This window comes from Typopeltis vanoorti, chromosome 25, assembly GCF_054136105.1.
Source record: "Typopeltis vanoorti isolate ZY-2024b chromosome 25, IOZ_Tvanoo_1.0, whole genome shotgun sequence".
Lineage (NCBI taxonomy): Eukaryota > Metazoa > Arthropoda > Arachnida > Uropygi > Thelyphonidae > Typopeltis > Typopeltis vanoorti.
In genome coordinates this window covers 67744523-67965737 of record NC_143573.1, presented here as the reverse complement: position 1 = coordinate 67965737, position 221215 = coordinate 67744523, and the positions used below count along the sequence as shown (strand labels likewise).

At 35.8% G+C, this 221215-nt stretch overlaps 1 protein-coding gene across 1 annotated transcript; it reads right to left on the bottom strand.

The window, feature by feature from the left end:
• Positions 1 to 4798: 4798 nt before the first annotated feature.
• Positions 4799 to 208729, bottom strand: LOC150092818 (endoplasmic reticulum-Golgi intermediate compartment protein 2). The gene is made up of 11 exons (XM_090414670.1): positions 208544 to 208729; positions 182127 to 182237; positions 143537 to 143645; positions 128966 to 129012; positions 120597 to 120813; positions 103252 to 103347; positions 74515 to 74570; positions 54844 to 54942; positions 37292 to 37389; positions 23489 to 23651; positions 4799 to 5340 (listed from the first exon to the last, which is right to left on the bottom strand). The coding sequence occupies exons 2-11, from the start codon at positions 182233 to 182235 to the stop codon at positions 5132 to 5134; spliced, it is 1203 nt and encodes a 400-aa protein (XP_090270796.1). The 5' UTR covers positions 182236 to 182237; positions 208544 to 208729; the 3' UTR covers positions 4799 to 5131.
• Positions 208730 to 221215: the final 12486 nt, after the last annotated feature.

Sequence of the window (221215 nt, the reverse complement as noted above, 5' to 3'; positions counted from 1 at the left end):
AAGCACAATGGAAATCATACAAAATGTTAATATTGTATAAAAATACCGAGGAAGATTTACAATAAAATGTAATTATAACCTTGTTGAATAAAATAAAATAAGTCAGCAAATAGAGTTTGGCTAGCTTCTACATTCTCTGAAAGTATTTGCTTGCATTACTTTTAGCTCTCTACATAAAGGGAGATGTCAGTGAAGTTAAAAAAAAAAAATACAAAAAAAAAAAAAGTTTGAAGTTTCAACTTATGCTGAAACCAGTGTATGAAAATATCCTGTGAAACTTTTTTTTTGCATTGTTTTCAGAACTGGTCATTTTCAAAACTGATACCTTGACATCGATCTATCTTCAATTTAGGAAATAACCAGAAGTGTAATGAAGCCAAATCCAGTTTAGGGAGAATGCTCCATAACTTCATACATTTCAATGGCCATCACACAGGTCTTGATGGCCACAAGGGTTGGGAGTACGTTTTTGATCTGCTGTGAGCAAGCATAGCACCCATCTTGCGCCAAGTTTTTTCATTTGCAATTCTTCATGCAAAATATATCCTACATGTTCTTTTGAAATGCCTATAGTCAGCAATTTCACGTACTTTGACTCGCCCGTCATCCAATACCACATCATGCACTTGATCAGTGATTTCTGGTGGTGTTACACTTTTTGGACGTGGATCATCTTCAAGGCTGGTACGGCCACGTTTAAACTCGGCAGCCCATTTCTTAATTGTTGAAAATGAAGGAGAAGAATGCGCATAAACTTTTATGAACTTTGAATGAATTTCTTTTGGCGTTAAACCTTCTTCTACAAAGAATTTTATAACCACACGATACTCAATGTTATCCATTGCAAGGGATACAGACAACACTTTTGCTTCAGACAGCTGTACAAACAAACTACTTGATAGAATGACTTGCAGTTTCACATGGTTGCTTATGACAGATGTACCAACTTAGAAAAAAAAATCTTGTTCATAGTGTTGCCATCTATGGTTGAGGCTGAGAACTTTTTAGATCACCCTCGTATCTATAACTACAGTAGCAACTTTATCATCAATTGGGGAAAGTGAGCATGCAGGTCTTGTTCTGGGAGGTTGCTCAACATATGGAATTTTCAGTCAAGAAAGGATTTATGTGAAACTAGAAAGCTGGCAATTATGACAAATTGAAGTGGTAACTTGGAGCAGTTACATGGAATGATGTTTGAGAAAGGCAGTATCAGATTCAGAGTCAAGAGAATAAACTAAGTAGGAATTAAGTGGATGAGTAGCAATATAAAGCAGGCACTGTGGAATGAATATTAACAAAAAGATGATCAGCATGCTCATGAGCGATACAAAGTGCAGGCAAGAAGGGTAGCTAGTATGGTAAAGAAGGCTAAATCAGATTTTGAGAGAAAATTAGTTGAGCAGGCCAAAGTAAATCCAAAGGAGTTTTTTTACTACATAGCAAGAGAAAGAATAATTATGGAAATATAGCTTTACTCAATGCTGATGGTAAGATGACAGAAGCAGAAGAAATAGTTCAGTTACCAAGTGATCACTTTGCAAGGGTATATTATTATTATGTGACACCTCCAGGGAGTCCAAAGACTCATTGAGGGAGAGTGTGGCAACAGCATGGAACGATTGATCTCCTTCCAACTACTAACCATGCTCAAACTTGCTTAACTTTTTATGAGCCATTAGTAGCAGAGACGCTACCAATCTTTGCTGGCTCATCCAACTAGGTGGCGACTTTGCAGTTACTAATGTAACAGAGTGAGGCAGATGAGCTGGAGTTACTCAACATATTGAAAAATATCAATTGGACTGGATGGTATGTCAGCTCATGTGCAAATGAACCTGCAGTTCTTCTAAGTTGTTTAATCTAAGTATGCAAGGTTCCAACAGAGTGGAAAGAGAGTAAAATAGTTCCATTGCATAAAGATGGCTCCAGGGCAGAAGTAGCAAATTACAGACCAACCAGTATCTCTGGAGCAGTGGTTAAAGTACTGGAAAAGTTTTAAGGGTAAATTCAGAAATGGTAGGATAGGAATATAATACATAATACCCCGACTTACGTGAATCCGGAGTTATGTGGTTTCTTATATGTACATATTCCTGTCCCGCTTCACACCTCACCACTAGTCATATCTTTCTGGCGTTGGCCACATTCGCCAGTGTCGCACATGCTGTGAACAAGCATTGACGTGTTTTGCGTGGTCTCCATTCATATATAGTATTTTTTTAAAAATAAATATATAGTTAATAAATTTATTTAATAAATAATAGTTTGTAGACTATTTTTATAGTCTACAAACCTTGCAATTGTTTAATGTTAAGTTCTTGATAAAAATTTTATCACATAAAAAATAATAATGTCGTCCAAAAGAAGCGAGTCCAATTCTTCTACAGATAGCAAGAAAGTTTGCGCCTCAAAAAGACCTCAATAAAGGTCGAAACTAGTCTGGGTAGTGGCCCTTCCCTTAATGCATAACATTATACATGTTCGCAAGGAGATGTGTTTTGCATTATGGGAGATACTGAGATAGGAGTGATGTTGGCTTGGTCCACCTTTGCTACGAGTTGCCTGGTATTGTACTACTTTACCCCAGTCCTGAAGATATTTTCAGGCGTAAACTTTGTTTGCTCACACTTGGATAAAGGATTACACTAAATTTATTATAGTCTAACCTAGTGAAAAATAAACTTTCAACTTCAGCTAGCAAGAAAAGAAAAACATTGACTTTGGAAACAAAACTCAACATTATTAAGGATTTTGAAGGCAGAATGAAAATTTGTGAGCTAGCAAAGACATTCGATCTACAGGAATCCACAGTAAGAACAATCATAAAAGATAAAGAATTTGTGCTGCTGTGAAAAATGCGCAATCATTGAATTCAAGCATAATTCGTAAATGTCATGGGATTATTGGTGAGATGGAAACAATGCTTAAATTATGATGTGATAATCAAGCGAGAGTAAAAATTTGTCCAGTTGATCAAACGACAATATGTAGCCAAGCCAAGCTGATTTTTGAGAGGCTAAAAAGTAGAAGCCAGAGAAGTGACCGAAGAAGAAGAAAATTTCGTGGCCAGTAATGGTTGGTTCAACCGATTTAAAAATGACTAACTGGCACAGCATCACGGAGAGGCGGCAAGTGCCTGATAAAGAGGCTACGTCTTCTTTTCCTGAGACACCTAAGGCTATCATCGAGGAAGGTAGCTATAACAGTCAAACCATATTTAATGTAAATGAGACTTGTTCTGGAAAAAGATGCCTAAGAGAACTTTCATCGCACGTGAAGAAAAAACGTTTCCTGGCTTTAAGGCTTCCAAAGATCGTGACAGTAATGCTTGGTGGAAATGCAGCTGGTGATTGCAAGTTAAAACCTCTCTTAATTTATCACTCTGAAAATCCAAGAGCTCTAAAAAAAAATCTAAAGCTGGCTTGCCAGTGATTTGGAAGTCAAATTCTAAAGCTTGGTTTAAAAAAATTCTGTTTAAAGTTATGCTCATCATTGATAATGCACCTAGTCACCCTCCTGCAACTTTAATTGATTTTGATCCATATGTAAAATTTGTTTTCTTGCCTCCAAATACAACCAGCTTACTTCAACCAATGGACCAAGGAGTTTTAAACATTCAAAGCTTACTTTGAATGTTTTGTACACACAGCATTCGTTTGCAAGTCTGAATGAAGCTATGAGGCAAAATGAGCAACTGTCTGTTAAAGAGTTTTGGAAAGAGTTTAATGTTTTAGATGCTGTAAGGATTATCGGAAATTCTTGGGTGAAATTTCCCAAAAAACCTTGAATGGTGTCTGGAAAAAAACTTTGTCCATCCTTTTTTAAATGTGAAACGGAAATGTTGCCAGAAACTGATCAAGTTGCTGAGGCAATAGAAGAAGTTGTCAACCTTGCCAGGCAATTAGATTGACAGTGAAGATGTCAGCGAGCTGTTAGACTCACATAACAAGGAGCTTACAATCGACAAGCTCATAGAGATGCGTGAGCAAAGCGCTACTGAAGAGACCAAAACCTCAGATCCAGTTCTACCAGAAAAGCACATGACAATTGCAAAATTAACAGAAGGTCTCAGCTTAATTAAGAAAGGTTTACAGATTTTGGAGGACATAGATTCACGAGGAACGAATTGTGGCCACAAGGCAAGGAATAAAAAAATCGTTGGCTTACTATGAAGAAATTTTGTGTGAGAAGAAAAAGGCATTATGCCATCGGATGAATCTATTAGATTTTATGAAACCATCGACATTGAAATAACTTTCTTTTTTTGGTCCCAATTAGCTAATATTTTGTATGCTTGTATATATAAATTACATGCAAAATTATACCCCAAGTTACGCGCTTTTTGTTGGTCCCACCTACCGCGTAACTTCAGGATTTTACTGTACTCTTTGGGAGGCAGCATGGCTTTGTAAAAGGGCGACAGAAGAACTGGATGAAGGAAATGGCTATACCACGATACTGCTGAACTTTGCAAAGTCATTTGACAGAGTACCACATGGAAAAACAACTGCATAAGTTGGAGCAAATGGGAATGGGGTGGAATCAAGGTGAATGAAGATGACTATGTAGTGGCTCAGTACTAAGGCCACTATTTAATTTGTACATTAATGATATATATATATATATAGCAGATAGAGGGGATATTAAGTTATTTGCTGGCGATGCAAAACTGGGGAGGGCAACAACTGATAAAGGTAATGTAGATATCCTGTATGATTTTTTTGTCTTTTTTCTTTACAGATGAACTTAACAGAATATGTCAAAAAGTGATCAATTTCAGAAATTACACATAGTATCCATTAAAAAAGAATTTTAATGAATTTTTGCAATACCTCAAATCATTTCAAGCTGAGTTTATACATGAAAAAAAAACTGATGACTATTAGGTTTTATTGCCCAAAATTATTTACTAAACTGAGTACATAAGAAAACATTTGGATTTTAGTTTTTTTTTTTCCATGATTTATTTTTAATATAAAAGTTGGATAACTAAAATTCACCATCTGTGCATATTCAAGAATAAATATTCGAAGATGATTTATAGTTAAGTAAATCAGAAAAAGGCACCTTATTTTTTTCTTTTCTTTTTTTTTTCTTTCCTTTTCAATCAGTAAAAATATAGATATGGCTAAGATCCTGAAGGAAAGTAATCATTCACGTTACCACCAATACTCCACGACCTATCTACATTTTCACACAAATTAATTGTGGGAAGATCTTGGAATTTGTTAGGGACTGGATCTACAACAGCAACTGGGACAGCATTATTTCTTGAATTCTTTAGATAAAAACATGATGTTATCTTGATTATGTATTTGGTGATTCCATTTACAATTCCTGAAAGTTATAAATGATATAATTTATATTCATACATAAATTTTTATGCAAAATTATTCACATTAATAAAAGACACATATATTAGTTCTTTAGCAGAATTCATTCTTTGTTAAGTGATGAAATGAGAAAATAAACTGCAAATTATATTTTCATAAGTTCTTAATCACTTTGAAAACTTATAATTTCCAAGGAAAACATTATTGCCTATTTGTTTTAAAATTAGACTTTTTTCTTTATTGATAGAGAGTACTTCACTTACAACAAACATCCAATTTTCAAGCATTAATCCATGAAAGTATTTTTAAGTTTCTGCCTGTTTTTGATAAGAAGCAAACAATCAGAAACAGTCTGTTGTCTGTAATATAATGGTATATTAATAAAAGGCAAATAATGTTTGCCTACATGATATAAAACAATAACATATATACAATCTACCAATAATTGTCTGGGCACTTTAGCAATTTACAATTGATACCAATAGATGAACCCGAATACTGGGTAAGTCCACCTTCGGCTTTGATCATCTTCTGCACCCTTTGGGGGCTTTCCATCAATGAATGGCAGACATTAGGTGGAATTTGTCTCCATACCTACATCAAAGCAGCACTGATTTCAGTGACAGATTGAGGACATGCTGCTCTGGACCTCAATTGCCACTCTAATTCATCCCACAGGTGTTCGATGGTCAGGACTCTGCACAAGCCAGGGCTATATGGTATGTAGTGTCTGAGAATAGCTCCTGACCAGATAAGTGATATTTTGAGTAAAAATCGATGAATTCGCATAGTATTTACATAGTATTGTTTACTTTAGCATTTAGTATCCATGTTTCACAGCCATACTAACCAATAATATATTGGTTAAAAACTTTTCTCTTAGGCATAATGGTAGCTCACTTTTGAATATTGAATGTAATTTTCCAAATGCTTTCCACCTAAGCATCGTGTCCTATACTTCTCTGTATTTCCACAGTAGAGATGTTTCCATGAAACATCTCTGATGTGGCATTGGTGTACGCTGATTTGATGGTCCTGACGTATGGCTCTCCACTTGTAATGGTTTCGTAATGCTTTAAGTATTGCACAGGTTTTTACTGAATCAAAGGCTTTCTCATAATCAATAAAACCAAAACATAATGGTAACTGATATTAATTACACTATTCAATAATCTGTTGTACAACTTGAATATGGTTCATGGTACTAAAGCCACTCCAAAAGCCTGCCTGTTCTTTTGGTTGTGCTATCTTTAGAGTCATACAAAACGTATGAGCTAAGATTTTTGTAAACACTTTGTAAACCACTGATAGTAGACTGATGAGTCGGTAGTTGATCAAGTCGTCTACCTTTCTTTTTTATGTATCAGAATTGGGGTAGCTTTCTTCCATGTTTTGGTACATCATTTTCCTTCAGGCATAAAGTAAATTTTGCTAAGAGTTTTACTTGTTCTATAGGCTCTTATTCACAATGCAATTGATATTTTCAATGCTTCTGCCTATTTTCATTGTCTTGCTATTGCTGACCTTCATACCATATCTATTACAACTGTTATTCAATTTACTCAGTGAATCTTGCAGACTTGTACCAAATTTAATATCATCTCATCTCATTTTCCTTTCCCCCTCTTTTACCTTGCAGTGTCGAGGGTTTATTAATCATCGGACCTCAAACTGTTCACAGGATAAGGTGGTCAGCTCTACACCCTGGTGTATCCTATATATCCGTAGTGTTGAGTTCTCAAGGCCGGTTTGCCTTGAGAACTCAACACTATGGATATATAGGATAAACCCCAGGATAAACTGGAGAAAAAACCCTACTGTCCACACCCAAGACCGGCTAACTTAGCTATGGCTGAAGAAGATCCATCAGCTCCTCATGCCACCGACGGGAATCGAACCGAGGATACTACTTCCCAAGGCATATGGTTGCGAAGCACGCAGCCACTAGGTTAACGGACGCAGACCGCACCCAGGTTTAATTATCTGCATAAAGTAAAGAGCTGAGATTAGAATCTCCAATTTTAATATCAGGTTTAATACCACTTTCCTTCATAATGTGATCCATGTATATGATGAATAACAGAGGGGATAATGTACATCCTTATCTGGCAACAGATTTAACATTAAACCATCTTCCTGTACTTCCTTCAATTCTAACTGCTGGCTTACAACTCAAATAAAGACTAAGTATTAGAAATATATACACGTTTGCACAAGAATAATGTTTAATTTGCCAAATATTTTGGTCCGAATATTACAGACCATCTTCAGTGGCTACATAGGAATAGTTTTAAAAAACAAAGTGGAATACGAACAATTGATCATTCACACATAGAACAAACCACGTACTGTCATATCGCTAAGTATTAGAAGAGTAAACATTTTTAAAGTCATAATTAAAGATATTAATTCAGAAATTCATATAATAATCTTAAATAACATTAGACTAATTTAGGAAATTTACAACAACAACAAACAAAAAATTAATGTGTTATTCTGATTAAACTTTCCCCAATTTTTGATACAGCTATACAGTCATTACGATTCAAGTTAGGACGTTGAAGTAAGGCCTCCACACTTTCTTCAAATAAATGTTCAAATTTATAGTGACATCTGTGTAGGAGGTGAGTCTTGGACCAAAGGATGTTGTGGCTTGTTTCTATTCCGTGCTGAGCTAATCCAGATTTCTCAGGTTTGTTGTGTTGAATTGATGACTGATGCTCTTGAATTCTTTTCTCTATAGAACATCCAATTTGTCCAAAGTAGGAAAGATTACAATTACAAGGAACTTGATACACACCAGGTAGAGACAAGGTTGAGCATTTATCTTTAGATGAAGGAAAATGGGTGGATAATTTGTTAATAGGTGTATAAGTGGCTGTTAAATCATATTTCTTCAGAATTCTTGAAATTGGTTCTGAAATCCCGGAAATGTAAGGAATTGGAACTCGACGTATTGAATCTTTGCTGTTCTGTGTTGGATTGTAAGAATGGAAAAGATATTGTGTACTCTTTTCGGAGAAGCCATTTAGTTTCATGTGATTTTTGACAGTCGAAAGTTCTTTCTGTAATAAATGAAAAGTTGAACAGTTAGTTTTGGCTCGTCGGATTAAACATTTTATGATTCCTGTTTTTTGACAAGGATGATGAGCAGATTCTTTGAGAATATAACGACCTGTGAAAGTTGGTTTTCTGTAAACTGGTGTTGTAAGAATACCAAAAGGTGAACGGATGAGGACGACGTCTAAAAAAGATAACTTGTTGTCTTTTTCAATCTCCATGGTAAATTTTATATGAGGATGTAAGGAATTGATACTGCTTAAAAAGGAAGGTAAGGAGTCTCTGTTATGAGGCCATACAGCAAAGATGTCGTCTATATCTCTAACCCAAAAGGATGGGTGAGGGAATATAGATGAGAACAGGACTTCTAGATGTTCTAAATAAAAGTTGGCAAGAGCAGGGGAGAGTGAACTTCCCATGGCTGTTCCTTCCACTTGGTTGTAAAATTTGTTTTCACATAAGAAATATCCAGAATGCATTACGAAATCAAATAACTTTATATCTTGTGGGAAGATGTCAGCAAGTAATTCTAAAGTCTCTTTGAGAGGTACATTCATATATAAAGATTCTATATCCAAGATAACCATAAGATTTGTAGGTTGTAAAGTGATGTTTTTCATTTTATTTAAGAAATCAGAAGAGTTTTTAAAAAAAGAGTGTGAGTTGCCAATGTGTTATTTCAATAATTTAGATAGATATTTGGCTATGCGATAAGTAGGAGAATTGATACAATCCACTATAGGGAGAAGAGGAATATCTGTCTTGTGTATTTTTCGTAGACCATAAAACCTGGGAGACCTTGCAAAATGAGTTTTTCGTCTTTCAATAGTGTCTACATACAAACTTATGACCTCATCTAGCAGGGAATTTAATTTCTTCAGTTGTCTGTTGGTTGGATCGTAATTGAGTTCTTGGTATGTTGAACGATCTTGAAGTAAAAGGGAAAGTTTTCTTCTATAGTTTGAAGAGTCCATAATTACTGTCGCTTTCTCCTTGTCAGCTTTGGTAATGATGAGATGACTGTTGTTTCTTAAGGAATGTATAGCTTTCTTTTCAGAAGGAGATATGTTCGAAGGAGGAAGATTGGCTTTAAGTAGCGAAGAAGCAACTTCTAGATGGAGAGCATTAGCTTTTTCACTTGATAGATGAATGAAGTTCCATTCGATATTAACTAGAAAATCTAGATATGGAATCTTTTTAGGGACTATAGAGAAATCATGTCCTTTTTAGAGGATGAGTGTTTCATTATTAGTTAAAGGCTGACCGGATATGTTGACGATCCAATTATCTGGAACGGCTTGATTTGTTTAGAAAGAAGAACATCATATTTGTGGTTTAGATGTTGATTCTGTTTTTTATACGAACATTGTAAAGAGCGTTTAGCTACATTCAGAACTATGTTTGAAAGATGTGGTTCTAAGTTTGTGGAGATATAGGTGCGGAGATCAGAAACTTGATGAATGTTAATAGCCAGATCATGTTTAGCTGCTCTGAGTTGATTATGGATTAAAGATAAACTGGTTTCTTTAATCTTAGCGAAATTAGGAATTATCTTGTTGTCGCAGCATTTTTTTAAAAAGATGATCCTCGCTCGTAACTTACCTTGAGTTACTGATAGTTTACCTAATTTACAGGTTTTTTTGGTGAAGTTTTCCCTGTGAAGGAATAAAATTTGATTTTTTAACGATACTTGTGACATAATGATTAGAAATATATACACGTTTGCACAAGAATAATGTTTAATTTGCCAAATATTTCAGTCTGAATATTACAGACCATCTTCAGTGGCTACATAGGAATAGTTTTAAAAAACAGAGTGGAATACAAACAATCGATCATTCACACATAGAACGAGCCGCGTCATGTCATATCGCTAAGTATTAGAAGAGTAAACATTTTTAAATGTCATAATTAAAGATATTAATTCAGAAATTCATATAATAATCTTAAATAACATCAGACTAATATAGGAAATTTACAAAAATGTGTTATCCTGATTACACTTTCCCAAATTTTTGATATAGATATACAGTCATTACGATTCAAGTTAGGATGTTGAAGTAAGGCTTCCACACTTTCTTTAAATAAACATTCAAATTTGTAGTGACATCTGTGTAGGAGGACAGTCTTGGACAAACTGGACGTTCTATAGAAAAAAGAATTCAAGAGCATCAGTCATCAATTTAACACAACAAACCTGAGAAATCTGGATTAGTTCAGCATGGATTAGAAACAAGCCACAACATCCTTTGGTCCAAGACTCTCCTCCTACACAGATGTCGCTACAAAACTGAACGTTTATTTAAAGAAAGTGTGGAGGCCTTACTTCAACATTCTAACTTGAATCGTAATGACCGTATATCTATATCAAAAAAGTTTAATCAGGATAACACATTAACTTTTTTTTTTTTTTTGTAAATTTCCTATATTAGTCTAATGTTATTTAAGATTATTATATGAATTTCTGAATTAATATCTTTAATTATGACTTTAAAAATGTTTACTCTTCTAATACTTAGCGATACGACATCACGCGGTTCGTTCTATGTGTGAATGATAAATTGTTCGTATTCCACTTTGTTTTTTAAAATTATTCCTATGTAGCCACTGAAGATGGTCTGTAATATTCAGATTGAAATATTTGGCAAATTAACGTTATTCTTGTGCAAAATTGTATATATTTCTAATGATTATGTCACAAGTATCGTTAAAAAATCAAAGACTAAGTATTGCTTGATATAATGCCCCATCGACACCATACAACATAGCATTTTGAATAGCTTTTCTCTTGGCACCTTGTCTATATATGCCTTTTCCAGATCTACAAAACTTAAATATAGATTTTTGTTATATTCCCACGATTTCTCAACTATTTGTCGTAAAGTAAAAATCTGATCCTGACAGATAGACTATTTGGCCTGAATACAGCTTGTTCTTTACCAAGCTTCCCTTCCACACTCCTTCTCAACCGTTTCTCAAGTATATACTAGCATAAATCTTACCAGAAACACTCAGTAGGGAAATACCTCTGTAATTTTCACATTTAGTTTTATTTCCCTTTTTATATATGGGTACTATATATAAATATATGAGAGCTCTACTTCAATCATCTTGAATTCGTCTCTCTGTCCAGGCCTTCTGAAGTATGCAGTGAAGCCACTGTAAGACCTTTATACATCCATACTTCAGTATTCTGGTCAAATATCATCTACTCCAGAAGTCTTTCCACATTTCAGGCTTTTGAGGGCTTTTTTCTACTTCAGGTATGGATATGCATTCCTGATTGCATGTCTGTCAAGTGTTTTTAACCACTGTTGTCACTAATTGTTTCATTTAGCAATTTTTTAAGTAATTATGCCATACATCAAGGATATCTTTTTCTCCAGTTTTTATGTCACCTTTTTCATCTCTAATTCCTTTTAGAGCACTCTTTCCCCCATTTCTGAGTTTTTTCAACAACTTTCAGAATATCTTGCCTCCGTCTTGATATTTATTTTCTATGTTTTTACCAAAGTCCTCCATGATTTTTGTTTAGCTAGTTTTACATAGGGTTTAGCTTTTTACATTTGTCTCTGTATTTTCTAAGAGCACAAGCTGACTTGTTTGCCAGGAACTTTTGATATGCTTTCTTCTTTTCTTTCGCTGCTTCTTTAACTTCCAGTGTCCAGCATGGAGTTCTGATTTTTCTATCCTTGCAGACAACCTCACCATATGCCTCTCCGGTTGAATCAATCAGTGTTTTCTTTCTTCAGGATTTGCCATTGAATCTCCATGGGTTGTTCCTGTTTTCAAACTCTTTCATTTTTTCTTGAATAATGTTTGTTTATTTTAGTCTACAGTTCACATCTGAGAGCTGCTCAACTTTTATTCACTTTAAAACTTTCTTACATGTTCTTCTTTTCAATATGAAATTCAATTTTATCCTATTCAAGACTAAATGGTGATTGCTTCCAATTTCAAATCCTCTGTACACTTTGATGTCCTGCAACAGAGAGAAAACATCACTATCAACAATAACATAGTCAATGAGACTGTTCTTATTCCTTGATTATTCTGTCCATGTGAATTTGTGCACAATTTTATGATAGAACATTGTGTTAGTAATAACCAGTCCATGTCCTCAACAGAAATCTAACAGGTATTTGTCATTATTAGCTTTGCTCTTTTCTCCAAATTTTCGCAATTTTTTTATGACTGACAATCATTTCTTACTCTGCTATTTAGAACCCCAACAAGGATCAACTTTTCCTTTTTCATTGTGTCAGTTACTTTCTCTAAAGCCGCAAAAATTCCTCCACTTCTACCTTAGTAGAACCTTCTGTGGGACCATAGGCACAAATAAGTCTCATTATCCAGTTCCCCATTCTCATATTTGCCCACATCACTCTACTTAATATTGCCTGCCATTCAAGAAGATTAGCCTCGTATTTAGTGCTGAATACTATGACTACTCCTTCTTTTCCTTGACTGTCATTGCCTGAATATAACATTTTGTATTTATTGCTCAGAAAGATCTTACCAGTTTTTATCTTTTTTGTTTCAGTCACCCCTATTATGTCGATCTGGTACTTATCTAATTCCTCAGCTAGCTCCATTTTTTTGCCATTCAGGCTTCTTACGTTGATAGTACCGATCTTGAACTCTGGTGATGTTGAGTTGGGGTGCGACTAAAATGGGAATATTCCATTTTAGTCACTTTAGCTCTTCAGTTAGTTCAGTTAGCCATGCTTCACTGCTTATTGTCCTACAGTTTTAAGTTCCAAGGTCTAGTTTCCAATGGCAGCATAATCTGGTTACCTAGGGATTCTTCGCTCCAACTGCTTCTTCCTGTTTAACTGTTTGCTGACATAGGTAGTAACAAGCTAGCGTCTGGGGAATGAGAGCCATTGTAGAGAGTTGTGAATGAGTGGAATTGGTTGCCAGAGTCACTTGTGAGTGCTTTGTCTGTCAATAGGTTCAAGGAGCGGTATGGCAGATTGTGTGGATAGACTGGATCTCCACGATAAGTCTTCGGAGTCCATGGAGGTACCTGTGTAATAATAATAATCTGATTATAGTATCTGTGTGGGGGGGGGTCAGTTAAAAAAGCATGTAACATTTACTGAATAGAACATCTATAAACTTAGTCACTTTCCAAGTCAGTACACCATGATCATTAACTGTAAGTAACTAAGTTTATAGATGTTCTATTCAGTAAATGTTACATGCTGGACTATAAAGCAAATTATAACCAACTATAGAGTATGCTAGGTTCTATCTCATGGTATCAGTTACTAGATAGGAAAGATATTGACAGTGCATTATGGGAGGCATTTAAAAAATACTTAAATGATGCAATACCAGAATGCATCTCTAGCATTTGAAAAATAAATAGGATAAGAGTAAAATGGACATGTAATTTTATTAAACAAGAGATTCTTAAAAAAAAAAGATGATGTGAAGGAACAAAGATGATGTCAGTTATTAAAGGAGTTATTATAAGGAGTAGGGCAGAAGAATTAAAACTATTGTATGGGAAGCTAGGTCTGGCTATGAAAAGCATCTGGCTCTGCAAGCTAAAAAGAATTCTTTCGTTATGGTGTAAATAAAAAAAAAGAATGAGTATGAAATAATAGCGATACTGAATGTAGATACTATACAGATAACAGAAGCACGAGAGATTATTCATTTCTCTCAGTACTCATTTCACTAAAAGCTGTGAATCTGGTGTATATAGAGAAACTAGAGCTATTACATAAACTGAATAAAAATTCAGAAATAAAGCCAGTATGCTAAAAGAATGTTCAGCTCAACTGGATTTGCTTTTGACCAGGCTATATAATTTATGTTTCAGAACAGGGACAATTCCCCAGTAGTGAAAAGTATGATAATCCCAATGTACAAGGGCAGTGCAAAGATTGATGTGTGTAACTATTGATATATAGAACTGGGGTAAGGTAGTACAACACCGGGCAACTCGTTGCAAAGGTGGAGCAAGCTTACATCACTCCTATCTCAGTATCTCCCATAAGGCAAAACACATCTCTTTGCGGATATGTATAATGTTATGCATTAAGGAAAGGGCCATTACCCAGACTAGTTTCGACTTTTATTGAGGTCTCTTCAGTGGGAGCCAGGCCCAGATGTGGAGATACCAGGCAGAAGCAATAGCAAGGTCATCTCTACCTACAGGAGTTGCTAAAAGGTGTGCCACCTTTTTTTATTAAATTACTCTGGATTTAAAGAAAGATGTTGAAAGTTTATTTTTCACTTGGTTAGACTATAATAAATTTAGTTTAATCCTTTATCCAAGTATCTCCACATCTGGGCCTGGCTCCCACTGAAGAGACCTCAATAAAGGTCGAAACTAGTTTGGGTAGTGGCCCTTCCCTTAATGCATAACATTATACATATCCACAAGGAGATGTGTTTTGCATTATGGGAGATACTGAGATAGGAGTGATGTAGATTTGCTCCACCTTTGCAACAAGTTTCCCAGTGTTGTACTACCTTACCCCAATCCTGAAGATACTTTCAGGCGCAAACTTTGTTTGCTCACGCTTGGATAAAGGATTAAACTAAATTTATTATATTGATATATCAGTATCTCTGGAATGGTGGTGAAGATTCTAGAAAAGTTGGTAAGAGCTTGCATTCAGAAATAGGTTGACAAAGAATCTATATTTTGCAATGAACAGCATCAGTTTACTAAGGGAAGGTCAACTTACTCACAATTTATAATAATACTATTGCTGAGTTAGACAAGGGGAATGGATACAGCATGCAAGACTTGAATAAATTCCAGAAAATGGAATTGGATTATAGAATATTAGCATGGAATGGAAGATGAGTGACTGCCAGATATTAATAAACAGTATATAGGAGATGCAGGTCTGCAAGATTTAAGGTGACCAGTGGTGTACCATAAGGATCAGTCCTTGGTTCATTGTTATTTAATCTTTACATTAATGATGGTAGGAAGGATTTAATAGGTGAAATACAGCTTTTTGCTGATGATGCGAAGATAGGCAGGGTAATCAAGAATGCAAATGATATGCAGTACTTGGAAAAATGATCTGAATAGGCTGGAATTTTTGGCATGTGAAAATGGCTGTCAGTTCAGCATCAGTAAACAAAGTTATGCATTTCGATATGATAAGATATCCCATGTCATGATTATATTGGTGTGATTATGCTAGAAGAAACTATTCAGACTAGGGATCTCTGAGTTTTAGCAGATAGGAAGTTGAAGTTCAAGGGCCATATAGCAAAGATTGCAAGTACAACTCAGAGGATGATTGCTATGCTGAAACAAACCTTGACATGCAAGGATAAAGAAGTCACTTTGTTTCTTTATGAGGCCATGATACAATATCATTTGGAATACTGTATGCAGGCATGGTCTAGAGTCCGTGGTGATGCTGATAAAGTGGAGAGAGTATTAAAGATGGTATTGTGATTGTAGAATACAGATTATGAAGAGAGACTAAGAATTTGTAGACTAGACAGTAGCAAAGAGAAAAAAGAGGGGATAATATGACCGAGACTTACAAACTTCTGAAAGGGTCATACAGTATATTAGTAGATGGAATTTTTCATTTTATAGAGGGTGGGGAGAGGATGAGAAGGAATCCATGGAAATTTAGAATGAATGCTCTGAAGAATGGAAGATGAGAACTAGATTTTTCTCTCTCATAGTGGCGTATGATTGGAATTGGCTGCCAGCGAATGTTATGAGCACAGGTAGAGCGACTAAATTCAAGATAAGGTATGACAGCTGGTGCAGGTGACATTTATGATCTTCATCAATGGATCCTTGAGTTCCTGGAGGGTCTCCCTTAAAAATAATTGGATAGGGTGACTATCCACCACTTTAGCCAATTTCTATAGAGAGCATAATTAAAGAACCAAGCACCCAACATAGCTGCATTCAAACCAATGGTCTAGCTGCACCATTATAGATGAGGTGGTTAATATGTGGCTCCATGTATTTAAACAGCTGACATCCTAAAATACACTTCACAATACAGAAAAGAACCAAAGAAGTGTCTATCTTTCCTTCCTAGATATGTTAATCACATGCCTTTCAAACAGTCCATTATCTTTCCTGCTCACAGAATGCTAGCATAATTCAAAATATTTTTGCACAACAATATGGAATTCAAAATTACACAGAGTCAATGCTCTCTATTCCAGTGATGCAGCTCTTGCCACTGTTACTCACCTATGTATCTTCATCATGTTTTTAGCCATTGGCTAAAAATGATACAGGGCACATTCAAAGAGATAGCCAGAGCACGTACTAATTATTCATTACCATAGTCAAACCACATATCAAACTATCAACTCTCATTTCCTTATCTAAGGACAAACAACATCCTCTGTTGCATCTTGGTGCGTATAAAGTGTCTCATACCAACTTTTTTATTATGGATAGACAGGAAGATCTGACATCAGCCAAGGAGAACATAAAAAAAATACTTTTCTACCATCATTTTCACTAGTGGAATGGAAAACTAATGGAAAATCATGGTTTGTATATCCCTTTGTTTTATTAGATATAATGTATATCTTTACACTGTATTATGCAGCCTACATAGCACTTTGATTTTCTTCCAAGTTGGAAAGACTGTGAGTCAGCAGTAATGAAACATGCACTAAACTTCAATAAGTACAGATATATTAATTTACCTGATATATGGGAGACAGTCAATTTAAGACCAACTCAAACTTAAATTCTAAATGTCTTTTGGGATGGGATGGATCTATATACGCTTAGGTCAAACTGAATACTTGCCAAATTTACTCAAAATAAGAACTAGTCCAGTATTAGTTAAAATGCTTTATAGAATATGTTTTAATTTCTAGTTTCCCTTTAGTAATACTATTCACAGGTACAGTTCACAATCAAGCTGTACTTTGTTTGGCTGGTTTTCGGCAACCAATCACTGCAAACATTTAAGTGAAGCCACACCCTCACAATCTAAGGCATCAATCTGTTTTCACATCTACATCATATAGCAGCTAATCAATGCTCCTTTACACTCCAACCTCACGGAGCAATTTTTCCTTCCTTTCATTCAGTTCTTCTACTGATTTTTGTAACTGCACTTCTTTATATATTTATTAAACCAAATTTGCATTTAAAGGAAATGCAATGTTAACATGTTTCTTCTAATTCAGCCCATCCATGGTACTAGTCCATGATAGGTCTGAACAACCTGTAATGCATTGAAGTACAATAAAACCAATAATTAGGTTTAATGGAATGAAAACAGCACAGGAAATAATAATTCCAATATTTTGTGTCTGTCACATTGATGTCTCATCTATAATACAATATAAAAATAGTAATAACAGACAAAAAAAAACAACACGTGGAAGATATTAGACAAAAGCCTAATAAAAAGGATGACTTCTATGAGTGCAGGTAGCAATGGTACTTCAGTGGAGAGAGAGGAAAGAATGATATTGTACAGGTAACTCTCATATAACGCAGATGTTAGGTTCCATAGAAATGCCACATTATATAAATCGCGTTATGCGAGACTCAAATCACATACACAAAAATAAGGGTTATGTTCCGAAATCGTTTTTTTTTTTTTTAAATTATATAAACAACAGTGATATATCCAACAAAAATATTTTTATTTAATTCAGGTAATTCGCGTAAGTTAAGAAAAATATAAACTATGAAACAAATGCATAGTATAAACTTATAAAAATTACAAATTGTACGAAAACTTCATTGCACATATGAGTAATGCATAAATGTTTTAGGCAAAACATTTATGCATTATGTGCATCACTGCATACTTCAACTAGTTTAGTTATCAAGAAGTCAGTAATAAGACCTTGCTTACCACTATGCTGCAGTTTTTTTATTTATTAAGTTCATAATATGGAGCTAAACAAATATCCAATTGTCTCGTGAAATTTCTGGAGCGTTCCATTGAGGGATCATTATCCGTAAAATAATTTCCTAACTTTCTTGCTAAGTCCAATTCTTCTGCTAATTTCTTTAAACTGAATTTTTAACGGATTCATCACAATCAGAATCTTCGGAAGAACTTTCCCCACCATTTGGTTCAACGTCATCTATTAACTGTATCAGTTCCTCCTCATTTAAATCTATTTCCCAATCAATTAATTCACTAATTTCATTTCAACCATATCGCAAAAGCTTTCTAAGTGGCCATTAATATAAAAATAAATTTTTTACATAAAAAAGCATTACATATCGTATGTAACGCACCAGAAAATAAAGTGCTCAGCTTGAGATTAACACACTTGTGATTTTTAATGCTCTTTCCTGGCAGAAACAAAGTAAATTTTCAGCAATAAACTTTCCCCACCATTTGGTTCAACGTCATCTATTAACTGTATCAGTTCCTCCTCATTTAAATCTATTTCCCAATCAATTAATTCACTAATTTCATTTCAACCATATCGCAAAAGCTTTCTAAGTAGCCATTAATATAAAAATAAATTTTTTACATAAAAAAGCATTACATATCGTATGTAACGCACCAGAAAATAAAGTGCTCAGCTTGAGATTAACACACTTGTGATTTTTAATGCCCTTTCCTGGCAGAAACAAAGTAAATTTTCAGCAATAAACACTTTATGTGATAAAAAATTGATGTGCATGCGTGCTAAAGGGTATTTCCCCTAACATAAATTCGCTACTTATAACTACATGTGCAATACAGGCAGATGCAAATTTTATAACTTGCGCCTGCCCTATCTATCAAAATAAAATTTGATTTTTAAGTCGCACAGTGAAGAATATATGAAAAGATAAAGGGTTACTACATTTTGTAGACCGCATTATATCGAAACCGTTGTATAAGTACCGTTATACGAGGGTTACCTGTACAGGGAAAGGTCAGTATACTTTGAAAGATAACGAAACAGACTATGCATTATTTAAACTAACTCCTCATTGCTGTCACGCAATGATATAATGGAATGAATTTTAGTTGCATGTACAAACATTATAACAATGCTTTAAATCAAAAACACATTTGCTTGTTGGAAAAAACATGTCAGGATGCAGTATGAATTTTTCAGGTTATGTTTAATGTTCCTTTCATTACTGTAAATATTATTATTCTTATTATAGACCTCCAGGGAGTCAAGGACTCAAGAGGAAACTGTAGATCACCCATATCAGCTGTCACATTCTCTTGAACTCAGATGTACACAAGTGAGTACATCTAGTGAGTAGATGTACTCACTACTTCAACAGGCCAATTACTCCACTCATTCACAGTTCTCTGAAAGAAAAATCTGGCTCTTCCCCTTAACTGCATAAAAACTTAACTTCCATGGATGCCACTTGTCCTCTCCCTGCCTTCCACATAATGAAAATATTTATTAACTGATATCCTATAATGCCCTCTCAAAAGTTTATAGACCTTTATTAACTATTGTATCCTTGTAATCTACATTCCCGATATCATATTTGTTACTCTTCTTTGCAGCCTTCCACAGCTTTTTTATTCCTTTGGAATCCAGGAAACCAAATTTTTGCACAGTAGTCCAGGTGTAATAATATTAGGGCCTTGTAAAGAGCCAAATTGACTTCCAAAACCTTGCATATCTATATTTGTTTCAACATTGCAATTATTCTCTGAGTTTTATTAACAATTCTTGTTATGTGACTTTTCAACTTCAATTTTCTATCCACCATAACTCAAAGAATCCTTAGCCTCATTAGTTACTCCAAACATAATTCCACCAATATAATATGCTGTTGAATATTGCATTATGCTAAAATGCATGACTTTACACTCCCTAACACTGAATTGACAGCCGTTATCATTTGCATTATCACTTCCAAACTATTCAAATTACCTTGTAAATGTATATCAGTAGCATCTCTGGTTATCCTGCCTATTTTTGCATCATCAACAATTTAGGATCTCCCATTAGGTACTACTTTCCAATATCATTACTGTATAAATTAAACAACAATAGTCCAAAAATTGATCTCTCAGGCACACCACCGTTATTTTAAATCATCTGGAAGATTCACATCCAAGATTTCGCATTCACATTCAGATTACTATTATTATTATTAAGAGAGACCTCCAGAGAGTTAGAGACTCATCGAGGGAGGCCACATACTACACGTCGCAGCTAACATACTTATTGAATTCATTCACATTGCTTGCACTCACAACATCCAATGGCAATCCATTCTAATCAAGCACCGCTCTATGAGAGGAAAAATCTAGCAGTCACCCCCTTCTTAGCAGCATTCATTCTCAGCTTCCAAGAATGCTCTCTTGTCCTTTCCCCATCCTCTATAAATTGTAAAATTCCATCAACTGAAATCCTGTATGACCCTTTCAGAAGTTTGTAAGTCTCAATCATATCACCCCTCTTTCTAGTCTGCTAGTGTCTGCAATCCTGATATCATTTTTAACACTCTCCTTTTCTCTCCAATATATCAGAATCACAACAGAAACCAGGAGACCAGACATGTGCACAATAGTCCAAGTGAGGTCTTATTAAAGCCTTGAAAAGAGGCAAAATGACATTATCTTTACATGTGAACATTCATTTCAGCATTGCAATTATCTTTTGAGTTGCATTTGCAATCTTTGCTACATGGCCCCTAAACTTCGACTTCCTATCTACTAACACTCCAAGATCCCTAGCTTCATTATAGCATAATCCCGCCAATATAATATGACATTGGATATCTAATCATGCCGAAGCGAATGACTAGAATTTACTGACATTGAACTGAGATCCATTTTTCCATGCCTACAATTCCAGCCTATCCAAATCATTCTGCAAGTACTGCATATCAGCAGCATTCCTGATTACCCTACCTATCTTTGCATCAACAGAAAATAGCTGTATGTCACTTGTCAAATCATTCCCAATTTAATGTACAGATTGAATAACAGTAGACCAAGCAGTGATCATTGTGATACACCACTGGTTACCTTAAATCTTGCAGACTTCCATCCACCCTGACTGACATATCTTTTTGATATGTCAATCAGCAATCCTCTTTTCCATGCCTAATATTTTATAATCCATACCCATATTTTCCAATATATGCAACAGTCTTAAATGCTGTATTCTCTCAAAAGCCTTAGCAAAATCCAGAAGTATCATGGTGTATCCATTCCCCTTGTATAGTTCAATGGTAACATTGTTATAGAATGTGAGCAAGCTGCTAAAACATGACCTTCCCTTAGTAAACCCATGTTGATCATTGCGAAGTGGAGATTCACTGTCAACCCATTTCTGAATGCGAGCCCTAACCAATTTTTCAGAACTCTTCACTATCACTCCTGAAATACTAATTGGTCGATAGTTGGATACATCAGTCTTTGCATCACCATTGTGCAATCGAATTACCATACATTCTTTCCATGAATCTTCTCTGTTCTAAGACTCATATTAAACAGCCTGGTCAAAGGAATAGCCAGTTCAGCTGAACACTCTTTTAGCATGTGCTGATATCCCATCAGTCCCTAATTGCTGAATTCTTATTCAATTTGCACAACAGCTCTAATACCTCATCCTCATATACCTGAGTTTCTTCATCCAGTGAAGAGGTAGCAGTGAGCTCAGTGTCGCATACACCAGGTTGATAGCTTTTAACAAAATGGGCAGTCATTAGTTGAAACCTCTTCTGCATCTGTAACCCTCATGCCATCTGCATTTAGAAGAGTTATTCTTTCATATTCATTCTTTCTTTTACTTGCAGCATATCGACAGAATTCTTGTGGGTTGTCTTTAACATGCAGAGCCAGTTTCTTTTCATACTCAGATTTTACTTTCCGTACAACAGTCGTGACTATTCTAACATGCTGCATATAATTTTCATAACGGACATTCTTATGCGAACAGTATTCCTCCCACATCATCATTTTCTTACAAATCTCTTGCTTAATAAGATTACAAAATTCTCCGACCAACCAGAGAAACCTCAGAAAAAATAGCGAGAACTTTAAATATGATTCCTGCACTGCTTTCAAACTTCATGTAATGCTAGATGTCCCTATCAGCTCTTTTAAAGAAAGAGCTGATAGGGACATCTAGTGTGTGTACAAGGCTCTTCTTCTTGCCACTTGTCATATTATGGACAAAATGGGAGATCTGCAACATCCACTGCTACAACTATGCTCAGTCAGGTTACCTGACCATGCTTTAAATGCCATGTAGAGAATCAATTAAAAAAAAAACTATTATGCTTCCTTGCACAAATACAAACTTGAAGAATTTTTTTTGGAATCACCAGCAGATTTTAAATACCAACCATATCTAATATGGTTGGTTTTTAAAATAAATTTAAAATAAAATAAATATGGTTCTGTTAAACTTCCCACAATTTGGGTAACAAGTCCCCCCCACCCCACAATTTGGGTAACAAGTCCCCCCCCACCCCCCAAACATACAATAGCCACTGCTAGCTACCAGTACCAATAGAAGACATTCCTCTTAGGACTTTAGACTTCTAATCTAACATCTTCCACTTATAGTATGTCTCTGTGACATTGGAACTATGAAACCTGTGTTTATTTATTTGTGGTCTTTTTAAAATTAGGTTTAATTCCATTAAACCTAATTTTGAGTTTAAACCAGCTCCTAAGCCTTAACATATCTGTTGTGCTGAACAGACTCATCTGACTACTAATGAGGTTTGGCTGGGACTTTTCAGTAATTATTATAGTAATATGTTGTTATACTGTTGTTTGCTATATTGAATATCCATTGTAATTTTCAATGCATTTATTTTTGCAAGAAGATTTTAAATTTAAACCATGTGGTTCATGCAGTATCATTACTGAACAGGCCTAACCTTGAGATCCATAATAAATCTTGACAGAAATTTTCCTATATATTTTGCTACTTTTGAAAGCTAACTTCTCAAATACATCTATGAGATTTTCTTCTCTGAAGTAGAAAACTTTATGCAGGTAATTTTCAGACAACTATAAAAATAAATCACACAGGATCTCTGGCTATAAAACTACTTTTTGAGCAACGAAAGTCTGAATTTAAGTGAAATTAAAGAAATTAAGTGCCTTTAATATCAACTAGCATAATGTTCAAGATTTTTATTATACAAACAATTGACTAACCTGAAGTAGCAAATATTCCTCCCACAATGCCACAGAGACGAACAAAGAATCTCCAAATGGAATGTGGCTCTTCACTAACTTTTACTTTAACAAATGACATATCATATTTAAAGTAGATTCCTGGAACACCGTGACTACCAGCATCATGATTTACAGGTCGATCCTAGTAAATTAAAGCAAGTATTATGAGTGCTACAATGGTAATATATAAATCAACAAAGGAATACAAATTCTGTTGGACCTTCAAGTCTGTATCATTCAGATTTATTTACTTACTGAGATTTATTAATGAGATTTATTTAGTTACTTAATTCTTCCTTCTTGCCATTTAACCTTGATCTGTGTATTCTCCTTAACCTCCATCCGGATTTATCCTATTGCATAAAGTTCTGCCTGCTCTGGACATGAAGTATCAAGCTGTCTTAGGTCTGGCCCTCTTTTTATTTTTCCAAAGACATACAAACAATTGATTAACATGAAGTGGCAATCATTCCTCCCACAATGCCACGTGGAATGTGTATGTGTTTATATATCATATGATGCACTTGTGTTCATTCATTGTGATGTTGCATCTCATCTGCATTTGACTGTTTACTGTTACATAGCTTCATACTAGCTAATATGTATATGGTCATTTAATTTTCATTATTTTTCTACTCCTTAAATATTTTGACAAATTTTCCATGCTTTTTTTTGCTTCATACACTGGTATTAACTAATTTTATTTCATTAATCGTCCAGATTTTTTATGTATATTAGTGAGAACCTATCAAGGCTGATGGATTCTGGGAATCTTAGTATCTAATTTTTGAAATTTCCTTCTAGACTGGCATACTTCTTTGCTGAAATATGTAATATGCAAAATAGTCCACATTTATTATTTGATGTCAAAACTTAAAATACCTCAGTCTTTGTGAAATGTAGCAATGATTAGTAAAAATCAGTTGGTAATATTTCTTAATTAGGAAGGTCAATCTGAATGCAAAAGAGCTGACTGAAAGCATGACTGCCATTTGGACATGATGCAAGTCATTTCTGCATTTGGCCCTTCCACAGGTCTGTTTTAGGTGAGCAGACAATTTTCAATTCTTTTGAACATGAACAGAAAAGAAAGAGAAACATTTTCCTGAAAGCTAATTGTCACATGGCTGACTTTGGAAAATAGCCAAAGCTAAGATAAGAGTCAAAAATTTAACATGGAATTTGAGGTGGGGGGGGGTTCAGTCCATATCATATGAGTATGAATTGTTTCATCGATGTGATAAGTTTAGTGCAAATGTTTGGATCATAAGGCTGAAATAGTAATCCACCCAAAGAAATGAAGCATTTAGAGCAACATATGGATGTGTTGTTTCAGTGCAAAAAAAAATCCGAATGCATAATCTCTGCACTGCTTTCCAGCCTCATTTCAGGCTGGCTTCCCTCCTCTGATCTCCTAAGAATCCACTCCCCCCCCTCTCTGTTCCAGGTGTTGACAAGATTCTGCATTAAATTTAGGCCAGCATATATCAAGAAATTATCATTCTTTTACTTAATAGCTTGTAATTGTATTTTAAAGCTTTTTTTTTTTTTTTAACTTGAAAATTTATCTTACAAACTGTTTCATCCTACCTATAAGTAGGAGGGTGCCATTAAGTTTAGCCAGCTGTTAAAAGTTTGTGCATATGAGCAGACATTAAGGAAGCAACATCTGTTGAGTTGTTCTGGTTTGATTGTTATAGCGACTGGAATGAGAATGTGGTTCTCCTTCAAGAGAGAAAAGTAAAAAAGTCACAGGAATGTATTTGGAGACTTACAGATTTATTCAAAACTGTTTTACTTGCAAATGATGAACCATCACCATAAGATAAAAATCTAGATAAAGGCTTTTAAAGGATAAAAAATTGCAGTTTGAATTCCTACAGTAGTTTTGGACTGTTTTCTTCATTCTGCATTTGCTCTGGTCATCAGATAAAACTAAAGACAGGACATTTATTTGTTGCAAGACAGAAAAAAGGAACTGATTTCATCTATGAAATGACTGTTTAGAAAACTATCAAGCTAACAGTTTATTTGAAGGGTTTTTATTTTATGGATAACTGAAGCAGGGTAAAGTTTTCTGATAAGATTTTTATGCTGAAGTATACTGCAGTGGGGCAAGAATATTTCTTTCATTTTAAGGAAAGATCATTATTTAAGAAGAATGTTAGCTTTGAATCAGAGAGCTGACTTTCATTTTTAAACTGATTTTGAATGTATTGAAAAACCAAAATTGTTACTCCTAGAAGGATTAGTAGAGGAATTTGTTTCCATAAAAAAATTATATTTTTTAAAGTCAATTAAACAATTCTCTTGTCATATTTATGAGACTAAGATAATCAGTGAATGTAATATATGAGATTTATTTCAAGGTTTGAGGAAACCAGTGTCCTTTTAAAATAAATAAATTGGAAAGATTCCAAATAATACTCTTGGGTATAAACCTAACTTTTTTTTTTTTTTAAGGTGCAAGAAAATACACACAAAGAAAAAAAAAAAAAATATATATATATATATAAAGACATTTTCATTATTTCACAAAAGGTAATGTAAAAACCTTTCTGCATTTTCATCTGACATGACATAAAAGTAAATAAATAAAATTTAAAAAATAATAACTTTTCTTTCACAGTCTCCAAAAGTTAGATAGGGCTAAATGGCCTCGCCTACTCCTGGTATACGAGAATAAAAAGGCGTTAGCTGAATTTTTTTTAATTTAACTTTTCTTTTTAATCTGTACAGAAAACTGGTAAATCACTGGTTGTTAACTGTGTCAACCAGTTCTCATAATTCTCTCTGGAAGTGTAATATTTTGTGTATACTATTAATAATGCAAGTATATATAATGTAGATAAGCATAGATAAAAGCTGACCAAAAGCAATCTTCCTACTGTTTTAATTAAATTTAAAATAAATCATTACTTTTTTTGTTTTTTGTGAATCCCACCCACAAAAAAGGTTGTAAATCTGTATTATATTAGCACTGTGAATGGGTTAATGGTCATGTAATCTGGGAACCCTGCTCAAGATAGTCAACATGGAACGTTTTTCAAGCCATTTACAGCTCCAGTAAGCAAAGGATGATCTCATCTTTTAAAATATTTACAAATAAGCTAATCTTTCCTAACTTTTTATTGTATATATAATGCTTTTTTTTTTTTTTTTTTAGGAAATTTATTGACCTTTTTAGTTAGCTTACACTAGCTACTTAGGTGACGCTTTTTGGAATTGTCAGTTATTGTTTAATTTGAGTTTAACATGTACTGAAGATGCCTGTGACACACAGGCGAAAATTATACTATTAAAAAAATCTTTTTACATGAAATTTTCCGTCATTAATTTTGTATTTATATGTCCACTCACAGTATTCCCTTACTAAGAGTTATCACACAAGCAATATCAGCACCTTATAAAGATTACAATGCTACAGTAATCTTTAAAACAGAAACATCTGAATCCTTCTTTACGGTGACAACAGGAGTCCTGCAAAGTGATGTACTAGCACCTTATTTGTTCTTGGTATGCTTGGACTACATCTTCCAGACCATCAACACAAAAGATCTTGGTTTTAACATTAGAATATCCACCCACACCATGTAAATAACTAATATTAGCTTTGCTGATGATGTTGTACTTATTGATACAGAACCAATAAATGCACAAAAACATCTCGGTCTACTAGAGACACAGGCTAAATTTATTGGTCTGCAGATCAACATGCAAAAGTCCAAAGCATTCTAAATAGGTTATGAAAACTTTATACTTCATATCAACAATAAACCCTTAGAAAGAATAAAAGACTTTCAAATATCCTGGATCGTACATCAGCAATACAGAAAATGATATTAGAAAACGTAAACAATTGACTCTAGTCTTCAATAACAAACTCCACCCCATCTGGAAATCATCATTAATATCATTAATGACAAAATTAAGACTATACCATACAACCAGTAGATCTATTTTCTTGCATGGTTCTCAAACCTGGACAATAAGCATCAAAAAAAAACTACAAATCTAATTAACACCTTTGGAACTACGTCTCGGACTGATCCTTGGATGGACCATGTCACTAACTCTGCTGTGCTAAATCTGGCTAAGCAAGAATGACTTGTCAATATAATCAAAAAACTGCAACTCAGATGGCTTGGACATCAACTCAGACATCCTGAAGTCTCAGCCTTTTTGGAATCCCTCATCCTGTACAAACCAGAAGATGGCAATCGCAGTAGAGAAAGGCCATGCAAACAATTTTGGCAATACATATGTGAAACCATCAATAGGCTGAAAAACTCCATTTACCAGTTAGCTCAAGATAGAGAGACTTGAAAGACCATAATTTGCGATCTTCAATTTTTAATATAAATCTCTTTTCCCTTTTGTGAATAAACTATGATGATGATTCCAGAAAGTTGGATTTAGGACTCAATATATGGAAAATTCATACTTATACTCAAAATCTTTATTTTAAAGAAACTGTCTCTCAGTACTATGACAGACTGACTAGTTTGAGTGCAGTTTTAAATCAGACAAAAACAACACAGATTCCATAGAATTATATTTTTCATTGTAGGAATGGACTGAAAACAAAGCTTAGATATGGGAAAGAAGTAATTACGAGAATTAAATTTGAAATCCAGGCTTCTTTCACTCCTTTTCCCAAGCTCTGTTCCTTACTCAGCAAACCTAAAAAAAAAACATAACAGCTTAAAATATTCTGGCATTTACCGTCTTTGGTGCAACTGCAATATGCCCTGTTTTGGTCACACTGAAAAATCCACTGAATTACACCTGGAAAAAATGACACAGATTCCATAGAATTATATTTTTCAGTGTAGGAATGGACTGAAAACAAAGCTTAGGAGGTCTGTATATGGGAAAGAGTCTGCGCAGTTAGCCTAGTCGCTGTGTGCTGTGCAACCATATGCCTGGGGAAGGTGTCTTGGGTTTGATTCCTGTCGGAGACGTAAGGAGCTCAAGGATCTTCCTCAGCCATAGCCAAGTTAGCCGGTCTTGAGCACGGGCAGTAGGGTTCTCCCCCCAGTTTAGCTAGGGTATTTTTCATTCTGTAAGCAGGCAAACCATCCCCCCATGTGTGTTCACGGGGGGGATGTCGCGAATACCTCCAATAGGGATGCAGCAAAGGAGTGGCGTGCCAGGTGCATTATTTCGCTGTGACTCCTCATTAGGAGGAGACCCAACCTGTCTGAATCAGATAGAAGGGAGAGATAGATAGATAGATATGGGAAAGAAGTAATTACAAGAATTAAATTTGAAATCCAGGCTTCTTTCACTCATCTTCCCAAGCTCTGTTCCTTACTCAGCACACCTAAACAAAAACATAACAGCCTAAAATATTCTGGCATTTACCATCTTTGGTGCAACTGCAACATGCCTTGTTTTGGTCAGACTGAAAAATCCACTGAATTACGTCTGGAAGAACATATGAGAGATATCACATATGGTAGAACTAGTGAAAACACACTGTCTAATCAAGTCTATCAGTCATCCAGTCGTCTGGAACAAATCAGAAAACATCTTTAGATGCTATGACAAACTATAAAGAAGAATTGTGGACTCCAAGGAAACTGTCCTTACTGTATTACATCTTAACACTAACCTCAGCTATAATCAATTTTAATTGTTACTATGCTGCTATCCAACTTTGGTATTCACAAGACCATTCCCGGGTGTATGCGCCTAACAACAGTGGTATCCAGAATGCCTTCAAATGTCAGTAATACATTGGCAATTTAATTTATAGCTTTCTCTTGCAATGTTTTTTGTATTTCTCTATGTAATGCACTTGATGAAGTCTACTAAGAAGACGAAACTAGTTGTGTATTTTAATTAAAAATAGAAATACTATTTTTTATTTATCTATCAGCTTCTAGTCATTTAATCTACTTCAAATATGTCCATTATGCCATATATGATATAATGGATTTACTTGGCTGAGAGACAAAAGTAAAAAATACTATTTAATTAAGTAGGTAGACTGCACGATTAGTTTCATCTTCATAGAGGACGTCTTCAGGTGCATAACAAGAGGGAACAACCAACAAAAATTTGCAAAAGAACAAAAAATCTATACATTAAAGCATTAGCGTATTAACATTTGAAACTGTTCTGTGTATCTCCTCATTGTTGGGCGTGCACATGTGTTCAACATTTCGTGAACGCCAAAGTTGAATGGCAGCGCAATGCCAGTCTGAGAGATTATAGCTGAGGTTGGTGTTGAGATGTATTTGATTGAGGATGATTTCTTTGGATTCCACAATTCTTCTTTCTAGTTCATCATAGCATGGAAAGATATTTTGGAACTTGTCCCATAAGACTGGATGAATGAAGTTTTCCTCATTAGGATCAGCAGAATTCAGGACATGCCTCGACAGAGAACTAGCTCTGGTTCTGCCATATGTGACGTCTCTTTTATGTTTCCCAAGACGTAATTCAATGGATTTTTCCATCTGGCGAAAATAAGATTTATTGCAGTTATACCAAATTCAGTAAATGCCGGGATATTTGAGGTTTTTTTTTGGGGGGGGGGGGCTTACTGAGCAAGGAATGGAGTTTAAGAATAGGAGTGAAAGAAGTCTGGATGTTGTATTTTTTAAGTACTTTGGCCAATTTGGCAAAATGGAACTGATATATGATAGGGATGTGTAGCCATTTTCACTATTTCTATCTTCAGTATGGCGAGGAGGTGGATTGAAAAGTAACTTATTAACTGTTTATTTTGAATAATCATTTTGTTGAAAGGAAGAAACTGAAGTTTCTTTGTTAATAGCTTCTTCTTCACATAGGAGTGAGTGAGCACATTTGCCTAGCATCGATATAATACCAAATTTTTGAGGTAATAGTGATGGAACTGTGCATGGAGATATCTGTTGGTGTGAGTTGATTTTCTGTAAATAGAGATTTTTAATTTCTCAGAAATACAAGTGAGTTTGACATCCAGGAATGGAAGAGAGCTATCAATCTCTAATTCTACAGTAAATTAGATTTTTGGGTGTTGACTATTGAGGTGGTCACAGAAATTCTTTAGAGACTCAGGACCATGGCTTCAGATTAAGAAGTCATCGATATATCTTTTCCCCAATTTTGATTTCCAAGGAAAGGAGGAGATAGTTTTTTCTTCAAAAGATTTCCAAAATTCAATAGATTTGCTAGTATGGGTGATAACGGATTGCCCATGGCTAAACTAGAGTTTTGTTTGTAAATAATGCCTTTAAACTGGAAATAGCCAGAATTAACACAATGGATTAATAAAGACAACTTTTTTTTGATAATTTATCTTTTAACAGAATAAGAACTTCTTCTGTAAGTACATTTGTGAACAGAGAAACGACATCAAAACTAGCCATCATTTCTTCTTTTTTTGAATATTTATGTTTTCGACACTCGAAACAAAATCAACAGAATTTTTGGTTGAAGAGGTCAAGCAGAATAAGTACTTTAGGGATTTTGCTAAATACTTCGAAAGTTTATAAGTAGGTGAATCAATGCCTTCTACAATTGGTCTTAGTGGAGTATTTTCTTTGTGAATTTTTGGTAATCCATATAATCGAGGGATTAAAGGATGAAATGAACGAAGAGATAATCGAATATTTCTAGGAAACTCTGTAGTTGTTCTAAGAAGGTTGTTTGTACAGTTATGCAGTTCAAGAGTTGGATCTCTGTCAAGAATCGAATAAGTATCTGTTTGTAATAATTGGAACATTTTGTTATTATAATCTTCGGTTAGATGGGGCTAAATGGCCTCGCCTACTCCCCGTATACGGGAATAAAAAGGCGTTAGCTTTTTTTTTTTTTTTTTTTTTTTTTTTTAATCTTCAGTATTCGGGATGACAGTGGCATTCCCTTTATCTACAGGAAGAATTATTACATCTTTGTTTTTTTGTAGTTTAGTAACTGCTTGACATTTTGTTGGAGAGATGTTGTCTGCAGGGGATTTTGCATTGTTGATAATAAAAATAGATTCCGTACAGAGTAAATTAGCTTCTTGAGTAGGAAGGAAAGAGGTCATATTTCTGAGAAATTAAAAATCTCTATTTACAGGAAACCAACTCACACCAACAGATATCTCCATGCACAGTCTCATCACTATCCATCTCAAAAACTTGGTATATCTCTACGCTAGGCAAACGTGCTCGCTTACTCCTGTGAAGAGGAAGCTATTAACAAAAAAAACTTCAGTTTCTTCTCAACCTTTCAACAAAATCGTTATTCGAAACAAAGTTAATAAGTTACTTTTCAATCCACCTCCTCGCCATACTGAAGATAGAAATACATGTAGTGAAAAAGGCCACATATCCCTAATATATATCAGTTCCATTTTGCCAAAATTCTTAAAAAATACAACATCCGGACTTCTTTCACTCCTCTTCTGAAACTCCGTTCCTTGATCAGTAGGCCCAAATAAAAAAAAACAACATAACCTCAAATATCCAGTGTTTACTGAATTTGGTGTAACTGCAATAACCCTTATTTTGGCCAGACGGAAAAATCCATCGAATTACATCTTGAGGAACATAAAAGAGACGTCACATATGGCAGAACCAGAACTAGTGCTCCGTAGAACCCTGTCCTGAATTCTGTTGACATTAATGAGGAAAACTTTATTCATCCAGTCTTATGGGACAAATTCCAAAATATCTTTCCATGCTATGATGAACTAGAAAGAAGAATTGTGGAATCCAAAGAAATCATCCTCAATCAAATACATCTCAACACCAACCTCAGCTATTATTTCTCTCAGACTGCCATTGCACCGCCATTCAACTTTGGTGTTCATGAGATATTGAACACATGCCCAACAATGAGGAGATACACAGAACAACATGTTGGTGTGCTAATGCTTTAATGTATACATTTTTTGTTCTTTCGCAATTTTTTGTTGGTTGTTCCCTCTTGTTATGCACCCGAAGAAGTCTTCTATGAAGACGAAACTAGTTGTGCAATCTACTTAATTAAATAGTATTTTATACTTTTATCTCTCGGCTTTCAGTCATTGATCTTTTTTTTTTTTTTTTTAAACACACACACGCACGCACGCACACACTTCATTAATAAAATATATAAAAATGAAACTTAGTTCTCAAATATGTAGCATAGTGAAACACTAAATATATAATCTTGGGGATAGAACCTGTAAAATTAGAAGAAGATAATACATGGTATAATCTATTTAACAGGACAAAAGTTGTAAATGTAGTAACAAATTAACAAATGGTGCAAGTTGTCAGGATTATGAACATATGATAAGTGTCGTAGTTGTAAACTACAGGGCTCTGGTAAGACTCATGATGTTATGTTTGATGACATAAAGGCATTTGAAATGAAAGTAGGAGTTTTTAAGTGACTAGTGTAGAGACTAGTTTAAGTAGACAATGAGAAATTTAGATATTTTTCAAACCTAAAGAAATACATTAACGATCTCCACAAGGATGACAAAACAGACCTACAATGTCTTCAAAAACTATTTTTAAATGTCAATGTGTCAACTGTTGAGCAGTTCTCTCTAAGATTTGTTAAGAGAGTTAGAAGAGACTACAAAATTCATTAAGTTTCCAGACACTATAAAACTGGATGAATTAAACTTGCAAATGTTTTCATGGATAAATATGGATGATTTTAAAATGCAGTTGATTGATTTTCAAAGTAGCTCAACTTGGAGGCAAAAATTTGTTGATCTCAGAGTTGACGTGGAAGATATTGGAAAGGAGCTATTAGAGATGGGAGTAACAGAGGTGTGGAAAACGAGGTACTAAGAACTTGGAATACCATTCCAAAAACTTTTGTATGTTTCAAAACCCTTTCAACAGCATTACTATCCATTTTTGCATCTATATATTCTTGTGAATCATTGTTCTCAGTGATGAACTTGGTTAAGTCCCGTGATAGGAGTAATAGCCTTACAGATAAAACTAGTAGCACATACATATCTCAAAAGGTTACAAAATATAAACCTGTTATAAATTATCTGTCATCAGTGTGCAGCAGCAGAAGCTCATTTAAACTATTTTTCTTTCTCTAGTTTTGATTTGATGTTTTCTACTAAAAAATGGTAAAGATTAACTTCTGTTTAGTATATTATGTAGGTAAAATAACATTTTATTTTATCTGTAATTTTTATGTATTACTCGTAAGGGATTGAGAATTAATAAAATAATATCTTTAATTTTATTTTCTTTTATTGTGCTAAATTTAGTCAAGTAAAACGATTATGATATTGTGCACTGTAACGTATTGAAAAAACTTATGTCCGATTGATCTTTATTAAAAAAAAAAAAAGTAGAATTATTGTTTACTCTTTTGCTGATCTTAAAAATTGCATCTTTAAATTCTGTGGCTGTATATGGCAGCTAGAATTACACTTAAAGGCAAATAAAAATATCCACACTATCAACAGGGTAGAAGAACTTTTAAGTAAAAATTCTGCCATTAATTTTTACATTCATTCAATCTTTCATGACTTACAATATTCTTTGATTTTACCGCTCTAGTGTGATTTCTGATTATTTGCAAAGATTCTCCCAATATTTAAAAGACACCAAATAATATGTTCCGTAAAATTTTGGTTGGCACGTGAGAAAATTTTGCATCAAAGATTTGGAGATTTTGGCACATACTGGTTGCCCAACCCTGATGTAGAGGAATATTCACACCATATACAGACCAAGAAGAAGCCTCTCTGATGAAGATAAACTAAAGACAAAAAGAGAGACAATGGCTGACCAACTGCTTGTTCACACTGAGGAGAGTCCAAGTTTTCTTAGTTTTCTCTGGATGTCAGACAAGACTTACTTTGATCTCATGGAAAAGTTAATTTTAAAAATAAAACATCATGATCTAGGGATCACAACCACCAAAAGAAGTTGCAGAAATATCTTTAACATTCAGAAAAATGCATTTGAGTAGCAGTTTCCTCAAGAGATCTTAGCCCATCTTAAGGGATAGTAATGCGCGTTATTTCCTCTGTGTTTGAAGAGGAAGACATATTAAGTAGTTTTAATATGTCTTCCTCTTCAAACACAGAGGAAATACCGCGCATTATGTACAAGGCATCGGTGAACGTATAGCAAAAGTTTTAAAACCACTGAATATTTTTGTTGCCTTTCGACCGTTTAGAAAAATCTCCACCTTTCTCACTTCTCCTAAGGACAAGCTTCCACATCTTAATCATCCAAGTGTCTACCAGATTCCGTGCTTTTGTGGATTATCTTATTTCGGACAAAACGGGAAGATCTGCCTCTATTCAGCTAGAAGAACACCAATCTTACATTGAATACTTTAAACCTGAAAAGTTTGGACTTTCTGAACATGCCATCTTCACTAGACACAGGGTTCATTGGAGAAAGACAAGAGTTCTTCACAAAAGTCAGTTTCTCATGGAACGCCTTTATAAAGAAACATGTGAAACTCTACTTCATTCTCCTAACTTAAACAGATCCGACGGCTTACATCTATCCCCTTTATGGGAGATAGTACTTTACAAATCAGCTAATCTTTCCTAACTTTTTATTGTATTAATTTTTTTTTTTTTTTTTTTTTTTTTTTTTTAGGAAAGTTATTGACCTTTTTAGTTATCATACACTAGCTACTTAGGTGGCGCTTTTTGGAATTGTCAGTTAGTGTTTAATTTTGAGCTTAATGTACTGAAGATGCCTGTGACTCACAGGCGAAAATTATACTATTAAATAATCTTTCTACGTGAGTTTTTTCCCTTATTTATTTTGTATCGAAATGAGAAGAAGTTATGATCTCCAGGGTTAGTTGGATGGTCATCACATATGCTGCAAGTTAAAAATAAATAAAAGGGGTAGGCAAAGAACTGAAAGAAAAACATCAAGAGTCACTTCAAGTCTCCAATTACAACGAAACACAAGCAGTTGTGTTTCATTGAGGGATGAAGATCATCTATTACCTAGAAATATTTTTTTCTTTTTGTGGACTGCTTCTTTAACTTCCTGCATTCACCATGGAGTTATTTCTCTATTATTACAGATAAACAATTTGCACTACATGTTTCCCAGGAGTCAATCAAACAATGGTTTCTTCAGATTCTGTTACTCTGTTTCTAAGGTTTCGTTTTTAATTAAAAAAATAAAACAATTAGAATCAAATATGCAAATTTCACTGCATATTTGATTCAAGATAATGCTGAGGTTGTTCCAGTAGCTGTAATTTTAGTGACCCTAGTGGAAGTTAATACTGATATCAACACATAAACACAAGAGAATTACACGATGAATGGTCAAATGAATCAAAAATTATGAATAGAAATATACTGCAAAGGTTGTGAAGACAACTCAGAGAACTGCTGCAATATTGAGTAGGAAACTGACCATGAGAGATAAAATGGTGGTGGTTCCATTGTATAAAGCTCAGAATCTAGTCACTGGAATATGAAGGGTGTGAAACAATCTTGGGAAGGGTGCGGAGATGGATAACGAAAATGATATCTGGACTATAAAATTTTGGTTATGAGGATAGACTGAAGGCATGCAAACTACAGAGTTTGGTGGAGTGAAGACAAAAGGGAAAATATGATTCAGACATTTAGGCTGTTGGAGGGCTATTATTAGATTGATAATGGGGAGATTTTTCATATGGTAAAATGAGGAGAAGGAACAAGGACAAGAGCCATCCCTGAAAGTTGCAAAAGAAAGCAGTCAGTAAGAGGGTAAGAAGTAGGTTTTTTTTGCATGGAATGCATTGTCTGAGAGGGTAAAAGTGCAAAGGATGGATAGGTTTAAAGAGTGATATGACAGATCTTGTGATGTCTAGCATTGACCTCCCACAGTGAGTCTTATAACTTCACGGAGGTCAGGAAAATAATATGTATTATAAGAAGTGGTTGATTTCCAACAAAATACATTATCAGTGATAACAAATTACACAAATTCAAAATGAGTTAAAATTCAAAATAATCAACTAACTATTCATGGCAAGTGCTATATGCTGGACAGATGACATCAGACTAATTAAACCTAAATAATAATATTAAAGCTAACAATGCATTTCAAAAAAATAAATAATAATTACTGTTGCTGAGGAACAGATTCAGGTAAGGAATTCCAGTTTAAATCGCAATGCAATACGACTGTGGTGTCTCCTTTAAAAAAAAAATGCTTTAAAATAACTTCTATGATGCCATTTTAAATTTTGTATATTTTTCCAAAGGCTACTGAATGGTTGTTAGCCCAACATATGAAAGATGACATTCACATGGTAAACAGCGGTGTCTCTGAGAGAGTCTCTCCTTGGTGGCAAGAAATTAGACAGTTTGCTGATAAGAAAATTATAGACCTGATATGACATTTTTTTTATTATTCTAGCAATAGATTCGAAGGTTCCAGAAATATAATGGAAACTCTAGAATTGACAGAAGATTTATAAGAGATAAGACAATATAAATCAGGTCTAAGAAAGCATGGAGCTAACACAGAATGCAAAATACTTTGGAAAGACAACTAATTCATAGAAGCCATGCTTAATACAAACTTCTGCTTAAAGAGAGCTCAAAAGACTTGTTATAAACCTTCTGTTATAATGAACTCTTTTTTTTGGTTCTTGTTGGAACATTTCTTATTTATTTCTATATCTAATTATAGAATTGGCAATTATAGGGGAAAGAGAGAAATGAAGTCCCTTGAAACAACAATTATGATAAATAGAATAAAAAAATAAGCAAACCGTATAATAACACTGCGATATACTGAAAAAAAAAAGCATTCAAAAATAAAATAAGATATGCTGAAATTAAATGCTATCTCATACTTGTTCTGTAACTGAGTACTGGTATGTAGACACACTTGAAGACTGACGCAGGACCTCTGTTGGTACTATTTTCAAATAATACTGGAACATGTGGAAGTCTGTAATTTGTATAAATATAAATTATATTGTTTATTATTTTATATATATCTATATATATATGTAATTCATTTTTTAACTTGGGGATATTGTATATTAGGGTTACCAAGTAATTTTATAAGCTTGGTTATTTAACTCCTAATCCCAAGTATTCAAACGATTAAGTTTGCACCTGAAACACAGTTCAAGTCTGAAGATGGTACAACACCAGGGCAACTCATTGTAAAGGTGGGTAAAGTTCTGATCACTATTCTTAGTATTTTCCAATAATGTAAAGCACATCTCACTAAAAGATGTATATTGCAATGCATTATGGGTGGGGTCACTACCCAGACTGGTTTCAACCTTTTTTGAGGTCTCCTCAGTGAGTAGCTAGACTCTAAATACCAGTTTTAGTAATACAGAGCCTTATCAACTGTACCTATAGAAGTTGCTGCAAGGTGTTTTTATTTTTAATAAGAATCTCTGGAGTAGATATAGATGTAATTCATTTTTTAATTTGGGGATATTGTATATTAGGGTTACCAAGTAATTTTATAAGCTTGGTTCTTTAACTCCTTTCAGGCGCAAACTTAATTGTTTGCATACTTGGGATTAGGAGTTAAATAACCAAGCTTGTAAAATTACTTGATAACACTAATATACAATATCTCCAAGTTAAAAAATGAATTACATCTATGTCGCCTCCAGAGATTCTTATTAAAAATAAAAACACCTTGCAGCAACTTCTATAGGTAAAGTTGATAAGGCTCTGTATTACTAAAACCTTGGTATTTAGAGTCTAGCTACTCACTGAGGAGAACTCAAAAAAAGATTGAAACTGGTCTGGGTAGTGAACCCACCCATAATGCATTGCAATATACATCTTTTAGTGAGATGTGCTTTACATTATGGGAAAATACTAAGAATAGTGATCAGAGCTTTACCTACCTTTACAATGAGTTGCCCTGGTGTTGTACCATCTTCAGGCTTCAACTGTTTCAGGTGCAAACTTAATTGTTTGCATACTTGGGATTAGGAGTTAAATAACCAAGCTTATAAAATTACTCGGTAACCCTACTATATATATATATATATATATTTTTTTTTTTTTTTTTTTTTCCCCTCATCATTAATTCCACAACAAATAAGAAGGCCATTATTATTTTTCCTCTCTATGTATATATCCTTACACTGTATACTTTATGTTTTACATTGCAATGACCTAGAATTAAACAAAGCATGAAGCACAAAAATCTGGATTATAATGCTTGGGATATCTCTGGAGAATACTTCGGATTTTTAAACCTCCACTATTATAATTAAATCATATTCCAGCATTAAATTATAAATTAAAGATGCCAAGAAATTATATTCTTGGTTTAATCCTTTATCCAAGTGTAAGCAAATAAAATTTGCATGTGAAGTAACATCACGACTGGGCTGCTTGTATATAAAAGGCTAATGACTTCACATTAATTGCATTAGTATCCCATAATGCAACAAACATCCTTATGGACATGTATAATGCTATGCATTATGGGAAGGGCCATTACCCAGACCAGTTTCGACATTTATTGAGGTCGCATCAGTGGGAGCCAGTTCCAGAAGAGATACCAAGGTTGAAGTTATTTCTCATATACAAGTATTCTTTGCCTTAGTCGAGAAGTAGTCGGGTTATTAGGGTTACCAAGTAATTTTATAAGCTTGGTTATCAACTGCCTTAGTAGAATACTAAGGCAGTTGATAACTGCCTTAGTATTCTACTTAGTATTATAAAAAAGTAGCAACTTTTTTCATCTTCTTTACTGAATATGTTTGAGATCTGCCTCCACTGTCATGAGAGCAAATGTATGTTTTCATTTCTCAATTTTTTTTTTTTAACATATATCTGAATAAGTAACTATTTTTTTAAAAACAGTGCACTGCAAGAATTCTGATTATTAAAAAACTAAGTCACAAAAGAGGGCAAATGCATCAACTAGCTCATGTTGAAGAAATAAAAAAAATAATAAAATAAAATAAAAGCAACTAGAATTGTTTATTCAGAATGTACCTATATTCATTTCTGTGTTATACAGTGTTTTTATATTTCAGGTGACACATGCTTTAGAATAAGTTTTTAAAATTATAATTTTCATAAAAAATCTTAAAAAGAAAGTCAAACAGCTTCTAGAGATAAATTGTAGGCTCAAATATACAAATATTAGAGAAAAATAGAAATAAGAAAGAAAACTTAAAGACCCAATGGAAATATCTGAAGAAACATTTTGATTGATTCAGAGAGAGAAAGAGAGAAATAATGGAAGTTACATATGTAACAAAGTCAGAATATGCAGTAAGAAAACAATGTGTCATGGTAAAACTAAAAATATACAGTAAATTAAAGATACCAAGTAATTATATACTTGGTTTAATCCTTTATCCAAATGTAAGCAAACAAAGTTTGCACTTGAAGTATTTTCAGGACTGGGGCAACTCATGGTAAAGTTGGTATGACTTCATATCAATTGCCTTAGTATCCCATAATGCAAAGTATAATGCTATGCATTATGGGAAGGGTCACTATCCAGACTGGTTTCGACCTTTATTGAGGTCTCATCAGTGGGAGCCAGACACAGAGGGGATACCAAGGTTGAAGTAATGCAGAAGTTATATTTGCATATACGAGTTGCCAAAAGGTGTCAACCTTATTATTAAAATACTCTGGATTAGTTATAGTTTTTGGAAGTTTTTCCACTTGGTGATACTATAAATTAAAGATACCTTCCAGTATATCCTATGGCAGATTTCCAAAGCATAGTCTCACTGCAAGTCCTAAATCACTATAGTGGTGGGAATGGATATTAGTCTAAGTTCAGCAATTCTGATTAGTCATAGTAGGAGATTTTATAACTACAAAGGACCTGGTAAATAAACCTCCAACATGATGTCCTCTCAGCTGTCCGCCTTACTCCACAAAACCCCTTTAGTGGAACAGGTGTGTGTGTGTGATGGTGGTTTTTCCCTTTCAGTCATTTCTGACTCTAGGTGACTTCATAGGCATTGCACACAGTGTTCCTAGTGAGCTTTTTGCAGGATAGTTTGCCAATGCTCCCCTCCCCAATTTTATCCAGGCTCAGGACCATTATTTGGCTGGGATGTATTCATGAATGTAAACCACACGGGTGCAAACCACCCATGTGGTTCATGGGTAGTTTGCATGATCTGGGGACGAAAAACTGAAGTCTCTAGGTGAAAAGATCCCCTACCTCCACATGAGACTGGCTAACTCACTTTTCGTCAAGAGACCAGATAAAGGTTCCTCATGTCACTGACGGGACCCAGGTCATTCCAACCAAAGGGCTTTGTCTATACTGACTGAGCTACAGAGGTAAGGGATGCTAATTTTTTATATGGTTAGTTAGTGGTTGGAAGGTTATTTTTTTTTCGGACTTTTGTTAGTTTTTCAGATGTATCTTGAATATATGGAATGGTAATAGCTTTGTTGTAGACTCTGTTCTGGAGAGCGTGTATGTGGTTTTGGGGTTTTAACAATTTTTGGATGTAGTGGGAGTTGTAGCCATTGGCTAAAGTTTTGCAAATTGGGTCAAGTTCCATGGAGAGACTAATGTCATCAGAACTAATTAATTTAGCCCTGTTATATCATTTTAATACACTCATATTGCTGGAGGAGGAGGGTGTTCATGAATGTATCTATGAGTGCATGTGTGGATTTTCTGTAATCAGAAAATGCCAGAGATCCAACAGGCTGGCATGTAATTAGTGTCTAGGAAGAGAAGACTGTTGTTATTTTCTTTTTCTAATGAGAACTGGATCCTGGGATGATGATTATTTAAATGTTAAAAACATGTTGAGAGCATACTTGACTTGAAGGTGAAGATACTTCACCTACAAACAGTGTTTGCTTACGCTTGGATAAAGGATTAAATCAAGAATATAATTTCTTGGCATCTTTAATTTATGCTTCAGCCTCATTACTTAGTGTAGTGCCTGTGCACATATATATTATATTTTGTTCCCAGATAATGGCAATTTGACTTTGCTGAAATACTGGAAGTCTTAATTAAATTTATTTTATTTATTATATTAGTCTCCCTTGTAATTTCCTTAGAAAATACAGTTATGAATACCCAACATATAAGCCTAACCACCAAACAGACCAGTGCTACCTAAATACAATCACAAACATCCATGCCCATGGCAAGATTTGAACCTACAGTTGGAGAGCAGGTATGTTAACCACTTGGCCAACAAGCAATAAGTTACCAACAGAAAAACACTTCAAAATACTGCAATTACAAAATACATAAAGAATATGTACATCAAGAATAGATTCGAGAGTTGGGAGCGATGGGTGACAGTAGACTGAAGTTTAGAGGGCATACTGCAAATGTTACAAAGACTGTGGATAATAGTGCCACTATAATGATAAAAAGTACTCTAATATGTAGAGATAAGGAAGTGGTTGTTCTACTGTATAAAGCACTGGTCAGACCAAACTTAGACTATTGTGCTCAGATTTGGTCACCTGCAGGAGATAAAGGATAACAGTGTTGTTGGGAAAGTGGTTAGCATGTTGCCCAGATATGATAACACCGAGTTGAGAAGGAGAAAAGAGATAATGAATAGCAAGACGGCTAAGTTGTGTGTGGCATATGTAGTTCAGTTTGTGAATCTGTGGAGTAAATTTGAAAGGAAGTTGGAATGATTTAATACATTCGCAACAGGCAGTGTAAAATAATATCTCAAACTGATTTCATGTCATATATATATATATATATATATATATATATATATTATCATATGAATCTTTTTGCTTTACATAAATTGTATACTTTCTGTACCCAAAGGCTGCATTATAAACAGCAGTTATATGTATTTTCTGGAACTGAAAATTTTGCTTGCATATATGCAGCATAGAGACTGTCAGATGGGGAGTCTTTTTCATTATGAAGTGTCATTTCAGTTGTCTGTAATTACAATAATTGTTGCCAAATATAGTACAAAGACTGTAAAATGTCTCTGTACTGTATTAGTGATACAACAAAACTACTTGTTTTTCGTGCTTCTGCAGTATAGCATCTCTTGAGGATGGAATGTTTTTTATGGTATAGGAACATTTTTATTCCAGTCTCCGAAAACAACAGATGTAATAATTTATCTATTTCTGAATAAAAATAAATACTTACTTCTATGTATTATAAGAAGTGGTTGATTTAACAAAATACCAGCATATGTGAGATGTCTATTACTGACAAGTCAGAAGGCTGACAAAAATAAAATAAAAATAAATAAATAATATATATATATATATATATATACAGGATGTTTTAAAAAGAACGACCCGATTTCAAATAATTATATTTAATAATGAAAATGTGGTACAGTTACAAAACACCTTCTGTTGACTAGATGCCATCTTCTCATTAACTAAGCGTAGCGGCTATTTGGGCGCTAGTATCTAGCGGTCGTCATATCAAACTCTGGATCAAGGCCATTCACATGATACAAGTCGCATTCATCTGCGGTTCGTGGTTGCAGAGATATACAATTTTCAAATCTGGACATTCTTTTTGAAACACCCTGTGTGTGTGTGTGTGTGTGTGTGTGTGTATATATATATATATATATAACAAATGTAGGATTCGAGAAAGGGTGGATAATTCAAATGATGATCGGAAATTATTTATGTGCCCAATTACTAGATAAAATGTGTATATACTGAACCTCAGTAAATGCAGTTCTTAGAAAATCAAGAAAAATATAAATAAAACAGAGAAATAAATACACATAACAAGCACAACAAACTGTACAAGATCATGTGCTGCATCATCATTCAACATGTATTCCTGTCAAACCTAAATGAATCACCGGATCAACATTATTAATTCACTGGATTAACCCATCCATAGTTTTTTACTGAGCTGCAAAATATATACAGTGGCTGTTTATTATTATGTGACACCTCCAAAGAGTCCAAGGACTCAATGAAGGATGGCAAATCTACTACATAAATCCACCAAATTTATACTTTCCAAACAAATCACTTTCCCTCTCCTCAAGCTTTTTTTTTTAAATTATGCCATGCACTTCTCTCCATCCCTATAAGAAATTTTTACAAACCTGGATAGAGAAATTATGATAAATGGGAAAGAATTAAAACACGTATGATTTATTGATGATATTGTTCTTTTAGGAAACTATGCAGAACTTCAACAAATGATCACTGAATTGAATGTGCAAAGTAAAAAATAAAGGATTAAATATAAACAAAGAGAAAACAAAAACAATGTATAATAAATAAACCACCAAAAAAGCCAGTACAAATGGAACACTGGGAAACTGATACAGTAACCTCCTACATTTACCCAAGACCAAACAAAAGATCACAGAATAGGTTGACTGTAAAGAAGAAATTATAAGTAGAATTCAACTTGATTGGATAGCCTTTGGAAAACAAGATCACCATGAAGCACTCAAAGGAAACATCCCAATCTGTCTTAAAAAAAATTCAACAGTTGGATACTTCTGGTCATGAGCCTATGGAAGTGAAACATGGACTTTGACTAAAAAACTGACCAACAAGTTGTAGATTACCCAGAGGAAAATGGAAAGATGACTACTTGGTATTACCATTCTAGATCATCATCATCATCATCATGCATATCAAGGATTTAGGCCTAGCATGGCCTGTTCCGGCCTTAGAAGTCATCGCTGAATCGTTTAAGAGGACGTCCTGGTTTTCTTTTTCCTAAAGGCTTGTATTTTAAGGCTTGTTTTGGTAATCTTTCTGTTTTCATTCTTTGAACGTGTTCCATCCATTTATGTTTATATTTTTTAATTTTTTCTATTACTGGTTCTTGGTTTAATTCTTTCATAATTTCTTCTTTTCTTTTGTGATCAAATAGGGTATACTTTGCAGTTTTTCTCATAAACTTCATTTCTGCTGTTGTTAATCTTTGTGTTTTTGTTTTATTGTCCAGATTTCGCTTCCATACATTAAGACTGGTAGGGCTAATGTATTGTATACTTTTAGTCTGGTTTGTTTTTGAACTAGGTTTGGTTTAAATATAGAGTTAATTACACCTGTTATTTTTAAATATTTTGCAATTTTTACGTTTATATCTTTTTCATTTTCATATGCGATCATACATCCTAGGTAGTTAAATGAATTCACCTGTTCTAAGATCTTGTTATCTATTACTATTTTAGTTCTTACTGGATCTTGTCCTTTAAAGGCCATAGTTTTTGATTTTTCTGTTGATATTATCATACCATAATCTTTGGATATCTCATTTAGATCTAAAACAGCTTTCTGTAGTTTATCTTCAGAATTTGTAATTATTATTTGGTCGTCAGCAAAGAGGAGAGTGTTTAAGTTTACTGCAGGAGAAAGTTTAATTCCTTGATGTAAATTTTTATTCCATTTTATTATTATTTCATTTAAGTAGATATTAAAAAGAGTTGCTGACTCGAGGGGACATCCCTGTCGGAACCCTTGGTTTATCTCCCTTGTATATGATAGCGCGTGATTTAATCTTATTTGTATTCGATTATTTTCATATATACTTGTGATAGCTTTTAGGATATTATTTGGTATTTGTCTTTCTTTTAATATGTTAAATAATATGTTTCTTTTAACTTTGTCAAATGCTTTTTCAAAGTCAATAAATGCAATATGTGTTTCTAAATTGTATTCTCTTCTTTTCTCTATTATTAATTTTAGGCAAAAGGCTGGGTCTATACATGATCGTCCTTTTCTAAATCCATTCTGTACTTCTAAAATAAAGTTTTTGGAATATTTCATTAGTTTGCTATTTAAGATTCTGCTATATATTTTGTAACAGGAATTTAGTATACTGATACCTCTATAGTTTTTAGGGTTTTATCTATTACCTTTTTTAAAGATAGGAATCACAATTGCTTTTTCCCATTCTATTGGGGGGGGGGATGCCAGTTGAATAAATTTTATTTAAAAATAATAAGAGTCTTTCTTTGAATCTAGTTCCTGCATATTTATATAATTCTAAACCTAGTTTATCTTCTCCAGGTGATTTTCCATTTCTTGTTTCTTTCAGGCTGATTTCTAATTCTTCTTTAGTTATTTCCTTTTCATTAATTGTTTGCCAGTTGTCTTTTTTAAAATATTTGCCTGTCCATAATTCTGTGTAGTAATTTAGAAATTCTTCTAATTTCAATTCAGTGTTTAATTTTATGTTTTCTTTGGTATCTGCATTTAAGTGTTTCAAAATTTTATATACATTGGGTCTTATTTTATATAAATCATGTTCTAAATTAGAAACAAATTTGTTCCATGATTCTCTATGTCTTTTTCTGACTTCTCTTTTAGCTATGGCTCTTATTCTTTTATATTCTATTTCATCTTCTAATCTTTTACTGCTTAACCATTTGTGATAGGCTTCTTTTTCTTTTTGATTATTTCTTTCATTGTATCATCCCAGATCTTCAGTTTTTTCCTTTTATTGAATTTTTTGGTTTTTCTTAAGCTTTCATTTGCTGCTGCATTTAGTATCGTTTTTATATTAAGCCATTCTATTTCTATTTCTTCATTTTGTTTTATTTTGTTTAGATATTGGTTAATGCTTTGTTCATATAGCCATTGTACATTTGTGTCATTCAATAGTCTAGTTTTATAAACAAATGTTTCAATTTTTCTTTCTGTTCTTGTTACTTGTAGCCATTTAGGTGGTAATCTTAATTTTATTTTAACAAGGAAGTGGTCACTGCTTATTTCATATCCTCTGTGAACTCTCACATCTAGTGAAAATTCTGATGTCTTTTCATTTAGTATAAAGTAATCTAACATTGATTTCCATTCTCTTGCTGCCCAAGTATATTTATGTATGTCTTTATGTTTATAGAAGGAATTCATTATTTTTAGGTTATTATAAACTACAAAGTCAATCAATTTTTTACCATTCCTGTTTAGAGTATGTTCTCCATGTATTCCTATATTATTATTAATTTTCGTGTTTCCAATTCTTGCCTTTAAGTCTCCTGCTAAAATTACGTAATCATTTTTATTTATTTTATTATATGTTTTGAAGCTGATTATAAAAATCAATATTATCTTGTTCTCTTCCCTGTTCTGGGGCATATAAACCAATTATTGTTAAATAGCCTCTATCTATTTTTATTCTAGCTTCTATTATTCTTTCATTCCATAATTTATAATGTTTTAACTATTTTGAAAGGGAGTTATGAATCCAAATCATGACTCCTGCTTGTGCTCTTTGGTCTCTGTCAACTCCACTGTATATCACATTAAATTTTTCAGTTCTCATGGTTCCTTTTAATTTCTTTTTTGTTTCAGTTATTACTGCTATTTTAAAATTTCTTTCATTTAATAGTTGGTCTAATTCTATTTCTTTATATGCTATTCCTCTTACATTCCAGTTTGCTATGTGTATTATATTTTGTCGTTTCCATTTTTGTTTTACCTTTTCCATTCCAGGGTCGGTTCCTATATATTCAATCCGATTATCTTTTTCTGTCAGCTTACTAGTAGAATTATGTTCTCCATGTCAGAAGACTAGCCTGATGATGGAATAGTTCAGTGGTAGGGCTACTACCTTAAGGCTTCTGAACTAGCCTTCTTCCGAATTTAAACCCATAGTAGGAATAGGGTATATTGATGGGGGAAAGAGTAGGTTATAGAAGAATTACAGTAAGGTTTATAGATAGAAACCTAACCTAACCATTCTAGATAAAAAGTGCAATACTTGGATCAGAGCTCAGACTAGAATGAGCGACATTATAGCAGCCATTAAAAGATCGAAATGGTAATGGGCAGGTCATATTGCAAGAACTAACACTCAAAAAAATGGACAAAGTTGATATCAGAATGGTATCCTAGAGAGAGAGATGGAAAGAGAGCTACAGGCAGCCCAAAGAGATGGTAGGAGGATGAGAAAAAAAGATGGCAGGTACTCAGTGGCATAAAAAAGGCTCAAAATAGGAATGAATGAAAGACATTTGGGAAGGCCTTCGTCCAGCAGTTGACAGAAACTGGCTGATGATTATTTGCTCCATTCAGCATCTTATAGGATGCACATGTATTACCACAAATATTAATTATTAATAATGTATTTAGCCTCAGGGGCTCACTTTAGTGAGTACAGGCATGGCAAACCCGAGGTACCTGATGCTGGACCTTACTTCATGTAATATACATCTGTTATATTATCTGTAGACTGGTCCCTCCTCTTCCTCCCTTGCTTCTTTCTTTCTTTCTTTCTTTCTTCTCTTCTTGCTCCTTCCCCTGAATGCTATTAGAGTATTCGAGGGGAAAATTTTCCTATTTTGCTGTGTCATTTTGTCTTGTGCTAACAGGACATTATCAAACACTGTAACATGATCAGGCCATCAAAAAATATTCATACCACATCGTCCGTCGCGCATTCGGGTTTTAGGCAGAGGATCCCGTTCAAAAAATATGTTACAGTCTCCCTTAGACACCACTCTGCTAGAGGAAACTCCATCGATGGGCCCACTACCCATTTGGGGAAGTGTTTAGGGGCAGTGCAAAGAAATGGTTCTGCAAAAGGACTGAAATGACAACGACACCAGACTATGGCTTTAGGCAAACTGGAACACCTTCTCTCTGACATAGAAGGAGTTGGAACTGGTCTGAGGAAGCCAAGCGCTACCGGCTAGACTTAGTTGGGCTTTCTTCGACCAAGAGGAGAGGCTCTCGAACTGTCGACCTGGATAAGGGATGGAAGCTCTACTACTCTGGTGTGAGCCTGACAATGTCTGCTCAGGCAGGTATGGGGATACTCACAAGCCCCAAGCTGTCAGACTGTGTTGCTGAGTGGATCCCATTGGGGGGATAGGTATGTGTGTTAAGGCTTCAGATGAAAAACCATGATTTGGCTGTGGTGCAAGCCTATGCACCTAATCTGGAGTCAGAATACTCTGCCTTCCTAGAGGAAGTAGATGCTGCTTTGGACAGAGTGGCAGACATGGAATCAGTCCTGCTAATGGGTGACTTCAATGCACATGTTGGAACAGATGACCAGACATGGAGGGGTGTGGTTGGGAGGAACGGCGCCCCTGACCTTAACGCGAATGGGTTGAAATTATTGGACTTCTGCTGTACTAACAGCTTGTCCATAATGAATACTTTCTTCCAGCACAAAGGTCTCTGATTGACTTCTTTATAGTCTCAGCAGACCTACTTTCCTTAGTGTTGGATGTTCGTGTGAGAAGAGGGGCAGAACTGTCAACTGACCACCACCTTGTTGTGTGCACTCTACAGCTTCAGAAACCAGATGCTACCATCAACGCTGGCAGGCCTAAGAACCTATACTGTGTGAAATGGGAGGCATTGGAAAATGAGGCTGTGAGGAAGAATTTTGCAGATGACATTTCCTCCAGGTTCAAAGAGATTCCCAAGCATACTGCAGATGTTGAGAAGGAGTGGAAGCTGTTCAGAACAGCTGTCACTGCCTCTGCACTCTCATGCTGTGGCAGAAAGCAGCTCGGCGTGGCAACGGGCAGTGAGAAAAGGACATCTTGGTGGAACCAAGAAATCCAAAAAACTGTCCGGACAAAAAAGGAGTCCTACCTAACATGGCTTAGGGTCAGGTCACCTGAGATGCGTTTGCGGTATGCTTTTCGTGCCTCAGCATACCGCAAATGCATCTCTGCTGCTGAGGCAGTAAAGCAGAAGGCTTGGGAATCCTTTGGAGAAAGATTAGACTCATCCTATGCAAATGCAAATAAAGTATTATGGCAGACCATCCGCCGCCTTCAAGGGAGGAAATCGTGCACAGCAAGGGCAATTAAAGTCTCTGATGGTGCACTTTTAACAACCGAGAAAGATATCCTCCACAGATGGAGGGAATACTTTGAGAGCCTTCTTAACCTGGGTGGCACAGCAGTTGTGGACATCCAAGAGGTGCAGATCGGGGCAATGACTAGTCTCACAGCAGAAGAGCTCCATTTAGCAATAAAATCGGGCAGGGCTGCTGGCGATGATGAAATTCGGCCTGAAATACTAAAAGCCTTAAATCGAGACGGTGTTCTCTGGCTGACTCGAGTGTGTCAGGCTGCTTGGATATCTGGGCAAGCACCAAAGCAATGGCAGACAGGCAAAATAATACCAGTCTTCAAGAAGGGAGACCAGAAGAATTTCAGTAACTATCGTGGCATCTCGCTGCTCAGCCTGCCTGGGAAAGTGTATGCTAGGTGCTTGGAAAGACAGTGCAGGAGCATAGTTGAGTCAAAGTTCCAGGAAGAACAATGTGGCTTTTGTCCTCTGCTTAGCTCTTCCACAGATGACCTCCAGTGGACCCTGGATAGGTTTGTAGCTGTTTGTGCAGATGCCGGAATGAAGATCAGTGTGGCCAAAACTGAAACATTTGTGGTCTCAAGACAACCATCCCAGTGCACTCTACATGTAAGTGGAGTCCCAATGAGGCAGGTGGAGAAGTTTAAATACCTTGGGTCCATATTCACGAATGATGGAAAATGGGATGTAGAGCTAGATACTCGAATTGGCTTAGCAAGCTCAATATTGCAGGAGTTTGGCCATTCGGGAGTATTGAAGCGGGAGATAAGCCAGAAGGCAAAGCTGGCCGTCTTCAATACAGTCTATGTCCCCATCCTCACCTATGGTCATGAGAGTTGGGTAATGACCAAAAGAATGTGCACACGAATCCAAGTGGATGAAATGAGGTTCCTTCGAGGGATTGCGGGGCTGACAACTCCTAGGAGATGTAATGCGGGGCTGACAAGACTTGACAGAGTCAGAAGCTCTGAAATTCGGGAAACCCTTAACACTCAACCGCTGCTTCTCCGTGTTGAGAGATCACAGTTACGTTGGTATGGGCACCTGATCAGAATGCCACAAGAGAGGCTCCCTCAGCAGGCCCTCTTTGCCAAGCCAGAGGGTGGAAGGCCAAGGACTCGCTGGATAGATTATATCTAAAACCTTGGGTGGATACGTTTGGGAATCCCACCAGAACACCTGAGCTTGGTGGCAGAGGTTCGTGACCATTGGAAGTTCCTCTTGCAACTGTTGCCCCTACAAACCAATTAGGAAAGGTGGGCCTTGAAGATGTATGTATAATGTATTTGCCAGTAATGAAATTCACAATTAAATTAAGGGGATAAAAATCCCTTATTATTTTACAGCCAGTATGCGAAACTCTGAGATCGAAAACTACGATATAAGAGTTTCATGCTGAAGAACTATCGGCGAATCCAAAGGTAAGTGAACACCTGGATAGTACAATAGTACAACACCAAGGCAACTCGAAGCAAAGGTGGAGCAAGCTCCCTCACTATCTTTGATATTTTCTCATAATGTGAAACACAACTCCTAGGAGATGTAATACTGCCTTTCATTATGAGGAGAGGTCACTACCCAGACCGGTTTCAACCTTTTTATGAGGTTTCATCAGTGAGTAGGTAGACCTGGAAGATATCAAAGTTTAAGTGAAAAGAACTTACATACCTTCACTATACGAATGCCAGAAAGGTGTGCCCATATATTATATTATAACTAAGATAAAAAGCCAAACGGCTATTTTTTTCCTGGCAAAGTTAATTAAATTAAGGGGATAAAAATCCCTTATTGTTTTACAGCCAGTATGCTGTACTATCCAGGTGTTCACTTACGCTTGGATTCGCCAATAGTTCTTCGGTATGAAACTCTTATATCGTAGTTTTCGCTCTCAGAGTTTCGCATACTGGCTGTAAAATAATAAGGGATTTTTATCCCCTTAATTTAATTAACTTTGCCAGGAAAAAAATAGCCATTTGGCTTTTTATCTTAGTTAGAATATAATATATGGGCACACCTTTCTGGCATTCGTATAGTGAAGGTATGCAAGTTCTTTTCACTTAAACTTTGATATCATCCAGTCTACCTATTCACTGATGAAACCTCAAAAAAAGGTCGAAACCGGCTGGGTAGTGACCTTTTCTCATAATGGAAGGCAGTATTACATCTCCTAGGAGTTGTGTTTTACATTATGAGAAAATATCAAAGATAGTGAGGGATCTTGCTCCACCTTTGCTTCGAGTTGCCTTGGTGTTGTACTATCCAGGTGTTCACTTACGCTTGGATTCGACGATAGTTCTTCGGCATGAAACTCTTATATCGTAGTTTTCGATCTCAGAGTTTCGCATACTGGCTGTAAAATAATAAGGGATTTTTATCCCCTTAATTTAATTAACTTCACCAGGAAAAAAATAGCCATTTGGCTTTTTATCTTAGAAATCCACAATTGTTCTTTCTCTCCTTTATATTCAGGGATTTTTATATTCATGCTAACATTGTTTGTTAATGAAAGTTCACATATTTACACCTTTTTGTAATTCAAATATACCAACCAAATATAGTATTCTCCTTAATGACTGTTTTTAATATATCCTAAAACCAATACGTTAGTCCTTTCATCCCTCTACATAGATTTGGTTACAATCAAAGAACTGTCATAATGTGTGGCTCATATGCTGAAACACAAGCATGAAATTTCAGTGGAGTTATATAGTGTTTTCTCTTGCCCTGAAAGATAGGGTGATGGCTAGAGATAGAATGACAATCGCTCTGACAGGAGCATGTTAAGATAGATGGATTGCATTTGGGATTGGATTTAGAGACATTGTTTGCTGAGAAGGCACAGAATCCGAAAGTTGCTAATGATCAAAGAGCTTGTATTCAAGTAACCCTTATTTTACTTAATAATGACCCTGAAGTACAAGAGTAGTGATGCAGATTTTCGAATATGCCAAAGAGAAGCCATAAAGTGCTTCCTTTAAGTGATAAAGTGAAAACTCTCGATGTCATAATTAAAGAAAAAAAATCATCGTAAGCTGAGGTTGCTAAGATTCCAGTCACATAACTTTAATTACAGTATATAAAGGGGATGAGGGGAAATGCAAATAAACAAGAATATCTGGAATGTTGCTACTTGGAATGTCAAGAGTATCCATCACAAAATTAATCAAAATATCAAGATCTAGACAAAACCCTATTAAATGGAAAAAGAAATATCAAATTAGCAGTAATAACAGAAACAAAGAATAAACAAAAAGGCTCAGATGAAATGGATAATTACATCTATATCTACAGTGGAGTCAAAAAGAAAGAAAGAGCAAAAGCAGGAGTAATGATTTTTATTCACAAATCAATTAAAAAAATATCACACATTACAAATACTGCAGCGAGAGAATTCTAGAATTATGATTACAAATAAGACGTGGCTTCCTGACTATTATTGGTGTCTATGCCCCACAAGAAGGAAGACAAGAAAATAGCAATGTGTTTTATTCAGATTTACAAAAAATAAAAAATAAAATAAACATAAATGATTATCTATTAATAATGAGAAATTTTAATACCAGAGTAGTGAACATTCCACTAGGTACAAATATAGGAACAAAAGGTGAAACACTATGCAGTAAAAATGGATACAGACTTAGTAATTTGGAGTTATTATATGCAGAAAAATTCCTAACACTTTTTTAAAGCATAAAGATTGGCATAAATTCACTTGGGGATCAAGAAACCTAAAAAAGCACAATAGACTATATAATAGCTAATAGGAAAACAGCTATCATGATACTAGATAGCCAGGTATTTAGAAGTGCAGATAGAATCTGATCATTATCTCTTACAAGGAAAATTAAGAATACCACCAAGATGGTTTAAAATTAATCAAATCAGTGCTAAGATGCCAGGAATCTTTTAGAGTACAACTCTTGGATGATAAAAGTATCACCTACTTTTATTTGCAAAGAGTAAATGGAAAACTAGAGGAAATAAAAGAAAATGATGATATAAAGATACAATGGAATAATTTAAAAAATGTATTAATAAATGCAGCAACAGAATGCCTTAGAGAAAAAAGTAAATGGAAGAGGAGAAAGGGAATAAGAAACTGGGATGAAAACATTGAAGCAATAATCAAAGATAAAAAAGCAGCATATAAACAATGGATAAACACAAAAATCACTAGAAGCAAAAATTAATTATAAATACAAATGACCAATAGCAAAAAAAGAGTCAAAAAACAAATAGAGAAACATGGGACAACTTCATAATAAAACTGGAAAGAGATCTTACAGTGAAGAGACCAAATACATACATACAAAATTCAAAGGCATATGAATAAGGAGGTAAAAGAAGAAGTGAAACTTAAAATAATCAAAGAGAAAACCTAGATGGACTTCTTCCAAAACTTATGGCAAGATAGTAACGAATCAAAAACTGACATAATACTTAACTACTAACTATACAGTGGAAGAAATAACATTACAAGAAGTCCAACAGGTAATACAGAAAAGCAAATAAGAAAAATCCCCTGGAGAAGATGGAATACTGGTTATAAGTTATATGCATGAATATTAACTTCAGAACTTAAATTATATGTGGAAGATAAACTTTGCAAAGAACTAAATTGTTTTTGAAAAGTACAATCATTCCTTGACCCAGCTTTTACATTAAAAATCTTAATGGAAAAACATTATGAATAATGTGAATAGAAACACACAAAGCATTTGTGGACCATACTCAAGAATTTAAACATTTCAAATCAGCTGCTTGCTGCAATAACTAACATGTAGCAGAACAACATAACAGCTATAAGCTGGAAATCAACAGAGAGGTCCATCAAGAATGCCCAATGTCACCATTCTTATTTAATATCTACATATTTAATATCCATTTGTTTGTAGATGATCAAATAATCAACAAGAAGTAAGGATGAACTCCAAAAATCAATATACGCCTTAAACATAAGTGCAAAAAAAATATATAATTGGAATTCAAATATCAACAGACAAAACAAAAACCATGGCTTTTAAAGGACCATTTCCAGTCAGAAGTAAAATCATGATTAAAAATAAAATTTCAAACCAAATTAACTGCTTCAAATACCATGGATGTGCTGTATTATATACAAAAGAAGCTGACATTGACATCAAAATTTCAAATTTTCTAAAGATAACAGAAATGATCAGCAATATTTTCAAACCTAACCAAGTTCAAAAGCATACAAGAATAAGAGTTTAAAGTTTTGGCAAGACCTTCTCTACTGTACAGACGTGAATTATGGACCGGGGAAATGAAATTCCTCTGAAGGACAGCAGGCCATACTCTCTTGGACAAAAGAAGCAGCACAGAAATACCTAAAGAACTAAAAATAGGCTCGGTATTGGACAAAGTATATGAATACTGAAAGATGTGGATTGAACATCCCTGAAAGGATCATGATGATGTAATAATTGTTCTATTTTATTATTAGTTATTGTTGTTAATCTCTTACTGTGCCTAATTTATAAATTAAACTTTATCATAGGTAAGTGTGTATAGAAAAAAACATAGTATATATAGGGTTCAGTACTATCTGCAGTTTCAGGTATCAATTGGGATTCTTGGAATACATCCCTCGTGGATAAGGGGGGAACTTATTAATTTAAATAAGCTAATTAAAGCTTACTTGTTTTTGCTGTTTTTTCATATCCTTCAAGTGGATCAAAAATGCCTCGTATTGGATCTCCAAATGAAAATCTTTCTACTCTGTGAGAGAAGTTGTAATCTAGAAAGGTCCAAAACATATCAAAGAGCATTATCACATTAATTAAGGCAGTAAACTATGAATTAAACCATAAATTTTAGCACATTTTCCCTAATAAACTATGGAGTGAAAATATGTTACTATAGAAATGAGTTATAATTCATTTGAGAAATGCAGAAATGAACAATAATGAAAGAAAGTATAAGAAGCTGACCCCTTTTAAACCTGCCCTTAAAGCTAGAAATTAAATGCTTACATTAGCAAATTAAATCATATTATTAAATAGAATACTGAAAAAGATATCCGAAATTCTTCAACAGAAAGACTGTGACCTACCTGATGCACTGATCAGCTAAAATTTTTTTTTTTTTTTTTTTAAATCATTATTGCAACAAATGCAATGACATGTCACTTGTGGCCTTCTGCCAGAAAGACATAAAAAGAAAATTTAAGATAAAAATGATTCTGAAATTTAGCAGAGTTCCATCTTCATGGTTAGAACTATTTGAATTTAAACTTTTGATGAGAACAGTTTGTCCATCGCTGCAACAGTCATCAACCAGATCCAGCTCTTACTCATTTCCATATACGCATATATTTTTAGTTATTGAAAAATTAATTATAAAATTTAAGATACAAAATGACTCCGCTGATCTGCAACAAAAATAACTATAAAAAATGATAATCAAAATTTTAAAAAGTGCTTCATACCTCTTTAAAATCCTTCTGCATACCCCTGAGATATACATATAACACTTGGGGAAACAGTAATGGAGAAGATCATCTATGATCTGGCAGTTCACCACTTGGAGAAACCTTGACATTTCCGAGACATTTGATAGGGTCTGGCATAGTAGTCTTCTCGGCAAATTGCAATTTTATGGTCTGCCTTCAACAGTTTGTAACTAGATTGACAGTTTTCTCTTAGGTTGTTCAATACATGTAATAGTGAATGCTCTCTCTTCAGATTTCTCTTATATCACTCATTATTCTTCTCATATCTCCATCCTACTCATAATTTTGCCAGTGACAGCATTCTCCATTCTGCCTCATATAACAAACTTTGCAGCACTTGAGCTTCAAGATCTTCTAACCAGTGTCCTAAATACTGATGGTCTCCAAACCATCCTGCAATGATGAGATAACAACCTAGTCACCTTTAATGCTTCTGAAACATAATTTTGTCAATTTTTCTTTCTCTCTCTCACCACACACACAAATCCAAGTTTTTCCATTTTCTTTGATAATGCCAGATCTTTATCTCTCTCTCTCTTTTTGGACTTTCGCTTAACTCTAACCTATTTCTATGTCACCAGCTCCAAAAAAACTTGGCATCCAAGATGCAAAGTCTTTTTCATTCAAAATGCCACTTTTCACCTCTCTAGTTACTAATTCTGTACAAATTCCAACTCTACTAAACTTTAGAACAATGCTCCCACATCTGGGGTAGTGCACTAAATACCTCTCTAAAAATGCTCGATGCTGTCCAAAAAAAAAAAAAAAGACAGGTCATCTAATTAACACCTCTTCTCTTTCAAACTTTTTCCAGCCATGGTATCATAGTTGTTGGGTTCTGCATTGTTTCTTTTCCAAAAATACTTGAAGGGCACTATTCAGCAGAGTTGACATCTGTTGTTTCTCCCCCCACCTCCCATAGAGCTGCCTAACATCCATAGTTCAACTAATAACCCACTGAATCTGTTACTTCCAATCATTTTTCAATTCCACCTACATCTTCTCTGGAGCAACCTTCCCCATGAAATAGTGGTCAAAGAATAACCTCTAACTCTGCCTGGTTGACTGGCTGGCCAAGTGGTTAGCATATCCGCTCTCCAGCCAAAAGGCTGCGGGTTTGAATCCCGCTGTAGGCATGGATGTTTGTGATTGTCTGTGAAAATACTAGTGGTGATGGTGGACAGTAGATGGTGTTGGTGTAGATGAAGCGGTTTGTGGATGAGGTTGAGTGGTGGAGACAGAGTTGTGGAGTAGGTGCCCTCTCTCGGTGAGTCTTAGGACTCCCTGGAGGTGTCAAATAATAATAATAACTCTTCAAAAACAAGATCAACATAAATTCCTTTTCCCTTAATCCCTGCCACATATGGCATCAATTTGCTATGGGTTTTTCAACCTCTCATATATAGGAGTCATAATCCCTCAAATAACATGGATTCGATTATCACGGTTCTCAAATTAATGGTTTATAAATTCATACCAAATCTTGATTGATACAGTCTATAATTCAGATAACATAGTTCTAGCAAGAGGTGATTTATTTTATTCAAACAATATGCGTGACAACACATATATGCACACAGCAATGAAGTCCTCTCAGTTTGTTCCAATTATTATTGGGTTAACACATGCTGGTTGCTTGTCTTCTGCCATCAAATTAAAAATGTACTGATATCCCACTAACTATGGATAAAAGAAAGACCGAAATAAACAGTGCCTATAATAGAAATCAGGTGAAAGCTCTTTTTAATGACTACATTACAAGGTGTCTGTCAGTTGAAAATCACTGCAAAATAACAATCTTTAATTTAAAGCTTTACTATTTTTGGATAATATCTCTGGTCAATGGCAGTGAAATTTGGGCAATAAACAAATAAGATAAACCAAGAATAAAAACAAGTGAAATGAGATTTATGAGAAGAACTGCAAAATACACATTATTAGACCAAAAAAGGAATGAAAACATTTTAAAAGAACTAAAAACAAACTCAATAGAAGAAAAATTAAACAATTATAAACAAATATGGATAGAACATGTAAACTGAATGGCCAACACCCGATATCCTAAACAAATACTAAAATATAAGCCAAATGGAAAGAGAAGGCAGGTAGGCCTCAAAAAAGGATATCGGATGGTTAGTGAGACTGGAAGAGACCAATATGGGCTATACCATAATTAGCATTATGATGATGATGAATTTACTATACTTATGAAAATATAAAGGTAGCATTTTTATTGGCAAATACAACATCATTATTACAGTCCATGAACGAAGAGATGATTACAATTTTTAAAAAGTAATACCTGTGAAGAAATTTTGCACAGGAAATTTTAAAAATACAATGGGAGACTGCAATTTCATTACCAGAAAAAATAAATAAATAAAAATTACATTATAAGAAATGTCATTGAAAATCTTCATGAATCATAGCATGAAGTGACATAAAGCAATATGAGAGCAATTTGGAAACATCTTTTGCTACACTGTTACACTATGAAATGATTTTGTTGGCCTCCCAAAGAAAATGGATAAAGTTATTGGCAAAATAACTAACATTAGAATAGAGCTTAGTTTAGATGAATAGAGAACTACAAATATTCATGAATTACTTGCAGCACATTCAGGAAAATTTAGTAATGATGACTCTTAACTTACATGGACAGCATGAATAAATAAATATTCAGACAGTGAAGTTTGAAAAGCAAACAAAAATGTCCAGATGAAGGAGATAAGTTTAAAGAATTTCATACAATGTTCTTCACTTTAGAAAAGCTTAAACAACAACAACTTATGGTTTCTGATCCCATCATCTAGTGAAGTAAGCAAGTCTTCAAAACCTGAGGACAGAAAAGATGGTATTACACTCAATAAATAAAAATAGTAAAAGAAAAAATATATTGAAAAAAATGCTGCATATATTTTTGAAATACATGAAGCAATTTTTCTTATTAAATATTAAATTCAATTTGTGAGAATTTTAACACAGTGTTTTCTGTGGACCTATTAACATGTTCATTGAGAGATTACTGTAATTTCCTATCCAAAAAAAACTTCTTACGACTATATTTATTCATGACTGCAGAAAACAGAATGCCAGCAACAGCAAAACTATCAAAACCTGTGGAAAGCATTCATCTTTGCTATAACTTCCTACATAAAACACAACAAAAAACCTTATACATTCACTCTAACATTCATGGTTTTAATATGTGTACCTATACCACTTACAGACATCTGAGCTCAATCTTATTTTTAACAGGCACTTAATATTTTCCATTTCAACTACCTGAACTACACTTTGCATGATTTCTTTTATTATAAAGACAGAATGATCACATTTCTCAGATGATCCCACAAAATGCCAAGCCAAGAATCTCCTCATTTGGACCTGCTGACTTAAAATTTTCCTAGTCAATTTCATAGCATTCATTTGCTGTGTTTATCACTTTCCAAATTCTGATAAACACTCTGATTTATTGGATTATTTATCTCTGAAGTTCATTTTCTGTAGATAAAATACTCAAACAGTGAATTATCTTCCTTGGAAATTTCAATGTTCATAACTCAAACTGTAGATTGAGTATTCCTTCATCACTCTGTCATCAAGTAGAAGAATGATGATGTATTGCAGTTATATCATCAAATCTAATTCAAACTGGCCATCTATCCACCAGAATTTCAGATAATCCTCAACATCCCTGAATTTCTTTTAACTAGGTCTTTTTCTAGATATACTAATATATATATTAATACTAATATTAGTATTAATATTATCTAATACTAATATAGATAATACTACGGATATTAATATAACTATAAAAATGAAGAAAACTCATGTTAAAACTTATTTATTATAGAAGTTTTGCCTAAGTGTCATAGGCATCTTCAGTACAGGATTACAGAACAGCACTTGTTGCTGTTCTGTAATCGTGTGCGAATTCTCCATGCATAGCATGCATGGAGAATTCGCCACTGTTACCAGTGTTGTATCACAAGGATCAGTCCCTGATCCGCTGTTATTTAATCTGTACGTTAATGACACTGGGAAGGATTTGACAGGTGACATACAGCTATTTGCTGATAATGAAAAGATAGGAAGAGTAATCAAGAATGTGACTGATATGTAGTACATGCAGAATGATTTCAATAGGTTGGAATCATGGGCATGTGAAAATGACTGTGTTAGTTCAATGTTAGTAAATAAAGTCAAGCACTTTGGTCTGATGAGATACCAATGTCATATTATATTTGTGGGATTATGCTAGAAAAAACTGATCCGGCTAGGGATCTTGGAGTTTTAGTAGACAGGAAGTTGAAGTTCAAGGGTCATATAGAAAAGTTTGCAAAAAATACATCTCAGAGGATAATTGCAATGCTGAAACAAACCTTGACACGTAAGGAGAAGGAAGTCATTTTGCCTCTTCACAAGGTCGTGGTAAGACCTCACTTAGAGTACTGTGCACAGGTCTGGTCTCCTGGTTTCCATGGTGATTCTCATACAGTGGAAAGAGTGAAAGTAGTGTTAAAAATGATATCAGATTTGTGGAATACTGACTATGAAGACAGATTGTGAATTTTTAGACTGTAGGCACTTGCAAACAGGAGAAAGAGGGTGGGGGGTATGATTGAGACTTACAACTTTCTGAAAGTGTCATACAGAAAATACGTAGATGGAGTTTTTAATTTATGGAGAGTTGAGAAAGGATGAGCAGACATCCCTGGAAGTTGAGAATGAATGCTATCAACAAAGGGGTGAGAGCTAGATTTTTCTCTCACAGAGTGGTACCTGATTGGAATGGATTGCCACTGGATATTGTGTGTACAAGTAGTGTGAATGAATTCAAGAACAGGCATGACAGCTGGTGCTGGTAGTATGGGCCTCCCTCGATGAATCCCTCATTCCCTGGAGATCTTCCCTTAATAATAATATATTTATTAGCTGTATATAATCCTGTTTTCCTCAATTTCTTCATTACTAGGATTGCTTGTTTTTTTTTTTCAACTGAATCAAAGGCTCTGTTTTAATAGTCTATAGAACCTAAGAACAATGGCCAGGTTGTATTCGTATTCTTTGAATTTTTTTTTTCTCTTGGCTGGTTCAACATTTGCAGATGGCTGATTGTACTACACCCCTTTCTGAATCCAGCTTATTCACTGGATTAAGCTTCATCTAATAATAACATAATCCTATTTGTAATGATTTTTATAGATAATTTATATACTTGTAACAGCAAACTTAGAGGCCTGTAAATATTTTATATTATCCTTTCTTTCCACAAGAGTATTGTGATATCATTGTTCCATTTGTTTGGTATATCTCTTTCTTTTAAGCATTTATTAAACAGATTTTTAAATTCCTCTATTAATATTTCTCCTGCTGCTTTCATTTCTAGTAATTCTATCTTCTTCTGGCTTTTTATTATTTTTTTATATTTTTCAATGCTTGTTCCATTAAACTTTTGCATCATAGATATAATTCAGACTAGCACTCTGCAATTATTAGTTTTTCTATTCCAAAAGAATATTTGAGCATCAGCACAATGGCATGGTACAAGAGTATCTCTAACACACAAAAACTTTTACTCATAGGAATGATTATTGATTTGCACTAGGAAACTTTGGAAAAATATTTTGAAAATTATTGACGCTTTAAGCAGATTATATTGCCTTCGAACAAGTGACTTTGGTATTGCAAAAACACACAAAAATTAAAAAAATCCTAAAATCCAATGAGGGAGAAGACTTTCATTGAGGGATCCAGAGAGTTGACAGCACTGTTTAGAAATTCTTGGTTTTCTTCAAGCGTCAAGTGAAGATTCAAAATACCTGCAGTAATTTGTTTGAAAATTACATAATTCATAAATATAATATCAACTGGCAGTCAAAATAATTTCTTGTAAATTTAACAAAAAAAAGGTTTCATTTTGTTACTGAAATTTATTCTAAACAAGGATAAAATATCCATATATTTTATTTATCTTAGCACAAACATTAGTTTGTTTACTTGCAAATAAAATGAGTTTTGTTTATGTAAGTTTTGAAAGTGATCAATGTAGCCAAAGGTCATGAAGGATCTGTCAACTATCCAACACTTTCAATTGTAATAAAGGCATGAAAAGAGTTTGGCTTTGTTTATAGATAAATTCAAGTCATGTAAATTCACTTTGCAACCAGTTTATTATGAACACTGTTCACTTCATGTGAAACTTCAATGTTAATGAAAACAAAAATCATTTGTGATTGTGAATGGGAGACTTTATTCACAAAAGAATCACCCATACAGGATCTAACAAAATCCAGTTAATGCTTAACTGGATAAACATACTTGCCCCTTTTAGCAGTTAAACTTCAATTCACTAAGGAAATAATATCATATTAACATAGAAAGAATAAAATAAGAGAAGTATTAAATCTGAGATCTTATGCAATCTGAAACGATGTAATTTGAATATATGTGAAAACTTAACCGTTAGAAATAAAACTGTGCATGCAAGAACATTAACACACTGCTAACGAAAGGTCAAAGATTGCAGAAACACAACGGTTATGATGCAACGACCGAGGCTGAAGAGTTCGGGGGCATGCATTCCAGAAAATACAAGACTCCGTAAGGTGGCAGAATGACATCACCCAGTCAGAACGAATAGGGGGCTTCTGTGTGTGAGTTTCAAAGTTGTAAAAGAGGGCGCTGAGAAATGAAATGAATAGGCAGCGCAGGTTAGAAACCCCCCCCCCCCCCGTTTATTTCTCTGTTCTGATTTTCTCATCGTGTTAAGAAGGCGATGTCGAGTCTCTATGTTCCCATAGCTGATTAGCATAAGTCCCGGCAAGACGATGCACCAACCAACAGCAGATCCAAACCATTGGCCATTGGCGAGAGCCAGACGATGTTAGATAACAAAGGCGAGTACCAGATTCGTATCATGCATGTGATTCCCACGTGGCAGCATGTTGTAACAACAGTGAAATTCCACTAGAAGCGATAGATGAAAAGATCTCGATGCAGACCTAGCAGTGTAGATAAGTACTGTGAATTTCTTATTACATTGTTTAAATATTTGTGAATGGAAGAAATTTAGATCCTTTCTGAAGGGAAGTGAACTTTGATGACTTAAAATAGTCAGGGATACTCGAAAATCTCATTGGACTGTTTGTCTGAGAATCCTAGTATTGTGCGATTACGGCAGTTATTGTAATGAAACTGATATTAGAACTTATATGATCTAAGAACCTGAATAGTGTTTTGTGCCAAATACACACCAGATAATATATGATTAATGTAGTATTTGCTTAAATGATTCTTTAATGTAACAATGATTTGTATATTTAAAGTGAGAGAGTTGTGCATGAAATTTTAAACAATTCTTTATCTTAATATTGCCATTTTGGGAAAATTTGGAGAAAAGAGCAAAGCTAATAATAATGGCAAATATCTGTTGGATTTCTGCTCAGGACATGGACTGGTTATTACTAACACCATGTTCCAACATAAAAATGTGCACAAATTCACATGGAGAGAAGAGGCTAGGAATAAGAAAAGTCTCATTGACTATGTTATTGTTGATAGTGATGTTTTCTCCCTGGTGCAGGACACCAGAGTGTACAGAGGATTTGAAATTGGAAGTGATCACTATTTAGTCTTGAGCAGGATAAAATTGAATTTCATATTGAAAAGAATAACATGTAAGAAAGTTTTAAAGTGAATAAAAGTTGAGCAGCTCTCAGATGTGAACTGTAGACTAAAATACAGAAAGATTATTGAAAAGAAAATGAAAGAGTTTGAGAACAGGAATCAAACCTTGGAGATTCAGTGGCAAACTCTGAAGAAAACATTGATTGATTCTGCCAGAGAGGCATGTGGTGAGGTTGTGTGCAAGGATAAAAAAATCAGACTCTCTGGTGGACACAGGAAGTTAAAGAGGCAGTGAAGGAAAAGAAGAAAGCATATCAAAAGTTCCTGGCAAATAAGTCAGCTTTTACTCTTACAGAATGCAGAGACAAATGTAAGAAAGCTAAACAGTGTGTAAAACTAGCTAAACAAAAGTCATGGGAGGACTTTGGCAAGAATATAGAAAATAAATATCAAGAAGGTGGCAAAATATTCTGGAGGTTGTTGAAGAAGCTTAGAAATGGAGGAAAGAGTGCTGTAAAAGGAGTTAGAGATGATAAAGGTGACATGAAAACAGGAGAAAAAGATAGCCTTGAAGTATGGAGTAATTACTTTGAAAAACTGCTAAATGAAACAAGCAGTGATGACAGCACAGTGATAAAAAACACTGACCAGGCATGCAGTCAGGAATACATATCCATACTTGAAGTAGAAAAAGCCATCAAAGGCTTGAAATGTGGAAAGGCAGCAGAAGTAGATGATATTTGACCAGAAATGCTGAAGTATGGTGGTATAAAAGTCTTACAGTGGCTGCACTGCATAGTTCAGAAAGCCTGGACAGAGGGACAAATTCCCGATGATTGGAGTAGAGCTCTCATAGTACCCATATATAAAAAGGGAAATAAAACTGAGAATTTCAGAGGTATTTCCCTACTGAGTGTTCCTGGCAAGATCTATGCAAGTATACTTGAGAAACGGTTGAGAAGAATTGTGGAAGAAAAGCTTGGTGAAGAACATGCTGGATTCAGGCCAAATAGAGGCTGTAAGGATCAGATCTTCACTTTACGACAAATAGTCGAGAAAGCATGGGAATATACAACAAAGATCTGTATTTAAGTTTTGTCGATTTGGAAAAGGCATATGACAAGGTGCCAAGAGAGAAGCTATTCAATACGCTGCAGTTATATGGTGTCAATGGGGCATTATATCAAGCAATACTTAGTCTTTATTTGAGTTGTAAGTCAGCAGTTAGAATTGAAGGAAGATGGTTTAATGTTAAATCTGGTGTGAGACAAGGATGTACATTATCCCCTCTGTTATTCATTATCTATATGGATCACATTATGAAGGAATGTGGTATTAAACCTGATATCAAAATTGGAGATGTTAATGTCAGCTCTTTGCTTTATGCAGATGATGTTATACTTCTAAATAAATCCGCTACAAGTCTGCAAGATTCTCTTACTAAATTGAATAGCTGTTGTAACAGATATGGTATGAAGGTCAGCAATAAAAAGACAAAGACAATGAAAATAGGCAGAATCATTGAAAATGTCAACTGTGTTGTGAATGGAGAACCTGTGGAACAAGTAAAACATTTCAGCTACTTAGGCACGATTTTTACTGAAGATGGTAAATTAAATATAGAAATAGACAACAGAATCAGCAAAGCTGGTATGGTGGGAAGTCAACTGAATAAATTCATATGGAATAAGAAAGAAATTAGTCAGAACACTAAATTAGCTGTATACAAGATAGTGTTCAAACCAGTTTTAACTTATGGATCTGAGAGCTAGGTGAGAAGTAAAACACTTGACCAAAGACTAGAGACCGCAGATATGAGAGTCCTGAGAAAGATTAGAGGCGTGAACAGATGGCATCAATGGCAATATCATATTAAAAATGAGAATATTAGGAAAGAACTTGACATTGTCAGCATCCAGGAATGCGTTAGCAGAGCTAATCTCAGGTGGTATGGTCACTTAAATAGAATGGGAGAGGAAAGATTAGCAAAACAAGTGTTCTCTGCCAGGTTGGCAGGAAAACGACCCAGAGGAAGACCAAGATATAGGTGGATTGATACGGTACAAAGTGCCTTAGACGATAGAAATAAAAGATCTGATAATGTTGGAGTCTTGACAAGTAACAGACTGATTTGGAGGAAAATTGTAGATAGGAAGTTAGTAATGATGTAATTTTTTCATGTAGTACTGTCATATCCTGTACACCCCTTGAGGGTACATGGCAGGAATTTGATGATGATGATGAGTATTGCCATTAACATTGTGTTTTTCTTTGTAATCTTTAGTTGTAAAATAAACATGTTTTCTAATTTATACTTATGTGTGTTCTGAACATGTTGACTGACTTCACTATGCATAAAAATATCAAACCTATGCATGTGGGGAATATCCAAAGAAAATTAAGAGTAAAGGGCTACGACTGCAAAGCTAAGGTATCCACAGCTCCCTGATCTAATTTAATATTATTGGTGACACTTGATTTCTGTGAACTTTCCTTAGGATAAGATATTTCTATCCTTAGACTTCGGCTAAGGATAGAAATATTGATATAGAAATAAGGATGGAAATATTGACTCAGACAAATAGAAATATTTGCCTGAGTTAAAAGGGGGAAGTCTCACAGGAATCAAGTTAGTAGATAACTTTAGAGGCCCTACAGAGTGAATAAAATAGTTAAATTTCAAAGAGCAATGACGTAACATTTGAATTTTCATTCCTGCTTTTTAACAGCACAAAGAGCTTAATGAAAGCATCTTCTCCCCCCCCCCACACATAAATATTACTATTATTACATGACGCCTCCAGGGAGTCCAAGGACTCATCACGGGAGGGCAATCTGCTCTACTTCGTTAAGTACACCTCACCCTCTCCACAACTACCATCAATGCCATTTACCACCCATCATTAGCAACAATGGTTTTTTTGGTCTGTAAATTGTGTGTGTGTTCTCTCAAGGCAGATTTGTCTGTAAATTGCATGTGTTTTCGAGACTGATTTGTCTGTATGCAGGACGAAAAACCTGAGTTTCCAGGAGAAAAATCCCTGCTACCTCTATATGAGATCAGGTAACTCACCTTCAATTGAAAAAGCCCATATAAGGACTCTCCTTATCATGACAAGAATCAAACCTAAGTCTTCTCCAATCGAAGAGCATGATGTTCTGCTGTTCTTCCAATTGCGCTATGGAGGCACCATTATTCTTATACCCTCCATAGAGTTGGCAGACTCATTCAGCTGTCAACATGTCTACCATACTGAATCTTAAAATCCTTACCACTGTTAGATCCTAAATGAAGTAATCTTGGAAAGAAATCATTCATTTAGAGTCTAACATATAAAAATTGCAAGCATAAAGAAATACCTGCACATCTGTTGTAATTAAAAGTGAAACTTCCTCACTTTATGTAAAAAATTTGTATTCTTTATTTAAGCTATCATAATGATTTGAGATTTCATTTTGTATGTCTTAAAAAAGAGGGATAATGTGAATTAAATTTAAGCCTTAATTAAACTTTGTAAAATCTATTGCGAGTCATCGTAAAGCTGTTAAGTATTAATTCCTGGAAGGCCTAAAACTACACGCTAACAGCATAACGCTGGTGAGTATAGCTTATTCGGAAAATCATGTAACCATGTATTCCATGAATCCGAGTATATCAGCGTCGTAGAAATGAAGGATAAGCCAAAGGGTGAAATTAGTAAAGATCGTGTGCAAAAAGGGGCTGAAAAAGAGGGCACTCTATAGGAGTATAAAAGGGGGTTGAGCTTGAAAAACAAGGCTTTCTCTTGTCGTATCGTTTTCCTGTTGGGTGGTTCAGAAGTTGGCGGGCAGTTTCGCGTAAGGGGGCGAGTGAAGTCTATGATGTTTGGCAGCGGGCGTTCGTAAAGAAATGAAGCTGAAGGTAAAAATTCCAGTTCTAGCAGAATCAGGCCGTCGCTGAAAAGCCCCATCGAGTTGTTCCCGAAACGCAAAGATTTTGAGTCCGTTTCCAGCAGAAAGAATGACGATAGCGTAACCCCTATGTTGGCATATAGACAGCCAAAATAGATGAGAAATATCCAGAAAAACACGTGGTGCAGAATGACGCAGAAAAAAGTCGGTAAGGTGCTATTGTTCTAATTTTGTGTGAATGTTCATTAGAAGAGAGAAGATTGTTTACGAATGTGAAATTAAGAACTTTATAGTAAGGAACTCTGTGGACAGTCACTATTTAGAAAGTTAACCTCATTTGTGAGTAAGAAGAATTGTTTAGGAGAGATCTTTTGTAACGTGCATGTGATAGGATTAACTTGATGCGATATGAAAGATAGAATTTAGTGTCTCAGTAACATTAGAATGGTTGATAGTTTGTTCTTACGAGTAATACTGCTAGAAGGAATTTAGCTTAACTTATTATGATTTGATTTATATCCCAATGTGTAATTACTGTGTTTAGCATGCCTTATAAGTTTTAATTAGTTCGAATGTGTTAATCTCTTAGTTCGAGTTTATTTAGTATTGAACATAATTACGTGTATGAGTTTGTAATGTGTATTAGATATTCCAATAAACGTGTCATATTTACTTGAACCTGAGTCATGCCTGATTACGATTCCAAATTACCACTAATAACAATAGAACAACTATTTAACAATGGCGCAGCCAACAGGATGTGATTAGGGCCCCTAAAATTAAGGTTAATAGGGAATAATCACTATAAGTTGGTCTTGGATTTGTAACAGACAGCCAGGCATTTGTTGGAATATCAAAGAGTGTGGAAAAGGGAAATTTTAAGTTTGTAAGATGAATGCAGGTATGCCTCAACTGTCAAGCTCAGATTTAGATGACTCTGAATTCTTTAGGACTATAAATCCTCAACAGGTCTTTCCTCAGTTCTCAGGGGAGGAATCTGATGTGGTTCTAGCATTTTTTGAGTACATAGAGGAACTAAGGAGAATTGGTAGATGGAGTGAGCTCCAACTGCTAATTCTTCTCAGAAGTAAGCTTATTGGGAAGGCAAAGACATACTTTTATTCCTCGCCTGTCTTAAAAGAAACTAGAGATCACAATAAATTTAAGGAGGTCCTAATATACCAGTTCTCTAAAGTAAGGAATGTGGGACCAAATCTATGGAAGCTAAAGAAGATGGTACAGAAAGACAAGGAAAGTGTGTCAGACTACCATAACCGATTCTTAGCTCTTGCCAATACGTTAAGCGTCTCTGATGAAGACCGCCACCATCTTAACTGGGCAGTCTTCCAACATTATAGAGGGGGATTGAGATAAGAACTGAAGGAAACAGCATTTGGGAGGGACATAACAAATTTAGAGGAGTGCTTGACAGCAGTAAGACAAAGAGAGCAACTGCTTGGAGACATTTGTCCCACAAGCTCAATTGGGTCCGACAATGTCATTAGAGAAGAGAAAAACGGCAATGTTCACATGATTAAAGAGGCAAATGATTCCGCTTGTGTGAACAATACTGAAAGGGAGTCAGGCACATGTGAGAGCATGATTTAATAATGATCAAATGAGTAGTGAGAAAGATGGAGAAGGATCAATCGACTTCAATCAAGTGACTGACTATGAGATCAACACCACAAAAGAAGTAGGACTGTCTGACATTGTCAGACAGTCCTACTTCAATGTTCAATGTATGTTCAATGATTAAACAAGAAGTTGAACGCTTACAACAGCCCATAATGGACCGTCTTGATGCTGCACTTCAGCGGCTTGTGGCAACAACTGAAGAGACCTCTCAGACAACTATATCTCAAACAGAGAAGACTGATGAAATGATAAAAAAGGAAGTCGAAAGACTGCAACAACTGATTGTGAGCCGTATTGAAACTGTATTGAAACAGCTGGCGGCAGTTACAGAAAAGACTTTAGAATCAACTATACCTCAAAATGAGAAGACCAATGAGATAAAGAACAGAAGGGAGCCTCCTAGATGTTTCTGTTGCAATGAGATTGGGCACATAGCTTGCAACAGTTTTAAGAACAAGAGGCTCTCCATGATAAATAATAGAAATGAGTTGAGATTTGGGCACACTCCTCATAATTATGAAGGTAAACTATGGAAGAGAGCACAAAGAAATCATGAACATCTAAGAGGATCGAGAATGATAATTGAGGGGAACATACAGGGATGTTATTGTAACATACTGCTAGATACTGGTTCCTAGTAAATACTGCCTCTGTAATTACTGAAGATTATCTTCAAGAAATAAAAGTCCATCTATGGCGAGGTAGTTATAAACTAAAGAGACCGATTAGATTATTAGGAATCTCAACATCAGAGATATATGTAACAAAGAAGGTTAGAGTAAAATTGAACTTACCTGAAATTAACATGAGTGTTTGGCAAGATTTGTTGATCATCTAGGACATCTCGCCCAAGCTCACAAATCATCTTGGGAATAAGATTTCTAGAGAAGTACAAATTCTCATGCGACTTCTCTCATAATGAAATATTCCTTATGGGAAGAAAACGGTCAGGTGAAGAGGGAAATAATAATGGAAGGAAAGTTAGAGAATCACATCAGGACAGAATGCAAAATTAGACTAACATCGTACAAAGTGTACAGTCTAAGAGGGATAATGAAGAATGTATCGATAACCAGATTGATTCTGAGATAGCTTCAAATTCAGAAGTGAACAGTCAATCTGAGACATCATATATCTAGCATTAAAATAGTAAACGAACAAGGAGAAGCAGAAAAGAAATTAGGAGAAAGTAGTCAGGGAACAATCGCTGTGAATGTAATTGAGAGATTTGAAAGATCTAGAGGTTAATTTAACTATTCAAGGTGGAACAGGAACAGAAGACGCGAAGTAAATATACAATCTAAGCGACAGTTAATTTATGCCCACTTCTTATGTTTTCTCTTCAAGCTTAGAAGGTAATAAGCGAGTTATTAGTTTGGGATTTAACTCTTCTATAAAGGCTGCACACATACTCACAGATTGTGCAAGATTTGTGAATAATTCAGATGAAACTGGAATTAGGTCCAATACATTTCAAGATAGCAGTATAGTCAAATGTAATTGGAGGGATAAGGTACAGAGCAATGTAGGATACATGTTAAGTTCAACAGAGATAAGAGAAGGAAGCACAGCCAGTGACAGAAAAAAAAAAGGATTTGTCCAAAATAAATATGAATTCAGGCCCAGAAAGAATGCTAGGTTTATCCCCAGAGAATTGAAGAAGAAGCAAAAATAGTTTTTATAAAGGAATTAGAAAAACTTTTTTTATAAATGAAAAAATCTTTGAAAGAAATCATTAATTTAGGGTCTAACATATAAAAATTACAGACAGAGAAATACCTGCACATCTGTTGTAATTAAAAGTGAAACTTCCTCACTTTATGTAAAAAATTTGTATTCTTTATTTAAGCACCTTATATTTAAGCTATTGTGATTAATTTGAGACTTCATTTTGCATGTCTTAAAAAGGAGGGATAACGTGAATTAAATTTAAGCCTTAATTAAGCTTTGTAAAATCTATTGTGAGTCATCATAAAGCTGTTAAGTATTAATTCCTGGAAGGCCTAAAGCTACACGCTTACAGCATAACGCTGGTGGGTATAGCTTATTCGAAAAATCACGTAACCACGTATTCCATGAATTGAGTATATCAGCGTCGTAGAAATGAAGGATAAGCCAAAGGGTGAAATTAGTAAGGATCATGTGCAAAAAGGGGCTGAAAAAGAGGGCACTCTATAGGAGTATAAAAGGGGGTTGAGCCTGGAAAACAAGGCTTTCTCTTGTCGTATCGTTTTCCTGTTGGGTGGTTCAGAAGTTGGCGGGCAGTTTTGCGTAGGGGGGGGAGTGAAGTCTGTGATGTCGGGCAGCGAGCGTTCGTAAAGAAATGAAGCTGAAGGTAAAAATTCCAGTTCTAGCAGAATCAGGCCGTCGCTGAAAAGCCCCATTGAGTTGTTCCTGAAACGCAAAGATTTTGAGTCCATTTTCGGCAGAAAGAATGACGATAGCGTAACCCCTATGTTGGCGTATAGACAGTCAAATAGATGAGAAATATCCAGAAAAACACGTGGTGCAGAACAACGTGGAAAAAAGTCGGTAAGGTGCTATTGCTCTAATTTTGTGTGAATGTTCATTAGAAGAGAGAAGATTGTTTACGAATGTGAAATTAAGAACTTTATAGTAAGGAACTCTGTGGACAGTCACTATTTAGAAAGTTAACCTTGTTTGTGAGTAAGAAGAATTGTTTAGGAGAGATCTTTTGTAACTTGTATGTGATAGGATTAATTTGATGCGATATGAAAGGTAGAATTTAGTGTCTCAGTAACATTAGAATGGTTGATAGTTTGTTCTTACGAGTAATACTGCTAGAAGGAATTTAGCTTAACTTATTATCATTTGATTTATATCCCAATGTGTAATTACTGTGTTTAGCATGCTTTATAAGTTTTAATTAGTTTGAATGTGTTAATCTCTTAGTTCGAGTTTATTTAGTATTGAACATAATTATGCGTATGAGTTTGTAATGTGTATTAGATATTCCAATAAACATGTCATATTTACTTGAACCTGAGTCATGCCTGATTCCGATTCCAAATTACCACTTATAAAAATAGAACCTATTTTGGCGGGAAGGATTTAGAGAGTGAATATAATAATAATAGATTTAGGTCATGACTGCAATAATCTGATCTATACGGCAGTTAAATTAAGATATTATGTAGGTAATCTTCAGACTCTAGTATTGTATCCCTGAGCAAGGATCTTTTCTGCTATAGCATACTGGCTGGCGCAGTAAAATATAAATTCACCAGTATCCGAAGAGGAAACAATCCTAGATATAAAATTAAGATTAAAGTAAGAGAAGAAAGAATAAATAATGAATGATAAATGAGTCTTTGACTCCATGAGGTCTTGTTTAATAATAATAATAATAATAATAATAAATATATAACAATAGAGCAGCAGGTAGGATTATGATAGTATAAGGTTTTAAGTAAGAAAGGATAGATAAAGGTAAAACAACTAATTGACTATATGGAAATTAAGAATAAAGCAAATTAAATATAGAACATCGATATAACAAATAAAATGTTATATCGATGTTCTATATAACATTAACAACATATTCTGGTAACATTCCATTCACTGACAATACTCCATATAAAAAATTTACTCCTCAAATCTCTCTTCACCACACTCTTACATAACTTCCAGGGATGGTCTCTGGTTCTTCTCCTCTTGTTTATAATCCTCTCTGGATTAATCCAATAACCTCCCCCCCCCATCATTAACTTAAATATCTCTCTCTATCATATTACATCTTTTCCTTCTATCCACCAAACTCTGCAATCCACATTTCTTCCATAACTAAAATTGGATAGTAAGGATATAGTAAGGATAAGGACTTAGTCACTCTTCTCTGGATCCTCTCCAATGTTTCCACATCACATTGAAAACCAGGTGACCAAATCAGAGCACAATAGTCCAAGTGTGGTCTGACCAGTGCTTTATATAGTGGCACAACTGCATCCTTATCCCTATGTGTTAGAGTACTTCTTATCACAGCAGCACTACGATGTGCAGTCTTTGCAACACTTCAAATATTCCCTCTAAACTTCAGTCTACTGTCAAACATCACTCCCAAATCTCATTCACTTCCCACAATACAGCACTAGCAGTATAGTACACAGCATTATATTTTTGCACACCAAAATGTAACACCTTGCACTTAATAATATTAAAAGTACAACCTCACTCCTTTGTCCAAGTGTCAAAGTCTATTCAAATTTTCCTGAAAGGAATTATCAGCAGTGCTACTTATAATTCTCTTCAACTTTGCATCATCATCAGCAAACAAATGAAGATCCCCAGTCAGTCCATAGGATACATCATTTACAAACAAGTTAAACAGCAAGTGCCCTAGAACAGAACCCTGGGTCATGTCACTGCTTATCCCCTCCTTTTTTTGAGACTCTGCATCATACATGACTTGCTGGTATTGTTCAGAGAGCCAATCTCCGATCCATCTAACTAATGCACTGTCAATTCTCATCTTTGAAAGCTTGTACAGTAACTTATCATGTGGTAATCTATCAAATGCTTTTGCAAATTCCAAGAATATCACTGTATATGATTCTCCCTTATCTAACACATTCATCACCTTATTATAAAATGCAAGTAAATTACTAAAACATGACCTACCCTTACAAATCCATACTGATCATCATAAAAGACTATTATGTCATAAACCCAATTTTGTATTCTATTTTTAACCAATCTCTCTAACACTTTGACTATGACAGCAGTTATACAGACTGGTCTATAATTAGAAACTTTTGTCCTAGAACTATAGGCTTGTAGAGTGGTACTATTTTGCCTTCTTTCCACTCCTTAGGAACCCTATCCACTGCAAAACTTTCATTAAATAACCAGGCCAAGAGCATAGCCAACTGTGGTGCACATTCCTTAAGAATACGTGGTGATATGTCAACCATTCCCCCAGCCTTATTAACATCTAACTCAATCACCACATGATATGCCCCTCTGATTCGTTTATTTCCAATTCTCCTAATACTTGCCTCCTTTCTATATGTTGCACAGCATCATTTACACCAGTATGATATATGCTGATTATTATTATTCTATGTTATTCTTTCTTCTGCTTGCTATATAGCAGAAGAATTCCCTTGAATTAACCTTGGCCTGACCAGCCAATCTCCTTTCAGAGTTTCTTTCTTTAGCATGCTCGTCAACTTCCTAGCCTGCACTTTATACTCTTTATGGATCCAATTGCCATCAACTCTCTTGTACCTTCTCCACAGCATTTTCTTTTCCACTATAGCTTGCTTGATTTCACTGTTCTTCCATTTCACTCCTACTCTATTTACTCACTTAACTCTTGGTATACAGTTACACAGTGCTTGTGTCAGATACTGCCTTATGAATTTCCACGAACATCTTTTCTGTGCAACTCATCTACCCAATAACATATTGATGCTAGCTGACTACAGAGCTTCTCATAATTACCCACCTTATAATTTCACACACACGTTTTTGGCAGTAACCTTTTCTTGTTTCAACACTTCCCAAACAAGTACCTTGTGTTTATCATATGTTTATTTTTATAGCAGTTGTCAGTTTTGCCATAGTAACCATTGTTCCGATGCACACAATATTGAAAAGACAACTTAGGAATATTATATTTTTTTTCATTACTGTGAATATAAAATAAATATTTAAAAAAAATTAGATAAAACAAACCTTTGTCTCGAAGGAAAGCTGAGAGATGTGCATGTCCTGCTGGATGAGGAATATGCCTATAAGTAAAGAAAAAAAATCTCCCTGCATAATTGAAGCCCAACTAATCTTCCAAAATATGTAAACAAAACTTTTTTTTTCCCCTAGTAAGTCTATGTATCACATTAGTATGTACTTGTTTAAAAATTTACTTATAAGTAAATTTTTAAAGTAACAGAACCTAAAGCAGCATCTATACAAACAGGAATATAACTGGACATATTAGAAAATTAATCAACACAGATAAATATGAAAAATTTATTTAATATATAAAATATCTGGCCATGTTTCAGAGGCATCTACAGCATGAAATGAATTATAGCACAGATGTACTCAACACATACAAATGAACTTCAACAATGAGAATTAATACAAAGTTCAATTACATGTAATTTAATAAATAAAAAAAATGACTATAGGAACAGTAGTTCCTTATAAAGGGAACACAGTCCACCAAACATACCGGGTTCAATGTAATAATGCCTCAAAACTGTCCTTGCAAAGGTATTCCATAAATAGTCTGCTCTTATGCATGACTTTTTCTTCCAAAGGACTCTGCATTTTGATACGTTCTGTATCAAAATGTATTCCCAGCCTGCTAGGAATTATGGTGCTTCAATGTAATTTTCATGTTCTTTGCAATGAACCGCAGTAGATCTTCAGAACTAGCCAAAGTATGATAAACCACAGGAGCATGGAGTCTTTGTTTCTTGAAATAATAAAACCTCAGTGGAACATAAGGAAAGAACATAATGAACCAAAGTTCTAACAAATCCAGATCTTTGACATGGACAATGGAGACTGTTGCTTTAAGAAACATGATACATTAAATAAGCTTTCTTATTTAATGGCATCAACGAGTCTTTTATCAACAAAGCCATTAGTAGTTATAAGGCTCTATCTTTTTTCTTTCAAGAAGTTAATTATACTTCTATTTCTTACGTCAAAGGTATATCTGACTATCTCTCAGATACTTAAGCCACTTAATATTAAAGTAGTTTTACAACATGACTACAAGATTTTCATATTTCTTTCATCAACAAAGGACAAGCTTCTGACTATGGCTTTCCTAAGTGCTCAGTGAATTTTGTGCTCTTTCATAATTTGGCCATAACAAGATCTATAACAAGACTGCTCAATTCCATAATTGAGCAGTCTTGTCTTGGAGCATGCTATCTTCTCTAAACAGATAGCATGCTCCAAGATAAATTTAGAGAAGATTTATCTTCTCTAAAAGACTCCATGCTCCTGTGGTTTATCATACTTTGGCAAAGTATGATAAACCACAGGAGCATGGAGTCTTTGTTTCTTGAAATAATAAAACCTCAGTGGAACATAAGGAAAGAACATAATGAACCAAAGTTCTAACAAATCCAGATCTTTGACATGGACAATGGAGACTGTTGCTTTAAGAAACATGATACATTAAATAAGCTTTCTTATTTAATGGCATCAACGAGTCTTTTATCAACATAGCCATTAGTAGTTATAAGGCTCTATCTTTTTTCTTTCAAGAAGTTAATTATACTTCTATTTCTTATGTCAAAGGTATATCTGACTATCTCTCAGATACTTAAGCCACTTAATATTAAAGTAGTTTTACAACATGACTACAAGATTTTCATATTTCTTTCATCAACAAAGGACAAGCTTCTGACTATGGCTTTCCTAAGTGCTCAGTGAATTTTGTGCTCTTTCATAATTTGGCCATAACAAGATCTATAACAAGACTGCTCAATTCCATAATTGAGCAGTCTTGTCTTGGAGCATGCTATCTTCTCTAAACACAAAATTCCTTGGAAGGAAACTCAAAGCCCTTACACAAGCCTAGATTCCTAATACAAAAGTGCTAGGTGAGAGCCTTTTTTATTTGCCCAAATCTTAACAAGTCTGACTGTAACAATTTTTTTAAGCATTATCCTAAACTATACTTTAGTATTAATTGACCACTGTTGCCCTAATGAATCATTTATAGTGCGCTGCTGAATTTCTGTGCATGTACTTGTGTTTCAATTATTTCATATTGAAGATGCTAATACAATGTGGGTGAATATTTCATGTATTAATTTTTTTTTTCAAATAAGTTACCTTTGTTAATTAATTGCCTACAACAATCATTTTGAAAAGTCCTGTATGCCTGTTCTTAAATCAAGCATTTATTTAATAAAATATATTTTGATTTTTTTTAACATAATCTAAATTCTGCCTTACTGCTGTTGCCTAACAACTGAGAAAGTCTTGGATTCTTGTTAGCAAACCATTTTTGTTAATGTATGTAATAAATCAGATCACTTCAGCAAAAGCTTCATCAATGGCAGTGGAAACATTTCTCATATAGCAGTTCTTTCAATGTGAAGAAGAAATCTAAGTTGTAAAGGAAGAAGAAGTATTTGCCACCATACTTTTCTATGAGAATACATACAGTACATCATATGAAACATGTGTCCTTGCATGTCAAGCAAAAGTGTAGTTTGATATCTGACCTAAATAAGATTCTTCCTCCATTTTGAAATTTTATTTCATAAAACAAGAACATCAAAAACAGAAAATGAACAAAAGGCACTTTTATTCAGTCTGACTTCCAAAGGACATTAAAGTAAGCTCCTACATAATCTCACTGGTCATGCATGCACAGTGTGCAGAATATTTCGAAATGACCCTTGTATTATACAGGCAGGGTTTTCTACTACATTTTATTATTAGTGTAATATTAAATTGTAAACTCCTGCTGAGAGTTTAAGAACTCAGTAAGAGAGGACTCACTTCTAAGTCACATGATGACTAAATTCCTATCATATCTCACCTTCAACACATTCAACGAAGATGCATCCACAACAGCAGCCCATTATTCCATAAACCACATACTAAAAGATCTGCTCTCACAGAGTTCCTAACTACACTTTTTATCAGCTTTTAGGGATGATTTTTGTCAGCCTTGAACTGCAAAATCTCCCTTGTAGGTATATCATAGGAAACCCTTTCCAGTTTGTATGTTTCTATAATATCTCCTCTATTTCTAAACCAATGCTTGTATGCACAATTCCACATGCAGATGTCATCTTTGATGTCCAACTCTGTATCTTTTCAACACACTCTTTTTCTCTCCAACTCTGCAGAACCCAGATGACCTAACTGATTATGCTGGCCTTGCAGGAACTTTTTTCTTAATACTGCAGTCATTCAATGTGATGACAAACACATTAACAATGTGACTCCTAAACTTCAACTCTCTGTATACCACTATCAATTCTAGTGTATTTAGGTTTAAGTGTTTGTTCAATCTCATATTATGCCTCTAATGGCTCCAATATTTTCTCTCTGTCAGAGAGACATCATCTGGGATAAAATATTTTTATAATACAATAAAAAAATAGATTGAAGAAGTTAGATCAGAAGCCTAAAGTCCTAAGACAGGCAGCCTTGGTTATTCAGTAGTAGGTCTAAGAATTATTTCATGAATCATAGAAAGTTCTATATAACCATATTTATTAAGGTTTGGTTGGGTATTATATCTGCAACTGATTTCAAAAAACAGTCTTTCATGCTTACTATTCTCAATTCTCATCATTTACTGCAGTGAAGCAGAGTTTTTTCATCTGATTTTTTCAAGGTATCCAAGGCATTGTCAACTACATATGATTGACCATAATTACAACCACAGATACATTTGCTATATTCTTCTTGAATATGGATGTTGGCAATTTTTTCTGGGATGCCTTGGATAGTAGTAATAATACTGTAATCTGTACCTTCAGAAGCTTCCCATCATTTTCCTTCCCAATAATATGGCATTATACAAGCACTTGTTAACAGAGCCATCGACCTCTATTTCAACCAGGTTACTGTAACAGCTGAACTTATCACTATTCATTGCACTTTCTACCATTGGTTACAAAGTCGAAAAAAAAGTAAAACACTTGTTCCTCTCTCTTGTTCTCCTTCTTGCATCCCTCTTAGCATACAGATTATAGTAATTCTAATTACTATTCCCTATATCCAAGGTCCCTCAGAAAAAATAGCTAGCAATTTTTTTTATGCTTTTAAATACAAAAATGAACAATGTTTTGAAATTAGCTGCAGATTCTTTTTTAAAAAAGCAACAAACAAACCTTAATAAATATGGTGCCCATTAGCAACCATAGGGGGTGCCCTTTTAGGATCGCAGGTTTCTAAGTCTAACGTCTTATGTTTTGTATGCATTATTACAGTTCTTACACTGTATCCCAAATGATGTCTGGGAACACATGTTTAATGGTTCCAAAATATTGGAACTATTAACCTGAAACAGCACAAAGAATGAACTATAATTCATTCTTTGTGCTGTTTCTTTCCATTCCATTAAATATGAAGACAATCACCCTACAGTAGGTGTATCAATTTCCCATGTGGAACCCTTGAATGCCTTGGCCAAATTCCATAAATCCATGTCCATAGGGCAGTCATGCTTTCTGATGTATAAAAATACTGGCACGAACTTTGTCCAACCTGGCTTCCATCGCTCTTGCAGTTGGATGATTCCCTTTTCATTGTTACCAATAGGAAAAGCCAAACCTCCTAAATCTCGTCCTCTTACTTTCCTCCATCCAATTCTTGAATTGGCAATTGTGATAAATGCACTCCTACAATTCTAAACACACAATATTCATAGCCCATTTAAATTTTTTTGCCAGATATTAGTAGAATCTTGTCCAAACAGCTAAACAGAAAAAAGCCTCTAGATCCTGATGACGTGTTCCCATTTATCTTCAGGGTGTGTACTCCAAAGTTGACTACTATTCTATGTTACCATTTATTTTCTCCTATTCAGGTATCTATCACACAACTTGTAAATTAGCCATATAAAAAGCCATTCCCATCAAATTACAAAGCAGTTTCTTTGACTTTAATTCTTTCTAAAGTAATAAGTAAATCATTAGTAGTCTTATATGTTACCCAAAAATTACATAACTAATAAGCAATTGTTAGTATGGATTCTGCCATTGTTAATCAAGGATATCTTCTTGCTTCACCCAACTTTGTGCAAATGTCATGGAAAAAGTCTGAGGATATCTGAAGAGGCTGCTGCTTTTGCAATTTAAGGCATCTGATTATCTCTGGGACAAAGGCCTATTAAGGAAGCGCCTATCATATGATTTGCCTTCTGAATTCTGACAACTGAGCTTTTTTTCCCCTCTTGTTGCATGTTATGTGCGAAGATGGAGGGATCTTTATCCTCAGTCTTTTATAACTAATGCTGAAGATGCACTAAGGTCTATTCTTTCATCTATGCTCACTTTTCTATATATAACAACCTTCTCCAGTTGACATGGAAATTCAATCCAATCCACAGTTTGCTGATAATACAATGCACCTATCTTTCTCATTTGACCAACCTTGCACTGCATATGAACAAAATGTTGAGAACATCAACTTTTAGAAAATAAAATTCTTATTTCCAAAAAACGCATTCTTCAGTAGGATTTTGATAACAATGTTATCTTAATCCTGAATTATTTTCGCACAGAAGAATCATCTCTTCCAATATTACTTTGGATATCATCCGAACATCTGATCATATAAGTTATCTCTTTTGGGGATAACTCTAATAAGCTTTCTTGATATAAACATATCAGAAATGTTTCCTCGTCAGCATCCAAAAAATTAAGTTCTCTGTTTTGCTCAATGTATGAACAGCTATAAACTCTATACAAATTACAAATCTTCTGACCACTGAATATTGTTCTCATACTTCGGGTAGTGGTGGTGCCCCTAAAAGCTTCCTAAAAATACTCAACTTTAGCAGGAAAGAGAGCAATTAGGTTGATTAACGACCTGTCTCTTGCAAATTCATTCAACTCTCTTTCATATAAACATATAAGTTCTGCTGCTTGCATTTAGTACAAATATTTACACAGTCACTATTCATCAGAATTTACTTCACTTACTCATCTCCTCTAAATCTGTCAAAATGTGTGCAGCAGCAGCTATATGACATTCCTTCACAGTTCAACTCTAAGCTTACAGAACAAATTTTTCTTTCTCTTCATTCATTCTATCTGATGCTGTATTCTGAAACTGTCTCACCTCTTGTGTATTTCCTAGAGTGTATCAATCTGCAGGACAATTTCTTTATTGAAAAGAATAACTCTCATAGTAGAAATTTTTAGGTTAGTCAATATATTTATTTATTTTGTACTGGAATTTTTCTTTATTTTAGTTTTCCATGTTTCTCCTTTTTTATATTTTATTATGCTATTATCTTTATTGTATTATATGATTCTGAATATTCCTGCTGACTTCTCCATTAGAAAGCAATGATCATTTACATTATTTTAAGTAAAGCAAGTGAATCATATCATAAATTATATACGAAGGGTGTTCCTGAGTGTAGATATTTCTTACAACTAAACAAAAACATAATCTTATGGTTACACTACTCCAACTTTTGAAAATAAATTAACAAAGTGAATATTTGGAAAAGAATAACCATGGTTCACCATACACTGCATGATTCTGGCTAATTTCAAGCCCTTTCTTTACTAACCTGCATGAAATATTATATATATATATATATATATATATATTATTAAGGGTATTTACTCGGATTGTAAACATTTTTATATTAGAATTTTACTGACTAGAAACACCAAGACAAGACAAAAACTTTAATTAGAACACAATTAGTTCCCACTCACTAACACCTCAGGCGGATGCCAGTTCAAACTTGACTGTTGTTGTTCCTAACTTGTTTATATGAGAAGTTCATTTTTTATCTTGCTAACTTAACAGTTTTTTTGTGATAGTATGTACACCCGAAGAAGTCGGCATTCCGACGAAACTAGTTGAGTTCTAGTGAAATTCAATAGGTGGAGATGACCTTGCTAATGCTTCTGCCTGGTATCTGCGCTTGGGCCTGGCTCTCACTGAAGAGACCTCAATAAAGGTCGAAACTAGTCTGGGTAGTGGCCCTTCCCTTAATGCATAAACATTATATATATCCGCAAGGAGATGTGTTTTGCATTATGGGAGATACTGAGATAGGAGTGTTGGTAGCTTGCTCCACCTTTGCAAGGAGTTGCCCAGTGTCATACCACTTTACCCCCAGTCCTGAAGATACTTTCAGGCGCAAACTTTGTTTGCACACACTTGGATAAAGGATTAAACTAAATTTATTATAGTCTGACCAAGTGAAAAATAAACTTTCAACATGTTCTAATTAAAGTTTTTATCTTATCTCAGTGCTTCTAGTCAGTAAAATTCTAATATATATACAGGGTGTTCGGGATAAATTTGACAGTTTCGTAAGGAAAAAGAAAATCTTCTTTGTATCTATTAAATTTAATGAATTGACAAAAAAACATTACAGGCAGAGTTAATTACAATACTATCAACAAGATTTACTCAAAATAACCACCATTAGCATCGATCACAGCTTCAATTCTGCTTCGGAACCTCGAACAAGCTGATGCTACAGTCTCCCTGGGAAGGGCCGCAAAAACTGTTTTAATTTTATCCATTAACTGGGCTTTTGTATTACTGGAAGTGCGATTGGTGTCTTTTTCAACTGCGCCCCATACAAAATAATCCATGGGGTTAAGGTCTGGGGAGTTTGGAGGCCAAACATTTGGACTGGTGAAGTCGTAGAAATTTTCAGACAACCATTTTTGACTTTTCCCAGAGGTGTGGCAAGGGGCCGAATCCTGCTGCCATACATACGGCCTACCATTGGCTACCCTTGTTATCCAGGGCTTGACTACAGTTAGCAACTCCACGAACAAAGCCCGAATTCCAATGCCAGGGTTCTTCAACACCTGTTCCTGCAGATTTGCGAGGAATTCTGCTGTACGAACGCAATCAGATCGTCTGCTAGGGATCTTTCTTCTTGCTACATCCTCGTAGTCACCATTGCAAGTCTCTAGTTCATGCCTGATTGTTTTTACTGTATTCAGGGAGCATTGGGCAGCAGTCGTAATATCCTTATTTTGATGGCGGGCACGAATCATCATGATACAAGTTATTCTCTTCCATGATTCAGGTGGGTTCCAGCTATCCATCCTTTCTGACATCTTGTATATGAATGAAGAAGGGTCCAAACTTTTAAATGAAGAGAAGTGTGTGTTAATACATGTAACTTACGGAAAAATATAATTAATTATAAATATGTCAAATTTATCCCGAACACCCTGTATATATATATATATATATATATATATATATATATAAACATGTTTTATTACTATAATTTGATGGTCTCACAGTGGGCAATGTCAATGAATTTAGAGTGTGAAAAGAAGTGTGTGGCCTAGTGTAAGACCACACACTTCTTTTCACACTCTAATATTAAAAGACCAGAAGTGGCTGAAAAAGTCCATGTTTTATCTCTAGAATACGATTCCACATTATCTAACTCTTAATCTATTCATGTTATACGTTCTGTAGGTTTTTAACTTTTCATGTCTGTTTCACCATTATGAAAGGATGAAAAACTACAGTACAATGAGTGAGCTAAAATAAAATTTAAGGGAAAAAAAAGATAAAGTAAGAAAATGTTAGCAGACAATCCAAAAAATAGTGCATTTAAAAATATGCATTCTTATATAATCGCACCATTTATTATCACAAGAAGATAACTTAGGATTCAATGAAACAAAAATTAAAGAAATTCCACAAGGTTTAACATAGATCCTAAATGCTGAATTTTATTTAATTCCATACGATCATTGTGGAAGTATCATCAGGTAGTATTACTATCCAACTACAACAGCCACTCTACATACATCTGAATGGATCAAGTAATCATGTGGTCTTATCCTGGGAGGTTGCTAAACAGGGAGACTTTTCATTTAAGAAAGGATATACAAAGAACTACAGAGTGAATGATTATGACAAGCTTAGAAGATTGCTTGAAGAAGTGTCATGGCATAAGAACTACAAGGGTTCGATGTTGGCAGTACATGGGAAATGGTCGGGGGGGGGGGTTACATTTGAGGGAAGCAGTACCAGATTGAATACCAGGAATAAGATGATAACCATACGGAAGTTAAATAGACAAGCAGTATCAATAAACATGAGGTGCAAAAAACTGTGTAGAGTTGCTCTGGTTGTTATCCGATCATATAACCAACACACTAAGGCTATGAGGTAAGTGCATGATGTCTGCAAATTGTGTGTTCTAGCTTTTTTGCTATTTTGCAGGAGTAAAAACCTAGCCATCCCCAAATGAGAAAACTCATCCTCAGATGAAAAATTCTTATAAAGATTCTCTGCAACCTAGACAGAATTTAAACTCAGGTCTTTCCAACTAAAAGGTATTATTGATACTGATTGAGCTGTGGAGAGAAGATTAAAAAAAAAAAAAAAGTTAATTAGCATGCTTGTGAGCAATACAAATTATAAGGCTAAGAATGTGGAAGGAGAGCTCGGTCCACCTTTGCTCAGAGTTGCCTGCTGTTGCACTACCTTACCCCAGTCCTGAAGATATTTTCAGGCGCAAATTTTGTTTGCTTATAGTTGGATAAAGGATTAAACTAAATTTATTATAATCTAACCAAGTGAAAAATAAACTTCCAACATCTTTCTCTAAATCCAGAGTAATTCAATAATAAGGTGGTACACCTGTTGGCAACTCCTATAGGTAAATATGACCTCTCCTATTGCTTCTGCCTTAGTGTCTCCACGGTTGGGTCTGTCTCCCACTGACGAGACCTCAATAAAGGTTGAAACCGGTCTGGGTAGTGGCCCCTCCCTTAATGCATAGCAGTATACATGTCCGCAAGGATATGTGCTTTGCATTATGGGAGATACTGAGACAAGGAGTGATGAGAGCTCGGTCCACCTTTGCTCGGAGTTGCCTGGTATTGCACTACCTTACCCCAGTCCTGAAGATGTTTTCAGGTGCAAACTTTGTTTGCTTACACTTGGATAAAGGATTAAACTGAATTTATTATAATAGGCTAAGAATGTTTACTAGACTGGTAAGGAAAGCAAAGTTAGATTATGAAAGAAACTTAGCTAAAGTGCTTAAGGATCTAAGATGGATAACTAGGAGTAGATCTCCATATCACCTCTTAAGGAATGCAGAGAACCGAACTGGGCTTCTAACCTGATGTCTGGTCTTCGCCTTCTAATGGTACATCCAGTTAGTACGTATCTACCTGGATACTGAGCAAACAAGGATGGGATGACAATTTTGAATTTACATGACTAACTGTATTCTTATTGGCTTAAACCAAAATCCTAAATGATGCCAGAACATGACATAATTGCATACCAGCTGATGACCTGATATCCAGTCTTCACCTTCTCGTGTTGCACCCAGTCAGTATGCATCTACCTGGGTACAGAACAAACAAGGATGGGATGACAATGGATTTACCTGACCAAACTGTATTCTTATTGGCTTAAACAAAAATCCTAAATGATTGCAGAACATGACAGAATTGCATGTCAGGTAGGGAGTTGCCCAGTTAAACAGGGTCCCCACTGTTCTTGTCAGGGAACCAGGATGAAGGTGATCAGCAAAAAGTCAGCTATTAAAACAAATTCCAACTCAACATTGGCAGAGCCTCACGAATGACAATGTTATGTCATTGTTTTCTCTATATTATTCCTTGTTCTACCTCTAAATAGCCCGCTTTCTAATCAACTGTTGTGCCTTTAAAATATTAATGCAGTACTATTTCCTTTTCGGATATTGGCAAAATTTATTTTTTGCTGCACCAGCCAATATCCTATAACAGAAGAGAATCTTGTTCAGGGAAACAATTCTAAATTCTAAAGGGATACACACAATAATTAATCTTACACTAGTGCCGTGCAGATTCAGTTAGCAGTCGTAACCTGAATCTCACTCAAGCAATAATATCTAATTCCTTCCCGCCAAAAGGTTTTATTACATAACTGGTGGGTTGAATTCGTAATCAGGCATAAACTCAGGTATAAGGTACAAAAACGTTTATTGGAAAAGCATAACATTTACAGTTAAGAAAATTCAAATACTCAATAGAACAAAACTCACTCTAAGTTAAGGGTCATACTAAATCACAACAATGAATTTGAGTAAGCTAAATCCTTCAATTACGAAAGGATAAGATTAAGTGTAAGCATAACACTACTAGGATATAATTCCTTTCACAAGTTATTCACAGAACACGCTTTGAACACTTTCATTAATACTCTATCAATAACCATCTTAATTCTAAATTCCATTAGTCAAGCCTAGCCATTCTCAATCAAAATACTACCTATCAACAATTCTTCTTTGTTCCATGTGGTCTTAACTAATTCAATCAAATTCTCACTTAAAAGTTCTCTATTAGTGTCCTTAGTTTACAGTATACACAAATTTCTTATTCTTCTAAGCGATTTTTAACATAGAATGAAATTCTTTACATTACAGGATCCTTTCAGATTTCATGCCACCATCTCATGTAGATCTGGATTACCTTACTGTATAGTTATCGGCAGTTTTTGCACCTGGCGATGCATTATGCTTTTCTTTGAATCATTTCCGGACTGTGGCGTGCTGTCTACCGCTCTGCAGAAAATTTTCTCCATTCTCCTTGATGGGACTTTATTCATAGACTCGATTCTGCATAGGCCGTCAAAACATGATCAGCTTCGCTTGGAAATCCTCAAGCGTTCTCAAGAATAGATCTCATCATCCAGCATCACTGTAGTCGACTCACTGCTCTCTCACGAATCCCCCGACAAAAAACCTCCTAAAACTCGATTCCAGGAACCGAAGAAGAAAAGGGAGCCCTATAATATGGCACGCATCGTCTTTTATTCACCTTTTCGGGCACCCTCTATTCAATGTGTTTTTTACCCACAAACCCCGTCGTTCATGCCCCTTGGGTGATCCTACACTCTCCCTAATCTGTTAAGTTACCCTATTCCAGGTAGTCGTTCTGACATCACTTTCCGCATAGGTACAGCATCCATCGTTACGCTCGACTCGTACAGATTATACACGATTATTCAAGATTACTACTTATTATCTTTCTGGAAATTTCGTAATGCACTAGACAGCTTAATGGGATTTACAAATAACTTAACAATTCCCTTACATAATTCTTACTATTCTGACACAAAATTCTCTGCTTCTCATTTCCGTTATACAGGAATAAATTTCAATATATGGCACATATGGACTACACATTATCACATAACATAAAGAAATTTTTCATAATTATTAGCTGATGTGCAGGTATCTCCTTAATTAGTAATATTTATCATATTAAATCCTGAATAAAGAATTTACTTGTAAAGTTCTCCATTCAGGATCTAACACACCATCAACATAAGAAACATCAATAAAAAAGAGGAATTAGCAGAATAATTGGATAAGTATCAGATCATTATTTTTTGAGTAGGATAAAATTGAATATTTTGTCATGTTGTACCATCATTTTTTATGATAAATTTAGTTTAATGCTTTATCCCAGTGAGAGCAAACAAAGTTTGCGCCTGAAAATATCTTCAGGACTGAATATAGTGTTGTACTATCTTACATGGGTAAGTAGTACAACACCAGGCAACTCGTAGCAAAGGTGGAGCAATCTACCAACACTCCTATTCCAGTATCTCCCATAATGCAAAGCACATCTCCTTGTGGATATGTATACTGTTATGCATTAAGGGATTGGCCACTACCCAGACCAGTTGCGACCTTTATTGAGGTCTCTTCAGTGGGAGCCAGGCCCAGAGTTGGAGATACCAGGCAGAAGCAGTAGCAAGGTCATCTTTACCTATAGGAGTTGCCAAAAAGTTTGCCACCTTTTTTTTTTATAAAATTACTCTGGATTTAGTAGTGGCCAATCCCTTAATGCATAACAGTATACATATCCACAAGGAGATGTGTTTTGCATTATGGGAGACACTGGGATAGGAGTGTTGGTATCTTGCTCCACCTTTGCTACGAGTTGCCTGGTGTTGTACTACTTACTTAGGTAAGATAGTACAACACTATATTCAGTCCTGAAGATATTTTCGGGTGCAAATTTTGTTTGCTCTCACTGGGGATAAAGGATTAAACTAAATTTATCATAGTCTAACTTAGTGAAAAATAAACTTTCAACATCTTTCTCTAAATCCAGAGTAATTTTATAAAAAAAAGGTGGCAAACCTTTTGGCAACTCCTATAGGTAAAGATGACCTTGCTACTGCTTCTGCCTGGTATCTCGAACTCTGGGCCTGGCTCCCACTGAAGAGACCTCAATAAAGGTCGAAAATAGTCTGGGTAGTGGCCAATCCCTTAATGCATAACAGTATACATATCCACAAGAAGATGTGTTTTGCATTATGGGAGATACTGGGATAGGAGTGTTGGTAGCTTGCTCCACCTTTGCTATGAGTTGGTTGGTGTTGTACTACTTACCCAGGTAAGATAGTACAACACTGGATTTAGAGAAAGATGTTGAAAGTTTATTTTTCACTAGGTTAGACTATGATAAATTTTGTTTAATCCTTTATCCCAGTGAGAGCAAACAAAGCTTGCACCTGAAAATATCTTCAGGACTGAATATAGTGTTGTACTATCTTACCTGGGTAAGTAGTACAACACCAGGCAACTCTCAAAAAATAAACTTTCAACATCTTTCTCTAAATCCAGAGTAATTTTATAAAAAAAAAAGGTGGCAAACTTTTTGGCAACTCCTATAGGTAAAGATGACCTTGCTACTGCTTCTGCCTGGTATCTAACTCTGGGCCTGGTTCCCACTGAAGAGACCTCAATAAAGGTTGAAACTAGTCTGGGTAGTGGCCAATCCCTTAATGCATAACAGCACATATCCACAAGGAGATGTGTTTTGCATTATGGGAGATACTGGGATAGGAGTGTTGGTATCTTGCTCCACCTTTGCTACGAGTTGCCTGGTGTTGTACTACTTACCCAGGTAAGATAGTACAACACTATATTCAGTCCTGAAGATATTTTCAGGAGCAAACTTTGTTTGCTCTCACTGGGATAAAGGATTAAACTAAATTTATCATAATCTAACCTAGTGAAAAATAAACTTTCACCATCATTTTTTCTTTTGGTTTAACCAATAAGAATACAATTTGGTCGGCTAAATCCCAAATTGCCAGCCCATCCTCGTTTGTTCAGTATCCAGGTAGATACCCAACAGGGTGCACTACGAGAAGGTGAGGATTGGACATTAGGTCAGAAGCCCTAGTCAGTTCTCCGCATTCCTTTATAGGCTATGTGGAGGTCTCCTCTCAGTTATACAGCTTTGACCCTTAAACACCCCTTAAGATAAGAAGCCTGAATGGCAAAGAAATGGAGCCAGCTGAGGAATTAGATAAGTATCAGATGGACATAATAGGGGTGACTGAAACAAAAAAGACAAAAACTGGTGAGATCTTGAAATCAGACAATGCCAATCAAGGAAAAGGAGTAGCCATAGTATTCAACACAAAATATGAGGCTAATTTTCTTGAATGGCAGGCAGTCTCAAGTAGAATGATGTGGGCAAATATCAGAATGGGGAACTGGACAATGAGACTTATTTGTGCCTATGATCCCACAGAAGGTTCTACTAAGGTAGAAGAGGAGAAATTTTTTGATGCTTTAGAAAAAGCAACTGATACAATGAAAAAGGAAAAGTTGGTCCTTGTTGGGGATCTGAATAGCAGAGTAGGAAATGATTGTCAGACATACAAAAATATTTTGGGAAAATGTGAAGAAAAGAGCAAAGTTAATAATAATGGCAAATACCTGTTGGATTTCTGCTCAGGACATGGACTGGTTATTACTAACACCATGTTCCAACATAAAAATATGCACAAATTCATATGGAGAGAAGAGGCAAGGAATAAGAAAGGTCTCATTTACTATGTTATTGTTGATAGTGATGTTTTCTCCCTGGTGCAGGACACCAGAGTGTACAGAGGATTTGAAATTGGAAGCGATCACCATTTAGTCTTGAGCAGGATAAAATTTAATTTCATATTGAAAAGAATAACATGTAAGAAAGTTTTAAAGCAATAAAAGTTGAGCAGCTCTCAGATGTGAACTGTAGACTAACATATACAAAGATTATTGAAGAAAAAAAGGAAAAAGAGTTTGAGAACAGGAACCAAACCTTGGAGATTCAGTGGCAAGCCTTGAAGAAAACCATGATGGATTCAGCCAGAGAGGCATGTGGTGAGGTTGTCTGCAAGGATAGAAAAATCAGAACTCCATGGTGGACACAGGAAGTTAAAGAGGCAGTGAAGGAAAAGAAGAAATCATATCAAAAGTTCCTGGCAAATAAGTCAGCTTTTGCTCTTAGAGAATACAGAGACAAATGTAAGCAAGCAAAACACTGTGTAAAAGTAGCTAAACAGACGTCATGGGAGAACTTTGGCAAGAACATAGAAAATAAATATCAAGAAGGTGGTAAGATATTCTGGAGTTTGTTGAAGAAGCTTAGAAATGGAGGAAAGAGTGCTAAAAGGAGTTAGAGATGATAAAGGTGACATGAAAACAGGAGAGAAAGATAGCCTTGAAGTATGGAGTAATTACTTTGAAAAACTGCTAAATGAAACAAGCAGTGATGACAGCACAGTGGTAAAAAACACTGACCAGGCATGCAGTCAGGAATACATATCCATACTTGAAGTAGAAAAAGCCATCAAAGGCTTGAAATGTGGAAAGGCTGCAGGAGTAGATGATATTTGACCAGAAATGCTGAAGTATGGTGGTATAAGAGTCTAACAGTGGCTGCACAGCATAGTTCAGAAAACCTGGACAGAGGGACGAATTCCCGATGATTGGAGTAGAGCTCTAATAGTGCCCATATATAAAAAGTGAGAATTACAGAGGTATTTCCCTACTGAGTGTACCTGGCAAGATCTATGCAAGTATACTTGAGAAACGGTTGAGAAGAATTGTGGAAGAAAAGCTTGGTGAAGAACAAGCTGGATTCAGGCCAAATAGAGGCAGTCAGGATCAGATCTTCACTTTACGACAAATAGTCGAGAAAGCATGGGAATATAACAAAGATCTGTGTTTAAGTTTTGTCGATCTGGAAAAAGCATATGACAAGGTGCCAAGATAGAAGCTATTCAATACACTACAGTTATATGGTATCAATGGGGCATTATATCAAGCAATACTTAGTCTGCATTTGAGTTGTAAGTCGGCAGTTAGAATTGAAGGATGTACAGGAAGATGGTTTAATGTTAAACCTGGTCTGAGACAAGGATGTACATTATCCCCTCTGTTATTCATTATCTATATCGATCACATTATGAGGGAAAGTGGTATTAAACATGATATCAGAATTGGAGATGTTAATGTCAGCTCTTTACTTTATGCGGACAATGTTATACTTCTGAATAAATCCACTACAAGTTTGCGAGATTCCCTGACTAAATTGAATAACTGCTGTAATAGATATGGTATGAAGGTCAGCATTAAAAAGACAAAAACAATGAAAATAGGTAGAATTGTTGAAAATATCAACTGTGTTGTGAACGGGGAACCTGTGGAACAAGTAAAACATTTCAGTTACTTACGCATGATTTTTAGTGAAGATGGTAAATTAAATATGGAAATAGACAACAGAATCAACAAAGCTGGTATGGTAGGAAGTCAACTGAATTTATTCATATAAACACTTGACCAAAGACTAGAGACCACAGATATCAGAGACCTGAGAAAGATTAGAGGCGTGAACAGATGGCATCAATGGCAATATCATATTAAAAATGAGGATATTAGGAAAGAACTTGACATTGTCAGCATCAAGGAATGCGTTAGCAGAGCTAATCTCAGGTGGTATGGTCACTTAAACAGAACGGGAGAGGAAAGATTAGCAAAACAAGTGTTCTCTGCCAGGTTGGCAGGAAAACGACCCAGAGGAAGACCATGATATAGGTGGATTGATACGGTACAAGGTGCTTTAGATGCTAGAAATATAAGATCTGGTAATGATAATATTGGAGTCTTGACAAGTAATAGACTGATTTGGAGGAAAATTGTAGATAGTAAGTTAGTAATTATGTAAATTTTACATGTAGTACTATCACATCCTGTACACCTCTTGAGGGTACATGTCAGGAATTTGATGATGATAAAATTGAATATCGCACTGAAAAGAAGAGTATGTAAGAAAGTTTTAAAATGATTGAGCAGCTTTCAGAGGTGAACAGTAGACACTCAAATACACAAAGATTATTCAGGAAAACAAAAACCAAGCCTTGGAGATTTAGTGACAAACCCTAAAGAAAACATTGACTGATTTAGCCAGAATGGCATGTGGTGAGGTCATCTGCAAAGAGAGGAAAAATCATAACTCCATGGTGGACTCAGGAAGTTAAAGAAGCAGTCGAGAAAAGGAGGAAGCGTATCAAAAGTTGCTAGCTAGTAAGTAATCTTGTGCTCTGTGAGAATAGAGAGGAAAAATGTAAAAAATAAAAGCACTGTATGAAACTAGCAAAACAAAAGTCATGGGAAACCAATGGTAGGAACATAGAAAATAAATATCAGGAAGATGGTAAAATATTCAAAGGCTATTGAAAACACAGAAATGGAGGGAGAGTACTGTAAAAGGAATCAAAAATAACAAAGTGACATGACCTGATGTCTAGAGTGATTACTTTAAAAGATTGCTAAATGAAAGTGCTGACATTGAATACTGCTCTCACATATGGGGTGGGGCCCCCAAAAGCTTCCTCAAAATACTTGAATCAATACAGAGGAGACAATCAGAATTATTAATGACCCATCTCTTACCCCCCACCACCACACAAATCCACTAACTACAACGAACCGCAACTACCATCATTAACTACACCAACGCCATCTACTACACACCACCACCACTACTAGTATTTTTCACATACAATCACAAACATGCCCACAGCGGGATTCGAACCTGGAGTCTTTCGGCTGGAAAGTGGATACGCTAACCACTCAGCCAACCAGGCCGGCAAAGTACAGGAGTAGGACACTAAGTATTTTTAGCTGTTATTGTATTAAAATTTCATATCTTGCTTACTTAAAAGCCTATAAAACAGTAATAAAGATTTAATAAATAAATAAATAATAAGATCTAATAAATTTTGTTCTTAACACACAAATTCAAGTAACTGTAACAGAAACTGCATCTTTTATATATATCTCCTCCACCTAAATCCCACTTACTCTTCTCTTAAATATTGCTTTAATTCAGCTCTGTATAATTCTTATAAATAATTTATATGTGTGGCTTAATCAGGTTACTAGTCTATAGTTTGCAAATTGGTGAATGCATCAATTTTTATATGCAGGAATTATTCTTCCCAATTTCCAGTTATTAGGAATTTCACCAGAATGTATGACTTGGTTGAATAACTATAATAAATAATGCTTTGCTGTTTATTCTACATACCTCCAGAACTATACTGACATTTCATCACCACCTTGGATGAAATGTCGGTATATTGTTGAATGAAGCATTATTTCCATCTTTCATGTTTATGGAGTCTCCTCATTTTTATCAAAACTTTTTTTCATAATTTTCAGTGTTAGCTTTTAGAAAAATGTTTAAAATGCCAGCCCAATTTTAAGATTTTTTTTTTTTTGACTTCAGCAGTCAAATTGCTTCTTTTATCTTTCATCATTTTTAATAGTATACATATATATGTGTTTTTCAAAGTTCTTTTGTGCTATATACTAATTTCATATTATGATTGACAGATGCAATCTGGCATATCTGCCTTTTTTTTATTTATCTTTTTTTTTTCTTCTGCATTTAGATGAGAGTCTATTTTTGAAACGTTCATAGTTTCTAGTAATTCAGGTGTGCAGTGCAGAGATAATTACTGAAATAAAACTTGATAGCTCAGGTCTATTATTTTGGAGGTGGAGATTGCAAAGGAACAATTTGGTTTCATGCCTGGTAGATCAACAACAGATGCTATCTTCGGGATACGGCAGATGATGGAAAAGTTTCGAGAGAAACAACAGGAGCTACATCTGGCATTTATTGATCTGGAGAAAGCATACAATAGAGTGACAAGGCAAGAAGTCTGGAGGTGTCTGAGGGAGAAGAAGGTTCCGGAGAAATATGTCAGGTTGGTGCGGGAGATGTACAGAAATGTGAAAACAAGTGTTCGGACCTGTCTGGGACAGACAGAAAGTTTTCAAGTAACAGTTGGCTTGCATCAAGGGTCAGCATTAAGTCCATTTCTGTTTAACATTGTGATGGAGGTGGTGACGGAGGAGGTGAGAAAGATGCGCCTTGGACAATGTTGTATACAGATAACATCTTGCTGTGTGCAGATTCAAGAGAATAAGCAGGAACTAAACTGGAAAGATGGAGAAAAGTACTGGAAGAGAGAGGTATGAGACTGAGCAGAAGTAAGACAGAGTATATATGTTGCACAGCGGGCCAGGAGACAGATCTGGAGCTAGAAGGAAATGTCATCAGGAAGGTGAGGGACTTTAGATACTTAGGTTGAACGGTGGAAGAAGATAGAGGAGCTGAGAAGGAAGTGGGATGCAGGATACAAGCAGGTTGGAGGAACTGGAGGGAGATGGCTGGAGTGTTATGCGATAAGAGGGTGCCGATCAATCAATCTGAAAGGCAAAATCTATAGGACAGTAGTGAGGCCAGCTATGACGTATGCTATAGAAACTGTAGCCCTGAGGAAAAATAACATCAGCAGGATGGAAGTAGCAGAGATGAGAATGCTTAGGTGAATGTGCAGTGTGACCAGAAAGGATCGTCTGAGAAATGACTATGTGAGGGGAACAGTGAAAGTTACGAGCTTAGGAGCGAAGATACAAGAGGCAAGGTTGAGATGGTTTAGCCATGTGATGAGGAGAGAGGACGAATATGTGGGAAGAAGGGTCATGCAGATCGATGTGCAAGGAAGGAGGAAGCGTGGGCAGCCAAACAAGAGATGGAAGGAGCTGGTAGAAGAGGATTTGAGGATGAAGAACTTGGATGTGGTGACAGCCCAAGACAGGAGGATGTGGAGGAGACTCATCATCAACAGTGACCCCACTTAAGTGAGAGAAGCTGCAGAAGAAGATTATCAGATCTCTCTGTTTTGTGCATTACTGGCATAAGGGCTCTGAAGAAAACAATGATTCAGCCAAAGAGAAATGTGGTGAGATTGTCTGCAAGGATAGAAAAATCAAAACTTCCTGAACTCAGGAAGTCCAAATGCAGTCATGGAAAAAATGTATCGAAAGTCAAAATATATGCTCTGAAAGAATATACGAGAAAAACGTGAGTGAAGCAACGTATAAATGTAGCTAAACAAAAGTCACAGGAAGAATTTGGTAAGAATACAGAAAATAAATTAAAAAAGATGGCAAACTGTTCTGGCAGCTAATGAAAACGATAGGAAATGAAGAACATAATACAGAAAAAGGAATCAGAGATGATAAAGGTCACAAGAAAATGGATAATACAGATATAATAGACGTTTCAAGTAATTTTTTCGAAAGATTGTTAAATGAAACAAAAAATGAAGGAATGGTAGAAAATATTCAAGAGGAATGCAATGAAGCTTATATATAAATACTTGAGGTAGACAAAAGCCCCTTGTGTCTTGTGGTGGATATGCAAGGAATGGTCGGCAAAGCCGTGAGTAGCTGTAGTGGTGGAGGATGTAGTCTTTGCATTCAGCAGTTTTTCAAATGTGCCTCAAATTTGAATATATGGAATGGTAACAGCTTTGCTATAGTTTCTGTTCTGGGGGGAGGGGGATAGAAAAGTATGCTTTGTAGCCATTGGCTAAGAAAGTGTTGTAAATGTGCTCAAGTTTTTATAATCCCATATTGTTGTAAATTTTCTGTAAACAGAGAAAGTCAGGGATCCATCAGGCTGGCATGTAATCAGAGTGTATAGGAAAGGAAGCTTGTTATTTGTTAAAGATACCAAGCTATTTTATATGTATATAAATCTAAACTTGGTTTTAATCCATTTCCCAAGTAAGCAAACAGACAAGTAAGTCAAGTTTGCGCCTGCAAGTAGTGCAAGTCTGGGTGACTCCGTACGTAGTGAAAGTCTTAGGCAACTCGTGGTAAAGGTGGAATAAGCTCTGATCACTATTCTTAGTATTTACTCTTAATGCAAAGCACATCTCCTTGAGGAGATGTACGATGTTATGCATTAAAGGCAAGAGGCCACTACCCAGACCAGTTTCGACCTTTATTGAGGTCTCATCAGTGGGAGCCAGGCTTAGAAATACCAAGGTTTAAGTAATACAGAGCTTATAAATATTTTACCAAAACAAGTTACCATAAGGTGCTTTGACCTCATTAAATAAAAATCTCAGGATGAGAGATAGATGTAGAAAGTTTTTTTACCTTGGGTATAATATACGTTAAAGTTACCAAGCTGTTTTATATGTATATAAATCTAAACTTGGTTTTAATCCATTTCCCAAGTAAGCAAACAGACAAGTAAGTCAAGTTTGCGCCTGCAAGTAGTGCAAGTCTGGGTGACTCCGTACGTAGTGAAAGTCTTAGGCAACTCGTGGTAAAGGTGGAATAAGCTCTGGTCACTATTCTTAGTATTTACTCTTAATGCAAAGCACATCTCCTTGAGGAGATGTACGATGTTATGCATTAAAGGCAAGAGGCCACTACCCAGACCAGTTTCGACCTTTATTGAAGTCTCATCAGTGAGAGCCAGGCTTAGAAATACCAAGGTTTAAGTAATAAAGAGCTTATAAATATTTTACCAAAACAAGTTACCATAAGGTGCTTTGACCTTATTAAATAAAAATTGCAGGATGAGAGATAGATGTAGATCTATCTGGCATGTAATCAGAGTATATAGGAAAGGAAGCTTGTTATTGTTTTCCTTTTCCAAGGTAAAATGGATCCTGGGGTGTTGTTTATTTAAGTGTGCTAAGAAGTTGTGGAGTGTATCCTAGCCATGTGACCAAATAGCGAACACATCATCAAGCGCCTCCGTAGCGCAACTGGAAGAATGACAGTACACTGCACCCTTCAATTGGAATAAGCCTAAGTTTGATTCTCGTCGCGATGGGAGGAATCTTTATCTGGATGATTTTAATCAAAGGTGAGTTAGTCGATCTCATACGGAGGTAGCAGGGTTTTTTCTCCCAGAAACTCAGGTTTTTCATCCCGCATAGAGACAAATCGACCCTTCAGAACACACGCAATTTACAGACATAGAATACCAGTTGTGGGGGTGGTGGAAATGGGCGGTAGATGGCGTTGATGGAGATGATTCGTAGTAGAGGTTCAGTGTGTGGTTGAGACAGTTGTAAGTGTCCTCCTGCGATGAGTCTTCGGACTCCTTGGAGGTGTCAGGAATAATAACATATAGCATAGCCAAACAGTAGGTTTATGTGAAGCCTTAAACAAGGCTTCACATAAACCAAGACATTGGCCAGGGATGAAGAGAGTGGAGAACCCATGGCTATCCTCTCTATTTGTCTGTAGAATTTTCGAAATAGCCTGAGTTTATGGTGAAATACTGAAATAAGGATGAGATATCGGGAGGAAATTTGGCTTGGATGAGGTACAAGGTATCTTTGAGTGGGACACTGGTGAATAAGGAAGAAACATCAAACTGACCATTATGTCCATTTTTTTTCATTTTACACTCATTTTACAAATAATTTATTTTATTTTCACTAGAGGTCAGGCCAATAGAATAACCATTGATCAAATTATTATCTCTTCAGCATACCTGTGAAATGTAATTTAGCTTGTCTCTGTGTATTTTATATATATATATTTATAAGATTAAAATTTAACTGACTAGAACCCGAGAAAGTATAACAAAAACCTTTAATAAATCACTAGTTTCATCAGTATTCCGACTTCTTCAGGTGAGTAAGAAATAACATAAGACTTATAAAAATAAAAATAACATGGTAAAAAACATGGACTTTCTAGCTTAATAAAAAGAAACAGAATAGTAACAGTCATATTTGAATAGGTGACCACGTGCTACTATTGGCATGAGTAGAATGTGTGTGACAGCTAATTTTAGAGTGCCCGTATTGGATTACTGCGCTATGTGAATCAGGCAAATTGTAGCTTAGATTGTTGTTAAAGTGTGAAGGGTCCAGAACTATTTCTTTTGATTCTATAATACGTCTTTCAAATTCATCCTTACATATATATAAATTGGTTGTGCGGTCCCAATCAACTTGGCGTAGCCGTTCTTTGCGGTTAGAGTTTGCGGAGAAGAGCACATGACTGGAAAGGGCGCGCGCTCGTGATCTACTGTATGTCACATTTATGTTCCTCAAGATGAAGTGAAACAGATTTATCTGTCTAGCCAAAATAAGGTCGACCACAGTCGCACATAACTTTATAAACACCAGGAAAATGCAGTTGGTTGTGTTTTGGTTTTGGTTGACTCAGAAAAGAACAAAGTTTTGGCAGAGTAGTATAGTCGGTCTTTATGTTGAATTTCTTCATAATCCTAGATAGTTTTGGGGTAAGAGAGCTGATAAATGGTAGCTGTATATGAGTGATAGGGTTGGATTCATCTTCTTGTAGAGGTTGTTGGCGTGGTCTCAAACGTTTAGTGATGTTACGAGATGAATATCCAGTATTTAAGGTGTTTTTCAGGAAGTTAAGCTCTGTTTGTAGGTCTTCTTCTGTGGAAGTGAGACATCTTGCTCGATGGGCAAGGGCAGAGATGATGCCCAGTTTCTGAGGAGGGAAGTGATGAGAAGAGCCATGCAAATATCTATCATTGTGGGTGGTTTTCCAAAAAATTGAAAATTTAAGACAGTCAGGTAATCTACTGATCTTTAGATCTAAGAAGGGAGGACACCGTTAATCTCTAGTTCTGAAGTCAATTTAATTTTCTGATGTTGATTATTTAAATGGTTTAGGAAGTTTTGAAGTTTTTTGAACTGTGGTGTCATCTGTAGAAGGAAAATTGCTTAGTTATCCTGCTACCTACAGATGACACCACAGTTGTATTAATTATTTGACTATTAGTAGTAAGTTTAATGATTTTTTAGTATATATTGTTTCTGTGCAATTCCAACACCTTTTTGTGCTTACTTTTACGTTTACACTAGAAATAGTGAATTAATATTAATATTATAATAAATTAATTGACATTAGATACAACACAACTTTGAAAAACGAATTTCAACAGAAATCTCTTCACAATTGGTGGATGGGACTGAAGTCCGAGTATAGCAATTTAGTAAACACAGCAAATGATGCACTCCTACTGTTTGGTTCTACTTATTTAGTTGAGATATCATTTTCTGCAATGACAGGTACTAAAACCAAATATCGAAATAAATTAAACTTGGAACCAGACCTTCGTATCGCAGTATCAGAAGCCATCAAACCAGAATTTCAAGAAATTATGAAAGAAATGCAAGGCCATTATTCACATTAAATACTGTAATAAATATGTTTGTAAGCTATTAATAATAAAAATAATGTGTAAAAATATCTAGCTTTTTTAATTATCATATGATGACATAAGGCATATTTTTTCTTTATAATACTTATTACAATAGATTTTTGCTCAATCAATTGGGGGTATGCGATCAAAAAAGTTTGGAGACCACTGGTGTAGAGGGTTCAGAGGAGAGTGACCAAGTTGGGCGAGTAATGTAAAAAATGTTCCCTACATTGATTGATTGATTGAGAGCTTGTGGATTGTAGAGGTTAGTTGATAAATGGAGAAGAGGGGGATATGATAGAAATATTTAAATTACTAGCAGGTTTTTATAAAATTGATGCAGGGGAAATATTTCAGCTGTGTGATAGTGATGGAAGAACAAGAGGTCATCCCTGGAAATTAAGGAAAAATGTAGTTAACAAGGGTGTGAGAACTAGATTTTTTGTTTGGAGGGTGGTGAATGAGTGAAATGCATTGCCTGACTCAGTTGTGAGTTCTTCATCTGTAAATGAATTCAAGAAGAGGTATGATAGATATCGTTTTGATAGTTTGGGTCTCCCGCAACGAGTCTGCTGACTCCATGGAGATATCCGTAATAATAATACCAAAAGATGTTTTACAAAACTGATGCAAAAAAAATTTTCAGAACACATGCAATTTACAGACAAAAAATATTAGTGGTGGTGGACAGTAGATGCTGGTAGTGTAGTTAGTGGATTAAGTGGTCAAGGAAAGAGAGTTGTAGAGAATGTACCCTCCCTTGATGAGTCTTTGGACTCCTTGGAGGTCACGCAATAATAATAATAATAATAATGTGTGTGTGTGTACACAAACATTTTTCTTTATGTGCACATGCATGCGTGCAGACACATATATACACACTACTGAAACAAAAGTTTCACAAAACGATATGTGCCATTACTACATATAATAATAAAGTAAAAATAAAAATGTAGCAAAGCTAATATCAAACATGATTTTATTAACATTTAACTACAAAAGGGGTCTTCATCCTTTCAGACAGTGCGGGCCGCATTAAAAATTTCAATGAAGCGTGCAGGCCACTAAGCTATACTGCGGTATTTAGAATTGTAAGATGCTTTCCAGATTCAAAAGTAACACTGTGCATTTGATACTACACATAAAATCCTATAAAAATAAACACACTCAGCTTTAAGAGCGTAGGTAGGAGTCAGGTTCATGATAAGTAAATACAATCAATACTTGAAAAAAGATAATTTAATGAAGAAAACATTCACTTTTTACAATGTTAATGGGAAACTTGGCAATGTTTTTCCTTGACCAGCTTGTCGATGTTGGCATCAATGTTGGAAGTCGCTATTCGCAGAGTATTCTCGAGATGTTGGTCCGTAATCTGAGTTCTTGTCTTGAACTTCACATGCTTCATTCTGGAGAAGAACTGCTCACATAAGTATGTTCTTCCTAACAAAGTGCACATCTTCAAATCATGCCGACAAAGATTAGGGAATGCGTCCTCAGAAATGTAGTCTTTGTAAAATGTAAGCAAGGGCACATTGAATAATTTTTATCTCAAAGAAGAGTTGTTTTGGAGTTCAAGCACTCCATTTGTACTCAGCCTGGCATTTCGGCAGCATTGACACTGAATGTCATTGAAAATAAATCTAAAGAAGACTGTTGGTTAAGAAAATCATTAAATCTCTCTTCGAACTCACTTCACAATATGGCTAATTTTGTAGCATATTCATCAAGAGATGAACAGTTGGACTCAGCGAGAAGCTGAAAATAAGTTAAGTCTTTTTTTGCAAGTTGTGCCTCCCAAAGTTTGAGCTTGGCCACAAAAGCTTTCATGTGATCAAACAGAGTGTGCACCAGTTGATCTTTGGATTGTAGCTGCGTATTAAGGCCATTCATATGCAACGAGATGTCAGTCACAAAGGCAAAGTCTGTCATCCACTTCGGATCGCTAAATTCAGCAATCAGATTCCCCTTGGTTTGCATGAACTGCTGTATTTCACTCCTTAAGTCAAAGATTCTTTTAAGAACCTTCCTTCTGCTCGACCAACACATATCACTATAATAAACCACATTGCCTTGATTCGCTTTGCACTCTTGGGTCAAAAACTCTTGGAATTGATGATGATACAATCCTCTTGCCCTAATAATGTTGACAACAGTCACAATAACTTTCATGTTATTCTCAAATCCAATAGGTTTCACGCACAAATTCTCCTGGTGGATTAAACAGTGGTAATGGACAGAATCTTTTCCTTCTAGTTCCGGTTCTTTCCATAGCTGCACAACAAACCTTTCATTCTTTCCCACCATCAGTTACCACACCCTCGAGGTTGGTTAAACTGAGGTCGAAACGCTGGAGCGTTTTCTTGGCGGCTTCAAGAATATCAGTGCCTTTCATCGTTCCCTTCATAGATACAACCAGTTGTGCTGTATCCTTCACATCTCTGCTCTCATCTAAAGCAAGTGAATCTGAAGTAAATTCGGACGACTGTTTTTTTTTAAAGTTCATTCAATATCATTGGCAAGTTCAACACGTTGTGCTACAGTTACCTCAGACAAACTCGGTTTTTAAAACACTTCCTTATTATTTGGGCATAGAATATCCCCAGCAGTGATGAGACACTCTTTCACAAACTCGCCATCCAAGAAGGCTTTTGATTTTTAGCGATTTTTTCAGCTATTACATAACTTAATTTAACGCACGCTTCGCTCTCTTCTCTCTGCCTTTTAAACATACCCTTCTGGCATTATAAATCAATTTGGAGACGGTTCACTTTGTCCACACGAAGCCGCCCTTGAAGGTGATCAAAATTAAATGCATGCTTTGTCTCGTGTTGTTCTATATTGTATTCTTTTGATACTGACACTGACTCACGACAAATTAAACACACTGGCTTATCGTTGATAGGCACAAAAAAGTACAAATTGGTCCACTTTTCATTGGTCCACTTAAAAACATGACAAGAATCACTTGATTTATGCTTTTTACTTGTAGATGGAAGGTGAACCCAAAAAATGATCCAAAATGGCTGTGTAATGGTTATTATCCACTGAATATGTCTCACTAATGAAAAAAATCTGACAATATAAAACCACAATAGGCTATGGCTGACACGACGAACCTGCGTGAGCTTATACACGAATATCACACTGTTCCCGACTGACTGAGGATGATCCTCTTGTATTTATATGAAAATAACGAAGTATCGAGAACCTTCGAGATGTATCTGGAAGGCGCTAGACAGCGCACTTGAATGAACTACTGCTTCAGCCACCTACCTGCGACAACAGTACTAGTACTTAAGTATCGCTTGGTGCTGGTAGATGGATGAAGAAGCATGTCTATTTAATATTTATTTTTATAGGATTTTATGTAAAGTATCAAATGCACAGCGTTCCTTGTGAATCTGGAAAGCATCTTACAATTCTAAATACCACAGTATAGCATAAAATGACCCTTGGCCTGTGGGCTTCATTGCAATTATTTTTTATTTAATCGCGTTTTAATGTTAAGTAGTTATTTTTTCAAAATGGCCGGCAGGCCACGACAAAGAGCTCCACAGGCCATGCGCTGAAGACCCCTGAACTACAACATACATAAAAAAATTTTAATGAACGACAAAAAACAGAAATTAGGAAATAGGTTATTTAATACAACAAGCGTGCCTGCCATAAAACAAAGGCTTCGTATTTGTTCCGAGGAATAAACAGATTTTTACTCGTTTCAAAAGAATTACGAAATTGTCCCTGAATAAATGTCCCCTCCCCAACAGACACCATACTCCAAATACAAGAAAAACAAATAGCTTTATTGCATCACTAAATACAGTGCAGAGATGGAGTCCATGTACTATAATTTAGCGACAGTGTTAATTGGAGGAAATTGGAAATAAAATGACCCTGAACAATGAAAAGCAATTCTCCTCCCACAGACACTACATAGCAAACGGAACAAGTTTTATTGTGGTACCAAACACAGTATCCAACTAAATACATCATCCTAATAAGCATACATCTTCGTAATGCAGTCGCTGCAAGATACTCTGATATTTTCTATTCTATTTCATAAAATGGTGGTGACCCGATGAAATAATTTCATCATCTACTGAATCATCAACCTATCAACCTTTCAAGTCCAAGAAGGTTGGTTTCACTGAATGGAGTTTTTTTTAAAAAAATAAATCCAGCCCACAAAAGGAAGACCTGAAGTTCACTGATGCAAATGGTCTGTAAACCATACTCCAGAGACCACACTTTAGGCTTTAATAAGCAACGTACTAGTTTACATTATGCAAACTGTATTTCGTAAACTGCAGCTTACAAAAATAATGAATAACATGAAGTTAATATTGAATGATGCACTCTAGTCTTTGTTACTTACTTTCCAGCAGTAATATGAAAGTTTCCAGCAACTTTATTAACCACTAGTGTTCCAAACAGCCTACATGCATCAGGTTCTTCTGTCGATTGAATTAATCTAAAAGAAAAAAAACATAATAATTATAGGTCCTTGTCCTCATAATAATTATAACATACCTTTTTATAACATTTTATTTCTTTAATATTTAAATTAACAATACCAAACAGCAAAAAGATCTGCTCTGGCTAAGAATTCCTTATCTCACTTTACAGCTTTCTTTTGCTGCCTTTACCACTCCCCTAATACAGAAAACTATGAAGCCATTTTTAAGTACTACTTGATCTCTAAACATTGATCATACAGCATAATTACCTAAATTGTGTAATGTCTGTGTTATGTTCATAACAAAATAGTTCTCCTTTACTAGCTTCATAGATCAAGATAAAAGGAGAGCCTAGTCATTTGTTATCGGTTGCAATCTAACATAAAGTGTTAACCTGCCAACAAGAATACTTGATAATCCTCATAACTCTTCCAAAACTGCAGATCCATTCTTAACCAGCTCTTCATCCAAATATGCTGTAGATGTTTGCTCCCATTCTTGGGAACTCCAACAACACCCTTATCCTTATCTCCTTTTCTACAGATCAAAGCCGGCCTGGTTGGCCGAGTCATTAGCATATACGCTCTCCAGCCAAAAGGCTGCGGGTTCAAATCCTGCCATGGGCATGGATGTTTGTGATTGTCTGTGAAAATACAAATGGTGGTGGTTGACAGTAGATGGCATTGGTGTAGATGATGCAGTTGGTGAATGAGGTTGAGTGGTGCAGATGGAGAATTGTAGAGTAGGTGCCCTCCTTCGATGAGTCTTGGACTCTCTGGAGGTGTCAAATACTAATAATAAAAATAATAATAATAATAATCTTCTCCCAGCCAATCTCTGCCTCCTATCCTATGGCACTAAATGGTGCCAAGTAGGTTGTCTTCCAGGATTTCTAAGCTTCTTTTCCATGGTCTAAATATAGTTTCACTCTCGCTGTTCAAACCACCTATTCTGATCAAATAATTAAAATAATCCTTACTGGAATGAAAGCTCTCATTCTTCTCCCCCACTACAATACAAACTCTTGACCTTTGTCCATGCCCTAGTTCTCTAGAAGAAGCGCTTTTGCAGTCATAACAACAGCCTGAAACGTGTAAGAAAATTATCAACAAATTCAAAGCAAACTTCACAAACACCAAATGCAATAAACTTACTTTCTGATAACTTGCAGCTGAGTCTTCTGATCGATATGATTTGGTGGATGTAACTTCTGCCCTTCCGTGTTTCTAAATCTCTGACATTCTGATGGTACCATGGTTATTACATCTCCCAAAGATAAGGCAGACATCATGACATTCATCTTTTTCTGCAACTATTGTGCAGATAATTTTAACAGAGGTTAAAATTACAGAAGGAGGTTATTAACAAAGGTTAATAACCTCCTTCTCATAGCATGCTTCCTCTGATCCTTCACCAGAAAGATATTCAGAAATCCTCATTAGTCTTAATAGTAACAAGTCTTTCAAGATGAATCTGTTCACAGTGATTCAGAATTAATATCCATCCTGTATTGCCTATATCAGTGCTTCCCAAACTTATGGATGTCAGGGCCCCCTTTGCAAAAATTAAAATATTTCACGCCCCCCCCCTCGAAAAAAAATCGTAATAGAGAGATATATTATTATAATATTTATTGTATTTATATTCAATACAAAACATACACAGCGAATATTGCAAAAATCAAATGCATATATTACATTTTTTGCCTCTTACCGTTTGGTTCTGAAGATGATGCAGGCTGTTCTGGTAAAATATGAAATACTGTCTTTTTTTTTTTTTTGAGTCTGTTTCTGATTGTTCGCAGGAATTTTTTTTATTTTTTATCAGCCACTTATCCATCTCAGGGTTAAATTTTTGAACGTGGAATAGATCAAATCATATCACCACTTATCGATACTGGCACACCACAGACTGATAACATGAAATTAGTGAATATTACCTGAATAAGAGAATCCCCGAAACAGGAACATTTTTCTCTTTTGTGATTTTTCTCCCTTTAAGGTAATTAAGCCTAACGCGAAATAGGCAGCAAAGGCAGGTTATTAAAACGTGCATATGATTGGTGTGGTATTAACAAAAGATCGTGCAACTGAAAGATAAAAGCATAGCTGACAATTGAGTTTAAATGCTAACTCTCTTCAACCGAATTCCATATGTGAAACTGCCATAACATTCATTATATATATATATATATATATATTACTTAGTTTTAACACTTTTACGAATTTTAACACGTTCGGTTGAATTTTATTGCTGCCTTGGGAAATCGAACTCACACACATCTAATTAATAACAATAGTTTTTAGTTAGTACTGTGTTTGTCCATGCAACATATGGTTTTGTTTCAGTCTATACAGCATAGTTTCTGTATGAGGGGACATGTGATTCATTAATTAGTGTGTTTTTATCCCAGTTGTCTCTAATTGCACTATTTGTTGAGAAATATATTACACAGACTCCTCATACCTTATTCACTGGCATAATAAAAGTATTTGTTTTTATTGCCTCTGCAGTATAGTGACTGTTAGGCAGGGCGTGTTGTTTACCACTGCAAGCGAGTTACTATCTCCCCACATGAACTTGTTTAAGCTTTTTTTCAAGTGTGAAGTATATGCGAAACTTTTATTGGTAACAGAAAACTAGCTCGGATGAAAGTGATAATATAAAACGAGTTTTGATATGTATATAAAGTCAATATCAACAGTCCCTGATTACGAACACGTGATGAAAGGGACAGGAAGATTTAGAGCTTCCCTGGAGAGCATTCGAAGTAAATACAATTAACCACTGCTTTGAAATGAAACATATGAATAAGCAATATTTACTAATATTCATTAAACGCCGAAATACGCAAGAAGAAAAGTTTGTGAACCAATACCAATGTATGAATTTTTCCATTAAAATATAAAAAATAACAAAAAAGAAATAATAAATAATAAAAATTAAATATGTTTCTTTTAAGATTAAAAAAATCTAATTAAGTCTTAAAACATTTTAAATTTGTTTTCATTATTTCACGGCCCCCCCCTCAACAAAACCTACGGCCCCCAAGGGGGCCGCAGCCCACAGTTTGGGAAGCGCTGGCCTATATAAGCTGTGATATTCATCTGGCATCAACCAAACAGCATGGAAGTAAGCCTTTATCCAAACTGTCCCTAAAAAAGAAGATTAAATTTAGCCATCAGACTATCATTCTATTGCTTGCCCTCACCTCAAAACTCTTAAAAGTGATAGAGAAGGTCATCAACAACTAATTATTCACTACCTAGAAATCCATAATTTAATTTGTGATTAACAATATGGATTCTACTATTCTTGTTCTACAGCAGATCTCCTCAAGTTAGCCTTAGCTACCTTTGGACACAAGCCATGAAAATATCTGGAGAAATTCAAATTAGTTGCTCTTGATATTTCTAAAGCATCTGATCATGCCTGGCATTGCAGCCTTCTCACTGCATATTATGGGCTCCTTCCTACATTTTGTGATTAGATTTCCAGCTTCCTCTGTGGTCATTCACTGCATGTTGTGGTGGATGACTTCCTCTCATCAGACTTCTTTATCAATAACGGGATACCCCCCCCCCCCCAGAGTTCTGTACTTCTCATCCATACCCCTTTACCCTATACATCAAATGAACTTTTCTCTCTCTCTCTAACCTCAAATCTTATCTGCAATTTTGCTGATGGCAGTACTCTCCATTCCCCTTCATCTTTGAGAAATCTTGTAGTACTCAATTAATTCAAGCTTCAAGGTCTTCCACAACCAATGTCTCCTTACGATTCTCAAATGGGATGAAGATAATCTAGTGAATTTCAATACTATCAAAACACAGTCATGCCTTAGTACATAGAAGAAAGATCCTACCTCACCAATTCTAATTTAATGTTCTGATTTCCAGTGAAGATCAGTTTTCTCTTGGTGCTGATTTCACATATGCTTATCCTGGAATAAGCATTACATCCACAGCCTCCAAAAAACTTGATATTTTGTGTGTGTTCAAGATGAAATCTAGTTTCCCTGTGCCAATACTCTCACTGGTTCAGAGAACAACATTCTCTCCATGTTGTTTCTCATTCAAATGCAAACTGTCTCTCACATACAGTTCCCTCTTGTCCTCAAATGCACTCCAAGCATCCACATAATCCTAGCCTCTATTTCAACACATTCTGGCTATCATACTGATGCTCTTCTCCTCAACTCTGCATTATCATACCTGGGTAACACACTATCTTCCCTCTCTCTCAATCTTCTGACGTACAACCTCTAGCATGAATCTCAGTTTTCTCACCACCATTCACACTGCCTCTAAAGTCATTTGTACCCACTATCACAATCATCTCATCCACTTTTTCATCTTGCTTAACTGCCAAAGTTTACATTGTCTATCATTCCTCCATACAAACACACCTTTGGCATTCTATCTTGCACTCCATGGTTCACTTAATCTCCATACATCACAGATTTTACTACTCTGATCTTTCCTTGTCACCTGCATCTCTCATTTTCTCTCTCTCTCTTCTCTGACACTTTCTCTCCATGTTCTCCCACTTGCCTGCTTTCCTGTCATCTCTCCATTCCTGGTTCCTGTACTGTCTTGCCTTCCTCTCAATTTAATCCTCTCTTCCCCTGGTTCTCCTATTCTCTCTCTTCTATCATTCTGATAACTTTATCTCACTCCCACCTCATTTGCTTTGCATCCACTATTTCCAGTCTCCTAATCTCTTCTTTCATGCTTCTTAACTCATTCCTCATACATTCCACTTTTTCTTTCAGAGCATCCCCCACCCCACAAACAACCTACTCTTGCTCAACATTCACCCTCCCAATCAATACCATCTTTCAAACCTGCTGCACTCCCTAATTGTTATTCATATTCATATGCTGCTCATCTTCCTCACCATCGATCTTGCTACTTATCTCTCTTGGTCGGCATTCACTCGTTTCTGATGTAATACTGCTGAAGTATGTTATGCTAATTTTGAAATCATCAAGTATTTCCCATTTTCTATATTTTAAACAGACATGCAATGCACTTCCCAGTCTCTCGCCTGCCACATGTCTAACTGCAGGAATGCGAATATGCAGCAAGCATTCATAATCATAAAATCCCATAGTATGCTGTGAAAATGCTGTCCTTAAATGGTGACGCACTTAGCGATAATCAGCAACTGAATTGCAGCTGCAGCCATTATTCAAACACTGCACAAGGAACACTAACAAACTATACTAAAATATTACATTAAAGTACAAATTCAACAAGCACAAACTATCCATTACATACCTTAGCCTACTTGTAAATTTAAAGCAAAAACTCTTTACATTATAATAAATTATAATGACAACTTATCTTCTTTTCACTGCCACCTTGTAACACATCTGACTATAACTATACCCTCTGGTAGCATACTATGCTTTTCTGCCTGTGGAACAAATGGAAAGCTATTGAACACATTATGAAGGAAATGCAGCATTACCTGATACCATAATTGGTAATATTCAACTCAGCTCTTTATTTTATACAGACGATGTTATACTGTTAAATATACACAGTTCAAGTCTGCACTATTTCCAAACTAAATTGAATAACTGCTGTAATAAATTCAGCATGAAAATCAGCCATAAAAAGAAATAGACCACAGGCATGGTTTTGCAAATGCCTTTAGGCAGTAGATGAATCTCATCACTCAGCATAAGATGGCTGTCCAGTTTATTGGATGCCTTAAGTGACTTGAAAAGATCCATGAGTGGACAGTAGTTTCCAAATTATGTAAAAAAATCATAGACATTAATTTAAAAAATGTAAAATTCATCCATCAGTTCACTGGAACATCATCAGATGCTGTATGGTCACTCTGCTGCTCAGTGATGTGCACATCAGTCCTCACTACATGGTCCTGTTGTATGCTTTTCTAGAAGCTTCAACTTGCACTGGACCAGTCACACCATCTATCTGACTGAGGTTTATCTCTTCCTCTTTTCCAGGTACTTTACATTCTATTACTGTTTGGAGAAATTACTTTCATTCGATCAATATCTCCTAAGTATTTCAGTTTTCCTCTGTCAATACCCTTAAGGAGTCTTAAAATTCTACCAAACCTTTCTAGCACCTATCCATTTTCAGCCTTTCAGTATAAGATCAACAGTATTCAGTAGCACCACATCTCAAAAGCAGCAATCCTTTCCCCTGCCCATCAGGCATCTCTAGGTTCCAAGTTTAGCATTCATAAGTCCTATTGAAAAAACAGTGCATCCAGAATCTTCAGGTTTATTCTTGTGGAGATAGATCCATCCTTAAACATTTTAGACAAATCTTTGACTGTTGCTTTAGCCATTCCTGATCTTCTTTTGATGTCTGAAGAGCAATTCTTCACATTGTGAAATACAAATGTAAAATAATAATAAACTTTTTACAGCCTAAAATATTGTGATGTATATAAATGAAAGTCATCAGATACTTCAGTTATTGTTAAAATTAAATATAACAGAATGATGAAAATATGTCTGTGTGAGTATGTGCGAGCGCATTTTGCTGCACCTATAAAAATTTTTAGGTTTGTAACATGAATATTTAATATATGCAGGAATATTAAAAGAGAAACTAAGCAGCATTATAGAGGACAAACTACTAGAAGAACAAAATGGTTTCCAAAAAGGCCGATCGTGCATAGATCCAATTTTTACTTTAAAATTATTAATAGAAAAGAGAAGAGAATTTCAAAAAGAAACACGTGGCCTTTATTGATTATGAAAAAGCCTTTGACAAAATTAGTAGACAACAATTGTTTAAAATATTAACTGATTTAAACATACCAAACCAACTTTTACAATCCATTCAAGAAATATATACAGGAAATAAAATAGCAGTTAAATTAGAACACGTCTCAGAATCGAAAGATATATCAAGGGGAGTACGACAAGGATGTACCCTCTCACCTCTGCTTTTCAATATATATATAAATAAAATTATAACAATCTGGAAACAGTATAACCCATTTGGTATACAAATGACCCTGCAAATGAAGATAGATACACTACTATTTGCAGATGATCAAATAGTATTAGCTACATCAGAAGATGATTTACAAAGATCATTAAAATCATTAAATGATATCTCAAAACAATATAATATGACAATATCTAAAGAAAAAACAAAAATAATGGCATTCAAAGGAGAAAACCCAATAAGAAGTAAAATAGTGATAGAGAATAAAATACTAGAACAAGTAAACAGTTTCAGATACTTGGGATGTGATCTATCATACGAAGAAGAAGACATAGACACAAAAATATCAAACTTTGTCAAAGTCAATGGCATAATAAATAATACATTTAAGCCATCCTTAGTACAAAAACACACTAGAATCAGACTATACAGAAGCGAAACATGGACCATAAAAAGGAAAGATGAAAAACGAATGTAAACAGCAGAAATGAAGTTCCTCAGAAAAACAGCTGGATATAACAAGTGGGACCCAAAACAAATCTTACAATCCCTGAAAATAAAACCAATTAATTACTACATAAGATAGTATAAACAAAAATGGCTAGAACATTTAAATCGAATGGACAACAGCAGACTACCAAAAATATTATACAGATACAAAATAAGTGGAAAAAGAAGAATCGGAAGACCAAGAAAGAGATGGCATGAGACCGGAACAGGCTACTTGGCCTAAATTCCATGTTAGGAAGAAGACTATGAATATTTTTTATATATTGCTGATTCCTTTCCAGTATATTTATCTACTTTAAAACAATTCAAGTTTTCCCACACTTCTACTAATATATTACATTCAACTTTCTTAATCTCATAAAATAAGACAAAAGATCATCATCATCATCAAATTCCTGCCATGTACCCTCAAGGGGTGTACAGGATATGATAGTACTACATGAAAAAATTACATCATTATTAATTTCCTATCTACAATTTTCCTCCAAATCAGTCTGTTACTTGTCAACACTCCAACATTATCAGATCTTATATTTCTATCGTCTTCTAAGACAAAAGATATGAACGAAAAAGATAAACACTGTCTAATTAAAAATAACTATACAAATAGTTATTTAATTCCTTTTTAAAAAAAAGAGAGATGCTTTCTCTCTCTCACAAATTTAATTTCAAGAATAAAAAAAAATCCAACAATGAAAAAAAAAAAAAAAAAAACATTTTTGTAAAACCTTTCTAGGATTTAACAACTTTGGCTTTCTGATACTTCAGAAAGCCAAATCGATTTCAAAATGAGAATCATCTCAATCTAATTCAAAGCTAACATTCCTCCCAAAGAAAGAATCTTGTTCTATTTCAACAGATTTCAGTGTAAACAATTATCAGGAAAGTTACCCTGCATCAGAAAGTTATCCATGAAAAGAAAACACTTAAGTAACTATTGGCTTTACTGTTCTCTAAACGATTTTTCATTATATGAATTCAGTTCCTTTCTTTGTCTGAATAATACAGTTTACTTCTTATCTTCATTATTCTGAAATACACACAATTATGAAGAACACTGTTTAGAAGAAAAACATGACTTTCTGCTTGATGTTTCAAAATCTTTTGTCTTCAGTTTCATCTGCTGACAGGAACAAATCCAGGGTTAAATAAACAAACATTAGACCAAAACTAGTAGCATCAATTTGCCCTCTTCAAACTTGACTGTTAATTCTTTTAAAGCAAGAATAGTATTAGAAACCTGTTTCTGGATGTTTATCTTCTGGTGGTTATACACCATTTTAAAGAACAAAAGCCTTCAGATAAATTTATAGGTCTCCAAATACATTCCTATATCATCTCCTCCTCTCTAAAGAGAAATCTATAATCTCATTCCAATCCACAGCAACCTAAAAAAACAGCTTAGCTGAACTGATGTCTTTGTACCTTAGCTTCATATCCCAGTTAACTACAATAGAACTCTTACTGTTCTATGCAATAATGTGTAAAAGAAATTTTTAGGCAAGAAAAAAAGTTCTACCATACAACCAGTCCATTTAAATAAAAGAGCAATCATTTCTTGATATTAGCTGACTAAAATTATGTGAAGTTCTTGAACTTGAAAATGTTAACTTCATGCATTGTATTTGTTGTCCTCATCAAACAATGCCAAAGTTTAGTGATCATCATTATTATTAAGGAAATTCCTTGGAATCAGTAGACTCATCACTGGAGAACCAAGCTATCAAAACAATAGCTATCATATCTCTTCTTGAATTCATTTACAGACGAAGAACTCACAACTGAGTCAGGTAATGCATTCCACTCATTCACCACCGTCTAGGCAAAACACCTCATTCTCAAACCCTTGTTAACCACACTTTTCCTTAATTTCCAGGGATGACCTCTTGTTCTTCCATCACTATCAACACAGTTGAAATATTTCCCCTGCATCAATCTTATAAAATCCTTTTAGTAATTTAAACGTTTCTATCATATCTCCTCTTCTCTGCCTATCAACCAACCTCTGCAATCCAAAAGCTCTCAATCAATCTAGGGAGCATTTTTTACATCACTCACCCAACTTGGTCACTCTCCTCTAAACCCTCTACACAACCTTCTCATCTCCAAGGAATCCAGGTGACCAGACTTGAGCACAGTAATCCAAATGTGGAAGTATCAATGCCTTATAAACGGGAATAATAACCTCTTTATCTCTGGATGTTAGTGTGTTCTTCAATAACCAAGTAATCCTATGTGCAATCTTGGACACTGTAGCAATGTGTCCTCTGAGCTTCATCTCCCTATCCACCAACACCCCCAAGTCCCTAGCCTCATCAATCTCTTGGAGTACCGTTCCATCAATGTAGTACACAGGTGGTAATCTTTTAATCCCAAAATGCATAACCTCACACTTTTCCACATTGGAGTGACATCCATTATCTTTTGCCAGCTTATTTAAATCATCCTGCAAACTCTCAACATCAGCTTGATTTTTTATTGCACTACCCAACTTTGCAACATCAGCAAACAATTGAATATTTCCCTTTAAGCCATTTCCTATATCATTTATGTACAAATTAAACAATAACGGCCCAAGCACAGGGTCCTGAGGCACACCACTGGCCACCTGCCTCATCCTGGACTCTACTCCTCCATACACTAATTTCTGGTATCTCTCTCCATGAGCCATTCTCTTATCCATATCACCAGTTTAGTATCTATCCCCATCTGCCCTAATTTGTACAACAGTATTCCATGGGGCATCCTGTCAAAAGCCTTAGCAAAATCCAGAAGTATCACTGTAGCCATTTCCCTTATCCAACTCAGATGTCATTCTATTATAAAAAGTTAATAAATTGCTAAGGTAGGATCGACCTTTAACAACCATGTTGGCTCCTATAGAGTATCATATTCTCATCCATCCATTTTTGAATTCTGTCCTTAACCAACTTTTCAAATACTTTTACCAGCATTCCCAAGATAGTGATTGGTCTGTAATTAACCACTGCAGTCGCATTAGAGCCACCTTTATGCAAAGGAACCACTTTGCCTTCCTTCTGCTCCCTAGGGACTATACCAGAGTTCAAACTTAAGTTAAATAACCAAGTAAGAGGCGTTGACAATTCCTTTGCACATTCACACAATACCCGAGCTGATATTCCACCTAAACCTACAGCAGTGTTTGCATTTAAATTCTGCAATATAATAAGTACCTCTGATTTATTAACTTCAATTCACACAATTCTCACTTGGGTGATAGACTTTTGAAAAGCGATCACTCAGTAACTCTACTATTACATCTGAATTGGTCACCTCAATACCATCAGCACCCACTATGGTTATTCTTCCAAAGTCATTCTTCCTTTTACTTGTCACATAGCGTAAGAACTCTTTGGGATTACCCTTGATCTCCTTGGCTAAGGTCTTCTCATAATCTGATTTAGCTTTTCTTGCTATGCTGGTAACCTTCCTACCTTGAGCCTTGTACTGCTCATTGGTGTACTGATCGCCTTTCTTCTTGTAAATACTCCATAACATTTTCTTTTTTTGCAGATTAAGCTTGATACTACTACACATCCATCTAACGCCTACCTTTTTTGTGTTCTTGACCATGGGAATACATTCTGATATCGCCATCCTCAGATACCTGCTGATTTTATCCCATGCACTGCTAACATCTTTCCCCCTGTAATATGTTCAGCCATGGGATGGCTGTAAGCTCACTCCGAAGCTTGTTATAATCACCTAACCTGTACTTCCATATATACCCCTTCTTAAGAGAGAAATCCACAAATTTTGCAACCTCCAAAGTCAATACCGCATGATTGCTCTCACCAATTGGGGGTAATGAGGACACCTTACTGATGCATATGTTCTCTGAACCAATGACCAGGTTCAACACTCGCACATCACGAGTCCCTTCAGTTATGTGCTGTTTCAAGTAATTATCTCTTAGAAGGTGTATGAATTCCATTTCCTTTCTGCCATGTGATATTTCCTCCATCCAAATGATATCACCATAATTAAAATCCTCCATAATAATCACTAACCCTGCACTCATTACACTAATTTTCTCATGCATAAATTCAATATCACCTTGAATTGGGTGATAGACTTTTGAAAAGTGATCACTCAGTAACTCTACTATTACATCCGAATTGGTCACCTCAATACCCTGGCCTATAGCAGCAACCAACTGTATATTTGGTTGCATTGGTCACTATTTCACACCAGACCACCTCGAATGAACTATCATTCACATGTCTATCCTCTAGATATACTACTTTCTTTGGCTGCAACTCATCAGCTATCATCAACAGTACTCTTCCGCCCGTTTTATCTTATCTATCCTCCCTGAAAATACTATCCATCATATGTAATTCCAGTAACCACAACTTCTCCCAAAAATTCTTCCCTCTTATTTCGAATGCTTCTTGCATTAGTATACAAAAATTGCAGATTCCCTTTAGTTCTTGTACCAGGCTTTAGAACTGATATACATGTCACTAATTTCAGTAGCCCCATGCCGATTTTTATCCACTCTATTCTGCAATTTATTGCGCGAATAAGGATCAACAAATATACAATCACTGCATAAGTTTCTCCCTCTTATACTCAACCCTTTCAATTTTTGTTTCCATGCCCAATTACTTCAACTTGTTCAGAAAACAGTCACTTCTTCAATTGCTTATGACCTTACATGTTCAGATGCAACGCATGATACTGTGTATCAAACTAGAGTTAAGTAATAACAATTTTATAGAATGAAGTATTAACATTTTTTTTTTCTTTGTGGACAAAAAGACAAGTGAATTTAATTATAACACTAAATTAAGTTGCATGACATTTTACTGCAAATATTTCAACCAGAAACTAACTGGTCATCATCAGTGCATCAGCATAATCACAAGGAAAAGCTACAACAAAGAACGTTAATCCTATTTACAGATTTGAGCATGTGCCAGATGCCACCTAATGGATGATTATAATGAAATAATATTACAATTAAGGCTCCAATTTAAAATTAAGTGATTTGAAATAAAATAAAATTTAATTAGATAATGAAATGACAGCATTATGTTAAAAATAAATAAATAAATAAAATAATAATAATTATTATTATTAATTAAATGGGAGGACACATTACTTCTTGCAATTCATGAGGGTGAGAATCTCCCAAATCTTGGCAATGTAGAAGTGCTTCAGCATTCTCCATAAATAACCACTCAAACCTAAACCTGCATCAATGTAAAAGGCAAGTATTGGACCATAGGATATCATGGTCAGTGTCCACTCCATGTTGAGCAAGGCCAGATTTTGGAGGTTAATTGTTGTTAATATAAGATTGGTGTTCTTGTAGTAGTTTTTTGGCAGAACACCATTTGTCCAAAGTATGAGTGGAAGCACTCACATTGAACTTGGTAAGAACAGTATCCCATATACTGTGGTATATGGGATAGATCCTATTCTCATTAATCTCTGAGATGATTGCTAAGATCTTGAAAAAAAAAAACATTTTGGTTACTACTTTTTTCTCTATCAACAACTAAGAATAACTACCTCTTAGTTACCACCCACGAAAGAAAAACGTTCTCTTTCTCCCTGGTGTTTAACAAGTTCAATGCGAGTGCCTTTGTTCATATTTCAGACAAACGGGATGTTCTGCTGAAAAACTACAAGAACACCAATCTCAATCTTATATTAACTTATATAAACTTCAAAAATCTGGCCTTGCTCAGCATGAAGTGGACACTGACCACAATATCCTATGGTTCAATACTCTTTTACATCAGTACAGGTATGGGTCTCAGCAGTTATTTAAAGAGTGCTGAAGCACTTCTACACTAGGCAAAAATTGTGGAAACCTTTTGGAAAAAGTATATTTCTGAAGTTTGATGGCTCATAACACCACTTTTTTTTGAGTAATACCATAAAATTATATATCAATGGAAAGATAATTTAATCAAGAATGTAATGCAATAACTTTTATGAAGGATTTTTTATTAGAAGAGCAGTTATAAAGAAGAAAAGTGAAACACAGAAAAAATGAGATATACAAAAATTCTCACAATGTGAGTTAATACTTAGTTGGGTAACCTTTAGCGTTAATTACAGCCTTACAATGCCTTCCCATGGAGTGAACCTAGCTTTTTAGTTCTGCAGCTGTTATAATGTGAAACCAAGATTGAATTATTCCTTCTATTAATTGGGTTTTATTGCTGGGTTGCTTCTGACTAACAAGTTTCTTTAGTCGGCTCCATAGATTTTCGATTGGGTTAAGGTCTGGGCTATTCCCAGGCCATTCCAGCAGTGGAATATGATTATCTTGAAACCACTTTTGACATGGAGTTGAATCCTGTTGAAATATAAATGCTTCATTATCTTGGAAAAGATCATGTGTAGAAGGCTTCAGTTTGGGCTCAAGTATTTCATTTATGTATTTTTGGGCATTTATATTCCCATTAATCATGCAAATTCTGCCCACACCTTTTGATGTCATACAACCCCAGATCATAACACTAAGTGGGTGTTTCAAGGTAGGTGTAATGCAATTAGGATGCAAGTCTTCTCCTTACATATTTTATGCTATCACTATCAAACAGGGAGATTTTGGTCTCATCACTCCAAATAACACTGTCCCATTGTTCCGCTGTCCAGTTAACATGGGTTTTAACCCAGTTTAATCTTTTCAACGTTTGTTTCAGAGATAAAAATGGCTTTTTTCGTGGAATTCTAGCATTTAGACCAAATTCCTGCAGTCTGCACCGAACAGTCCTTGCACTCAACTTTACATTTTATTGGCCATTTCATCTTGTGTACCCCCAGATGATTTTCTCTCATGTAGGCACAGTCTCTCAATTCTTTTATCATCACTTGCTGTTGTACACCTTTTCCTGCCTTTACCAGTCTGGTTTTGTAGTGACTGAGTCTCCTTATACCTCTTCAAAAATTTAGAAATGCCACCTTTGGTTAAGTCTCCACCAATTTTTCTTCTAATTTCTTCATAACTGTAGCCTTGTTCAATAATACTATTTTACATTGCTTTCTGGGTGGCCAGTCAACTCTTTGCACCATTTCTTTAATTTTATTATGTTTTACAAGCTCACTAAATGAAAGAACACAAAAAAAACCAACCAACTTGATAGCAATCACATAACACACTGACAAATGTCCTCCTCTCAACTCCAATACATGACATCAATAGCTGAATCCTACTGCAATGAGCCAATATGGCTCATTGCAAAACAAGATGACACTTGATTTGCTCTCTAAACACTCATGCTCATTGGCTACATTCAAATGAAGGAAAGCTACTTCGTATCAACCTAAACAAGATGTGCTTCTTTTTTCTGGTTATTTGGCTATAACTTTTCATAGAATACAGATAATTTAACAAACTTTGTTGCATTACATTCTTGATTAAATTATCTTTCCGTTGATATATAATTTTATGGTATTACACCAAAAAAAAGTGGTGTTATGAGCCATCAAACCTCAAAAATGCACTTTTTCCAAAAGGTTTCCACGATTTTGGCCACTGGTGTATACCACAAAAATGGCTCTTAAATGGCAAGTAATAATGTGTCTCCCACCAACATTTAATTATTATTATTATTATTATTATTATTCATTTTTTTATTTAATTTTATTTCAAATCACTTAATTTTAAATTTGGACCTTCATTGTAATCTCATTTTATTGTAATCACTCACTAGGTGGCATCTGGCACATGGCTTAGCTCTGTAAATAGGATTAACATTGTTTGTTGTAGCTTCACCTTATGATTATGCTGATGCACTGATGATGACCAGTTAGTTTCTGGTTCAAATATTTGCAGAAATAAAATTCCTATATTATATAATAAATGTTATAATGGTACAAGTCCATTAAAAATTTCACACGAATCACCTAATTTATAAAAAAAATATAACAAAATACGGTGTATCTGAATTTTTTTTTTTATCTTCTTCAAAACGTTTTCTGCTAGACATGGCTATTCAAACAAATGTGCAGAGAAAATATACTTTCTTCACATTTCAGGATAAGTAATGAGAACAAACAGAAGGATTTACCCTGTCACCAGCCCTAGCAAATCTCTCTACAGAAAATTTCAAAAATAATCAATTGAAAATTATCACGAAAAACAAAAAACTTAGTTGCATCGTATTGAAGACATTTTTGTTGTTTGGTCGGGTACAAGAGACAACTTAACCCGATTTAAAGATTATCCGAACAGCTTGCACCCAAACATAAAATTCAATCTTGAATTGGAAGATCACAGAAAATTACCATTCCTTGACCTTGAAGTATTTGAGGCAGAAAAATGATTGGCCTTTTCAGTGTACAGAAAACCAACCAAAACTGAAGATTCTTACATGCTACTTCATACCACTACCCATTACAAAAGACAGGCATGATAAAAACATCATGGAACAGAGCCTACATCATTTCCATTACATCATAAAAAAAGGAATAAAGAACTGCATTACCTGAGGGATTCCTTCACCCTCAATGGGTGTGAAGTGAAGACAACAAAATTCTTGACACGCAATAGGCAACTTCTTCAAATCAACAGGATTTCAATATTGCAATTACATTGCCTTATGTGGAGAATGTTACAAACAAAGTTGAAATGTAGCTTCATGATTATGTTAAAGTGGCTTTTTTAGCAATGTATAAGATTATGAGGTTCTTACATCCATCCTTAAAAAACCAGAATACAAAATTCATTGCTCTTGTGTCATTTGTTATGTAAGCCATACAGGATGGTTTGGAGAGATATGCCTGTCTGAACATGTAAAAGACATGGAGAAAAAAAAAAAAAAAAAAGAAAACACAGATAGAATTAGCCTTTCATACAACCAATACAGGCCACCAAGTAGTTTGCAAAGAAACAGAAATGACATATATTAATTATGTTCCAGTCTTGAAGTACTAATAACATCTGCTTTGTGTAATTAATTTTTTCTAGTCTTTTTTTTTTTTTCATACAAATCATACTGTTTATTTTAATAAACCTTATGTTTAGAAACATATGGTCTCAATCTTTAAAGGTACCTGTGGCATGACTATAAACAACCAATTACACAACCATAGTAATTAACTTTAATGAAACGAAAGTACAGATATTTCATACTGAAAATAACAGTACATCATCAGTGCAAAGAAATAAGCAAATCGAAGAAACGGGAATACAAGGTACATACAGCAGCATACATAAACCATACAATAGGTGGTTTACCAATTAAAACATGTTGCTGCATGCTAGAAATAAATATTATTAAAAATATAGTATATTATATATATTAAAATATATATTATTATAACCATCAAAAATAGTTTTTAATAATATTATTTATAAATTTCTAAATAATAATATTATTATTTGTTAATTTCTAGCAAGCAACGACAGTTTTTAATCGTTAAACCACCAACTGCTGTACGTACCTTGTATTTCCGTTTCTTTGATTTGCTTGTTTCTACATACTGATGATGTACTGTTATTTTCAGTATGAAATATCTGTACTTTCATTTCATTACAGTTAATTACTGTGGTTATCATGTAATTTATTGTATATGGTCTCAATGCTGGAAATTAAACAAAGATTTGATAAGCCACAGAAATATTCATGTGCATCATAACATGCTGTTCTTTTCTTTCTTTTTTAACACAACATTCCAGGAAATAACTAGTCTATCTCTTAATAAAAAGCAAATAACCATGCATAATTCATTTCAGTGATACACATGCATTTTCTGCTTAGATAAATGATTAATATCATTATAAGATTTCATTCTTTTAATATGATGACTTTATGCATTAATACCTTGGTGGAAGACCTCTTAACATGTTTGTATAGCTTTCTTTCCAAAGTAAGTCCTGAATAGCATGATACTGCTCTCTAATGTACGTGTTTACATTTTGCATAGTGGTCCAGTGTGCTTTCTGTAAAGGAGTCAATTCAAAATAAGTTGGTTCTTCTTGAAGCTTTCCAAATGCTCTTGTATTCTGATTTGTAACATCTAAAATATCTGCACCTATTGCTTAAAAAAATAAAATAAAATAAAATGAAATAAATTCACACACAAGGATTTAATAAATCACCATACTGAATAATGAATATAATGAATAATACACAAATATATCATCTAACACTTTTTTTTTTATTAAAAACAGATAAGGCAGCTAGTCTCCATCCTTCAACTCTTCAGTCAATAAAAAGCTTGATGGATAGAACTCAAGGCTATCAATAAATTAAGACTTTTTTTGGGGGGGGGGGAGAAGAGAGAGAGAAAGAGTGGCAGACAACTATTTGCATCTTATAGCCTTAAACTGTAGCACTCACAATTTGTCTGTAATATCGGTTTATGGTAAGGAAAAACCTTACTTCCCTGTGCCCAAGATCGACTAACTTGGGGGCTACCTGAATAAAGGCCTAGAAAAAAAAGGTTTACCTCTAGTTGGCAATTAGAATCAAAACTAAGCAAATCATCTCTTGTTGAGCAACCTTATGCTATGGAAGTGTAATTTCCAAATGGCTACACAGACACCTTTATATATTAAATAAGTAAATACTCATTTAATAAAAATACATAATGACATAAATAATTAAAACATGTGATCTTATATAATAAAAATATATCCTGGTTAATAGTTTAAAAACAATAACAATCTACTCTCCAACCAACAAGCTGCATGCTTGAATCCCACCATGGATACTTTGGACTTTGTTTTCATGTGGATGATGAATTTTATTAATTGGTATGGATGGGGGGACTACTGTCTAACTTAATGCATGACTGAAGCAGCTTAAAACAGTTCCATTTCTCTACAGCAGGGTTTCTTGATTTTATAAAAATACATATAAATACAAAAAATTCCTTGTCTTATCCATAGTCTAACATACTACTGGTTTATTACCATTCATGGCTAGGAGTCACAAAAAAAGTGCACCACAGAAGATCCAACTTCCTATTAATGAATCGAGATTGCTGACCATTTCGTGGGGCTAAGTTCCACCTTTGATTTTGAGTGTTGCATTAATTACAGAGTTGATGATCATAATTAGCTTATTTTATCAGTTTGAGAAGAATTTTTATATTTGCAATAAAAAAATAAAAAAAAGTAATAAATAATAATAAAACACCAGTTACAAATCAAGTGGACTTTGGATCAACCATAACATTTACTTACTCTTTGTTGGTTCATTTAGATTACCAACATGCTCTGACCTTAGAGACAGACTTCGGACTCAAACATCTCTCTGTCTACAATTAAGGTTGAGGTTGGACTCTAGAAACATCTCTCTGTCTACAATTAAGGTAAAGGTTGGACTCTAGACCATCCCACGTTCACTACTCCTACATTTATAAATGTTCTCTTGCTTTTGGCAAAGTAACAAGTCTGAGTATTCAATTGATACCAGCATACGAACCCTAATATTGGGTATTCCCACATGCCCACCTTGATCACTTCTTGCAACCTTTGACGGAGGATTTCCACCGATATGTGACAGACATCAGAGTACAATTTGTCTCCATTCCCCCATTAAAGCAGTATACTGAGTTCAGTGACAGATCAAGAATGTGCAGCTCTGGACCTCAATCGCCACTCCAATTCATCCCACAGGTGTTCGATGGGATTTAGATCAGGACTCAGCACAATCATTTAACACCATCTCTTTATACCATTCTATAACAGCTGCAGCTTTGTAGCATGGGGCATTGTCATCTTGATAGTAACGTGTATCCGTTCCATAAAAACTCCACAGTGTAGGTAGCACCTAGTTATTCAGAATATCAAGGTACTGAGCTGCCTTCATGGAACCATGGACAACGACCAGTGGTCCCACTCCAAACCAGTTCAATGCATCCCACACCATTACTCCTCCACCACCAAACTTTACTGTGGGTTATAACACACTGTGGTAACAAGAGTCCACCAGGCTGCCTCTACACCCTGCCATCAGACTGGAAACAGGTGAACTTTGATTCATTGCTCCAGAGTACCATTTTCCACTGGTTAATTGTCCAATTCACATGCCCTTCGCACCAGCCCAGACAATCCGCCTTGTTCATTGCTGCGATGTTCGGCTTATGTGCCACTGCTCTTCTTTGGAAACCCAGTAAATGGAGTTCTTTTCATACAGTATTAGTAATCTCCACGGTATTACTGGTGCTCTGGAACTTATCATGGATGGTCTGTGCCGATTGTAGCCAGTTTTTATGTGCCACCCATTTTAACACCCGCCTGTCCCTGTCAGTCATTTTTGGCAGCTGTCTACAGTTGAGCAGCAATGGCACATATGGACATACCACCAATGTGAAAGCCCACGATGACACCTCTCTCAAAGTCATTAAGTTAATGTCGTGCTGCCATACCACCTGTATTCAACTGCTACAATGAAATACTGCTTCCTACTATCTGTACACCAGTTTTTATGTTATTAACAAACCTGGAATGTTCCAAATGTGTGGAAAGGCATATGTATTCGTCATACATGTTCATTAATTTTAACGGTGCGGATCAGAACACAAACTGATAACAAAATATCTATTTATTAACTTACTGCTGATATTTCGTTGGTATTCTACCCCAGCATCTTCAGAGCACAAAAATAGTTTGTCACAGTAGCGAAACAATAACAATCAAGTATAACAATGGGAGTAGTTTGAACAATTATAACATACAACACAAAGACTAAAGTCATAATTAGGTGTCATCTATGTTGGGAAAAAAAATGCAGAGAGAGAAAGCAGGTATTAATTAGCTCTTAAGATGACTGTCTCCCAAATCTTTGACAAATTTATACAGCCATACTTGTTGAGGTAATGTATGTATGTATGTATGTAACCTCAACAAGAATGGCTGTATAATGTTAAAGATTTGGGAGACGGTCATCTTAAGAGCTAATTAATACCTGCTTTCTCTGTCTCTCTCTTTTTTTTTTTTTTTCAAAGTAGATAGCATCTAATTAGGACTCTGTGTTGTTTGTCACAGTTGTTCAAACTAGTCTCATTGTTATACTGGATTGTTGTTCTTTCACGCACTGTGACAAACTGTTTTTGTGTTCTGAAGATGCTGGATAGAATACCATCAAAATATCAGCAATAAGTTAATAAATAGTTATTTTCTTATCAGTCTGTGTTCTCATCTATCCCATTAAAATTAATCAACACTGGAATGTTCCATAACTTTGAATAACAGGGATGTCCAGACAACTAGATTGGTAGACAGTGTATGTGTATGTACATAACGTAAAGGTCAGAATGTTAAATAATCAAACATATTAATTAAAGTTATGACTAAAACACAGTAGAAGTCTATTCATTTTTCACAATAGATACTAAATGGCATGTAACAATAAAGGAAAGAATTTAAAGATGACCCCCCAAGGAGGTGATATTTTGACAAACTGCACCATTTGCCAAAGGGTTAAAGGTTCAACTGTCAGGGGGACATGGAAATTTGAGAATGTCTTTAGATGGGGAGATTACTACCCTACATACTGGAGAAATGAAGTCGTTTTGAAAAAGTTGCTTGCTTGGTCTTATGTAGTTAGATATATAATTTTATTAATTTTTTATAACAGACAAACTACAAGTACTTTATGCATTTGAAGACAAATGTTATACAATTCATAAATAAAAATATCAATATTGTAGACATTTCCTTGTTTTTTTTTAATATACAAGAAAGTTTTAATGATTACTTCATACGTTATTAACAATGAAATGCAAAATGAACGCCCATTTTTCTTCCCCACTAATCTCAAACTCAAGCCCAAGAATTTGTCATTTTTTTTTTTTTTTTTTTGAAAAAGCATCTTTGTAAGAAGATTACTGGGATTCTCTTCATTCAGTCATTCCATTTTAGATCTTTCCCTATTGGATGCTTGTATTTCACCAGACATGATCATCTATCTTTAAGTTATGACTTTCTTTTTGGGTATGTGATTATATTTTCATATCTGTGCTTTTAAGATGTCAATTAGTCAACTGTGAGGTATGATTTCATTTTCTCCATCTCTGTTTCAGGAAAATTTCAACATTTTCCTGGAACAGAGAGGGATGAAGAAATTAATGAAGAGATTCTCCTTTCATACGAGTTAATAACCTGTTGCACAAAAAGTTTATAAAAGCAGGCAAGGAGAATGATTCAGTTGGTAGGGACTGCACTTTTGTTTTCAAGCAGAAATGAGCAAATCAGACCAAGAAAAACCCTCATGAGTTTTTTCAATATGTGGCAAGTAGAAAGAAAAATGATTATGGTAAGATGATGTTAACAGATGAAAGTGAGAGATTGGTAACTTCTGCAGAAGACAGTCGAGGTATTCAGCGAGTTCATTAGGGTGTTTCATCCTCAGTATGAAATTGGAAACTCAAGCATAGAGAATGAAATAAGAGGAGGCTTAATGGTGAGCAAGCAAGAGGTATATGAGGGGGTAAGTAAGCTAGATGTCAAAGCAATAGGACTTGATGACATATCATCATGTGTCTTAAGGGAATGCTCAAGGTAGTTAGATCAGTCTTGGCCTACCTGTTTAACAAGTATCTTGCAATGGCACAAGTCCCAAAGGAGTTGAAGGAAGGCAAAATTGTTCCACTCCACTTCCGCTTCACTAAGGAAACAAATTATAGGCCAATCTGTATATCTGGAGTTGTAGTTAAGGTATTGGAGAGGTTGGCGAGAGCTAGGTTACAAAAGTGGGTTGATAGCAATGGTATTCTTTGGAATTGTCAGCATGGGTTTGTTAAAGAGAAGTCATGTTTTACAAACTTGCTTATGTACTATATAACATGGTGACGAAGATATTGGACAAGGTTGATGGACACAGATTTTGCAAAAGTGAAGCAGGTGGCACTGGATAATGGACTAGTGAGCTGAATAGGTGACTGGCTGTCAGATAGGTATTAGCAAGTTGTGTATGGGGTGGGGTGGGGTGGGGCACTATCCCAAAGAAAGTCACTAGTGATGCGCCATAAGGATCTGATTTGGGACCATTGCTATTTAATTTGTATATTAATGATATTGGAATGGATTTAACTGGTGACATATAACTGTTTGCAGATAATGCAAAACTGAGGAGAGTGATGAAGTATCAAGCAAATGTTGTGGCCTTACAAGAGGATTTGAATAAATTGTATGAGTGGACAACAGTGTGAAACTGTCAAGTTGCAAAGTGTAAGGTTCTGAAATTTGGTAGGCAACAGTAGTATGCAAAGTATACTACTTGGTATGAAAATTCTGGAGGAAGCCAAGATAAGAGAGATGGAGTGGTGATGGACAAGGATCTGGAGTTCAGAGGGCACACTGCACAAGTTGTGAAGACATCACATCAGATTATGGCAATGATGCTAAGGACCTTAACTTGTAGAAATAAAGAAGTTCTGGTTTCATTGTAGAAGACATTGATCAGGCCTTGTATGTATTATTGTGCACAGATTTGGTACCCTGATTTTCATGGTGATGAGAATATGCTGGAAAAGGTACAGAGAAGAGTAGTATGCAAAGTATACACTTGGTATGAAAATTCTGGAGGAAGTCAATATAAGAGAGATGGAGTGGTGATGGACAAGGATCTGGAGTTCAGAGGGCACACTGCACAAGTTGTGAAGACATCACATCAGATTATGGCAATGATGCTAAGGACCTTAACTTGTAGAAATAAAGAAGTTCTGGTTTCACTGTAGAAGACATTGATCAGGCCTTGTATGTATTATTGTGCACAGATTTGGTACCCTGATTTTCATGGTGATGTGAATATGCTGGAAAAGGTACAGAGATGTGGGATATGAGGGCAGATTGAGAGAATGTAGTTTGCAAAGCTTTGTGAATAGGAGGAAGAGAGGAGATATGATTGAGACATTTAAGTTGGTAAAGGAGTGTTACCAGGTTAATGTAGAAGAAATTTTTCATACAATGGGAGAAGGGGGTAGAACAATAGGTCATACCTGGAAGCTGTATAAGGAGGATATGAGCAGGAGCTTAAGAAGCAGGTTTCTTTGCACGAAGAGTGAATGCAAGTGGAATGCATTGATATTGTGGTGAATGCAGATACACTGGATGAGATTAAAGCACAATTTGTTTTATTTACTGTCTGGAGAAATTTGTTTTATTTACATGAAACTGAGGTCTAGATGTTTTTTTTGTAAATATCATTACTTTCCACTGATGAGGATTCCAATAAGTATATTATTATTATTAGCCTTGCTTTTTGCTTTATCAGATAAGAACAACATTAACATAAATTATATATTACCAATGTTATTTACTGCTTCCTTGAATATGTTATAAATGAAGCTCTGGAGAACAATGATATTGCAGTGATAGAAGGAAGAATAAAACATCTTAAGTTCTGACATTATTAATCCTTTGGCAGAAAACAAATCAAATCTTCAAGAAATCACTGCAAAAGTAGCTCATAATCTTAAAAAATATGGCTTAACTATAAGTAAAAGAAACTCAAAAACTATGACAATATCTGTGCTTCTGAACAAGCGAGTGGCAGGAATTGAAAAAATGCTACTCAAGGATACAGCCAAAGCAGTTGATCAGTTTAAATACTTAAGCAATAGCCTTAATAAAGACTAAAAATTAAGACAGAATATTAGAACAAAAATTGCAAAAGTATAAACAGCACTAAAAATTAAAGCCACTATGGAAAGATAACAAGTTGACAATTACAGATTACTTCCTATTAACACACTAGTTAATTAGTGCTTCTATGTGGAAATGAATCTTGGACCCTCTTAAAAGAAGACAAAAAGAGATGCTATGGACTCCTAAAGATACCAGAGACTGATCATGTCACAAATTTAAAGTAAGACAGAATCAGTTCTGTCATTGGTCCAAGAGATAGCATCATAAAGATTTGAAGGAAACGATTCTTCTGGCTTGGTCATATCAACAGATTTAATGGCCTCCCAGTGCTGCAAGTTCTTGAAAGACTTATGGAATAAACTTCATAGACAATATAAAAAACTGTACAGGTGCTTCACTTACAGAGCTGAAAGCTCAGTGTCAATCAAGGACTATGTGGAAGAATTCTATGAGGAATGTTTCCAGGAAGATCTTGCTAAGTCAGTGCCCTTTCTCCATTTCTTCAATGCCTTTCTGTTTTATATCCATCATATAATTAAAAAGTATAAGTGACACAATGACATATACTTATTGTATGCCACTTTCTACTTAAAAACAGTAATGCTGATGTTGGAGAATTTTCAGTGATGAAATGATAGGTTTCTGATGAGGATAATTAAATGGCTTAAGACACTTGCTAAATGTGCTCAGTTTCTACTCAATTGATGTTTTCTCCCTTTTCATACTATAGCATCTAATTACTTAGTGTTATCACATTGTAACTGTAATAGAAAAGCAAAGTAGTTTTATATTTTTACAGAAGTTATAAAAGAAAAAACAGCAACACATGAATTAGTTATACAAGTACTCACAAACCATATCCTCATTGAGTAATTGGATAGTAACTGATTTCTCATGATCTATGAGATCACAAAGGAACAAGATGCAAAAAAGACCACCATAGAAAAAATCTATAGTGGTTAATCTAGTCCATCAAGTATCAAATTGTACAAAAAGCTTATAATATTTCATGAGTGTAATTATAAAGAAAAAGGTAGCATTAGCAAATCAAAAAAAAAAAAATGCATACTCCAACAACAAAACATAACATGTCTATATGTTTTAAAGTTTTATTTTTATTTATTTATTTTTTTTAAATTTCTAATGAAAAAATTTTTTTTGTAATTTTTGGTGCTCTCTCACCATTTTGTAAATGCACACATCTTATAGTTATGAAAAATAAATAAATAAATAAAATAGTTCAGAGCAAATGCAATGCCATCCATTTTACACATTTAGTTAACAATTACCATCATTTCCTTCATTAGACTAAACAGCCATCTCAGAAACTCTAATGGATAACGCTCATATGAAATTGGTGTTATTTTGCATAAAATCAACTGAGATAAAAACATTTTGATGCCAATGTGCAAACAGACACATTTGCCAAATAAAGTGCAGGAAGAAAATCTTGCAAAAAATAAAATAAAATAAATACACAATTATCTAATAGTAGGAGACCCAAAATCCCACATTTTGGGTCCACTACTGTTAAATATCTTAAAAAATAAGTCTGTAATATACAGTGTAACAAAAACAAGTAGAGCAACTTACTTTCACATGGCATTGCAACTGTAATGTCAATGTTGATCTTCAGCTTACTACAGAAAGTAAACAGATATATTAGCAGAATCATAATACAATTTATAATTATTATTAATAACAGGATATTAACCAAAAAAGGATTTAAATATTTTATCTTAACATTTTCAAAATGAAATTCTCATCAATAAATTAATGCAAATAATAAGCAATATTATATGAAGTCTGAATGATATTACATGTACCCCTCCCTTTTTTTTTTCCTTGAAAAGGCCAGAGTGAATTTAATTAAAACAAATGTGTTTTTTTCCAACTAAAGGTGAAAAAAATCCTTGTGGATACATGATCAAATGCATGTCATAAATGAATTCACAAATATACTGAAATGTCGTTAACTGAACTCACATAAAGGTGACAGGGCTTTCTTCCTACATATTTGGATTCAACCTTCCTATCCTACAAAAGCAAAAAAAAACCCTTTGTAAACAGATCCAATAACAGACCAAAACATTTAATGAAAGGACTGCAGAGTGGCCTCCTGCAATGAGTACTAGGCCTCCATGGAGATTCAAAGTAATAATTTATTTTGTTACTGACAGTGCAGATCCAAATCACAGTGTGGCACAGATGTTTGTAAAGTCTTTTATATGGTAGATTACTTTCATCACTGGGTGTGACACCACTGCTGCCAGAGAATGTAATCTCAGTAGACCTTTTCAATTTCAGAATTTTAGGACCCAAAATGTACAATCTAGGGATAATAATAATTAATAATTATAAAAGCTAAGTGATATCTTCAAAAATATTAATGAATTTAATAAACATAATAAATCTGACTATACTGATGTCATTCATTACTTTTAGGTGATCAATGATTTTTCATTACCTAATTCAAAACCATCAACATGCTTATTGGAGTTCTGAATTGGTTTGAAAAAGCATCAATGTTTGGTCTCTAGAGCAGAACTCCCAGTTTATTTAACCTTTGTCCATTCATGATACCCATGCAGGGATTTACAACATTTTATAATTCACAAAAAAATTATCCGTCTTTCATTTATGTGTTAAGAAGCCTGACGACTGGTCACAGTCAAAAATCTGGATTTTTATTAATCTATTAGTCTTATATCATACATATCTTATGTTACAGTAAGATATGTATGATATAAGACAGGACAGAATTCAGAAACACATCAACACAATTTACTCTGCTTATAAATGTTTCTCACATCTCAGATAGGATGCAAACCCAGGTCCTTCCAAACAATGGTGTCAAGTGCTACCAAGTGCAGTAGGGAAAGCTAACTATTGTAGTGAAAACTTTTATGACAATATTTTAATATTGCAATATTAAAATAATCATCAAGTTAAAATGTGTAAAAGTTAACGGTGAACTCAAACAATGATAACACAAATTTGTATGTCAAATTAATGAAAAACAAAGTAAATCTAAAGTACAGAATTACTTCTTAACACAACTTTTGTTACCACCAGTGGTAGTGGTGAACAGTAGATGGCATTGGTGTAGCTGATGCAGTTGGTGGATGAGGTTGAGTGGTGGAGACAGAGAGTAGGTGCCCTTCCTCGATGAGTCTTGGACTCCCTGGAGGTAAGGTGTCTAATAATAATAATCTCAATCATAACAACTGCCTCACTATTCCAAAAGTTTGGGAAATTGTTATCCTCAATTGCATTAAATAAATCTCTCTCTTATATATTTAATTTATATTTAATTAATTTAATTTTGACACAATAGTTTTAATCCATGAATGTGTGACTGTATACCTAGAGGGATTCCAATTTAAGCATGCACTCTGTTTTCTAATTCAATTCCTATTGTTGTTCGATAATTATACTGATGATGCTTGACCTAGTAATTACATCTGAGGATTTGGCTGTAACAAATATGACCACATTGCCACCAATTGGTGAGAGTGATCAATAGGGTCTTGACTTCGGAGGTGGCTAAAGGTGTTGAATTTTCAATTAAGACAGAGCACATGTGGAATTATCGGGCTGGAAAGTATGACAAGCTTAGGAGTTTGATTGGTTCAGTGCCATGGCATGTGCAACTGCAAGGACTAGAAGTTGATAGTGCATGGGAGGCAGTTAAGAAGTGTTTGCATGAAGCAATGGCTAACTGTATACCTAGAGTCCGAATAATAAATCAAGTAGGGGTTAAATGGGTGAATAACACCATTAAGCTTGAGCTGCAAAAAAAGAAACAGCTATGGAGAGAATTTAAGGAGAAAGGTGACCGGCAGGCACATGAACGGTATAAAGAGTAGGCCAGAAGGGTAACGAGTGTGGTAAGAAAAGCAAAAAAGGATTACGAAAGAACATTGGCCATGCAGGCTAAAGAGAATCCTAAATAGTTTTTTAGATATGTAGCAAGTAAAAGGAAAAATGTATATGGCAGAATGATTTTAAAGAATGCCGATGGTAGGGAGGTAACTGAATCAGTTGATATAGTTGAGTTACTGAGTGAGCACTTTGCAAGTATATATCATCCAGGTGGTGACATTGCAGAAACGAATAAACCAGTAGATTATACGGGAATTGTGGTGAACGAAGTGGAGGTGAGTAGTCTATTGCATAACCTCAATGTCAATACAGCCGTGGGATTGGATGGTATACCAGCACGTGTCGTATGAGAAGCAGCTAAAGAATTGTCAGTACCCTTGACCATCTTGTTTAATTTGAGTCTCAGGTCTGGGTTAGTCCCGAGGGGGTGGAAAGAGGGGAAAATAGTTCCACTGCATAAAGGTGGTTCCAAGACTGCTGTTGTAAATTACTGACCGATTAGCATATTAGGAATCATTGTCAAGGTCTTAGAGAAATTAGTCAAGAAAAGAATACAGGATTGGATAGATGAAAATGGGATATTGTATGGGGGACAACATGGTTTTGTGAAGGGTAGATCATGCCTCAGTAACTTGCTCAAGTTTTATAACACAGTGACGGCTGAACTGGATAGGGGTAATGGGTTTAGAGTGATACTACTGGACCTTGCTAAGGCCTTTGACAGGATACCACATGGAACCCTAATCAGTAAACTGGAGCAGATGGGGATAGATATAGGGTTGGTGAGATGGATAGGAGGGTGGTTGAAGGAGAGATACCAGAGAGTGGTTTATGCAGGAGTGGAGTCTAAAAGACGGCTTATGACTAGTGGTGTGCCACAGGGCTCTGTTCTTGGACCACTGCTTTTCAATTTGTTCATCAATGATATAGGAAAGGATTTGAGAGGAAGTGTTCACTTGTTTGCTGATGATGCAAAGTTGGGTAGAGCAATTGTGAGTGCACAGGATGTCAAAATGTTACAGGATGATTTGGATAGTTTTGGAGGACTGGGCTAGGAAAAATGGATGTCAGTTTAATGTGGCAAAGTGTAAGGTTATGCACTTTGTGGTGAAAAGAATAGCAGCAGTATATCGCATTGGTGGAACCATACTCCAGAAGATTGATGAGCCCAGGATTTGGGAGTGTTGGTGGATAGGGAGTTGAAGTTTAGGGGGCACATTGCTAAAGTGACTAAATCAGCTCATCAAATCACTTTGCTTCTGAAAAATACTTTAACATGCAGAGACAAACAAGTTGTTGTTCCTCTGTATCAAGCCTTGATAAGACCTCATCTGGACTACTGTGCCCAGTTATGGGCACCAGGGTTTCTTCGTGATGGGGAGGAAGTGGAGAGGATCCATTGACGAGTGACCAAGATGATAGAAGGTCTGTGGAATGAACCTTATGAGAATAGGTTGAAGATTTGTGGGTTGCAGAGATTGGATGATAGGCGAAGGAGGAGTGATATGATTGAGACATTCAAATTACTGAAGAGTTTCTACAAGATAGATCCGAAGATATTTTTGAAAATATGACTGGTGGTGGGAGGACTAGGAGCCATGCATGGAAGCTGGGCAAGAGCGTGGTTGACAAGGGTGTTAGAGCTAGGTTTTTTACTTGGAGAGTGATGAATGAGTGGAATAAGCGTCCAGAGTCTGTTGTGGGTGCTACGACCGTGAATGAGTTCAAGGCAAGGTATGATAGATACTGTGTCAATGTCGAATAGTTGTTCTTGACATGATGTTAGGGCCTCCCTCGATGAGTCTGTCGATAGTCCCGGAACAATAAGAATAATAATAATATTTTTATGACACATAGAGAAAATATTTACATAATAAAATTTCAAATTTATTTTATTGTGGCATACATGTTATTCTCTAGTTAAATCTTAAATTGTCCATAGTATGTCAAGAAAACATAAAGCAATATGTTTAGAAATTTATATGCCCATTATAAGAAGGATAGAAGATGGAGAAAAGAAATGCCAGATATAAAATTCAACTTTGAAAACAATTTTAAAATCAAGCTAATAAAATTAGGAATCTGAGCAAAATTGCAGAGATCTTACCACATCAAAATCAGCTACGTGTAAGTGCTCACGATGCCTACCGCACGCAGCAAAGATGGAGGCATCAAAAGCCAATGGCGAACAAGCACTACGTGTTTCGCCAACACAGTGCCATCAATCGCCGCTGACAAACCTATTACGTGCCACAGCTGCAAAACTGGTGTCACAGACAGAAAAAAGGACATATTCTGTGAGTTCTGTTACCAGTGACTGCACATTTCCTGCGCAAAAATAGACGAAGCTGTGCAAAAGCTACTTATCGAACCAGCTGTTCTACTGTTTGCTATGCCTCCCTTCGGTTAAAACAACTTCTGAACATAGGTAAACGTGTTGAAAACCTTGAGCAGCACATCAATGCTTTAAATGAAACTTTTACATCCAAAATACGTGCAGTCGAAGCTAAGCTAGAACAAATTGAAAACCAGTGCAACGCAAGCTCTACTCCGCCAGCGAAAGAACTTCGCGATCTAATCGCATCAACTGTAAATGACTTGATGGAGGCTAAACACAAAAAAATCAATGCCATCATCTTGAACTTCCTGATGGAAAATGGAAAATCATTACAAGAGGACATTAACAAACTAGCTAAAGAATGCAACATCGATCCTAAGAATATTGTCAGGTGCCATCGTTTCGGGCCTATAAATAAAAGGAAGGACGAAACGAACCTTCCACGCCTAGTAAAAGTGACTTGCGACATACCAACAAGCACATCAAAATGAACAACAAGTTCAAAGACACCTGTCCCCAATCGCGCATACGTGCATAACCAGACTTATCATTTGCACAAAGGGAACAAAGATGCCAACTTCGAAGACAACTCGAAGAAAAACATCAAAATGGTGATAACAGTTGGACCATCGCCTACAGACAAGATAAACTGGTGAAAAAACCAAGTGATGCCACTAGCAGCCACCATGGAGACCAGCATGTAAGCACCACATAGGAAATGTGCAAGACCCATGCGGTCCAACATATGACTCACAAAACTCTACACATCCACTTCACCAACATCCGTGGCCTAAACTCCAACCTGAATAGTGTCCACTACCACCTACCAAACCCCACCTTCTCTTCCTGGTAGAAACTCAAATCTCACCCCCCCCCCTAGCACCACTTATCTCAACCTTCCAAATTACTCGCTCTTAACAACTTTCATCCTAAAGGTGGTGTCTGCACATACATCTGCTGTGACATACCTTGCCAGAGAGCATCCAACCTAGAATCACCCAACTTTGACCTTCTTTGGTTGAAAATATCCCTTCCCCACTCAGTCCAATTCATCTGCTGTCTCTATTGCTCTCCCCCTAAGCTCTTTAATTTCCTATGCCTAAAAGTCGACTATCTCCAATCCCACTTTCCCAACAGCGAAATCATCCTCCTAGGAGATTTTAACATCCATAACACTAGCTGGCTTTCCTCCTCCAGTTGTACAGATCTTGCAGGCAGAGATGCTGAAACATTTACCATCACTAACGACCTTACACAAATTGCCCAGATTCCAACCAGAATACCAGATGACCCAAACCACTCCCCAAACACCCTAGATCTCTTCCTCACCAATGACCCCTCCAAATACACAGTGAAAGTAGTGAGCCCCCCTGGGCAATTCTGACCACAACCTAGTGCTCATCTCCTTCCTCATGCAACAACGTTTACACAAACACTCCCATACAAGAATAGTTTGGCACTATAACAGTGACAAATGGGACAGCCTCTGCAACTTCTATGCTGCATTCCCATGGTTGGACTATTGCTTCCGCCCTTCCAACCCAAACATATGCACCGAGCTTATTACCAAAGTAATTCTCACCGGCATGAATACATACATTCCACACAGCACTCTAACTGCCATTCTCTAACAAAACCCTGGTTCTCCAAAAGATGTGCCAAGGCTGTAGAGATGAAACACCAGACATACCACAACTGGCTGAAATCAAGACCCTCATCCTCCTTCAAAGCCTACACTGAAGCCCGTAATAGATGAAAAAAAAAAAAAAAAAAAAACAATCAACGCTTCCAAAACAGTTCGAAAGAGCAAAAAGCAGGAAACTAGCAGCCGAGCCTTCTGGTCTCTCGCCGAAGCAATTGGCCGTAACGTCTGTCCAATACTATTCCCACCCCTATCATACCCAGATGGCTCTACTGCATCATCACCCACAGAAAAAGCCAATCTTCATACTTTGTTTCCAATGCATGTAGAACTGACAATGGTAAATGTCCCCCAACCATTTCAGACATCCAACATACAATGCCCCCTATATCCTTTTGCCAGGATGAGATCAGAAAAATACTGTCCAAATTAGACACAAAAAAGTCTCCTGGCCCCGATGGCATTCCCCCAATGTTCTGAAAGTTAGTGCTCCAGAACTGATCCCTATCCTATGTCACCTATATATACTCTCTTACTCCACTGGAATCTATCCTACAAACTGGAAATTGATCTATATTCAACCCATTCCCAAGAAAGACACTCACCAAATAAATGACTGCCAGTATGGATTCCACCACTGCTGATCAACAGGAGATCTACTCACATATGTCACCCATCTCTGGACAAATGCTATGGAGAGGTTTGGCAAATCTCAAGTGGTTGCACTAGATATCTCCAAAGTCTTTGACTGGGTCTGGCACAAAGGCCTACTAGGCAAACTATGATCATTTGGTCTGACCAAGACCTTTGTAGTTGGATTGCCAGTTTTCTGTCTGGACACTCACCGTGTGTGTGATGGTGGACGGCTCCATATCATCTCACCACTCAATTAATGCTGGGGTCCCACAAGGTTTTGTCCTCTCAACAACCTTCTTCCTGCTATATATCAATGACCTACTGCAATTGACCTCCAACCCAATACACAGTTTTGCAGACGACAGCACACTACACTCCTCGCTCGCATTTGATAAGCCTTACCATACACAACTCACCTCAACCTACAGAAAATCAACCACCACCACCCTCAACTCTGATCCCTAAACCATCATACAATGGGGTTCAGATAACCTCATAAATTTCAATGCCAATAAAAGTCAGTTCTGTATTATTTCCCATAAAAAAGAACCATTTTTTCCCAGTATCCTTTTTGACAATACCCAAATTTCCAGACAGTTTGAGATCTCGCTTCTTGGAATCACCCTCACATCAAACTTCTCTTGGCATAAACATATCACAACCATTGCATCCTCAGCCTCAAAAAAACTAGGATTTCTCTTTCGCTCAAGATGTTACTTCACCCCCGAACAGCTATTAACATTATACAAATCACAAATCCGCCAGCTATTGAATACCACTCCCACATATAGGGTGGGGCCTCAAAAAGCACTCTCAAAATGCTCGACTCAATATAGAGGAGAGCAATTAGACTTATCAATGATCCATCCCTTACCACCTCTCTCCCATCACTTTCATACAGATGTATGGTCTCTGCAGTATGTATATTCTACAAATATTTCCATGGGAAATGCTCATCTGAAATAACATCAATAATTCCTCCACCCAGTACTAAACTCATTGAAATACATGCAGCTACTGCACAACATCCCTTCACAGTACACCTAAAAATAAACAGAACAAGTTTTTTTTCCTCTTCCTTCATCCCTGCAACTGCTGCACTGTGGAACAGTCTCCCACCTGCTGTGTTTCCCAAGGAATACAATTTAAAGTCATTCAAATCAAATGTAAACAAATTCCTCCTTTCCCAACCCGCTACCCATACATGGTACTAATGTACTATAAGTTGACCAACCAACCTCCTGTGTATGGCTCAACATAGAAATCAAAAATTAAAATCACCATATGCATGTAGAAACATTATAGAGAATGTGGGAAAAATGTCAAATGTTTGAGTAGATGACATGATAGTATCATAAGCTACTCACCCAGAAAGTAATTCAACACAAAGCATTAAATTTCTCTAACTATTTAAAGATGCATAAAGCTGAAGAAACAACCAAAGCTTTTGTGCCTTCTCAAGGCACAAAACTAACACACTCGTGGTAAAGGTGGACTAAGCTCTCATCATTTGTCTTCGTATCTCCCATAATGAAAAGCATGTCTCCTTGTAGACATACATTAAGGGAAGGACCACTACTCAGACCTGTTTCAACCTTTATTGGTCTCGTCAGTGGAAACCAGACCCAGAGGTGGTAATACTAAGGTGGAAGAGTAATGGAGAAGTCATATTTACCTATACAAGTTTCCAAAAAGTGAGACACCTTATTATTAAATTACTCTGGATTACAGAAATATGTTGAAAGTTTTTTACCACTTGGTTAGACTATAATAAATTTAGTTTAATCCTTTATTCAAGTGTAAACAAACAAAGTTTGCACCTGAAGTATCTTCAGGACTGAGGCCACTCGTGGTAAAGGTGGACTACGCTCTCATCACTTGTCTTAGTATCTCCCATAATGCAAAGCACAAAAAAGCACAAGTTGTGCTTTGCATTATGGGAGATACTAAGACAAGTTATGAGAGCTTAGTCCACCTTTACCACGAGTGGCCTCAGTCCTGAAGATACTTCGGGTGCAAACTTTGTTTTTTTACACTTGGATAAAGGATTAAACTAAATTTATTATAGTCTAACCAAGTGGGAAAAAACTTCCAACATCTTAATGGAGAAAACTGTAGAATTCCTGCAATTAGCACAGAAGTTAATGTAGTGAATGTTTTCAGAACGTATGAAATAGTTATGGTGAGACACTAATGAATGAGTAACTACAAGAGTCAGCAAAGTAGCAAGCAGAAAACAGTTTCCCAAGAAAGACATCAACAACAGAGACCTTGTCTAACTGTTTAAATGAATTGATTAATGTCTTAGATGTCTCGTCAGAAAATGATCCCAAATTTAGATGAAGATACATTAAGAGGTCAGTTTTAAATACTTTACATTATTATTACCACATACTATGCAACTGTGAAGGGAAAAAAAAAGCAAGACAGTCAACCTCAGATGCATTTTTGAAGAAACCTTCAAGTGAGTGAGCAATGGTGTCATTCAATTTTTTTTTTTTTTTTTTTTTTTTTTTTTTAAGCAGGACTTGCAAGTCTGCATGTACTATGGTCACCTAATACATCATAGCCACATGTTTAATTCTGGATTTGGTCAATTTATGATCTCTAAAGCAGAGTTCCCAGATTATCTAACCCTCAGTCCTTGTGGTAGTAACTGTGATACAGATTTCCAACTTTAGCAGGCCAGACTGAAATAAAAACAGCACTGAGAGCAATACCCCCCCCCCTCCATGCTCTATGAGATAGAAATGGAAGGTAAGACAGTGAGAGATGCACAGTGAGAAACTCACGGCAGCATGTTTCACTGTTCGTAGATTTTGTTGTTCAAGAGAAATAGCTCACATAATCGGCAAAACTGCAAAAACGTGGAATGAGGGGTTTCCCCTTAACATTAGGGCATCTTTTAAGTGGAATATTGATGAAAAGGAAAACTGCATCAAAAATGATCATAATATCTGAGTTATTTAAAATTAAATTTGGACAAAAGTTGTTTTTTTATATGGGGAGGGAGAGAATGAGTAAGGTCAGTTTTCTAGATAATATATATATATATATATATATATATATATATATATATATGAGTGGTGTCTTTGATTTCATTTCATTACTTTATGCTGGGAATTATTTCCATTAATTGTAAGTATAACCTTATCAGTTACAATGCCAGCAAAACACATTTTTGTCTTAACTCCCACAAAAAATAAGTTTTCCAGTCTTACTCTAAACAATATCCAAATATCAAGATAAAATGAAATTTCTCTTCTTGGAATTACTCTATTATTGACCTCTCTTGGCATAGGCACATTACAAGTACTGCTTCCTAAGCATCTATAATTAGGATTTGTCTTTCAACTCAAGGTGTTACTTTGTCTCCTGAACAGCTATTAACTCTATACAAATCTGTCCAGCTGTTGAATACTGTTCACACACTTCCCTACGAGCTCCATAAAATTACCTGAAAATACATAGGAGAGCAATCAAGCTGATAAATAATCCATCTAACACCAATTCACTCTACCCACTCTCACACAAACACAGTTTCTGCTGATTGCATCTTCCACAAATACTTCCACAGTCAATGGTCATCTGAACTGGCATCAATAATTCCTTCACCCTCTATTAAATCCATTGAAGCAAGTGTAGCAATTACTCAACATTTATTTATAATTCAACTCCAACCCCAGAACTAAATTGATCATCTTCCTCCTCATTTATCCCTTTTACTGATGCTCTCTGGAACAGTCTCCCACCTTATGTTCCCCAACGAATACAATCCACAGCTCTTCAGACAAAATGTGAATAAGTTCTTTCTTATCCATCCATAGTACTAATGTACTATAGGTTACCCAACTTCTTATATAGTATGGGATTAAAAAAAAGGGATAATGTTTTCGAGTCATTTTTATGACAATCCTAAAATTTATATGTATTTGTACCAGAAATCAAAGTTAATAACTTGGGCGCACTGCTTTATAAGAGGCAAATATGACAAACTTTGCCAAGATACAAGCTGCTACAATATGCATGTTGGTAGTCTCATACAAGAGAAGCGAGATATGCAGAAAATTCTTATTTTTAAATGATTTCTTCTTTTGCACTCTCTCTCCTCAGTTTTATAACTCTTTTAACAGTCTCCAAAACAGTTTCCCATCTTTGTGGCCATTTATCATCTATATTCATTCTGAGATCTCAAATAACTTTTGTTTGGATATTTTCAACTTACTAAGAGTACATGATAAAAGGCTCACAAGGGAACCTCATCTCAGATTTTTCACAATTACACATTACAGTCACATGATTCAGGTAATGGTGGAGGAAAGGAAAAACCAATCTTCTCATGAAACTCATACTTCTTGAGTTCAACGTACCGTTCTTAATTCCTCTACCCTTTTAGACAAATTCACTCACATTTCTTGTCTATCAATATTTTCTTCAGATTATACAATGGAATTTAAAGTCTGTGGTCTAGTATAATAAGTTATATCTCTGTTTTGCTACTAATGGACTGAAAAAAAAAAAAGCCACTCCTCACCCTGTTACCACTTCCATGGGCTCCTTCTTCCTGATCTCACATACAAAAGAACTCCCCAATGTCAACCCTGTAACTATCTCTCAACAGTTTCAATGTCCCAATCATATCACCTCTCCTTCTAATAACTAATCTCTGCAGTCTGCATGTTTTCAGTCTATCCTCATAGCTAATATTGTATAGCCTTGATATCATTTTTATCTGTCTCTGCAAACTTTCACTTTCCAAGGTTAATTTATCCTCTTCAAATCCTAGCAACCAAATCTGTGTCCTCCTCAGTATTTCAGCAATCCTCTGGGTTGCCTTCACCACCTTTTCAATATTTCACCTAAACTTGAAGTTTCCATCAATCATTACTACAAGGTCCCATGTCTCCTCCACTTCCTCTAGTACAGTTCTTCCTCAGAGTATGCCGGTTCCTATCAATCGATCCCAAACTTCAAACCCTATGTTTGGTTACATAAAACTGACATCACCATTCATTTGTCCATCTGTTCCCAGCTTCACATCATCTGCAAACCACAGAATATCTGAATCAGACCTGCAATCTATTGATATCATTGATATAAAGGTTAAACAACATGGGTCCAATAATGCAGTTCTCAATACAGCACTGAAAGAGACCTCCTTATAACTTCTAATTCCTTGATACTGCACTCTCATACATAACTCTATGATATCAGACAGCCAATCCAAGCCCATATACTGTATCTTAAACATCAGCTTATCGTGTGGCACCCTGTCAAATATTTTCGTAAAATTAAAACTTCATCAACTGCTCTTGTTACATTATTATAAAAGGAAGTTAGAATATTTAAACAAGAGCACCCTTTAACAAATTTATGCTGACCTCTACAGATAGCACACGCACACTTGATGCAATGGATTTATTCGGCTATCTGATATAATAAAAGAAACTTAAATGACAAACTAAGACAACTATCGATATAAAAAAAAAAGCTATTATCTTGAACACGGCTAGTTTCACCTTCCTAGAGGACTTCATTAGATGCATAACATGAAAAGAGAAATACAAAATAAACGGTGCTAGAAAACAACAGCTATAAAGTTACAAACGAATTGTTGACATGTGAAGCCATTTTGGATTCCACAGTATTGTTGAGCATGTTCATATAGGTATGATCTTGCATACACCAAAGTTGGATGGCTGGAGAGTAATAATCAGAGTGATTATAGTTTAGGTTAGTATTAAGGTGGACGATTAAGAACAGATTCTGTTTATTCGACAATTCTCTTGAGCTCATTATAGCATCTAAAAATATTTTCTGTCTTATCCCAGGTCACCAGATGAGTGGTAGCATTTTTGTTATCAGGTTAGCAATTAAGAACATGATTAAATACAATGGTGGCTATAGTTCTGCCATAGATGATGTCTCTCACATGCTCCTCTATATATAGTTCAATGGATTTTTCAGTCACGGTAAACTGCAGTTACACGAAAGATGGGTAAACCCCTGGATATTTTAAGCTGTCATGTTTTGGTTTTTTGCTGTACCAAGTGAGGAATAGAGTTTGTTTAGAGGAGCAAAAGAAGTGTGGATTTTATATTTTTTGCTAACTTTTGTGAACAGAATCTGATATATGGAAGAGAAATAAAACCTTCTATGTCATTAAAGTCATCAAATTTTATGTCGCCAGCCTGGTTGGCTGAGTGGTTAGCGTATCTGCTTTCCAGTCAAAGACTGCGGGTTTGAATCCTGCTGTGGGCATGGATGTTTGTGATTATCTGTGGAAATACTAGTGGTGGTGGGCAGTAGATGGCACTGCTGTAGTTGCAATTGGTAGATTGAGTGGTGGAGACAGAGTTGTAGAGTAGGTGGCCTCCCTTGATGAGTCTTTGGACTCCCTGGAGGTGTAACATAATAATAATAATTATTATTATCTTCAATACAACAAGCAGGTGGATTCAACAAGAACTTATTAATAGTCTTTTTACAATAACCATTCTTTTGAAAGGTTAGTAGAAGAAACTTTAGTTTTATGGTAATCTCTTCTTCTTCACTGATGAGGGAATGAGTACTTTTACCTAATGTAGAAATGATGAAAAGCATTTTGGGTGGGTAATGATGAGATTGCACGAGGTATCTGTTAGTATGTATCAGTTTGCTATAGGGTTAAATAAATTTCTATAGGGTCATACATTTTTCTGATACATGTGCAATTTTGGCATCCAGAAACGAGAGAGAACCATTCACTTACATCACCGTTAACTATTATATATATATATACACACATACTGCTCAAAACAATTAAAGGATATTTTAGTTTCTGTCAGATAATTATAAATTTCTGCAAATAATTATAACTTTGGGTATAATTATACATGAATAAATATTTCTTACTTATGGATAGAGTGTAATTGATGAGATAGTGTTTAAATAATCGATATTTATTACAAATTGTGTTACACCTGTAAATTATTTTTAAAACTTTATAATCTACTAGAAAACCAAAATATCCCCTAATTGTTTTGAGCAGTATATATATATATATACACACACACAGTAAACCCTCGATTTAATGGACTTCGGATTTAATGAACAAAATTTCCGGTTCGTATGTCACGTGAAAATTAACACCATTAATTTTAAAATGCTTTTAACCAAGATTTGCTTATAATTAAATTCACAGGTTATATTTTGTTATTAATTTCCTCTTATTTTTAACAAATTTTGGCAAATAAGCCATCATATGTTGGAACAACATTGTAGTAATTTAGCCGACATAAATGAGTCACTGCTCATAAAACATGTTCGGCGAATGATTAAAACGTGATCACACCAACTGCACTGTAATTGGTTCTTTTGTTGCATGGCATGACTTTCTGCGGCAGTTTTATTACACACATTTTCGTAATTTTAGGGAGTTAATTATAAAAAAACAGCAGAATTCAAAAGTTAAAAAAAAACTTCATAGTTTTTTTCAAAGCAGGATTACCTAAACCAAGCACCTCAACATCGAACATTAACTTATCTAAAAGTGTGAAAATTGTGTTAAAAATTGTGTGTAAAACAATTTTTTTGTTATTACAGTGCTAATATGGATAAAATTGCAGTATAATGTTACAGATATTTTTATTTTAAAAAAGTCCATACTTTTTTCTACTCTTACCTGTCAATGTCATTATCAACACTATACTGAAATTTCAGAGGAGTAGATCTGTAATACTTTATTTCTGATATAACCAAAATGATGATCAGAATGAAACTAAGAATGGAAACTAGAAAATAAAATAAATGTATACATTCTAAGTAATTTTTGGATACATCTGATAAGTTAAATTATGTTTCTCTTAAATTATTATTAAAATTATACATATAATAACATAAATAAGTTCATCACTTAATCTTCAAGTGCATCCATTCCATTTTTCTTACTACCAATTAAACTGGAGAAAAAACATCTTATGCACTTCTTCCTCTGCATTTCAGAACTGTCATATATCCTAGCAAAATATGCAACTGCCTTTTTCCAAAATTAGTAATGCTGTTTCCTGATTTGGGTGAACACTATAACCACTTATATATAATCAGAATTTTAAAATATATGAGGTTATAATTTACAATTTTCTAACAGAATTTTTATATAATACTATCCAGATATAAGATTGAGTCAGCATCCCATCTCTTCAAGTATTCCCCCTCAGAGAGAAAGAAATAAAAAATTCTAAGATGAAAGAATCATGACAAAAAAAAAAAGTTCTGCTTCAAATTTATGCAGATCTATCTGCACTGTTTTAAGCACTTTTGATCAAAGCGTGTTTAAAGAATCTGAGAATACTAAGTAATATTAAGGCTATATGTAGCTGTAACATGTATGCCAAAAACTCAAAGCCATGAGTGAATTAATATCTGGTTCCTTATTTCGTGATATTATTATTATTACTACCTAAGACCTCATGGAGTCAAAGACTCATGTGGTAGGTCCTTTTATCATACACACAGCTCATCATACCGTGTCTTAAACACACTCAAACTCCTTGCAGACACCACACTCTCAAGAAGCATTCCAATCATTTACAACTCTACACGAAAAAAACCTGCCTCTCACTCCCCTACTCACACCCTCTTTATACAGTTTCCAGGGATGACCTCTGGTTCTCCCCTGATCTCCCACTATTCTCTGTAGAACTTCTCCACCATTGATCCTATAACAACCCCTTACCAACTTGTAGGTCTCTATATCTCCCCTCTTCCTCCTGTCCACCAGACTCTGCAAATTACATCTTCTCAATCTTTCCTCATACTCGACATTCCAGAGGTCAGAAACTACCTTAGTCAGTCACCTTTGGACCCTTTCCAACATCTCTTCATCCTTCTGAAAACCCGGGGACCAAATCTGGGCACAATAGTCCATGTGTGACCTAATCAAAGCCTTATACAACAGAAAATTTCTCCCTACTTCTACATGCCAGTGTCCTCCGCATCATTCCCAGAAGCCTTTGTGTTGTCTTCACAATTTTGGCTATGTGTCCCCTAAATTTTAGATCCATATCCACTATCATCCCCAGATCTCTTATTTCCTCCACCTCCAAAAATATAACCTCACCAAGCATAAATTCTGCATCCCATCTTTGTTTTCCAAATTTTAAAACCTTACATTTTGCAACATTGAACTTACAACCCCATTTCCGTGCCCAATCACTTAATTTATTCAAGTCTTCTTGTAAGACCACAACATCTTCATTACTCTTTACGTTCGTCCCAACTTTGCATCATCTGCAAACAACTGAATATCTCCATCCAAATCTTCACCAATATCATTAATATAGAAGTTAAAAAGTAATAGCCCTAAAACAGACCCCAGAGGCACTCCACTAGTGACTTTCCTTTTTCTGGATATCACACCCCCCATACACAACTTGTTGATACCTATCAGATAGCCAGTCTCCAATCCAATGCACTAATCTAATATCAAACCCCATCTGCTCTAGTTTGACTGTCAACTTATCATGAGGTACTCTATCAAAAGTCTTTGCGAAATCCAAGTGTATTACTGTGTATCCTTCTCCTCTGTCCAAGGAAACAGTCACTTTATTGTAATAAGTAAGTAGATTACTAAAACATGACCTCCCTTTAGCAAATCCATGCTGTCCATCAAAGATAATACCATTGTTGTCAACCCAACTCTGGATCCTAGTTCTCACAAGCTTCTCCAACAACTTAACCACAACACTTGACACACAGATACTCCTATAATTTGAAGCTTGAGTTCGATCACCTCCTTTATGAAGTGGCACAATCTTGCCCTCCTTCCACTACTTAGGAACTTGACTGAGTGAAAGACTTGTATTAAAAAAATATGTCAAGGCAGGTGTCAGCTCCCTGGCACATTCCTTCAGAATACGTGGTGATATATTATCTAGTCTCACAGCCTTATTAACATCTAGTTTACTCAACTCCCAATACACCTCTTGCTCACTTACAGTCAGTCTCTCCTCTCCATCATTAACTGCTCTCAATTTTCCAATGAAGTCACATTCACAAGAGTGAAAGACCGTTATGAACTGCTCATTAAGTATCTCCACCACACATTCTGCAACAGCTGTCTTTATACCATTTTCTTCAATCAATGTCATACTTCCATAATCATTCTTTCTTTTGCTGGCTACATGAACTCCTTAGGATTTTTTTTGGCTTCATTAGCTAACTGCTGTTCATAGTTCTCTTTAGCTACCCTCACCAATCAAGTCACCCTCCTTGCCTGGTCTTTGTAGACCTCATGGAATTGGTTATTTCCAATTCTCTTATGCTGCTTCCATATTACCCTTTTTCTCTGTATCGCATGCTTAATCTCTTTATTCATCATCACACCTACCTTATTTAACCTTCTCACCCTTGGAATACATTTAGACATTGCATCTACTAGACAGTTTTTGAAAATCCCCCAAGCTGCATTGATCTCTTTCCCAGCTAACTCCTCATTCCATGCTACACCTGCAAGCTGTCTCCTGAGCTCTTCATAATCACTCCCCTTGTAGTTCCACTTATACCCTTTTCTCTCAGAGGTCCTCACACTGCTGACAACCACCTCATGGTCACTCTCACCAATTGGTGGATGATTTGACACCTCATTTATAATTACATCCTCTGATGAAATGACCATATCCAAGACCCTCAATCCTTGTGTGCCCTCTGTTACATGCTGTCTGAGGTAGTTATCCCTCAAAAACTAAAGAAACTAATTTTCTTTACTTCTAGTTGCTATCTCATCATTCCAGTCTATACTGCCATAATTAAAATCACCCATAATGATCACCCTTTTCTTATTTGCCTGGCCAATTTGATTATACATTTCATTATCACCACCATCCACATGGCCTGGTCTATAACAACATCCCACCAAGTATTTGATTCCATTCACCTCTATCTCACACTATACTGCCTCAAAACCACTGGCACTATTTCCCTCCTGCATCTCTACCCTGTATGGACATAACTCTTTCTCTATCATTAATAGCATTCCCCTCCCTTTTTACCCCTTCTATCCTCACGAAACACATCATACCCTTCCATCTCTATTCCTGTCAGGATGTCATCCTCTTCCAACCATGTCTCACTTATTCCGACAATCTTTGGGTGAACAGACGCAATTAGTGCAACCATTTCATCTGCTTTGTTTCTTATACTTCTAGAATTTGTATACAAACACAACAGCTCATTTCTGGATCTACAGCTAGTTCAACTAATACCACTTGTTATGTCATTACTTTTTCTCGTTGAATTTTTAATGATTTTACTACTCACTTATACAGTTATTTCTCTTCTGGTTTCTGTAATATGTTGTCAATCAAAACCAGTAATTCAGCTATCACTTTCTTTTCCTTGATCAAGCTATGATTCGGGCCATTCCTAAGTTTAGTCACGTATGTTTCTTTCATTCATTAGAGGCTTTGTCTAAATTTGGGATAAAGCCCTTAATTTTACCTTCTGAGACAGTCTCCCTGTTAAATATTGACGAATTTATATTATGCTGCATCAGTCAATACAGAGGATAGATGAGACTCTTATCCAAGGTGGCTCTCTCAGAATAATACACAGTAATGGATGTTCTAAACACTCTTACTTAACTCATTCTACTCACTAATTCAATTCACCTATTTCACTTTGCTTTTGCATGCAGTCGTGACCCGTAAATTCCAATTATACTCCTGTGTCCCTGCCGCTAAATTCTGTAATTTTTTTATGAGTATCAATTCAAATTCATATGACAGGCTGATCTCAGGTAAATGAAATAAAACATATTTATTGAGGTCTAAGAATTACACATGAGAATTATATCAAACACATGGTTAACTTAATCACTTTCCTAGTAAAATTTAGATATTACTAACACAATAGGACATGAGTAATAACTTGCTCCACAGAGTTATCCATAAAATGTACAAATTACTAGCTTAAATTATTAGATTTTCAATCATTCTCAAGTCACCAATCATATCTCACAATATATCACAGTTAATTCACATACAGATCCCTTCCTGGGAGACTTTCTTCAAATAGGGACAGGTCACTGCCAAATGTGGTAATCTCTCAAGTTCTCTATCAAATGTCCACACATAAATTAACATATAGAGTCCATTCATATCTCTAACTGGAAATAAGATTTAAACATTCTACATTATAATCCCATGGAATGACTTTCTTCTATCAGCAGTCTTGTCTAGACATCAAGGAATTTTGTAGGCCATCGTCCACAGGGTCACTTACGATGACTGCACGGCCTGGTCTCCCCGAGTCGATAAGGCGATGTGCTGCTCTGGTCTCTCTCTGGTACCGCTGACGTTCATCTGTATGCTTAGCTGCTCTGCTATGAAAGCTAGCTAGCACTGACTCACAAGCTACGGTAGAAGACTCATGACTTCTACGGCTATGGAATCACCCCGTTGGCGGAGGGAGAGCCAATGCTCAAGAGCGCAGGAAACAGGAACCAAAAGATCTCAAGAGGGGGGGGGCAAAACCCTTTTATACCACCTCCTTTGGCGCCCTCTCTTCGCTACGTTTTTACCACACAGTACTCATCTATCTCACGTAGCATTTTTCCAAGAATGCGTTCGAGCTTCGTTTTCGATATATAAATTCTCCTTTCCTTAGGCCATAAGTTATACTGGACGGCTAAAGCGTGACCTTTGGACCGTAGCCTACATTCAACTTACTCTCATACACTACATAGGATAGGATATTCTAATTTAACTACAATTTTATATAAATTCCCCTTTTTGACTCTGTACAAAATAGGTTAAGTTTCACATTTCTTCAGTTCTGTTTTAAAGTTATAATATACATATTTATTTCCTTGCCAAAGTACAAGTTTCTCTGCCTACAATTAGATTTGTTAGATCCTGAATGAATTAATCTTTTATCCAAATTTTGATCATTCAGGACATAACACACACTCGATGTGATCTCTCCATGCTCGACTGGGGCCATTTCCCTTTCTGCTTCTTCATTTTAGAACCCCCTTCAATTCCAACCATTTCCCTCCGATCCCAGGTTATCCCATTCCTTTCCTGTCTACACATGCTCTCACCTCCTCTTGGAGCATCCACCTTTCTCACGCTGTGTACCCCTGTCCACCCTGAGCCTCCCCGTTTCCCTGCTCCTCTTGAACACTCATCATTCTCTCATTTTCTATACTCATTCCACCCACTTCCCCATTCATAACCACCTCTTCAATCTCTCCCGTCTTACTCTCCTGCTCTTCCACATCACTTCCTGCTTGATCCGATTCATTCTCTCTACTCACTCCTCTACCTTCCAGCAGCAGTCTCTCCAAGCGACTCAACACCATAACCACTCAAATGCAGTCCATTGCTCCCATACAGCTCACTTCGTCCCTCAAACTCATTCCACACATCAACAAACTGTACTCCCGTCTCCTCACACATTTCAGCCAGCATATTCATAATCCTTGCTCTCTGCCTCATTTTGGTTTGCCATATGAAGCCACACAATCTGCCATAGGATGTAAATCTATTAGCCATACAATCTGCCATGAAGGATGTAAATCTATTATATGATGGTGAATTAAGGGTTAGATAATATGGGAACCCTATTCTAGAGATAGTACATTTTCAAGCTTCCACATAAGTAGGATGGTTAGTTATTTTGTTTTTATATGCATATATTTCCACATATATACATTTCCTCATATATATATATATATACACACACACACACACATATATATGGAAACAGAAACCAAATGGTAGGAAGTCAGTTGAATAAATTTAGATGGAATAAGAGAGAAATTAGTCGAAATACCAAATTGGCTATAAACAATACAGTGTTGAAACTAATATTAACTTAAAGATCTGAGAGTTGGGTAAAAAATAAAGCACTTGGTTAAAAACTGGAGACCACCACAGATATGAGAATTCTGAAAAAGATTAGGAGAGTGAACAGATGGCATCAATGGCAGAATCATATTAAAATGAAGATATCAGCATAAAAGTTAACGTTAGAATTTAGGAATGTGTTAGCAGAGCACACTCAGTGGTATGCTCACCTAAACAGAATGTGAAAGGTTAGCAAAATAAGTGTTTTTTGCCTGGATGGCAAGAAAAGATACAAAGGAAGACCAAGATTTAGGTGGGTTGATACAGTAAGTAGTACCTTAGAAGACCAAAATATAAGATCTGACAATATTATAATTGTGACAGAAAACAGATTAATTTGGAGGAAACTGTCAGCAGGAAGTTAGTAATGTAGCCTTTTTGTGTAGTACTATCATAATATTTTATAACCTCTCTTGAAGGTACATATGTGGTATTTGATGAGTATATATATATATATATAATTTATTTTTTGTTTTTTTAATTTTTCCCCCTCAATGGTTTGGCATACAATGGTAGAATTATTTTCTTGTGTTTTGCATAATCCTTTTTTTTATTATTATTTTTTCATCCTCCCATGCCCACACCCCATGCTTATAACAGCCTTCCTCTTCCAGTGTACTTGCAAACAAGGGCAATCTGCAACTCATTAAAAAAATAAACACATAAATAAAATTACATTTTTGTTCCTACTGCTAATCTGACATACTATACGTCATGTAACCACTCTAGAAATGATATTTAAAAAAAATAAATAAAATGAAATACACATATGAGATGTGTTATAGGTTCTGAAGTCTTTGATTTGTGGTTTGAAAACCAAACCTTGGAGATTCAGTGGCAAACCCAAAAGAAAACTGATTGATTCAGCCAGAGAGGCATGTGGATGGTTAATCTGCAAGGATAGAAAAATCAGAACTCGATGGTGGAATCAGGAAGTTAAAGAAGCAGTCAAAGAAAAGAAGAAAGCATAACAAAAGTTCCTAGTAAGTAAGTCACCTTGTGCTCTTAGGGAATATAGAAAAACAATGTAAGAAAGCAAAGCAGCATTGTGTAAAATTAGCAAAACAAAAGTCATGGGAAGACTTCAGTAAGAATATTGAAAACAAATATCAGAAAGGTCGTAAAATATTCTGGAGGCTATTGAAAAAGCACAGAAATAGAGGAAAGAGTATTGTGTTAGATCCTGAATGGACAATTTTTTGAGAAATTATTCATTCAGAATCTAACATGAGAATTTAGCTAACTCTGATAATACTTGGTTGACAGCATGCAGTTCTGAATTTTGTTGTAAAGGAATTTATGTGATAACATGTAAAACGCACTAGAAAAATCTTATAGTTGAAAGTTAAACTGAAGGATTATAGGATTAATGAATTTTAATAAGGAAATTGTAGTATAATCTTGTCCCATTAAGCTGTCTTAAACTTAATAAGTCGCCAAAGAAGTTAAGAGTATACGAGTGCAAAGGTCGAGTTACATACGCACGTATCAGCCGTAATGCTGCCAGCTACAACGTACGAGGAATATGACCAAGCGGGATTCCTGGAATACAGCACCTAACGGCAGCTAGGACTTGGAGGATCACCTTAGGGGCATGAAGACGAAGAAATATAAGCGAATGCGAGCGATAATGCGGGGCTTTTTTCTGGTTGTTCCCCGACTTCACTTCGAGGATTCCTGACTAGCGGATGGAGTAGTCAAGGACTGACTAGCAGACGGGCACATTCTCTGCTCCCACTCAAGTAGGAGCAGAGAATGCGCTGTATCAAGGCAGTGAGAAGTTTGAGTCTGGGAAGAATGTAAAACGGACGGCGTAGTCGTAAGCCCATTGCGGAAGCAACCGATTGAAGGACCCGAAATACACGTGGCCATTAACAGACCTTCGGAAGAAAAAGATTGGGTAACATAAAGACCTTTACTATGTTTGAATGAACAGAATTTAGTGTTAGATCATATTAAGTGGACAATTCATAGTGGACTATAATAAGGATTTGTAATTTGAGATAGAGTGATTCTGATAAACAAAGGAATGTCAAGAGTGAAACTTTAGCTGCATGTGACTGAGATTATATGTGAATTTGAAATTTTGTAGATGAATTTTATCAGAATAGTAATGGGTTGTGAGATGTATTTTAAAGTAGCATGAAATGAGAGTTTGGTTTTTGAGTAACATAATTAGCTAGATTTAATGTTTTATAGTTTGTGTAAGATTACCAAGTTAATCTATGAGTGTTCTGTTAAATTAGTATTGAGTAACTAACTTAGCAAGAGATTAGCTTGATTCGAGAATTCAAATTACCACTTGCAAAAATTTAGAACTATAGCAGGAGGGAATTTAATGAGAGTGTTAGAGTAAAATAGATCATTGGCCACGACTGAAATTAGAACCAGTATCTATTTAGTGTATATTAGAATGAATGGCAATTAACCTAGGAATATTCCCTGAATTTTGAATAAGCTCATATTATAGGACTCTGGCTGGCGCAGCAATAAAAAATAAATTTGCCAGTGTCCGAAAAGGAAGCATTCTTAGGTGGAGTTAAGTAAGGCATTCTTAGGGGAGTATATTAGTATATTATATATAACGAAAGTATAAAGAAAGCAAAAGAAGATATAACAATAGCGCAGCAAGTAGGATTTTAGATGAGTAAGGTTTGAGTAAGTAAGAAGATAAATAAGTACAAGTGAATAAGTTAGAAATAAAACAAATGAGCATAAAGGTAAATAAAGATATAAAATAGTAATAAAATAAATATATAGAGAGAAACCAAGTTTTTAACAATTGCTAAAGGAATTAGAGATAATAAGGGGAATATGAAAACAAAGATATAATTAAGATAAAGATATTCTTGATGTGTGAGAAATTATTTTGAAAGATTGCTAAATGAAACAGGCAGCGATATTATGGTGGTAGAAGACACTCAACAGGAATGCCATCTGGATCATATATCTGTACTTGAAGCAGAAAAAGCTATCACAAACTTGAAATGTGTAAAGGCAGCTAGAGGATAATATTCAACTAGAAATGCTAAAATATGGAGATATAAAAGTTTTACAGTGGCTACATTGCATAATTCAGAAGGCCTAAGTCAGAGGGTCGAATTCTGGATGAATATGAGAATTACAGAGGAATATCTCTGTAATTACAGGATAAGTGTTCCTGGTAAGATTTATGCAAGTATTCTTGAAAAATGGCTAAGAAAAATTGTGGAGGAGAAGCTTGGAGAAGAACAAGCTGGGTTCCGGCCAAACAGAGTTGTCAGGATCAGATTTTCAAGTTGTACAATTCAATGTACAGTAGACTCTCGACTATCCAGTCTAATGTGACAGAAGGGCAGGCCAGATAACACAAAGCCGGATAGGCCAGAGTTCTAGGCCTACCTTTTCACACAAATGTGAAAAGGTAGGCCTAAGATGAAAGAGTCAAAACTTACAGTTTTTAGTTTTTGAAAAAGTCCTTGATAGATGACTGCTTCACCCTTTTAGCCCTCTTCCACGACGCAATGTCCCTCCACTTACACAAGCAGATGATATCAGCTGGCGTCGCTTCCTCCTGCTCACTAATGTGCTGCAGCGCTGCCTCAATTGTCTTGAACCCTTCCGAATGTGGGATGAGATTTTTCCTGTCATCTAAGGATGCCTCCTCCTCCTCCTCTTCTTCTTCCTGTGTCGCCCCATACATTAACAAACTGTATACTCCTGTCTCCTCACACATTTCAGCCAGCATATCAACCATAATCCTTGCTCTCCATTTCCACAGTATCGTTGTCAGTTATTTCATCAACTTCATCGTTTGACATCCATTCTGTAATGTCCTCTGCCTTGACATCGTCACAGCTCGGTACATTTTTGAGCAATGAAACAAGTTTCTTGTTTTCATCTTCCACTTCGGTTTCACACATGGGTTCAAGGTTGAAATGTCCACATTCATGGTTCAAAAGAATTTTCCAAGACTTTACAAGTGATATGTTTCGAATCTCTTCCCATGCTTCGGCCAACCACTTTATGATATCTAGCAAGTCAATCTTTTTCAGAGTGGTTATGCAGTCTTCATTATTATCAATCACTGATATCAATGAACTGAGAAGATGGCGACGATACTTTTTCGTTAGCATTTCAAGGACACCCTGGTCCATCAGCTGACAAACAGCAGTCACATTGGGTGGTAAAAATAAAGCTTTGATGCCTCCATCTGTGAGTTCGTCATTGGCAGGATGCGAAGGTGCGTTGTCAAGAAGTAGCAGAGTTTTTCCCAGCAAATTGTTGTCTTTCAAATGTTTTTCTATAGTCGGTACGAATTCATTTTGGAACCAGGTTTTAAAGATTTCTGAATTCATCCATGCTTTCTTTTTGTGTGTGTAATGTAGAGGTAGTGATTCCTAATTTTTCAGTTTTTTAAAAGCACTAGGTTTCTTTGATTTTCCTATTAACGTAAGCCTAAGCTTGTGGTTGCCGGTTGCATTACTGCAAGCCAAGATGGTGACTCGTTCCTTGCTTTTCTTGTATCCTGGTGCAGCAGCTTCTTTTTTTGATGCAAGCGTTTTTGTAGGGAGTATCTTATAATTTAAACCGGTCTCATCGCAGTTGTACAACTGCTCCCCAGAAATTCTCTCCTTTTCAATAAGCTTAAAAAGATAGTCTATGAACAAAGGTATAGCCTCTTTATCAGAGGATAAAGCCTCCCCACTTATGGTAATCTGGCGAATACTGAATCGTTTTTTCCACCAATCTAACCATCCATCACTGGCATTAAATTCTGAATCTTCTTCTTCTACATGTATTTGTATTGTTTAAATACAAATTGCGATGTTTTTTCCTGCAATATCAGCCCAGTAACAGGCAAGCCTTTTCCTCTTAAGTGTTCATGCCACAAAAAAAAAGCTTCCTTAATTTCTTTATGCTTACCTTTCAGCATCGTTTTTCTTACTTTATTCCACTTCCACTTGCTTGGGCAGCACACCACTTTTCAATTTCTGCTCGATTTTTCTTCCAGTCTCCAACTGTACTTTTCCCGACTCCTACCTCCGAAGCAATAGTTTTTGCCGTTACCCAGGAGTCTAGTTGCTTTATAGCACATAGTTTCTCCTTCATAGTTACTACAACCCTTTTTTGTTTATCACCCATTTCGTAATCTTTAATAAAAAAACAACAAAGCACACCAAACAACAATTTACTAATGTAACCAGGAACAGTGGTAAACGTATTCTGCACTTGTGGACATCCGATACACAACTGACGAAGCGGGGAAATCCGCACTTTGCATGTCTCAACTTGTGTTATGCACATGGCACGTAGGAGGATTGTAGCAGACGCCCACTTGCAATGTCTTGGCAAAGTAAATTACAGTAAGTATTCCTCATTTCATCACGGAGAATTACTGTATTATTATAATTCTCTGTGATAAAATCCGGGCTCCGAATAGTACGGAGGCCAGATAGTCGAGAGTCTACTGTATAGTATTATACAATACAAATCAAGTTGTACAATTTAATGTACAATATTATACAATACAATTCAAGATGTACAATATTATACAATACAATTGAAGTATTACTATCATTTTCTGTTGGAATTACACTTATTTTTGGCTATTTATTTTGTTACAGTTAAGAAATGTTTCCTTATATATACAAATAGAGTAAAATAGATTTCGGATAGTTTTCGTAGTTTATAATAAGTTCTGGTTTTAGTGATAAAGTAAGTTAGTTTGTGTATTTATGTGTAACCAAGGGCCGTAGCCATACTGGTTACTAGAGAATTAAATTAGTTCGAAACAGTCACTGCGAATCCAGTGACCGTATCTATGAGGGCTCACCTTACACAGTTTGATTTGATGTACATGTTAATATATTAGTCTCCTAAGTGAACGAACTAGTTAGTATACTGGTACCTTAATTGGATATGCTATGTGAGTTATAATGATCTCTTATACTATACGTTTAAAGTAATTGTCAACATTGTTTAGTCCCATGAGGTAGTCTCTCAATCTTTTTCTAAATGTATAAGCTGAGGTTATAGATTTGATTTCATTTAGGAGCTTATTGTAGCTGCTTGTCGCTAAGTATTCGAAGGATTTATGAAACATTTCTTTGTTTGCCTGGGTACCACCAGCATGTTCCAGCCGCAGCATAATCCATAGTCCAATAAACTTTCAGCCTTCTTTTTAAGTATAATAGGCAACCATAGAGATGTAGTTTCTGTAGTGGTAGAATATTATGCATGACAAATAAATCATTGGTTGAATGTGCAAAGTTAGTAGTGGTAATGGCTCTAATTATTCTGTTTTGTATTCTTATTAATTAATGGAAGCAGATTGTTGTAATAATCTCCACCCCAACAGGTGATGCCATATTGCAGTGAGGAATTTACCCAGGAATAGTATAAGCATCTTAAGAATGCTGCATTTACAAATTTTTTTAACATAATATATTTTATTAATTATAAACCTAAACTTATTTGTTAAGAAAGTGGTGTGGGAGTTCTACTTCATATTGCTATCGATATGGAGGCCCAACCACTTGACTGATTTTGTTTTTTTGATTAAGCTGTAGTTACAATTTAGGATGTCACCACATTTCCTTTCATGCCATTTTATGGTTATATCGTGGTCTTGCTTTTCTGTTAGTCCCCTAAGTGAAAGTAACGTGAAGTACATATATCTCGTTTTATCGGTATTAATTTTAAGTCCATTATTGCTAAACCATTTACTTAGTTTTAACATATCACTATTAATCCGATTCCGATTTTTTAGATCTTCAAGGGTTGTTTCAGTGTATATTAATGTCGTGTCGTCGGCGAAGGATATCGTTTTGCCAAAAAGTTTGTATTTACATAAATCATTAACATATGTTAAAAATAGGATGGGTCCTAGTACAGACCCTTGTGGGACTCCATATTTTATTATTTTTGTTGCACTATGGAATGTGCCATAGCTGGTATATTGTTTTCTATTATTCAGATAGGATCTGAACCAGTCATTAGTAATTCCTCTGATGCTGTATTTGGACATTTTCAGTAGGTCATGATATATCGAATGCCTTAGATATATCAAGAAAAACGGGTGCTGTGTGCATTCCTTAATTTATTCCACTACAGACCGTTTTATGAAACTCCAATAACACTTTTTCGATGTGGTATTCAGATCTAAACCTATATTGATTAGTTGTGTAAAAGGATATTATATTTAGATAGCTATTTAAGCATTTTTTTTATTATAATTTCAATAACCTTTGAGATTGTTCATGTTCTTAATGGATTTTTTACAACACTCAAAAAGAATTAAAATAGAATTTAATACTTCCTATATTTCGTCCTAGTCACTAGGACATCTACGGGGATTATAAAAACAATTAATGTAACATATACACAAATAACAAACAATACTAAGCCCAACCATGTGGGTGACACTAAAGTCCTATCTAGGTAGAGCGCCCTCTAAGGGCAGTAGTAGGTGGCCTGGAATGTAAGGTGGGAACTCTGGTGATGAGTGTTTCCCAAATCTTCGGAAGCTTAATGCAACCGTATTTATTGAGATTTGGTTGGTTTTTGAAAGCTGCTGCTGCTTGTAAGAAAAGTCTCTCTTTCTTGAATTTGCTGTGGTGGAGCATGGTGATTTTCTTCCATGATACCCTGTGGGTGGTGTCCAAAACATGGTCAGCCAAGCCTGAATGGCCATAGTTGTGTTTGAAGATGTACGACTTGTGTTCCTCTAGACGGATGGATGCTGATCTGCCTGTCTGTCCAAAGTACGCCAGCTTACAGGAACAGGGTACTTTGTAAACTCCAGGCAGAGAGAGAGGAGGGAGCTGATCTTTCGTAGAACGGATAAGGGTAGCAAGTTTGCGGTGGGGCTTATATGCTGTGTGTGTAGGTTGTACTGTTTTAGTATCTTGGCTATTTTTTCGGATGTGCCACGGATGTAGGGTATGGTGATGGCATTTTTAAAATCTTGTTGACGAGAAGGACGGGGAATGGGGGAGGAGTTGATTATTTTTTTGATACTGTGATCGCTGTAGCCATTGGAGAGGAAAGTGCTGTGTATGTGGTTAAGCTCAGTAGTGAGGGCGGTTCCACTGGAACAAAGATTGTGGGCTCTCTTGGTAAGGGTTTTAATAATGCCATATTGTTGAGAGGGGTGGTGGTGGGAGAGTTTGTGAATGTATCTGCCTGTGTGTGTGGGTTTTCTGTATACGGTGAAGGTAAGTGTATCATTAGGCAGGTGTGTGACTAAGGTGTCTAGGAAGGGTAAACAATTGTTCTTTTCCTTTTCCATAGTGAACTGGATTCTTGGATGTAGACTATTGAAATGACCAAGGAAGGATTCTAACGTGTCTGGGCCATGAGGCCAAATAGAGAACACATCATCTACATATCTTAGCCAGATAGAAGGTTTGAGTGGGGCTGAGTCTATGGTTCGTTTTTCGAAATCTTCCATATAGAAATTGGCAAGGGGGGAGGGGTGAGAGGGGGGAACCCATGGCAGTTCCCTCTATCTGCTTGTAGATTTTGTTGTTCCAAGAGAAATACCCAGAGTTAATGGCAAAGGAAAAGAGATCTAAGATGTCAGAGGGAAAAACGTTTTCTAAGAGAGATAAGTTGTCAATTAAGGGAATATTGGTAAACAAAGAGGAGATATCAAAGCTTACCAATATGTCTGTCTTATTCAAGGTTAACTTTTCTGTGAGGGCTTTAAAGTGGGTCAAGTTTTTTATATAGGAAGGGGACCTTCCGGTGGGGGGATCAGAGAGTTGGCCAGCTGTTTAGATAGTCTATAGCAAGGTGCATTGGTGGCATCTACTATAGGCCTGAGTGGGGAATTGGGTTTGTGGATTTTTGGTAAACCGTATATTCGGCGGGGACGGGAGCGGAAAGGTTTAAGTTTTTTCTTCACGTCAGGGGGCCAGGAAGATACTTTTTTGAGTAAGATTTTTAGTTTCTTAGCTTGTGTTTTTGTGGGGTCGTGTTCTAGCGGGATGTAGGTAGCGCGATTGCGGAGGATAATGTTCATTTTATGATTGTATTCACTGGTATTAAGAACGACTGTGGCATTACCCTTATCCGCTCTGGTGATGACGATACTTTTTTCTTTACATAGTTTCAGGAGAGCTGTACATTGGGCATATGATAAATTACTTTTTGGCGGCGAAGAATGCACGAGGATGTTATCTACGTCAAGTCTGATGTTGTTAGCTATCTCCGACGGTAAGCGACCGATTCCCTGTTCGATGTTCTCCATTACGTCAAGCACTGGCACTTCCTTCGGAGCGACGGCAAAATTACGGCCGAGGCAAAGGGCGCTGATTGCATCATCGTTGAGCCTTTTGGAAGAGAGGTTTATTACTGTCTGGAGCAGTTGAATTTGTGATTGTGGTTTGTTTTTCACAAGGTTGCTATATTTCTTGATGTGTTTATTTTTTGGAATTCTCTCTGTGCGGAAGTTTCCGAAATGCCAGAGAGAATCGACCAAAGTTCAGGGTTAAGAACGGTGGAGAGCTCCGAATGTAAGGAGCCAATGGCGGCGTTCGTCACTGCGAGGGTAGCACGTGTAGAGGCGATTTGCTCACAGAGTAATGCCCGGCTGGCACGGTTAAAAATGCCATCACCATACCCTACATCCGTGGCACATCCGAAAAAATAGCCAAGATACTAAAAAAGTACAACCGACACACAGCATATAAGCCCCACCGCAAACTTGCTACCCTTATCCGTTCTACGAAAGATCAGCTCCCTCCTCTCTCTCTGCCTGGAGTTTACAAAGTACCCTGTTACTGTAAGCTGGCGTACTTTGGACAGACAGGCAGATCAGCATCCATCCGTCTAGAGGAACACAAGTCGTACATCTTCAAACACAACTATGGCCATTCAGGCTTGGCTGACCATGTTTTGGACACCACCCACAGGGTATCATGGAAGAAAACCACCATGCTCCACCACAGCAAATTCAAGAAAGAGAGACTTTTCTTACAAGCAGCAGCAGCTCTCAAAAACCAACCAAATCTCAATAAATATGGTTGCATTAAGCTTCCGAAGATTTGGGAAACACTCATCACCAGAGTTCCCACCTTACATTCCAGGCCACCTACTACTGCCCTTAGAGGGCACTCTACCTGGATAGGACTTTAGTGTCACCCACGTGGTTGGGCTTAGTATTGTTTGTTATTTGTGTATATGTTACATTAATTGTTTTTGTAATCCCCGTAGATGTCCTAGTGACTAGGACGAAATATAGGAAGTATTAAATTCTATTTTAATTCTTTTTGAGTGTTATAAAAAATCCATTAAGCCACATGATGTCCTCACAGCACTTAAGCCTCTACACACATAACCTTTGAGATTGTGGATAGTATAGATATTGGTCTGTAATTTTTTATTTAATTTCTGTTACCTCCTTTAAATAACGGTACAACTGAAGCAGTCTATAAGTGTTCTATAAATTTACTGTGTTCAAAGGATTTATTAATGATATTTGTAAACAACTGCAATTTGTATTTAATGACAATGTTTAGTTTTTTGACATTTATATTGTCACTTCCCATTTTTTTGCAATTTTTTAATCCGATTACTACACTCTTTACCTCTTCTTCGTTTGCTGCGTAGATACATGGAATTCTTAATTCATGGAAGACGACTCACTTACATTGTCCTTTCTATAGGGTCGAAACACAACTACCATAGTTAAAGTGGTTGTTCATTTTGTTAAATACATCGGTGATGTCATTGCCCTCTGGGAATTCACGTGTTTTGTGTTACCTATTATCATATTAACCAACCTCCATTCTTTACTTTTATTATTATTACAAGAAAGAAATTTCGATAGAAGAAAATGTTCTTTTGCCAGTTTTATTTTTTTCTTTAGGTGTTTAGTGAAATTTTTGTAGTCGTGTTCAAACATTAAATTGTAGGGATTTTTCCTATGCTTATGATAGAGCTTCTCTTTCGTCCTTATCATATTTTTAGTTCATCTGTTATCCAGTGTGTGTGAACATCCTTTTTTGTAGTAACTCTTTTGTGATATTGCGATTTGCTGTCTGCATATTTAATCATTTTGATAAATCCCTCATATAGCTGATTTATGTCTAATATTTTGGTTTGAGACAGTTGATGTTTTATGTAGTTCTCAAATTTATTATAATTGGCGCCTATTTCAAATTTTTTATGACTATCTGCACAGCTCGTGTCAACACTATTAGGTAAGGATAGTTTCAACAGTATCGAACGGTGATCTGTTATTTTGCTAAAGTAGATTGCAGAGGATACCTCACAGGCCATTCTGTTTCTTATGAATATGTGATCAATGCAACTTGCTGAGTTGTTCGCTTCTCTCGTATTGCCATTGATGTAAGCAAGAAACCCATGAGTAGATAATATATTTTTATATTCGTCAGTTTTACTATTACTCTTATAAAGGTCCAAATTTATATCCCCCACTAGTATGACATTGTTGTGTTTTAAGGTTTTTAGGACATTGTTTAGCTCTGATAGAGAGATATCAACTGGGCCATTGTGTGCACGGTATATAGCAAATATAAGTATATTCATTGCTGTGTCGTAAATCATTACAGTTTCAGCGCTTTGCGTTTTTGATTCCAGTCTATGAAATTTATAAATATTTTTTCTAGCACATAGAATTAATCCACCTGAACAATTATAGTCACGACAATCATAATATGTGTCGTAATCTGTGAGAGAATAACGATCAATCTCAAGTTGTTTGATCCATATTTCACTTAAGACTAGTACATCTATATAAGATTGGATTTCTGTGAAAAGTAACATTAAATTATCAAAATTTGACCTTATTGACCTAATATTGACATGATATATATTGAAATTCTTGGATGAGTTTGTATCAGTATTCAAAAAAATTTTTACAGAGGTTAAATTATATAGTTTTTTACAGTTTACAGTTGCATCAGAATCTAAGCTATTCATGTGGAATCTTAAATCCATTTAGGTCTTTATTGTTCCAGTTATTCATAGGTAACATTTAGATTTGCTGCCTTCTTTGACTGAGTTCGTCGAGGTCGTCCAGTGTTTTTATCCATACCACTTTTGAGTTGTCGTTCTTTCTCATGAATAGTTTAGCATCTCTTACCCATACATATCTGACTGCACCACTTGCTCTCTTTTGTTTTTGCTTCATAGAGGAGTTGCTAATTGAGTTTGGTCAAGTGTTCTTTTATGTAGAAGGGCACCGGTTTTAACTGTTCATCAAATTGTTGAGCTGTAATCTTGAGTTTTCTTGCCTCCATCATCCATTTAATGGGCAATTCTCTTTCTCCTGCTATTGCCCACTTCTTTATGGAGCACTTTGAACAACGTATTTTTGACAACATTTCTCCTAGACCTACTCATTGGTTCAGATATGTAGATGACATTTTTGCTATCTGGAATGGCCCTTCTGATGAACTACAACAGTTGCTATCTAAATTAAATGCACTTCATCCAAGGATCCAGTTCACCCTAGAAGTAGAATTAAATAGGCAGTTAGCCTTTTTAGATCTTTTAATTCTTCGCCAACCAGATGGTAACCTACATTTTTCAGTCTATAGGAAGAAGACTCATACAAGCCATTATATTCCGGCTGAATCTCATCATCTCAGTCAAAAGGCAGGAACTATTAAAACACTGGTTCATCAGACGATCTATTACAGAAAGAATTGCAATATATTATTTCCTCTTTTTTATCTAATATAAGAATTTCTTCATCAAAAGAGCTTTAAGTAGTTTTGATATGTCTTCCTCTTCAAATACAGAAGAAATAACGCATATTCCTATCCCTTATGTGTAAGGCATTAGTGAATGCATAGCAAAAGTTTAAAAACTACTAAATATTTTTGGTGCCTTTCAACCATTCAGAAAAATCTCCACCTTTTTCACTTCTCCAAAGGACAAGCTTCCACATCTCAGTTATCCAGGTGTCTACCAGATTCCTTGCTCTTGTGAATTATCTTATTTTGGACAAACAGGAAGATCTGCCTTTATTCGACTAGAAGAACACCAGTCTTATATTCAATACCTTGAACCTGAACATTCTGGACTTGCAGAACATGCCATCAATACTAGACATAGAGTTCATTGGAACAAGACAAGAGTCCTTCACAAAAGTTGGTTCCTTATAGAACAGTTTTATAAAGAAAAATGCGAAACTTTACTTTTCTTTTGTTCTTCTCTTTTTGTTTAAGTTAGGAAAGTTTTACTCTCCTAACTTAAACAGATCCGATGGTTATGTCTATCCCCTTTGTGGGAAATAGTACTTTATAAATCAGCTAATCTTTCCTAACTTTTTTAATTGTATATATATACAGGGTGTTCGGGATAAATTTGACAGTTTCGTAAGGAAAAAGAAAATCTTCTTTGTATCTATTAAATTTAATGAATTGACAAAAAAAATTACAGGCAGAGTTAATTACAATACTATCAACAAGATTTACTCAAAATAACCACCATTAGCATCGATCACAGCTTCAATTCTGCTTCGGAACCTCGAACAAGCTGATGCTACAGTCTCCCTGGGAAGGGCCGCAAAAACTGTTTTAATTTTATCCATTAACTGGGCTTTTGTATTACTGGAAGTGCGATTGGTGTCTTTTTCAACTGCGCCCCATACAAAATAATCCATGGGGTTAAGGTCTGGGGAGTTTGGAGGCCAAACATTTGGACTGGTGAAGTCGTAGAAATTTTCAGACAACCATTTTTGACTTTTCCCAGAGGTGTGGCAAGGGGCCGAATCCTGCTGCCATACATACGGCCTACCATTGGCTACCCTTGTTATCCAGGGCTTGACTACAGTTAGCAACTCCACGAACAAAGCCCGAATTCCAATGCCAGGGTTCTTCAACACCTGTTCCTGCAGATTTGCGAGGAATTCTGCTGTACGAACGCAATCAGATCGTCTGCTAGGGATCTTTCTTCTTGCTACATCCTCGTAGTCACCATTGCAAGTCTCTAGTTCATGCCTGATTGTTTTTACTGTATTCAGGGAGCATTGGGCAGCAGTCGTAATATCCTTATTTTGATGGCGGGCACGAATCATCATGATACAAGTTATTCTCTTCCATGATTCAGGTGGGTTCCAGCTATCCATCCTTTCTGACATCTTGTATATGAATGAAGAAGGGTCCAAACTTTTAAATGAAGAGAAGTGTGTGTTAATACATGTAACTTACGGAAAAATATAATTAACTATAAATATGTCAAATTTATCCCGAACACCCTGTATATATATATATATATATAATTTTTTTTAAAAAATAAGTTAGGAAATATAACGTGTGGACAGACTTATGTGTTCGTCGAACATGTTGTTTATTATTTTAACGGTATAATAGAACACAGAAACTAAGTAAGTAATTAATTTATTAACTTGATGCTGATATTTTGCTGGTGTTTTTTTTTTTTTTTTTTTCAGATAGAGCGCGCCAAAATCAGGACTCTAGTTTTTGTGTTGCTGCTACAATTTTGTTTAAGTACACCATGTTGTTTTAGTCTCGTGTATTGTGACAAACAGTGTTTTTGTGCTCTGAAGATGCTGGTTATAACACCAGCGAAATATCAGCATCAAGTTAATAAATTAATTATTTACTTAGTTTCTGTGTTCTATTATACCGTTAAAATAATAAACAACATGTTCAACGAACACATAAGTCTGTCCACACGTTTAAGGATTCTTCATGGAGACGATATCGTACGCAAGACATGACAATATGGTAAGTGGAAGTTGAAATTGGTGCGGCAACTAAACAGGTTAGCCTTCTTAAAGAGGTGCCGAGACACCAAATTAATACCGAACTGTTTTAAAATCAAAAACAAGTTCCACTCGGCCAAAGCCCAACGCATCTATAAACGAGCGAGTGTAGCGCTTTTACGTGAACAGATTAACACCACTCGCCTGGAATTAGCAAAAGCAAATGCAACCATCAGCGCATTACGAGAATCACTGCATAATATTCCTTAAATACGGAACTTTGGCAGATCTTAGAGAACATCACCGACGCAACGGTGATGTTCAAAAACCGGCACCAAAATAAGTTTGAAAATCTCCAACAACGGAACACCATACAACAACCGCAATTACAACAAGACCTCGTCGTCGTGAATCTATCGTCACTCACCTTAAGCAAAGAAGCCACGATTGCTTTAAGTCGAGGGCACAACTTTGCCATAACTCCCAAGCAAGTTCCAAAAGCCGAAATAATGCCGTCCATCGAACGAGGAATATACGACCTGCCTCCAACAATAGCTAACAACATACATTTAGATGTGGCCAACATCCTAATCAAGTCCAAGCCTCCCAAAAATAATATCCCACATAAGGAATTCATTGCTATAAAAGAGCTACACAACAACAGCCAGATTACCATAACAAAAGCAGACAAAGAAAATGCAACCGTGGTGATGGACACAACTGAATATGAAAACAAAATGCACACACTATTACAAGATCAGTCAACATACAAAATTATAGATCGCAATCCCACCAACACACAAAAGAATAAGGCACGAAAATTATTGAAAAAAGTCACTTCCTGGCCCAAAGACACAGTTAACAAACTCAAACCCTTCCATGTTAAAACACCGAGGATCTATGGAGCACCAAAAATTCACAAACAAGGCACCCCTATGCCCAATTGTGGACAGTATAAATAGTCCCACATACAAACTGGCTAGACATTTAGCGAAGCTACTAGCCACTCTCACAAACAATTCTCCCTCCTTTGTCAAAAATTCAGCACACCTAAAAAGCATCTTACAACACCTTACCCTAAAAAGCTCAGACTTAACAGTAAGCTTTGACATCACTTCACTATTCACAAATGTACCACTAATAGAAACCCTCAATCTACTGAAGTCACACTTCCCCCCTGATATATTTGAACTATTCAAATTCACAATACATGCAGGATATTTCACATGGAAAGGGAAAATATACAAACAAATTGATGGGACAGCCATGGGCTCCCCCCCTTTCCCCCCTCTAGCCAACTTTTACATAGAACACCTGGAAAAACAAGTAATCAATACAGCCACTCTCAAACCAACACTTTGGCTACGCTATGTTGATGATGTGCTGGCTATTTGGCCACATGGCCCTGAGACATTGAAAACATTCTTAGCACATTTAAATAGCCAACATCCAAAAATCCACTTTACTATGGAACTGGAAGCCAACAACTGTCTGCCCTTCCTGGATACACTCATCACAGGTCTCCCAGATGGTTCTTTATCATTTTCAGTTTTTAGAAAACCCACACATACAGGCAGATACTTACACAAACTATCACACCATCATCCTTCTCAACAATATGGCATATTAAAAATGCTAACCCATAGAGCGAGAGCAATCTGTTCCAATGACAAGGCTCTTACTGCTGAACTGACTCACTTACGCCACACCTTCTTGGCCAACGGCTACAATCCACATAAAATAAACAAAATACTAAACACTCCTAAGAAACCCCTCCCACCATCCACCACAGAGAACTACAACAAAACAGTCACCATCCCTTACATTAAAGGCACATCCGAAAAGATCGCAAGAATTCTCAATAAACAAACTATGCACTACATTCAGACCATGTAGCAAATTAGCCACCCTCATCCGCTCACCCAAGGACAGCATTCCTCCTTTATCACATCCAGGAGTCTACCAAGTACCCTGCTCATGCAATCAAGCCTACTATGGTCAAACAGGAAGAACTGTGAACATCCGCATCAGCGAACATAAAAGATACGTCCGGAATTATCATTATGGGAAGTCGGGCCTAGCAGACCATGCTCTGGATACCCCTGCACACAGGATCAACTGGAAAAACACAAAAGTACTACACAGAAACCCGTATAAATCAGAGAGATTGTTCTTAGAGGCAACAGAAGCCCTAAAACACACTCCAAATCTCAACAAATATGGCTGTATTAACTTGCCGAAGATCTGGGAGACAGTCATATTAAGAAAAAACTAGCACTTTTCTAGGACTGTAGTAATATATGATAGCTGTTTTTTTTTTTTTTTTTTTTTTCAGATAGAGGGCGCCAAAATCAGGACTCTAGTCTTTGAGTTGCTGCTACAATTTTGTTTAAGTACACCATGTTGTTTAAGTCTCGCGTATTGTGACAAACAGTGTTTTTGTGCTCTGAAGATGCTGGTTATAACACTAGCGAAATATCAGCATCAAATTAATAAATTAATTATTTACTAAGTTTCTGTGTATACTGTTAAAATAATAAACAACAAGTTAGGAAATTTATTGAACCTTTTTTAGTTATCTTACATTAGCTACTTAGGTGGCGCCTTTTGGAATTGTCAGTTATGGTTTCATTAGCTTTATACATGTACTGAAGATGCCTGTGATACTCAGGCGAAAATTCTACTAATAAATAATATTTTACATGAGTTAATTTCGTTATAATTTTAATTATTATATCATATCATTCTTTATATCACATTAGTAATGCCCTAAGATTTGAGTAAAAAAGCTAATGACATTGTAAAAAAAAGGGGCACTCCTAAACTAAAGTAGGCTATATAGCCATAAAAATAATAGTTACTTAGAAGAGTAACATGGGAATTTTCTCAGAAATAATACTTTTTTTTTTTTTTTTTTGCCTAGTCTCTAAAAACAGTTTGAAACAGTTGTCAGGATGAAATACTTCATTGGAAACTCATAAAAGGTGAATATATGGGCTCTTTCGTCATTTGTTAAGTAATACAACCAGGTGATTTTTATATCAAAGATAACTTTCAAAACTTATCAAGTTTTGATATTATTATTATTATCAGAACTTGACAAATATGCTCGCCCACTTGTCTGTGGCAAGTTGATTTTGCTAGCTGATCAGAATGATCAAAATAGAATATTTTTTCTTTAATAATAAATAAAGAAATAACCTATCCAACCACAGTACAGTACAGTACGTACTATTAATCATTTTTTGGAACTCCTATTGCCTTATTAAGACATGTCATTAAAATACTGGGTGGATCATGGGTGAGTAAATTTTTTGGTGGCGAGTAAAGTTTTGCATAATCTGTCAACCTCTGATTATTATTATATAATAATAATAACTACTTGGCCGGCTGAGCGGTTAGCATCCGCTCTCCAGCCAAAATGCCGGAGGTTCAAATCCTGCCGTGGGCATGGATGTTTGTGATTGTCTGTGAAAATACTAGTGGTAGTGGTGGGCGGTAGATGGCGTTGGTGTGGATGATGAAAGTAGTTGCAGTTCTTTGTAGTTGGTGGAATGAGTGGTGGAGACAGAGAGATGTAGAGCAGGTACTCTCCCTCGATGAGGCTTGGACTCCCTGAAGGTGTCACGTAATAATAATAATTATTATTATTATAACTCCTAGAGTCCAAAGATTTATTTAGGAGGTCCCATGCTCACATATACAGCTTATCATATTGTGTCTTAAATACATTCACTATCTCCACAATAATCCCACTCTCAGGCAATGCATTCCAATCACTCTATACTTGGGTAATGAATTAAAACAAGACCATAATTTGTCTATATTAATTACTTCAGTTTTGTACAGATCACATTTAGAATAAAAACCTTTCTTAGTCACAAGAATCAACAAAAAATAACATGGAGAAATAAGCAAGCATGCATTTGCCATAGATTATATAATAACAAATAGAACAGTGAAGAAACCATGAAATACTGGATATTAGAATTCCAAAATCCGCAGATACCAAGCTTGTTTGCTTGCTTTTAATTATGGTCAAATCAACTAAGACTATGAGACCAGTGTATTATGTTTCTTAATATGTGTGTATTCTTCTTCTGGGCAAGTTTTACTGTTTTGTGGTATGAAAAATCAGTTTCTTCTTAAAACAAGTGGCAAAATTCCATCTAATACCTCTGTCTTGCTGACATTTAGCATACTCAGTAAATATATCCTCTTCATTCACTTCTAACACTTCCACTACTTATCCATCTAGGAATAAAACCTGCCTGTACTAGGATGGAACACTAATAAAGGGATCATTAAATAGATCAATTATGTCATCTGCACTGGTCAACCTAGTTCCATCTCTATCCAGAAAGGTAATTCATCCACAATCACTACATAGCAAAAAAACTCCTTGGACGGTGCTAATCTCCTCTCATATTCTAATTTCTCTCTTTATAATACTAGTCACTTTCCCAACCTGAGCCTTGCATTCCTCTGGCAAACTGTTTTCCACCTGTCTCTCTCTCTCTCTCTTTATATGTCCATCCATAATCTCCTTTTCATTTGCAATTCCTGCTTAATTTCTTTAGTCATCCATTTGAAACGAAATTGCTTCAGCTTCTTCACTCAAGGTATACAATCTGCCATTGCTGTTAATTTTTTCTTAAGTATCTCCCATACACTACTGATCTCTCTTGCTTCAACTTCTTTTATCAATTGTACTGCTGCAAGCTGGTTTCTAATTCTATGACAGTTGTCTGCCTTTAAATTCCACATACTTTCCTTCTACCTTGATACTTATTCATCATCAATGATAGGACTACATGGTCACTTTCACCGAATGTGGGGAAATATGACATCTCAGTCATATTCAGATCCTTTGATGCTATGATCAAATCCAAAACTCTTAATAATTGTGTTCCCTCTATTACTACAGCCTAAGACAGTTGTCCCTCAAAATATCTGAAACTTTAGTTACCTTAGTACCACATGCTGTCTCCTCTGCCAAGTTTATATCTAGTTGAAGTCCCAAATGATAATCACTCCCTATGCATTTGCCAAACTAATTAGCTTAAACATTTGCTGCTAATCATCATCTATATTCCCTGATCTATAGTAACATCCCGCTAAATATCTTATCTTATAACCATCTGTCTCATACCATATATTTTCAAAACCATTTGTATTATCTCCACTGTGACTAACCCTGGGAGGGTACAATTCATCTCTTATCATGAGTAGCACTCCAACACGTTTATCTTTCCTATCCTGCCAAAATATGTTACATCCTTTGACTTCTAGGATTCTTCTTTGAATCCTTTACATTTCTAGATGGAGAATCCTCTCTTTTTAGAACATCTTCCTCAGTTAACTAAGTTTCACTGATACCAATAATCATTGGGAAGACTGTCAATCAATACCACAAACTTATTCCCTTTATTCCTAATGCTCCTAGCATTTGTATACAGAAAAACTAGTGCATTTCCAGTAATCTTATAGTCATTACTCATCCCTGCATACCTCACTTGGCTCTGCAATACAGCATATGCCAATCATCTCTCAAGCCACTATTCTCACATGAGATTATCCCTGCCATGTTCTACCCTTGCAATTCTAGTTTCCTTGCCCTAACACACTCAATGGTGCAGAAAACAACTCTCCAAATGCCGGCAATACTTTCTACATTCAACAGCTCTCTTCTATCCTCAAATGTACTCTAGACATCCACATATTCCATACCTCTCTTCCTACACATTATTGCTATCATCTCATTCATTATCACTACTTTTCTCCTCCACTCAGCATTACCATACTGGGACAACACATTCACTATCTTCCTCTCTGACATATCTATGCTAGATCATCCCTAAAAAGAAATCTCAACTCTCTCACAACACAAGATTCATGCTACCTGTCAGGTCATTCATACAAATCATTGCTATCATTTCCTCTCTATTTTCACCACACTTCATTGCCACACACTCTATTGTTCCACCTGGCAAGCACTCCCTGTGATATTCTACTCTGAACCTCCAAATCATCGAATCTTCCTAGATGATACTCCAAACAGATTAATTCATTTTTCTCTCACTGGGATCCCTGACTCCTGCTTGCAATCTCTTTCCTTTCTCTCCTACTTTCCCTCATCTCTCTCTATATATACCTTGCTTATACACTCAACTTTCTCCAATTTCTTCTATTCCCCTGTCTCTCTCTCATTTTCTCATCTTCTTTCCCTTGATCTCTCATGTCCTCCTCCTAAAAGCCAACCCTCTGCAGTCTCTTAATTTCTTTTCTTCATACACCCTCCTCAATTCAGTCTTCATGCTTTCCACTTCTTTCTCAGCAGTGCTATTTTTGTCAACACATATCCTGCTTAGACACACACACACAATTATGGCCATTAGATAAAACATCTACCTCTGCCACACTGCTCAAGGTCCACATTTTTCACATTCTATTTACTCACTAACACACAACTGGTATTCACAAATGGCCATTCACCCATTTCCGAGGAACAATTGCTGATGAAGATGAATTCTGAGATCGAAACATTTATGTCTTCCAGCATTCCCACTGCTACACTTCATGCACACATACATATTTTCATTTCTCACCTGCCACATTTTTAAACCATGGGATGCATAAAAGGCAAGGAAATCCTCATGGTGGTAGGCTGAGTAACAGTGTGTTAAAACAGGCAGTTGTAGTAATGAATATGACAATTGGGAAAATTCAGAAACAATAATATTCTAAAAAAATACCAAACCAATCATACAAAAAACTGTCAATTTCAATAGCATAAACTTAAAAACCAGTATTGGTAACAAAATAAACACAATAAAATCCTTCCTTATTACTAATGCTTATTTTTTTAACAGCTCACATCAAACAACTACATATGTCTTCATGCTCTAATGCCACCTCTGTATCAAACATTTTACTACATGGCTATAAAACAGTGGATCAGACATAGAGGCGAGGATTTATCCACTGTATCTGAGAATTAATTAGATTTATATTTAAAGCCAAGTAACTTTGTTAAGACGTTTTTTTCTTAATATGTTAGGGTCAATGACCTATTTCAGTCGTCTTAACTTTTTAACTCGTCTTAATTTTTTCTTAATATATTAGGCTCAATGTCCTATTGCAACATTAGCATGGCTTAAAACAAATCTAATTAATGATCTGCTAATAGGATGGAGAATCCTCTCTAGATACACTGCTGTCTTTCACTTGCAAGTAATTGTCAGGTTAGCTTGTCTAGGAAGGAAAAGACCTACCTACATGTGAAATTAACTAACTGACCATCAGTTGCGATGGCCTTATAAAAGTTCTTTATTATTATTATTGCACCCTCCATGGAATTGGCAGACTAATCATGGGAGGTTCATTCAACTGACAACATATTTATCATACCGAATCTTAAAATCCTTAACACACTCCTTGCATTAACAACACATTCTGATAATGAATTCCATTCACTAACAATCCTCCATGTAAAAAATTTACTCCTCAAACCCTTCTTCACCACACTCTCACATAACTTCCAGGGATGACAACTGGTTTTTCCCCCTCTTGCCTTCTACTCTTTTATAATCTCACATCTGGAATAATCCATAAAATCCTCTCACTATCTTAAATGTCAGTATAATATCACCTCTTTCCTCTTATCCACTAAACTCTGCAGTCCATATTTCTTCAACCTTTATCCATGGTCAGCATTCCAAAATCCTGATATTGTCTTAGTACTTCATCTTTGGACCCTTTCCAATGTCTCCACATCACACTGAAAACCAGGAGACCATATCTGAGTACAATAGTCCAAGTGTGGTCTGATCACTGCTTTATACAATGGCACAACCACTTCCTTATCCCTACATGATAGACTACTTCTTATCATAGCAGCACTACAATGTGCAGCCTTTGCAACACGCCCTCTAAACTTCATTCTACTCCCAACCATCATCCCCAAATATCGAATCTCATCCACTTCCTGTAGTACGGCACCACTGATAAACTGCACAGTCTTATATTTCTGCACTCCAAAATACAACACTTTGTCCTTATTAATATTAAACTACAACCACAATCCCTTGTCCAAGTCAAAAGTCTATTCAAATCTTCCTGAAAGGAATTATCATTAACAGTGCTACTTACAAATCTCCCCAACTTTGCATCATCTACAAACAACTGAAGATCCCCAGTCAGTCCATATGATATATCATTTACAAACAAGTTAAACAGCAGGGGCCCAAGAACAGAACCCTGGGGCATGCTACTGGCTACCCTCCTTTTTTGAGATACTGCTCCATCATACACAACTGGCTGGTATTGTTCAGACAGCCACCTCCGATCCATCTAATCGATATACTATCTATTCCCACTCTGCAGCTTGTACATTAACTTATCATGTGGTAATCTATCAAATGCTTTTGCAAAGTTCAAGAATATCACTGTATATGATTCTCTCTCTCATCTAACACACTTGTTACCCTATCATAAAATGCAAGTAAATCACTAAGACAAGACCTACCTTTTACAAATCCATACCAGCATTCCAAAGTCCTGATGTTGTCTTAGTACTTCATCTTTGGGCCCTTTCCAATGTCTCCACATCACACTGAAATCATAATGAATCACACCATCATAATGAATGCTATGTCCGTCAACCCAATCTTGTATTCTATTCCTAACCAATCTCTCCAATACCTTGACTATGACAGCAGTTATACAGACTGGTCTATAATCGGAAGCTTCTGTCCTAGAACCATACTTAAGAAGTGGTACTATTTTGCTTTCTTTCCATGCCTTAAGAACCCTACTCACTACAAGACTTTCATTAAATAACCAGAACAAGGAGCATAGTTAACTGATGTACATATTCCTTAAGAATACATGGTTATATGTCATCCCTTCCCACAGCCTTATTAATATCTAACCCAATCAGCACCTGATATACCTCTGATTCTATCACTTTCAATTCTCCTAATATTTGCCTCCTCTCTATATGTTGCACAGCATCATTTGCACCAGCATACACTGATAAAATGCTCATTCAATAATTCCACTATATCCTTTGTAATAGTCACTTTATTGCCATGATTATCCACCTGCCATAATATTTTTATCTTGCTTGATATTAGCAGAAGAATTCGCTTGAATTAACCTTGGTCTGACCAGCCAATCTCTTTTCAGAGTGCACACTTTCTTTCTTTACCATGCTTGTCACCTTCTTAGCATGCAATTTATACTCTTCATGGATCCGATTGCCACCGAATCTCATGTATCTTCTCCATAGCATTTTCTTTTCCATGAAAGGAAAGTAACCTGTAGAATGTCCATCAGTTAATCTCCTTTATTGAGACACTGCTCAATTATATACAAACTGCTAGTATCATTCATAGAGCCAATCTCTGATCCATTTAACCAATATACTATCTATTCCCATCCTCTGCAGCTTGTACATCACTTATCAAGTGGTAATCTATCAAATGCTTTTGCAAAGTCCAAGAATATCACTATACAGGGGGTTCTTGACCTATGTCGTCCTCGACATGCGCCGTTTCGACTTTACGGCGGTAATCCCATAAATAATTTTTAAAATAAATTTCGACATGAAGCAGTGCAAAGTAATATTCAAACGTCGCGGGCAAACTTGTTTGTGAGCGCGGCGGAAGAATACGCCGTTATGCAGTGTTTGTTTGGGAGAGGTGGCGTCGCTTGGGTCCCAGCATACACTCTTTGGGTATCGCGTGCTTTGTTTACATCCGCTCTCTCACTTTTGTGTTTGTGTTTTTTTGTAACGTAAGGCAGACTCTTCCGATGGCAGTGTATCAAAGAAAAGGAAAGCAATTACATTAGAAGTGAAATCAGACATTATTAAAAGGGCAAAAAAGGGAGAAATGCCAACCAACATCGGCCGCACGTTGAACTTGAGTCGTACCCCAGTCGGGACTATTATCAAGGATAAAGTTCGCATCCTTGAACACGTGAAAGGATTGGCGCCCATGAAATCGACTGTGATTACAAAAAAACGTAGTAGGCTCATGATTGAGATGGAAAGGCTTGTTCTTTGGCTGGAAGACCAGCATCAACGCCGTATCCCAATTAGCCTCATGTTAATTCAAGAAAAGGCGAAAAGATTGTTTTATGTTTGTTTTTTTATTACAGTTTCATTTTTGTCACTTTTCTGTACTATACAGTAATTATGTTCTCTCTTTCATTTTCCTATGGCCTAGTTCTGTTTCTTGATATATATGTATGACTTCAGGGTGTTTTAGGTTAGGTAAGTAACTTAGGCTATGGTAATTCTGACTTGCATCGAAAATCGCCTTACGTCGGTCTGTAGGAACGGATCTCCGACGTAACTCGAGGACCCCCTGTATATGATTCTCCCTTATCTAGTACACTCATTATCCTATCATAAAATTCAAGTAAATTACTAAAACAGGACCTAACCATTACAAATCATTCTGAGCATAAAGAATGCCATGTCCATCAACCTGATCCTGTATTCTATTCCTACCCAATCGTTCCAATACCTTGACCACAACCACAGTTATATAGACTGGTCTATAACTGGAAACTTCTATCCTAGAACCAAGCTTGAGGAGTGGAACTATTTTGCCTTCTTTCCACTCCTTAGGAACCCTACTGCAAGACTTTTATTAAATAACCAGGTGAAAGGAATAGCCAACTGTGGCTATGCCCTTGACCTGGTTATCCAATATTCCTTAAGAATACATGGTGATATGTCACCCATTCCCACAGCCTTATTAACACCTGATATACCTCTGATTCTTTCACTTTCAATTCTCCTAATACTTGCCCCGTTCTGCATATTGCACAGCATCATGTATACCAGTATGATATATGCTGATTAAAGTGCTCGCTCATTCAATAATTCCGCTGTGTCCTTTGCAACTGTTATTCTGTTGCCATGACTATCCACCAGTGTCAACCTGCCATAATTATTCTTTCTCTTGCTTACCATGTAGCAGAAATATTCCCATGCATAAACATTGGCCTGGCCAGCTGATCTCCTCTCATACTGCACCTTTTCTTTCTTTACCATGATCGTTAGCTTTCTAGCTTGCACCTCTTCATGGATCTGACCACCACCAACTGTCTTGTACCTCCTCCATAGCCTTTTCTTTTCCAGCACTCCTTGATTTCACTGTTCATCCATTCACTCCTACTCTATTTACTCGCTTAACCCTTGGTATGCAGTTATACATTGCTTATGTCAGATACTGCTTGTAAATTTTCATGCTTTGTCAACATCTTTTTCGCTTAACTCTTCTACCCAACATACTGATGTTAACTGACTATCGTGCTTCCTATAATCACCTGCTTTATACGTCCACATAAATCCGTTTTTGCCAGTAACCTTTTCTTGTTTCATCACTTCCCAAACAGGTACCTCATGATCACTCTCACTAATCAGCAGCAGTGTCAACACCTCATTAATAACTACATCTTTAAAGTTATCACCAAATCCAAAATATTAAAGCCCCAGTTGCTTCAGTCACATGCTGCTTAAGATATTTCCCTCAGAAATTCAACAAACTCACTCTCCTTGTTCCCGTGCACTATCTCCTCCTTCCATTCTTTCTTTCTGTAATTAAAGTCTCCCATAGGATCCCCTTCTTTTTACATGTTCAACCAACTGTGTGTATTCAACAGCACTGTCCAGATGGAAGTGAGCTTCATCAGTCCAGAAAATGTTCCATGACCAGTTGTTGTCCAGTTCAGTCTGAGCAAGAAATTGCAGGGCCAATGTTTCTCGTGTACTCCAGTCAGGATTAAGCAATTGCTGAACATGGAAAATCTTGTAAGTATAACAGCACAGAATTTGCCTTACAACTTTGTGAACCATGCTGACAGGTTTGTCTAAAGACCGTGCAAATGTCCTACAACATCTTCCAGTCTTTCTTCTTCTAATGCTGTGGCTACTTTCTCCGCTGTCTGCCATTCTATAGGCTTCCATCCTCTGCCAGGTTTGATATCTAAGGAACCTGTCTCTTCAAATTTCTGGATCATTTTGCATAAACCATTTGCAGTCATAGGACTTGTTTTTAATTGTTTAATGGTCTGAACTTTTGCAATGCTGTCAAGGCACAAATGCTATTTTGATAAAACAACTTCATGAAAAGTGTGCGATCGTTTAGTAATGGTGACATTGTGCTTTAACACGTTGCCTGCTCACAGGCAATGAACTGATGCAATCTGCAGCTACCTGCTATTATAGAAGATGCTTTCCAAGCATATATCATTGAGGATATTTACATAAATGGTGCAGTCACAGAGTTTCACTGCATACCAGAAATATGATACATAATTTACATGTATTGCAGAACTGTTATATCTATTTTATCTGTGCCATTTGTTATAATCCCTATTTCAATCTCTTTATTAACTTTGATTTCTTTACTCTCATTCACACTCTGCATTTAATGTTTCTATTTGTTTATCAACTGTACCAGTCAGTTAAATCCTTGGGTATGAGTTTATGAGAGTCTTAAGTAGAGAGAAAATAAAAGTTATCCCCCTTTTCATGGCTTAAACTCATTAACTAACATAAATTAAATTCTTTATCCTTAGGGGGTCAAATACCTCCAGGTTCATAGTTTTTAGGATTAGTGCATCAACAAATCAGCCTCTCTGTGTTATTTCACAAAATTTAATGAAGATTGAAAAACTTTTACAATGCTTGATCTACTTTAAACATAGGTACAAAAAAACAGTTATAGGGAATTCTATGAGAAACTGTCTTGAACTTAAGTTTTCTAATGCCCACATAACCTGCCTATATTTTAGTACAACTTACAGGTCATTCCTATTCATTTCAATCATTCAAACATGCTAAGCATGAGATAATTTTTATGTTAACTTAAATTCACTGTATTCTTGTATTAGATACTTACTGGAGAGTATCATAAAACAAATGATATTAGCACACAATTGACTATGGAACAAGAACATGTTACGTGAACTGTACAGAAATATTTACATATTCTTCTAAGTATTTATGACGAAGTAATTTCCGTAGGACAGTCATTCATTTCCTTGTCTGAACGACAGCATTCCTTTCCTCTTTGTCTGTCTATCTGTTCCATTCTTCCTGTCAATTCCCTTTCCTATGTGTTCGTTCCTTTGGCAACGTAGGTGACATCAGCCGGCGACAATTGCTTTCTCCCTGGGTGAATTTTCTTTCTTCAGGCAAAATGCTTCTCGTTACTGCCAATCTCTGTGATGACCTGCACTGATCTCCTCATGTGAGATGCTCCGATGACTGACAGCAGACCTCTTCACATGGCAACAATTGCAGGGAAAAAAATGGACGGTCTCCTCCCTGAAACGCAAACTCATATATCTCCATTCTTGAACCAAGTATGCATGCGTGTCTCTCAAGATTCCCATCTTGGAGTCGCATTAACCTTGAGATATGTTGATGTCACAACTCACGAGACACCAATTTGTACAACACAAAGTTTCATAACAAAGTTATTACACACAAAAGAATTTAGTAATTTTATAAACATTGATAATTCCTTATATATATTTTCTTAAGACAAAACTTGTAAAAACGAACATAATATAACAAATTTTATGTGAGGTTTTACAGCGCCATGTATCACCCTAGTGGCAACTTTTCGAATTAATGTTGATTTTGGAGAAAAATAAAATTCAATTGCCACACACATTATCATGTTAATTAAATCATTATGCTGAGTAGTGACCCAGTTACAGCCTTTCGAAATGTGAACTTTAATTATAATCACACTGTATATTCCTCATAGTTGAAGTCCTCCATAATGATTACTCTCCCTGTGCTCAATGAACTAATTTACTGATGTATGCAATCTGCATCTCCTTTTTTCTCCACCAGCTAACAGCAGCAATCAACTATATATTTTTTCATATAGCTTTATATCTCTCACCAAACAGCTTCAAATACAATGACTTCCTGCTGAACTTCCATTTTGCTGGTTGAATTTCTTCTATCGTTGGCAATACCCCTTTCTCCTAGTCCTGTTATCTCTATCCTTACTGAAAATACAATGCCCCTTATATTCTTTTTCTGTGAGAATATCTTTCTGTCAGCCAAATATCACTAATGCCTATAATTTATGGCCAATTCAAATTAACCAGTGCCAAGAACTTTTCACTCTTGCCTGATACTTCTAACTTTATTATACATGCATTGCTTTATCCTTTTGGACCTCATAGGTATTCCTAAATCTATCAGTGAGTGTCACATTTAGATCTGAAAAAACTGTATTCTATGATATTTCTCATTCTCACACTCACATCAAAGGCTTGCACATATGCCTATCAACATCCCCAGTAGCTTTAATTTTCCTGATTTTGTCCATTCTCTTGTTGGAAAAAAAAAAACTTTTTTCAAAACACCTAATTCCAAAGCCATTTCAGTGGAATCCATTAAGCATAACAAGTCTGTTCATCTATCAAATTTACTCCAAATGTACATGAAGTGCATACCTTTCCACTTATATACTGAACTCATTTGCAACCACATTTCTTCTAAATTCGCTATCATACCTTGGCAAGAAACTTATAAACATTACTCTCTCACTCTTCATTTTTCTTTTGCTTCTTCTAGTAGTTTTCTTTAAATAATTTTTCCTGCCAAAATTATTAACTATTTTACATTCCTTTTTTTTTTTTTTTTTTGAAAACTGATGGTACAAGTGATATCGTTAATCTTTGAACACTCCTTATCATGGACTATCATGCAATATTGTCTCTCTCTTTCACTCTTCCTACTTTTCCCCTCTTACTCTGCTTTCTTAGCCTTCTTTGCCATATCACTTGCCAAATGCTTTTTTCAAATGTTCAAGTTCGTGTTTTATTCCATGAAAGATTATATATAAACACAGTATTTTATTAGCCGGCCTAATTGGCAGAGTGGTTGCGTATCCGCTCTCCAGCCAAAAGGCTGCAGGTTTGAATCCCACCGTGGGCATGGATGTTTGCGATTATCTGTAAAAATACTAGTAGTGATGGACAGTCGATGCCGATGGTGTAGTTGCAGTTCGTTGTAGTTGGTGGAATGAGTAGTGGAGACGGAGATGTAGAGCAGGTGCCCTCCCTCGATGAGTTTTTTGACTCCCTGGAGGTGTCATGTAATAATAATAATAATTTCACTCAATTAAAGTCACCTCACTATTATACTCACATTTCATGAATCATAATTATTCACCATCACTTATTTCTTAATTCAACTCTTTGTCAACAGCTAGAACTGTACAAACTTTAATAACACCTTTGTGATTTTTATTTCTTTATTTAGTTTATATGACATGTCATCAAACTGTCAAAACATACATGACACTTGATTTATCTTAAGTCAATTATCTAAGAAGATAAAAGACAATCTAAAAATTATACTGAGTATTAGAGAATAAAAATTTAAGTTCCATTTAAAACCATGTTTCAACATAAAGATGTGCACCAGTTCACATGGAGAGAAGACACAAGAAATAGGAAAAGTCTCATTGACTATGTCATTGTTGATAGTGATATTATTATGGTGGTTCAGAATACAAGAGTGTAATGGGAAATGACCATTACTTGCTTCTAAGCGGCATAAAAATGAATATCACAATGAAAAGAACAGTATATAAAAAAAAGTTTTAAAAAGAATTAGAGTTAAGCAGCTTTTACATGTAAATTGGAGACTCAATAATACAAACATTACTGAAGAAAAAATGAAACAAATTGAAAACAAGAACCAAACCTCGGAGTCTCGGTAGCAAACTCTGAAAATAACATCAATTAATTCAGCTAGGGAGGTATGTGATGAAGTTGTGTGCAAGGATAGAAAAATAAGAACACCACCATGGTGGACACAAGAAGTTAAAGAAGCAGTCCTGGATAAAAAGAAAGCATACCAAAAGTTCCTATCAAATAAGTTAGCAAATGTCCTAAAAGAATACAGAGAAAAATGTAAGAGAGCTAAGCTATGTATAAAAATAGCTGAGAAAAAGTCATGGGAAGACTTTATTATTATTACGTAACACCTCCAGGGAGTCCAAAGACTCATCAAGTATGGAAAATAAATATCAGGAAGGTGGCAAAATGTTCTGGAGGCTATTGAAGAAGCTTAGAAATGGAGGAAAGAGTGTATGTCTGGAGTAATTACTTCGATAGGCTGTTAAATGAACCAAGCAGTGACAGAACTGTACTAGAAAATTTTTGAGGAATACAAAGAGGAGTATATATATCAATACTTGAGGTAGAAATATCCATCAAAAACTTAAAATATATGGAGTAGATGATATTTGACCACAAAGGCTTAAGTATGAAGGTATAAAAGTTTTGCAGTGGCTGCACTGCATAATTCAGAGGGTCTGGTCAGAAAAGGGAATAAAGTTGAAGTGAGAATTAGAGGAATTTTTCTACTAAGCGTTCCAAGTGAGATTTTTGCAAGCATAATTGAAAAGAGGTTGAAAGAGAAATGTGGTGGCAAACAGCTGGGTTCGGGCCAAATCAAATAGAGGTGGTCAAGATCAGATTTTCACTCCATGACAAATAATTGAGAAATCATGAGAATATTACAAGGATCTGTACTTAAGTTTGTAAATCTGGAAAAGGCATATGATAAGGTGCCTAGAGAAAAGCTTTGCAAAACACTACAATTATGTGGGGGTGAATCAGCAGTTAGTATTGAAGGAAATACAGGAAGATGGTTTGATGTAAAATAAGGAGTAAGACTAGATGCACATTATCTACACTCTTATTCATCATCTATATGGATGACATTATAAAAGAAAGTGGCATTATGCCTGATATCAGAATTGGAGATGCCAAACTCAGCTCTTTGCTTTATGCAGATGATATACTCCTAACACATCTAGTGCAAGTCTCCAGGATTCTCTAACTAAATTGAATAATAGCTGTAACAAATTTGGCAATAAAAAGACCAAAACTATGAGCACAGAAAACTTCAGCTGCATTCTGAATGGAGCTCCTATAGAACAAGAAAAATATTTCAGCTATTTAGGCAGTTTTTAGTTAAGCTAGCAGGTTAAATTTGGAAATAGACAACAGAATAAGCAAAGCTGGTATGGAGGGTAGTCAGCTGAATCAATTTATATCAAATAAGAGAGAAATTAGCAAAAACACCAAACTAGCAGTATACAAGGTGGTGTTCAAACCAATTTTAAGTTATGGATCTGAAATTTGGGTTAGAAATAAAGCACTTGATCAAAGCCTAGAGACTACAGATATGAGAGTTCTGAGAAAAATTAGGGGAATGAACTGATGACATAAATGGTAGAATCACATTAAAAATGCAGATATTTAAAAGGAACTTGACATTATTTGCATTCAAGAATGTGTCAGCAAAGCTAATCCAAGGTGGTATGGCCACTTAAATAGAATGTGTGAAGAAAGGTAAACAAAACATGTGTTTGATGCCAAGAAAGAGACCCAGAGGCCTCTTTCAGTCAGATTCAGAAGTGCCTCAGAAGCATGGAATGTCAGATATAAGTATTTGAGTGCTCACAAGTAATAGATTGATTTGGAGGAAAATTGTTGATAGGAGATTAATAATAATGCAATCTTAATCATGTAGTTCTGTCATTGTAACCTGAACACCCCTTGCAGGTACATATCAGGAAATTGATGATTATGAAAATAATAAACTGCATTCTTACTTGTTCCTCCAGAAGCAGTAGATTCTTTATATTCTTCAGGTACCTTTGGAAATGCATCCAATTCTTTTACTGTTTTCAACCTCGATGACCTATGTACAGCCCGTCTCATTGCTATGCATAAAAGTGATAAAAAGTTATCATTAATGTGCCATAAAGTAAATATTTTATTTATGAAAGAACAATATGTAACATATTAAACATAAGTAACAAGAGTAGAAAAAATATTATACATGCTTCTTTCTCATGAAAATTAAATAAATCAAAGCTTATTCTAAAAAACTGGCAAAGATGAAATTGTTTCGGAAGTATCACATAATAATAATTAATGTTTCTGATTTTTCTGTTATCATTCTGAAATCTTCAGCAAATTCTTTTAGGTTAAGAAAAGCTTTATGAAGATTATCTTCAGGATCTGTAATGATCAGATGATCATCAGCAGAATAGTGTTTAAATTCACATTAGAGGATAGTTTAACATTCATGGTTGAATTCTATTTCAACCATTCTATACTACGCCCACAGATTCGAGACCCTTCGACACTTCTGCGCATGTCAACAGGAGGAGAATCCATTCTGATAATAGGGTAATCAGTCCGTATTGTGGGATAAGCTGTTTATTATTACGTCGGAAAATTAACTACAATGATCATAAAAGAGAAGTTAACTATGTTGTTTGTATAACAGTTGGAAAATTTTACCTATAAAGCATGTGATTTTGCTTGTTGGCGACCAATTTGTACGTCCTTCATTTCTTTCTCCCCTTCAGCATGAATCGACTATTCTTGGCAAGATGCCAAGCAGAGATCTACAAACTGTGGGCAAACTATATTCTATTCTAATCTTTTCATTTAAGTATATATTAAATAATGATGTAGATAGGGAACATCCCTATGTAATGTCCCGATTTATTTCTAACCAAGAAGATAGATCAGAGTTTAATCACGTTAGTATTTCATTATCTTTTGAACACAATAGCTCCTCATTATCCTCATAAATGAAGGTATAACAGCTCTTTACTATCTTTATATATTTGATTATAATATCTCTTAGAATGTTATTTGATATTTCTCTTTCCTATAATATAATAAAATGTTTTTTTTTACTTATTGAATGCTTTTCAAAATCATTAAATGTAAAATGACTTTCAACATTGTATTCTCTTCTTTTTTATATTATTAATTTTAGAGAAAAAGATGGATCTATACATAACATCCTTTTTAAAAACCATTCTGTGCTTTTTTCAAAATATTTGAATTTAATTTTTACTTTTTTTTTTTTTAATATTCCATCATATATTCCATGAAAATAATTTAGAATGCCTATATTTCTATAATTTTTATGTATTTATTCATAATTTTTTTTTTAATCTGTTCTTTTGGTGAGTTTACTATTATTATTATTATTTCATGACACCTCCAGGGAGTCCAAAGACTCATCAAGGGAGGGCACCCACTCTGCAGCTCTCTGTCTCCACCATTTAATCCACCAATTACAACGAACAGCAACTACCATCATCATCTACACCAACACCATCTACTGCCTACCACAACCACCAATATTTTCACAGACAATCACAAACATCCATGCCCATGGCGGATTCGAACCCACAACCTTTGGTTGGAGAGCAGATACGCTAACCACTTGGCCAACCAGGCCGGTATCAAGTAAACTTTATTTATTCAACTTTTGATCTGACTATTTTTTTCTAATGTGGTTCCTACCCATGAAAGGTTATTAGTAAACATATATTACATTTGTAACATGGGTGTACTAAGGATTTTTTAACTCCATTTTTATCTATTTAATTTTTTCCATATTTCCAGAAACCCTCTTCTAGCAACCAAACATGGAACATTTTCAAGCTATTTCTGACCTCCAATAAGTGGGGCTGTGGTCTTGCACCGGGCAATGAAATTCATCTCCCATTTAAAGACAATCACAAATATTCATGCCTACAGAAGTATTCAAACCTGTGACCTGTTGGCTGGAGAGTGGGTATGCTAATCACTCAGCCAAACAGGCCAGCAAATGGATTGGAATGGCAGGCAGAAGGGTGGATGCCAGTTCAATGTTGTCATGCATATATAACTGGCATATAGGTCAAATAGATATAAATATATAATCATATGAAGGCTCATTTTAGTTTGATATAAATATGAAACATCATGTACTGTACTGATTGAGATATCCTACAGTAGGTGAAGAAATATGAGATCTAAGAGCAAGGATTTCAAGAGAGGAGGACACTTCCCTCAGGCCCAGACATTGTTAGCATGTTCTCCTTTCCATAAACATGGATGAGCATTGAATTCCTCTTCCTTGCACATAAATAACAAGAAAGACAAGAAAAAAACGTTAGTTCTGGGAACCTAGTTGGTTCCTAATACCTCTTCCAAGGCGTAACTGAAAAGAAAAAGTTCAAGGTCAGAGGAATGTCAGTTTGTTTGGAATTGCAGCCAAAGTAACTAAGGTTACAAGGCCAATATCCGTTAGATACATGTGTTATTTTGGATATCAGGTCATCCCAAAAGTAATTGCCTCCAATTGGTGAAAGTGACTATGCAGGCTTGACTTAGAAGATTGTAAAACATGAGGAATACTCTATAAAGAAGGGATATTTGTTGAACTATATGGCAAGTGATTATCACATGCTTAGGAAGAAACTGAAATCTGTACCATGGCATAAAACACTGCAGGGTAAGGATGTTAGTAGTGCATTGGATATAGTTAAGGGTCATCTAGAGAAAGAAGTATTAAACTGTATACCTAAGTTAAGGATGGTTAACTTTATATCTCTTTATATACCCTTCATTACATTTTCTTCTTCTGCAGTTCATGCTTAATGATATTACTCATCCATCGAGCACGAGCTGCAGAAGAAGAAAATGCTGTGGAGGATATATAAGGATACAGGTGACCAGCAAATTCATGAACAGTACGAGGCTCAGACAAGAAAGGTGACCAGCATGGCAAGAAAGGCAAAATCATATTATGAGAAGAATCTAGCTGAGCAGACCAAAGGAAATCCCAAAGAATTCTTTCATTAGGTGGCAAGTAAGAGGAAGAATGACTATGGAAGATTAACCTTAACGAGTGATGATAGTGAAGAGGAGACAGAAGTGGATAAAATAGTTGAGTTACTGAGTGACCACTTTGCATGGGTATATCATCCTAGTGATGTAACTGCTTTAACATATGTGACAGACACTAGTGTATGAACAGAGGTGAAAGAATTGAAGGTTCTTAGGATATTGCAAAATTTCAATGTAAATACAGCTGTGAGATTAGATGGGATATATTATTATTATTACTTGACACCTCCAGGGAGTCCAAAGACTCATCGAGGGAGGGTACATGCTGTACAACTCTGTCTCCACCACTCATTCCACCAACTAACTGCAACTACACCAACGCCATCTACCATCCACCACCACCACCACTAGTATTTTCACAAAATTACAAACATCCATGCCCATGGCAGGATTTGAACCCACAGCCTTCAGCTAAAGTTTTGTGAGAATGTGCAAGGAAACTAGCAATGCCTTTGCCTAGGCTCCTTAATTAAAGTCTCAGTTCTGATAGAGTTACAAGGAAGTGGAAAAAGACCAAAACAATTCCCTTGCATAAGGGAGGTTCTAAGGCTGCAGTAGCAAATTATAGACCAATCAGTATCTCAGGTGTGGTAGTAAAAGTACTAGAAAAATTGGTCAAAAAGAGAATTCAAGAATGGGTAGATAAAAATATGATACTGTATGAGGATCAACATGGCTTTGTGAAGGGTCAATCATGCCTTAGTAATTTACTAACTTTTTATATAGAGTAACAGATGAGTTGGACAAAGGAAATGGCTACAAAATAATTTTGCAAAGGCATTTGACAGAATACCACAAGGAACCCTGTTATGAAAATTAGAACAAATGGGGATGGATATGACACTGGTTAAGTGGATATGAGGGTGGCTGCTGGACAGATATCAAATGGTGGTAAATGGAGAGGCAGAATCGAGGCAAAAACAGGTGACTAGTGGTGTGGTGTGGTGCAAGGTTCAGTGCTGGGACCATTGCTGTTTAATTTGTATATAAATGATATAGGAAATAACCTGAAAGGAAATATTCAGTTGTTTGCTGAAATTAGGTAAAGTAATATTAATGAAGGCAGTGTGGAGAGCTTGCAGGATGATTTAAATAGGCTGTCAGTATGGGCAAAAGATAATGGGATCAGTTTAATGTTGAGAAATATAAAGTTATGCATTTTGGGATAAATAGATTATAAGCTATGTATCACATTGATGGCACTGTACTCCAGGAAATAGATGAAGCTAGAGATTTAGGGTGGTGGTAAGCAGAGAGTTAAAGTTCACAGGACATATTGCTAAGGTAGCCCATAAGATTACTTGGCTATTGAAGAACACATTACCAAGTAGAGATAATCATCATCATCATCAAATTCCTGCCATGTACCCTCAAGGGGTGTACAGGATATGACAGTACTACATGAAAAAATTACATCATTACTAACTTCATATCTACAATTTTCCTCCAAATCAGTCTGTTACTTGTCAAGACTCCAACATTATCAGATCTTATATTTCTATCGTCTAAGGCACTTTGTACCGTATCAATCCACCTATATCTTGGTCTTCCTCTGGGTCGTTTTCCTGCCAACCTGGCAGAGAACACTTGTTTTGCTAATCTTTCCTCTCCCATTCTATTTAAGTGACCATACCATCTGAGATTAGCTCTGCTAACGCATTCCTGGATGCTGACAATGTCAAGTTCTTTCCTAATATCCTCATTTTTAATATGATATTGCCATTGATGCCATCTGTTCACGCCTCTAATCTTTCTCAGGACTCTCATATCTGCCGTCTCTAGTCTTTGGTCAAGTGTTTTACTTCTGACCCAGCTCTCAGATCCATAAGTTAAAATTGGTTTGAACACAGTCTTGTATACAGCTAATTTAGTGTTCCGACTAATTTCTTTCTTATTCCATATGAATTTATTCAATTGACTTCCCACGATACCAGCTTTGCTGATTCTGTTGTCTATTTCTTTATTTTGGTTACCATCTTCAGTAAAAATTGTGCCTAAGTAGCTGAAATGTTTTACTTGTTCCACAGGTTCTCCATTCACAACACAGTTGACATTTTCAATGATTCTGCCTATTTTCATTGTCTTTGTCTTTTTATTGCTGACCTTCATACCAAATCTATTACAACAGCTATTCAATTTAGTCAGAGAATCTTGCAGACTTGTAGCAGATTTATTTAGAAGTATAACATCATCCGCATAAAGCAAAGAGCTGACATTAACATCTCCAATTTTGATATCAGGTTTAATACCACATTCCTTCATAATGTGATCCATATAGATAATGAATAACAGAGGGGATAATGTACATCCTTGTCTCACACCAGATTTAACATTAAACCATCTTCCTGTACTTCCTTCAATTCTAACTGCTGACTCACAACTCAAATAAAGACTAAGTATTGCTTGATATAATGCCCCATTGACACCATATAACTGCAGCGTATTGAATAGCTTCTCTCTTGGCACCTTGTCATATGCCTTTTCTAAATCGACAAAACTTAAATACAGATCTTTGTTATATTCCCATGCTTTCTCGACTATTTGTCGTAAAGTGAAGATCTGATCCTGACAGCCTCTATTTGGCCTGAATCCAGCTTGTTCTTCACCAAGCTTTTCTTCCACAATTCTTCTCAACCGTTTCTCAAGTATACTTGCATAGATCTTGCCAGGAACACTCAGTAGGGAAATACCTCTGTAATTCTCACATTCAGTTTTATTTCCCTTTTTATATATGGGTACTAGGAGAGCTCTACTCCAATCATCGGGAATTCGTCCCTCTGTCCAGGCTTTCTGAACTATGCAGTGCAGCCACTGTAAGACTCTTATACCACCATACTTCAGCATTTCTGGTCGAATATCATCTACTCCTGCTGCCTTTCCACATTTCAAGCCTTTGATGGCTTTTTCTACTTCAAGTATGGATATGTATTCCTGACTGCATGCCTGGTCAGTGTTTTTTATCACTGTGCTGTCATCACTGCTTGTTTCATTTAGCAGTTTTTCAAAGTAATTACTCCATACTTCAAGGATATCTTTTTCTCCTGTTTTCATTTCACCTTTATCATCTCTAATTCCTTTTACAGCACTCTTTCCTCCATTCCTAAGCTTCTTCAACAATCTCCAGAATATTTTGCCACCTTTTTGATATTTATTTTCTATATTCTTGCCAAAGTCCTCCCATGACTTTTGTTTAGCTAGTTTTACACACTGTTTAGCTTTCTTACATTTGTCTCTGTATTCTGTAAGAGTAAAAGCTGACTTATTTGCCAGGAACTTTGGATATGCTTTCTTCTTTTCCTTCACTGCCTCTTTAACTTCCTGTGTCCACCAGGGAGTTCTGATTTTTTTATCTTTGCACACAACTTCACCACATGCCTCTCTGGCAGAATCAATCAATGTTTCCTTCAGAGTTTGCCACTGAATCTCCAAGGTTTGATTCCTGTTCTCAAACTCTTTCATTTTCTTTTCAATAATATTTCTGTATTTTAGTCTACAGTTTACATCTGAGAGCTGCTCAACTTTTATTCGCTTTAAAACTTTCTTACATGTTATTCTTTTCAATATGAAATTCAATTTTATCCTGCTCAAGACTAAATAGTGATCACTTCCAATTTCAAATCCTCTGTACACTCTGGTGTCCTGCACCAGGGAGGAAACATCACTATCAACAATAACATAGTCAATGAGACTTTTCTTATTCCTAGCCTCTTCTCTCCATGTGAATTTGTGCACATTTTTATGTTCGAACATGGTGTTAGTAATAACCAGTCCATGTCCTGAGCAGAAATCCAACAGATATTTGCCATTATTATTAGCTTTGCTCTTTTCTCCAAATTTTCCCAAAATATTTTTGTATGTCTCACAATCATTTCCTACTCTACTATTTATATCCCCAACAAGGACCAACTTTTCCTTTTTCATTGTGTCAGTTGCTTTTTCTAAAGCCTCAAAAAATTCCTCCACTTCTACCTTAGTAGAACCTTCTGTGGGACCATAGGCACAAATAAGTCTCATTGTCCAGTTCCCCATTCTCATATTTGCCCACATTACTCTACTTGAGACTGACTGCCATTCAAGAAGATTAGCCTCGTATTTTGTGTTGAATACTATGGCTACTCCTTCTTTTCCTTGATTGTTATTGCCTGAATATAACATTTTGTATTTATTGCTCAGAAAGATCTCACCAGTTTTGGTCTTTTTTGTTTCAGTCACCCCTATTATGTCGATCTGGTACTTATCTAATTCCTCAGCTAGCTCCATTTCTTTGCCATTCAGGCTGCTTACGTTGATAGTACCGATCTTTAACTCTGGTGATGTTGAGTTGGGGTTTGTTTTCAGATTTGTTCCAGTAGCTGACTTTTCGCTGTTCGCCCTGGTTCCCTGGCGAAAACAACGGGGGCCTTGTTTAACCGGGCGACGCCCCAGCCGGCATGAAATTTTGTCATGTTGTACCATCATTTTTTATTTTGGTTTAACCAATAAGAATACAATTTGGTCGGCTAAATCCCAAATTGCCAGCCCATCCTCGTTCGTTCAGTATCAAAGTAGATACCCAACAGGGTGCACCACGAGAAGGTGAGGATTGGACATTAGGTCAGAAGCCCTGGTCGGTTCTCCGCATTCCTTTAAAGGCTATGTGGAGGTCTCCTCTCAGTTATACAGCTTTGACCCTTAAGCACCCCAAGTAGAGATAAGGAAGTTGTTATTCCTCTTTATAAGGCCTTGACATGCCCACATCTGGATTACTGTGTTCAAGTCTAGTCTCCTGGGTTTTTTGGGGATGAGAGAGTGGTGGAGAGGATTCAGAGGCAAGTGACCAAGATAGCGAGTGGCTTGTGAAATGTTCCCTATGAGAATAGATTGAAGGTATGTGGATTGCAGAAGCCGGTTGATAGGAGAAAAAGATGAGATATGATAGAAACATTTAAGTTGCTTAAAGGGTTTATAGGATAGATATAGGAGAAATGTTTCAGCACTTGGCTAGAGGAACCAGAACACCCAGGAGTAGAATAAAGGTGTGGTTAGTAGGGATGCGAGGACTAAATTTTGTATTTGGGTAGTTGTGAATGAGTGGAATGGGCTGTCAGAGTCAGTTGTGAGTACTTTGTCTGTTAATGGGTTTGAGGAGAGGCATGATAGATTGTGTGGATAGACTGGTCTCCCACGATGAGTCTTTGGGACTCCTTGGGTGCACGTATAATAATAATAATGTTTTCTAAAATTAAGTTTTGAAAGGATATAAATGATAAATCACTTGCTAATATAATCAAGTATATATTCTCCATTTGAATCAATAACGCTCTTCCAACATTCTGAAAGCATCATAATACCATTTCTATAGAATTCAGGAAGTTTGGAAGCAAAGAAGTCGCATAGACTCAATTTCAGTACCTCTACTGTGCTGTATTATTTTTCATTAATGAAATGTTGCAAACTTCGAAATAAGTGGTAATCTGAAGGTGCAAGATCAGGAGAATACGGGGGGACATGGAAGCTTTTCCCAGCTAATTTTTCCTCAATCTTGGTACAGGTGATTCTTGCACTATGTGGGGGTGTGTTATCATGGTGAAAAATAACACCCTTTCGATCGCCCATAGAACACCTCTTTTTCCTTCAATCAATCGAGTTGTTCACAGTATACTTCAGCTGTGATTGTTTCGTTTTGTGCCAAGAGTATAATAATACCAGCCATATCCCACCAAACACTTAACAAAACTTTCTGAGAGTGGTCTTATTTTGGCTGAGGTTTAGCCCGTTCCCCTGAATGAACCCACTGCCTTCAGTGCTTAACATTCTTGTAAAGTATCCACTTTTCATCACCGGTAACTACATATGACAATGGTGACTACAAAAACGGAGATTGAACCTCTTGAGAATGAAGAGCCGTGCAGATCTTGACGTGCTCTCTTCGATTGTTGTTCGTCAGTTCATGAGGAACCAACTTGCTGAGCTTAGACACTATTCCAAGTTCTTGCAAATGGCGATGTATACTCGATGACAATGAATTAAGATCGTTTGCTAAATCTTCAACAGCTGCATTGGCATTTCTTGCAATAGCAGCTTCCAGCATACCATTATTGAGAGAGCATTATTGCCTTTTCTGAACTTATCAAGCATGATGTGCTCTTCATTGACCTCCATAGTAATAAAGGGCTATTTAAACAATAACTTATGTATAATGTTCTTGTAAGGTGGAATTCCTTAGAATGAGGCCACCTCAGCTTAGCAGCACTTATAAAGCTTTAAAAATTCATGTTTAGACAAGCTGAGACATGTTTGAACAAGTGCATTATAAAAACGACATTACTTTTGAGATGATCTGATAGTTTATCTGTTTTACAAGGCAAATGAGAGAAATCTACTATCCAACTACAGACCAATTGTGATCACTTCAATCCTCCAAAATAATGGAAAAATTCATCAGTAGCCAACTTCTCCACTATCTAAAGGCTTACCAGTGTATCAGTGACCACATGTACAGATTCTGCTATTCAAGATCCTTGACTGATCTCTTAGCCTACATGACCCGTGACTCAGTCAGTGCCATTGAAGGGGTTAGAGAAACACATGCTTTCACTCTTGACATTTCCAGAGATTTTGATCGCATCTGGCACAAGGTCCCCTAAACAATTATTATTATTATTATTATTCAGGCCTCCAAGGAGTCAAAAGACTCATCGAGGGAGGTCCTTCCTAAGACATAAAGTCTGTCAAGACTCATCGAGGGGAGGTCCCCCCCTGAGAAACACAAAGCCTATCATACCACTCTTTAAACTCACTGACCGTTCTCGCTCCCACCACTCCATCAGGCAATGCATTCCACGGCTCAACCACCCTCCACACAAAGAAACCACTCCTTACCCTCTTGCTCACAGTTTCCTTTCGTAACTTCCAGGGATGGCCTCTTGTCATCACTCCTTCCCGCTGTTCAACCAAGCGAAAGCACTCCCCAGTGTCAACCCTGTAACCACCTCTCAACAGTTTAAAAGTCTCAATCATATCACCTCTCCTTCTATCCACCAAACTCTGCAGTCCACATTCTCTCAGCCGATCCTCATAACTATCCTTGTACAGTCCTGAAACCATCTTTGTCATCCATCTATCCTTTCCACAGTTAATTTATCCCCTTCAAATCCTGGGGACCAAATCTGAGAACAACAGTCCAAGTGTGGTCTGATCAGAGACTTATACAACGGAATGATAACCCTCTTATCTCTGCAGGTCAGTGTCCTTCTCATAATAGCAGCAATCCTCTGTGTTACCTTCACCACCTTTGCAATATGTCCCCTAAACTTCAGGTTTCTATCAATCATCAACCCAAGATCTCTTGTCTCCCCTACTTCCTCCAGTATAACTCCTCCCATAGAGTATGCAGCATCCCATCGATGTTTCCCAAACCTCAAGACCTTACATTTTGCTGCATTAAACTGAAACCCCCATTCATTTGCCCATCTATCTAGCTTATTCAAATCCTCTTGCAGGGCTACCACATCTGCACTATTACTAATAATCCTTCCCAGCTTCGCATCATCCGCAAACAACTGAATATCCCCTTGCAATCCACTGGCAACGTCATTGATATAAAGGTTAAACAATATAGGTCCTAGTACTGAGCCCTGTGGGACCCCACTTGTAACCTTCTGTCTCCTTGAAACTGCTCCACCATACACAACTCTCTGATACCTATCAGACAGCCAATCCTGAATCCAGTTGACCAATCTGACATCCAGACCCATGTGTTGCAACTTAAATATCAGCTTATCATGTGGCACTCTGTCAAATGCCTTTGCTAAGTCTAAGAAAATTGCAGTATATGCCTTTCCCTCATCTAATGTTCTTGTAACTTTATTATAAAAGGCTAGCATATTGCTAAAACAAGAGCGGCCTTTCACAAATCCATGTTGACCACAAATCACTGATAACATTACCCTCATCTGCCCAGTGCTGTATACGGTCCCTCACTACTTTCTCCAAGATCTTAACAACTACTGATGACACACAGACTGGTCTATAATTAGACACTTCTAGTCTGTTACCACCCTTATGCAATGGCACTATCTTACCTTCCTTCCATTCTCTGGGCACCTTTGCCGAAGCCAGACTTTCATTGAAAAGCCAGGTTAAAGGCACTGTCAGTTCCCTAGCACATTCTCTCAAAACTCGTGGTGAAATACCATCCAGTCCCAAAGCTTTATTGCCATCCAGAGTTCTCAGTATCTGAAACACACTCTCCTCCTGTACCTCCAGACCTAAAACCAGTCCTAGCCCTCTAACATTAAAACTGACTCCTCTAGGATGAAATACTCCAGGAATTTTTCAATGAACTTCAGTGTTCATTGAAAAATTCCACTATGTCCTCTGCATCACTCACTCTATTCCCATTTTTATCCCACAATATCATTCTTCCACAGTCATTTCTCCTCCTACTGGCCACATAGCTAAAAAATTCCCTAGGATTTTCTTTGGATCTTAGGGCCAATCTCCTCTCATATTCCAGTTTCGCTTTCCTTACCACACTAGTCACTCTTCTGGCCTGTGTCTTATATTCCTCATGCATCTCTTCACCTGTCTCCTTATATCTCTTCCATAGCCTCTTTTTCGCATGCAATTCCTGTTTAATATTGTTTGTCATCTTTTGGCTGTACACCATCCTCTGTAACTGAGTATCCAGCTTTCTCTCTGGTTATTCACTGCATGCTATTTTTATTATTAACACCAGACCTCCAATGAGTCAAAAAGACTCACTGCAGGAAGTTCACACATGCTTTAAACACATTCAGTGTATCTGCATTTACCACAATGTCAGCCAACACATTCCACTGACCAACCTCCACAAAGAACCTACTCTTTATGCCCCTGCTCACATTCTCCTTATACAGCTTCCAGAAATGTCCTCTTGTTCTTTCCCTTTTTCTGTTCTACAAAAACTTTCTTCCACATTAACCTGGTAACAACTCTTTAGTAATTTAAATGTCTCAATCATATCCTCTCTCTTCCTCCTATTCACAATGCAAACCATTCCCTCAATCTGTCCTCATATCCCACATCCCAAAGACCACAACCTAAGTCAGTCATCTCTGGACCCTTTTCAATATATCCTCATCACCATGAAAACCAGAGGACCAGATGTGTGCACAATAAACTATACTAGGCCTGAGCAGAGCCTTTTTCATCTCCATTATTTCTGATACTCCTGTAAATAAACACAGCAGTTCACTTTTAGGTCCATAACCAGTCCAACCCTACCCACTTGTTAGTTGTGATTTTGCCACCATACCTGTCCTTGCCCAATCACCTTCATTACTGACTGCCATATATATCCACCCAGTCTCAACTACTCCACTCATGTCCCGATCTATTCAGTTTCTATGCTGATCATCCCCATACCAACATTCACTTGCTTTCAACATCCACTCACCTTATGCACTGTCTCCCTGTCCACCTGGGTTCTCCCCGTTCCCCTGTTCTTCTTGCATTCCCATTTTCTCTTCATTTCTCATGCTACTACTGTTTCTATTACTAAGCACTTCTACTCTTCAATACCACTTTATTCATTTTCACTTCATCTTTTACTTTTGATCTCTTGCTTGCACTTCCATCTAGCAACAGTTTCTCCAGTTCACTGACTCCACAGCCATTCAAATGCAACCCATGATGTCTGTATAATTCCATTCTTCCCTAAAATACATGCCATACATCAACAAACTGTACTCTCTTCTCCTTGCATAGCTCTGCTAGCACATACCAATGATTGTGGACCCCCCATCTCAACTCATCATTGTCATACCTTGGCAACACACTGACAAACCTTTCCCACTATACTGTTGTCGTTCATTCTCCTCAATCACCTCCTGATAATTTCTCTTACATTCTCTTTATGTCCACTTTAATCCTTTGTTCTCGCAACCACTCTTGCTTGTCCAAAGCATGAATTGTTGACCTTATGGACTCTCTCTCATTAACCAATCCTCTAACAATGGAATCTCCATACAATGCTATTCTTGAATCATTTGTCACTTCTTTTACCCTTTTTCCTTTCATTCTATCCTTTTGCACACTTTCACTTGTTTCTACTAAATGTCTAATATTACTTCATATATTCTTCATTTCATTTTTCATTTCAAATAACTTTCTTCAAATCTTGCATTCTGGCAATTTCACTCTCAGTTGCTCTAGTATTCTCACTATCTCTCATTCTTTCCTCACTCATACCTCTTTTTGCTTCTTCATTCTTGCATTTTTTTCACTCCCTCAGTCTCATTAGCTTTCAATCTGTTTCTTTGATTTATGTTAACTTTCATTCCTTCAGTCTGTTTTGCATCTGTTAACTCTGTCTAACAAAATATCACACTTTCTACAAATCCATACCTTCTCTCATCTACTGTTTAGTCTCACCACAAACACATCTTTCACATTTCACCAAGCATGCATATTACATGCATGACATCTAACCATTTTCAAAAAATCTATCTATCTTAATCCTTGATGCCACTCACCTGATTAACCTTGTGCATACTATCATTGTGTTCCATTCAGTCAAGATTCAAAAATTATATTAAAAAAAAAGTCAGTAACAAATCCGCAAGGACAATAATCACACAGACATGGTAAGTTATCAAAAATAAACAATAATATAATAAACAAAAGTAATATCATCAATTATTACACAAAATAGTATTTATCTTTTCCATAGCCCTTTACCAACATTAAGTGTGTGATGCTAGATGGCACACTCTCTTCAATCTTCACCACTAATAAAGGAGTGGCAGAATCTCTGTTCTGTCACATATCCTGTTTCTGCTGTACATAAATAACCTACTCTCAACCACCAATCCCATTCACTGCTTTGCTGATGACAGTCCTATCCATTCATCCAGCTAATTGTCAAACTATGCAGTGCTTAGACGTGCTAAACTTGGAGTAGTGACTTAAATGGTGATCTCCACACTATCCACCAATAGGACAAGAGCAATCTGGTCATCTTTAATGCCACCAATACACAATCTTGCTTTTTCTTTCATAAAAGAGGATCTCAGGTCGCCTACCTTTATTACCTAATTTACTACCACTAATTATCACATAGCCAGGAAATTAGCATCAACACTCAAGGAATTGGTAGGTAATTCTCCTCCTATATAAAGAACATACAACAGTTTATAAACAAATTTAAAAACATAACACTCAACAAAGATGATTTATTAGTTAGTTTTAACGTTTCTGCCCTTTTCACAAATGTCCCAATCAGGGACACAATTCTTCTCCTACAGAACAAATTTCTGCCCAACATTACAGCTCTCTTTGTCCACATACTACATTCCGGTTACTTCATTTAGCAAAATAAATTTTATCTAGAAAAAGATGGTATGGCTATGGGCTCACCTCTATCCCCCACCCCCAATTGCTAACTTTCATATGGAAGCTTTTGAGCAACATGCTCTTGATTCCTTTACTCTAAAACCTACAATTTGGCTTAGATACGTTGACGATGTTTTTGTTATCCGGCCACACGTTTGCAAAACTTTAAACACATTCCTTAACCGACTGAACAAACAACATGAGTGCATACAATTTACTACTTAAATTGAAAATCAAAACTTGCTCCCATTCCTGGATACACTAGTCACACGTCTTCTCTCAGGCTATCTATCCTTCACTGTTTACCACAAACCTACACATACTGGCCAATATATACATGCTGACTCATATCACCACCCTTCACAAAAATTTGGAGTCATTAACATCCTCAAAAACAGAGCTACAACAGTTTGCTCTAATGAACAAGCTCTTAAACAAGAATTAAAAATTATTAGCAATACATTTATAAATAATAGCTATAGCAAAAATACTATTAATAAAGTTCTTCATAAGACTTCATCAAAACATAATATAATTACAGTAAAACAATAGCTATCCCATACATTAAAGGGTTATCAGAAAAAATTTATAGAATCCTACACCATTATAATCTTAATGCCACTTTTAAACCACCATTAAAATTAAAAAACATTAAACTCCTCTAAGGATCTTCTCCCCACCAAAGGCACATCCTGAATTTATTGCATCTATTGCACCTATAACTTACCTTATATTGGGGAAACTGGACATACAATCCCTATCCATAAAAAAGAGCACAAACGACATATTAAATTTAACAATTGTGGTGAAGCAGGCCTCTCACATCTCAGGCCTCTCTTAATACCCTACACCAAATTGATTAGAAAAGCACTTGCTCATTACATCATAAAAAACCTAGTATGAACGGAAATTTAAAGAAGCCTGCGAAATTTTGATTAACCACCCAAACTTAACAATAATGGTGGCATAAAAATCCCAAGAATTTGGATGGCACACATTCAGCCCACTTAGTTTCCAGTAAATACTGACTTTAGGACTCTAAGCAATTTTTCAGCTTTTATTGGCCACTATCCATACCAGTTGGTTGTAATTTATATGTATACTAATATACGGTAAGTAATCTTTTATTTTTATTTATTAATTTTTCCTTTTTGTAAACATGTTGTCCTCAAGCTTAATTTAATTTTGTAACCTAACAGATAACAATAATAAGAATCTAGCTTTGATGTAGTAAGTTTTTTTTTTTCACCAGAGGTCAAGCCAATAGTTGTAACAGTTGGTCAGTAACTTGAGCATGCCATGCAGATTGCAGTGCAATTTGTTTCTTTGTATATATGTGTATATTGCAGATGATGATCTTAATATTAAAGCTGAAACATTGAGTGTTTATTTTGGTTTATATTAAACTAAAGTTTTTACTTTAACACAGTAGTTGTTTCCATAATTTCCATGATGTATCTACCTTTATTACCTTTAGCAATACCCAAATCACCAACAAAAGCAGATCAATTCTCTACTTGGATTAACATTTACCTCCAGCCTCTCCTGGCATAGACTCATCACACTGACTGCTTCCTTAGCATCTAAAAAAAAAAAAAAATACTAGGCTAGGCATTCTCTTCCACTCAAGACATTATTTTCCACCCATCCAGCTGCTAACTATATACAAATCCTAAATCTACTCATCCTTGGAATATTACTCAATTGTGATGCACCTATTCTCTTACAGACTTACTTCAACCACTATTTCTCAGATAACTGCAATGTTGCAAAACTGTGTCTGTTTTACAGGTACATTCATGGTCAGAATGACTGCCAGCGAACTGGCAACCATCATTCCTCCACTTTCTGTTGGGGCTGCTAAAACATAAGCAGCTGCTGATGTTTTAACAGGCTATTTTCAGTGCAACTGTAAACACATCAAACCCACTTCTACTCTTCCTCTTTTAATCGTTCTACCCTTGTCCTCTGGAACAGCCTTCCGCAAGAAGTATTTTCAAACACCTGAAACCTACAACTCAAGAAATATTTCAATAAACTTCTTTAGCAATACCCAAATCACCAACAGGAGCAGATCAATTCTCTACTTGGATTGACATTTACCTCCAGCCTCTCCTGGCATAGACACATCACATTGACTGCTTCCTTAGCATCAAAAAATAAATAAATAAAAAATACTAGGCTAGGCATTCTCTTCCACTCACATGCATCCCACACACATCACTTATGTACTTATAGATTATTGAACCTCTTGTATATGGGATCAATATTAAAAAGAGAGAGACCAATTAACTTTATCTTTAGTTGAAAAGTCTGTATAAAGGTTCTTTACACCCTAGATTTGAATTCAGGTTTTTCCAATCAAAGGTTATCTTATTGTTATTGACTGAGCTATGAAGGCCCAAAGTTCAGAGGATATATAGAAAAAGTTGTGAAGAAATTTGCTACAGTAACAAAAAAGACACCAAGCCATTCTGATCACTCTGTTGAATAAGCTGATAACCTGTATTTATTTATTTTGGGAAGGGGGTTGAAGAAATGCTGGGTAAGGAATACCTAAGGAATGAAAAAACACTGAAAATATTTAATATAGTATCATGACTATGAAACATTGCTTACAAAGTCAAATGGAGTGGGGGGGGGATGTAAACTACTGAATTGCTGAGTTTCAAAAAAGAAAAAAAGATTGAGACTTGCAAGCTCCTCTCTCACCTTATAATGGCTAATCTGGTATGGATGCTGAGATTTTAATTATCACTCATGTTGATGTTTAGTTGAATATACACATATCTATAGATAATAAATAGTAACTAAATTTATTTAGTTAACAAATTATTATGCCAATTTTTCAATTTGGTCACCAAGGCATCACAAGTGAAAAAAAAAAAAAATTTAAAAAATACACTGAGCAAAATGTGCATACAGAGAAATGCATAAGAAAGCAAAACACAGATTAAGTATGAATGTTGGGATACAAATCCTTACTGGCACCCTCTATTGAAAAATGATGGAAACTCCTTTATAAGAGAAGTCTTTTTCCAATGACTCTGGTGATCTGTATCAATGGTATCGCATGGTCTGTTACCTCGGAACAGCTGTAGTATAGGTAATAGACATACATCCATTCAGGAGAGTCCATGTTAGCCTAGCTACCAACTTCGTAACAGAAATGCAATGTGTACATAATATTATATATTTATATAATATATATCACATTTGAACTAAAATATAAAATACCAAAATGCTTTTCTGTATAAACCTTTGAACATACATAATGGAGCTGGGAACGAGAGTGTATTTTTTAAATATAAATTGACAGTGAATAAGTTTAAGGTGAAATATGATTTGTACTATTATGGGATATTCAGTTGTATGCAAAAGGTACAAGATTTTTCTTTTTCACACATTCTGGTCAAGTAGCTTTCCAGCATGCATTTAAAGTTGATGGTTTCAATTCTGATAATGCCAATTTAATGCAATCCAAAATAGAAAATTTCTTCCACACATCAATAACTGTCAGTAAATTATCCTTATCTAGTTTATTCAAAATGTATTGGAATGTTCTTCTTATGTAGTAAGTTTTGAAGGTAGCAATCACACCCTGATCTAGTGGTTGTGTTAAGGATGTTGTATTAGGAGGCAGAAAACAAAATCCCACATTCAGATGTTCTAAAACAGGATGGCTAGGCACGTTATTGTCTATAATCAACAAAACTTTATAAAGTCCAATTTTTTTTTCCATCAAATAGTTTAACTTCTGGAACAAAACATTGATGGAACCATTCATTAAAAATTTATTTTGTAACCCAACCTTTTTTTGTTTGCCTTCCAGTGCACTGGTAATGTGTTAAAATCCACACCTTTCATTGCCCACAGTCTTAGGAATCGGTTAATGAGTAATGGTTTTAATATATGACCTCCTGAAGCATTGCTGCAAAATCATAGAGTCACACGATCCTAGCTGCCTTAAGGCCACCAACACTTTTTTGTGATTTTGTTATATAAGTTCTACTTGATATTTTTTTTTCCAAAAAAAAGGCTGGTCTCATCTGCATTCCAAACTTGACCAGGAGTGTAGTCACCATTTTCAATAATTTTGGATAGTTTTGAAAGAAATTCCCTAGCTGCCAGCTCATCTGCAGATGTGGCTTCTCCTTTTATTTTTACATTATGAAGTGTATATCTTTTGAGAAATTTTGTAAGACCACCTGTACTTGCAGAAAAATCACAATTGTTGTTTGATGTTGTTGGCTCCTTTTCCTGAATCTTACAACTGTAATGCTTTCTGTTTGATGACATTTCCTTCTAAAGGTATTCCTTTTTGTGAGCAATCTTCTATCCACATCATCACTAGAGCCTTTACCATCTTCACTTTTATAATGTCTCTCGTATACGATGATGACTTGGCACCCAATTTTGTTCCATAAAGAACAGATTTTCTAATGGCCTCTTCATTTTTCTTAATTGTTCTCATGGTAGCTTCGATCAATCCAAAATATTTCCCTAAGGATGTTGAACCTTCTCCAGCTGCTAAATTATCTAAAATTTGGATCTTAGTTTCTAAAGAAATAGCTTTTCTTCTTCTGTCTAACTGAATTATCTGACATTGTGATTTAATGGGGTAATGTTACGAAAATATCTGAAAATAATGAATAATTAATTTTACTAATTTGATATTACTCATACAAAACAAACTTCAAAATTTAATACATATCTCTATAACTCTATTGTACAAACAAAACACAAGACGTAAACATTTTGAATTGTAAACAAGAAATGATTGTTTAGCAAACAGCTTAACTCCTTCCAAGCAGCTTTATATAGGCAGGCCTCCCATAATGGACCAACTTAACTTCGAGGAATCAGCAGACCCTTCTGCTTCCAGGAACCAACGGCAAGTGAATATAACGGATCATCACGACTTAACTTCAGGAAATCGTAATTACAAAAATTGATTTTTTTTATTGTTACCACAACTGTCTACATTCCGTAGCGTAGAGTAATCCCTGATCTTTAAACATCGAGAAGGTTCCCCGAAAGTCAAGTTTAAGTACATATTTACCGTTCTAGGAAATGATAATTATAATGATAAATTTAGTTTAATCCTTTATCCAAGTGTAAGCAAACAGTTTGCGCCTGAAAATATCTTCAGGACTGAGGTAAGGTGGTACATCCCTTGGCAACTCATAGTAAAGGTGGACCAAGCTCTCATCACTCCTTGTCTTAGTATCTCCCATAATGCAAAGCACATCTCCTTGCAGACATGTATACTGCTATGCATTAAGGGAAGGGCCGCTATCCAGACCAGTTTCAACCTTTATTGATGTATCGTCAGTGGAAGGCAGACTCAGAGTGTGATACTAAGGCAGAAGCAATGGAGAGGTCATATTTACCTATACGAGTTGCCAATCAGTGTTATAATGGAAATACCCTTTTTAACAGAACTGAATTGAAACAGAAATTTTAAAAATACGTGCCATTTGAACCATGTTGAATCAAAATATACCGTGTAAAAATAGAATTGCTTTTGTTTTTTAACAAGTCAAAAGAAATTGTGGTATTACTTTATGATTGCTACTGCTCTCTGAAATCAGAGATGCCATCAAAACAAAACCACACATGATCCATGTATCACGCAGTTGATGTCAGTGGAAGTGACGCTGTCACTTTAAAATATATTTATGGAGGTGTTTGTTTTTTTTATGTTTGAAACAGTGGGTTGTTAAATTTCTTTGTGAAAGGAGTGTTATAGTGTTTTTTTGTATGTGTTTATTGTTCATTAGGCATTTTGCTCTTTGCGATCGCAACTGAAGTTTATTAATTTATAAGTTGAACATTACGTAAGTTATACAGTATAACTTACGTAATGTTTTACTGTATAACTTACATGCAATTTAATATAAGTTATATTAAATTGCATGTATTCTCATGGCAAATAAGCCATGAGAATACATGCAATTTACAGAAAAAAAACACTGTTATTTTTGGTGGTGGTGGGTGGTAGATGCTGTTAATGATAGTGTCATTCTGTGTATCTGGAGAATTAAGTAGTAGGGAAGAGTAAGATGTGTGTAGCAGAGTAGAGTAGTGTACCCTCCTGCAATGAGTCCTTGGAGGTGTCAGGTAATAATAACAACCTGCTGTTGCTAAGTGGTATGTTTTTTTTAAGAACTGCAGGCCAGAAGTGCGTATTTGAAGAATTAAGTGGTAATGGAAATAGTGAGTTGTGTGTAACAAAGTAGAGAAGTGTGCCTTCCCCATGGTGAGTCCTTGGAGGTGTCAGGGATTGATAATAATAACCTGCTGTTACCAGTTGGTGTGGTTTTTCAAAGGCAAGCAGTGTTTGGTAAAATGTTTGTGTTTCTTGGTATCCGAGTTTGTGGTATTGACTTTTTAGCATTGATGTTGTCTTAGTTTCCTGTGGAGTGATATATATTGGATTTCAATGAGTTAGCTCTTAAGGGCCATAAGAGCTAACTCATTTACTACAGAGATGCTACAGAGAATAGTGGGAGATCAGGGGAGAACCAAAGGTCATGCCTGGAAACTGTATAAAGAGGGTGTGAGTAGGGGAGTGAGAGGCAGGTTTTTTTCTTGCAGAGTTGTGAATGATTGGAATGCCTTGCCTGAGAGTGTGGTGTCTGCAAGGAGTTTGAATGTGTTTAAGACCCGGTATGATGAGATGTGTGTGAGATAAAAGGACCTCCTAGATGAGTCTTTGACTCCATGAGGTCTTGTTTAATAATAATAATAATAATAATAATAATAATAATAATTTCATTTCATAAATCAGAGGTGTTTGGTAGTGTGTTCATGTTTATAGATATCTGAATTCCTGGTTCTGTTGCAGTTATTATTGTTTCCCAAGATGTGGAGAGAGAAGTATGTTGGCTTCACTGACATTAAAAGGTTAGGTAAGCTCTTGAGGACTACAAGCCAGAGATATTTGTGTTAGGTAGTGTTTTCATGTGTCCTAGTATTGGCTTTTTGATATTTGATTGGCTGTTTTAGTTTCTTGGTGGTATGTTGGTTTCAACAAGTTCAGAAGATCAAATTAGTTCTCAAGGGCTGCAGATACAGAGGTCTTTGGTTGTGTGCTCATGTTTCTTGCTACAGTGTTTGTGGTGGCCTTGGCTTTTTGGTATTACAGCAGCTGTTTTAATTTCCCATGGGGTGATATGTTTATTTCATCAACTTGAAGATATTAAGTTGTCTGTGAGATTATGTTCTTCATTGAAGATTACAAGGAATAAAAATCTAAGTGATGCTATTAATCTTGTTATATTACTTTTATTATTGTTTTATGTTCTGTGATGCATTTTTTTTGTTATTTCAATTTTCAAAAAAAAAAACTGATACTTTTTAGAATGTTTTATTATCTTCCTAGTGCACTGTCACATAATAAGATGCAACAGTTATGCAGTTATGTCAATTTCTGAGTTACTGGAATGCAGGAGTTGTCATAAAGTTACACTGAAATTGCTTGTTGAAATACATAAGAAACTGACCATTTCTGAGCCTTAATTATTCCAATATTGCAAGTTGATAAAGCAGTTCCTATCTTCATTAGTTCAGTAAATATCTATGTATAAATGTATTAGTCCTATGACATTAAAAGTTTTGAGCTATGGAGTGCATGTTTTCATTGAAAAGATGCCAACAAACATCTATTTTAATATGCATATCTACTAATATGCATATTATATGAATGTACATGTGTATATAATGATAATGCATTACATAACTTTTTGTAACTCTATGCATATAATAACCTGGACGAGCTGTTGCTCTTAGGTTACACACATGATTGTCAAAATTTTGTACTAGAATATGAAGCTTACAGTAAAAAAATAAATAAGAAATTTAAAAAAAACTGACAATTCTTAAAGATTATGCAATATGGAATTACTATTATTATCATTATTAAAGCCTCCATGAAATTAATCAACTCATCTTGGGAATATGTTTGGGAATAAGATATGTTTATGAGAAAAGATATGTTTCTGAAGCAGTTAAATGTTTCCAGTTATATTTAAAATTTACTTCTAATATAGATGGAAATGAAATATCATTATTATTATAAATTAGCACCTCAATAGTTTGTAGACTGATCACAGGAGGTCCAATAACCATCATTTGCACAATACATATATTTTGTTTGAGCTCTATTTATCAACAAGGTACTAACAAATGAATCAAACTCTTCAACTCATTCACTACTAAGCAAAAAATTTAGTCCTCATGCCTTTGCTAACTACTTACATTTCCAAGACAATTTACTGCTTGTTAGTGTAATTCAATAACCAAATAATCCTATGAGCTTTTTTAACCGCTTTTTACAATATGACCATTGAACTTCAACTCATTGTCCACTAGCACCCACTAAAAAATCCCTAGCCTCATTAATTTCTTGCAATCCAGTTCAATCAGTGTAGTACACAACTGGTAATCTTTTCATCCCACAATGCATAACCATTACATTTTTCCAGTGACAGTCATTCTTCTTTGCCCCATATAGTCTATACATATCATTGTGCATAATCTTTGCATCATCCTTATTAACTATTACTCTACCCAATTTTACATCAGAAAATAACTGAATATTTCCCCTCAGAAATCATAAATATAAAAGTTAAATAGTAGTGGCCCAAGTACAGAACCTTGTGGCAAACCACCAGTACATATCCTTTTTTATACATTCTTGTGTAGAGGCTTAAGTGCTGTGAGGACATTATGTTGGAGGTTTAATGGATTTTTTACAACACTCAAAAAGAATTAAATTAGAATTTAATACTCCTATATTTCGTCCTAGTCACTAGGACATCTACGGGGATTACAAAGACAATTAATGTAACATGCACACAAAAACTTACAATACTAAGCCCAACCACGTGGGTGACACTAAAGTCCTATCTAGGTGGAGCGCCCTCTAAGGGTGGTAGTAGGTGGCCTGGAATGTAAGGTGGGACCTCTGGTGATGAGTGTTTCCCAAATCTTCGGAAGCTTAATACAACCGTATTTGTTAAGATTTGGTTGGTTTCCGAGAGCTGCTGCTGCTTCTAAGAAAAGTCTCTCTTTCTTGAATTTGCTGTGGTGGAGCATGGTGGTTTTCTTCCATGATACTCTGTGGGTGGTGTCCAAAACATGGTCAGCCAAGCCTGAGTGGCCATAGTTGTGTTTAACGATGTACGACTTGTGTTCCTCCAGACGGATGGATGCTGATCTGTAAGCTTGATGTTCCTGTAAGCTTGCGTACTTTGGACAGACAGGCAGATCAACATCCATCCGTCTGGAGGAACACAAGTAGTACATCGTTAAACACAACTATGGCCACTCAGGCTTGGCTGACCATGTTTTGGACACCACCCACAGAGTATCACGGAAGAAAACCACCATGCTCCACCACAGCAAATTCAAGAAAGAGAGACTTTTCTTAGAAGCAGCAGCAGCTCTCGGAAACCAACCAAATCTTAACAAATACGGTTGCATTAAGCTTCCGAAGATTTGGGAAACACTCATCACCAGAGGTCCCACCTTACATTCCAGGCCACCTACTACCGCCCTTAGAGTGCGCTTCACCTAGATAGGACTTTAGTGTCACCCACGTGGTTGGGCTTAGTATTGTAAGTTTTTGTGTGCATGTTACATTAATTGTCTTTGTAATCCCCGTAGATGTCCTAGTGACTAGGACGAAATATAGGAGTATTAAATTCTAATTTAATTCTTTTTGAGTGTTGTAAAAAATCCATTAAACCTCCAACATAAAAACCTTTTTTATACAGTCCATAGATGAGAGATTGGTTGATCTGTCTATAGTACATTAGTACCATATATGGACTCCTCCTCTTATAAACTACTCTGATATTTATCCATTAACCATCTTCTGATCCACATAACTAGTTTCATATCTAAACCAATTTGCTCCAACTTATGTAACAGAGTTCCATGCAGTATCCCTGTCAAATGCTTTTGCAGGAACCAGCAGCATCATCGTGTGGCCATTCCCATTATCCAACTCAGTTGTCACTTTATTATAAAGCATGAGTAAATTACTGAACCATGCTGTCCCCCCCCACACACACACAGTATCCCATTCCTGAATTTTGTCTTTAACCAATAATCTTGAGAATCTTCTCCAATATCTTGACCATCACTACTGACATGCTGATCGGTCAATTATTCACTAATTTTGTCTTGACGTCCTTTATGCAAAAGAACTATTTCCTTCTCTCTTTCGGTAGTCTACCAGAGCTGAGATTCAATCCAATCAAAAGGCAATAATAATTCCCTGGCACATTCTCATATATGCAAGATGATATCCCATCCAAACCCATAAATGTATTCACATCAAGGTTCTGTAATATCCTCTGTAATCTCCTATAATTTTGTCTTGACCCATCTTTATGCAAGAGAACTATTTCCCTCCCTCCCCTTTTTTCCACTCTTTTGATAGTCTACCAGAGCTGAGACTCAATCCAATCAAAGGCACTAATAATTCCCTAGCACATTCTCATATATGCAAAATGATATTCATTCAAACCCATAATTATATTCACATCAAGGTTCTGTAATATCCTATGCATGCCACTACCATCTTAACAGTATTGTAGGCCCCTCGACAAAGCAATGTACCGGGGCCCTACCCACCCACCTACAGGAATAAAATGTAAACGGTCAATAAAATTAAGCCTATAGATTTATTGGTAATTTTAACAAAATCAATGTTTAAACATAAATAATATGCTGTAAACCAAGGATTAATGAATGCAAACTTTTGCAAAATTTCTTTGTGGAGAATTGATTTATAATTGGCTTAAAGTCAATGGTCTTCAGGATGTCATTTTCCATCCACATGAGCGAAAGCCAGTTCAAACACTGCTGCCCCGTTGTGCTGTGAAGCTGATTCTTTGTAAGTTTCAATCTTGAAAATGAATGTTCCCCTGTACTGTTGGTCACCATCATGCACATAAACACTGAGCAATTTCAACATTGGGAAACAGATTTCAAGTTCTCCAAAATTATTTTTCTATACAACACAGGGAATATACAATGTAGAGATTCTCACAAAAAAATTTTTTTTTCAATTTTATTTATAGTATAATATGAAAAGAATTTAGTAATTGACATATTGTGCACCATTTCCAGTTCTTTTTCTTAGCTCAGTGTTCCAGCAAGAGGCCGAGTAATTGATACACTCTGCCATGAGATCTCTCATGAACAATATAGCAGCATGGGGACCCTGAGAAGAAGAAAAAACTCTTGCAAATTCCCCTTGGTAATATTAAAATCTATAAGAACAGTAAAATAAATAAATAAAATAAAATAAAAAAGAAGTAAAAAAAGGAAGAAAAATCACTTATTTCTTTTGGAGGAGGCGTTATTCATTTCTTATAGTTAGATACAATCCTGAATTTAAATTTCAAATATTTAAAATTTAAATCCATTTAAATACCTCATTTTAAATGAATGAGGTATTTAACTGGTATGAAACTCTTGAAAGAAAGAAGTGCTATAATATATGCAAGCAAAATTTTGGAAAAATCAAGAAATTAAATAAATAAAACCTCAGCATGTAAATAATTATGTAATCTTTAGTGCAAGTGTGGTGTATAAAAAGGAAGGAAGAACAACTATTTCGATCATGCCGGTTCAAATAAATCTTAAGACCTGAAGATCTCAGTTGTCTTCAAATTACAAAACTTGTATAATACACATTTAAATGATAGTATGTATGCTACAAAAGTACCAGGAGTTGCTTTACACTAAATTAATGTTTACTTTTGCAAAGTTATACCATCAGTTTACATGTTGGTAATTCCGGGAAGGAAAAAAAATCTTAATAAGTAACAGGAAAGCTAACAGTTTATTCAAAATAAACACTTAGAACGGAGGAACCTTATGTGTCAACTTACTCATTATTTTAGGGTAAGCAGTTATGATTTTGATTTCATAACTTTGTAACCGTACTTACCTATGTTTATGTTATTATATCAAATCGGAACCATTACTTTTAATCTGTCTTTTGATTCGTTTACTGAAATTCCAAATTAAGATTATTTCATCGTATACTGAACAAAATAAAATATATCACAATACTGGACAAAACACCGTACACCAGCTGTACACCTCCATCCTGACAAGTGTAATGTATTCTCGTCTCCAGACGCTTCACACAGAGGGCATTCGCGAGGAGAGGATGATGATGATGCGGTATTTGCCGGCAAGAAAAGGCGAAGTCATTTGATATAAGGAACATCAAGTGGTTACATACAGTGATTGAACGCGGTCTCGAATACCTCAATAGTGCTGCACAAGAAGACGTGGGAAGCAGTTATAAACCATATTTTGTTCCTTCAGATTACATCTCACGCACTGGAATTGCCGTCAGTTCTGGCGGTAAAGCAATCTCACATGTTACAACCATGTCTGTGCGGAAAAGCTACACACGATGGAGCAGGCTACTTAAAGGTATAGTATATATACAATATATATGTGTGTGTGGATTTCTTGTATATGAATGTTTGTGTGGATCTCTTGTATTTTTGCTGCTGTTAGAATTTTATAAGTTGTCTTTAATAAGTGAATACAAGTAAACCTATCTCTATCCTTAAGCATCCTTACACTTCATAAAATCCCATCCGATTTCTGTAGCGTTCTCTAACACCAGATATGAACTTATTATTTAGTAGAATAAAGGCCAAAACCTTTTACCCTTTGCGCAAAGTGGGAAAGACAGGTGTAATTTAATTCTTATGCGGCGAACTTATTTCTAGAATAAACAATAAAAATTATATTATTAAATAGGAAGAATATGCTGTGATGAATAATTAAATTTTTAAAAAATATTATAACGACATTCTAAGAGAAAAGCAGCTGGATATTTTTAGGCTTGTTGTTTCCCTCCATTTACTGTAATTTGGAAAACTAACTGTAATCAATAAGTTCATTTTTTTCTACTTAACATGGTATTTTAAAAATATCAGCAGAATCCTCCCCCCCCCCCATCTAATGAGGAGAGGAGGGATTTTGTTGATATTTTTAATTTTCGAATATAATTTTCTCGTCATTCCTATATTTATAAGAAAATAATTCATTGTTTGGGAAAATCAGTTCCTTAGTTGGTTTTTGTTAATCAACTAAGGAACTGATTTTTCCAAACACTGAAATAAACACATAACCTTTCCGTTTAATAAATGATCACATAAAAATGCCAAAAACAAAAGCTGCGTGGAGAGTTAATAAGGATTTTTCCTGAAAAAACAAATATAAAGACAGTATAGAGAAAAACCAGCAACGCATATAAGATAATTCATTATGGTGCACTTTTTTTTTCCTCCAAGGATTTGAATCTCCCTATCACAGGTCCCCAAATTTCACCGAGCATCAGCTTTAATTTTATTTATATCAGTCACTCACAAAATATAAGTGCTCGTGATAACTTTCTTGATGCTAAATCTGCAAAACTACAGATCAAACATAAACTACTTTTATGTTTGATCCTAGCCACTGACATGAGCAACTTTTTCTATACCTTTTTTGTTTGTTTTCATCCGATTTCAGAATTCATCAGTCTTTGGTACAGCCCATTTTAAAAAAAAATCCCAGCAACAAAATCGACCACGGAACGTTTGCTTTTGAAACAAACCATCTATGATAGAGTTAATTGAACCTATGAGCGATGTGTTGCCAAATAGCTAGGAACTCTTAGAGGCGGTTTTAGTGGTTTATCGCAAACGTGGAATCAATGTGAACAGTTGGGAAAAAAAAAAAAAAAGCTCATGTTTTCAGGAAAGGCGGGACATAAAGATTTGCTAAGAGATACATGAGCTGGATGCTGATATTATCGAAGGACAGGAGGGATATTTTTGCAAGAAACAAAGCAACACTCTATACTGTCATCAACAAAAATATGAATGGGATCTGGAATCAATGAGGGAATGTCACTGACAATAGTCCCCTCCGTTTCAGGTATAAAAGCTAACAAGCAAAAAAATATCGAGGGGAAGCCATCTTGTCCACATATAAAACTCGTAAAGAAAGCTGGCAATAAAAATACAAAAACATATTAAGACTATTACACTTTTTTTATATATAATCTTTGTCGAGTAGCTTTATTTTATCCTCCTACATGTTTCGCCAATTTTTTCTATTGGCATCCTCAGGGAATACAAACTAGTAAGCTAAAATGAAGGTTACAGACTAGGTTATAACACAAAAACATATTGTTGGATTGATCGAAAAATTTTATTAAAACTCTCAAAACTTCAACTATCGAGAAAATACCACTTTGTATGGTGCAAAAATCAACGAAATAATATTTGGGATCGAATATTTGAGCATTTTTCAAAACTACAATTAAAAATACGATACACCATTTCTCAAGAAACAGCGATGGTGACCGTCTGATTTGCTATTTCTAGTTTTCGCTTTGTCAATTATTACAAGAACAGATTTTTCACAAAGGTATGGCGACAATGGGACATAAATTATAATCAAAATAGAAATACAGTAAACCCACGATTTAACGGACAAAATTTCCGGTCTGTATGTCACATGTGAAAATTAACACCCTGTTAATTTTAAAATGCTTTTAACCAAGATTTGTTTATAATTAAATTAACAGGTTATTTTTTGTTATTAATTTCTTGTTATTTTGGCGAATAGGCCATATGTTGGAAAAACACTGTAGTAATTTAGCCGACATAAATGCGTCACCACTCATAAAACATGTTCGGCGAATGATTAGGACGTGATCACACCAATTGCACTGTAATTGGTTCTTTTGCCGCGTGGCGTGACTTTCTGCGGCAGTTTTATTACACACATTTTTGTAATTTTAGTTAATTTTGAATTCTGCTTTTTTTTTTAATAAAAAAAAAACGCAGAATTCAAACGTTCAAAAAAAACGATAGTTTTTTCAAAGCAGGATTACCTGAACCAAGCGCCTCAGCATCGAACATTAACTTATCTAAAAGTGTGTGTAAAACAATTTTTTTGTTATTACAGTGCTAATATTGATAAAATTGCAGTATAATGTTACAGATATTTTTATTTTAAAAAATCGCGATTTAACGGACTTTCGAGCCCCTATTAGTCCGTTAAATCGAGGGTTTACTGTATCAGACAATTCTGCAGATAGACGCGATTTGCATTTAACAGTCTTGCGCAAATGTTAAACAATTGCGAATGTTAGCTGTACATGTTTGAATACATGTGTGTGTATGCACTCGTGCCGTTGACGGTTATTTTATATAAACAGAATTTTAAATCGATTTCTGGATATATTTAGATTATGAAATCTGCCAAAAATGGTCAGTGGAGTGGATAATAAGAATGAGAGATTGAGATCTTCTTATGGCTGTTTTCCAGTCTACAAGATAGATGCCAAGGGGAAAAGGAGAAAATAAAACGGAGACGACGTAGAACAAGAATTAGCGCTTGAAGCACAAATCTTCAGTATAATCGAAGGAATGCCACGAAGACCAGGAGCCTCTATATATCCAGTTTGAACCGAGTCTTTGAGTTAATTAGTTTGAAGTTATTCTTTGTCTGCAAAAGCAGGACAACATTTACTAAGACTGTTTATGCAAGAATTTGAGGAAATTTAGAAGCCAGGAGAATTCCTTTTTTCTGATTAACAATACAACAAAGATTTCTTGCATCGTTAATCACAAAATGTGCAAAAGAAGTAGAAGCAGGGACAAAAGTTATGGTTAACAACTTTGGCAAAAGACCAGAAAGCATGATATCATTTGAATATGATGCAAATGTCTTCTTTTAGTCCCTTCAAATGATCAGTTTTGGATGCTCTGACAGTTTACTTGCAATTATTTCCCTTGGTATAAACAGAAAAGGAAGATCGAGATTTCGATGAAAGCCAATTATCATATGCCCGGTTCTTCCCTTGTACAGCCTTGGCATACTTCTCAGAGAAGCAAGGTTTTGATAAATAAGGACGAAAATTTAAACTTTAATGGGAATAAATGTTTCCTTATTGACTGGAACTGCTTCAGTGATGTTGTCAGTGCAAATGTTTGCATTAGAACACTGAAACAATGATCCATCCAATGAAATGAGGCAGAAATTTCACAAAGATTATATGCTTAGCATTCTTATAATTCCAGACAATACATAGGCTGTTGCTCCATGAGATGAGACATCAATGCAAGATTGTGGTTTGAATAGTGGTAAAAACAATCTACAGTATATTTAAAAGGGTTCCAATTCACGAAGAGACCTAGTGTTTGGAAAATTGTTAGGATTATTATCTATTTTGGTAGGCATGTGAACAATCTGTGTGAAGGCACTGATGATAACAAATATCTCCGTTTTGACCTACTTGATCCGTGAAGTCGGAAAAGGATCAAGTAGGAGATGTGAACATTAAAATACCCAAGGAATAGTAGCTCAATATTAGAAAAGTTGGATTGCAACAAATGTCACTTTTCAGATAAAAAGAGACAAAGTGTGCAATTGGAAAAACTGAGGTGAGTGATTAAAGATGTTAAAGTCTGAGTTTCTCTTAGGAAAAAGTATGTGGTTTAATAGGTTGGAGATAGAAATCAACCTCGAGGTTCAGTTACACCTCCAGTATATTTCTGAAGACCATGTATATTTGTGAAGCGAAGATAGAAGGCTTTGAGAGGCTTGCCTTTTATTGGCATGTAATATGTTTCCCCTTGCTTGACTTTTAGTGGTTGTTTTAAACTAAAGGAACGATATCACGCAGAAAAGTTTACCTAACTGCTTTGAAAATTGCGACGTAGGCAATTTCCTTTAGATACCACTACTGTACTCCCTCATCTGGTCGCACATTATTCGCTAGTAGATTTTGGAAACCTCCTAAAAGTATTATCATTAAGTTCAATCGTGTATACTATCTAGCGAACGGTCGTGTGAAATAACCCTATTAAGCTGCAATCACGAGAAGAGGAAATGCTATCTCTATTCAACATGTATGTCATAATTCTGAAAACATCATCCATATCGCATGCTGAAAGAAATGGAGGCGGGGGGGGAATTTCAAAACTTTGCTCTGGAATCCAAACGTGGTTTTTTGGTCACTTGAGTTGAGATTTTGGTCGTTTTCAATTCCTGTGGGCTTTCCTTTTTGAAATGCGGATCAAGCAGGTAGAAATTCTGAAACGTTGGTACCAAGATTTTTCACAAATTGTTCGTATGTCTACCGGATAACCCTAATTGTTCTTCAAGTATTCTAGATCTCTTCGTGACATAGCATCCTTTTTTTAGTAAACTGTGGATGTTGTTTGTACTATAGGCATTTCAAACCACAATCTTGTATTGATTTCTTTTCCCGTGGAGCAAGACTCACACAGTTACTCTCACTCGCGTGTCGTCTGGCATTATAAGAGTGCTAAGTGGGATGATCTTCGTGACCTCTATGCCTCTGATGACTGTTTACTGATGGCTATTAACGGGTCCACCAACATGAAGATGAAGTTCAAGGATCGTCAGTCGTCAAACTTTAGTAAGGTCAGGCCAACTGATCTTACTAAAGTGTGATATTCTCCACAGAACATTAGTTCCATCAAGATTTTAGGTTCAGTTTTTGAATTTTAGCTGTTGATACTGTAATTATGCAGTCTGCTTGGTTGCACGATTCAGTAAATGATTTCATCACGAGTTAGGAGATACCGTTGGGATCAGAAAACGTTTTGATGTTAAGGAAAACCAAAATTCTGCTGACATCTTCCTAAAGAAAATCAAGAGATAAAGCGTGTTGTTTTTGAAATGTAAAGAATGGATATTTATATATGACGGTGGTCTGAAAGTTCTCGGCCTCGACCATAGATGGCAACACTATCGGCACGATTTTTTTTTTCTAAGTTCGTGCATCTGTAATAAGCATCCATGTGAAATTGCAAGTCATTCTATCAAGTAGTTTGTTTTATACAGCTGTCTGAAGCAAAAGTGTTGTCTGTATCCCTTGAAATGAATAAAATTGAGTATCGTGCGGTTATAAAATTCTTTGTAAAAGAAGGTTTAACGCCAAAAGAACGGCCACGTTTATGGGTACTCTTCTCCTTCGTTTCCGACAATTAAGAAATGGGCTGCCGAGTTTAAACGTGGCCGTACCAGCCTTGAAGATGATCCACGTGAAGGATGTCCAAAAAGTGTAACAACACCAGAAATCATTGATCCAGTGCACGATATGGTATTGGATGACCGGCGAGTCAAAGTGCGTGAAATTGCTGAGACTATAGGCATTTCAAAAGAACGTGTAGGATATATTTTGCATGAAGAATTGCAAATGAAAAAGCTTTGCGCAAGATGGGTGCCGGCTTGCTCATAGCAGATGAAAAACGCATTCGCATGAAAATCTCTGAACAGTGCTTGGAGCGTTTTAACAAGAATAAAACTGATTTTTTGCGTCGATTTATTACTATGGATGAGATTTGGATTCACCAATTACACACCAGAATTCAAACAGCAGTCAAAACAGTGGACAGAAGCCGGTTGTTCAGCGCCAAAGAAGACAAAGTCGGTTCCATCAGCAGGAAAGGTCATGGCATCGGTGTTTTGTGATGCTAAAGTCATTTTGTTTATTAATTATCTTGAAAAGGGTAAAACAGTAACCGGGAAATATTATTCCGATCTTTTAACCAGACTAGACGAAAAAATTCGCGAGAAAAGACCCGGTTTGCAGAAGAAAAAAATCATCTTTCATCAGGACAATGCACCTGTCCACAAAGGTGTTTTGGCAATGGGAAAATTAAGGGATCTACACTATGAGTTGTTGGAACATCCACCCTGTTCCCCAGATTTGGCTCCCTCTGACTTCTATCTCTTCCCAAAACTATAACTCTTCCTCGCTGGTCAGCGTTTTTCTTCGAATCAAGAGGCGATTGCAGCTGTAGAGAGGTATGTTGCAGATCTTATTGAGAACCAGTATAGGGACGGGATAATATCGCTGGAATAAATGTATTAGTCTTAAGGGAGATTAATCGTATGTTGAAAAATAAAAATAATTTTGAAATTATAAATTCGTTTTTTCATTGTTAGGCTGAGAACTTTTCAGACCACCCTCGTGTGTGTATAAATATATCCTGTTAAGTCAAGAGTGAAAGTATGCTGACAATAAGTCACTTCATAATAATAATATTTGGTTACAGATCAAGTGTTGATCAATTTTATTATGAAACTGAACCAACTAGTTTCGCCACACTTTAACTGTTGGCATCTTCAGGGTACTTATAAGTTTAAACAATCTCACAATTATGCGTAACTGCAAAACTGACAAAAATAACTGTAAAAAACTGACTAGAATAATTACAAATAGAAAATAATTACTAGAAAATCAAGGTACGCCGTTTTGAAATCCCAAAATGTAAAAAGGCAAGGTTAATAAACCATCTCACTTTTCTAAAACGTTGCCGAGATAATTGCATAATTCCTAAGTTCTTACTTCTTAAACCTCTTTTCAATGCTAGACAAGCTAAAAATATTTATTTCAAGACATCGATGTTACTCATTCGTGAAAGGTTACATCACACAAGATTTGTGCTTAGTCAAATTGACTCACAATGTTATGAACTGTTAATGGATCTCTCCAACTCTTTAGATGAGGAAATTTGGCAAGTTTTAGATAAAATGATTAATACCAGTTTTGCCAAAGCGTTTAACAAAAGCAGAGAGACCCAGATTAAGAAATTTAACCGCCTTTATACCACCCACAATGAGTCTAAACCTTCTCTACCAGACAACCCAGTTATTCATAATTTCTCAAACCACATCTTTAAGAAACCTGAAATCGATATTCTCAAGAAAGGTTTCAGCTATGCAATAGCTTCTCAACAGATTCCTAAGGTAGATTTCATCTGTAGTCTAGAAAAAGGAATCTCATTATTACCGCCTCACACAGCAAATTAGCTAAGATCTATGTTGTATAATACTTAAATATAAAGAGCCAACAGGCTTCATTTCGGCGATATAAACATTATTTAAATTAAGGGGATTTAATATCCCCTTAAAACAATGTGGATAATCGCTGATACTTTTATAGTTTACTATATTCGGCATGAAACTCTCTGATTCCAATCTTTGAGTTTCTTATTCGGTTTTAAAACAAAGTTGTATAATACTTTCCTCTCCCTATTCCATAAAACAAAACTTCTCATCACTAGATAAAAGAACTATTCGTGGATTAAAAAACAACAAAGACATCATAATACTTAAAGCAGATAAAGGAAACAGTACTGTAATACTGAACTCAAAAGACTATGAGGACAAAGTCAACCATCTGCTATCTGACTTGTCCGTATACCGTCTTTTAACAAAAGATCCGACATTAAAAAATCACAATGATACCAACGAATTACTCCGCAATTTATCCAACTGGCCAACAGACTTGATTAAACAACTAAAATCGAAATCATCCTTTAACTCCGAGACTATGGCGTTCCAAAAGTGCACAAAGATGGTATTCCTTTAAGCCCAATCGTTGATGCAATCAACTCTCCTACCTACTTATTGTCAAAACATCTCTCGAAACTCTTACAACAACACATCCACAACTCAGAGAGTTACATTAAAAACTCCGGACATTTTGTGGAAAAGCTAAAAAACATCAACATATCGGATAATGATCTTCTAGCCAGCTTAGATGTCACCTCTTTCTTTACAAACGTTCCTGTAGCGGAGGTCATTGACATCTTAAGTACCTTGTTCCCACAAGATATAACCTCATTGTTTGGTCACTGCCTAGACTCCAACTACTTTTCTTGGAAAAATAAGATCTATCAACAATTAATAGGCTTGGCGATGGGGAGCCCACTCTCACCTTCATGTGCTGATCTCTTTATGGAAGACTTAGAAAACAAAATCCTATTCCAAAACCTAAAATTTGGTTCAGATATGTGGACGATATCTTCATCGTATGGAACAATAACAAAGATGACCTATATGATTATCTCAAATAGATCAACTCCTTCCATCGTTCTATTAAATTCACTCTGGAACTTGAAAGAGAAAACCAATTACCGTTTTTAGACATCTTAATCAAAAAACAAATTGATGGCAGTATAAATCTATCGGTGTACAGAAAACCGACCAATACAGGTCACTACCTACATTTCACCACATCTCATATAAACTCAGCATTGTACACATGTTAAAGAAGAGAGCGCTTCGCATCACAACAGACAACGAGACCCTTCAAGATGAGTTAACATTTATTTCCAACAATCTGTACTTGAACGGATATCCAAGAAGGCTAGTCAATAAAGTCCTTTTCTCTAAACCACCACAAAGAGAACAGGAAGATATTCAATATATAAAAACGATTGCAATTCCGTTTGTAAGTGGCATCTCCAACAAGCTCGCCAGCCTCCTCAAACAACACAAAATAAGAGTAACATTTAAACCAATAGAATCTATTCGTAAACTACTAAGATCTCCAATAGACAACCATCCTTTCTATAAATATGCTGGAGTTTATAATATTCCATGCGCTTGTGGCTCTACTTACATCGGACAGACTTCGAGAAGCCTCGAAATCAGGCAAAAGGAACACATTGGCTATGTCAAAAACAACAGACAGGATATTTCTGGCCTATCGTCTCATTTCTCTACAACTAACCATGTCATCGAGTGGGACAAAAGCTGTTCTCCTTACATAGAGGAAGATTACCATTCAAGAATTTTCAAAGAAGCAGCCACAGTCGCCCGTTCTACTGTGAACCTTAACAGAAATCAAGGCCTAATACTCCCAGAGATATGGAAAACCATAATCAGAACTTTAAAAACGGAAGAAATGAACTTTAATACAAACTACAGAAAGTCCCTTAGCAACAGCTAGCTAACCTTGTACACGCGATACTTGTTTCACTCACGTTCGATACTATTCTATTTGTAATTATTCTAGTCAGTTTTGCAGTTACGCATAATTGTGAGATTGTTTAAACTCATAAGTACCCTGAAGATGCCAACAGTTAGTGTGGCGAAACTAGTAGGTTCAGTTTAATAATAAAATTGATCAACACTTGATCTGTAACCAAATATTATTATTATACTAATTTATGATCAAGAAAATACCTTCATGATAATAAGTCACTTTGTTCTTTGTGCACTGATAGAGTGGCGCTGCCAAGGTGTAAACAGGAGAGAGAGTTGATAAGGCAGAAGTTGCATTGTAACTTTGAAAAACACATTATTTTTTTTAGAGGTTTCTTTTTTCCTCTTTGGAAGTGTGATATCATTTAAGGATTGTCCCTGAACTAAATGCACTTTTGAATGTTTTTTTATTTCTTTACAGAAGAGATTGAGACAGATAACCAGTATTATATGTTCATTTATTACCGTTAACGCATAACGAGCTTTACATCATAAAGCTAAAGTATATACCACTGGAAATCGAATAGTGCAGTGCTTTTATTTCGCTTTAAAAATACACTATATGATCAAAAATATCCGGACATCCCTTAGTAGTGCATATGGCTATATATATATCACAATCATGGCTCATATAGGTTAATGTTTGTCTATGAAGACTGCAAGCCCACGGTCTTGCAGTCTTCATAGACAAACATTAACGGTAAAATTGGCTGTAATGAAGAGCTGAGTGACTTTCGAAGTGGCACCATCATACGATTGCCATAATCAGTTCGGGAAATTTTTGTCATGCCAGCTTAGGAGACAAGAGCACAATCGTGACCTCATAAGCTACACACAGCGAGACTGCCGAGTAAATTGCGAAAATATTGCCCGTCCTTGGATAAAATACTTGATACCAATTTCCGAAATGCCTTTGCAAGCAACTCTAGCACCACAACTGTTTGTGGGGAAGCTGAAAAACATGGGTTTCTGTGACCGCACACAGGCGGCGAATCACCAAGGGCAATACCGAGTGTCAGGTGGAATGGTATGAAGTTCACCATCATTGGACTCTGGAGTAGTGGAAACGCGTTCACTGGCCAATTTTGATGTTTCACCCTCTGGCAGCTGTCGGACTAGTCTAGGTTTGGCACATTCTAGGAGAACGCGCTATCCGGCTGAATGTGCCAACTGTGAAGTTTAGTGAAGAAGGCATCATGGTCTGGGGTTGTTTTTGATAGCTTAGACAGAGCCTCCTTAATCTAGTGACGGGGAATCTTAATGCTGTGGCCCTATAATGACATTCTGGACAGTTCTGTGCTTCCAACTTTATGGCAACAGTTCGCTGAAAGCATTTTCCTGTAACACGGCAATTTCATATTAATGCCTTCATTAGAGTGAAAGAGAACACCAGGCATTCGGATATTTTTGATCAGATGGTGTATCTTGCATTCTGAGTGCTAATTGTGTTTGTCTCAGACCACAGCAAATGTAACAAAAAGTAGAACAAACTATCACGAAACAACAATAAATCATATTTATTGTTAAGTTATATCAGAATTGTAATCAGTAATGAGGGGACGGTCTCAGTGCGTTATGCTGTATATCTGCTGCTGAGAGAATAAGATAAAAATTAAAATTCTTCTTAACAAACATTCAGAAATTGAAGACAACCTCATAAATACTTCGAAAAAAAGCTAAAAGGAAAATGTGATTAGCAGAATACTATTATTGGAGAAGGGGAATTATCGCATCTCAGTATTATAGGGTAACGGCGCGTTATGCTATAATACAGCGTGTTATAATTCTAATTATACATTTTAATTGTAATTTTAATAAACAAAGTGTAATAAATAAGTTATATTAATAAATATGATTAAATTAGTATAATTAAAATTTTAACTAAGGAATTTAATTATAAGTTTAATTATGAATAAACCTTATGATGAAAGGAGAAGGGACAGAAAGATAGATTCGATTTCTTTTTTTTAATGAGCTTTGCTAGTTCAAGAAATTCGGCAACTTCTGCATTATAGTAAAATGAAATGAAGCTCTCGTTTTATTAGTCCGCATTCTTTATGCGACTCTCTGAGTAAAAGTTGTTAATATTGCTAGGAAGTTAATTGTTGAAGGGAAGCTGATATGAAAACAAAAAAGCGACCTTTTGGGACCGAGTGGTATTTTTAGAGCGACATCATGTCAAGAGTGTTTTCTTTAAAAAAAAAAAAAAAAAAAAATCCGAATATCGTAGATTATATACTAAGCACCTTTTAGGCATTTCCAAAATCGAATTACATCAGTTTCGAATTTTAAAGATTAATAAAAATATTTCCTCTGAATTCAAACAGCATACTGCTTATTAATGTCCCTCAGATAAGTGTGCGTGCATTACATAGCCTGGAAATAAGTCAATGGACACGATAGTGTAACAGCGACGGCGCCCATCTGAATAAGATGTAAAACCTCCGCTTGCTGCAATGACTGAAACAATCCTATGACATACTTTCCACATGCATACGATAGCGATCATTGGCAATTTTGGACCTTGTTCCTGTAGGCATGTAATGAGGTCTTGGAATGTTGTGGGGCGGACGTCCCTTGACCTCACTCGAAGCTCCAGTTCATCTTATAGATGTTCAATAAGGTTAAGATCAGATATCTGTGGAGCCCAGTCACGTGTAATGACATTCATGTCCACAAACCACGCAGTTACAGCAGCAGCCTTTTGACACAGTGCATTTGACACTTGCTGAAAGAGACAATGGTTAGTTCCGTAGAAACGCCATAAAGTACGAAGCATTGCACTGTCCAG

Excerpts from the sequence above, each read along its gene's own strand:
- LOC150092818 (XM_090414670.1), bottom strand. The coding sequence starts at position 182,235 with ATGAGACGGGCTGTACATAGGTCATCGAGGTTGAAAACAGTAAAAGAA. Across the intron at positions 103,348-120,596 it reads TTAAGAGGTCTTCCACCAAG|ATTAATTCAATCGACAGAAG; the intron begins GTATTAATGCAT and ends TTTTTCTTTTAG. Across the intron at positions 37,390-54,843 it reads TGAAAAAACAGCAAAAACAA|ACTTCCACATGTTCCAGTAT; the intron begins GTAAGCTTTAAT and ends TACAAATTACAG.